Below are 246678 nucleotides of genomic sequence, written 5' to 3'. Positions count from 1 at the left end.
CACTGCACTCTAGGCTGGGAGACAGAGCAAGACCCTGTCTCAAAAAAAAAAGAAGGAAGGAAGGAAGAAAAAAAAATGTAGGCTGCACAAAAGAAGAATGACAGAGAGGTCTGACAGGAACACAGGGGTCTTCCTGGGAGGCACGGCAGGAAGGAGCCGTGGCGTTGGGCAGAGCCCCGGAAGGGAAATGGGATCTGGATCCTGCTTCAGGCCTCTGCCCCAGTTTTGTGCCACTGGTCCCTGAACTCTTCAGAGCAGAGCCACGTCTGACCCCTCTGTGGCCCCAGTGCCAGGTCCAGGAGGGCTCTGTAGAAAGGTGAGCAGTGAGGGAATGAATGAAGTACGTGACCAGCCTCGGGTGTATTTCTCTTCTCCAGTGGGCCTGCATCCCTGTCTGTAAAATGAGGACACCGGCATGAGGGCTGAGGCCTCTGGTTCTGCCTCTGGAGAGCTGGGGTTTGGGCTGGTGGATGTGAGAACTGGGGATGGTGGATCAGACAGCATGAGTGCGCCCTCGAAAGCCGTCAAGTCTAACAGTCACATCCCTCTTTGTCTCCCCAGACCCCACAGCACCCCCTGCCTGTTCCCACTGCCATGCCTTTGCCCACAGTGTTCCCTTGGCCTGAAATCCTTTCTGCTCCATAACTATAGTTGCCTTCGGGGCCCACATTGCCTGGTTTGGCTTGGCCAATGCATTGGGTTCTTATTTGCTTCACCCCACCCTCCTGCACACAGTTGCCTCCATGGATTCTGTGTCATACGACAAGCATTGAACCAATTCATTCCACTTCCCTGGCACCCAGCCCAGGACTGGTGCCAGAAAAACATCTGTTGAATGAATAAACAAACATTGCTTGGGCTCTTTCCTGTGTTTCAATAATACTCTAGGTATTACCTATACACACACAAAAAAAAATTTTTTGAGACAGAGTTTCGCTCTTGTTGCCCAGGCTGGTGTACAATGGTGCGATCTCGGCTCACTGCAACCTCCACTTCCTGGGTTCAAGCGATTCTCTTGCCTCAGCCTCCCAAGTAGCTGGGATTACAGGTATGCGCCACCACGCCCAGCTAATTTCGTATCACTGCAACCTCCAACTCCCCAGCTCAAGCCATCCTCCCACCTCAGCCTCCTGAGTAGCTGGGACTATCGGTGCGCACCACCACACCCGGCTATTTTTTGTACTTTGGTAGAGAGGGGGTTTCACCATGTTGGCCAGGCTGGTTTCGAACTCCTGACCTCAAGTGATCCGCCTACTTCGGCCTCCCAAAGTGCCGGGATTACAGGCGTGAGCTGCCACAGGGGGCCTAAGAGTACAGACATTGAGATAAGGAGATCATCCTGAGTTATCCAAGTGGGCCCAATCTCATCACATAAATTCTTAAAAGGCCAGGCACCATGGTGGCTCACGCCTGTAATCCCAGCACTTTGGGAGGCCAAGGCGGGTGGATCACCTGAGGTCGGGAGTTCGGGACTAGCCTGACCAACATAGAGAAACCCCATCGCTACTAAAAAAAATACAAAATTAGCTGGGCATGGTGGTGCATGACTGTAATGCTACTTGGGAGGCTGAGGCAGGAGAATCGCCTGAACCCAGGGGGCAGAGGTTGCGGTGAGCCGAGATCACGCCATTGCACTCCAGCCTGGGCAACAAGAGCAAAACTCCGTCTCAAAAAAAAAGAAAAAAAAATTCTTAAAATCGGGGAGCATTTCCTGGCTGTGGTCAAAAAGAGATGTGACAACACAAGAATGGTCAGGTAAATGCAATGTTGCTGTCACTGAAGGGGGAGGAAGGGACCATAAGACAAGGCATGCAGGCAACTTCTGGAAGCTGGAAGAGGCAAGGAAACAGATTCTCCTATAGATGCCTCCAGACACAACACAGCCCTGCCTGCACTTTGACTTTAGCTCAGCGAGACCCCGGTTGGACTTCTAACCTACAGAACTGGAGGTGCGTTAAGGCAATACCATTGTGGTAACTATTACAGCAGCGATACAAATACATGGGCAAACCTGAGGTGAGGGGCATTGTGCCAGCTCTCCACCTGAGCGCTTCTATCCCTGAGGGTTATTTTGCAAACACTTATAACAACAATCAAGCAAAGGTTAGCAGAAAGGAAAAACAACCACAATTCAATGGCTTTAATAGGTCAGTTGCTTCATTTTTCAGTGTTCCTGTCTGGGGTTTGCCTAATGCCATTCCTCTACACTATTGTAACAGCAGTGTTCGATAGCACACCTTTTATATCTCCAAATGCTCGGGGCTGATCTTTTTCAAAGAGCCAGACAGTGTTAAGAACAAAAGCTTTTTTTTTTTTTTTTTTTTTTTTTTAGAGTCTTGCTCTGTTACCCAGGCTGGAGTGCAGTGATGCAATTTCAGCTTACTGCAACCTCCACCTCCCAGGCTCAAGCGAGTCTCCTTCCTCAGCCTCCCGAGTAGCTGGGATTACAGGTGCCCACCATGACGTCGGGCTAATTTTTGTATTTTTAGTGGAGATGGGGTTTCACCAAGTTGAAAGATGGGGTTTCACCATGTTGAGGCTGGTCTTTAACTCCTAGCCTCAAGTGATATGCCTGCCTGGGTCTCCCAAAGTGCTGGGATTATAAGTGTGAGCCGCCGTGCTCTGCCACAAAAGCTTCTTTAGAACTCTTCTCCTAAGTGACTGACAGGCCCAGAGACTTGCCAGTTCAGCTTCGAGGCCCTGGCCACCACTGTCTTCTGTCCAGGCCTCAGTTCACGTCATGGTCTGTATAGGAGGTGGTGGGACTGGCTGATCTCTGAGATTGCTCCTGGCCTTAACGTTCTGCAAGACTGTTATTAAACTCCAGTTGTTCATCTAATTTATACCTAACGTGACCAATTCCCAGTCACGTTAGGTATAAACAGCTCCAATCTCAGGTCCATGAGCTCGTGTTCCGAGGGCCACATTCCAGGGCTCTCCCATCCACCCCTGGAAATCTTAACATACTTGCCGTGGTCCTGTGAGTATGTGTGTCAGCAGCTTCCGGCCAGACTTTTCCCCGTGACTTATGGTTCTCCTTTGCTGGGAATCCCTGCTTCGCATCTGGAAAACATGAAACCCAGCCATCCCCAGGCCTAGACTGCAGCAGCCCCTCCAACACGGGCCTTCTCTCACCTGCTACAAAGATAGAGGCACCACTTGAGAAGGTTCAGTTGCCTCCCTTCCTCCTTTCTGCACCATTGCACTACCCCAACACCCCCACCTAACCTAACTCCACACAAAATATTTTCTCACTCTCAGCTGTTGTCAGAAATTCTACCATGAGCACTCTGTTTTTTTTTTTTGTTTTGTTTTGTTTAGTTTTTTAACAGATCCCTGCTAAAATTCCCCTGGAGGGAGTAGCCTTAAAATTATTATTAGGCATGACACCTTGGTGAGAATAAAAGATTCAGAAGACACTTTGAAAGAGGAAGCACCTGATGGGACTGGGGGTCGGGAGATACATACTACTATTTCCTGAGGCCCTGCCGTATGCCCGGAGCTTCACGGATGTGGACAACTAGAACCCCTGAGCCCCAGAAGGCAGCCAGTGTTTTTTCTTCATGTGTTAGGGGAGGCAAGCAAAACCCAGAGAGGTTGAGTCATGCTCAAAATCACACAGCAGGCCGGGGCGGGGTGGCACATGCCTGTAATTCCAGCCCTTGGGGTCTGAGGCGGGCGGATCACCTGAGGTCAGGGATTCAAGACCAGCCTGACCAGCATGGTGAAACCCCGTCTCTGGGCTGGGCGCGGTGGCTCATGCCTGTAATCCCAGCACTTTAGGAGGCCGAGGCGGGTGGATCACCTGAGATCAGGAGTTTGAGACCAGCCTGGCCAACACGACGAAACGCTGTCTCTACTAAAAATACAAAAAGGTTAGTTAAACGTGGTAGTGGGCACCTGTAATCCCAGTTACTCAGGAGGCTAAGACAGAAGAAACACTTGAACCCAGGAGGCAGAGGCTGCAGTGAGCTGAAATCATACCGCTGCACTTCAAACGGGTGTCTAAAAAATAAAATAAAATAAAATAAAATAAATCACACAACAAATCAGAACTGAGCCAGGATTCCAACCCTCCTGTAGCCACGAAGGTAGAGATATCAGTGCACAGTCTGGTATTAACTCATCCCTTTTCTGGTTTAAGGTGGGAAGGTCCACTGGAGAGCAGACTGTGGAATGCTAGGTTGTTGTTGTTGTTGTTTTGAAACAGGGTCTCACTGTGTCACCCAGGCTGGAGTGCAGTGACGTGATCACAGCTCACCACAGCCTCCATCTCCCTGGCTCGGCTTATCCCCCTGCCTCAGCCTCCCAAGTAGCTGGGAGTACAGGCATGTGACACTAGGCCTGGCTAATTTTTTTTTTTTTTTTTTTTGGTATTTTTATAGAGAGCAGGTTCTGCCATGTTACCCAGGCTGGTCTTGAACTCCTGACCTCAAGCGATCTGTCTATCTCCATCTTCCAAAGTGCTGGGATTGATTACAGGGGTCCAGCCCTGGAATGCTGTCAGTTTTTTCTTTTCTTTTGTTCTGTTTTGTTTTTTGAGACAGAGTTTCGCTCTTGTTGCCCAGGCTGGAGGGCAATGGCGCAATCTTGGCTCGCTGCAACCTCCGCCTCCCGGGTTCAAGCGATTCTCCTGTCTCAGTCTCCCAAGTAGCTGATATTACAGATGTGTGCCATCCCACTCAGCTAATTTTTTGTGTGTTTTTAGTAGAGACGGGATTTCAACATGTTGGACTGGCTGGTCTCGAACTCCTGACCTCAAGTGATACACCCGCCTCCCTCTCCCAAAGTGCTGGGATTAATTACAGGCGTGAGCCACCGCACCCAGCCCTGGAATACTGTTTTGAAGGGAGAAAGCCTATGTCATGCAATGCAGGACAGCTTCATTGCTGGGAAGTGGAGTGGAGATGCAGGGTGCTCCAGGGCAGGGATGTCACAAGGAGAGAAACTGGATCATCGGGGCACTTGAGACCAGCATAGCCTGAAGCAGACAGATCCCTTCTGCTCTAAAGCCCTCGATCCTCCATCTGTCAATGAGAAGGAGGCTAAACTAGATGTCCCCTTGGGCCTTTCCAGCCCTGACATCATGCGAGAACAGGTAGGGTGGGCCAGGGCAGGGAGAGCTGGAGAGCCTGTTCCCCTTTTCCTGCCCCCTGAGGCTCCAGCTCAGAAGCTGTTCCCCTTGTCCATGAACACACAGCCTTGGCACCCTCTGCCTCCTACCTGGTCATGGCTGTGATCCAGGTGAACCCGACCCACCTCTCTCTGGACAGAACCTTCTGACCTCTGCTAACACAGGTCTGTCGCATCCTCCCCGCCCCCACAGCTTTGGTGTGCAGAGCCAGGTGGGACTGGGCAATAGATCTGGTCACGGTCTCTATTTGGTCATCTCAGAATCAGCCGCCTTGGAGGCATCCGTGTGCCCTCTGCCCCTGCTGACGCTGTGTTATTGGTTAGACTCATGGGGCTGGAGTTCACAGAATTTTGAGGGGCGATGAACATTGTGTTAATAATTAACATTGTGTACTACTGCAAAATGCAAAAATAAAACGGCAAAATTAAAATTAATAGACGTTTCATTAAATACCTAGAAGATGGAAGGTTATGCCATCTTTTCGACTTGGTATTTATAAAAGTCTTACCACATTTGAAAACTCTTTGTGGGTTAGATTTTCTCATGTAGCAAGAATTCTGAGAGTGCCAGATGGTCGGTGAGAAATCAGAGACTGAAAGTTACTGGTATTTTAGTTTATTTGGCAAACATGGATTCAGGACTTACCTCTGCTGGGCGTGGTGTTATATGAATTTACATATGTCAACACACTGGATTCTATGACTAAAGAGCCATCATTATTCCTGTTTTATGCATGAGGAAACCGAGGCATAGAGGGGTTATGTATCTTCTCCAAGATTAGCAAAGGCAGAGTCATGTAGCCAAGAAAATTCAAAGGCAAAATTATAGAAATCTTTTCAGAATTTTTTAGGGGAAACATTTTGATAAGGGTGCATTCATGTTGGAGATGATATAGGCTGAGCCTCTAAAAGCTGGAGTGACTCAGGCCAACAAGTGCCTGGAAATGGCTCTGTCCTCCAGCCCACATGGGGCCTATACATGGAAGGTAACTGTTGATGAAGGAAGAAAAATTAGGCTGGGTGCAGTGACTCACGCCTGGAATCCCAGCTCTTTGGGAGGCTGAGGGGGAGCAGATCACCTGAGGTCAGGAGTTCAAGACCAGACCGGCCAACATGGTGAAACCCTGTCACTACTAAAAATACAAAAATTATCCAGGTGTGGTGGTGGGTGCTTGTAATCCCAGCTGCTTGGGAGGCTGAAGCACGGGAATCGCCTGAACCTGGAAGGCAGAGGTTGCAGTGAGCCAAGATGGCGCCATTGCACTCCAGCCTGGGGCGACAGAGTGAGATTCCGTCTAAAAAATAAATAAATAAAAAGAAAGAAGAAAAATTAACAACTCATTGCTCACTTGGAGGGAGAGCATGGAGAAGGGAGAAGACAGCACTTCTTAATAACACTCAGTGCTATGCCGAGGTCTCTGTATCCCCCTATAACCCCCCTAAATTAGTTGCAGGATTGTACTGGGTATTTTTGGGTTTTGTTTTTGTTTTAGACGGAGTCTTACTCTGTTGCCCAGGCTAGAGTGCAATGGTGCGATCTCGGCTCACTGCAACCTCTGCTTCTCAGAGTTCAAGCGATTCTCCTGCCTCAGCCTGCCGTGTAGCTGGGACTACAGGCACCCGCCACCATGCCCGGCTAATTTTTTGTATTTTTAGTAGAGACAAGGTTTCACCATGTTAGCCAGGATGGTCTCAATTTCCTGACCTCGTGATATGCCCACCTTGGCCTCCCAAAGTGTTGGGATTATAGGCGTGAGCTACCGCACCCGGCCTTGTTTTTGTTTTTGAGACAGTGTCTCACTCTGTCGCCCATGCTGGAGAGAAGGCCACAGCTCACTGCAACCTCTGCCCTCCAGGCACGACTGATCCTCCCACCTCAGCCCCTCGAGGAGCTGGGACAACTGCTCATACCCCTGAGCCGGGCAGATTTTTGTACTTTTAGTAGAGACAAGGTCTCACCATATTGTCCAGGCTGGTCTCAAACTCCTGGGCTCAAGCAATCTGCCTGCGTCAGTCTCCAAAGTGCTGGGATGACAGGCGTGAGCCACTGCACGTGGCCTGGATTGTACTGTTATCATCCCCATTTTATAGGTAAGAACACTGAGGCTCACCTTTTGACAACATTTTGCAGGGAGCGGAGATGCTGAGTGGCTTACTCAAGGCCACGGAGCCAGGGGGTTGTGCCTGTGGTGAGCGCTGAGAAGAAGGCAGTGACTGTACTTGTATATCTGGCCTCACTTCAGTTGTATTGATGTATTTAGCACCTACTTAGTGAAGAGCCCACAGCTGTTCCCACCCAGTGCTGCCTTTTCCTACAAGGGCAATGGAGCAGTGGTGCATCATGGGAGTAGCAGATAAGGGCTGGATGGGAAAGTATAGGCACATTTGGAAGCCCAGGCCCTTGTATAGACCTTCAATCCTGGGAATCACAACAAAGGAGTATTTATGGTGCTTCAGAAACATGCGCTGAGGCTGGGCACAGTGGCTCACGTTTGTAATCCCAGCACTTTGGGAGGCTGAGGCAGTGGATCAACTGAGGTCAGGAGTTCAAGACCAGCCTGGCCAACATAGTGAAACCCCATCTCTACTAAAAATACAAAAATTAGCCGGGTATAGGGGTGCACACCTGTAGTCCCAGCTGCTCGGGAGGCTGAGGCAGGAGAATTACTTGAACCTGGGAGGCGGAGGTTGCAGTGAGCCGAGATGGCTCCACTGCACTCTAGCCTGGGCAACAGAGTGAGACTCCGCCTCAAAAAAAAAAAAAAAAATTAGAAATGTGAGCTGGGTGGGTGTCAGTTTCCTGTGGCTGCCATACTCAGTCACTACAAACTGCTGGCTTAAGCCAACAGACATTTATTCTCTCACAGTTCTAGAAGCCAGAAGTCAGAAACCAAGGCATCCATGGGGCTGCGCTGCCTCCAGAGGCTCCAGGAGAGGAGGCTTCCTGCCTCTTGCAGCTTCTGGTGGCTGCAGGCACTCCTTGGCTTGGGGCTGCACCACTCCAATTTCTGCCTCCATCTCTTCACGTGGACTCCTCCTCTGTGTCACTGCGACTCAGTCTTCCCCTGCTGCTCTTAAAAGTTCAGGCTCGGCCAGGTGTGGTGGCTCGCACCTGTGATCCTAACACTTTGGGAGACCAAGGCGGGTGGATCACTTGAGGTCAGGAGTTTGAAACCAGCTTGGCCATCATGGGGACACCCCGTCTCTACTGAAAATACAAAAAATTAGTTGGGTATGGTGGTACACGCCTGTAATCCCAGCTCCTCAGGAGGTTGAGGCAGAAAAATCGCTTGAACCTGGGAGGCAGAGGTTGTAGTGAGCCGAGATCTTGCCAACGCACTCCAGCCTGGGTGACAGAGTGAGACTCCTTCTCAAAAAAAAAAAAAAAAAAAGAAAAGAAAAGTTCAGTCTCACAACTGTACAGGCTCACAGCTGTACTTCCAGCACTTTAGGAGGCCACGGCAGGCAGATCACCTGAGGTCAGGAGTTCGAGACCAGCCTGGCCAACATGGTGAAACACTGTCTCTACTAAAAATAAAAAAAATTAGCCAGGCGTGGTGGCAGACGCCTGTAATCCCAGCTGTTCAGGAGGCTGAGGCAGGAGAATTGTTTGAACCCAGGAGGTGGGGGTTACAGTGAGCTGAGACTGCACCACTGTACTCCAACCTGGGCAACAAAGATTCTGTCTCAAAAAAAAAAAAAAAATCACTTGACACTGAAGTGAACCACCCTGAATTCAGGATGCTGTCACCTCAAGAGCCTGAGCTTAATCACATCTGCAAAGATTTTCTTTCCAAATAAGTCACTTGCATTCACAGGTAGACATCTCATTTTGCAGGGAGCGGGGGACAAACTTCAACTCACTGTAGCAGCCTTCCACCACTTTTGCTGGTACAGCATCCATTCTATCCTCTTCTCCATGACGAGATTTTTCCTCTGGTACCCACCCTGTCCCCATTTCAGTTCATGAGAGATGAGCCAAGTCTGGCCCACTAAGAGGACAGCTGCCAGCCACCATCTTGGTGGGATGACCCTGGCTGGCTGAGAATGGAGCCCACCCAGAGGAGAACAGGGCTGAGAGATGGAAAGGGAAGCCCAGTCTTCCTTTTCCTGCTGAAGCCAGCTGAGAGGGGTTTCTGGCCCTTACTCATTGTTAAGTTTTGAAGGAAAGGCAAGGGTTAAAGGAAGACGCACGCAGAGGGAGACAGAGAGAGGTGGGGGGTGGGGAGCAGCTCTACAGCAAACACAGGCATTTATGTTCAGCATCTTAGTGGCCTTACTGCAACTTGAACCTGGGAGGTGGAGGTTTCAGTGAGCCAAGATTGCGCCACTGCACTCCATCCTGGGCAACAAAGCGAGACTCTGTCTCAAAAAAAAAAAAAAGTTAATAACATCCCATGATGAGGCAGTTTGGCCCTTGTTTCCACAGAATGTGACTGCCATGCTCCTTCAGCTGGATCTCTGCCCGGCCGGGTATGATAAGAAAGTCAGGCAGTTGGGGAGGATGTTTCTCATGGCCCGAACCACTGTGGAATATTTTACTTTGACCAGGGTCTGTGAAATGGCGGGGAGCTTACAAAATGGTGCAGTTTGGGCCGGGCACGGTGGCTCACACCTGTAATCCCAGCACTTTGGGAGGCCAAGGCGGGCGGAGCACCTGAGGTGAGTTTGGGACCAGCCTGGCCAACATGGTAAAACCCCATCTCTACTAAAATACAAAAATTAGCCAGGCGTGGTGGCGCATGCCTGTAATCCCAACTACTCAGGAGACTGAGGCTGGAGAATCGCTTGAACCCAGGAGGCGGAGGTTGCAGTGAGCAGAGATTACACCATTGCACTCCAGCCTGAGCGACAGAGCGAGACTCTGTGTTAAAAAATAATAGTAATAATAAAATGATACAGTTAACACTCATCAGTGGGTTATGACTGAAACAGAAACCACCATGAGCTCTCACTTAGCAAAGGGGTGAGTCCCAATGGCACGGTGACTGCTGGGCCCTCCCTACCAGAGATGAACGTGAGACAGGCAGTACAGGGTGAGCCCTGGTAGGGCCCTAGGAGGTCTCTGGTCCAGCCTGTCCATTTCACATTGAAGGGACAGAAGCCAGAGAGGCAGGGACCAGCCTGAGGTCACACATGTGCTGCCGTCAGCCTAGAATGCCCATTCACCCTCACTCTCAGCTCAGGCCTCTCACGTGGGCTCTCTCCAAGAGTGGGCTGGTTGTCAGCAGGCACTGTCTTCCTGCTGAAGCCCGATGTGTCCTGTCTGCACTGCCCATAAAAGCCCTGCTGATTCTGCTGCCACTGCTTCCAGACATCTTCTTCCCGTCTGGCCATGCTGTTCTGTTCACAAAGTGCACCCATCCATGCCTCATCGTGGCATAGAGCTTGGGCCCTTCATCCTAAGTAGAAGTCTGTAGACAGAATTCAGGAGATCTGTGAACTTGGGTGGGAAGAAAACAACACCTTTATTTTTACTAATGTTGAACTGAAATTTGGCATGCCTTTCATTATGATTGTAGGCTACAGACCACAGATACACTGGTAGTATCTGTGACTTTGTCACCAGAGTCCACACAGGGCCTGACAAGAGGGTGAGTCAGATATGGTTCCTGCCTTCCCAGAGCTGCCCTGAGTTTGCAGGGGTTTGCAGGAGGGGCCAGGAGACCTGGACTGGAGCCGTTGCTGTGGGAGTAAAGAAGGGGAAGAGACCAAGTCCAGAGGTAATGAAGCGGTCACAGAGGCAGGCCTTGGTGGCCTGTGTGACATGCAGCCAGCACTGCACTGCCTCTCACCCTGAGCCCTCTCCCCTCCCTGGTGTTTTAGTCTGTTTTGTGCTGCTATAACAGAATACTGGGTAATTTATAAAGAAGAGAAATTTGTTTCTCACAGTCCTACAGGCTGGGAAGTCCAAAACCAAGGCGCCAGCATCTGGTGGGGGCCTTCTTGCTGCGTCCTCACATGGCAGAAGGTAGAAGGGCAAAAGAGCATTCAAGTGTGCAAGAGAAAGAAGGCCAAGTTTATCCTTTATAAGGATGCCACTCCAACAGTAACAAACCCACTCCCACTCCGAAATAATGACATTAATACATTCGTGAGGGAAGAGACACCATGACCCAATCACCTCTTGAAGGCCCCACCTCTCAACACTGTTGCACTGGGGATTAAGTGTCCAGCACAAGACACATTCAAACCATAACACCCAGCTTTTAGGACCCATGAATCAGCCCCTCCAGCCTTCTTCAGAGTCAGGTCCTTGGGGGTCCATCCTGGGCCCCGCTCCTCCCTCCCACGGCACCAACCTCCATCACACACCAAACACTCCCCACATCTGCTTGACCGTCAGCCCTCACCTTCTCCTGTGCCCAGCTGGAAGTTCAAGAAGACATAGAAATGCCTGAAGGGACACCTCAATGTGTCCCCCAGATCTCATCCTCTTGCAGGCTCTCCCTCTCGATTTCTTTCCAGACGCCCCCTCCCTTGCTCTCAGCTCTCATCCATCTGGTGATTTCATCTTCTAAGTACTCTCAGGTCCATCTGCTTCACACCATCCCCACAGTCACAAGTTCTTCTGCTTGAACTCTTTTAACAGCGTATTTGTTTTCTATTCCTGCATAACAAATTATCACAAACCAAGTGCTTTGTCAGCTCACAGTGTTATTGGTTGGTAGTTCAGTCTCACCATAACTGGGTTCTCTGCTCAGGGCATCCCAAGGCTAAAATCCTGGTATCAGCCAAGACTGAGGTCTTACCTGAGACTTGGAGCCCTTTTTCCAGATCATGTAGTTGTTGGCAGAACTCATTTCCTTGCAGCTAGAGAGCTCACGGAGGCTTCCTTGACTTTTTCTTTTTTTCCTTTTTTTTTAGACAGGGTCTCGCTCTGTTGTCCAGGCTGGAGTGCAGTGGTGCGATCTCAACTCACTGTAGCTTCAACCTCCTGGGCTCAAGCGATCCCCCAACCTCAGCCTTCCAACTAGCTGGGACTACAAGTGCACACCACCATGCCCAGCTAATTTTCGTATCTTTGTTTTGCTAAAGATGGTGGCTTGCTATGTTGGTGAGGCTGGTCTTGAACTCCTGGGCTCAAGCAATCCATCCACCTCGGCCTCCCAAAGTGCTAGGATTACAGGTGTGAGCCACTGTGCTTGGCCTTTCTTTTTATTTATTTATTTATTTATTTATTTATTATTTTTTAAAAATAGAAACAAAGTCTCACTATGTTGCCCAGGCTGGTCTCAAACTCCTGGGTTCAAGTGATCCTCTTAGCTCTGCCTCTCAAAGTGCTGGAATTACAGGCATGAGACTGCCCAGTCCCTTGGGGGGTGTGTGTGTGTGCATTTGAGATGGAGTCCCTCTCTGTTACCCAGGCTAGAGTCCAATGGCATGATCTCGGCTTACTGCAATCTCTACCGCCCGGGTTCAAGCGATTCTCCTGCCTCAGCCTCCCAAGTAGCTGGGATTACAAGTGCCCATGACCATGCCAGGCTAATTTTTTTGTATTTTTAGTAGAGATGGGGTTTTACCATATTGGCCAGGCTGGTCTCGAACTCCTGACCTCAGGTGTTCTGCATGCCTCGGCCTCTCAAAGTGCTGGGATTGCAGGTGTGAGCCACCACGCCCAACTGAACTTTTTTAAATAGACATTTTTTTCTCTATAACTACCATACCATCATCACACCTAATGAAACTAACACTAATCCTCTAGTTCCTTCTTCAGGCCAGCAGAAGCACATCTGTCTGACTTACCCTGTCTTTAAGAGTTCCCTTTTGGCCGGGCACAGTGTCTCATGCCTGTAATCCCAGCACTTTGGGAGGCTGAGGCAGGTGGATCACCAGGTCAGGAGATGGAGACCATCCTGACTAACACGGTGAAATCCCGTCTCTACTAAAAATACAAAAAATTACCCGGGAGTGGTGGTGGGCAACTGTAGTCCCAGCTACTTGGGAGGCTGAAGCAGGAGAATAGCGTGAACCTGGGAGGCGGAGCTTGCAGTGAGCCGAGATCACACCACTGCACTCCAACCTGGGCAACAGAGTGAGACTCCATCTCACAAAAAAAAGGAGTCCCCTTTCAAGAGATCACCTGGTTAGGTGAGACCCACCCAGGACAATCTCCTTTTTGATCACTTCAACTGTTAGGGACCTGAATCACACTTGCAAGTTTCTCTTTTGCCAAATAATGTAACATAATGACAGGAGTGATATTCCATCATATCTACAAGTCTCACCCACACTGTAGCGGAGAAGATGACACAAGGACATGATCACCGGTGGTCATTTTAGAATTCACCTACCACAAACATCCTCTTCGTGGGGCGATATGGCTGGGATGTTTGTCCGCTCCAAATCTCATGTTGAAATGTGACTACTAATGTCGGAGGTGGGGCCTGGTTGGGGGTGTTTGGGTCATGGGGGTGGACCCCTCATGAATGGCTTGTGTCCTCATCATGGTAATAAGTGGCAATGAGTTCATGCAAGATCTGGTTGTTTAAAAGCATGTGGCATGCCAGGCGTGGTGGTTCATGCCTGTAATCCCGGCACTTTTGGAGGGTGAGGTGGGCAGATCACCTGAGGTCAGGAGTTCGAGACCAGCCTGGCCAACATAGTGAAACCCTGTCTCTACTGAAAATACAAAAATTAGCCGGGTGTGGTGGTGGGCACCTGTAGTCCCAGCTACTCAGGAGGCTGAGGCAGGATAATCGCTTGAACCTGGGAGGCGGAGGTTGCAGTGAGCTGAGATCACGCTACTGCACTCCAGCCTGGGTGACAAGAGGGAGACTCTGTCGCAAAAAAAAAAAAAGCCTGTGGCACCTTCCACGCCTCTTGCTGTCTTGTTGTGTGATGCACTTGCTCCCCCTTCACCTTCTACCAGGATTGGAAGCTTCCTGAGGCCTCACTGAGGCTGACCAGATGCTCGTGCCATGCTTCTACAGCCTGCAGAATCATGAACTAAAATAAACCTCTTTTCCTTATAAATTACTCAGTCTCAGGTATTTCTTTATAGCAATGCAAAATGGACTAACACTTGGGGTCTCCCAACCTAGGAGGCCTGGCCCCTCCAACCCACCTTCTGCCCAAAAACCAGGGAGATCTATCTGTCTGTCTGTATATCATTGACCTATCTTTTCTTCTTTGTTATTTTTTCTTTTTAAAAAGAAATATTTCAAATAAATCCAAAAGTAGAGTGAAGTATATAATAGACAATTTTTATATCCATCCCCTAGATTTTTTTTTTTTTTTTTTGAGACAGAGTCTCGCTCTGTTGCCCAGGCTGGAGTGCAGTGGCCGGATCTCAGCTCACTGAAAGCTCTGCCTCCTGGGTTTACACCATTCTCCTGCCTCAGCCTCCCGAGTAGCTGGGACTACAGGCGCCCGCCACCTCACCCGGCTAGTTTTTTGTATTTTTTAGTAGAGACAGAGTTTCACCGTGTTAGCCAGGATGGTGTCGATCTCCTGACCTCATGATCCGCCTGTCTTGGCCTCCCAAAGTGCTGGGATAAGAGGCTTGAGCCACTGCACCCGGCCCATCCCCTAGATTTAACAGTGATTAATATCTTGCCATATTTTCTCCATTTGTCTTGTTAAAAATATTTTTGTTTGTTTGTTTGCTTGTTTTTGAAACAGTCTTGCTCTGTCACCGAGGCTGGAGTGCAGTGGTGTGATCTTGGCTCACTGCAACTTCTGCTCCCTGAGTTCAAGCGATTCTCATGCCTCAGCCTCCTGAGTAACTGGGACTACAGGAGCACGCCACCACATCCGGCTAATTTTTTGTATTTTCAGTAGAGACAGGGTTTCACCATGTTGGTCAGGCTGGTCTTGAACTCTTGACCTCAGGTGATCCACCTGCCTTGACCTCCCAAAGTGCTGGGATTACAGGTGTGAGCCACCAAGCGCAGTCTGTCTTGTTAAAAATATTTTAAAGTTAATTTTAGATATGATGCTCATTCACACCCAAATGCTTCAGTAAATGCATTTACTTTTTTCAGGGGACATTTTTCTCCATAACTGCAATACCATCATGACAATGAATGAAACTACCAATAATCTTCTAGTTCCTTCTAAATCCCTGTCACATTCAAATTTCCCTTATTGTCTCTATAACATTCTTTTTTTGTTTTTGTTTGTTTGTTTGTTTGAGATGGAGATTCGCCCTATTGCCCAGGCTGGAATGTGGTGGCAGAATCTCAGCTCACTGCAACCTCCACCTCCCAGTTTCCAACCATTCTCCTGTCTCAGCCTCCCGAGTAGCTGGGATTACAGGCACTCACCACCACACCCGGCTAATTTTTGTCTTTTTAGTAGACACGGGGTTTCGCCATGTTGGCCAGGCTGCTCTCAAACTCCTGACCTCAGGTGATTTGCCCGCCTTGGCCTCCCAAAGTGCTGGGATAATAGGTGTGAGCCACGTCACCCAGTCTCTATAACATCCTTTATAGCTGGGTGTTGAATCAAGGTTAGGGTGATCTTTCTGGAATCCGAACTTGAACATGTCACTTTCCTGCTTAGCAATTTGTGGTTTCCCTCACCCTGGGATACAGGCCAAGCCCCAGCCTGAAAGGGGCAGGACCCCCAGGCTCCTGGGCCCCTGTCCCTCACTCCTGCCCTCCTTCCTCTTAGCCTTTTGGCTTCTCAACAGGCCATCAGCCTTCCAGACACGAGACCTTCTTTGCTGTTTGCTCCTCCTGGAATGTTCTTTGCACCTTTTCATCCTCCCATCCAGTTCAGCCATCATTTCCCCAGGGAGGCCCCCGGGAGACCCTGAATGAGACCCCACTCCTGTCTTATCTGACTCCTTAGAACCCTGTTCCTGCCCTGAACCCCCTCCTTCCCCTCACAGCACCCACCTTGATTCGTATGACCCATTCTTGGGTGTGACCACTCGGCTACTCTCTCACTCTCCCGTAGCCTGCAGCCCCAGTAGTGGGGTGTGTCTGCTCACCAATATATTCCTACACCTGGCCCAGAGCTGACACATAGTAGGTGTTCCATGAACCTACGCTGAGTCAGCAAATGCATGAGTGAGCCAGGATGAGGAGGAGAACCGTGTCACTGCACCACTGTCTGAGGGCTTTGCAAGCCCCTGCTGGCAAGAGGGAAGACAATGACAGAACAGCATGGCCCCTGGGGGGACAGGGCCAGCTGTGGGAGAACTGCTGCCCTGGTGGGTATCAGGGGAGACAGTAACTATGGGATCCCTGAGGTCACAGCCCAGCATTTCCCTCCAGGACACCTGGCTTTCCTGGCTGCTGTGGGCCATGGACAGAAATGACAGGACGGGAGTGACAGAGAGCACTGTCGCACTGTCTTTTTATTTTTTTTTTTTTTTGAGACAAAGTCTCGCTCTGTCACCCAGGCTGGAGTGCAGTGGCCGGATCTCAGCTCACTGCAAGCTCCGCCTCCCGGGTTTATGCCATTCTCCTGCCTCAGCCTCCTGAGTAGCTGGGACTACAGGCGCCCGCCACCTCGCCCAGCTAGTTTTTTTGTATTTTTTAGTAGAGACGGGGTTTCACTGTGTTAGCCAGGATGGTCTCGATCTCCTGACCTCAGGTGATCCTCCCACCTCGGCTTCCCAAAGTGCTGGGATTACAGGCATGAGCCACTGCACCCGGCCCCAAAGCCCCTCTTCCTATAGCCCCCACTTCCCCTGGTGCTGCCCCCACCTTTGCCCTTCCTCCCTCTATCCTAGACCTGGTGATTCCCAGGCAGCTTCAGTCAGCACCTACAAGGGAGGACGAGCACATTCTTGCTGCTTCTTTTTGTTTTGTTTTTTGAGACAGGGTCTCACTCTATTGCCCAGGCTGAAGTGCAATGGCGTGATCACGGCTCACTGCAGCCTCAACCTGCCGGGCTCAAGCAATCCTCCCAGCTCAGCTTCCCAAGTAGCTGGAACCACAGGCACGTGCCATCATGCCCGGCTAATTTTTGTATTTTTTTGTGGAGATGGGGTCTTGCTTTGTTGCCCAGGCTGGTCTTGAACTCCTGGGCTCAAGTGATTCACCTGCCTTGGCCTCCCAAAGTGCTGGGATTATAGGCCTGAGCCACCTTGCTCGGCTACATTCTTGCTTCTTAAAGAAACAGTGCTCTTAAGTGCTCTTAAAGAGACAGTCAAGACCAGCCTGGCCAACATAGTGAAACCCTGTCTCTACTAAAAATACAAAAGTTAGCCGGGTGTGGTGGCAGGCCCCTGTAATCCTACCTACTTGGGAGGTTGAGGCAGAGGAATCGCTCTGGCTGAGCCTGAGGCTTTTGTGAGCCTCAGAGAGGAGGGAGTTCACACTGACTGGTCCATGGGAGGACACGGGTGGGCCCAGAAAAGGCAACACAAGTTCGCACTCCAGTCCACAGCACTGGCAGCCTGGCCCTCAGCCTTCAGGGCCTCCCTGGCCGGAAGGTGGGTCTTACTGGGCACTCACCTCCTTCTGTCCAGAAACCTGTCTGCCTCCTGCTGCCATTCATGGCGCCCAGACTGTAGGTACCAAGGGGGGGCGTCTGCAGGCCAGTGCCAGGCTGCCCTCAGTTCCTCCTCAGCTTCACTTCTATGCTCATCAGTGCCCCAAATCTGGAGGGGGCTGAGACAGCAGGAGGCTGGCATGTCAGCACTGCCCCGAATGTGGGCACACCTGGCTGGGCTGTGACGGCACCCAGGCTCGGCTCCAACTTTGCCCCAAGATCAGAGCAGGCGCCGACAGCAAGGAGAAGCCAGGCAGTGGGAGCAGGCATTTCCAAGCCTGTGAGGGCAGGGGGGCTTTCCAGGGTCCCCAAGAGTGCAGGGATGCCTGGGTCCGCAGCCGCAGTCAGGGCCGGTGCAGCTACGCGGGAAGTGGGGCAGGGCTTCAGCCCACTCCATGGAGCGGGAGGCCCGGGTCTGCAGCTGCAGTTTGGGCGGCTGCAGCTGTGCACAGGACAGGGCAGGGCTCCAGCCCGCTCCTTGGAGCGGGAGGCCTGGGTCTGCAACTGCAGTTTGGACGGCTGCAGCTGCACCTGGGAGGGTTCCCACCTGCTCCTGGGCTCCAAGAGGACAGGGATAATTGGGTCCGCAGCCGTGTCTTGGGCAGCTGCAGCAGCACCCAGGGAGCTGCTGTCCCAACTCAGAATGGGAGGGGCTCCTGCCTGTCCCCAGCTCCTGCCAGTTCCATGGAACATGCAGCCCCAGCCATGCCTCCCTGCTGTAGCTGGTGTGACGGCAGCAGCCACTCCAGATGGCCTACCACTGCCATCACTGAGACAGGTGTGTGTACAGAGGTCCGTTTTATTCAGGCTGGTGAAGGAAGGCTTCTCAGTGGAGGTGGCCCTTGGGCTTCCTCCAGATGCTCTGGAGTCCTCAGTGTCTGACTCTGGCAAGTCTTTCTGAAGAACAAGCAAAGCTCTTTCTCTTGCCCCCACCAAAACATTTCCAAGGGACTCTTCAGAAGATAGTCAATCTGCACAGCTAGGCCGGGCGCGGTGGCTCAAGCCTGTAATCCCAGCACTTTGGGAGGCCGAGACGGGCGGATCACGAGGTCAGGAGATCGAGACCATCCTGGCTAACACGGTGAAACTCCATCTCTACTTAAAAAAATACAAAAAACTAGCCGGGTGTGGTGGCGGGCGCCTGTAGTCCCAGCTACTCGGGAGGCTGAGGCAGGAGAATGGTGTGAACCTGGGAGGCGGAGCTTGCAGTGAGCTGAGATCCGGCCACTGCACTCCAGCCTGGGCGACAGAGCAAGACTCCGTCTAAAAAAAAAAAAAAAATCTGCACAGCTCCGCTGGGGCCTGGGTGGTGGGGGCAGAGATCTTATCCAACTTCACAAGTGAGATTCTGCAGGGTCTAGTGACTCACTGGAGGTCACCCAGCTGATAAGAAGAGGAACCGGAACTTAAACCTCAGGGCTTCCACCCAGGGCTCCTTCTTCTGCTCCACAAACTCAGCCCAAGCCTTGAGAGCAGCAAATGCGTCAAGGGCCAGGACTGTAGCCTGGAGCCGCCCCACGAGGGTGTGGGAACTGAGGGAGGGGTGGCGTGGTGCAAGTGGAGGAGGGAAGCCCCTATTTTTCCGGAATCCCACACCCTGGGATCCCGGGGCAAGGCTGGCCAGGGCTGACCTTCCTTCTCACTGTAGCATTTGCTCACAGGGCCAAGGATTGCTCTGATGACGGACTGCAGGCAGAGTGAGTGGCCGGCAGGAGCCACGTGCTTCCGGGGCCTCCTGCGGCCATCCCTGCCTCCGCACTCCCTCTACAGTCCACCTCGACACAGCAGCCCGGGCCACAGTCAGATCATGCCATTCCTGTTCTCATCTCACACAGAGTAAAACCTCAGTTCTCATCTCTGCCTGCAAGTCCCTGTATGATCCAGTGCCTGCTGATCTCACCAAGCTCTCCTGGAACCAAATCAGCAGAACAATGCCATGGCAGGGGCCTCCCTCTCAGAGGAGGAGGCATTGACAGGAGATCATCTCAGGGCAGATGGTTCTAGACCAGGACAGAACTGTAACTGAGGCCTGAGGCAGCAGGTGCCTAGCCAGGGGCCAGCAAGGAGGTCTGAGTGCTGGAGGTCAATGTTAGAAAACAGTTGGGGCCCAGACCAGGCAGCCCATGAATGGGTTTTTCTTTGGTCCACAGTATATTACAAAATGGACCCACACACATATAGCTAAATGATTTTTTTTTTTTTTTTTTTGACAGAGTCTCTTGCTCTGTTGCCCAGGCTGGAGTGTAATGGTGCGACCTTGGCTCACTGCGACCTCGGCTCACTGCAACCTCTGCCTTTCGGGTTCAAGTGATTCCCCTGCCTCAGCCTCCTGAGTAGCTGGGACTAAAGGCCCCCTGCCACCACACCTGGCTCATTTTTGTATTTTTAGTAGAGACAGGGTTTCACCACGTTGGCCAAGCTGGTCTTGAACTCTCGACCTCAAGTGATCCACCTGTCTTGGCCTCCCAAAGTGTTGGGATTACAGGCATGAGCCACCGTGCCTGACCAAATTAACTGATTTTTGACCAAAGTGATGAAGCAATTCAGTGGGGAAAGAAAAGTGTTTCCACAAAGAGTGTTGGATCAACTGGATGTCCATATTTAAAAAAAAAAAAAAAAGAACTTCTGCACTTACCTCATACTACATACAAAAATTAATTTGGGGCCAGGCGCAGTGGCTCATGCCTGTAATCCCAACACTTTGGGAGGCTGAGGCAGGTGGATCACGAGTCAGGAGTTTGAGAATAGCCTGACCAACATGGTGAAACCCTATCTTTACTAAACATACAAAAATTAGCCGGGTGTGGTGGTGCTCACCTGTAATCCCAGCTACTCAGGGGGTTGAGGCAGGAGAATGGCTTGAACGCGGGAGGTGGAGGTTGCAGTGAGCCGAGATCACACCACTGTACTCCAGCCTGGGTGACAGAGCAATACTCCGTCTCAAAATAAATAAATAAATAAATCTGAAGGAGTCTAGAAAATGGATCACAGACCTAAATGGAAGAATTAAAACTGTGAAACTTTTACATGAAAACGGCAGAAAATCTTAGTAACCTTCAGTTAGACAGAGGTTTCTGAAATAGCACACAAAAAGCACAAACTATAAAAGGAATAATTGATAAATCCAAATTAAAAATTGTTGGTTTTTGCAAAGCATACATCCAACAAAGGACTTGTTTTTTTTTTTTTTTTTTTTTTTTTTTTTTTTTTTTTTTTTTTTTTTGAGACGGAGTCTCGCTCTGTCGCCCAGGCTGGAGTGCAGTGGCCAGATCTCAGCTCACTGCAAGCTCCGCCTCCCGGGTTCCCGCCATTCTCCTGCCTCAGCCTCCCGAGTAGCTGGGACCACAGGCGCCGCCACCTTGCCCGGCTAATTTTTTGTGTTTTTAGTAGAGACGGGGTTTTGCCGTGTTAGCCAGGATGGTCTCGATCTCCTGACCTTGTGATCCGCCCGTCTCGGCCTCCCAAAGTGCTGGGATTACAGGCTTGAGCCACCGCGCCCGGCCAGGACTTGTATCTAGAACAGTTTCTCAGCCTTTTTCCATTCCCTTCCTCATCCAAGGAATATTTTTAGACAATCCTTCCCAATCACCCCCATGAAAATTGAATACACAGGCACCCGTTTATGTATTGGAGCTTATTGTGCTTTGTACATAAAGAGCACAGTTTTTTTCATTTCACAAGAACCGATTTTTTCCCATTGGGGGCAATTTTGCCTCCACTGAAAATGCATCATCAGGCCAGGTGCAGTGGTACATGCCTGTTGTAATCCCAGCAGTTTTGGAGGCAGAAGCAGGCAGATCACTTGAGCCCAGGAGTTCAAGACCAATCTGGACAACGTGGCGAAATCCCGTATCTACAAAAAAGTACAAAAACTAGCCGGGTGTGGTGGTGCATGCCTATGGCCCCAGCTACCCAGGAGGCTGTGATAGGAAGATCACCTGAGTCCCGAAGGTCGAGGTTGCAATGAGCCACTGCACTCTAGCCTGGGCAACAGAATGAGACCCTGTCAAAAAGAAGAGGAGGAGGAGGAGGAGGAGGAGGAGGAGGAAGAAGAGGAAGAAGAAGAAAAGAGGAGGAAGAAGAAATATGATCTAGAATATAAAAAGAACTCTTACTAGTAAACAACGACAACTCATTTTTTTTTTTTTTTTTTTTTTAGTGGGCAAAAGATTTGAATAAACTTTTCACCAAATAAGGTAAACAGATGACAGACATGAAAAGAAGTTCAGAACCATGAGTTCCGGCCGGGCTCAGTGGTTCACACCTGTAATCCCAGCACTTTGGGAGGCCGATGACGGGGGGTCACGAGGTCAGGAGTTTAAGACCAGCCCAGCCAACATGGTGAAACCCCGTCTTTACTAAAAATACAAAAATTAGCCTGGCGTGATGGTGCACGCCTGTAATCCCAGCTGCTCAGGAGGTTGAGGCAGGAGAATCGCTTGAACCCAGGAGGCAGAGGTTGCTGAGAGTCAAGATCACGCCACTGCACTCCAGCCTGGGTGACAGAACAAGACTGTTTCAACAACAACAACAACAAACCATGAGTCCCAGTTGGGTGTGGTAGCTCACGCCTGTAATCTCAGCAGTTTCGGAGGCTGAGGTGGGTGGATCACCTGAGTTCAGGAGTTCAAGACCAGCCCGGCCAACATGGAGAAATCCCGTGTCTACTAAAAATACAAAATTAGCTGGGTGTGGTGGTGCATGCCTGTAATCCCAGCTACTCAGGAGGCTGAGGCAGGAGAATCGCTTGAACCTGGGAGACGGAGGTTTCGGTGAGCCAAGATCGTGCCATTGCACTCCAGCCTGGGCAACAAGAACGATACTCCGTCTCAAAAAAAAAAAAAAAAAAAAAAAAAAGTCACTAGGGAATGAGATGTTATAAGACACCACTATACACATACTAGAACGGCCAAAATGAAGAAGAGTGAACATACCAAGTGTTGGCGAGGATGTGGAGGAACTAGAATTCTCACGCGCTGCTGGTGGGAATGTAAATGGACATCCACTGAAAAACAATTTGGCAGTTTCCTTAAAAAGTTGAACACATACCTGCCACATGGCCCAGCCATTGTGCTCTTAGGTATTTACCCAACTGAAACGAGAGCACATGTCCACATGGAGACTTGAACAGGAAGGTTCATAGCAGCTTTAGAGCTAACTTTTTTTTTTTTTTTTTGAGACGGAGTCTCGCTCTGTCACACAGGCTGGAGTGCAGTGGTACAATCTCGGCTCACCAAGCTCCGTCTCCCGGGTTCACGCCATTCTCCTGCTTCAGCCTCCCAAGTAGCTGGGACTACAGGTGCCCGCCACCACGCCTGGCTAATTTTTTATATTTTTAGTAGAGATGGGGTTTCACCGTGTTAGCCAGGATGGTCTCGATCTCTCGACCTCGTGATCCACTCGCCTCAGCCTCCCAAAGTGCTGGGATTACAGGTGTGAGCCACCGCGCCTGGCCTAGAGCTAACATTTTAAAAGTGCTCATCAACAGGTGAATGGATCAGCTAACTGCATATCCAGTTGCATATCCTACAATTGAATACTACTCGGCAATAAAAAGGAATGAACTATTAATGTCATCTAAGAAAATGGATGAACCTCAAAATAGTTATACTGAGTGAAAGAAGCCAGGCCAAAAAAGAACACGTTATGATTCCACTTACATGAAATTCTAAAAATTGCAATCTCATCTATAATGGCAGAAGCAGACCAGTGGTTGCTTGGGGGTGGGACGGGAGTAGGGTGGAGGAGAGGGGAGGGGGGATGAAGAGGGAATGGATTACAAAGGGACAGGGGCACAATATTTTTTTTCTTTTTCTTTCTTTTCTTTTCTTTTTTTTTTTTTTTGAGCCTGTCACCCAGGCTGGAGTGCAGTGGTACGATATCGGCTCACTGCAACCTCTGCCTCCTGGATTCAAGTGATTCTCCTGCCTCAGTCTCCCAAGTAGCTGGGACTACAGGTACATACCATCACACCAGCTAATTTTTGTATTTTTAGTAGAGACGGGGTTTCGCTATGTTGGCCAGGCTGGTTTCAAACTCCTGACCTCAGATGATCCACCTGCCTCAGCCTCCCAAAGTGCTGGGATTACAGGCATGAGCCACCGCACCCAGCCAGGGGCACACTTTTGGGAGTGATGGAAATGGTCATTATCTTACTGTGGTGATGGATTCACAGAATATACATCTATATGTCAAAACTCATCAAATTGTATACTTCAAATATGTGTGACTAATTTTATTATTTTATTTTGAGACAAGGTCTTGCTTTGCCATCCAGGCTGGAGTGCAGTGGCACTATCACAGCTCACTGTAGCCTTGAACTCCAGGGCTCAAGCAATCTTCCTGCCTTAGCCTCCTCAGTAGGTGGGATTACAGGCACGCACCACCACACCCAGCTAATCTTTTATTTTTATAGAGATGAGGTCTCACTATGTTGCCCAGGCTGGTCTTTTTTTTTTCTTTTTTTTTTTTTTTTTTGAGACGGAGTCCCGCTGTGTCGCCCAGGGTGGAGTGCAGTGGCCAGATCTCAGCTCACTGCAAGCTCCGCCTCCCGGGTTTTTACGCCATTCTCCTGCCTCAGCCTCCCGAGTAGCCGGGACTACAGGCGCCCGCCACCTCGCCCGGCTAGTTTTTTGTATTATTATTTAGTAGAGACGGGGTTTCACCGTGTTAGCCAGGATGGTCTCGAACTCCTGACCTCGTGATCCGCCCGTCTCGGCCTCCCAAAGTGCTGGGATTACAGGCTTGAGCCACCGCGCCGGGCCGCCCAGGCTGGTCTTGAACTCCTGGGCTCAAATGATCCTCCTGCCCCTGTCCACACATGATCCTTCCCTCTGCCGCACACAGAGGAAGGACCCGGAGCAAGAGGATCTGCGGGGGGCTGAGTGGAGGAGCCTAGGAGAGAGGAGGCCCGAGGCAGGGGGTGGAGGGGACAAGGTGCATGCCCTGCCACTGCTGGGCTTCCCGTCCCCCTCTCCCTCCCCACCAGCCTGCAGCCTTCCAACCTCTGCCCCTGCCCCTCCGCTCAGACCTTCCCCCAGCTCCAAAACCTTCCTGGGCTGCCAGGCCCCGCCCCGTCGCCCCCCATCCTCCACCCCCTGCCCCTTGCTGACCTCATCACCCAGCCCTCGCCCCTCCCTCCTCCTGACAGCCGCTGGTGCGGTTCCCTCTGCCTGAAAGATCTTCCCAGTCTCCCCAACCTCCCTGTGTCCCCCGCACAGACACCCCCTTCTGGTGAGGCCACCGATGCAAGCCCCGCCTCCATCCCTTCACCCCTCAACCGCCCCCATCCCCCCTCGCCCGCTCCATCTTCTGCCCTCGTCTCTCCCAGCACAAGAGAGCGCGGCGGGTTTGCTGGCTGCGTCCCCGCTGAAAGGCGACCCCGGGAGCACAGGCTTCTGCCCCGTCCTGATGTCCCCAGCAGCGCCGGGCCCGCAGCAGTGCTCGCTGGGTTTTTGTTGCACCTTTGAGAGGGAAAGGAGCTCGGTGTCCCCTGCAGCCCCTGGAAGTGAGGCGAAGAGGAGGCCAGGATGGAGCTGGGTGGGCACCCGCCGTGTGGTCGTCCCCGGATCGTGGAGGACGCGGGCCCTGAGCGCTAGTCCCTGGGCGGGACCCTCCCTCCATTATAAAAATAATAATAAAGCAAAAGCATCTCGCGACTGTGCTGCTATAAAGGCAAATGTATCGAAATTATACGCGAAAACAATTGCTTCCCCCTGAGAGGGCCTTCTTCTGATGCTAACAGAAATTGGGGGAGTCAGCCTTGCGGTGGGCGCGGCACCGCCCCCTTCCCGGCCAAACCGCCCGCGCTGCGCCGCCAGGGGGCGCCCGACACCAACGCGAGGCTCCCCGCGCCAGCGGGGCGGGGCAAAGATGGGGTGGGGGCGGGGCCTGTGTAAGCGGGGGCGGGGCGGGGGCCTGTGTAGGTGGGGACGGGGGCGGGGCCTGTGTGGGTGTGGGAGGGGGCGGGGCCTGTGTGGGGCGGGGGCGGGGGCGGGGGCCGGGGGGCGGGGGCGGGGGCGGGGGCGGGGGCCGGGGGGCGGGAGCGCGACGCCGCGATCCACAGGCAGGACCCTGCTCTCCCGGCCCCGGCCCACCCTTGCGGTCCCGGCTGCACCCAAACCCAACCCCCTGCAATTCTCACCGCTAGGCGTACTGCTTACTGTTCCTTCCACCGGGAACACGGGGCATCCCATACCCGTTCAAGACCCAGTCGAGGCACCACCGCCTCCAGCAAGCCTTCCCGAGCCTCGGGCTGAACCAGGCACCTTCCTTGGGCTCCTACAGGTTCCCTGGCCACACTGTCACTCTGCATTCTTCTCCTAGGACAGTAGACAGTGAGTCCCCTGGTCGGGATGGGGCTGGGTCACGATCCTAGAATGAGCACGTGGTGAATGGGTTTCAGGTGAATAAATCTGGGAGCCGGGAGCCCCACGCAGCTTACTCAGATAATCGATGGTGGAAGTCCTGTCCCCCCACCCACCCTTGCTTAGAGCCTGGGACCACAGATTCTCAGTAAATAACTGGGCTCCCAGGCTCCTGCCCCAGCCTGTCAACCCCCATCTGTAACTTCTGAGGGCTGAAATCTTCCTCCTGCAGAACCTCAGGCTCTGAAGGTGATCCTTAGCGGGCCAGGTGAGCCCAACCTTTGCATCTAACACCCTTCCCTCTGTTCGCAGTATCTGTTACCTTGTTCAGTTGGGGTGGGGGATCGTTTGTGAGACTTGTTTTCAAATTGTGACCAATAATAAAGTATTTAAAGATTTGGGAGGCTGAGGCGGGTGGATCACGAGGTCAGGAGATCGAGACCATCCTGGCTAACACGGTGAAACCCCGTCTCTACTAAAAATACAAATACAAAAATAAAATTAGCCGGGCGTGGTGGCGGGCGTCTGTAGTCCCAGCTACTCGGGAAGCTGAGGCAGGAGAATGGAGTGAACCTGGGAGGTGGAACTTGCAGTGAGCCGGGATCACTCCACTGCACTCCAGCCTGGGCAACAGAGCAAGACTCTGTCTTAAAACAAACAAAAAATTTTTGAAAACCATTTTCTTACGAATAATAGAGAAGATTCCAGTTATCCCTGTAGTAATCTGTCTTACTCATTTGCAACCTTGCAGACTCGGTGGTTTCAAAAAGTCTTGCAAATACTCAGCCTTTCATTCCCCAGGTTCCCGTGCTGGCATCAGGCTCACACATGCACCGGCTGACTAGTTCAGGCACAGACGAAGCGGAGTGCCTGGGTTTAAATTCCAGCTCCACTCTCCATGGCTGTGTGACCTTAGGTAAACTACTCAGCCTCTCTATGCCTCAATTTCTTCACGTGTAAACTGGGATGGTGATGTCAGAGCCACCCCTGGGATTCTCAGGATGATTCAGGAAACTGTCTGTGGTGCACTCAGGAGGGTGTGGGCTACAGAGGAAGCGCTTGGTAGGGGTTAGTAGTGAGCACTGCTATTAGGCCTTCCGGGTCGCTGTCACATGCTCAGGGAAGTGGGGGAGAAAGGAGCGAAGCTTGCCTGGCCCCAGGACGGCACTGCATGAAGCCCCTGAGACCCTCTTTTCTCACACTCCTCTCGTGTAACCCTGGCCGCACGTGGGGACGCACCTGTGTTTGTTCTCTCCCCCATCCTCCTGACTGAGAACTCCTGGAGGGAGGACAGGGCTGAATTGTTGGGGGCAGGGGAGAATGTGGTTGCCCTCCTCTCCTGAGCGAGAACGCTTCACTCTGGGGTGGGAGTCAAGGTCCTGACTTGAGGAAGCGGGAGCTCCGCTTGTCGGCTGAGTGAGTGAATGAATGAATGAATGAATGAATGCATATGCCAGGAGCAGTGTCACACAGTGGCTAAGGACAGGGGCGTCGGCTTCCAACAGCCTCAGATTCAAATTCTGGCTCACCCACTTACAGTCATGGGGACCCTACTACCTGACTGCTCTGTACCCCGTCATCCTCCTCTGCACCGCCCACCTTGTGCCCAATCTCTGGATGTTTGTGTCTGCTTTAAATCCGTCCACTGAAGCCCCAGGTGCCTGTATTTGGAGATAGAACCTATAAGGAGGTAGTTAAGGTTCAATGAGGTCACGAGGGTGGGGCCATCATGATGGGATTAGTGCCCTCATTAGAGAGAGCTTGTGCTCTCTCTCTCTCTCTCTCTCTCACTCTCTTTTTTTTTTTCTGATACAAAGTCTCACTGTGTCACCCAGGCTGGACTGCAGTGGTGCAATCTCGGCTCACCACAACCTCTGCTTCCTGGGTTCGAGCAATTCTCCTGCCTCAGCCTCCTAAGTAGCTGGGACTACAGGCATGTGCCACCATGCCTGGCTAATGTTTTTTTGAATTTTTAGTGGAGAAGGGGGTCTCACTATGTTGCCCAGGCTGGTCTTGAACTCCTGAGCTCAAGTCATCCTCCCGCCTCAGCCTCCTAAAGTGCCAGGATTACAGGCATGAGCCACCAAACCCAGCCAAAAACTGAATTTTGAAATTTAATTTTAATTAACGTTAAACACGCACAGTTGTCTAGCGGCTATAGTATGAGCTAGTGCAGGCCTAGAGAAAGGAGAAGCTTGGCCACACAGACTGATTTGAAGGGCAGCGAGAGATCAGCTTCTTCCCAAAAGACACCCCCTGCCCCGCCCCTTGGTGTGCTTCATCCGTCAGTGCGGGTTGTCTGAAGCAAGGTTCCACTAAACAGGCAAATGCCCAGCATTCAGTCACCAAGCGCTTGTGACGTGCACCGCCCCATTTAATCTTCACAATTGGGTATTGTTGTGTCCATTATGTTATTTAATCCTAAGAGCTGATCAACAAGGGAGAGATTGTTATCATTTTCATTTGGTCTCAGCCAAAAGGCCGAGAAGCGATGGTTATCATTTTCGAATGTGGATACAGTGCAGAGAGGCAAAGTGCCCTGCCCAGAACCACAGAGGCAAGTCCTTTGGGTTTAACCTTCATGCCTCCCAGCCTCCCCAGGAAACCGCCTGGGACAGCTGGAGGCATTCACAGCCCATGTGAGCAAGTTTGTTAGGACTTGAAGGCTGGTGGCTGTTAGGGGTTGAGTGGGGACGGGGACATGGAACTAGTTCTGGAGCTGGGGTTTCTGGCAGAATGTTCCAAAAATAGGAATTAGCAGCCAAAGGACAATGTCAGAAACGACCAAGTCAGAAGTGGTCTGTGTCTGAGCTGGGAGAGGCAGCAGAGAGGACTGTGCTTTGATACACATTTGTGTAAATAAGCACGCCTTGTAGATGGGGAAGCTGGGGCAGACATGGGGCAAAAACACAGGTTTTAAGCCTATCCTGGACAGACATGGTGGCTCATGCTTATAATCCCAACACTTTAGGAGGCCAAGGTGGGAAGCTCGCTTGAAGCTAGGAGTTCAAGACCAGCCTGGGCAATAAAGCAAGACCCCATGGTGTGCGCCTGTAGTCCCAGCTACTCAGGAGACTGAGATGGGAGGATCACTTGAGCCCAGAAGGTTGAGGCTGGGGTGAGCTATGTTTGGGCCACTGCACCCCAACCTGGGTGACAGAGCAAGACCCTGCCTCTAAAAAAATAAAATAGGCCAGCCCTGCTGGGGCCGTGCTGGTGGCTGGACTCTGAGCTTCCCTCTGAGCCTTGGTCTCTCCTCACCAAAACCACTTGGGGGTGGATCTGACTCACATAGAGGCCCCTGCAGCTGGTCTGGCAGTGCCTGGGATGGACCAGGCAGGAGGAGGGTGGGCAACGGTAAAAATACACTGAGGTCCAGAGTCCAGGCTCCTAGTGTGCAGCCATCACTGGGGCCTAGGAGTGCCCACCCCAGCCCTCCATCCACAAGAACTCCTGAAACTGGACTCAGGGTATCACAGCATCCATTCAGTTTTTGGCTGGGTCCAGTGGCTCACACCTGTAATCCCAGCACTTTGGAAAGCCGAGGTGGGAGGATCACTTGAGCTCAGGAGTTCGAGACCAGCTAGGGCAACATAGTGAGACTCCCTTCTCTACTAAAAGAATGTATCTGGGACAGGTGCAGTGGCTCACGCCTGTAATCCCAGCACTTTGGGAGGCCGAGGCGGGTGGATCACAAGGTCAGGAGATCAAGACCATCCTGGCTAACACAGTGAAACCCCGTCTCTACTAAAAAATTTAAAAAAATTTGCTGGATGTGGGCGGGTGCCTGTAGTCCCAGCTACTTGGGAGGCTGAGGCAGGAGAATGGCGTGAGCTCGGGAGGCGGAGCTTGCAGTGAGCCGAAATCGCACCACTGCACTCCAGGCTGGGTGACACAGTGAGACTCCGTCTCAAAAAAAAAAAAAAAAAAAAAGAACATATCCAGAGATCTGGCAGGAGATTCAGGAAAAATCACTGCAGCACTGTAACCCCATTTTCCTCCTCTGTAAAGTGGGGGTGGCATGGATGGTCTCCTTGAGTTGCTACAGGGTTGAAGGGGCACTGCTTGGGAGCTGTGGGGTGCTCCTGCTTCCACCCGGGGCCTGCACGAATCTTCCTGGCTCTGACCCCTGACCCAAGACTGGTTCAGGGTGAAGGGCCAGTGGTCCGCATGGTGGAGGGAGAGAAATTTTGAGCCAACAGACTCTGTTCAGGGGACAGGAAAGGCCCTCATCCCTGCTGGCTTCCAGATCTCCCACATAAGGAGAAATTAATGTTTGATCCAAGCTTCATTCCAGAGACAGATGAACCAGTTTACTGCTGCTGACTGAGAGGACACCCACCCCTGCCATCGCACCTCACTGCCCTTTGGACTTGACACAGGACTTCTCCTGGGCCCCATCGGTCCCATTGTCCCAGGCCCCTGTGCTCAGCATGGAACCGGGCAGCCGGGGTTTGGCCAGGCACGGTGGCTCATGCCCGTAATCCCAGCAGTTTGGGAGGCTGAGGCAGGCGGATCACTTGAGCTTGGGAGTTGGAGACCAGCCTGGTCAACATGGAGAAACCCCATTTCTACTAAAAAATACAAAATTACCCAAGTGTGGTGGTGCATGCTTGTAATCCCAGCTACTCAGGAGGCTGAGGCAGGAGAATCGCTTGAACCCAGGAGGCGGAGGTTGCGGTGAGCCGAGATCGCGCCATTGCACTCCAGCCTGGGCAACAAGAGCGAAACTCCATCTCAAAAAAAAGAGAGAGAGAGAGAGAGAATTTACTTGTTCATTCATTCATCAAACATTGCTGAGAATGTGCCCTGTGCAGGACACAGCAGGAGGAGGATTTGGGCCAGGCCTTGGAGAACGGGAGACTTCCATGGTGGAATGTGGAGCATGGGCACCCCAGGCAGTGGGCACAGCAAGTATAAAAAGAGCTCCAAGGCAGGGGTGGGGGGCTTTGACTGTTGATACCAGAGTTGGAGGGCACTGCAAAAGTCCTCATCCTTGGAGCCACCAAGGGGCAAGAGAGAGCTGGGTGAGCTTGAGGACCTGTCAGTGTTCAGTGGGGCTGGTGCCAGGGAATGAGGTAAGAGAGGAATGAGGGCAGGTGGAGAGGTTGGTGGGAGCCGACTGGCCACCAGGGCCTTGCACACCGTGGTAGGAAGCGTGGGCTGTTTTTTAAATTTTACTATTTTTTTATTTTTTGAGACAGAGTCTCACTCTGTCATCCAGGCTGGAGTGCAGTGGTGCGATCTCGGCTCATTGCAGCCTCCCCGTCCTGGGTTCAAGTGATTCTCCTGCCTCAGCCTCCTGAGTAGCTGGGACTACAGGTGCACGCCACCACGCCTGGCTAATTTTTATATTTTTAGTAGAGATGGGGATTTCAGCATGTTGACCAGGATGGTCTCAATCTCCTGACCTTGTGATCCGCCCGCCTTGGCCTCTCAAAATGCTGGGATTACAGGCGTGAGCCACTGCACCCTACCCAGAGAAACTTTTTAAAAAAAGAAATGTTGGCCGGGCGCGGTGGCTCACGCCTGTAATCCCAGCACTTTGGGAGGCCGAGACGGGCGAATCACGAGTTCAGGGGATCGAGACCATCCTGGCTAACACAGTGAAACCCCGTCCCTACTAAAATACAAAAAAAAAAAATTAGCCGGGCGAGGTGGCGGGCGCCTGTACTCCCAGCTACTCGGGAGGCTGAGGCAGGAGAATGGCGTGAACCCGGGAGGCGGGGCTTGCAGTGAGCTGAGATCCGGCCACTGCACTCCAGCCTGGGCAACAGAGCCAGACTCCGTCTCAAAAAAAAAAAAAAAAAAAAAGAAATGTCACCCTGGCTTCTGGGTGGGGACGAATCAGAGTGTCACAGGAACAGGGAGACCCAGTAGGAGGCCGATCTCTGTAGAGGACAGGGTGTGAACACTAGGGTCCCATGGCCTGGGTATAAAACCCACCTACCTACTTCCTGTGTCCTACCTGGAGGACGCTAGGTCTGTCTACCTGTCCATCTCGGCAGGGTCAGGCCCTGTGCAGGTGCCGGGGTTACAGCTCACGTTTTAGTGGGCAGTTATTCAACTGCCTTGAACCTCACTTCATCTGAAGGTAATGGAGGTAATAACAGTACCCGCCTGCTAGACCAGATGTGACAAATAATTTGAAATGTGTAAAATGCTTAGCACAGTCCCTGACATGTGGGACCAATTGCTACTGTGTTACTAGTTCAGGCATGAAAGTGTGGAGGGGGCCAGTTGTGTGTGTTAGGGCTCAACCACACCCCCTAAAACTCATCTGTCAAAGTCCTAAGCTTTAGTACCTCAGTAAGTGACTGGATTTGGAGACAGGCTCTTTAAAAGGGTAATTAAGGTAACCTGAGGTCATTAGGGTGGGCCTTAATCCAATATGACTGGTGTCCCTATAACAAGAGGAGGTTAAGGCGGGATGCGGTGGCTCACGCCTGTAATCCCAGCGCTTTGGGAGGCTGAGGCAGGTGGATCACCTGAGGTCAGGAGTTTGAGACCAGACTGGCCAACGTGGAGAAACCCCGTCTCTATTAAATATACAAAAAATTAGCCGGGCATGGTGGCGCACACCTGTAATCCCAGCTACTCAGGAGGCTGAGGCAGGAGAATCGCTTGAACCCAGGAGACAGAGGTTTGGAGTGAGCCGAGATCACACCATTGCACTCTAGCCTGGGCAACTGAGCCAGACTCCTTCTCAAACAAACAAACAAAAAAATAAATAAATAACAAGAGGAGGTTGGTGGGCTGGGTGTGGTAGTTCACACCTGTAATCCTAGCACTTTGGGAGACTGAGGTAGGGGGATTGCGTGAGGTCAGAAGTTCAAGACCAGCCTGGGAAACAAAGTGAGATCCTGTCTCTAGAAAAAATTTAAAAATAAGCCAGGTGGCGGCCAGGTGCAGTGGCTCACACCTGTAATCCCAGCACTTTGGGAGGCTGGGGCAGGTGGACGACGAGGTCAGGAGTTCAAGACCAGCCTGGCCAAGTGGTGAAACCCTGTCTCTACTAAAAAAAAAAAAAAAAAAATTAGTCGGGCTTGGTGGTGGGCACCTGTAATCCCAGATACTCAGGAGGCTGAGGCAGAGAATTGCTTGAACCCAGGAGGTGGAGGTTGCAGTGAGCCAAGATCATGCCACTGCACTCCAGCCTGGTGACAGAGTAAGACTCTGTCTCAAGAGAAAAAAAAAAAAAAAAGCCACACATGGTGACACATGCCTGTGATCCAAGCTATCTGGGAGACTGAGACAGGAGGATCACTTGAGCCCAGAAGCGGGAGGCTGCAGTGAGCTATGATCGTGCCACTGGACTCCAGCCTGGGCAACAGAGAGAGACCCTGTCTCTTAACACACACACACACATACACACACACAAAAGGAGATTAGGACACATACACACACACACACACACAGGAAAGCCCACGTGAGGACATAGGGAGAAGACTGCCATCTGCAAGCCAGGAAGAGAGGGCTCAGAAAGAACCCTTGACCTTGATTAGCCAGCATCTTGATCTTAGACTTCCAGTCTCTGGAACTGAGAACGTGAATTTCTGTGTAAGCTGCCCCATCTGCCTTACTCATTACAGCAACCCTAGAACACGAATGCACCATGCCAGGCAGCAGTGGCAGCATCAGAATGGAAGAGGTGGGTTTCAGAGTCACTGGGAAGAGTCGTGTGCCCAGCACACAGTAGGCACGCAACAAACACCTGTTGAGTAAGTTTGGATTCTATGTGAGAGGGGCCTGAAAGGAAAGAGATGGCCCGGAGGAGACAAGACTAGCCCAACAGAGCCCAGGGTGGGGGGTGACACCTAGGGACTGTGGGGGACCCTGCCGCTGCCCACCACCCCAGTCACAGGGCACATTCACACCCACGACCGCACTTCATCCCACCCTTCTGCAAGGGGGCCCCTGGAGTATCCCCATCTTCCTGAAAAAGAAACCGAAGGTAAGGACCACGGCAATAAGAATCAGAGCCAGGGCTGAACACAGCTCTTCAGAGAGTCCTGGCAGGACAGGCAGCTGGAAATGTGGGTCTGGAGCTTGGGAGACAAGTGGGGGCCCCTTAGAGCAAAGTGAGCATCCTCATCACAGAGCGAGGATAGACGGGTGAGCACCAGGCGGGGACTTGGGTTTCTTCACTGGGGTTTTGGTTTCTTGTTGTTTTAAAGTGACTGAATCTCTGGTCGGGCACAATGGTTCACACCTGTAATCCCAGCACTTTAGGAGGCTGAGGCGGGTGGATCACCTGAGGTCAGGAGTTTGAGACCAGTCTGGCCAACATGGTAAAACCCCATCTCTACTAAAAAAAAAAAAAAAAAATACAAAAACTGGCTGGGTGTGGTGGCACGCGCCTGTAACCCCAGCTACGCCAGGGGCTGAGGCAGGAGAATCGCTTGAACCCGAAAGACAGAGGCTGCAGTGAGTCGAGATCGCCCCACTGTACTTCAGCCTGGGCAACAGAGTGAGACTCCATCTCCAAATAAATAAATACGGTGACTGAATCTCAAAGCACTGAAAAGCTTGGCTTCCGCAGACCTGGGACAGAGCCTCCACACTGAAAGCCAGCACTTGTTGCGGTGGGATTCCTGCAACTTCTTTGACTTCTAAAGAAAGGAGTCATGGAAACCAACCTCTTCAGTGTTTAGAGAGACATTTCTGGGTCAAGAATTTCCAGCCCATAAATTCCCCATGCTTCAGATTCAAAGGAGGTCTGTGAAGGGCTGGGCTTTGCTTAACCTTTCACGTCGCAAAACTTCCTGCTTCTCCGGCCTCGGACAAACATGTGCTCCAGGCCAGGGTTCAGAAGGATGGTCTGATGGATCTAGATATATAAATGACCTCAAGTCAGACTGAAGCTGAGTGCTCTAGAAGTGGCCTGATCAAAAAGGAAACATTAAAAAAAAATTTTTTTTAACTTTGGGCTGGGCACAGTGGCTCATGCCTGTAATCCTAGCACTTTGGAGGCCAGTGCAGGAGGATCAGTTGAGCCTAGGAGTTTCAGACTAGCCTGGAAAACATGGTGAAATTCCACCTCTATAAAAATACAAAAATTAACTGGGTGTGGTCGCCCCTGCCTGTAGTCCCAGCTACTAGAAAGGCTGAGGTGGGACGATCGCTTGAGCCCAGGGAGGTCGAGGCTGCAGTGACCAGGGATCGTGCCACTGCACTCCAGCCTGGGCAATGCAGAGAGATCCTGTCTCAAAATAAAAAATTAAAAAAAAAAAAAGAAAAAGGAAAAGAAAAAAGAAATAAACAAACAGGAAAGTGCACGTGGAGCAGCAAGGGACACTGGCAAGTGTCAGGCCCCCTTTTTCTCCTGTTTCCCCTCCATTGACACCAGCAATGGTCTCTCCCAAGTGAATTTCTCACAATGAGTCATTTTTCCTGTACTTCCCCCTCTTCAGAATGAGCCAGACAAAAGTCAGCAATCTTTGAAGTAGACATTTGTTTATAAATCTAAGATTTTTTTCTATCCAGAACATGTTTTGGGCCTTTGCAGATTACTGTTTTAACATTTTCCTTCAAATGTTCTCTCCATATTTGGGCAAGGCAAGAGACAAGAGGAATTTTTGCTTTTTGGTTTTTTTTTTTGTTTTGTTTTTGTTTTTAAATAAGAAACTGTAGTGTCTTGGAGAAAACAAGTTCCTAGGCCTCCTTCCTCTCACAAGTGATTCTGGGCTGTGCCTTGAGATCAACCCTGCTGAGGCCGGGTGTGGTGGCTCACACTTGTAATCCCTGTACTTTGGGAGGCTGAGGCGTGGATCACTTGAGGGCAGAAGTTCGAGACCAGCCTGGACAACATGGTAAAACCCTGTCTGTACTAAAAATACAAAAATTAGCCAGGTGTGGTGGTGCATGCCTGTAATCCCAGCTACTTGGGAGGCTGAGGCAGGAGAATGGCTTGAACCTGGGAGGCGAAGGTTGCAGTAAGCTGAGATCATGCCACTGCACTCCAGCCTGGGCGACAGAACAAGACTCCATCTCAAAAAAAAAAAAAAAAAAATCAACCCTCCTGGTCTCTGATAAACTGCAGGTTCACAACCGGGTTCACAAACAATTGCTGAACAAGAAATGTCAGTCTATAAAAATTCTTGGAAGAAAACCGCAGCCCTGTTCAAGAGTTCCTTACCTCTGGGACATTTTCTGTGTGTTGAAGATAAGGATATGATCATTCGCTCTCTGCATGTCAGGACTGAGATGTGATCAAACTCCCTCCTCATTTTCTAGAAGGTAAACCGACCCCCAAAGAGGGGAACAGTGCATTTGTGGCAGAGAACAGACTCTCTTCCCCAACATTTTTACTTTGAAAAATGTCAAACCTACAGAAACATTTCAAGAACACTACAGTAAGTACCCGTACTTATTTACCAATTGCTAACACGACACTAAATTTGCTTTATCTCTTTTTCTCTCAAATCTCATATATGTGTTAGTTTCAGGTATCATGACACTTTATCCACATGCAAGCTGGGAGGATCCCTTGAGGCCAGGAGCTAGAGACCATACTGGGCAACATAGTGAGACCCCATCTCTACCAAAAAAAAAAAATTAGGGCTGGGCATGGTGGCTCATGCCTGTAAGGCCAGCACTTTGGGAGGCCGAGGTGGGTGGGATCACAAGGTCAGGAGTTCAAGACTATCCTGCTGAACATGGTGAAACCCCAGTGAGCCGAGATTGCGCCACTGCACTCCAGCCTGAGGGACAGAGCGAGAATCTGTCTCAAAAAAAACCCAAAAAACAAACAAACAAAAACTTAGCTCAGCCTAGTGGGGCATGCCTGTAGTCCCAGGATTGCTTGAGCCCAGGAGGTCGAGGCTACAGTGAACTATGATCATGCCACTTTGAGCTGTGATTAAAGCTGTGATAACAGAGCCAGACCCTGTCTCTTAGAAAAAGGATAAAGAAAATCAACAGAAACTAATTAATCTCTGTATGACGTTGATGACTTAACCCTACTTGCAAAAAAGAATAAAACGGTCTGAGTAACTACGGAGCTGGGTTATCCAGCGGCACCTCCTTAGTGGAGTACATTCTAAGAACTGGGAGGCCTGTGACAGAACCCTAAACCTCACTAGTGAGTTTGTTATTGGTGGTGGAGAGGGCGGAGCCATTCTGAAGCAACTTTGGGTTATCCTAGGATTGGTGGTACTAGCACCCAGATTCTCACTGTAGGATGAGGGAGATTTGGAATGGAGGAAGGAAAATGCTGGTGTTTTGTTATTTGTAATTAGTTATGGAAAAAAATGAATTACTGAAAAGATTTTTAAGTAAAAAAAAAAAAAAGAAAGAAAAGAAAAAGGCTGGCCAGGCACAGTAGCTCACGCCTGTAATCCCAGCACTTTGGGAGGCTGAGGCAGGTGGATCACTTGAGATCAGGAGTTCAAGACCAGCCTGGCCACAGGGCAAAAACCTGTCACTACTAAAAATACAAAAAAATTAGCCGGGCATGGTGGCATGCACCTGTAGTTCCAGTTACTCAGGTGGGTGGCTGAGGCAGGAGAATCTCTTGAACCCAGGAGGTGGAGGCTGCAGTGTGCTGAGATCACCTCATTATACTCCAGCCTGGGCAATAGAGCAATAGAGCAAAACTGTCTCAAAAAAAAAAAAAAAAAAAAAAAAGGAAGGAAGGGCAAAGAAAGAAAAAAGAGAAAGAAAAAAAAAGAGAAAGAAAGAGAAGAAAGAAGAAAAAGAAAAAAAAAACCCCTAGGTCCACTGAGACAGACCTAGAAGCAGTAATACTCAGTTGCAAGAAGCACCTTGCCACTGTTAGATTCTGAACTCCAGTCCCCAGTGAAAGGCACCAGTGCCCGTTGGAGAGATGGCTGACTCCAGAGCTGGGACAGGGAACGTCAAGAGGAGCCCGGGACATTTTATTGTGCCAGAAAGTAAAGAGGTGCTCAAAGAATGGTGGGAGCATGAAAGCAGCTAGCACAGAGCTGCTGGAAGGAGCTGCCAACAGCCAGGCCTGGGAATATTTGAGCACAAAATAAATAATGGAAGTCATACATTCAGCTTGCTTTTTTTTTTTTTTTTTTTGAGACGGAGTCTCACTCTGTCACCCAGGCTGGAGTACAGTGGCGTGGCACGATCTCAACTCACTGCAACTTCCACCTCCTGGGTTCAAGCGATTCCCCTGCCTCAGTCTCCCAAGTAGCACTGATTAAAACTCACCATCGAGACCATGTCCTGCCCAGAAGGTTTAACTTGAATCTCATCAATAGGAAACCATCAGACAGATCCATATGGAGGGACTTTCTGCAAACCAGCTGGCCTGGATGCTTTGCAAATGTCCACATCATGAAAGACAGAAGCAAAGCAAAACAAAAGGCTGAGAACTATCTGATGGTTTCCTATTGATGAGATTCAAGTTAAACCTTTTAGGCAGGACATGGATGTCCAAATAGCTGGGACTACAAGTGCCCGCCACCACACCCGGCTGGATTTTTTTTTTTTTTAAGTAGAGAAGTGGTTTCACTATGTTGGCCAGGCTGGTTTCGAACTCCTGACCGCGTGATCTGCACACCTCAGCCTCCCAAAGTGCTTAGATTACAAGCGTGAGCCACCATGTCCGGCTGGGGAAAGATTTTTAGGGAACAAGGGCCAGATGCGGTGGCTCACGCCTGTAATTCCAGCACTTTGGGAGACCGAGGCGGGCGGATCACCAGCTCAGGAAATCGAGACCATCCTGGCTAACACGGTGAAACCCTGTCTCTACTAAAAAAATACAAAAAGTCAGCCGGGTGTGGTAGCCAGTGCCTGTAGTCCCAGCTACTTGAGAGGCTGAGGCAGGAGAATGGCTTGAACGCGGGAGGTGGAGCTTGCAGTGAGCCGAGATCGCGCCACTGCACTCCATCCTGGGTGACAGAGCGAGATTTCGTCTCAAAAAAAAAAAAAAAAAGATTTTTAGGGAACAAGACATACATTAATCCAGAGATGCCAACTCTACCAAATGATGAAATGGAACGTCCTCAGTAAGGGGACACACTGACCCCATGTGCTTCCTCCATTCCAAATTCCAAATCTCCCTCATCCTACAGTGAGAATATGGGTGCTGGTACCACCAATCCTAGGATAACCCAAAGTTATTTCAGAATGGCTCCACCCTCCCCACAGCCAATAACAAACTCACTAGTGAGGTTTGGGGTTCTGTCACAGTTGTTACAGTGTACTCCACTAAGGAGGTACCGCTGCATAACCCAGCTCCGTAGTTACTCAGATCGTTTTATTCTTTTTTGCAAGTGGGGTTAAGTCATCAACATCATACAGAGATTAATTAGTTTCTGTTGATTTTCTTTATCCTTTTTCTAAGAGACAGGGTCTGGCTCTGTTATCACAGCTTTAATCACAGCTCAAAGTGGCATGATCATAGTTCACTGTAGCCTCGACCTCCTGGGCTCAAGCAATCCTGGGACTACACGCAGGCCCACTAGGCTGAGCTAATTTTTTTTTTTTTTGGTAGACATTGGGTCTCACTATGTTGCCCAGGATGGTCTCTAGCTCCTGACCTCAAGGGATCCTCCCACCTTGACCTCCCAAAATGTTGGGATTACAGGCCTGAGCGTCCTTACCCTGCTTCTGTTGGTTTTTCTCCTATCCTTGTTGACTTACTTTTATTTCTTTTTTTCTTTTTTTTTTTTCTTTTTGAGACGGAGTCTCGCTCTTTCTCCCAGGCCGGATTGCAGTGGCGCGATCTCGGCTCACTGCAAGCTCCGCCCCCGGGTTCACGCCATTCTCCTGCCTCAGCCTCCGGAGTGGCTGGGACTACAGGTGCCCGCCACCACGCCCAGCTAATTTTTTGTATTTTTAATGGAGACGGGGTTTCACCATGTTAGCCAGGATGGTCTCGATCTCCTGACCTCGTGATCCACCCGCCTCGGCCTATCAACGTGCTAGGATTACAGGCATGAACCTCCTTGCCCCGCTTCTGTTGTTTTTTCCTCTTATCCTTGTTGACTTGTTTTTATTTCTTAAATGTAACATTGATTTAAGGTGCATCCAGAGATGTGCACAGGTTCTTGTGATGGAAGGAACCACGCAGCCCAGGTGAGGCGTCCGTCACAATTTTCAAACACCCCTTTAAGAGGTAGGCATTAACACAGCGCTCCATCCCTTTGGAGGCAGCCCCGGGCTGAGCGCAGGACTCCTAGGTTCCACCAGCCTCGGGGTTTCCAGGAGTCCAAGAGCGGCCAGGGGGTGAGTCCCTGTCCCCGTGCCCCTGACCACGCTCCAATACCTCCCCTGCACCCTCCACCTCCCCGCCCCCCCCGCCCCCCCCCCCCCCCCCCCCCCCCGGCCTCCTGGGCCTTGGCTTGTGCCTGTGAACCGAAGGGGTCATACCCGGGTCTCTGGACAGCTCCCAGGCCTGGACTTCGTTTTCCAGGATATCACCTTTACTGGTCAACCCATTTTGTTTCACAAGAGCCCAGTGAGTGTTTGACATGAAATAGAGCCTCCGTAAATAGTTGTAGGAATTAGCGTCATTTTACAGTATGGAAACTGAAACTCCAAGTGAGAGTAACTTACCCCCAAGGTCTCATTGGTGAGAGACGCTGTGGAAGGGCTGCCCTGGCCTGGGTACACAGTAGGCGCTTTGATGCAGGCTCGGGAATGTCCTGCCTGGTGGGATTGCGCCCTGGGGCACCGCGCACGAGTCGGGGAAGCCCCGGGCAGGGCAGTATGTAAGTAGCCCGCAAGGAGGCCGCGGATTGGCCGGCCCGGGCGGGGGCGGGGCGCGCCGAGGGCCCAGGGCTGCCAGGTGCGCTGGCAGGGAGAGGTCAGGTGTCCGCGCCCGCCCGCTGGACCTCCAGCCCCGCGCTCTGGCGGCTCCTCCCGGGCGATGCCTCCGCTCTGGGCCCTGCTGGCCCTTGGCTGCCTGCGGTTCGGCTCGGGTAGGCAGGGAAGGGCAGGAGGAGGCTGAGCTCAGAGAAAGGGGGCAACTGTGTCCTGGGGCACCCGCCGCCTGGACCCTGATTCCTGGCGCTGGGGACCCAGATACTACTATTATGAATAATAGTGCTAGCCAACTTTTACGTGCGTCCTCTGGTGGGAATCCGAGGGCTCACGGATGGCTGCAGCCCTGCGATGTGTGTTGCAAGAGAGCAACATGCAGGGGGGCTGCGGGAGGGCAGAGAAGGGACTAGCCCCGGACCCATGGTGACGCCTGGATGGGGGCAGATAGAGAGATATTTCCGCCGAGGAAAGCACATGGGCAAGGTCATGGAGGTGGGAGACAGCATTTGGCTGTCCTGGGAATTGCCAGTCCTTGGGACCGGCTGGAGTGTGGGATAAGGGGAGCCTGTGGAGGAAGGGGTGAGGCTGGAGACCCAGAAAAGCAAAGCCCAGAACTTCAGGACCTCCCTGCCTTTCCAGAGAGGCTGGACTTCGTCAGGGGGCACTGGGGGACCATGGAAGGGCCATAGCAGGAGAACGAGACAGCCAGATTTGCATGTGGTGGGGAAGGTGTTACTAGGGTCCAGGTGAGGAAGTTGGGATGGAGGAGGGCTGGACCCATGGGGCGGAGAGATGCTTCGGAGGGGCAATGGAGTTCTTGGCAACTGAGTGTCTGCAGCAGGGAGAGAAGGCAGCAGTTTGGCCCCACTGCCCCATTTCTGAGCAGGATGACTGGGCAGGGGGCAGTGTCTGAGACAGGTTATGCGGTGGCCCAGGGGTGGGTGAAGCCCAGGGCCTGGCACACGGCAGGTGGTCAGTAACTGCAAGCAGAGTGGGTGTGGACAGTTCTGCCGGGGGTGAGTTCCCATCCTCACTGCCTCCTCCAGCTGTGAACCTGCAGCCCCAACTGGCCAGTGTGACCTTCGCCACCAACAACCCCACACTTACCACTGTGGCCTTGGAAAAGCCTCTCTGCATGTTTGACAGCTCAGAGGCCCTCAGTGGCACCCACCAGGTCTACCTGTACGTCCTGGTTGACTCAGGTAAGGGTCCTGCTTCCCTCTGGCTACTCCAAAAGGGGCTTTGACCTGTCTGCAGGGAGGAGGGAAGGAGGCAGGTAGAGGAACCCTCCACGCCTATAGTCGTTTCATTAAACTACCCATGCTCTTTATTAGCATGCCCTGGCTTCCACTCTGGGCCAGCCCTTGGCTGGGTGCTGCAGTCACAGACCTGTCCTTGCCCTGCAGGGACATCCAGTTAGTGAGGGAAGTAATAATACCAGCAATCACTGAGGACCTACACCATACCGGGCACTTTGCACACTGTAGAGCTAATATCTACAACCAGCTTGTAAGGCAGCTATTACCAATCCCCATTACAGAGCACGGAATCAAGGCTCAGAGAGGTGGAATAAGCCGCCTGGAGCTCCCAGAGCTGGAGAGTGAATCCTGATCTCTCTAGTCCCCAAGCCCAAGGTCCTTCCTGAGGCTTCGCAAGGCGGCTCGAGATTGGTGTTTTTGAGGCAAAACCATGGATTTGGACCTGCTGCTCTGGCCCAGCCCTGATCCCTTCCCTGGAGGGGATCCTGAGCTTCTGAGACAAGCCAACATCAACTCTTGCATTTCTAGCTGCCAGTCATTTACAACAGCTCGTTCAGGGCCATCATTTTCTTCTTTCAGCACGTGTTTACTGACTATAAACTAAAGTGCCTGATCTCTGGGCACTGTGAGGAATTTCTCTCCCATTTCATAGAAGACTAGGGTCTGGAGAGGTAGAGTAAGTTGGCCAAAGTCACCCATCTAGTAAGGAGGAGACCTGGGACCTGCCTCCACTTTATTTCCCTTGGTCATATGACCCTCCTTTCCCATTTTACACAAGAGAAAATCCAGGGCTTTCAGCAATGAAGTGACAAAGGTCTGTTGGGAATGGGGGGTTGCAGGAATGTCACAAGATAAGGCGAGAGTCAGACACAGTGCCCAAAGCAGGGAGGTGATCCTTGCCCGTCTCCCACATTGCACTGGGAGGGCAGAGACTAAGCTAGCCCCATGCCTGTGACCCCAGTGCCCAGCACAGGGCTGGGGCAGAAAGGATGATCAGGGCTTTTGATGAATAACTGAGTGAGTGCCGCTGAGCCGGAGTGGCCAGGAGCCTCACTTCCTGCACTGCCTCTGCAGCTGGCTCCAGGAATGCCTCAGTGCAAGACAGCGCCAAGACCCCACTGGGCTCAACGTTCCTACAAACAGAGGGTGGGAGGACAGGTCCCTACAAAGCCATGGCCTTTGACCTGATCCCCTGCAGTGACCTGCCAAGGCTGGATGCCGTTGGGGATGTGTCCCAGGCCTCACAGATCCTGAATGCATACCTGGTCAGGGTGGGCGCCAACAGGACCTGCCTGTGGGACCCCAACTTCCAGGGCCTCTGTAACCCACCCCTGTCGGCAGCCACGGAGTACAGGTGGGTGTAAACAAACTGCTACAGGAAAGCGGCAGTTCCCCAGTCCTGACAAGGGAGAGCAGGGGCAAAGCAGGAGCAGCCACATTTCTCGAGAGCTCATATGCTGAGTGCATCCCAGGTTCCAGGCAGGCTGCGCTGAGCTTCAAGTTCAGAAGGGGCCCCTCTTGGATTGATGTTCTGCAACTACCATCTTGGAATTCTTTTTTTTTTTTTTTTTTTGAGACGGAGTTTTGCCATCTCCCAGGCTGGAGTACAGTGGCACGATCTCAGCTTGCTACAACCTCCACCTCCCAGGTTCACATGATTCTCCTGCCTCAGCCTCCCGAGTAGCTGAGATTACAGGTGCATACCAGCACGCCCAGCTAATTTTTGGGGTTTTTAGTACAGATGGGGTTTCACCATGTTGGTCAAGCTGGTCTCGAACCCCTGACCTCAAATGATCCACCTGCCTTGGCCTCCTCCATAGTGCTGGGATTATGGACATGAGCCACCACGCCCGGCCCATCTTGAAATTCTTTTTTTTTTTTTTGAGACGGAGTCTCCCTCTGTCACCCAGGCTGGAGTGCAGTGGCTGGATCTCAGCTCAGTGCAAGCTCCACCTCCCGGGTTTACCCTCCCGGGTTTACCCCATTCTCCTGCCTCAGCCTCCCGAGTAGCTGGGACTACAGGCGTCCGCCACCTCGCCCGGCTAGTTTTGTTTTTTTTTTTTTTTTTTTAGTAGAGACGGGGTTTCACCGTGTTAGCCAGGATGGTCTTGATCTCCTGACCTCGTGATCCGCCCGTCTCGGCCTCCCAAAGTGCTGGGACTACAGGCTTGAGCCACCGCACCCAGCCGAAATTCTTAATTGTTGAACAAGGGCCCACATTTTCATTTTGCTCTGGGCCCCACAAATTATGCATCTGGCCCTGGCCCATCTACATGTGTGGAAGTCACCCACCCAAACCCCTTCGTCTTACAGGAAAGGAAACTGTGCCAGAGAGGGAAGGTTGCCCAGTGGAAAGCTGGGGCCCAGCGTGAACAGAAACCCTACCAAAGCCTTGCCATCCGCAGCCTCAACGGAGTTTCGCTCTTGTTGCCCAGGCTGGAGTGCAATGGTGCAATCTTGGCTCACCACAACCTCCGCCTCCTGGGTTCAAGAGATTCTCCTGCCTCAGTCTCCCAAGTAGCTGGGATTACAGGCATGCGCCACCATGCCCGGCTACTTTTGTACTTTTAGTAAATACAGGGTTTCTCCGTGTTGGTCAGGCTGGTCTCGAACTCCCAACCTCAGGTGATCCGCCCGCCTCGGCCTCCCAAAATGCTGGGCTTACAGGCATGAGCCCTCGCACCTGGCCTGGGTGAGACTTCAAGGATCTTAATTTTTATTTGCATGTTAAGCTACAGGTTGTAGATGTCTTTGTCATCAGAACATCCATCATTTTAAAGTGACTGTGTATGAGACCTTAAGTAGGCTGTGACTATTTTGTACTGCATTGCCCAGTCTTCTTCTGTGATTAGTAATACTTGTTGTGGGGTTTCTGCGCTTAAAATATACCTCCTGTACAAGGGCAGCAGGGTTTATGATGGATATTATTCCAGTTTTGTTTTTTCTTTTTCTTTTTCTTTTCTTTTCTTTCTTTTTTTTTTTTTTTTTTTTTTTGAGACAGGGTCTTATTCTGTGTCCAGGCTAGAGGGTAGTGATGCAATCTCATCTCCCTGCGCCCTCTGTCTCTGAGGGATCCTGTGGCCTTGGCCCCCTAAAGTGTTGGGATTACAGGTGTGAGCCACCGCATCCAGCCTCAGCTTTTTTCTTTTTTCTTTCTTGCTTTATTTTTTATTTATTTATATTTTTTTGAGACAGAGTCTTGCTCTGTCACCCAGGCTGGAGTGCAGTGGTGTGATCTTGGCTCACTGCAACCTCTGCCTCCTGGGTTCAAGTGATTCTCCCGCCTCAGCCTCCTGAGTAGCTAGGATTATAGGTGCCTGTCACCATGCCCAGCTAATTTTTGTATTTTTAGTAGAGACGGGGTTTTGCCATGTTGGCCAGGCTGGTCCCGAACTCCTGACCTCAGGTGATGTGCCCATCTTGGCCTCCCAAAGTGTTGGGATTACAGGTGTAAGCCACCACACCCAGCCTCAGCCTTTTTCTTTTTAAGTTTTCTTTGTGATGCCAAGGAGTAGGCTTGGAGTAGTGGAAGGCAGAAATGCAAGGAAGATAGATGCATTAGTGCTCAGCAACTATACCACGTGTGTTACATGGAGGAAAGAAATGGAGGGGGCCGGGCGCGGTGGCTCAAGCCTGTAATCCCAGCACTTTGGGAGGCCGAGACGGGCGGATCACGAGGTCAGGAGATCAAGACCATCCTGGCTAACACGGTGAAACCCCGTCTCTACTAAAAAATACAAAAAAATAGCCGGGCGAGGTGGCGGGCGCCTGTAGTCCCAGCTACTCGGGAGGCTGAGGCAGGAGAATGGCGTAAACCTGGGAGGCGGAGCTTGCAGTGAGCTGAGATCCGGCCACTGCACTCCAGCCTGGGAGACAGAGCGAGACTCCGTCTCAAAAAAAAAAAAAAAGAAATGGAGGGGAGCTCTAAGAGGCAGCACCTAGAAGAGCGGCTTCCTACTCTGAAGGCTTCATGGATGGAGGAGGTGGCAGCTAAGCTGGGGAAGGGTACAGGGGGTCCTATTGGCCAAGCTCAGCACTGTCCTGTTGCCCAGAGCCCACTCAGTAGCCGTTTATATTTCCATCTCCTGGAAGGAACCCCCCACCGTCTCCCACCCCTAGGCCATCCTATGTTTCCCCACCGCCTCCCTGTGGCTGGGGCTCACAGGAAGCGTAAAAGTCACCCTGGCTCCATCTCCTTCCAGGTTCAAGTATGTCCTGGTCAATATGTCTACAGGCTTGGTGGAAGACCAGACCCTGTGGTCGGACCCCATCCGCACCAACCAGCGTAAGTGGTGGGCCGTGGTGGGGGTGATGCTCAAGGGGACCCGAGAAGGCAGGGCCAGGCACGGCGGTGAGAATCAAGGCTCATCTGTTCCTGTGAAAGCCTCCCAGGCCAGGCGGTGATGAGTAAAATGCTCCTCAAAGCCGTTGATCCAGGCCAGGCGTGGTGGCTCACACCTGTAATCCCAGCCTTTGGGAGGCTGAGGCAGGTGGATCACGAGGTCAGGAGATCGAGACCATCCTAGCTGACCCGGCGAAACCCCGTCTCTACTAAAAATACAAAAACATAATTAGCCGGGCGTGGTGGGGGCACCTGTAGTTCCAGCTACTCTGGAGGCTAAGGTGGGAGAATAGCGTGACAGCTACTCTGGAGGCTAAGGTGGGAGAATAGCGTGAACCCGGGAGGCAGAGCTTGCAGTGAGCCGAGATTGCGCCACTGCATTCCAGCCTGGGCGACAGAGTGAGACTCCATCTCAAAAAAAAAAAAAAAATACAAAAATTAGCTGGGCGTAGTGGTGCGTGCCTATAATCCCAGCTACTCGGGAGGCTGAGGCAGGAGAATTGCTTGAACCAGGGAGTTGGAGGTTGCAATGAGCCAAGATCATGCCACAGCACTCCAGCCTGGTGACAGAGCTAGTCTCTGTCTCAAAAAAAAAAAAAAAAAGGGTCGTTAAACTTGGAACTTCCTCCTTCCTCCTTTCCATCCTTGAGGGCCAGGTGTGGGAACAGATCAAGGTGGAGGCCTTGGTGGCATTTGGGCTGCGGATGGGTGTAAGTGGATCAAAGCTGGCCCATCCCTCCATCTCTCCAGCCCTTGCAGTGGGTTGGCCTCAAAGGCTCGCAGAGCTGACCCGGCATTTAGGTCCTAGCCAGCCCCTTTGCTAAATCCTCATAGCAGCAAGCACCAGTGGCCAGGTGAGATGGCTCCAAGGCCTAAAACTAAGATAGTGAAGGCAGCAAGGAACGAGTCCGCCTCCCTGCACTCCTACTCCTTAGCACCTGGGCAGCTGTCCTGGGGGTGGAACGCCAGGGTCCTGCCCCGTTCCTTGCTCCGCAGAGATCCGAAGTTTATACGGAGTCTTGTCTGCTGAACGGCAGGGGTCATGCCAGGGACTCTGATGGTAATTTTGAGTGAATGATACCCTAACTTAAGACCCCCTCCCGCCACACCTTAGCCCCTAAGACGAGGCTGTCTGGCAGGATGGGTGTCAGGGGGCTGTGCATTTTACCTGCAGAGCCTCCTGCCGTGCCCGTGTGCACCCCCCAGGGGTGTGGGGGGCTCCGAAAGGTTGCCTGAGGTCACACACAAGTGGGTGGTAGAAAGCCTTGTGTGTGTGTATGTGGGTGCCTGTGCCTGTTGTGGTATGTGTGTGTGTGTGTGTGTTTGTGTTGTGTGTGGTGTGTGGTATCTGTATAATGTGCATGTAGTTTACGGTGTTGTGAGTGGTGTGTGAGTGTGAGAATGTGTGCGGTATGTGGTGTGTGGAGAGTATGTGAGGAATGTGGTGTGGGTGAGTGTGACAGTGTGTGGCGTATACCAGGGGTCCCCAACCCCTGGGCCACGGACCGGTACCAGTCCCTGGTCTGTTAGTAATGGGGCCGCACAGCAGGAGGTGAGCATCTGCATTTGCAGCTGCTCCCTGTGGCTCGCATTACTGCCTGAGCTCCGCCTCCTGTCAGGTCAGCAGTGGCATTAGAGTGTCACAGGAGTGTGAACCGTGTTGTGAACTGCGCATGCCAGGGATCAGGTTGCATGCTGCTCATGAGAATCTAATGCCTGATGATCTGTCACTGTCTCCCATCACTCCGGATGGGACTGTCTAGTTGCAGGAAAACAAGCTCAGGGCTCCCACTGATCCTACATGACGATGAGTTGTGCAATCATTTTATTATATATGGCAATGTAATAATAATAGAAATAAAGTGCACAATAAATGGAATGTGCTTGAATCATCCCGAAACCACCCCCAGCCCACTCCCATCTGCAGAAAACCTGTCTTCCCTAAAACCGATCCCTGGTGCCAAAAAGGTTGGGGACTGCTGGTATATGTGGTGTGTGGTGGGGGTGTGTGTGTGAATATGAGGCTGTGTGTGGTATGTGTGGTTAGTGTGAGAGTAGGTGTGGTGTGTGAGTGTAGGTGTGGGGTGTGTGTGTGGTGTGGGTGGTGTATGTGGTGTGTGGTGGGGATGTGTGTGAATATGAGGGTGTGTGTGGTTAGTGTGAGAGTATGTGTGGTGTGGTGAGAGTGTTTGGTGTGGGTGGTGTATGTGTGTGTGGGGTTTGTGGGGTGTGGCATGTATGGGAGAGTGTGTGGTGTGTGAGTTTGAGAATGTGTGTGGTGTGTGATACGTGTGGTATATGTGTGGGTGGGGTGTGTGTGTGTGGTGTGTGGTATGTATGTATGAGCATATGTGTGGTGTCTGTAGTGCATGTGTCAGTGTGAAAGTGTGGGAGTGTGAGCATGTATGGTATGTGTGGTGTATGTGAGTGTGTATGATGTGTGTGGTGTGTGTGGTATGTGTGTGATGTGTGGAATGTGTGTGGTACATGGTACATGGTGTGTGTGGTATGTGGTGTGTGAGTGTGAGTTGGTGTGTGGTGTGAGTTGGTGTCTGTGGTATGGTGTGTGTGGTATGTGTCTGGTGTGTGGTGTGTGTGGTGTGTGGTGTGTGCGTGTGAGTATGTGTGGTGTGTGGTGTGTGGTGCATGGTGTGTGGTACATGGTGTGTGCCAGAGTGTGCATGAGTGTGATTTGGTGTGTGTCATGCGTGGTACATGGTGTGTGTGGTGTGTGGGGTGTGTGTGAGTGTGTGTGAGTTGGCCTGTGTGGTATGTGGTGTGTGTGGTATGTGTGGTATGTGGTGTGTGTGTGAATTGGTGTGTGGTGTGTGGTGTGTGTGGTGCGTGAGTTGGTGTGTGGTACGTGTGTGCTATATGGTGTGTGACAGTGCATGTGGTGTGTGTGTGGTGTATGTGAGAGTGTGTATTATGTGTGTGGTGTGTGTGGTGTGAGAGTGTGGCAGTGTGTGTGTGTTTCAGTTGGTGTGTGGTGTGTGGTGTAGTGTGTGAGTGTGAGTGTGTGTGAGTTGCTGTGTGGTGTGTGAGTGTGAGAGTGTGTGTGAGTTGGTATGTGTGCTGTGTGGTGTGTTAGAGTGTGGCTGTGTGTGTGTGTGGGTTTGAGTTGGTGTGTGGTGCATGAGTGTGACTGTGTGTGTGTGAGTTGGTATGTGTGGTGTATGGTGTGTGAGTTGGTATGTGTGGTGTGTGGCGTGTGTGTGAGTTGGTATGTGTGGTGTGTGGTGTGTGTGTGAGTTGGTATGTGTGGTGTGGTGTGTGTGTGAGTTGGTATGTGTGGTGTGTGGTGTGTGTGTGAGTTGGTATGTGTGGTGTGTGGTGTGTGGTGTGTGTGTGAGTTGGTGTGTGTGGTGTGTGGTGTGTGTGTGAGTTGGTATGTGTGGTGTGTGGTGTGTGGGAGTTGGTATGTGTGGTGTGTGGTGTGTGTGTGAGTTGGTATGTGTGGTGTGTGGTGTGTGGTGTGTGGTGTGTGAGTTGGTGTGTGTGGTGTGTGGTGTGTGGTGTGTGTGTGGTGTGTGGTGTGTGTGTCAGTTGGTATGTGTGGTGTGTGGTGTGTGTGAGTTGGTATGTGTGGTGTGTGGTGTGTGTGTGAGTTGGTATGTGTGGTGTGTGGTGTGTGGTGTGTGTGTGAGTTGGTGTGTGTGGTGTGTGGTGTGTGTGTGAGTTGGTATGTGTGGTGTGTGGTGTGTGCGAGTTGGTATGTGTGGTGTGTGGTGTGTGTGTGAGTTGGTGTGTGTGGTGTGTGGTGTGTGAGTGTGGCAGTGTGTGTGAGTTGGTATGTGTGGTGTGTGGTGTGTGTGTGAGTTGGTATGTGTGGTGTGTGGTGTGTGGTGTGTGTGAGTTGGTATGTGTGGTGTGTGGTGTGTGTGAGTTGGTATGTGTGGTGTGTGGTGTGTGTGTGAGTTGGTATGTGTGGTGTGTGGTGTGTGTGAGTTGGTATGTGTGGTGTGTGGTGTGTGTGTGAGTTGGTATGTGTGGTGTGTGGTGTGTGGTGTGTGTGAGTTGGTGTGTGTGGTGTGTGAGTGTGGCAGTGTGTGTGAGTTGGTGTGTGTGGTGTGTGGTGTGTGTGTGAGTTGGTGTGTGTGGTGTGTGAGTGTGGCAGTGTGTGTGAGTTGGTGTGTGTGGTGTGTGGTGTGTGGTGTGTGAGGGCGGCAGTGTGTGTGGCTGGGGTGACTCCTCCCATCTTCACTCCTGCCCGCCCCTCCTGTGGCATTCCTACTCAGTGTGATTTCACTGAAACAGCCTTGGAACCCTTGGGACTAAGAGTCCTGAGCCCAAGACCAGCCTCTGCCCCTCACTGCTGTGTGAGCCATTATGGACCTCGGTTTCCTCATCTGAGAAGAGGGGAGAAGAATTATTGAAGGGCCTCCACGGCAGGGTTCCTTCCGCAGGCAGAAGCACAAGGCCCAGTTCTCTTGGGGGAGGACCGCGGGGCCCGTCTGGGGGACAGCATACACTTCAGGACCAGGCGGGCCCGTCTTGAGCCTGGATTCTGCATGTTCTTGGCTGGGGACTCAGGCTCCCTGAGCGCAGTGAGTGATCTCCAGGGTGGGGTCTCCAGGGAACCTACCTGGAACAGTAGCTGCAAGTGGCTGGCTGCAGTAGGACCTATACATCATCTGTTCACATCGTTCCAAAGGGCGATGCCAGCCCCAGAAGAGTGACAGCCACCGTCCACCTGGCCCCATCAGACCAGGGCCCTTTGCCTCATCTTTGTTTATAATCCATATGTCATCCATCTCACTAGAAGACTTGAGTCAGTTTATGATTTAAAATTATGCAAAGCCCGGGCGCTCTGGTGGCTCACACCTGTAATCCCAACACATTGGGAGGCTAAAGCGGGAGGATTGCTTGAGCCCAAGAGTTCAAGACCAAACTGGGCAACATGGTGAAACCCATCTCTACAAAAAAAAAAGTACAACAAATTAGATGGGTGTGGTGGCGTGCACCTGTAGTCCCAGCTACTTGGGAGGCTGGGGTGGGAGGATTGCTTGAGCCTGGGAGTTTGAGGCTGCAGTGAGCCAGGATGGCACCACTGCACTCATGCCTGGGTGACAGAGCAAGACTCTGTCTCAAAAACAATAACCTAAAATAATGCAAAAAAAAAAAAAAAAAAAAAGAAGAGGAGTTAAAAGAGGAAGTCGGCCGGGCGCGGTGGCTCAAGCCTGTAATCCCAGCACTTTGGGAGGCCGAGATGGGTGGATCACGAGGTCAGGAGATCGAGATCATCCTGGCTAACACAGTGAAACCCCGTCTCTACTAAAAAATACAAAAAACTAGCCGGGCAAGGTGGCAGCGCCTGTAGTCCCAGCTACTCGGGAGGCTGAGGCAGGAGAATGGCGTGAACCCGGGAGGCGGAGCTTGCAGTGAGCTGAGATCCGGCCACTGCACTCCAGCCTGGGCTACAGAGCGAGACTCCGTCTCAAAAAAAAAAAAAAAAAAAAAAAAAGAGGAAGTGGCCAGAAACACACAAAAGAAAGTTGGGAAGTGGAATGTGCGGAAAACAAGGTAATTGTGCCTAAAACCTGAGAGAAGTTGCTGCACTGGGTCCCAGGGTGATCCGTGGATCCCCGGCAGCCAGGGCGGGGGAGACACCTGCCACCTCCTGGGAGAAGGCTGAGGGTGGCGCTGTGTCTGGGGAGTAATCAGGCTGCATCCCACCACAGTCACCCCATACTCGGCGATCGACACGTGGCCAGGCCGGCGGAGCGGAGGCATGATTGTGATCACTTCCATCCTGGGCTCCCTGCCCTTCTTTCTACTTGTGGGTTTTGCTGGTGCCATTGTCCTCAGCCTCGTGTAAGTACCCAGCTGGGAGGGCTGGACTCCAGGGACACGCCAGACACATTCGGCTTGCAGGGACTCAGCAGCAGGGTCCTCCAAGGCAGGGGACAGCCCGGAAGGCAAGGAAGCTACCCTCTGCCCTGTGGGTGGGGTCTGGTGAAGAGGGAGCAGAGTCCTGGGATTTCAAAGCAGGAGGACCATCGAAGTCAAGTTGCTTAGCTGGGAAGGGTGGGGCTCAGCACCTGGGCTTTTGGGCAGACGGCCAATTCAGATCTTAGCTCTGACACTCAGAGTTATGCAACCTTAGATATGGCTTACTGTCCTTCTATTCTTCAGTTTCCCCATCTGGAAAATGGAAATAATAAATATTAGTCATCTCACGGAGTTGTGAAGGTTGAGTGGAATAATCTCTATAAAGTTTCTAGAGCAGCGCCTGGGAACTCAACAAGTATTTCCTTTCATTGTCATTATAATACACCCACTTGTAGTACAGAGGGGGAAACTGAGGCCCAGAGGGGGTCAGAGTGGCCCAAGGCGACACAGCCTGCGGACCAGAACCCAGAGTTGGGGTCCTAGAACCTGGGACTCGGGACTCCACTGACACCTCTGATTTGTGTCGGCTTTGGATGAGAGTGGTGTACCAGAGTTAGCAGGGCTGTGGGTGGGGAAGGCAGGTGAGCCCACAATCCACTAACCCCTGGGAAGACCAGGCAGCAGACAAACCAAGGTACCGTAGGAATCCAGAGGAGGGCAGGGCGGGTGCTGCCTGGAGCATCAGGGTGGCCTTCCTGCAGGAAGGGTCAGTGTGAGCAAACTCTCATTGGCAGAGTCCTTCTCAGTGAGAGGCAGGGAGGCCCAGGGGACTTTGAAGACCCAGAGAGGTCCCAGTGTGGGTAGGGGTGGAGCAGATAGAAAAGTTTCTTGGAGTAAGTATAATTAAGTGGATCCATGGAAACCAGCCAGGCAGGAAAAGATAGGTGGGGTGGGTGTGGGTGGAGATCGAATGAGGGAGGAGGCTGAGAACTTGCAAATCAGGTTGGTGGACTGTGGGCTTCCCTGTCTTCCCCACCCACAACCCTGCTAACCCTGGTACACTCCCCGGGAGACCTGGAGTCCTCATCCAAAGCCGACACAAATCAGAGGTGTCAGTGGAGTCCCGAGTCCCGGGTTCTAGGTCCTCAACTCTGGGTTCTGGTCGCAGGCTGTGTCACCTTTGACATTTAATGACGAATGACTCTGACGTTTAAGTTAATAAAAACAATAGATGATATCAGCCTCCCAGAAACTGTGCCTGGCTGCACCTGGGAGCAGTCAGAACATGGCAATGTCCCTCCTTCCTTTTGGGCAGTACCCTAATCTGACACTGAAGAGCCCGTTATCTGAATTTAGCCCAGCTTTTCCATGTATCCCTCCTGCTACCCCCACTCTGTTCCGGCTCCAGCTGCACCAACTCTGATCTGCACTATTGCTCCAGATACTCCTCAGCCCTTCATGCTTCACACCTGCCTGCCATGTGCTGACCCCACACCTGAATGCCTTTCTCTACCCTAACACTCCTCTTTTTTTTTTTTTTTTTTGAGACAGAGTTTTGCGCTTGTTGCCCAAGCTGGAGTGCAATGGTGCTATCTCGGCTCACTGCAACCTCCGCCTCCCAGGTTCAAGCGATCCTCTTGCCTCAGCCTCCTGAGTAGCTGGGATTACAGGCATGCACCACCATGCCCAGCTATTTTTTTTTGTATTTTTAGTAGAGACAGGATTTCACCATGTTGGCCAGGCTGGTATCGAACTCCTGACCTCAGGCAATCCACCTGCCTCAGCCTCCCAAAGTGCTGGGATTACAGATGTGAGCCACTGTGCCCAGCCCACACTCCTTCGTTAGGGCCACATGAGCTGCCGCCTCCTCCAGGAAGCCTTCCTGCAGCTCCCCCCTGCGCTCGTCCATGCTGCGTGGTCATTGTTGCAGTCAGTCTCCCCCTGCAACCTTAGCTCTTTGGGAACATGGGACAATGGCCTCAAATTGTCCAGCTTCCAGTAAGACCTATGCGTTGTTCACATCGTTCCAAAAGGTGGACCTCTTCCTTATTCCCAGTGCCTGGCACAGGGTCAGTGCTCCAGAAAGACGGGTAGATTGAGTTCATGTCTACGAAGACAACATCTGTGAAAGCGATGTCTGACTATGAAGGTCCTCAAGCAGCTAAAGGAGTTTGGGTTTGCTCTGCTCCCCTAATCCTGGGTCTCTCCATCCCCTTGGACAGGGACACGGGGAGTTCTGACGGGGAAATGACTCACGACTCCCAGATCACTCAGGAGGCTGTTCCCAAGTCACTGGGGGACTCAGAGTCTTCCTACACGTCCGTGAACCGGGGGCCGCCGCTGGACAGGACTGAGCCATATTCCAGCAAGCTCCAGGACTGAGCCCAGCGCCACCCCTGGGCAGCAGCATCCTCCTCTCTGGCCTTGCCCCAGTCCCTGCAGCGGTGGTTGTCACACCCTGACTTCAGGGAAGGTGAAACAGGGCTTGTCCCTCCAACTGCAGGAAAACCCTTAATAAAATCTTCCGATGATTTCTAGTTCAGTAACTACTTACAGAAGAATGAGTGAGAAGGTGTATGAATGAATGAGTCAATGTCAAACTGAGGGCTTGGATTGTTTCTCTACAGGGTGGGTGGGAGCAGGGGACTAATTTTCAGTCAAGGCTACGGCATGTGAGTTGCCAGGCAGTGGCACATGCCTGTAGTCCCAGGGACTCAGGAGGCTGAAGTGGGAGGATCACTTGAGGCCAGGAGGGCAGGGCTGCAATGAGCTATGATCATGCCATTGCACTCCAGCCTGGGCAACACAGCAAGATACTGTCTCAAAAAACAGACAGGCTGGGTGCAGTGGCTCATGCCTATAATACCCGTACTTTGGGAGTCTGAGGTGGGTGGATCACCTGAGGTCAGGAGTACAAGACCAGCCTGACCAACATGATGAAACCCTGTCTCTACTAAAAAATACAAAATTAGCTAGGTGTGGTGGCGCATGCCTGTAATCCCAGCTACTCAGGAGACTGAGGCAGGAGAATCTCTTGAACCTGGGAGGCAGAGGTTGCAGTGAGCCGAGATCGTGCCATTGCACTCCAGCCTGGGCAACAAGAACAAAACTCTGCCTCAAAAAACAAACAAAAAACCAAGTTGGTTGACCCTCCCTTACCCCTGAAGCCTCTAGTCTCGGTCTTCTCATCTATAACATGGGCTGGTGGAAATGGTGAAATTCCGAGGCCATGCACGCCTGACTAGCAAAAGGGAAGAGCTGCCCAGCCCCCCTTCCCCAGGCCTCAGTGCACTCCCACTCCAGCAGGAAGACCGGAGGATGGTGAATGAGGCACAGCCACAGAAGCACCCCGATGGGCCGAGGCTGCCGGATGCCTGGGAGGGGCACCGGGTCAGCCTGGGGGGTGAAAGGGCTGTCCCAGTCTAGGGTCTCCATTCAAAAGCTTCAGCTCTCTCTTCGAGCCAGGCAGGAAGACTGCTTCCCCATTGAGTGTGCAAGACAAAATCACGGTCCGTCTTCCTGTTGCTGAAGGAAGATGTGGTTTGTCAGAGCAGGGTTGGTTACAGTGTGGATGCCATCCAAGCGCTGCAAATACGACAGCCCAGGCAGGCTGGCAGGTGCCCCAGGTGGACCAGATACTTTACCCAGGGCCACTGTTAAGCAATGAATGTTTGTGTCGCTCGACATTCATGGGTTGAAATCCTAACACTTGCTGTGATGGGATCTGGAGGCGGGAACTTTAGAAGGAGATGAGGCATGAGAGTGGAGCCCTCTTTCCACGTGTGAGGATACAGTGAGAAGTCTGCAGCGTGTAACACAGAAAGGGACCCTCATTAGACCCCCCCACGCGGGCACCCCGATCCCAGATGTCCAGCTTCCAGACCTGTGAGAGAGAAATTTCTGTTGTTAACAAGCCACCAGTCTGCAGTTCTTTCTTACTTTTTTTTTCTGAGATGGAATCTCGCTCTGTTCACGAGGCTGGAGTGCAGTGGCGCAGTATCGGCTCACAGCAACCTCCACCTCCCAGGTTCAAGTGATTCTCCTGCCTCAGCCTCCTGAGTAGCTGGGACTACAGGCGCGTGCCGCCGTGCCTGGCTAATTTTTTGTATTTTTAGTAGAGACAGGCTTTCACCGTGTTAGCCAGGATGGTCTCGATCTCCTGACCTCGTGATCCGCCTGCCTCGCCCTCCCAAAGTGCTGGGATTACAGGCGTGAGCCACCACACCTGGCCCAGTCTGCAGTTCTTAGTGATGGCACCTGAGTTGACCGAGATAGGTGTGGATTCTGAGACAGGCAGCAAATCCATTAGAGGGACCCTAAGTGGAGAAGGCAGGAGGCAGAAGCCAGAAGAAGTCGCTTCAAGGCAGGGAGTGGTGAAGAGGGCCATAGCAGGGGTCAATTCCCGCCACAGGTGCCGAGAGGAGCCTGAGTCTGTGGGTGTGGAAGGTGCCGATCTGGAAAGGGCACCCAGGCTGGACATACCCTGGACACACCATCCCTGGAGAACATCTTCTAGCCTCACAAGGCTGGCCTCGGCAGCCACGGGAATTCCCAGCTCCTCCCCTCCTTGGGTATCCTTACTAGAATCCCTGTTCTTTAGGAGGTGGGGTCCCAGCACTTCACTCTAAGAATCGGCAGCAGCGGGGAAAGGCAAAGCTGCCTTGAAGTCTGCTATTGTTAAAAATCCATGCCGCCGGGCGCGGTGGCTCAAGCCTGTAATCCCAGCACTTTGGGAGGCCGAGACGGGCGGATCACGAGGTCAGGAGATCGAGACCATCCTGGCTAATATGGTGAAACCCCGTCTCTACTAAAAATACAAAAAACTAGCCGGGCGAGGTGGTGGGCGCCTGTAGTCCCAGCTACTCGGGAGGCTGAGGCAGGAGAATGGCGTAAACCCGGGAGGCGGAGCTTGCAGTGAGCTGAGATCCGGCCACTGCACTCCAGCCTGGGCGACAAAGCGAGACTCCGTCTCAAAAAAAAAAAAAAAAAAAAAAAAAAAAAAAAAAAAAATCCATGCCAGTGGCCCAGCGCGGTGGCTCAAGCCTGTCATCCCAGCACTTTGGGAGGCCGAGGCAGGAGGATCACTTACAGTCAGGAGTTTGAGATCAGCCTAGCCAACATGGTGAAACCCTGTCTGTACCAAAAAATACAAAAATTAGCCAGGTGTGGTGGTAGGTCCCTGTAGTCCCAGCTACTCGGGAGGCTGAGGTGGGAGAATCGCTTGAACGTAGGAGGTGGTGGTTGCAATGAGCTTGGCGACAGAGTGAGACCTGTCTCAAAAAAAAAAAAAAAAAAAAAAAAAAAAAATTCATGCATGTTTTGCATTCTGTTTTTTTTTTTTTTTTTTTTTTTGAGACGGAGTCTTGCTCTGTCGCCCAGGCTGGAGCGCAGTGGCCGGATCTCAGCTCACTGCAAGATCCGCCTCCCGGATTTACGCCATTCTCCTGCCTCAGCCTCCCGAGTAGCTGGGACTACAGGCGCCCGCCACCTCGCCCGGCTAGTTTTTTTGTATTTTTTTTTAGTAGAGACGGGGTTTCACCATGTTAGCCAGGATGGTCTCGATCTCCTGACCTCGTGATCTGTCCTTCTCAGCCTCCCAAAGTGCTGGGATTACAGGCTTGAGCCACCGCGCCCGGCCTGCATTCTGTTTTATACCATGCCTATGTTTATTGTATTTTGTAATTGAGGTGAAATTCATATAAAATTAATCATTTTAAAGTGAACAGTTCAGTGGCATTTGGTACATTCACAGCCTTATGGAGCCACAACCTCTATCTAGTTCCAAAACCTTGTTTTTTTGTTTGTTTGTTTTTGAGACTGAGTTTTGTTCTTATTTCCAGGCTGGAGTGCAGTTACGTGGTCTTGGCTCACTGCAACCTCCACCTCCCAGGTTCAAGCAATTCTCCTGCCTCAGCCTCCCAAGTAGCTGGGATTACAGGCATGCACCAGCAGACCTGGCTAATTTTTATATTTTTAGTAGAAACAAGGTTTCACCACGTTGGCTGGGCTGGTCTCGAATTCCTGACCTCAGGTCATCTGCCCACCTCTGCCTCCCAAAGCCCTGGGATTACAGGTATGAGCCAATGCGCCCGGTTGTTCCAAAACATTTTAATCACCCCAAAAGGAAACCCTGGACCCATTAATCAGTTACTCCCCATCTCTCCCCTACCCTCAGCTCCCGGCAACCACCAATCTGGTGGCATTTTGTCTCTATGGGTTCACCTATTCAGGATATTTCATATAAAGGGAGTCACACAGCAGGTGGCCTTTTGTGTCCGCCTTTTTAAACTTAATATCGTGTTTTCAAGGTTCATCTACATTGTAGCGTATAGCTTCATTCCTTTTTATGACTAATATTCCATTGTATGGATAAACCACATTTTATTATTATCAGTTAGTAGACATTTGGGCTGTTTCTGCAATTTGGTTATTAGGCATAGTGCTGTAAATATTTGCTTTCAGTTCTCTTGGGTACATTCCTAGGAGTGGAATTGCTGGATCATGGGGTAATTCTATGTTTGACTCTTTTTTTTTTTTTTTTTTTTTTTTGAGACAAGGCCTTGCTCTGTTGCCCAGGCTTGAGTGCAGTGGCATCATCACAGCTCACTGTAGCCTTGACCTCCCCAGGCTCAAGTGATTCTCCCACCTCAGCCTCCCAAGTAGCTAAATTCCAGCATGCACCACCATGCCCAGTTAGTTTTTGTGTTTTTTTTTTGTAGAGATGGAGTTTCATCATGTTAGCCAGGCTGGTCTCGAAACCTGGGCTCAAGCAATTCACCCACCTCAGCCTCCCAAAGTGCTGGGATGCTGGTATTACAGGCGTGAGCCACTGCACCTGGCCTGACTCTTCTTCTTCTTCTTTTTTTTTTTTTTAAGACAGGGTCTCACTGGGCACGGTGGCTCACGCCTGTAATCCCAGCACTTTGGGAGGCCAAAGTGGGCAGATCGCCTGAGGTCAGGAGTTTGAGACTAGTCTGGCCAACATGGTGAAACCTCATCTCTACTAAAAATACAAAAATTAGCCAGGCGTGGTGGCAGATGCCTATAATCCCAGCTTCTCGGGAAGCTGAGGCAGGAGAATCGCTTGAACCTGGGAGGCGGAGGTTGCAGTGAGCCGAGATCGCGCCATTGCACTCCAGCCTGGGGGACAAGAGTGAGACTTCGTCTCAAAAAAAAAAAAAAAAAAAAAGGACAGGGTCTCATTATGTTGCCCAGGCTGGTTTCGAATTCCTGGGCTCAAGCAATCTCGTCTCGCCTTGGCCTCTCAAAGTGCTGGGATCATAGGCATGAGTCACTGTGCCTGGCCTGTTTGACTTCTTGAAGAACTTCTGCACCGTTTTCCTTTGCCACCAGCAATGTAGTCTGTATTCATCTTAACATGAAAATAGTGTTTAAATGTTCCTATTTTGGAGTAAAATAGTTGCTGTGGAGAAGGCCTCAGACTTATCCTATGGATTTAGGCACTCCCAGATTTATATGCATTCATCCAGTTTGCAAAGCAGGATTGCAGCTAACCTGAGCCCCTCTCTTAGCAGCAACTGCCCCTCATTCGAGTAGTTGTTGAGTGGCCGTCCTCTCCACTGGCCTGGCTAATCACAGTTCCAGGGAACGTGAACTTCCACACAACAGTTCATGAGATATGAGCTAAGGGGACCAAAGCAATTGAACAAACATGTTTCCAGACAAGTGAGTAAGTGAGCAAATGAATGATCTCTCCTGCCATTTGCTGAGCCAGGGACCCCTCCCTGGTGACCAGCCTCTCTCGTCAACCCAGAGAGTATTTTTTTCTTTTTCTTTTTTTTTTTTTTTTTGAGATGGAGTTTCGCTCTCTTTGCCCAGGTTGGAGTGCAGTGGCGCAATCTCGGCTCACTGCAGGCTCCGCCTCCCAGGTTCAAGTGATTATCCTGCCTCAGCCTCCCAAGTAGGAGAGATTACAGGCACCCACCACCACACCTGGCTAATTTTTTGTATTTTTAGTAGAGACAGAGCCAGGCGCAGTGGCTCACACCTGTAATACCAGCACTTTGGGAGACTGAGGTGGGTGGATCACGAGGTCAGGAGATCGAGGCCATCCTGGCTAACATGGTGAAACCCCTCTGGTAAAGGTTGGACCCATTTTTGTGACCCCTACTCCATCCGGCACACGGCAAGGAGGGGAAGGAGTTTGGTAATTTTAATAATCGCTCGCGTCGTTATTTACTGGACGCGTGTTTTGTGCTCCATGTTCATTCCACGGAAGGAATGAGGCATCCACGTAAGGAGAGAGAGAGAGAGATATATATATATATATATATTTTTTTTTTGAGATGGTGTCTCGCTCTTGTCACCCAGGCTGGAGTGCAGTCGCACCATCTCAGCTCACTGCAACCTCCACCTCCCGGGTTCAAGTGATTCTCCTGCCTCAGTCTCCCAAATAGCTGGGATTACAGGCGCACACCACCACACCTGGCTATTTTTTGTATTTTTAGCAGAGATGAGGTTTCACCATGTTGACCAGGTTGGTCTCAAATCCTGACCTCAGGTGATCTGCCCTCCTCAGCCTCCCAAAGTGCTGGGATTGCAGGTATGAGCCACAGCACCCAGCAAGGAGCAATATTTTGCCAATGTTGGCAGGTTCAAGGCCAGCAAGAGGAGAGGTGGCCGAGGGTGGGCGACGTGGCTTGAGGCCACCATGGGGAGGCTGGATTTTATTCGGGGGCTAACGGGAAGCTCTGAACAGTTTCGCACAGAGAATGGTCTTCATAAAGCCCACGTCACAGCCGTGCAGAGGATGGATTTGCGGGCAGGAAGCCGAGGGGTGGCAGTGTAACTCTGATGGGGACACGGAAGAATTTGCTGATGAACTGGCTATGGGGAAGGAGGGGGAAAGGGGATCTGGCGTGGCCTCTGGGTTGGGGGCTGGGGCCACTGAATGCATGGTGGTACCCTCAACCAGAATGGGGACACGAAGTTTGAGCTACGGGCAATCCAGAACGTGGGGTGGGCTCAATGCAAGCTGCATGGGATGCATCAGTAGGGCTGAGCAGCAGGCTATCTAGGTATCTGCATACCCGGGGTATCTGGCTCTGGCACTCGGGGCAGGAAGGGGCTGCAGATATCCGTGTTGGAGTTGTCAGAGTTATCAGAGTGGGTGGAGCAAATGGTTGCTCTCAAATACTGGCTGCCTGGATTGAAAAGGATTATATTACCTCCCACCCTGCATCGTCAGGTCTGGCCGTGGGACAGGCGGGGCCACTCTGAGCAGAGGTTTGAAGAGCCTTTGGATGGTTCCTCTGTCGCTCAGCCTCTGTGGGGAGAGAAGCATAGCCCAAGGGGGGCTGCTATGTGTTCCTGGGACCTGAATGAGGAAGACGCATGGAGTCACAGCCTGCTCACAGCCAACAGGGATCCCAGACAGGAAATTAACCTTTGTGTTGTAAACAACTGAGACATTAGGGTTGGTTGTCACTCACTGTAGGGGAACTGCTCGGAGCAGAGCCAGTGTCCCGCAGCCCTTGCCCGTATCTGCAGAGGCTACAGAGGTCCAGCTTCCCTGCTGCTGATCCAAACCTTGGCAGAACTCCCAGTGCTCCTCCCAGAACATGAGAGCATGGGAGGTTTGTGAGTTGCTGCCACATGGCCCTGTCCCCACCTCCCATCTTCCTGGGGCCTTTATGAGAGTTTCTAGTGGCCCTCGGCTCTGATGAGGTTTGAGGCTCTTTCCTCGTCCTCCTCCTTAGGGTACAGCTGCAGTTCAGCAACAGGGTGCCTCCCGCTCATGCTGTCCTCATTGGGCCCCTCTTATTTCAGTGTCATCCTGTGGGATGAGGATACAGGGAACAGGGAGTGAGCATCTCTGATCTTTTGCTGTCTGAGTCTAAAGAGGACTCTGTTTTTGCTTTTTTTTTTTTTTTTTTTTGGCCATCTGAATCCATTAGCCTTGCTTTGTCAGTCATATTAAAGCAAAAAAAAAAAACAAAAAAAAAAACAAAAAAAAAAACAAGTATGGCAAGCTTTCTGATACACTAAGCAATGAATGATAGTATTTGAAGCTCCGGGACTGCTGAGATCATGAAAGGCGAAGGACCAGAGATGCAGCAAAGGTGATGGACAGAGCCGCAGTAGTATTTGGGTGGGAACAGAGGGTCACCATGGAGGCCAAGAGAGAATTCATGGGAAAGCCGGACCCTGCTCTGTCAGTCACTGAGACATCCCTGTCACTGAGACAGCAACGGTGTTACTCCACCAGCCACTCCACCCGCACTTTTTTTTTTTTTTTTGAGACACAGTCTCACTCTGTCACCGAGGCTGGAGTGCAGTGGTGTGATCTCAGCTCACTGCAACCTCTGCCTCCTCGCTTCAAGTGATTCTCCTGCCTCAGCCTCCTGAGTAGCTGGGACTACAGGTGCCAACCACCATGCCTGGGCTAATTTTTGTATTTTTAGTAGAGATGGGGTTTCACCATGTTGACCAGGCTGGCCTCGAACTGCTAACCTCGGGTAATCCGCCTGCCTTGGCCTCCCAAAGTGCTGGGATTACAGGTGTGAGCCACCATGCCCGGCCCTCTACCCGCACTTCTGCAGACAAAACAGCTCCTCCTCTCCGGATGGGGCCTTGGAGAATGTGGATCCCAGGCCCCTCCTAGGCAGCACGAGGGGAGAAGCAGTAAGTCTGGATTCTGAGGAGTAGAAAAAGCCCTTGACATCTTCCCATCAGCTCTCCCCAATCCCCCTGAGCTGAATAGCCCAAGTTGATGGTGGGGGTGAGTGGGAGTTGCTGCGCTTGGCTGCTGGGCTCTGGGCTGGACTCAGGCTTCACAGAAACTGCTAATTATAAATCCATGCAGAAGCAGTTTTATTAGCTCGCTTCTCCAAGTCTGTAGAGCTCATCTGCCATGGCCGAAATGGCAGGGCCTTCAGAGCTGAGCTTCCCACCTCCACGCAGAGGTGGCTTCACCTTCCTCCCATTCCAGCCATGGTTCATGGGTTAGCTACTCACCCTAGGGGTGCTGTGTGATCTGGGACAAGGAGGTAACCTCTCTGGGCTCCCCTGACCTCATCTGTGCAAAAAGGGCCAGATGCTTGGGAAGGCTGCTCCCGAGTGGGTTATTTCTTCTGAGATCAGGCTAATCATAAGGGATGCCATTCAGTTTGATCCAACAGAACCTGGAGTCCCAGGCTTAGGAAACCTAGGAGCTACCCATCCGCTCAGAAGAACAGAAATTCTCAAGGAGTTGTCAGAGCAGAATCTTGGACAGAATTGGCACCCTAAATAAAAGAGCCCCTGTTCCTCATCACCCTCTGTCAACTCATCCAGCCTGATTTTTCCACTTTATTGGGGCATCACCGATGTATAATAAGATGCACCTATTTAGAACATATCTAATGAGGACTTTTTTTTTTTTTGAGACGGAGTCTCGCTCTGTCGCCCAGGCTAGAGTGCAGTGGCGCGATCTCGACTCACTGCAAGCTCCGCCTCCCGGGTTCACGCCATTCTCCTGGCTCAGCCTCTCGAGTAGCTGGGACTACAGGCGCCCGCCACCACGCCCAGCTAATTTTTTTGTATTTTTTTAGTAGAGACGGGGTTTCACCATGTTAGCCAGGATGGTCTCGATCTCCTGACCTCGTGATCCGCCCGCCTCGGCCTCCCAAAGTGCTGGGATTACAGGCATGAGCCACCGCGCCTGGCCATGAGTACTGTTTCTGTTTTTGTTTTTTGAGAGGGAGTCCCTCTCTGTCGCCCAGACTGGAGTGCACTGGCGCAATCCTGGCTCATTGCAACCTCCTCCTCCTGGGTTCGAGCGGCTCTCCTGCCTCAATGTCCTGAGTAGCTGGGACTGCAGGTGCCCACCACATGCCCAGCTAATTTTTGTATTTTTAGTAGAAATGGGGTTTCACCATATTGGTCAGGCTGGTCTTGAAGTCCTGACCTTGTGGTCTGCCTGCCTCGGCCCCCCAAAGTGCTGGGGATGCAGGTGTGAGCACTACGCCAGCCTATCTGATGCGTTTTAACAAATGTATACGCCTGTGAACGCTCCACTGCAATAGTGATGACATATCCATCTCCCTCAAAAACTTCCTTGGGCTTCTTGGTAATCACTCCCTGCCACCCTGTACTGCACTGATCTTTTTAAATTTTTTAAAAAAAATTTTCGAGGCAGTCTCACTGTGTTGCCCAGGCTGGAGTGCAATGGCACAATCTTGGCTCACTGCAACCTCCGCCTCCCAGGTTCAAGTGATTCTCCTGCCTCAACCTCCTGAGTACCTGGGATTACAGTCATGAGCCACCATACCAGGGCTATTTTTTGTATTTTTAGTATAGACGGGGTTTCATCATGTTGACCAGGCTGGTCTCAAACTCCTGACCTCAAGTGATCTGCCCACCTCAGCCTCCCAAAGTGCTGGGATGACAGGCGTGAGCCACTGCACCCGGCCTGATCTTCTTTCCATCACTAAAGATTAGTTTGCAGTTTCTATAATTTTTATATAAATGGAACCATATGGTATGTTCTCTTTTGTGTCTGGCTTCCTTCACTCAGCATAACTATTTTGAGATTCATCATCCTGCTGCATGTATCAACACTTTGCTCCTTTTCCTTGCTAAGAAGCGTCCCACTGTGTGGATATTCTACAATGTGTGGATCCACCATTGACCTGTTTTGTTTCCAGTGTGGGACTATCACACATAAAGCTGCTGTGGGCACTCATGTGCAAGACTCTGTGTGGACATCTGCTTTCGCTTCTCTTGGGTAAATACTGGAGAGTGGGATAGCTGGGTCATATCATGGGGGTATGATGAAAATAATTTTTTTTGAGACAGTCTCAGGCTGAAATGCGATATTGGCTCATTGCAGCCTCTGCCTCCCAGGTTCAAGCGATTCTCCTGCCTCAGCCTCCTGAGTTGCAGGGACTACAGGTGTGCCCCACCACGCCCAGTGAATTTTTTGTATTTTTAGTAGAGACGGGGTTTCACCATGTTGGCCAGGCTGGTCTCAAACTCCTGGCCTCAAATGATCTGCCCACCCTCAGCCTCTTTTTTTTTTTTTTTTTGAGATGGAGTCTCACTCTGTTGCCCAGGCTGGAGTGCAGTGGCACTATCTTGGCTCACTGCAACCTCAACCTCCCGAGTTCAAGCAATTCTCCTGCCTCAGCCTCCCAAGTAGCTGGGATTACAGGCATGCAGCACTACACTCGGCTAATTTTTGTACTTTTAGTAGAGATGGAGTTTCACCATGTTGGCCAGGCTGGTTTCGAACCCCTGACCTCAGGTGATTCGCCCACCTCACCCTTTTAAAGGCATGAGCCACCATGCCTGGCCGCGGGATATGATGAATTTTTAAATAAACTGCCAAACTGTTTTCCAAAGTGCTTGTACATTTTTCAGAGAAAACCTTTTTATTTTGAAATGATTCACAGGAAGGTGTAAAAAAGAAATGTACAGGGAGGTCCTGAGCACCTTTACCCAGCCTCTCCCCATGTTAATGCCTCATATAACTACAACATAGTTATGTCAAAAACCAGGAAATTCATATTGGTACAATCCACAGAGCTTATTCAGCTTTCACCAGCCACAAGTGCTTGTGTGTGTGTGTGTGTGTGTAGTTCTATGTAATTTTATCAAATATGTAGCTTTGGGTTACCATCAACACAAACAACTTACAGAACTGCTTCGTGTCCACAAGGCTCCTGCAGCCCTGCATAACCACACGCACCGCTTCCCTAGCCCCTAAACCCTGGCAATCACTAATTTGTTCTCCATCTTGACAATATTGTCGTTTAAAAATGGTTCTATATGACATTTTGAGCTGGATGATAAAAACAAAATTAAAAATGAAAATAAAAAAATAACTTCTATAAATGAATCATAGAGTTTATGTAACTTTTATAGATTGCCTTTTCTTCATGCAGCCTAATTTCTTTGTGATCCATTCAAATGATTGCGTATATCAAGAGTGCATTCTGGCCAGATGTGGTGACTCATGCCTGTAATACCAGCACTTTGGAAGGCCGAGGTAGGTGGGCCACCTGTGGACAGGAGCTCAAGACCAGCCTGGGCAACATAATGAAACCCCATCTTTACTAAAAATACAAAAATTAGCCGGGCGTGGTGGCAAGCGCCTGTCATCCCAGCTATTTGGGAGGCTGAGGCAGGAGAATCCCTTGAAGCCGGGAGGTGGAGGATGCAGTGAGTCCATTGCGCCCCTGCACTCCAGCCTGGGCAACAGAGCAAGATACCGTCTCAAAAAAAAGAAAAAAAAAGCGCATTCCTTTTTAAATTTTTTGTAGAGACAGGGTCTCAACATGCTGCCGTGGCTGGTCTTGAACTCCTGGCCTTAGGCAATCCTCCCCACCTTAGCCTCTCAAAGTGCTGGGATGACAGGTGTAAGCCCCTGTGCCCGGCCTCCTACTTACTGTTGAGTAGTATTCCACAGTATAAATGGGCCACAGTTCGTTTAACCATGCACCCACGGAAGGACATTTGGGTTGTTTCCCGTTTTTGGCTATTGTATGAATATAGTTTTCATCTCTGTGGGATAAATACCCAAGAGCACAATTGCTGGATGTTTTGGTAAGTGCAAATTACTTCTATGTTTTTTCTGAAATGGAGTCTCGCTCTGTCCCCCAGGCTGGAGTGCAGTGGCACGATCTCAGCTCACTGCAAGCTCCGCCTCCTGGGTTCACGCCATTCTCCTGCCTCAGCCTCCCGAGTAGCTGGGACCACAGGCGCCCGCCACCACGCCTGGCTACTTTTTTGTATTTTTGGTAGAGACGTGTTAGACAGGATGGTCTTGATATCCTGACCTCATGATCTGCCTGCCTCGGCCTCCCAAAGTGCTGGGATTATAGGCGTGAGCCACTGTGCCTGGCGCAAATTACTTTTAAAAGAAACTGCCAAACTATTTTCCAGAGTGACTGTACCATTTTACACTCTTTGCTTGCAATGTATGCATGGTCCAGTTTCTCTGCATTCTCACCAGCAATTGCAACGAGGGTCATCACTCTGTTTTACTCTAGCCATTCTGGTAGGTGTCTGGTGGTGTCTCATTGTGTTTTTGATGTGCGTTTTCCTAATGAATAATAATGTTGAGCATGCTTTCAAGTACTTATTTGCCATCCATATATATTTGGGGAAGTATCTGTTCAAATCTTTTGCCCAGTGTTTTTTTTTTTTTCTTTTTCTTTTTTTTTTTTTTTTGAGACGGAGTCTCGCTCTGTCGCCAAGGCTGGAGTGCAGTGGCCGGATCTCAGCTCACTGCAAGCTCCACCTCCCGGGTTCCCGCCATTCTCCTGCCTCAGCCTCCCGGGTAGCTGGGACTACAGGTGCCCGCCACCTCGCCCGGCTAGTTTTTTGTCTTTTTTGGTAGAGACGGGGTTTCACCGTGTTAGCCAGGCTGGTCTTGATCTCCTGACCTCGTGATCCGCCGTCTTGGCCTCCCAAAGTGCTGGGATTACAGGCTTGAGCCACCGCACCCGGCCTTCTTTTTCTTTTTTTTTCTTTTCTTTTCTTTTTTTTTTTTTTGAGACAGGGTCTCGCCCTGTCACACAGACTGTAGTGAAGTGGCGTGATCTTGGCTTACTGCAACCTCTGACTCCTGGGCTCAAGTGATCCTTCCATCTCAGCCTCCCAAGTAGCTGGGACCACAAGTGTGCACCACCACGCCCAGCTAATTTTTGTATTTTTTGTGGAGACGCAGTTTCGTTATGTTGCTGAGGCTGGTCTTGAACTCCTGAGCTCAAGCAATTTGCCAGCCTTGGCCTCCCAAAGTGCTGGGATTATAGGTGTGAGCCACTGTACCCAGTCTTACACAATTTTTAAAAATTGAGTTGTGTACCTTCTTCTTATTTATTTATTGTTTTAGAGACAGGGTCTTACTCTGTCACCTAGGCTGGAGCACAGTGGCACAATCATAGCTCACTGAGACCTCAAACTGCTGCACTGAAGCACTACTACTGTCTCAGCTTCCCAAGTAGCTGGGACCACAGACGTGTACCATCACGCTTGGCTAATTTTTAAATTTTTTTAGTTGAGACAGGGGTCTCACTATGTTGCCCAGGCTGGTCTCAAACTCCCAGCTTCAAGTGATCCTCTCACCTCGGCCTCCCAAAGTGCTGGGAATACAGGCTTGGGCCACCGTGCCTGGCCCCTTCTTATTGAACTGTGAGTGTTCTTGTCATATTCTAGATTAGGTCCTTGGTCCAACATATGTTTTGCAAATTTCTTCAGTCTACGTCTTGCCCTTTAAATTTTGTAGCAGCCTCTGTCCCTTACACAACTTCATTTGTCTTCATAGCCTGACACCAGGGATCATTGTCCATTTCCCCACCCACTACGCTGTGAATGGCAGGTGGACCTGACAGCAGTAACTTAAGCATACCCTGACAATGACCTTTTGGTCTAAGAAGAATGTGTGTTTGGAGTCCTGAAGTAAGGAATCTGGGGGTGGCCAACTTGGAGGTTCACTTCTTATCTATGAAGAGATCTGAACCCCTGGCCTGTCGGTCCCTTGGAATGCAGGCCGTACAGGGGATCCAGGCCCTTTGCTGTGGCTCAAATGGAGGTTGCTAGGTGGAGGGGGCTCCATAAAAATTGCTATATAAATAGGATGCTTTTTACAAAAGATAGTGTTTCTCCTGTCTAGCCCGCTGCCACTGGATCACTTTTGTATCTAAGTCCTCAATAAGCCCCACATCTCATTCACTGGCTCTGGGTCTCTTCTTCAGCCTCTTGGACATGGTGCCATTCTTATTGGAGTCAGTAGAGGCCTGGCGCACCATACTGTCAGCTCCACGAGGGCAGGGCTGGTTTTCCCACTGTGTCCTCACCTCCTTACACAGTGGGTGTTCAGTAGATATTGTTCAGTGCTCCTGCCAGTCCTCCCGGACATGGCATGTCTTGGTGGCAGGTGACACAGATTGGTGAGTGGAAACCTCAGAGCAGCCGGTTGCAAAACTTCCAGGCCAGCAGCAAGGGGGCCTGAGCTGGGGCACGGGCAGGGTCTGGGGAAGGGGAGACGAGCTGATGGAGAAGGAGAGCCAGAGAGATTTTTCCAAGGTGCAGCCTCCCCTCTTCCCTTCCCCTGCCTGCCACACACACCCCACCTGCTGCTTAGCAATGGCATCACGGCCCATCCTGCCAGCCTGCCCAGATGCAGGGAGCAGCAGGAGAGTTTCTTTTTTTTTTTTTTTTTTTTTGAGACGGAGTCTTGCTCTGTCGCCCGGGCTGGAGTGCAGTGGCTGGATCTCGGCTCACTGCAAGCTTCGCCTCCCGGGTTCCCGCCATTCTCCTGCCTCAGCCTCCCGAGTAGCTGGGACTACAGGCGCCCGCCACCTCGCCCGGCTAATTTTTTTTTGTATTTTTAGTAGAGACGGGGTTTCACCGTGTTAGCCGGGATGGTCTCGATTTCCTGACCTCGTGATCCGCCCGTCTCGGCCTCCCAAAGTGCTGGGATTACAGGCTTGAGCCACAGTGCCCAGCCCTAGCAGGAGAGTTTCTATAGGAAACAGACATGGGCGTGACTGACATGTGGGGAGGCTCTAAAAGGCTTAATTAGCTTCTTTACCAGTAAGGAAGGAGACCACTACTACTCCGGCTGCCCTCCTCCCCCGACCTTGCCTAGTTCACAAGACAGGAGGAAAGAGAGAAAGAAACAAAAGTAAGATAAATAGCCAGACAACCTTGGCACCACCACCCGGCCCTAGGAGTTAAACAAAGTAATAATAATAACATCAACCCCTGGCCTAAACTACTTGTGTTATCTGCAAATTCCAGACACTGTATGAAAAAAGCATTGTAAAACTTTTTGTTAGCTGATGCATGTAGCCCTCAGTCACGTTTCCCACGCTTGCTCGATTTATCACGACCCTTTCACGTGGGTCCCTTAAAGTTGTAAGCCTTTAAAAAGGCCAAGTATTTCTTTTCGGGGAGATCGGCTCTTAAGACGCGAGTCTGCCAGCGCTCCCGGCCGAATAAAAAACCTCTTCCTTCTTTAATCCAGTGTCTCAGGAGTTTTGTCTGCGGCTCGTCCTGCTACACCATGAGTGTGTTTACAGCATGTATGTGTAATGACACACACGGTGTGAGGGTGTATATTGCATGGTGCATGTTACCTCTGTGGGGTGTGTTCTCATACACCGGTGCAGGGCATATATGTGTTATGGTGTGGGTTTGTCCACAGAATAAAGCAACAACTTCCTCTCCAGGATGGGAGGACTATTATGTGGTCTCTGGTGTCCTTTCTGTCCATTCCTTGGAGCATCTCACCAGGGGCCCTGCCTGTGAATCTGTTGGCTGTCTCCTTTCTGACAGTGCAAAGCTCCTTCTGCAGCCAGACAGACCCTGGCAGCAATTCCAAGCAGATGCCCACTTTCCAGCTTGGACTAGTTGCTCTAAAGCCTCTGAGCCTGTTTTTCGGTCTGTTAAAGGAGATTAATAACACCTACCGCACAGGGTGGCAGCGATAGTGAGGAACGGTATGCCTACGAAGGGTCTGGAATAGCGCCTGGCACATAGTAGGTGCTCAATTCATAGTAGTGTGTACGCCCACACAAAGGTGTGTACATTCCAAATGCACGAATGCCCCCCAAGGTACCCTCAATACACAAATAGATTGAGTCTGGACTCGGTGCAGTGGCTCATGCCTGTAATCCCAGCACTTTGGGAGGCCGAGGTAGGAGGATCACTAGAGCCTAGGAGTTTAAGACCAGCCTAGGTACCATGGTGAGACTGTCTCCATGAAAAATAATTAATTAAAAATTAAAAAAACATATTTTAATTTGAAAACTTTTAAAAAGGAAAGAAATGGACTGGGTCTGGTCGCTGGGCTCCTGGGGACAAGCCTTGCTGTGCACACACATCTTCATTAGTGTGAGTTGTGCTCACACCGGCTGTGTGGAGGCTGGGACACGGACACTCCGCAGTGCCCAATGATGTGTCACACCCACACATTAGCACCACGCGGGCCCCTTGCCAACCTGCCATATCTGCCCCCTTATCTACTCAGAATGGTCAAGGTGCCCAGGGCACAGTGTCTCAGTAATTTTCCACAACCTGAGAAAAAGCTGCATCTCTCTTGGATGTGGGGAGAGGGCGAGCCCTTGCTCCTGAGGCGTCCTTCTGGCTGTCCTTGCTCTTATAAGGCTGACTGGCTGAGTTTTTGGGTGGAGGGGCTGAGGTTCCCAGCCTGTCTCAGATGGTGCTGAACGTGACTGGAGATTATGATTGCTTTGGTCTCACCACCCCTCAGAGGATGCCCTGTGCAGAGTCTTGGGTCTGACTGACCTCTGCAGCACCCAGCCCATAGGTCCTGTTAATAAAAATCCTTGCTGGGGCCTGGAAGCTCTTTGAGGGGTCACGTCTTCCACAGGTCTAGGGCTTCAGCACCCAGTACAGGAGCAGGTGTTCATGAACTGAATTATATATTTTTTGCATTAAAAAAATTTTTTTTCAGACAGAGTCTCGCTCTGTAGCACAGGCTGGAGTGCAGTGGCATGATCTCAGCTCACTGCAGACTCTGCCTCTTGGGTTCAAGTGATTCTCCTGCCTCAGCCTCTGGAGTAGCTGGGATTACAGGTGCCCGCCACCACGCCTGGCTAATTTTTGTATTTTTAGTAGAGACAAGGTTTCGCCATATTGCCCAGGCTGGTCTGGAACTCCTGACTTCAGGTGATCCACCCGCCTCGGCCTCCCAAAGTGCTGAGATTACAGGCATGAGCCACCGGCCTTTTTTTGCATTTAAATCGCACCTCCAGGGGTTAGGAAGCTGTATGCAGTGGTGGTTACTTGTGTAGGTCGAGGCATGGCACTACACAACCTCTTGGGCCTGAGCTTCCCCTTGTTAAATTGGAATAACAATGAAGACGCCTTCCTCATAGGGCTGTCCCAAAAACACCACGAAGAAACTCAGGCAGAGTCCTCAGGGAGTGCCTGATCCCACATACGGAGCACCCAGGGGTTGCCCTCTTCATCCCAGAGTCACAGTTCCCACAGTTTCCTGGACTCTGCCCCTTCCCAAAATATCACAGGCCGCTAACACAGCACTACCTTCTGTCACACCCTAGTCCTGGTGGGCTAGGATGGGGGAGATATTAACAGCCAACTTTAAAATCAGACAGAAAAAAAGGTGCTATGGAGACAGGAAGTAATAATTGACTCCAGCTTGGGCAGGGCAGGCTGGGAATAGGAAGTAGATTGGGGTCTTGTTTAGGTAAGAGAAAGACTTCAGTGGCAGACAAAGGAGGAGTAATAAGATCGCTAGGGGGCCCGTGCCCAGCCAATCCACGCATATTCTCACTTAGGCCTTGCAATACCCCCAAGGCGGGTGCTAGGATCACATCCTTTACGGACGCGGAACCTGGGACAGGGATGCGCGAGTAGTCAGGGGGCCTCGCTAGATCGAACCTAAGCTGGGGAAGAGTATTTCTTGTATTTTTAGTAGAAATTCTCAGCCTCGGGGAAGAGTATTTCTTGATGAGGGAAGAGCACGGGGAAGACACTCACGCGCGCACAAACATGTGGGCGGCCGTGGTGTGCCCAGCGCCGTGCTGGCTTCTGGGGACTCCCAGTGTACAAGACGGATAAGGTACCCGGATGGGAAGTGGGAGCCAGTCACAAGCGCACCTAATTTCGGAGAGTGACAAGCACTCTGAAAAGAAAGAACGTAGGGCTGGGGAGGGGACTGGCCAATTTAAGCGGGCAGGAGTCTGTTGGGGGACGGAGACTAGCCTCAGGTCTAGGCCCGTCTTGGGTTGGGGACAGAAGCTGTGCCTAAGTGTGGTGCAGGATGCAACTGCAAAGGAGCGCTTCCGAACGCACTTGATGCTCGCCACGTCCCTGCAAAGTGCTCCCGCCCCCACTCTGTAGATAAGGAAACGCGACGCGCTGCTCGCCGGGCCAGGTGGGGGTGGGACGCTGACTCCCAGCCCAAGGCCTCCCCTGCGCCCCCGATTGCGCCTGCGCTGGAGTCCCCGGGGGCGTGGCCTCCCTGGTGGGCGGGACCGTGACCACCCAGGTGGGCGGTGCCAGTGGCTCTGGCGGCGGGGTTGGGCGCGCGTCCTGGCTCCGCCCTCTCCCGGGGAAGGGCCTCCGGCGGCGGCTTGGCCGTTGGTTTCGGGACGGAACGTTCACGCGGCGGGGGCGGGCGCGCGGGGGAAGGGTTTGCGGCGGCGCCGCTGCCGGCTAACGCGGAGGGGCGCCTGGAGGCGGCGTGGCGTCCGCTCGGGCTCCGACTCCGGTTCTGGCTCTGGCTCTGGCTCTCGCTTCTAGCTCGCGTGCCCGCGCAGTCCCCTCCCCGAGAACCATCCCCTTGCCCCGCCCAGCGTGAGGGGCGCGCGGCCGCCGAGAGACCCCGGAGGCGTAGCCGGCCGCGGAGGTGAAGAGTCGGGAGCGCGAGCTGGGACCAGCGTCTCGGAGGCGCCGCAGGTGAGGGGGCGGGGCGGGCCCGCGGGCATCTTCCTCAGGATCCGCCTCGGCCCCGGGGCCACCCCCAAGACTCCCTCTCAGCTCTTCCCCTGGAGCCCCTGCCCCCGAGACCCCCTCAGGATCCGTCTGCCCCTCCAGGCCCGCGAACCCTGAAACTCCCAAGATTTTCTCTGGACTCCGAGACCCCCTGAGGACCCCGGCCGCTAGTGGGCCCTGAGAACTGTTGGTTCCGGAAACTCTCGAGGTTCCCTTGAGACTTGCTTCCAGCAGCCTCCTCAGAAGCCCCCAGGCCCGGGGCATCTTCCTGGGGGGAGCCGTGGGTCCCAGTGTCCTTAGCCCCGCTAGACCTCGGGCCCCCGTGCCGCCCACCCTGAGGCTCCCTCTCCGACCTGATCTCAGGGCTAGGTGTCTCCAACTTGAGGTCCCTGGACCTGCCGGGCGTGGGTGGAAGTGTTCCTAGGGCTGGTGATAACTTAAGATGGTAACAGCGCGCCCGACGACCACCTCCTAAGCTGCGGTCCCCGCGCCTACAGGTGCAGGGCCGGGTTTAACTTTAAATGCTCTGCTGAGACTCAGGTGACCGCACAGGACAGTCTATAGATCAGGAGACCTGAAGTGGCCGAGGGCGGCTGAACCGGGGAGGGAGTGAGTTAGGGCACATGGGGACGCTTTTAGGTTGTTTACTCCTCTTAATGTTTTCATTTAAGGAACTTTTTTTTTTTTTTTTTTTGAATGCCTGATAGGCTTCAGGAATTGACACTGGAAATAGAGATGACACGGTCCCTGATGTCAGGGCCTAGGGACCCCGGGGCATAAGACAAGTAGGTCGGTTTTACCTGGAGGAAGCTGTGTCGCCGCTGACAGGGAACCCATCTGGGTGGGCATGGGACTCTGGGAAGGGGTGGGATTCTGGGGAAGGAGTGGGTGTTAAGGAGGGCGTTTAGGAGTCGTGGGGAGGAGGTGCTAAGTAGCAGGTGAGCTGATTCTTGAAGGTTGAGCTAGAGAAGTTTGCCAGGGTCGTTCCAGGCAAAGTTCCAGGGGACAGCCAGTATGTCACAAGGCAGAGAGGCTCTGCCATGGCACAGCACACAGTGTTGGAAGGCGGGAGGTGTGGCTGGAGCGCACCTAATGAAGGTGGCGTGGGAGTGAATGCTAACTGCAGAGAACCCAGCTTTGCACCCGGAGGCCCACCGTGCCCTTGGCCCTTTCTTGAACGACTGCCCCTGCCATTGTCCCGAGAAATGATCCAGCTGAGCTGAAGGAAGGTGGGAGGTGGCCGGGGGGAGAAGTGAGGGAAGTGTCTCAGTAGAGACCTGGAATGGGAGAAGCTGGCACTTTCGCAGAGTGCTGGGTTTGAGGTGGGAGCGACAAGGAGGAGGATGTGATTCTGAGAGCCAGTCAGGACCAAAGCATGCCCAGTTTAAGCTGAGTGGAGGGTTTGGTACTTCAAGGGAGTGGGTGACCATTGAAGGGCTTCGGGAGCAGAGGGGCGGGAGTTGGTGTGTTTTTCAAAGATCCATATGGCTGTGCTGGGGAGACTTTTTTGGAGGAAGCAAGACCCTATAAGAGATGGGGGTGACCTGGACCAAGGCGGTGGTAGTGGGGGACTGTGGCTTCCTGGAACAGGGCTAAGCTTCTGAAAGCCCGGGCGCAGAAGACTGGTTCCTCCTCTTTCCTGTCTGAGCCTGGGGACTGAACTTTTAAGTGAGGTTTTTGTCCTATTACCATAGGGCCTGTGGTCGTCTTAGTGCTTCAGGGTGACTGTGTGCATCACCATAGACTAATGACCACACAGGATGCAGTGGGGTAGGGTGAGTAGAGGTTGAGTCTCTGAGGTGGGCCAGGACCATGCTGGGCTAGGAGTCCTGAAGAGAACCCGTGTGTGGAAAAAACACCCAACGTGCTTTTTCTATTCTCTCACTCAACAACAATCAACAGAGTTGTCTTCTGTGACCAAATGTGGGGAGAGGTTTCTCCCTACCACTAAGTGGCCAATCGTTTGTGCAAGAGACGCCAACTGGGTATCTTCCAATTCAGTTCTGACACTGTCTACCTGGAGATAGCATCAAATCCCACAAGTTAAGGGCTCAGTCCCCAAGACTGCCCTCCACCCCTTTGGACACCAGTCACAAGCCTGGGCCTCTGGAACTTCTGATCCATCAGCTTCAAGTTGGGGTTCCCATGACCCTTCCTTAGGTTTGATTAATTTGCCGGTTGCGGTGGCTCATGCCTGTAATCCTAGCACTTTGGGAGGCTGAGGTGGGTGGATCACCTGAGGTCAGAAGTTTGAGACCAGCCTGGCCAACATGGCAGAACCCCATCTCTACTAAAAATACAAAAAATTAGCTGGGCATGGTGGTGCGCACCTGTAATCCCAGCTACTCAGGAGGCTGAGGCACGAGAATCCCTTGAACCTGGAAGGCTGAGGTTGCAGTGAGCAGAGATTGTGACACTGCATTCCAGCCTGGGAGATAGAGCAAGACTTTGTCTCAAAAAAAAAAAAAAAACAAAAACATTGCTGTAGAACAGCTCACAAACACTCATGTTTACTGGTTTGTTATAAAAGATATTGCAAAGGACACAGATGAGAAGATGAATAGGGTGAGGCGTGGGGGATGTGCAGAGCTTTCATGCCCTCCCCGGGTCATACCATCCTCCAAAAACCTCCACATGTTTCTATTTCTCTCTCAGGAAGTTCTCAGAACCCGACCTTTTGGGCCTTTTATGGAGACTTCTAAAGCATGTAGGCATGCTTAATTAAACTGTTGGTCTTTGGTGATCAACAAAATCTTTAGCCCCCTCTTGCCCGGGTTAGTGGGTGGGGCTGAAAGTTCCAAGAATTTAATCCTGCCTTGGTCTTTCTGGTGATAAGCACCCTTCTGAAGCTATCCAGGGCCTGTCTGCGTCAGTCAGCTCATTAGCATACAAAATGACAGCACTTTGGAGATTCCAAGGATTCTAGGAGTAGTAAGACAGGAAACAGGATGAAGACCCAATAGAGATTTCAACAAAATGGAAAGCTGTTGGAGGGGAGACAAGTTCAGATGTGTCAGAAATTTCCCTCTGGCAGCTATGTGGGACTAGAGGACTGGAGGGTCTGGAACTGGAAGCAGGTGCTTTTCAGTGTTAGACATGTCCTGAGGGCCTTTTTTTTTTTTTTTTTTTTTTTTGAGATGGAGTTTCGCTCTTGTCGCCAGGGCTGGAGTGCAATGGTACAGTCTCGGCTCACTGCAACCTCTGCCTGCCAGATTCAAGGAATTCTCCTGCCTCAGCCTCCCAAGTAGCTGGGATTACAGGTGCCCGTCACCTTGCCCAGCTAATTTTTTGTATTTTTAGTAGAGACGGGGTTTCACTATGTTGGCCAGGCTGGTCTCAAATTCCTGATCTCAGGGTGATCCACTCGCCTCGGCCTCCCAAACTGTGGGATTACAGGTGTGAGCCACCGTGCCCAGCCAAGTTGTGAAGGCTTTTAAGACTGTGGCAGACGGGGCCGGGCGGGGTGGCTCAAGCCTGTAATCCCAGCACTTTGGGAGGCCGAGACGGGCGGATCACTAGGTCAGGAGATCGAGACCATCCTGGCTAACACGGTGAAACCCCGTCTCTACTAAAAAATACAAAAAATTAGCCGGGCGAGGTGGCGGGCGCCTGTGGTCCCAGCTACTCGGGAGGCTGAGGCAGGAGAATGGCATAAACCCGGGAGGCGGAGCTTGCAGTGAGCTGAGATCCAGCCACTGTACTCTAGCCTGGGCGACAGAGCCAGACTCAGTCTCAAAAAAAAAAAAAAAAAAAGACTGCATCCGACGGTATGGATTAAACAGATTAGGAAGAAAAATCTACAGGACTTGTTTGTTGAAGTCTTGAGTTAGGTGAGGGAGTGAGAGACTCTGGGATAACTGCACAGTGGAACTTCCTGTGGTAACCCAGATGTAAGGACTGCTGTCCAGTATTCACTGGCTGCTTGTGGCTGCCGACCACCAAAAATATGACTCGTGTGACGGGGCTGTTTAATTTTATTTAATTAGCTTTATTTAATTTTAATTAAATCTAGGCCGCATTCCCCGTCACACATCTCGGGTGCAGTAGGAAGTACACTGTTCCAGGCTTTGTTCTTTTATTCCATTTAAAGCTTCCAGCAACCTTAGGAGGTATAAGATATTCTTTTCTTTGTAGAAAAGGTAAATAGTCTCAGGAATGAGTCCTTGCCCAGGTAGTAAGGATTTCAGCCAGTACTGATTTGTTGGCCAGGCTCTTGCTCCTATGTCCTAACTCCTTCCCCCAAGGAGCCTGCAGCGTCTCCTTGTCAGGAAAATGCCCTCCTCTTGAGTGGTGGCATTGTTCCTCCATGTGGCCCTCCTTATCTGTTCCCACCCCGCCAAGCTAACAGGGACAGTTAGGTGATAAGCACACTGTCCCGGGGCTGGTCTTTTTCCTGAGGCTGCTCTGCCTACTGCCTCATCTGTCTGCCTAATGGGAACTCTTTCAGCATTTCTGGGGAACGAAAAACTATAGAAAACAAAGCTCTGTGCCTTATTTGTAACAATTTGGTGGTACAGAGGTAGAAATGAGTGCCTTAAAGTGTTGGGGTCACAGTGGACCAGACAATGCCCGGGCCAGTGGGAAGAATATGGGACATGAGCCAGGAGTTACTCTATAGCTTGTTCCCAGCCCCGTGGGGGAAGTTGACGAAGTCACTGCTTCTCAGTCTCAATTTTCACTTCTGAAAAATTAGGGCATTTGGTTTCATGTAACCTTTAAGATCCTGCCCGCTCTGAAATTCTGTCATTTTAAATTTTGTTGAAGGTTTACCTTCTAGAACACGTCTTACGTATCCTTTCGAGGTGGGGTAAAGGCAGGTGGGTCCATAAGCCCCTGGCCTCTGCCTTGGCATGTTTTAACATTGGCTTGTTAAGTAACACATTTATTTGAGTTAATGTGTCCCATCTGGTGGACAAACTGTATGTAAAACGTTGAATGTTTTAGTGGATGGCAGAGTTCCCTGTAAAATATCAGGTATATTTGTTTGCCATTTCAAGCTGCACTGATGTTAGGAGGGAAGGCGCAAGAATATGTAACACACAACTTGGGGCCGGCCTGTTGGAAAGGTTCGGTGCTGGCCTTGGCCAGGTTGTGGGTCATAGTCACCACCTCATTGGGTTACTGAGAGGGTTAACTGAGATAGTGCGTTAAAACGCTTAGCATTTTCCCTTGAATCTCTATTAAGGGCTGAAAAAGTGGCAGTAATTAATGTTGCTCTTTGAATTAATTTGTGACCAAGTTAAACTAAATTTGAATTAGATTGTTTTTCTAGTGATAGGTTTTGCTGTTTTCCTGTATGTCCAAGCAGCTCTGTTTGGTGGGACTGGTTTCAGGAATCCAATTAACTTATTTCCATCGTTACAAAATAAGACATTTTTTCCATTAAGTTCAACGGAATAAAAAGTGATTGGTTAAGTGGAGTGCGTTCAGATTAAGGGTTCGTATTTTCTGTAAATTGAAGAAAATAACTCATCCTGAAGATCCCTTATTATTAGTAATGGCTGAAATTAAGTTTTACCAGAACCATGATTACATTGAAAGTAGTTGTGGTGACTGCTTTGGAAAAGTGCTGGCGTGAGGCGGTTGAGTAACAGATTGTGCGCTTTATTGAGCACCTTTCAGGTATGCGTCTCCCTTGCAAGTCTGCAGCAGTCCAGTCGGTCCTGTGCATGTTGGAATCCCCATTTAAGAGACAGGTTTAGAGAAACAGGTTTAGAGAGGTCTACCTGGCTGGGGAAAGGGTGGCGTCTCCTTGTCTCCAGGTCCTGTGTTTTCTCCACCTTAGTCCTAATGCTGCTTCAGGTGGAGTTGTTGTGGTTTCGAGACTAAGCCTCTCCTTTGCAGTTCCAGAAGCTTAATTTTTTGCCCATTTGTGCCTTGTTTCCAGTGCAGGTGAACCTAGTCATGCTAATCACACTCACCTGTCAGCTAGGTCGCAGATGATTCATTTGTGGTTGGAAATATGACTGCCACATGTGCTTGAAGACTGTTGCTCAGTTGCTCGGTGATTTTTTTTTTTTTTTTGAGATGGAGTCTTGCTCTGTTGCCCAGTGTGGAGTGCAGTGGCACGATCTCGGCTCACTGCAACCTCTGCCTTCCGGGTTCAAGCGATTCTCCTGTGTTAGCCTCCAGAGTAGCTGGGATTACAGGTGCGCACCACCACACCCGGCTAATTTTTGTATTTTTATTAGAGACACAGTTTTACCATGTTGACCAGGCTGGCCTCGAACTCCTGACTTCAGGTGATTCGGCCGCCTTGGCCTCCCAAAGTGCTGGGATTACAGGTGTGAGCCTCCACACCCAGCCTTGCTCAGTGATTTCTGCTGCCACACTCTTCCGCCTCTCCCAAGCCTACATGGGAGACCTGATTGCTGTGAAAAAGGAAGTTTGTGGGAATCGTATCCAGAATGAAGGGAGAGGAGGATATTAATGAGCAGGGTCTGGCCATTGAGCTTCCATGGCATGCAGTCATCTGTCATGCTGAGGGTCATGCTGGGAAGGGCTTGCTTGAAGGCTCCCCATCTTCCAGACCTGCCTTGGTATAGTCAGAATGCAGTGGATAGATTCTGGCCTCCTTTAAGGACATTCCAGTCCTTAAAATCCACCCTGGCTACACAGATGAAATTTAGTATTTCCAAGCCTCTTGTCTCCTGTCAGTAGCACATTTATAAATGGTTTCTTAGTGTGAGGCACTTTTGTAACAGTGGCAGTAGTAATATTGGAACTAATAGCCTACTGTGTTGCTGGGCTTTGCTCTAAGGGCTCAACATAAATCAACTCATTTGTAGTCACAGCGACTTTGTCTGACTTTCTTTGCAAATTCTGCGTTCATTTTTTTATCACTCTGTGGGTTGACTACAGGTGAGTTAAAGGTCAGCATTCGGAAACTTTGCCGAATAAACGTGATACCACTCCTGTGTGAGATGGATGTAGTTTGAGCATATGTTTACTCTGAGTCCCTCTTGCTTCATTGTAATCAGATGCTGCTTGAACACTCTTTATCTCCCTGCTTTTTGAAACTGCTCAAAGCCCATGTGATCATCTGTTTATAGAAAGAAATTAAGCTTGGCTGGGTGCAGTGGCTCACACCTGTAATCCTAGCACTTTGGGAGGCTGAGGCAGGTGGATCGCTTGAGGTCAGGAGTTCGAGACTAGCCTCTGACCAACATGGTGAAACCTGTCTCTACTAAAAAACCACAAACTTATCCGGGCATGGTGGCGTGTGCCTGTAATCCCAGCTACTTGGAAGGCTGAGGCAGGAGAATTGCTTGAACCCGGGAGGTGGAGGTTGCAGTGAGCTGAGATTGTGCCATTGCACTCTAGCCTGGGCAACAAGAGCGAGACTCCGTCTCAAAAAAAAAAAAAAAAAAAGTTTTCTTAAAGGATACTTTTGAGGATCCCACAATCTTGACACTTCCAGTTGATGGTTGTGCTTGTTAAGTGAAAATATAGCTTGTAATGGAAAGCGAGTAAGGTTTTTTTGTTATGCCACTTTTAATCATTACAGTTCTTGACACACATTCCCCTCTCCCCACAGACTGTCGTGATGTTGGTTCATTCGTCTGTCTGCTCTGTTTTCTTTGGCACTCTGGGCTTCTCCCTGTCCCACCAGGGTTTAGACAGCCACAGCCTATTTGCTAGCTCAGCGCCAGGCCCAGGCCCAGGTCCCGGCCCAGCAGGTTCTTCTGCCAGGCTCGCTGGGGTCACTCATACAGTTGTGGCCCAGGGCAGCCTTGCTTTTGTGTTGGTGGATGGTACCTCGGCTGCCCACCGAGTGGCAGGGCAGAGTTCCACTGGGACAGGCTCTGTGGTAAAGGGTGTGTCAGACTTGTACTTGCTTCCCATTATCCCATTTGCTGATATCTCAGTGGCCCGAAAGTCATGTGGCTAAGCCTGGAGTCTGTGAGGGGCTGTAGAAGGGTGTGGCTGCCAGCAGGCATGAGAGGGGCGGGGCCATTAACATCTTCCTACAGTAGGGTTGTGAGGTACTTTGTTTTACTGCCTGTAAATAACAAGTTCGATTTTGGTAGCTTATATTTTGCATTGAACTCTGTTTGATGAACGTTTATGTAGTGCTGGATGCCAGGGATTGAAGAATACGACCGTCTCTAGCTACTCTGTGCTAGTTTATAAAATGCTAGTGATCTCAAGTTCTAAGCAGATAGCATCCTGGTAAGACTTTGGCTTTGGATTAAAAAAGACAGGAACTGCTTATAAGAATCTCTGCTGGGGCCAGATTTTGCTTTCAGAAATGCTGATAGGTCCTTGAAAAAAGAGAAGGGTTGCTATGATGACTTGGCTCTGGGCCTGCAAACCATGCTGACGACATAGTCACCAAGGAAACCAAGAGATGCAGCGTCTGAAAGGCCTCCAAAGGGTTTTGTTACTGTTGTCTAGGATCTGATTGGCTTAGATGGTGTCTGGATGGGAGCAGAACCCTGGAGCTTGCTGTCCTGCTGAAACTTCGAGGACCTGGTGCTGAGTGCTTTGGAGATCACCTTACTTGGATTTTGATTTAAAAACAAGGGGGAGATTTAGGGTAATTTCTAGGTTATTGTGAGATTTGACTCTGATGTTTATGCTGCTGTAAAACAGGAAATGAGGTAATGTCTTTAAACATGTAGTGTGATAATGAACTGTAAATGTCTAAATATGGGCAACTGTGCAGTTGAGGTTGCAGAGTTACTGTGTTGAGTTTTTATATAATTGGGTACTTCCCATCTGCCTATTGAGGTTGAACTCTGTGTGGTTCTGTTTGAAATACTGTCTGAGGAGCCAGTACCAGACTTGCAGTTCAGGCTGAGAGAGAGGTTTGGAGCACTTAAGCCAGCCACAAACCACCCAGGAGTGCAAGCTGTGGCCTGTTATGTAAGTGTTAGGAATAGTGATACCTTGTTCTTTTGGGAAACTTTGAAATCACTTAATTTCGGAGTTAAATATAGCCTCAAAAGTTTAATTTGTTCATACTGTTTTTGAAGATGTGTAAATGCAATATTTAGGTTTTGAATTTGTAACCATAATCGCATATATATGGAGAATCAAAAGCAGTTGAACAGTAGTTGAAAGAACTAGAGGTAGATTTTGAAAGTTCTTTACTGTGGTAACAGTTTTGGGCATGTGGGTTTTTTAGGTCACTGGTTGACCAGTATGTGTTTAAAAAGTATTCTAAAATGTCATGTACAGAAGGCTGAGCTAAACAAGCCCTTCTCATAGACAGGGAGGAGTAACTATTTGGAAGCGATGTGGATGATTTTGGGGGGGCAGGAGTGGGGGCACTTGGATTAGTCAGCTGATGAGCCCTATTATCGTCCCCTTCCAAATAGGATTGAACAGGAGTGGCTCCTGAGTCCTGCCCCGCAGCAGGAGGCCAGGAAGGGAAGTGCCGGGCAGCCTCCTCCACAGGCCAGAGCCTGAGCTGTTGGACTCAGCAGTTCCAACTTTCAGAGCACTTTCATACAGAGGCCTGAGCTTTCCAAACTCAGCGCATTAGCAAGAATCCATGTTTTATAGTTGGTAAAACTGAGGATTGGTGAACAGTTAAATCAGTCATTGAAATCTCAGGGATGGGGTCCAGAGTTGCTTATATTATTAACATATGGTGGAGGGATTCTGTTACACAGTGGAGAAACTCAACATTTGTTACTTTCCTTAGAAAGTATCTAGTAGATTAAAAAAACAAAAACGATGAGTTTGATGATTGGTGTTAACTCCTCGGTGGGAAGAAGGGTCAGTGTTAGGGCCTGGACTGCCAGCCTTTCCCTGGGGCAGGTCACAGGCATCCGTGAGCCTGGCTTTCTTTGCCTGTGGACTGTGGTTTCTTGGCATTTGGGGGAAGGTCGCAGACATGTTTGGGAGTTGATGGAAGCTGTGAACTCTCCCTGGGAAAATGTATGCATGGACTTAGGCAGTTGTGTACATTTTCAGGGAATAACCAGGATCCCATTTAGCTCTGCGATCTAATGATGCTTATGGACTGATTAAGCCTTGTTTCCTTACCCTGGAAAATTACTTTTGATGGCCTGATTCTAGTGGCGGGGTGTGTGTGTGCGAGTGAAGAGTACACATGTGAAAAAGTGATTTTTCAGCCAGTCGCCGTGGATCACACCTGTAATCCCAGCACTTTGGGAGGCCGGGGCAGGCGGATCATGAGGTCAAAGATCGAGACCATCCTGGCTAACATGGTGAAATCCCATCTCTATTAAAAATACAAAAAATAGCCGGATGTGGTGGTGTGGGCCTGTGCCACTGCACTCCAGCCTGGCGACAGAGCGAGACTCCGTCTTAAAAAAAAAAAAAAGATAATTTTTCTTTTTCTTCCTTTCTTTCTTCTTTTCTTCTTCTTCTCCTCCTCCTCCTCCTTCTCCTCCTTCTCCTTCTCCTCCTCCTTCTCCTTCTTCTCCTTTTTTTCTTTTTCTTTTAAGACAGGGTCTCACTCTGCGGCCCAGGCTGGAGTGCAGTGGCACACTCGTGGTTCACTGCAGCCTCAGCCTCCTGGGCTCAGGTGATTTTACCATTTGGCCTTCCAAGTAGCTGGGGCTACAGATGAGCACCACCATGTTTGGCTAATTTTTGTACTTTTTGTAGAGATAGGGTTTCCCCATGATGTTGCCCAGGCTGGACTTGAACTTCTGGGCTCAAGGGATCCTCCCGCCGCAGCCTCCCAAAGTGCTGGGATTACAGATGTGAGCCACCGTACTCTGCCGAAGTAATTTTCAGTCAGTGCTGATTCGGATGTGGCAAAGCAAGCCCCGACGCGTTCTGCTGACCACTTTTCTGGAAAGCGGTTTGGTAGTGTGTGCTAAGATACTTTACAGTGTTCATACTCTCTAACTCAGCAGTTCTTCTCAGAAATCTCTCCTAAATAAGTAATTTCACAATATACGGGCTTTGTGCACCAAGTTGGTCGTCAGAGTGTTATACTGACGTTCTGCATGAGAGATGTGTCAGTAAGACACATACATGTACATTACACTTACATTTATGAATAGTTTTTAATAACATAAGGGAGATATATTTATTTTAATGCATGAAAGAGTAGGATATGCACTGTGTTCTCAAATGATGTCAACACTTTTGTTTGTTTATTTATTTTTGAGACGGAGTCTTGCGCTGTTGCCCAGGCTGGAGTGCAGTGGCGTGATCTTAGCTCACTGCAACCTCCACCTCCTGGGTTCAAGATATTCTCCTGCCTCAGCCTCCCTTGTAAACAATTTTAAAAGAGAGTAGAGAGAATATATAAATGTTAACAGTTAATGCTCAGAGGCCATAGGATTAGAGGCAAAACTTTATTTTTCTGTCTTTTTCCTTGCTTACAGTAGGTATTATTTCTAGAATTGGGGTAAAATGTGATTTTGGAAAATTTTTATTTTTTATTTTTGAAACGAGGTCTCACTCTTGCCCAGGCTGGAGTGGCGTGACATGGCCACAGCTCCTTGCAGTCTCGATCTCCCAGGCTCAGGCGACCCACCCACCTCAGCCTTCCTAGTAGCTGGGACTACAGGCATGCACCACCATGCCTGGCAAATTTTTAAAAATTTTTTATAGAGACAGGATCTTGCTGTATTGCCCAGGCCGATCTTGAACTCCTGAGCTCAAGCAGTCCGCTTTGGCCTCCCAAAATGCTGGGATTACAAGCTGGGATTACCACATCTGGTCTGATTTTGGAAAAACTAAGGAATATGGAGATAGCTTGGTGATAGAGACCCAGATGGTTTGGGATTTCTATTTTTATATAAGGTAAGAATTGGCTTTTTACTTGGATGACTTCTTTCGACTGGATTTCAGTAAGGCTGAGGGGAGGACTGGTGCCTTGGAGCGGGTGCTGATGCTGAGAAAGGGCCATGCTCCAGCCCAGTGCTGTGCGCCTTAGAGCACTCGTTGGCTTCCTCTGCAAAACCACCTTTGGCTTCGCTTTGTTGTGCTGGTTACTACTGTGTTTTGCTTCTGTGATAAGTCATCTGTGTTCATGTGCACTGGAAATTCTTCTAGAGCGGTGTCCCAAGAGACAGCGAAACCCCCAGCCTGGAGCCCACGGGGCCCACCCCTCCATCTGCGCCTGTGTGTGCGTTTTCCAACAGCGAGAGTCCAGCTAGCCTGATGAGTCACGTGAGACGAGGAATGGTGGCTTAGGAAACATTTTGGATGTGTGTCATTTGCATATGACATTTTTCAGATATTCTAATTTAAATAAAGATCGAGGACCTTCGATTTTAATTCTAGCCTTAACTCTCTTCCAGGGTACAAATAAAAACTTTGACCTGGGAAATAGAAGTCATTTCTGACTAATTTTTCCCTTCAGAATTCACAGATGGATTCAGTGGAGAAGACAACAAATAGAAGTGAACAAAAATCCAGGTAATTAAAGACAGCTCTGCCTTCAAGCAGCTTCACTGACTTCATCTGGCATCTGTCGGGAGTCTGCGTACCTGTTCTTTAGTACCTGCAAAGGCCAAAGTGAAATGGAAATACTGGGGCATGAGGGAACCTTGAGGGCCATTTTCCACCCTTGACTTCAATGTAAGGAACATTCCAGTAGGCAGTTTTCTGCCCAGTCTCCAAACCAAGCAACATGTCATTAGAGGGGTCACGTCTAGAACTGGCAGTGTCAGGCTTCCTCAGAAAGAACTCTTTGACTACAGATGGACAGCAGGCTGTGTTTGCTGTAAAGTGAAGCACGATAAAGAGGCACTTACTGTAGAATGGTTTGGGAATGGTGGGCGGCAGAAAACCAGCATTTGCCAGTAACTTTCTTATCCGTCACTGCAAGGAAGGGTCATTTTGTCATCATCATTTGTGTTCATAAGCTGTGTGCAGCTTCAAAGGAATGAAAATTGCTGAACTTCTGTTTCACAAATATGTATCACTTAAATATGAGCTTAACACTGGGCAACTTAAGATGCATGAGACACAGCTGTCCCACATCCTTTAAGGAATAAGGGTAGAACGTGAAATAAATACATGGAGAAGGATACACAGGCTGACTCCCCGCAGTGTAAGAGGGGACTCTGGGTGTGTGTGTGTGTGTACAGCACAAGGCCTGAACTCACAGAGAGTTCCAGACTTTGTGTTTGCAATGTTTCCGCTTTGACTTTCGTTCTCTCGCTTCCTTGTTTTCAAGTAGAAAGTTTTTAAAAAGCCTCATCCGGAAACAGCCTCAGGAGCTGCTCCTGGTTATTGGGACTGGTGTCAGTGCAGCAGTGGCCCCGGGAATCCCTGCCCTTTGCTCGTGGAGAAGCTGCATCGAGGCCGTCATTGAGGCTGCAGAGCAGCTGGAGGTGCTGCACCCCGGAGACGTCGCCGACTTCCGGAGGAAAGTGACAAAGGACCGGGACCTGTTGGTTGTCGCCCATGATCTGATCCGGAAGATGTCACCTGTAAGTGTCAGACAAGTACCTCTGGTTTCTTGGGGACAGCTTGGTTCTGCACCAGGCTGGATGAGTCTGTGAACCTAATGTTAAACTCTGCAGGCCTAACGCGTTCAGTGTTCAGCAGAGTCAGGCTGATGAGCCAGAAATCCTTGAGTCCATTGGAGTGTCGTCTTTTAAAATTGAGGGAATGCCAGGCACAGTGCAGTGTGGGGCTCCTAAAGTAACTCCTATTAAATAGAGCCTGACTGTGTGAGCTGGTCTCAGGGAGATGGTCCAGCTGCACTCAGTATGAACCTTGGGATTGTATGTTCACTTAGTAAAGGGATATCCCTTAGGCATGTTTGGTGTAAGCAGGCCGGCCATATTTCTTCAGATGACAAGTGCTTCCTAGAAAACATTTGAAGATGGGAGAAGTTCCAGCTTCTTTGTCTGCGGTGGAGATGATCTAGTCGAGAGGAGAAGCACTGATGATGCAGGAGCTATTCCTGAGTGAGGCCCTGGGGCCGATGGGTCTGGTGCAGGGGGAGGTGCGGCAGGCCATTGTTGTCCCAGGTCAGCCCAGGTGTGGGCATAAAGGCTGGGAAGCTGGACCCTGGCTGGGGCTCTTGGCAGGTGCTGTCTTCTTCTACTCTTGTATTTACTGAAGAGGCACAGTCACCATCTGAGAGGAGGAGATGTTGGAGGTTTGAACAGAGGAGAGAGCAGGGAAAAGAGAGCTGGTCACCAAGGAGAGTGGAGAGTTGAGGTTGACTGTGAAAAGAGACCTTAAACCACATGGCTTCATGTGAGCACCTTTATACTTCCCACCTGGAGACCCGGGTGGGCAGCCCGAGGAGAAAACGGTGGCTGGGCAGGGCTCCTCTTTGCTGGCTCTGCCACCCTCAGCAGGCAGCTTCTGTCTGGTGCTCTGTGGGCAGCTGTAAATGGCATGCGTGCGCAGGGAGTGCGTGCAGGAGGGAAGCGCGGGGAGGGGAGGAAGTGAGGGCTTCAAGGGCCGCCACCGAAGTCACATACACCACTTCTGTTTCATCTCATTGGCCAGTTTTACCTAGGGCTGCACCTAGCTTTGCCAGAGCTTGAGGAGTGTTTTTAGTTAGGTGACTCTGCCACACGTGGATGTTTTTTTAATAAGGGACAACTCTCATCACAGGCCAGGAGTTGGAAATTTATGGCCTTGTTTGGGCCTGGTTTTACAAATGAGGTTCTGACAGGCAGCCACACCCTTTCATTTACTATAGTATGTGGCTGCTTTCATGCCTCCAGGCCGAGGTGAGTAGTTAAAAGAGAGACTTTATGGCCCACAAGACCTAAAATAGTTCCTCTCTGGCTCTTACAGACAACTTTTGCTCACCCTTCCTAGGAAGGAGAAGGGAGGAGTTGAAGGGAGGGCAGGGAAGGGTAGTGGGGTTGCTGGGCAGCTCTGAGGGCCCTCATTGTCCTTCACGTGAAGAGAGGCCGTTTGTCTAGAATGAGAATCGTTTGTCTTGAAAACAGATAGTTGAGCGTCATTCAGCTCTTCTGCTCACTTTTGCGTGTTTTTGAAAACCTCCATCAGGAAGTGTTGAGGTGAGGCCGTCGACACAGCTGTGTTGAGAGTTGGAGAACAGGCACGGAGGAAGCCGAGAGTTGGTTGCATCAGGAATTCCAGCAATGCCAGAGAAGGGCGAGGGGCTTGCAAGTGTATTTGGGGAAGTTGTAGTGATCCATTGTAGACTCTAAGCTGCTCAATGGAAGAAGGCAGGACAGCAGGGCAGCCAGTGACTGGTCGGTGGTAGTGGGGTCAGTAGCTCACGGGCCTCAGTGGGCTTGAAGTTTCCCTGGGAGCCAAGTGCTAGAGAGGTGGGCAGATGGGAGTGGTTGGACAGGGGAAGCTGGCCCAGAGGTTCTGGAAAGGATCCAGGTCTTGGTGATGATGAGGCCTGGGGGGCCGTGGTGTGGATGGCTGAGATGGGCCAGGACCATGGGAGAAGAGTGATGGGTGGAATTTAGAGGCCATGATCCCAGGAAGAATCATCCAAGTGGACGTGAGAATCACCCCAAATTACGACAGCACAGCTGGAGAGACTCCAGGGAGCCTGGAGCCAAGCCCTCACCTTCATCCGTGCAGGGAGTGCAGAGGAGCCCCCCGGGAGGGATCTCAGGGATGCGCAGAGCCAGGTCTCGGGTCGGGGAGAAGGTGAGTCTTCCCAGGAGAGGATGGAGATGTGGGGCTGGCTGACGGCAGACCCACTGGGGGCAGTGGGAGGGTTTGCGGGGGTGGGAGAGTCAGAAGGGCTGAGGCCATGAGTGGGAACCTGTGAGTCTTGGGTTTCTTGTGCCGGCCAAGCAACACGAACAGGCCCAGAGGGCGAGGGGAGGGATTGTGATGCCCAGGTGCCGAGGCAGAGGGTGATAGTGAGGCTGGGAGCCAGGCAGGGGGGACCCCGTGTCCTCCCAAGCCAGCCCCTGCCCCGCCTCTCTGTCCCCTCCAGCAAAGCTCTGCAGCATGGTTGCTGCATCTGCTGTTGCCAGCCCTTCTTTTTTCTCTTGAAGCCATGCCAGCCAGGCTTTGGCTCTCAAGGCCCCTTGGAGGCAGCTCCTGTCAAGGCCACCGGTGATCACTGAGGCTGCCTCTGGAGGCCAGGCCTCAGTCCTGATCCTCTTGTGTCTCTCAGAGTATATGCAGCACTACGGGCCGGGTGTGCTGGCTCATGCCTGTAATTCCAGCACTTTGGGAGGCCAAGGTGGGCGGATCACTTGAGGGCAGGAGTTCAAGATGAGCCTGGGCAACATGGCGAGACCTCGTCTGTACAACAAATAAAAAAAATTTTAGGCCGGGTACAGTGGCTCACGCCTGTAATCCCACAACTTTGTGAGGCTGAGGCAGATGGATCATCTGAGGTCAGGAGTTTGAGACCAGCCTGGCCAACATGGTGAAACCCCATCTCTACTAAAAATAAAAAATTAGCTGGGTGTGGTGGTGCACACCTGTAGTCCCAGCAACTTGGGAGGCTGAGGCAGGAGAATCGGGAGGGGAGGTTGCAGTGAGCCAAGATCACGCCACTGCACTCCATCCTGGGTGACAGAGCAAGACTGTTTCAAAAAAAAAAAAAAATTAAAAAATTAACTAGGTGTTACGGCGTGCACCTGTAGTCACAGCTACTTGGAAGGCTGAGGTGGGAGGATCACTTGAGCCTGGGAGATCAAGGCTGCAGTGAGCTGTGATCGTGCCACTCACTGCACTCCAGCCTGGGTGACAGAGTGAGACTCTCTCAAAACATAAAATAATAAAATGAAAAATGAAATAATATAAAAGAGGAAATTATTATTATTAGTTTTAAATAGGGTGAGCTGGGTGTGGCAGTGGCACCTGTGGCCCTAGCTACTTGGGAGGCTTAGGTGGGAAGCTCGCTTGGGCCCAGGAGTTGGAGGCTGCAGTGAGCCATCCTGGTACCACTGTGCTCCAGCCTGGACAACAGTGCAAGGCCCTATCTCAAAAAAAAAAAAAAAAAAAAGAAAAGAAACACTGCCTCCCACCTCACTGAAGGTGCCATGAAGACACGCTGTTTCATATGCCACCGAGAAAGAGAAAACTGGGACTCTGCAGGGAAAGCCAGAGTCTTTACCGTGGTCTTCAAGACCCAGGTCATCTGCTTCTGCTGCCGACCCTTCCCCTCACTCCTCTCCTGCCTCAGTGGCCTCTTGCTGACCTGGGATGTACCTGAGCCATTACCTCAGTGCTGTGGCCCTTGCTCTTCCCTCTGCTTAGAACATTTTCCATGAGCCCTCACCTCCTCAGGGCCCTGTTCAGATGCCCTCTTCTCAGAGAGGCTTCCCTAGTGCCTTGGTCCTGTCTACTCTCCCCCGACAGCGCCTGCCCCGTCTCTGCTGTGCTTTCCCATGGCAGCGTCACCGGTGGCGTGCTACACGTGTGCGTTGCCTGCCCCCTGCTCTGGAGTTTCAGTGCACTCTGTGAAGCCAGATTTTCTTTGTTTTCAGCTGCTGTATCTCTGGCACCCAGAACATGGCCTGCTTAGCTGCTCAGTAGTTAAGAGCTGATGTTTTTGTAACTGTCATTCCACCTTTTTGTAGCGCACAGGCGACACCAAGCCCAACTTCTTCCAGGACTGCCTGATGGAGGTGTTTGACAACCTGGAGCAGCACATCCAGAACCCTCTGGTGCTGCAGTCGATCCTCCGCCTGATGGACAGGGGCACCATGGTCCTGACCACCAACTACGACAACCTGCTGGAGATCTTTGGGCAGCAGCAGAGCAAGCCCATGGAGTCTCTGGACCTGAAGGACAAGACCAAGGTACGGGCTGGGGCTGCGGGCAGCCACCGGTGTGGGAGCTCTGTGGTTAGGAGCAGCTTTCACTCATAGCAGTGAATTAATAATGAAGTAGCCAGGCGTGGTGGTGCCTGCCCGCAGTCCCAGCTACTGGGGACGCCAAGGTGGGAGGATTGCTTGAGCCCAGGAGTTCCAGACTGAAATGAGCTGTGATCATGCCACTTATTCCAGCCTGGGTGACAGAGCGAGACCCTTTCTCTTAAAAAAAAAAGTAGGAATGGGAGGTGGCACACTGGCATCCTCCGGGATACTGTGCTCCATCGGAAAACAAGACGCTAGGACGTAAAAGGCTGAGCCGGCCTCCGCAGGGCAGCTGGGAACTGATGGGGCAGTGTTGCGTGCATCTTAAGACTTCTCTTTCCTGCTCTTATTTTGTGTTTTCAGAGACAGGGTCTTGCCCTGTCACGCAGGCTGGAGTGCGGTGGCACAATCATAACTCATACTGCACAGCAGCTTTGAACTTGCGGCTCAAGTAATCCTCCTGCCTCAGCCTCCCAGAGGGCTGGGGTGACAGGTGTAAGCCACCAGCTCTGCCCAACTTGCTCTTATTTTCTTTATGTGTTCTGTCCTGTAGGTATGTAAGCGTTTCTCATCTGCATTTATTCATTATGGTCATTTGAGGAAATGTGGACAGTAAAGAAAATAATAAAGAAAAGCAAAATCAGCCACAGTCCTATTACTGTGAATTTTTTTTAAACAAATTGCGATTGTAATATATGCAAAGATTTAATCCTGATTTTTTTCCTTTATATTATGGACTGTGATTATATTATAATTATATTAATATTATAAACTATATTACTATGTTCCTGTCATTAAGCATTTTTAAAAAGCATGATTTAAATGGCAATAAGATTATAATACTAAATTAAAATTGTTATCCTGCCTCTGTTGTTAGCGTATTAGGCCATTCTTACACTGCTATATAGGAAATACCCGAGGCCGGGTGTGGTGGCTCACGCCTGTAATCCCAGCACTTTGGGAGGCCAAGGCAGGTGGATCCCTTCAGGTCCAAGAGGTCGAGACCAGCCTGGCCAACATGGCAAAACCCCATCTCTACTAAAAATACAAAAATTAGCCAGGCATGGTGGCACGCACTTGCAATCCCAGCTACTCAGGAGGCTGAGGCAGGAGAATAGCTTGAACTGGGAGGCAGAGGTTGCAGTGAGCTGAGATCACTGCACTCCAGCCTGGGCAACAGAGTGAGACCCTGTCTCACAAAACAAAAGAAAAACAAAAAATTCCTGAGACTGGGTAATATATAAAGAAAAGAGCTGTAATTGGCTCACAGTTCCACAGCTGTCTAGGAAGCACAGCAGCGTCTGCTTCCGGGGAGGCCTCAGGAAGTTTCCAGGAGTGGCGGAAGGCAAAGTGGGAGCAGGCATGTCACATGGCAACAGAGAGAGTGGCAGGGGGGAGGTGCCACATGCTTTTAAGTGACCAGATTTCTCAAGAAGTCACTATCACGAAGATGGCAGCAAGCCATGAGGGATGATCCTGCCTCATGATCCAAGCACCTCCTGCCAGGCCCCACCTCCAGCACTGGGATCACAATGCAACATGAGACTTGGGTGGGGACAAAGGTCCAAACTGTATCAGTTAGCATGTATTTACAGTTACAAATAACACTACAGGGTCCTCATACTTTTATGTCCTATTTTCAAGGTCAATTCCTATAAGAGCTTTATGGTCAAAAGGTATGAATATTTTAAAGACTGATGATGTAAATTACCAAACTGTTTTCCAGAACGGGTGCCAGTTACACTCCTGGTAGCGGCTGTGTGTGGGCGTGTCCATTTCCTGTATCTTGCCAACACATGGTGTTATTAAAAAACAAAATGAAATATGCTTTGTCCATTTGATAGCTGAAAATTTTCAACATTGATTTCTTCTGTTACTAAAGGTTGAGCATAGTTTCACGTGACTATTGATATTTCTTTTGTGACACACTTGCGACTTTTCTGGGTCTGCTTATGTTATTCATAACTAACACTGCTGCCTGTGTTGTCTGGGCTGCCTTGTGAGGGAAGGCCCTGGCCCCGCTCTGTGTACGAAGAAACTGAATTACGCAGAGATGATGTCTCCTCCAGACGTCAGTGTCCGTGTGAGGGCTGGGCTCGGCTACAGCCCCTGGTCCCCTTCTGCACGGGGTGGTGGACGCAGGGGCAGGGCCGCCTGAGGGGAACGGGCAGGACCAAGGCACCCATTCCTGCCGGCAGTGCCATGAGGTGGACACCTGCTCTCTGTGTCTCAGCCACACGGTCCCCACTGCTGAGGCTTGCTGTTGGAAACAGACAGACAGTTGCATAAACAGAACTGCCAGCTGGCTACCGCCCAGTGATAGCAGCAGGGCTGTGGGTGTCTGTGTCCCTTCCGCCTGCTGCTGCACGGGCCCCGGGTGCAGACAACTTGACAGTGACCTGATGGGTATCTTTATCAGGTCCTGTGTTCTGTATCTTGAACTGAAAGGAATGTACTTAGCTATCTGATAAACACTTTTCCCCATATATATATATATATATATATTTTTTTTTTTTTTTTTTTTTTTTCCTGGGTGTGTAGAATACAGAAATAGCAGTAATTAAAATATAACATATAACGTAGAAGTGAAAGTCCCCATAACCCAACTAAAGTAATCATTCTTAACAGTTTGCTGTAATCTCAAGTGTTAAAGACATTTTCTATGTAACTGTCTTTAAATAAGTTCCTTTTTCCCCCCCCCTGCAAGACGGGGTCTGACTTTGTTGCCCAGGCTGGTCTTGAGCTCCTGAGCTCAAGTCTTGGCCTTGGCCTGAGTAGCTGGGATTATAGGCATGAGCCACCACGCCCAGCTAAAGAAGCTCTTTTGCTATCACGGAACCCGCATGACTGGCACTTAACAGCCGATCTTCTCTCAGGTTTGACAGGCGTAACTGTACTGTCGTAGGACGGGAATAACTAGGGCTCACAGCCGAGTTTCTCTTAGGTTTTGAAGGTGTAATTGTAAAGTGAAGCGTCTCTCTGATTCTTTCCAAGATAAGTTTAAAAACTATGGATCCAATTTCAGTATTTTCTTCTCTCTGTTTGAAACAGTTTGAGGATATGTTTGTCTTGGCTTGATGTTTGGTAGGTCCTTGAGTGGGCAAGAGGGCACATCAAGTACGGCGTCCTCCACATTCACGGCCTCTACACGGACCCCTGCGGGATGGTGCTGGACCCATCGGGGTATAAAGACGTCACTCAAGACGCAGAAGTCATGGTACGGCCCGTCCTAATTAGCATCGGTGCGTCCTCTGGGGGATTCCTGGTGGCCACTGGCCATTGGCTGCAGTCGAGTAGCTTCGCAGGCTCCAGGCGTCTGTGCCCTTCAGGTCGGCCCTTCACACAGTTGCTGAGAGAGGGGCCCCATCTCTTGTCCTCATCTGTGTCTCTGGGATCCTGCATGGTGCCTCCATGTTGAGTAGATGCTTGGCGAACATTCGTTGGAGGAAGGAATCCATGATTGCTTTAAAAGCATAGATCTGCCCTTACCCTTTCCAGGAGCCCCAGCCATTTGGTAATTCTCACCTGCCCAGGTGTACAGTGGAACTCCTCAGCATGACATACAGGGCCCCGTGCAGTCTAGAATGTTGTCCTTATTCTTCCGGGCATCTTCTAGTCTGAAATTCTCTGCTCTCCTTCCTGTAGTTGCAAAGCTTCATTCTTGGCCTGGTGTAGTGGCTCATGCCTGTAATCCCAGCGCTTTGGTAGGCCAAGGCAGGAGGATCGCTTGAGTCCGGGAGGGAGAGGCTGCAGTGAGCTGGGATCACACCACTGTACTCCAGCCTGGGCAACAGAGCGATACTTCATTTCTAAAAATAAAAAATAAAAGTAAATAAAACTTCATTCTCTGTGAGGTTTTTATTTTTCTTCTTAAATAGACAGGGTCTTGCTCTGTGGGCCAGACCGAAGTGCAGTGGCATGATTAAAGCTCACTGCTTCCTTGAACTCCTGGGCCCAAGGATCCTCCTGCCTTAGTCTCCCGAGTAGGTGGGACTGCAGGTGTGCGCCCCCACGCCCGGCTGTGAGGTCTTCTTGATGCCCTCGAATGAAGTGTGGAAAAGCTGTGCTTCTGTTAATCGCTGAGAGACTTGGTGTCTGTGGATTCACCCGCAGGCACACAGCTAGGTGCCCTGTTCCTCAGTGCTCAGCGCTGGGCTCGCGTCATGCCGTGACAGGTGTCAGCAGGATGAGTGACGAGGCAGATGCTTTTCAGTTACATCATTAATACTGCTTGGTTATAAGAAATGCCTGTGCTGAGATTGAGCCTCTCTGAGATATTTGGTTAGCTGAATTGGTGATTCCCTCCTGCCTGCCTAAGTGACCCCACGCAATCTGCTTTCTCTTTGCCCACCCGACCCCGTCAGTCACGGTCACTGATGCCCTCCCCAGCCCTGCCCTCATTTGTAAAACCACCCCTGCAAGAATTCCCACATACGACCCACTGAGGCCAACGTTAATTTCAGGGTGTTTTATGTGTGTAATTCTGAACTGAAAACATTTACTGTCCTCATTTGATGTTTTTTAGTAATTTAAAATTGTACCCAGTTTGAGAAAATTTGAGTTTGGTGACTTCCCTGGTGAGTGTGCGGAGTGGGCTGGCCTTGCTGTAAGGGGCGTGTGCACTGCCACCCACCTCGGCCAAGACCAGTTACCCTGGCTTAGGTGGGGACAGGCAGGCTCAGCCCGTGGTCTTTGCCGCCACGGGCTGCTGCTGTGAGGTGACCTGAGTGCCATGTCAGGAGAGGATACTGTCCTTCTAACTGTGTTCCTCAGTGTGGCCCTGGGAACGCCTGTCAGGGAGCAGTGATTTAAAAGCACACACATGTGACTCAGAGCAGTGATGTAAAAGCACAGGGATGTGACTTGGTTAGTCGTAAGCTCTTGCCGTCTTTCAAATGAGCACCCAATTTCTCTGTTGGCCTTTTCTAGGAAGTCCTCCAGAACTTATACCGCACGAAGTCCTTTCTGTTTGTGGGCTGTGGAGAGACCCTTCGTGATCAGATATTCCAGGCCCTCTTTCTTTACTCCGTGCCGAATAAGGTGGATTTGGAGCACTACATGCTGGTGCTGAAGGAGAATGAAGACCATTTCTTTAAGCATCAGGCAGATATGCTTCTGCACGGAATCAAAGTTGTATCCTACGGGGACTGTTTTGACCATTTTCCAGGATATGTGCAAGACCTTGCCACTCACATCTGCAAACAGCAAAGCCCAGGTATGGGATCTGGCTTCACTTTCCTTTTTCTTTTTTCTTTTTTTTTTTTTTGAGATGGAGTCTCGCTCTTGTTGCCCAGGCTGGAGTGCAGTGGCGCCATCTTGGCTCACCACAACCTCCACCTCCCGGGTTCAAGGGATTCTCCTGCCTCAGCCCCCCGAGTAGCTGGGATTACAGGCATGTGCCACCACGCCCGGCTAGTTTTGTATTTTTAGTAGAGACGGGGTTTCACCATGCTGGTCAGGCTAGTCTCGCCCTCCTGAAGTGCTGGGATTCCAGGCGTGAGCCGCCGCACCTGGCTGCCTTCGCTTTTCAAGTACGAAACTCACAGGGCTCTTCCAGTTGTTGCTCTCTCTCTCTTTTTGATGTAATTCACGTATCCAGAAAATTCACCAATCTTCCAGTTATTATTTTTAAAAACTGCATCTGTAATTTAAAATGAGAAGATTGGAGTAATTGGTGTCCTAGTGACAGTCTGTAACTAGAACTTTAACTTCAGGCTGGATGTGGTGGCTCATGCCTGTCATCCCAGTTTTTTGGGAGGCCAAGGCAGGAGGATTGCTTGAGCCCAGGAGTTTAAGACCAGCCTGGGCAACATAGGGAGACCTGGTCTCTACAAAAATGTTTTAAAAAATTAGCTGGGTTTGGGCTGGGCACGGTGGCTCACGCCTGTAATCTCAGCTCTTTGGGAGGCTGAGGCGGGTGGATCACGAGGCCAGGAGATTGAGACCATCCTGGCTTACTCGGTGAAACTCCGTATCTACTAAAAATACAAAAAACTAGTCGGGCATGGTGGCGGGCGCCTGTAGTCCCAGCTACTCGGGAGGCTGAGGCAGGAGAATGGTGTGAACCCAGGAGGCGGAGCTTGCAGTGAGCCGAGATCGTGCCACTGCACTCCAGCCTGGGCCACAGAGCGAGACTCTGTCTCAAAAAAAAAAAAAAGAAAAGAAAAAAAGATAGCTGGGTTTGGTGGTGGACATCTGTGATCCCAGCTACTCTGGGGGCTCAGGTGGGGGGATCTCTTGAGCCTGGGAGTTAGAGACTGCAGTGAGCTGTGGTCAGGCCACTGCATTCCAGCCTGGATGTCAGAGCAAGCCCTGTCTCTAAACACAAAACATAAAGTAACTTTGAAGTTTACAACTGTACACATATGTATAGCTGGACACATTTATTCCTGTTTCAGGTTTCCTTAACCAAGAAAGAAAACTACCAGGCTAGCTTTATCAGTTGTGATACTTAACACTTGAAAGATGCAGATACCTCATATTTGTGTCCTGTCACTGCAGTTGAAAAGTTACAACTTCACAAGCACAACCTGATTTCATGATGAACACTTGACTTCTTTTTTCAAGTGATGTATTTTCCCTGTTCTGAATGTCCCTGTTCTGAATGCAGCACCTCTTTTAAGTAGTGCTCCTTGGCCCTTTTCAGAAATTGCTCATCTATCAGGAATGACCAGGATAATTGAGAAATTTTAAAACTTGGTCATCTTGACATAAGGGAATTAATAGCTGCGAGTTTGGCATCATAAAACATTGATGATGGCAAGCTTGGAAAGGCCTGTGCTGGCTCATTTAATTGTAACAGGAAACCCAGGCACACTCACCATACACTGGAACCAGGTTAGCCACAGAGGCAGGTGTATGTATCCAGCTGTGAACTTGGAGACTAGAGAATGCACAGATAATCCAACAGCTCAGGTTTTTCTTGTTTTTTTAACCACTATCATTTCTTTTCAAAATTGCTAATAATTAGCAAAATGGACCAATGTAAGTTCCATTTCCATAAATAAAAGTATAATTCTTATTAAGGGCAGAAGAAAGGAGCTCCTGCTTGCCGTGTGTCACCCCCTACTAGGAGTTCCATATTCTTACCTTAGTTGGGTTTTCAGTGGCAGCACGCAGCGCCAGTAAGCAGACGATTTCGTAGACGAGACGAGCGGAGCTGGCACAGGCACACAACGTGCCCAGTTAGCGCCCAGACATTTTGAAGCTGGGATTGGGATCCTGGCCTGACTGCAGAGCAAAATACACCATTTGGTGCGTCCTGGCACCAGCCCAGTGCGTGGCTCTGCAGAGAGGCAGCGGGCTTTCCTCATGTCTGCCCCCGTCCGCCGCTTCTCATTCCGCCCCCACACTCCCCGAAGAACAGGGCCCAGAGCAACCCTGCATGTGCTCGGGCTCCTGGAGTGGGGCTGAGCAGCTTTCTGTCGCGCTGAGGCTCCCTTTCCAGGTTGGGGCAGGCAAGTGGATTCGACAGGCTGCCGGAAGACTGCAAGGTCACTGGGAGTTTTAATCTGTGACTGTCATGAAGGACATTTGTACTCGAATTCATGGAGTGCCACTCCTGATGGGAGAGGAGGCCCATGCCAGTGACAGTCATGTTAGCGACCACGGACACCACGCCACGCTCCCTGTGCCAGCTGGCGCCTTCAGCGAGTCCTCGCACCAAGCCTGGAAGGTGCAGAAGAGAGGGCAGCGGGCGGCCCAGGAGCCCACCTTCCGTGTGGGCCGAGCTGCCCAGAAGCCTGTTGCCAGTCACTGCCGTTCCTAGTCACTGCCTGCCAGCGGCTGAGGAGGACGAGCTCTGGGTGTCTCGGCTCCACTGACTGCTTTTCTTTCTCCTTCAGATGCTGACCGAGTGGACAGCACCACATTATTGGGTAAAGCAGATCTTTCTTCTCGCCAGCCTGTTTTTTGCCTACACATTCCATTGTCTTCTGTCATTCACTGTAAAATCATAAACGTTTGTTTTTCACCTTAAATAATTAGCTTGTATTAAGACAGCCCCACTGAAGATGATAAATAGCCATGCATTAGCATGGTGCCTGCCACACCGAGACACTAAAAGCCATCCCTTTGACGAGGAAGCACAGCCGGATCACACGTGGGCCAGCTGGCACCTGAGAATAATTTCTTGCCCTAGAACCAAGAGTGACAGGGGACTTGGAACAGGTTCTATTTGTGGGATACCATGTGGGGCAAGATGCAGTGCCTTAGAATGACCCAGCTCTTCCGCAGCGTTCATTGCACGGGTCTGAGCTTTCACACAGAAGCTTCTATTTAATCCTTGTTTGAAATGTGAACGCTCTTATTGCTGGGCTCAGTTCTGCCTGGTTATACATTTAACAAGACTTGGTGGCTACAAGCGTCCTCCTGTGTGTGAACTGGGCACCAGGTGCCTCCCCTTGCTGAGCCATTTGGGTAAAAGGGACTCTGGTGAGTGGCGCAGAGGCCTCTGTCGCAGCCCCGTTTTCCCTGCCTGTTTGGCCCAGTGCGTTCACAGATGAGAAAACGCGCATCGATGTGGGAGCTGCTCGCATCACATCCATGTTAGCGGTGCGGGAGGTATAAAACCGCCGCAGTCAGCTTCCCATCCACCTATTCCCATGCGAAAGGACATCTTTATTACAGTCGCTTTCTTACTGAAATGCGACTCCCGGAAGCATGGCTTTCTTTGGAGAGAAGCCGTGGTGCGGTCAGTGTCATCTGCAGGGGATGGCAGGGTCTGTTTGGCCTATGCTTCAGTAAGGTCACATTTATAAACTGTGCCTCGGCGGGTGGATTCTAAATAAACAAGCTTAATACATTTTCCTCTTTCAGGTAATGCATGCCAGGACTGTGCAAAGAGGAAGTTAGAAGAGAATGGAATTGAAGTTTCAAAAAAACTCAGACAATCAGATACTGGTATTGTGTCCGTTCTTTTTGTGGGGAGCTGCCTCAGGTCGGTCTGGTTGGCAGGCATCTTCAGGGACCATGCCGCGCTTTAATGCTCCGGGCCCTGTGGTGGGAGGATGGTGCATACATTCTGTCAGGGCCAGAGAGCACAGGAGGCTTAGCAGAGACCCTGACCTCTCACCCCAACCCAATTCCAACTGCCCAGAGGTGCTGGTGCCTCTTTAGAAAACTGTTATGGAGAAAACATACACTAGGAAGGTGCAGCGGGCAGAAGGGTGCTGTCTACAAAAAGAAAAGTTAAAAACATGAATAAAAAGTGCACAAGTTATGTAAGGTCAGCTCAGTGCATTTTTGCAAAGTGCACGCTCCCATCTAATCACACCCAGTTGAGGTAGCAGCATTGCCAGGACCCCCCTTGTCACTCTCCAGCCTTCTCCAGCCCCTAAGGGTGACCACTAGCCTGATGCATGTCACCCGAGTCCTGTAGAAAAGCACTTTAAATCATTTGAGCTGTGCTGCCTGTTACAGACTGAGATGTAAGTGACTGAACTATCTAAACAGTGTATTTGAATAGGCCTCTCTGTTGACACTACGAAGGGCGATCTCGCTCGTTCGTGCCGGTCCCTCCCTCTCCCCTTCTCCTCCTCCTCCCAGGTTTGCGTAGTGCTGTGTGTTATTTCTCATTCTTTAAATAACAGACTTAAGCCAGACTTCCCAACACGAAGCCTGGGCTGGATGGCCCCCCGCTTGCGTATCCCACCCCCTGGCCCGCCGGCTTCCCCGTTTTGTTGGTCTCCGTGGTGACAGGACAGAAGGGAAATGAGACCCCCAGTCTGTCTGTAGGTTGACTGTAAAAGTCGGCAAACAAAAGCATTTCCTTGATGAAAACAGCGTCAGTGTTCTTTCCTGCTTAGCCAGCTTGTGGCGGTGGCCGTGGGCCCAGTGCCACGGCACCTGTGCCAGCTGCAGATGTGTTCTCAATGTCAGGGTCAAATGTGGCTTGTTCTTACATTCCATTCTCCCATGTTTTATTGTTTAATATTGGGGCTTTGAGACATTTGTGTTACTTCTTATTTTTTGAGGAGTTTTTAGGTTCTTCTTTCCCCTTTGTTTTCCAAAAAATAACATTTCCCAATATTCTTAAATGTATGCATTCCCTCAGCTTTCAGAACTAAGAATTTTTTTTTAAAAAAAGTATGCATTCTCTTCATCCTGCCACCCCACGTCTCCCAGGACACCTTCTCCTGGTCAGCTCTGTGGGGGACTGCTGTGTGCCTGCCTCCCGAGCTTCCCTCCTCCTCTCTGAGATGGAGGCCCAGGTCTCCCTTGTTCTGGCCCCCCGTCCATCCTGCTAGTAGCTCCTGAGGCTGCTTCTGCAGAGCCCTGTGCGGGGTCGCCTCCCGAGGGCGATGTGTCTGCAGGTGTCTGTGCCATCCTCACGCTCGTTGGTAGTTTTGGCGTGGGATTCTTGGTTGTGATTCCCCCAGACTCCACTGTCTGAAGACCAGGTTTCCTATGAAGAGGGTCTGATGGGAACCTGTTCCCAGTGATTTGAAGGTACCCGTTGCTTTTTTTCCTGGGAGTTTTTAGGGTCCCCTTTTCCCTTGAGTAGAAATCCAATGAGGATGTATTTAGGTGGAAAACTTTTTTTACCTGCCTTATTCACGTGTTCTTTTTCTTCCTCCATTTCTCCAGTTCTGGAATAGTCTGTGATTCTCTTTATTTCTTCTTTCCATCTTCTCTGTTCTCCCTTTCTGGAAGTCATACTAGTTGGGATTGCTTGGATTGATTTCCACTGTCTTTTAAGTTTTCTCTGATGTCTTTTTTTTATTTTTTGAGACAGAGTCTTCTGTCGCCCAGGCTGGAGTGCAGTGGCGCAATCTCGGCTCACTGCAACCTCTGCCTCTGGGGTTCGAGCCATTCTCCTGCCTCAGCCTCCTGAGCAGCTGGGACTACAGGCGCCCACCACCATGCCCGACTAATTTTGTATTTTTAGTATAGATGGGGTTTCACTATGTTGGCCAGGCTGGTCTCAAACTCCTGACCTTGTGATCCACCCACTTTGGCCTCCCAAACTGCTGGGATTATAGGCGTGAGCCACTGCACCCAGCCAAGCTCTAGTTTTCTTAGTTACCTTTTCTCAGAGCATCTGCTGTTCTATGTCTGTGAGAACTCTGGAGACAGAAGTCAATCTGGTTATCTGACTCTACTACATTCCTGAAAACAGTGGGAGAGAGGATTTTCATATAATAGGAGTTTATATTTTAGTACTTCATATAAGTAAACCAAAGTAAAACACTCTTAAATACCTACATAGCAGTCCACCAAAAATTTCTGAGAGCTATGAAGCGTCCAGCTTTTCAGTTACCTCTTCATTTAACATTGAAATCCTTCAGCGGGTGTGTTGGAGCAGTATTATGTCCCTGCATGTTCCTTCAACACCACAGGGACCATGTGCAACAGTACATGTTATAAAGATTCATAGTGAGTGCAAACTTAGTCAAGTAAAATAAGGCAGTTCTAAAAGGGCCAGCTGCAGAGTGAATTATAGCGCAAGTGAGGGCTGGCAGCAGGGGGTGGGGGTGCCCTAGTGTCCTGCCGTCCAGGGGCAGGAAAGATGAGAGTGAACTGGTGTGGGGGTCCTCATGGGAGAGCTGTGAGGGGCAGCTGTCGCAGACTCGACATCCTCTCGTTTAGTTTTATACAACTTTGGCCAGGCGCGGTGGCTCACACCTGTCGTCCCAGCACTTTGGGAGGCTGAGGCAGGTGGATCACCTGAGGTCAGGAGTTTGAGACCAGCCTGGCCAACATGGGGAAACCCCATCTCTACTGAAAATACAAAAATTAGCCAGGCGTGGTGGCACGTGCCTGTAGTCCCAGCTACTCAGGAGGCTGAGGCAGGAGAATTGCTTGAACCTGGGAGGCAGAGGTTGCAGTGAGCCGAGATTGTGCCATTGTACTCCAGCCAGGGTGACAGAGCAAGACTCCGTCTCAAAAAAGATAAAATAATAATAATAGTTTTATAGAACTTCAGGTGCACTTGGGGGCACACACGTTTTAGAGAATTAGATTTTGATAGTGTTTTGGATCAGACTGAAATATTTTTGCAAATATTTGGATTGTGAGTTCAGCTAGTAGAACCATTGTGTAAGTAAAAACAAAACACAAAACTGGTGTTCTGTGAACTGTTTCCTCTGGGGTAGGTGGTTCTTTCCCACAACTTTCTTTCATGTTCCTTGTTTGTTTTCTGCACATCTGGGCTCCTCCAGTGCCTGCTGACAAGAACGAAGGCCCGGGCAATTATGCTCAATAGATTGGCTTTCTTCTGCCGTTGCTCTTGTTTTGTGTACATAGATTTTGTCCCCCCGTAGCCTACCTCTGACTGGTGTGCACATCAGGAGGCAGGGCCTACTGCCTGGTAGACCTTGCTGTGGAGCATTGGGCAGGGATTTTCTTCAGTACCTGTGAGATCTGTGCTCCTAGACGCCATCACCTGCACCTGCAGTCCCAGTTGTCCCCACACAGTCATGTCTCCTTAGGGCGAAGCTCCTGGCCTCTGTTGTACAGAAAGCCTTGGCCTGTCCTGCATGTGGGTGAGAGAAGCCAAGCCCGGGGATCCCAGAGGAATCGACAGGCTGCTTCTCCATACCTCCAACAGGCTCTCACTGTATGTTTGTTGAAATTGCCCCATCCTCAGTCCACTAAGAAATAAAAGAGCATCCATGTTCATGGATTGAGATTCCCACAGATGGTTGCAAATGTAATTGTCATCACTTGCTTGATCCCCTGATGGTATTGATAATTACACAAGGTCATTTCCAGACAGTGACTACTGTTTCCATTGTGGAGGGGTTTTCTAAGTCTTCCGCATGTAAGAACAATTGTAAAGCAGTTTCTGAAATAGAAATCTATTGCAAATAATTTCTTTTAGCTGGACTTTAACCCTTGGGCATATCGTTCTTTTATTTAAACAGATGATGCTGGAGGGTCTTGAAATCTTTAAAACCAGTAAAACCTGCAACTTGAAAACCAGCCTTCTGTAACCACAGTGCCCAAACGAAGAGGAATGCGTGGAGAACTCCACGTGGATCTCTGATTGCAAAACCTCACATACACCAAGAGAGCCACATGGGCGTGTGGCCCTCAAGGCTGGGTGAGAGGGCTCCCCTGTGTGTTGAACTGTGCAGGAGGTGACGCGGACACACTTCAGGTGGACTTTGCAAGGACTGATGGACAGCTACCTCAGGGGCCAGGATCCATGGGAAGGGGTGGACCTGGTGTTCCCGTTCCCATCTGACAGGCTCTCTTTTGTCAAGGTGGTATTTTTTGTAATAAAAGGGGAAGAGTAAAGACTGTCCAAGCAACAGTAGTTGCCAAAGAGAAAATACGAAATAGACACTTTTTTTTTTTTTTTTTTGAGTCAGAGTCTCACTGTCACCCAGGACAGAGTGCAGTGGTGTGATCTCAGCTCACTGCAGCCTCCACCTCCTGGGCTCAAGTGATTCTCCTGCCTCAGCCTCCCGAGTAGCTGGGATTACAGGCGTCCACCACCATGCCTGGCTAATTTTTGTATTTTTAGTAGAGTTGGAGTTTCACCATGTTGGCCAGGCTGGTCTCGAACTCTTGACCTCAGGTGATCCACCTGCCTCAGCCTCCCAAAGTGCTGGGATTACAGGCATGAGCCACTGCGCCCAGCGAAATAAACACGTTATAATTTGTATGTGGAAACATGTTACTATAGAAAGCATTTTAAAGGTATGTTTGTTCCACTGTTAAATAGTAAAGAATGAATCCGCTAGTGAAAATGGTATGTTTTTAGGGAGAACAACTGGATCAAAGGGCTTCTTTGGAATTAGTTTTAGTAACTTCTGTTCCAAAGAAACACAGGTCTGATATTGCTAAGAACTGTGAAATCGGAGGAGCCAGAGGCCCTTTGCCGAAGTTCAGGCCAGCGTTGTGCAGGGCCACTGTGGCACTGACAACCAGGACAGCCCAAGTTTGAAAGACCAGGTTTCAAACATTATAAATTCCAGGCTTTGCAAGTCTGTTATTGTCTCTTAAAATTCTCTTCTATGGCCCATATTAAGGGAGTTTGCAGAGAGTGAGGGAGGCAAAACTTGAAAAGGGCCTGCAACACTTTAAACCTTCTCAGGTTCACCCACATGAAACGGCTGTGCTGGGTGCGCTGCTGGTGCCGGGGAACTTCTCTGACTGTGACACAGCAGCGGCTTCTGTGGTGGTTCATGAGTGGCCCTACGGTCAGGGGTTCTCTTTGGAAACAAACAGCCCTGCTTGGTTTCAGTTTGAGGCCACTTATCTTCAATGTGACATTTCTTGCCAAGCCCTGTGACACTCCCCATTGATGACTCCCACAGGTACAGAGAAAGTTAAGAACAGGAAATAGAAGGGTAGAATGCAAAGGGAGGGAGATAAGCCCTGAAAACTTTTTTTTTCTTTTTGAAGCATGGAAAACAAATATTTTATGCCACTCCAGCCATAAATAAAATTTTAACTTCAACCCTGTGTGCTCAGTGTTTCTTTAGTTATGCCAAGGCTTGCTAGAATGCTATTTAGTGAGAATTTGTAGCTTGAGTTGCCACCCAACTGTGAAATCAACTAAATGATTACTTGAATGTGTTTAAATGTTTTAAAAAGCAAACATTATAAATTATTGTTTTAAATGTCATTTACTAAGTGCAGTCAGGGAATATCTGAATCTGAGAGCTGGCCAGACACAGGGTATAGCAGAATTACAGGCGTAGAGGATGCTGTGCAGTAGGATGTAAAGCTCATTACAGCCCATTTTAAGAAAAGCTTTGTGTTCTCTGCTGGAGGACGCAGCCATGTTGCTGTACCACATGGATGTATCTAGTTGGTTCTGTTGTATGCTCGTTGTAGAATGTAAAGTTTATTCCAGTGCGATTGATAGATTAGAGGCAACTCCAGCATAGTGTACTTGCTTGTGTATAGTTTAGTCAGTGAGAAACATCACATGAGGAGGCAACAAAGTTGGCCCTGCTGTTTACTGCCTCAAGCTAGAATAGCCATTACATTTTAAAATGGTTACATTTTAAGGCAGGGTAGCTGAAACCTGTAATCCCAGCACTTTGGGAGGCTGAGGCGGGCAGACCACTTGAGGCCAGGAGTTTGAGACCAGCCTGGCCAACATGGTGAAACCCTGTCTCTACTAAAAATACAAAAATTAGCTTGGCGTGGTGGTGTGCGCCTGTAATCCCAGCTACTTGGGAGACTGACGCAGGAGAATCACTTGAACTAAGGAGGCAGAGGTTGCAGTGAGCCCAGATCGCACCACTGCAGTCCAGCCTGGTTGAGAGGGAAATTCCATCTAAAATAAATAAATAAAAAATAAAAATAAAATGGTTAAAATTTAAAGTTATACAAGTACCTGCTAAGAACCTCCTTACTATCTCAACAAAGCCTGAATATGTACTGTGGCCCTTAAATTAGGTTACTGGGCATGCTCTGTTATATCAGAAATGACTGAATTTGGTGGGATCACTGATGGTCTGTCTGTAAGTCAAAGTTATGAAAGAGAACAGCCAAGTGCGGCGGCTCACGCCTGTAATCCCAGCACTTTGAGAGGCTGAGACGGGTGGGATCGCTTAAGGCCAGGAGTTCGAGATCAGCCTGGCCAATGTGGTGAAACCTTGTCTCTGCTAAAAATACAAAAATCAGCAGGGCACGGTGGCGGGTGCCTGTAGTCCCAGCTACTTGGGAGGCTGAGGCAGGAGAATTGCTTGAACCCACGAGGTGGAGGTTGCAGTGAGTAGAGATCGTGCCACCGCACTGCAGCCTGGACGACAGAACGAGACTCCGTGTCAAAAAAGGACAAATAGAGTGGCTTCTGCTGTCTGCAGTTCATAGAGGTCAGCTATCTCACCGTACTGGAAGTCCCCCTCAGGGAAGGAACCAAATCTTTTTGAGATTTAATTTCTTCCTCACAGAGTGCATTCTGTTACTACATGAAACAGTGTTGTTAAAACGGATACATTTACTCAGGAGGCTACTCCTTGGTTAGCACTTGGGCCCAAAGCGGTCTAAAGTGGAAGCCCACCTCAGAATTTTCTTGTTCCTTTTTTTTTTTTTTTTTTTTTGAGACAGTCTCTGTCACCCAGGCTGGAGTACAGTGGTGCAATCGCAGGTCACTGCAGCCTCCACCTCCTGGGTTCAAGCAATTCTCCTGCCTCAGCCTCCCAAGTAGTTGGGATTACAGGTGCACTCCATCATGCCTGGCTAATTTTTGTATTTTTAGTAGAGACAGGGTTTCACATTGGCCAGGCTGGTCTCGAACTCCTGAGCTCAAGTGATCCACCCACCTCAGCCTCCCAAAGTGCTGGGATTACCAGCATGTGAGCTGCCGCGCCTGGCCTGTCTTGTTCCATTTTGAAGTGGAAATGAAGTGGTGAAAGTGCAGCTTTCCTGCACATAACAACGTTTGTAAGTAGAGAAGTCAGTTGTCACTTGAGAAACTCTGTATTCTTCAATATTTCTGTAACAGAAATTCTATTTAGAAGAATTCGGATTGCATTGAAACATGTAATTCAATTTCACCATTAAAGTATTTTTTGGCTTCTAAAATTCTACATTGGAGACATCTGAAATTAGAACATGTTTTATTGATATTTTCAATACTAACATAGTTTCTCTGAAACCATTTCCCAAAAGCCAGGTTCAACAGTTTATTAACAATCTTATAACTAGTATGTTTAAAAACCAAAGAGTAGTTCCCTTCAGGATTACTTGGGTACAAGGCAAGATCAGAGTGAAGATGAAGCCGAATTCAAAATTTTTCTAACCAGACTAGCTTATTTCAAAATAGAAGTTAGAATTATAGTACAAAGTTGTATCTTTTGTTTGTTTTTTAAAAACTCATTTAACACCAGCTCTCACTGAAAACTTTCCCTACTAACTAGAAAGGGGTCTGAACACTCAACTGAAGTGAGCTACAGCCTCTTTAGCTACAGCAACTAAGGTTTCTCTTAAAGGGTGCACCAGGCTGGTCCCGCTTGCTCCAGACGTCATCTGTGGAGGAGCTGTGTGAGTATTAGAGTGGAAACTGAACAGTGATCAGGAGCCCGCTGCAGGGCTGCCCCTAGCGGGACTCTCCGTGTCTCTTGCTTTCTTGGCCTTCAGTGTCTGGATACTGAGAAAGATCTAGGGTCAAAATTCGGCTGAACATGCAGTCATCGTACTAAAATAGAAGACAGTTAAAAGTTCTCTTAATTAGGGAAAAAGTATTAAAGTAAAATAAGAGCCATTAGTGAGTCTAGAATTGCATTTAAAAGGTATCTTCTTCAACCTAAAAAGATAACAGCATTTATATCGGTTGTGGGTTTTTTTGGTGTTATCTGGTAGGAGAATTTCCATTGCTCATGCATTATATTTCCAGGTGGTCCCCTAACATTCTGTAGGCACAGGAAGGTAAATTTTTACCTTTGCTTAAAGGAAAATTCAGGAAGTAAATCCTAACTGTCCAAAACCACATGACCTGAACTAGTGGCTCTACTCCATGAGTTCAGATTAGAATTTTCAATGGCTTGAGAAAGGTGTGTTCACATTTTAGAAGTTACTATACAACTTGGAACTTCTAATGTATTTCTTTGTTTTGTCCTCAGATACCTTTGGAGGATAAATGGTTCCTTGCTCTACCATAGTGCATTTGTTTTTGCTTAAAACACTGAAACATTACAGAAATAAGTATAATGTTAACAGTTAGTGTAAATTAACATGGACTATTATTTCACAAAACAATACTTATTGTTCTGCAATTTTCCATTTGCTTTTTTCACTTAAAATATATCTTCAATCTCTATGTATTGTCTAGGAAAACACCAGTAGTTATTTTTAATCTTATTTGACTAAAAAATCATTTCAGCCTTAGACTCCATTTGGAAGTTTTCATTATAAAAGGAAAGCCCGGTGGCTGTCAGGGTCCTAAGGGAAGTTGGCAGTGGGTACACTCCTCCCCTCTGATTTGTCTTTACCTCAGGATAGATGCCGATCAGTGCGTCGGCTCTGGAGTAGAACTCTTCTTTTAGGGAGATGACTATCATCTGAAACTGGTCTTGAGTTTGCTCTTTGATGTAACTTGACACCTGGAAGAAATAAAAAAACATTTCACTAGGAAAGAAAGGCCTTGCCTGGGCTCTGGGGACAGTAATTCTGCATGTCTCTGAGTCTGGACAAGGACTTATCCACCTTTCCAATAATTCAATAAATCCCCAACAACTGCAGAAATGGAAATAGATTCTAAAATGAGATAAACTTCATTAAACCTATGATCTAAAACTTTAAGAACATTTTAAAGAATAAAGCTCCAACTTAAGATACTGTGGTGTAAATAGGTAATCAGCCTTTATAACAAGAAAAAAACTACCACTCGAAGTATTTTTTGAGGGTGAAAAAGGACTGGTATTTACACTTACAACCTCCAGGCCAGGCGCAGTGGCTCATGCCTGTAATCCCAGCACTTTGGGATCCACCCGAGGCGGGTGGATCAGTGGAGGTCAGGAGTTCAAAACCAGCCTGGCCAACATGGCGAACCCTGTCTCTATTAAAAATACAAAAAGTTAGGCAGGCATGGTGGCAGGCGGCTGTAATCTCAGCTATTCAGGAGGCTGAGGCAGGAAAATCCTTTGAACCCGGGAGGCGGAGGTTGCAGTGAGCCGAGATTGTGCCACTGCACTCCAGGCTGGGCGACAGAGAGAGAGACTCCATCTAACAACAGCAGCAGCAAAAATCCAAAATAATTTCCATCTTCCTATTTTGCCAACTCAAAGCCTGAAAGGAAAAACAGGGCAATTATGTATGTATTTGTAATCCATAATCAAGTCATTTGGTTAGAGGTGAACTCTGGTTCCTTAAGGAAGCTCAATTCCAAGGAAATGAGAAGTGCAAAATGGACTCAATAGAGATGAGTCTTGGTGAACAAACTACTCAGAACTTGGACAGTGATAAACCCCAAGAAAAGAAAAGCTACCAACAGTTTAACAAAAGTACTGCCAACTCCTGGGATTTCGCTGAGGGCCTAGAATGGGTCTTCTCCATGTGCACCAAAGATCCTGTGGACACAAGCTCTGGAAGTATTGGAATGGCAGCTTCCATTGAGGAATGAGTGGTCATGTTTTACATGAGAAAGGAAAGAACTGCTCTATGATGCTGAATTCATAGAAGGAACTTCCAGTATTAGAGGCAATGGTAGTAGCCACTATGACAGGGCTGAATAAAGGTCTTGGGCCCATAATAGGAAAAGAAGGGGAGACAGGATGCGAAGATGCAGGGCATGCATTTTTCCTGCAGAGTTACCTGTTGTAAATGTTGGGTACCCTGATCACAAGAGGGAGTGAAGGGTGCTTCATAGTTCCTCATACTACATAACTGCTCATACTCAATTCAGCAACGGAGTGTCAGAAAGATACGTCTCAAAGGGATAATGCAATTAAGAGGTTTTAGTACATAGGATGGGTACTAATAAGAGTCTTAAGTAAGACCTAGTACCTGGAGATGCCACCAATGCAAACATCTAATTTTTCCTCAAACATAGATACCTTAAATGCAGCCAAGAAAAGATAGCCACAAGATTTCCCCTCACAGAATGTGGGATATAAAGTGCCAAAATTATCCTCCTAAGGGGAGATTTCTCCCAAATGAGTCAGCCATGGAGTCCAGTCATTTGATGCACACTCGCTGGCATTCAAGAGACAACTCAAGATGTTCTTCTGTTCCTATGTTTTCTTTCCCCAGCTACCATGAAGTTTCTGGCAGAGACTTTTTGGGGGTATGGAGTTGATGTGATACTCTTGTGTATCCTGTGCCATGTTAAAAATGCAGGGCCTTCAAGAGATTTTCTCAGATGAATACCACTTGAGAAATGCCCAAAGACTACATTCATGCCATCAGAGGGTACCTCAGGTTGCAGCTACCCAGGCAATTCATGTGATACTCAACAGAGTAAGAAATCAAGGAGGTCAGCTTCGGAGGTGCAAAACCTGCTGGGCAGTACCCTGAGGTTGCAAACATCTCTCAAGCATGGGCTCCTTAACATCACTCACAAGGCCAGGTTATAAACCAGAATGCCAATTTCTTTCTTTTTTTCTTTTTAAATTTCTTTATAATAGAGGCAAGGTCTCACTATGTTGCCCAGGCTGGTCTCGAACTCCTGAACTCAAGTGATCCTCCCGCCTCAGCCTCCCAAAGTGTTGGAATTACAGGCATGAGCCACCGCACCTGTCCCAGAATGCCAATTTATAAATAAATGATGAGAAATACATATGTCAGCATGACCACAGCAGCCACCTTGTAAGCAGCCATTAATACAAAGCCTGGTCATTTCTAGAAGATGGATGGGCCTGGAATCAGAACCAGGAGACTCTAATTCACCCATCTCCAAGAATGAATGGCCCCAGTAGCAGAACCATGATACCGGGAACTCTGCAGGCCGATGCTACTCTTCCCCTGGGCAGTGTCAGGCACTGCCAGGATTTGCCTCCATCCTTTGTTCATGTTCCATAGCAGACCCCACTCTCATGTCCAAAATTCAATCCAGTCACCGTTAAGATGTGTGGGCTGACAGCCCAGCTCTTTCAGGTGCGCCAGCTCTGAGTATCTACCCACTGATCCTTGAGTGCTGACTAAAGTTTAACTCCTAAGTGTGAAACTGTTCCTTAGTTCTCTCATTCTCTCAAAGACTGAAAACAGGATCATGCTCAAGTACAGTAAATTGCTGGATACATTTTGATAGAACTGGGAGGTAGGGCTGGCGTGGTGGCTGACGCCTGTAATCCCATCGCTTTGGGAGGTTGAAACGGGTAGATCCCTTGAGCCCAAGAGTTCGAGACCAGCCTTGGCAACATGGTGAAACCCCATTTCCAACAAAAACACAAAAATTAGCCAGTCTCATAACCTGGTCTCAAAATAAATAAATAGATTAAAATTTTTTTAAAAATGGGAAGGTAGGATTTTAAACTTTAATTCTTTTGGAATTTATTTAGAGATGGTACTCTTGGACTTTGTAAGTGGAGACTTAACAAGGCCCTGCCACAGGGCCTATTAGGGGTTCTCTAACTCCCAATATCTAGATTTGGTGAGAAACCTGTTATGCCAGCAGTAACACTGTTGATCAAGTACAGTGATCCTCATTTGACCCCCATGTTGATTGTCCCATCAACTCTGGAAGGTCCCCTAAGCTTTGAACGAAAACTACCCTGAATCAACTTGTTTCAGATATTTATCTTAGATTTTAAAAGGACTAATTTTTTTTTTGTTTTTTATTTTTTATTTTTTCTGGAGTGCAGTGGCATGGTCTCGGCTCACTGCAATCTCTGTCTCTCAGGCTCAGGTGATCCTCCCACCTCAGCCTCTTGAGTAGCTGGGACCACAGATGTGTGCCACCATGCTCAGATAATTTTTTTTTTTTCACACTTTTTGTAGGGACAAGGTCTCCTTATATTGCCCAGGCTGGTCTCAAACTCTTGGACTCAAGCAATCCACCCGCCTTGGCCTCCCAAAGTGCTGGGATTACAGGCATAAGCCAACAAGCCCAGCCTACAAGGAATGATTTTTTTATTTTATTTTATTTTTTTTTTTGAGACAGAGTCTCACTCTGTTACCCAGGCTGGAGTGCAGTGGCACAATCTCGGCTCACTGCAACCGCCACCTCCCGGGTTCAAGCGATTCTCCTGCCTCAGCCGCCTGAGTAGCTGGGATTACAGGCGCGCACCAACATACCTGGCTAATTTTTGTATTTTAAGTAGAGACGGGGTTTCACCATATTGGTCAGGCTGGTCTAGAACTCCTGACCTCAGGTGATCCACCTGCCTCGACCTCCCAAAGTGCTGGGATTACAGGCATGAGCCACTGCGCCCGGCCCAGGGACTGATTTTTAATGAGCATTTTCTATTGCTTGCTTCACATGATCCTTGAATTGTAGACAATCTATTGAAAATGAAAAGCAGAAACTTACTTTGCCTATGTTAGTATTGTCTAGGGCTGCATCCACTTCATCTAAAACAAAGAATGGGGCAGGACGAAAACTAGAAAAAAATTACAATCAAGTAAGTTACAATTTTCTATCTGTTTTATAAAAGACTTGGAGGAAAAGATTAACAGTATTCAAAATTAAAAAAACACACTCTTTTGGATATTTCTAAGTATTTGATGACCTCTATGTTACTAAATCCAATGCTCAGTTATCAGTCCACATGTATGTGACCTATGCAAGGAGTATTTGGGGTTGGTCACTCCCTCCTCCTTGAAATACTGCTCTGTGACTTGCAGGGGGACATAGTCTACTTCCCCTCAGCCCCTGCAGAGTCTGCTGAGAACTCTTCATCTCTGTGCTTATCTAATCAACTCCCTTGGTGATTAAATCTGGCCTCAGGGTTTTAAATACCACCCAAATACTGATGGCTCCCACCCTTCTACCAATAATTCTAACCTGTCTCCTGAATTCTCACCTCAAATGTCCAACTACTTTCTCTACAATTCCATGTGGGTGTCTAATACATATCTCAAACTCATCTCAAACTCATCTCAAAGCAAACTTCTCCCCTGCCCTCCAAACCTGTTCCCTCCTGTGGTTTTCTCCATCTCAGTTAATGGCAGCTCTTATTACTCTAGTCGATTAGGTCAAAACCCACAGAGCCATCCCCTTCACATCTCTTCCTTCACACCCGTACCTGTCAGCAAATTCCGTCTGCACAACCATATCCTCTCACCCTGGCCCAATCACCATCGCTGTCTTTCACCTTGATTGTGACCAGTCTTAGCCCTGTGCCTGCCACTGCTGCATACAGTCTATTCTCCATCCATGCTAGGCTCACTCTGGCCTTGGAGCCTTTTGCACTTGCTATTGCTGATGTCTAAGAACATTCTTCCCTTAGCTGTCCACATGACCTGTTCCATTTATTCCTTCAAATCTTTGCTCAAATGTTACCTTCTGAAACAGACCTTCCCAGATGACTCTTTAATATTGCTAACCACTTCCCTGCCACTCACCATCTCCATTCCCTGCTTTTTTTCTCTACAGAACTTGTCACTTTCTAATGTTCTCTATATTGGATAATTAGTTTACTAATTTACCTTATTTATTATCTGCCTTTCCCAACTAAAATGAAGTATCTTCAAGGCAGGCGTTTTGTTTTGTTCACAGCTGTCTCCCCACTGCCTGCAGCAGCACCTGATACACAGTAACTAGTAAGTATCTGTTGACTAAATGGATGTGGGTGCCACCTAGTCTGATTCTGCTCAGATTACTTGTTCAGAGCAGGCCTCCAGCTACCATGGTTTTCTCTTTTCCTTTCCTGTGGCAGCCTATTCCTTTTCCTTCTAGAGACCAGTAAAAAGTTGTCAAACTCTTGTATGTTTTTGTTCCTGGTCATGGAAATAGAAAAGCAGCAGCATCTATATTTTACTGATTGTATTATATGTATATTTTTTGAGACAGAGTTTTGTTCTTTCACCTAGGCTAGCGTGCAGTGGCGTCATCACAGTTTATTGCAGCCTCGAACTCCTGGGCTCCAGCAATCCTTCCACCTCAGCCTCTGGCTAGCCGGGACTACCGACATATGTCACCACATCTGGCTAACTTTTTTCTATTTTCTGTAGACACGGGGTCTCACTATGTTGCCGAGGTTCAGCATCTATACTTTAGATCTTCATCTAATATTCTGAATGTTGAAAGAGGCTAATTGCCTTAATTGTAGATAACTTTTTATTTCTTGATTTGTTTTACAAAGAAACAGTTCCACCACCATCAGTGGAAATATGGAGATTAAATACTTTTATAGAAGAAATACTTCAACATTCTTTACTAAGTAGCAGATCTCTGAATATTGACTAAGAAAATAATATACAAATTGGGATTTTTTTCAATCCTGATGTCACCTCTGGCCATTCCAAATATTTTTTCTTTCTAAAATGGAATAGTAGTAGCTATTGATAATAACAGAAATTGAATAAAAATCTGTCACTAACTAGCTGGGCATGGTAGCACGTACCTGTGGTCCTGGCTACTCAGGTGACTGAGGCAGAAGGATCACTTGATCTGGGAGTTTGAGCCTAGCCTAGGCAACATAGCAAGTCTCTGTCTCCAAAAAAAAAAAACCCACTAAAAATCTGAATTCTCTCTTAGATTTTCTGTCTAAAGTCTAAATTGTTGTAGGCCTAAAACATAATCTGAATTGTCTGGCTGAAGAAGATAGTTTTGTATCCCATTTGCTAAATATTAATAAAGACAATAGTTAATATATCTTCTGTAGGAAGGTCCCCTTGGCTTCTGCCCTATATGAAAACTGAATAGCTTTTGTGACCTTACCTGTGCACGGCAAACAGGAGAGCCAAGGCGGCCACACACTTTTCTCCCCCTGACAAATTGTCCATTGGCATAAACCGTTTGCCTGGGGCCACACAGTTATAACTAATTCCCTCCAAGTAAGGTTCTTCAGGGTTCTCTGGGCTAAGAAATGCCTGAAACACATATGTTTATTTAGCAATATCAGAAAAGCAACTGATAAAGTTCAACTTGGAGTTTAACTGCAAAATATTCTATTGGTTAGCTTTTCTCCAATTTTGATGGAAAACTACCAATGCCTATAAATAATGTATTTAGTTCTACATGTAATCACAGAAAACAGGGTTGTCTGGATAGGTGGTAGACGGAAAACACTCTAACATACCCAGGGATCAGCCCTTTCCACCAGACTGCCAGTCAAACCTCAGAGGCACCTGCCACAGTCTTACAAAACAGTCTTCATGCAGTTTGCTCACTGATATATTCATCAAACATTTACTGAATACCTATTATGGGCCAGGAACTGTAGATACAGAGATGAATCTTGTTCTCAAAGAGTTAGGCGCGGTGGCTCACACCTGTCATCCCAGCACTTTGGGAGACTGAGGCAGGCGGATCACTTGAGGTCAGGAGTTTGAGACCAGTCTGACCAACATGGTGAAACCCTGTCTCTACAAAAAATACAAAAATTAGCCAGGCTTGTTGGTGTGTGCCTGTAATCCCAGCTACTTGGGAAGCTGAGACACTTGAACCTGGGAGGCATAGGTTTCAGTGAGCTGAGATCGCACCAGTGCATTCCAGCCTGGGCAACAGAGGGGAACTCTGTCTCCAAAAAAAAAAAAAAAAAAAAAAAAAAAGGAGTTAATGGGTTTAATCTTACTTTACTGAAAATAAGTTATTTTCAGTTGAAGTTCTAAATATCTGATCCAGGATCACCTTTTAGTCATAAAAGCACATGAGCAAACAAAAGCAGAAGAGGTACGTAAGCCCCGACCTACATCTTTATTTCACATTCAATTCCACGAGTATTTGCTACGGATATTGATAATGGAATGGGAGTGGTTATCATTAAAAGGGTCATATCTGAATTTGAACCCTGCCTTTAGTTCTTTACCTCTCTTTTGTTACTCCGGTCAACTCCACTGATGAACCATCTTCCCAGGATCCTCTAGTATTCCACATTTACCACAGAAAACAACAGTGCTATAAAATCAAATTAGTACCAGACTACAGAATTTTGGAACTAAAGAGAATTTGGAAACCAAATGATTTAGTCCATTCATTTTTCGGATGAAGAAACAGACCCAGAGAGGTTTTGACTTGTCCACACTGAATAGTGTGGAGTGAACGGGATCTACAATGCAGGTCATTAGATAACCACTCTTCATGAACTGACTTTGCCCCATGAGTGAGTTGCTCAAATAATGTGGCAGCGGTTATTTATTTCCCACCAAAAAAAAAAAAAAAAACCACCACCAGTAACACAGATTTCCCACTAGTATTGGAGGATGAAAGATACATACTTGGGCGCTGTTGTTTCTGCAGAGCTTCTTGTAGATTTGATCAATTGAGACTGAGACATGCTCAAAACACTGGGTGAAAAGATCGTATCTCCTTTTTTTCACTTGTTCAAACTCTTGCCTACACATTCTGGCTTCCTTTCTGCTGGCCTCAAAAGCTAAGAGAGAATCAATGTTTTCCATTTTAGAGACCACTGAGGAGGTTCTTTTACTTAAACTGTAAAGCATAAAATATTTTTAAAATTGGATTTGAGTTTGGATCTCTTGAGTAAAGTTACCTTCAAAATACCTAAACTACTATTAATTCCAAGAGAATAGCTCTTAGAATTCATGAGTCTCTTTTCCAGTAGGGCTAACTGCTAAATAATATTGACAAGTTCTGATAGGGTATTTATTTATTTATTTATTTATTTAGAGACGGAGTCTTGCTCTGTTGCTCAGGCTGAAGTGCAGTGGCGTGATCTCGGTTCACTGCAGCCTCTACCTCCCAGGTTCAAGTGATTCTCCTGCCTCAGCCTCCCGAGTAGCTGGGACTACAGGCGTGTGCCACCACACCCAGTTAATTTTTATAATATTTAGTAGACACGGGGTTTTACCATGTTGACCAGGCTGGTCTTGAACTCCTGACCTCAGGTGATCCACCCACCTCAGCCTCCCAAAGTGCTGGGATTACAGACGTGAGCCACCGTGCCCAGCCTGATAGAGTATTTATTATGTCAATTTTGTTGGTGTGAAAAAAATATATGTGTTTTAAAATCACCAATAAACTTGGTTTTAAATTAAAGCAAAACACTTCAAAAAGGAAACAATTAATGATTCAGTATTAAAAGTACACATTAATATAAGACCACAGAGGAAAAAATCTACAACAAAAAGGGACAACAGAGGGGAAATTGTTGGCAAATGTTATAGAAATCAAAACACCCATGAATATAATCTTGTTAGTGACTAAACTCAATTTTACCATCTGTGGATTCTTGAAACTTGTCTCTGACAGTCTTTAAGTTCTCCAGTGCTCGCAGGTTTGGGGCTGCTGTTTTCAGTAAGATATCTTCCTGGGATGCTACTTGCTGCCGTAAGAGCCTAAGGTGGGCCTCGACTTCTTGATCAGACTGTAGAGCCTATTATGGGCAAAGAACAACACTGACTAGCATGGCATGCCTTCTACATCCAGCAAGGTAGGGTGTGTGTGTGGCCCTTCGCCATCTGGACCCCCCCAGGTCTTGTCATCCACTCCTTCTCTCCCCAAAGCCCTCTCTGAGCCCGGGAGGTGCAGTCCTGCTGCAATACTTATAGCTTCCTGAATCGGCTGTGCTCTTTTCTTGGAACACATTTCGGCTCATTTTTTTAATCTGGCTAAAAAGCAACAATTTATACTTCACCTTCATTTATTTAAAAATATTCATAATCTACTATGTATTACACTGAGGATTCAATGGTGGAAGCTATTCAGTCTTTGCCTTTAAAGACTCACAGGGAAGTCAGACACATAAACTGGATTAAAATTTTTTCTAAGACACAGGTCTCACTCTGTTGCTCAGGCTGGTCTCGAGCTCCTGACCTCAAGCACTCCTCCCACTTCCCGAGTAGCTGGGATTTAAACCGGCTTTTACAGTGGGGTGAAAAGACTTCTGACAGGGCAAACATAGGTACTACGGGGCAGGGTGAGGGGATCCAATCCAGCTAGACAGGTTAACACTTAAACCTGGCACGAGTGATGAAGAGAAAAAGTAGCCACGCCCTTCCAGAAAATCTTTTTTTTTTTTTTGGCCACAAATACAATCAGTGTACAAAAAGTAGGCCGGGCATGATGGCTCATACCTGTAATCCCAGCACTTTGGCAGGCCAAAGTGTGTGGATCACCTGAGGTCGAGTTTGAGATCAGCCTGACCAACTTGGTGAAACCTCATCTCTACTAAAAATACAAAAATTAGCCGGGCATGGTAGCAGACACCTGTAATCCCAGCTACTCGGAGGCTGAGGCAAGAGAGTTGCTTGAACCCAGGGGGTGGAGGTTGCAGTAAGCCGAGATTGCGCCATTGCACTCCAGCCTGGGCAACAAAGCAAGACTGTCTCAAAAACAAAACAAAACAAAAAACAAAACAAAAAAAGTCTAACAAAATATATTAACAGCATATGAACTGAAAAGACGTGGTGGATATTGTTACTCAGCATCTGTTTCCATTTTTTCTTTTAATGCAGCACACGCTTTTGACCAGGTAGATCCACTTCTCCCTCCTGGACCCCATGTACTTAGACTGAGAGGCAGGGCCTGCTTGGTTTAAGGTAAAGTTCACCATCCTCTTCCCTCTACAGTGATTGGTTCAGCAATGAATATGTGACCCCATTCAGGCAACTGTGATGAGGGGACAATTGCTGGGGCTTTGTAGGTAAAACCTTTCTTCAGTTTTAGAAAAGCATGTAAACCAAAGAGTATCTGAGATAGGTCTCAGTCAGTTGAGTTTATTTTACCAAGGTTAAGGACATGCCCCAGAGAGAAGTCTGTGCCTTTCTCGAAAGATGATTTTGAGGGCTTTGATATTTAAAGGGGAAAAGCAGGCAGAAGCAAGAGGAAGTATATGGTCACATCACTGAATCGATATGTTGCAAGAGAAAAGTAGGTAGGAAACAGTCAATTATGTATTCACCTCATGCTCAGTAAATTAGCACTTTACCATAAGACGAAAACCCACAAATATCTCCCCACGGAGTCTCTACCTGGGGAGATACTTAATTTTTTTTTTTTTTTTTTGAAACCGAGTCTCTCTCTGTCACCCTGGCTGGATTGCAGTGGCACAATCTTGGCTCACTGCAACCTCCACATCCCAGGCTCAAGCAATTCTCTTGCCTAAGCCTCCTGAGTAGCTGGGATTACAGGCACATGCCACTGTGCCTGGCTATTTTTTTTTTTTTTTAGTGGAGACAGGGTTTCGTCATGTTGGCCAGGCTGGTCTCGAACTCCTGACTTCAGGTGACCTGCCTACGTTGGCCTCCCAAAGTGTTGGGATTACAGGCGTGAGCCACCACGCCTGGCCTGATACTTAATTTTTTATATGTAGCTCTCTGCTTAGGAACAAAAGGAAAGGGAGTTTTTTGCATGACTCAGCTTTCAGCCTAATTTCTTTCTCTTGGTGTAGTGAATTGGGGTCCAAGTTTTCATTTTCCTTTCACTAGTACCACTACAAAAGACAGCTTCTTTCTTCTCTGAAGGTTGCAGCTGTGTGGCTGGAAAGCCAAGAATATGCGCTCATTTTGTCTTCAGGAGAGAAGCAGCTTCAGAATGAAGCCAACGCCCAAAGACATGTATGGCTACAGGGATGACTGGGAAACAGAGCCAGAGCTGCTCAATTAAAGGCATGAAATTAAGTTAAATTAAAGCTGGAGTCCAGCTCTGTGCTCTGCAACTGTGAAGGGTGTGCCACACCATCACCTACAATCCTGAGAGAGGCCTGTGTCTACTGAGGGTACTGCAGTGGGATGCCAGCAGAGCAAATTTGGGATGCTGGAGTAAGTAGTTGGTTACTTTTGTTTATTGAAGGACTTCTCAAAAACTTAAATATACATTGTGAATCTCTTCCCTTCCCAAGAAGGGAAAAGACTTTCTCAAAAAGTAACCACAGGAACTTTTCTTATTTGGCTAGACATTTCATGATACCAGTGTTCTACACAACACAGTCAGAAATGCTGACATAAACATTTTTTAAAGTAACCAATATATTTACTGCTATTTTGTGATAACATGATACAATAAATATATATTTGGTTTTCATCCCAGTTCTAGGCACAGCATACCTAAAACATTTGCAATTTCCTGAGTGGTAGGAGTGAGAGGGGCATCTTTTATTATTCATGATAAGCCCCTTTCAATCATACCTAATGAGCTGACTGTTGGAAGATGGGGACTATTGCAGGAGGAACCAACCAGGTGATTGGAGGGCTGGAACCTTCAGTCCCTCTTCTCTAAGGAGATGGGGGAGAAAGGCTGAAGATTGAGTCTGGATCACCAATTGCCCATGATTTATTAATCATGTATGTAATGAAGCTCCCATAAGAATCCCTAAACAGTGGGTTGTGAAGAGCTTCCAGGTTGGTGACCACACAAGAGATGCTGGGAGGGTGACAAGCCTGGAGAAGGCATGAGATAGGGCATGGACCCTTTCTCATACCTAGTCCTATGTATCTCGTCCATTTGGCTGTTCCATGAGTTGTAGCCTTTAAAAATGAACTGGTTAATGTAAATGAAGTATTCCCCTGAGTTCTATGAGCCATTCTAGCAAATTATCAAATCTGTGGAAGGGGTTGTGGAAACTCCTGATTTACAGCCAACTGGCCATGAGTCTGGGAGGCCTGGACTTGTGATTGGCATCTGAAGAGTGGCCAGTCTTGTGGGACTGAGCCATGACCTTGTGGGATCTGATGCTAACTGCAGGTAGTGTCAGAATTGAACTGGATTGTAGAATACCCACTTGGTATTCAAAGAATTAGAGAACTGCTTGCTGTGGGAGAGACCCACAATTTGGTGTCAGAAGTTTCATGATTATACTGTTTTTCCTTTGTATATTTCTTTCAAAACCATTAGGAAATCTTTTTTTAAAAAAACCTCAATTCTATCTTCCAAAAATGATTCTGTAATATTTAAATATTCCATATTACTGTGAGTGATAAATAACAGAAAGCTTTCCATTACCTTCAAATCCTCATTTAGAGAGCTGTAGTCTACTTCGAAGGCTTCTTCTTTTTCATAGATATCAATTGTTGCCTGGGTACTTTCTGCTTCAGTTCCCATCTGAAAAATACGTGAACACATACATTTGTTGATTAAGTTTGTTGTCTTATATGGGAGTGGTTCATGGCACTCCAACAACAATTACAATAGTAACATCAAAGATCACTTATCACTGATCACCTTAACAGATATATAATAAAAAAAAGTTTGAAAGATTTAGAGTTATCAAAATGTCACAGAGAGACCCAGAAAAGTGAGCAGATGCTGTTGGAAAAACGGTACCAACAGACTTTCTCAACATGGGGTTACCACAAACCTTCAACTTGTAAAACAAAAACAAAAACAAAAAACCCTGCAATATCTGTGAAGCACAATAAAATGAGGCATGCATGTGTATGGGAGGATGTGCATAGGTTATATACCAACACTATGCCATTTTAGGTAAGAGACTTCAGCATCCTTGGATTTTGGTATACATGGGGGATCCTGGAACCATCCCTGTGGATACCAAGGAATGACTGTACTTCCAGCCAATCTAAAATGTTCTGTATAATCCAAATGTGGTGAAAAAGAAAGAAAAAAGGCCAACAGGGAAATGTTAGTGAGGCTTGGTTTTATCTTGTGATTTCTTTGGTGTCCATTCTTGCCTCTTCCTTTTCCCTCACCACCTAGAGATACTCAGCAGGGCATGTTTCTTCTGAGAAGGACCTCAGTACAACTGTTGGAGAAGGTGCAGAGCAAGAACCACCCCCTCCACATGATGTAAAATATTACGAGAGTCCAGGGAACCGCCCAAGCAGCAGATGATCTGCATACTGCCTGTGCCTCATTGTGCAAAAACATTCTTAACTCCAACAACTTTAATTCTCTGATTTCTCTTGGGTATCTAATATGTAGGTAAGAAACATGGGTTCATCCTGTGGCCCTAGTCCTCTGAGATGACAGTCATTTTGCCCTTTTTCCCTCCTAGGAGATGTCTTCACCATCCCTAAAGGGGCTACAGAACAAGAGAAAGAATAAGCAAAGGGCAATGCATTAAGTTCCACACAATGGCACATATTTTACAGTCATTTGCTAGAATACCTCCACTTCAATGATGTCATCCAGTGACCCGAACAAAAGGATTATCTCAATGTCTTGCACTTTGCAATCAAGCAGCAAGTTATGCTTCTCTAATCGTTTCTGTTCCAGAGAAGTTTGAGTAATTACAACTTCTTTTTGCAACTTCCCCACTTCCCTGTAATTACACCGATATGAAAAAGTAATTTTACTCATTATATAACACTGCACCAAGGAAGAAAAATGTATGCTATAAACTTATATGAAAAAAAGATTATTCCTGTGAGTGCTGTAAGTTCTAGAATCCTCTCACTGATGCTTGTAATTTAATTGTTAACACTCCTGAGAAAGGTCATGAACATACTCAGTTAATCTAAGGGAGCATTTTCCACTAATACATGTTACTGATTTAACCAAAGACAGTGCTTTCCTAGTTACTTTATTTTTAAATCTGAGCAATTTTTCAAGCTGCAATTCTCACTCAAATATAAGCTCCACATTTTAGACCTCAAACCAAGATAAATAGTCTCTTAGCAAAAGAAATCCCTTGCCAGGTAAGTCATATACACTTAATAATCTGGTTTCTTTACTACCACCACCACTAATGTAGTAATGCCTTCTATCTGAAAATAAGGGCTTGGGTTTTACTAATTGAAATGATGTGGGATTTTTAAAAGAACTGGAAAGAGGACCAAAAGAAAATGGAAAAAAGAAAAAAAAAGAAGAAAGTAAGAACTATGTATTTTTCAAGAATATGAAGGGAAAAAGAAAGTATTCTGTTTGGGCTGAGTGTGGTGGCTCACGCCTGTAATCCAGCACTTTGGAAGGCCAAGGGAAGAGTATCATTTGAGCCCAGAAGTTTAAGACCAACATAATGAGACCTCATCTCTTAAAAAAAAAAAAAAAAAAAAAAAAAAAAAAAGGAGAATGTGTTCTATTTACACAAAATACAAGAGTTTTTAAAAAGCAAGAGTAAACAGACTTTAATTCCACTCCAAAATCTTAGAACTTTCTGGCTGTATCTTGAAACACTGAAGGTCTTCGAATAGTGAGAAAAATTGTGAAATGCCAAAAGGCTGAGCAAAAACAGAGAATTAATTTTGTCTAATCACTCATAGTTGTGTAAATCATGATGCATGACAGGAAAGCAAGTGTCATTTTGGTACAGGCCAGTCAATTCAAAGTGTCGTTGCCATCATCATGGCAAACACACAAGCTAATCTTATGCCAGGTACTGGTCTAAGTACCTGGCACAGGTACTTTTTTTTTTTTTTTGAGACAGAATTTCACTTTTGTTGCCCAGGCTGGAGTGCAATGGCACTCTAAGTGCATATGAATATTAACATATGTAATATTTACAGCAATTCTGTGAGGCAGGCACTATTACTATCTCCATTACTGATGAGGAAATTAAAGTATCATATGTAAACAGCAGAGCTGGGATATGAAACCAGAAATTGTGGCTCCAAATTCTATCTCCTTACTCTCTACGCTATCTTGCACAGACTAGAGGGAATCTCTGTACAACAGGAAGACAGAAATGTCAAGGTAGAATTAGCGTAAGGGACTCTATACAGGTTCATGTTTTCATCTAACAAAAATAACTATTTGTTCTACGCCAGGAACAGTGGCTCATGCCTGTAATCCCAGCACTTTGGGAGGCTGAGGCGAGCAGATCACTTAAGGTCAGGAGTTTGAGACCAGCCTGGCCAACACAGTAAAAGCCGCTCCCTACTACAAAAGAAAAACATACACACATACACACACACACACACACACACACACACACACGCCGGGCGTGGTGGTGTGCTCCTGTAGTCCCTGCTACTCGGGAGACTGAGGTAGGAGAATCACTTGAACCTGGGAGGCAAAGGTTGCAGTAAGCTGAGATCATGCCACTGCGCTCCAGCCTGGGCAACAAAGGGAGACTCCGTGTGAAGAAAAAACAAAACACCATTTGCTCTAAACAATTAACCACCTCGCCTGGTTTAGAATGTTTGAAAAAAATTAGAATGTCTGAAGGGTGTGATGTGAGACTAAGAGCAACAAAGGGCACATATTCAAATGCAACTCATTTAGTATATTTCAGATAGTTGGTGTCCATGTTTAAAACTCTGACTAGGTCTTTCAAACTGATGAAGTCTTAATTACCTATCAACAGCCAGAAACTTCTTCCGTTCCTCTTCAATTTGAGTTTGAACTTTCTCGGCATTGGAGTTCTGAGTGACACGTATGTCCTTAAGTTGCTGCTGCTTTGCCATGAGTTCATTCACTATCTGCAGACAGTTTTCTTCAGCCTGAACAGAGAGGATCTGTATTGTAGATTTACCATCTTCTATATTAATAAGGTAGTTCTATGATCTTATCAATAACACCAAACCAGTTATCCTGAGATGAACCTTCCCACCCTATGTGCTACTTGACCCTCCATCATGGACGGTGACTCACATTCTATACTTTTTAGAAACTGGTGATCATTACCTGCCTTTGTCGTTCATTTTGCTATTGTTTTTTATCCTTCATTTTGGATTCATTCCTCAGCTCACTGCCATCTGACTTCTGTTCCCACTCTCCAATGAGAGTGTTTTTGCTATCATGATCTCTAATTGGGAATTAAACATTTTCCAGACTTTTATGTTTTTGACAGCCTTGATCATTTCCTCCTTCCTGAAACTCTGGGGCTTCTGTGATACCACCTCTTCTGGCTCTCCTCATAAGCTAAGTGACCATCTTCCAGATCCCATCGCTGCTCCACTGCTCTTCACTGCCTACCTCCCTGCTAGGGTGTCTCAACCATTCTCATGTGGTTTCAGTTTACTCCCATAAACCAGCAACTCCCAAATCTGTATCTTCAGCCTAGACTTCTCCCATTATCTTCTCTTTAACAGCCTGCTGGAAATTGCCATCTAGACATTACATAGGCAACTCAAGCTCCACAGGTCCAGAATTTTCTCTCCTTAACCTGCTGCTCTCATTCACCAATCACCCAAGTTAGAACTAATGAGTCATCTGTGGCACCCCCTTGCCCTTCCTCCCATGCTGACAGCCAGTAATTCATAAAGCTCTGCTGATTTTACTTTAAGTATTTCTTTCTTTCTTTTTTTTTTTTTTTTGAGACGAAGTCTCACTCTGTCGCCCAGGCTGGAGTGCAGTGGCTGGATCTTAGCTCACTGCAAGCTCCGCCTCCCGAGTTTACGCCATTCTCCTGCCTCAGCCTCCCAAGTAGCTGGGACTACAGGCGCCCGCCACCTTGCCCGGCTATTTTTTTTTTTGTATTTTTTAGTAGAGACGGGGTTTCACCGTGTTAGCCAGGACGGTCTCGATCTCCTGACCTCATGATCTGCCCGTCTCGGCCTCCCAAAGTGCTGGGATTACAGGCTTGAGCCACTGTGCCCGGCCTAAGTATTTCTTAAATCTGTCCCCAACCCCTTCGATCACTAACAGGACCCTTCAGGAGATCACAAAAGGTTTACTACATGAAGGAAGTCATAATTTCAATGAAGAAGCACTTCAGCCACTCATTATTAATTACCTTCTTTAGGTGATCAATATCTTCACTACCTTTCTGGATAGTTTCTTTTAATGTGTTCATCTTATTCAGTTTCTTCTTAAGTTGATTGCGACTATACTCAAGTTGAATATTAAGCCGAGTTTTTTGTTTTTCAAATTCTAATCTAGTATAATAAAGTCAAGCATTACAAGTGTTAACAGAAAACTTTGATTCCTTCTTAACTTTTTCTTATGGGAAATTTAAAACAAATATAAAAATAAAAGGAATACTATAATGAACCCCCAAGTAGCTGTCACCCAACTTAATAATTATCAATTCATGCTCATTCTTGTTTCATCTATAACTCCACTAATTGCCCCTCTTACCGCTGGCTTTTTTGAAGCAAGTTCTAGACGTGATGTAATTTCATCCGTAAATATTTGTGTATGTATCTCTGGAAGTGAAATGACTTTTAACTCATAACCATAAAGTATTATGGCTAAAATATAATTCATTAATATCAAATTGCTGTCACTGCCAAATTTCCTTTTTAAAAATTTTCTTTTAGTCTGGGTGCAGTGGCTCATGCCTGTAATCCCAGCACTTTGGTAGGCCAAGGTGGCAGATCACTTGAGATCAGGAGTTCGAGACCAGCCTGGCCAACATGGTGAAACCCCATCTGTACTAAAAATACAACAATTAGCCAGGCTTGGTGGTGTGTGCCTGCAGTCCCAGCTACTCAGGAAGTTGAGGCAGTAGGAACTGCTTGAACCCGGGAGGTGGAGGTTGCAGTGAGTTGAGATCACGCCACTGCACTCCAGCCTGGGTGACAAAGCGAGTCTCCATTTCAAAAAAACAAAAACGAAAACAAATACCAAAAAATTTCTTTAAAAAAAAAAAAAGAAAAATTGGTTGTTTGAATCAGTATCCACACATTGCATATGGGTATGTTTCTTAAATCTTTTATAATCTACAGATTTCCTCCCCTTTTTCTTTAAATTATAATTTATGTGTTATTCTTATTTAGTCTTTTCAAATTATTATTATTATTATTATTATTTTTTTGAGACGGAGTCTCGCTCTGTTGCTTAGTCTGGAGTGCAGTGACGCGATCTCAGCTCACTGCAACCTCCGCTCCCTGGGTTCAAGCAATTCTCCTGCCTCAGCCTTCCTAGTAGCTGGGATTACAGGTGTGTGCTACCATGCCTGGCTAATTTTTGTATTTTTAGTAGAGACAGGGTTTCGCCTTGTTGGCCAGACTGGTCTCGACTACTGACCTCAAGTGATCCACCTGCCTCTGCCTCCCAAAGTGCTGGAATTACAGGCGTGAGCCACCGCGCCCGGCCCAAATAACTATTCTTATATAAACACCAAACTTGGGAACTTTCATTTCTACTGTGCCAGCTTCATAAACTCCTCATAAAGAATTCCATTATCAACTGTAGCTCATCCCTCCATGCTCCACCTACCCCTCTACACACCCTGCTAACAGAATCAGTTGTTCAAGAAACACTAAGTACCTCTACACACCCTGCTAACAGAATCAGTTGTTCAAGAAACATTAAGTACTAACAGATATTGTGCTAGATACTGCTAATACAAAAACAACTATAACAATTAAAACATTAAAAACTATTTAATGAGAGGTTACTATATACCTGACACTGTTATAAAAGTTTTTACATGAATTAACTTACAAGTTGTAAAACTCTCCTAGGTCAGTAATACTATCATCTTTATTTAACAGATGAGAAGATCAAGGAACAGAGAGTTAAGCAACTTGCCCAAGGCTACCCACTTAGTGGTAGAGCCAGGGATGACACACTCAGACAGAGGGACAACAAAATCCCTGCTCTTCATCCGTGACCACACTGCCTGTAGGAGAGGTTAAGAAATGTATTTGTGCCGCAGGAGGCAGACATACAGACGATATAGAAGTGAAACACTTCTTCACTTGGCTTTAGGGCGTCACATTACCCTGGCTTTCCTTTCCCCTGACTAGCTGCTCTTTTAATGATTCTTTCTCATCTCTTCAACTTGCTAACATCTTGTAGGATCTCTTCTCCTTTCTCTTTTTTTTTTTGAGATCGAGTCTCGCTCTGTTGCCCACGCTGGCGTGCAGTGGCATGATCTCGGCTCACTGCAAGCTCCGCCTCCCAGGTTCATGCCATTCTGCTGCCTCAGCCTCCCAAGTAGCTGGGACTACAGGCACCCACCACCACACCCAGCTGATTTTTTGTTAGCCAGGATGGTCTCGATAGTATGACCTCGTGATCTGCCTGCCTCGGCCTCCCAAATTGCTGGGATTACAGGTGTAAGCCATCGCACCCGGCCTAGCTGTTTCTTGATGAAATGAAACTCAGGCATAATTCCTCTAAATTATGAAATAATAACTATTTTTATAAATATGTAAGCTTCTTACCAACATATAATACTTTTTTTTAATAAAAATACCTTTTTTGATCAATTTCTTGTTGCTGTTTAACACGTTTGTTCTCAAATTCACGAATATTTTCCACACCAATTTCTTCACAGAAGTGTTTGAAGATATCATCTTCTACCTTTTATTTTTAAAAAACAGATTTAATAAGCAATTTTTAGAAATATATAATCTTTTTTTTTTTTTGAGACAGAGTCTTGCTCTGTCGCCCAGGCTGGAGTGCAGTGGCACGATCTCCACTCACTGCAAGCTCCGCCTCCCAGGTTCACGCCATTCTCCTGCCTCAGCCTCCCGTGGAGCTGGGACTACAGGCGCCCGCCACTGCGCCTAGCCAATTTTTTTTGTATTTTTAGTAGAGACGGGTTTCACCGTGTTAGCCAGGACAGTCTCGATCTCCTGACCTCGTGATCCGCCCGTTTCGGCCTCCCAAAGTGCTGGGGTTACAGGCGTGAGCCACTGTGCCTGGCCAAGAAATATATAATCTTAAATATAAGTTTTTCCCTCCAAGATTTTCCTGAATTAGGCCAAAAACTAATCCCACCAAGCATTACTATATTCTGAGAAGCCAGTACTTTCTTTTCCTTTAAGTCCATAAATTATGCCCACCTACTTTCAAATCTCTTATTCAAAAAAACTAAGAAAGCTCATAACTGGCCTTATTAAGTGTTTTGGCTTTATGAGTGTTTAGTATAAAACTGGAAGAATTCCATTTACTTTAGACCCACCAAAATATAACATTCTACATAAATAAAGAAAAGATTCTTTATGTATGAGTAATACAATAGCACCTTTGCCAGTATAATAACAAGTGGAATGAGGCATAGAATTAAGAATGAAAAAGATTTGGAAAAACTAGAATGGGGAAATTCAACAAAGTGAAATTTAACCTCAATGTTTTAAAGCTCTGATTTTATGTATAATTATAGGATGAGAAAGACCTATTTTAAGAACAGGACATTTTAAAAACTTCCAGATTGTAGTTGAATATACATTAAATATGAATGTGATATGACTGATGCAGTAGTAAGCTACAATTAGCATGACTAGATAATCCAAGTCATGGAAAGTTACAGTTATAAACATAAAAACCCACAACATGCTGTACTGGCTAGGAAATATTTTGACATGCTCTGTTCAGGGGCATTGATAAACATCCAGAGGATGGTTACCAGAGCTGGTCTTAAATCCATGGTAATGTGAAATGAATAAAGAAACTAGGGCTATTTAACCTGGAAAAGAGATAACTAATTAGGAAGCACAAAAAGTATGGTTCCAAATCATGTGGTAAAGATCAGGCCTAAAAGCAATGGGTGGAATCAATAGAACGGGGGTATAACAAATCACTTTCTAAGGATCAGAGATACCCCACAGTAGAATGAATTAAATCAGAAAGTTTCTGTCCCTTTATAAGCAGAAGCTAGGTGACCAAATTTTTATTGTCCTAGAGCCAAGTACTGTGCCTGACACAGAATAGGTGTTTTAAAAAGAACTACTGAGTGAATAAATAACTTTAAAAGATAAGCTGAATGACAGTTTTCTTTCCCTCACAGTATTAGGGAAGTGGGAGAAAAGAATGAGCCTATAATTTTCACAATGGGTAAGGAGAGGTTGGAGTGCAGAGGAGAGTAGGCACAGGTCATTGTCTCTTGAGGTGAGCAACAGAGGTTCTCAAAAAACACAAGGAAATTAATTTGGCAAACCAATAAAACTTAGCTTACAACACTGTTGTTTCTGATAGGGCACTGTTACCTATCAACCTTTGCTTTAGCATATATTTAAGAAGCCCTAAATCTAGTATCTGGTCTAGAACTACATATACCATTTAGGAATAAATATAACATTTATGACCTTATCTATCTTTTCTTGAAATTCTTTAATTCTTCGTTGTCGTTCCTTTATTCCTTCACTCAACATAGTACATTGAGACTCAATATTTAGTAGTTCACTTTGTAGCTGAGATTGTTCCTAACAACAAAAGAGAAAATTTTTTTTTAACATGGCTGTTTTAGCTTTATATAGTGAAGCCAAAAATGTGATAGGTATCTTTTAGAATAAAAGAAGAATCTATGAGATAAGATGAATTCACCTGGATAAAAGATTAAATACCACATAAATAATTAAGGGACTATAATATAATCTCAATCATGGGATAAAGTATCTAAAAATTGGCCGGGAGTGGTGGCTCTAATCCTTGGGAGGTCAAGGTGGGCAGATCACCTGAAGTCAGGAGTTTTGAGACCAGCCTGGCCAACATGGTGAAACCCCATCTCTACTAAAAAAATACAAAAATTACATGCCTGTAATCCAGCTACTCAGGAGGTTGAGGCAGGAAGAGCACTTGAACCTGGGAGACGGAGGTTGCGGCGAACAGAAACAGAGCCACTGTACTCCAGCCTGGGTGACAGAGTGAGACTCTGTCTCAGAAAAAAAAAAAAAATATCTAAAAATTACATGGAGCTATATAAATGTAATTCCTGAAATTCTATGTCCTGGGTCAAGTGCCCAGCATATTTTATGTAAATCTATATTACCCGGTAAAAAGCAACAAGGTGCTTCTTTTTAATCATCTCCAGTTCATTTTGTGAATATTTGAGTCGTGTTTGAGTTCCTTGTACCAGGGTCTGTATTTGTTTCAAATCTGTTTCTTTGCGGAGTGTCTTCATTAAATCCTAAAAAGAAAGAAAAATATGAGAATATTTTATGATAGAAAAGCACTTTCACTTTTCAAAGTGCTTTCATATGTAATAATTCACTGATTTTTTACATACCACCACACCCATGCCTTACCTCCCTTTCCTCTGATAAGAGACTGGGCAATTAAGTACATTAGTGATCTGGAGTAACTAAAACGCCATACAGCTTCCTCAAAAAAACTAACATTGCTTAACAGGAAAGAATTGGGAATGGAAAATGAAGAGGGGTGTGTATATTCCATCCAACACACATTAACAACATAAATAGGATCTTGTAATTGCCTTGCTTTTAGTGCATCTTTACCTTTTGGCTTGCCTCCCTCATTCCTTTCTTCTTTCACTCACCTTATGCCTCAACCAAATTAACTCCCTCAGACACTCCCTCCCAGTGACTCCAGGTTTTTTTTTTTTTTTTTTTTTGAGACCGAGTCTCAGTGGTGCAATCTCTGCTCACTGCAAGCTCCACCTCCCTGGTTCACGCCAGTCTCCTGCCTCAGCCTCCCGAGTAGCTGGGACTACAGGTGCCCGCCACCACACCTGGCTAATTTTTTGTATTTTTAGTAGAGATGGGGTTTCATCATGTTAGCCAGATGGGCTCGATCTCCTGACCTTGTGATCTGCCCACCTCGGCCTCCCAAAGTGCTGGGATTACAGACGTGAGCCACTGCGCCCGGCCGACTCCAGGTCTTTAGATAAACTCTTTCAACCAACTGCCAAGCAGAAACTCTGAATCTACCTATAACTTGGAAGTGCTTTCTCCAACCCCAGCTCCCAGTTCTCCTCCCTTCTGGACTTAACCAAGGTACATCTGACATGTATTGACTGATGTCTTAAGTCTCCTAAAACATAAAACCAAGCTGCAGCCTGGTGACCTGGGACACACGTTCTCAGGACCTCTTGAGGCGGTGTCACGGGCATGTCCTTAACCTTGGCAAAATAAACTTCTAAATTGATTAAGACCTGTCTCAGATACTTTTGGTTTACAATAATATAGGGCACAAAATTACTTTCTCCAGATATGCTGATACCATTTATTAAATAATCTATCCTTTTCTCACTGAACTGAAACATCATCTTTGCTGAACATTAATTATTAATTGTTAAGTATACTGGTCTCTATTTCTGGAGTTCCTGTTGTTTCATTAACCTGTTAGATACCTGTAAATAGCTATATCTTGAATTTAGTAAGATTACCATAACTTCTAATCTTGAGGCTTTAGGCAATCTAGTCCACAGGCAGTAAGGTTTTGGGAAAGGACTGTTACTGTCTTTGTTTCAAAGCTAAACTATAACCTAACTTCCTCCCAAAGTTAGTTTGTCCTATCCCCAGGAATGAACAAGAACAGCTTGGAGGTTAGAAGCGAGGTAGAGTCAGTTAAGTCAGATGTTTTTCACTGCCTCAGTTATAATTTTGCAATGGTGGTTCCATAACTTTAAATGATGACTATTGCAGTTTTCATAAATAATATAGGTAAATGATTAAAATAATTAGGCGAATGTGATGGGATAAATACTTATAGACAAACTCATAATTTGGAATCTAAAGTTATATTAAATAATAGATATTTCATTATTTGAGTATTTTCCAATAAAAATATATTGTAGGAAAACATTCTTTAAAAAAAAAATGGTGTCCATTTCAAAAAGGTGAACAATTTTTGTCTAATTCAAAGCTTATTTAAAAGTTATGTATAAAAACAAGGTAAAAGGAATCAGAAAATAAGAGAGAAGTAAAGAAAGTTATAAAAATAGAGGGTTTTTTTTTTTTTTTTTTTTTTTTTTTTTAGTAAGAAAGCTTAAAGAGAAATAATTTTATATGAGAAAGAATCTTGTATGGTAAATTTAGTCCTAGAATAAAATGAATGGTTGTTTAAGAAAAAGGGATGTTCAGGACAAACCAGAAAGCTCAAGCATATCATGAATGGTCTGTGTAAATCACAATAAAAGGATTTATAGAAAAAAACCCAAAAAACTTTTATATGATCAAGTTGTCTCGTATTAAAGGGAAATTATAATGGTCTTTCTAGAGATTGGGCTTGATGTAAAAAAAATTATTCTTGCAACATTATATACAAATAATCAGGCCAAGTATATAATACAGCATTCAGTCCAACCATAACTTGTCTTTAGTAAAAACAGAAAATTGGAGAGAGAAAAATTATGTTTCAAAAACTAGTACACTTGTTGTTAGATTCTAGTCTTGCCTAATGTTTTTGAATTTTTACAGTTTGGACCAAATTCTAATTTTTCTTGGTTACAAGTCTTCAAAATAACGTTTTCAATTTTTTCCTTCTTTTTTCCCCATTTTTCCTAATGTGGAGTCGCTGAAAACTAAGCTATGCTTTTCGTAAAGCCCTACGAACTGAAGCTAGACAACTTAAATTTCAGAAGAAAATAACAGCAACCTATTTACGTACATAAGCCACTTTCATACCTGCCTGCTAATGTATGGACTTCATAGTAATGTGACCTATATCGATTTTCCAGGATTGTTCTTTTGTTTCTTGTTGTTCTTCCTTCCTTCTCCTATTTTCACAGGACATGAGAAAATCAGCTTTCCTAGTAACTTGGAACCTACCCGTCTAGAAATAAACCATCCTAGCCATAAGAGATCACATGAAACCTGAGACCAGAGACTCATTTTCCTCTAAAATGCTTTCACCAAAAGATTTTTAAAAAGAAAAGGGGGGAAATGCAAAAGGAAAATAAATCTTGGGGCTCCAAAATCACTAAGCTAAAAGGAAAAGTCAAGCTGGGAACTGCGTAGAGGAAACCTGCCTCCTATTCTATTCAGAGTCCCCCCTCTGCTCACCAAGATAAATGCATATCTGACTGCCTCCTTTGGAGAGGCTTCATCAGAAACTCAAAAGAATGCAACCATTTGTCTCTTATCTACCTATGACCTGGAAACCCCCTCTCTGTTTTGAGTTATCCTGCCTTTGCTTCCAGTTGTCTTGCCTTTTCCAGACCGAACAATGTTCATGTTACATGTTGATCGATGTTTCATTTCTCCCTAAAACGTATAAAACCAAACTGTGCTCTGACCACCTTGGGCACATGCTGTCAGGACCTCCTGAGACTGTGTCATGGGTGTGCGTCCTCAACCTTGGCAAAATAAACTTTCTAAATTAACTGACATCTGTCTCAGATATTCAGGGTTCACACTTCCAAGACTACGTTGAATAGTGGTAACAGATAACTGTCTATTTCTTGATTTTAACTAAAATGATTTCACTGTTTTCACCATTTAAATTATTTCTGTTCAAGAGCTATTTATTTTATTTAAATAATTTCCACTAATTAGTCTTTTACTTAGTATTTTAATTAGGTCTGGCTGCTGAATTTTATCAAATGCCTTTTTTACACATGATGACATGACTTTTCTCCTGCCTTTAATTCATTAATATAATGAATTATGATGATCACTTAAACACCCATGTATCTGTGAAATAAATTCTATCGAGTCAGATGTATTATTTTACTACGGTGCTCAATTCTCTAATACTGACATTTTATTTAGATATTATATATTTATACTCATAAGGGAAGTCAGTTTTTACGGTTTTTTTGTACTATATATTATTTTACATTAAAGTTATACTACCTTTATAAAATAAGCTGGAAAGTTTCCATCTTTTTTATATATTACATAAAACTAAGCTGTAAACTCATATGGTCCCAGAGGTTATTTTTGGTTTTTACTCGTGGTCAAACATACATAACATAAAATTTACCATCTTTACCATTTTTATTTGGCTAGTCAAGCACAGTTGTGAGATCTTTACCATTTCTAAGTGTACAGTTCAGTAGTGTTTAAATATATCCACATTGAGTGCAAGCAATTTCCAGATCTCTTCATCTTGCAAAACTGAAACTCTGTCTCAATTAAACAACAACTCATTCTCCCCTTCTCCAGCCACTGGCAACAACTGGTCTCCTTTCTGTCTCTATGAATTTGACTACTCTAGGTACCTCATGTTAGTGTAATCAGACAGTATTTGTCCTCAAGTTTCATCTATGTTGTAGCATACGTCAGAATTTCCTCCCTTTTTGATGCTAATATTCCATTGTATGTATATACTACATTCTGTTTATCTATTCATCTGTTGATAGACACCTGGATTGCTTCTACCTTTTGGCTATTGTGAATAATGCTGCTATGAACATGGGTGTATAAATCTCTTTTTTGAGACCCTGCTTTCTTGTTTTGGGTATATGCCCAACATATTCACAGGTTCTCGGGTGACAAAAGAAAGAATTGCAGGATAATATGGTAATTCTATTTTTAATTTTTTGAGAAGCCATCATACCATTTTCCATGATATGATATATACCATTTTATATTCCTGAAGCCTTTTTTCAGTGTAGATCACAGTGGCATTAAATATATATATATATTTAATTCCTCACGCAAAACTAGTTTGCCATTAATCAATAATGGATCTAATTTTCAGCTCCTTAGTACAATGACTTTTATCCTCATGCTTGCTTTTCCTTTGGTGCAATATTGCTGCTGCATCTTGACTGCGTTGCAGTCAGGAGGAAGAAATGCAGAAGATAACACCAAAACTTTCACTTATATCTCACTGGCCAAAACTGTCACATGGCCAGCCCTAGCTACAAGGCAACTTGTGAAATTAAGTTGTTTTTGTTTTTCACAATCTTGGAATAGAGTCTAGAAAGGAAGGAAACTGTGGATGAGGATTAGGCCAGCAAACTACACCACTGCCTACCTTTTCAAACATTTCACCTTTTTTCTGTTCAATCTTGGTAATTTATATTTTCTAAAAAATATCCATTTCTTCCAAATTTTCCATTTTTAAAACCATACAGTTATTCACATGTAGGATTCTTTTAAAATTATTTTAATGTTTTCATTCCTGATCATGTATGTTTGCTTCTAGCTTTTTTTTTCCTTCATTAGGATTGCAGAGTTTATCTAGTCTTTCAAAAGCACTAGCTTTTAGATTTGCCCCTTTTCTATTTTGAGTTGTTTTCTACTAAATTAATGTCAGCTTTAAAAAAATTTCCTAGCCTGGGCATGATGGCTCATGCCTGTAATCCTAGCACTTTGGGAGGCCAAGGCAGGCAGATCATGAGGTCAGGAGTTCCAGACCAGCCTGGCCAGCACGGTGAAACCCTGTCTCTACTAAAAATACAAAAAATTAGCTGGGCACAGGAGTGCGTGCCTGTAATCCCAGCTACTTGGCAGGCTGAGGCAAGAGAATTGCTTGAACCCAGGAGGCAGAGGTTGCAGTGAGCTGAGATCACCCCCACTGCACTCCAGCCTGGGCAACAGAGTGAGACTCTGTCTCAAAAAAAAAAAAAAAAAAAAAAAAATTCCGTGTATAACTTTTGTTATTTTGTGGGTATTCTAATTTCTTTTATTTTAAAATAGAGATGGGGTCTTATCATGTTGTCCAGGCTGGTCTCAAACTCCTGGACTCAAGTGATCCTCCTGCCTTGGCTTCCCAAAGTGCTGAGATTACAGGCAAAAGCCACCATGCCTGGCCAGTTGTTCTAATTGCTTTCCTTTTTTTTTTTTTTTTTTTTTTGAGACAGGGTCTCTTTCTGTCACCCAGGCTGAAGTGCAGTGACATGATCACTGTTCACTGCAGCCTTGACCTCCCAGGCTTAAGTGATCCTCCTGCCAAGTAGCTGGGACTATAGGTGCATGCCACCACTCCCGGCTAATTTTTTAATTTTTAATTTTTTGTAGAGAAGAGGTCTCACTATGTTGCCCAGTCTGTGGTTCCTCTAATTTTTTAAAAAAGTGACTAATAAGTTCCCTTATATTTTTTCTTTCTTCTTTAGTAATGTAGGCATTACTTGATTACATCCTCTTGATGTAGCTTTTACTATGTCTCAAAGATAATGGTAGGAAGTATATTCCTATTCATCATTTTTGAAATACTTTGTAATTTGCCTCTGGATTACTTCCTTAATTCCAAAACTATCTACATTTCTTAATTTCTACAGAGACAAATATTATTTTGGTCATTATTTCTTGTTTTATTAAATTATGATCAAGGTGACCTATAAAAAGCTCTACTTTTAAAAAACTATTGAGGTTTCCATTGTGGCCGAGCATATGATCAATTTTCATAAATGTTTAACAGATATTTTTAACAGTATCTTGCATTTACTGAGCACTTATTGTTCTATGCAATTTACATTTATTAACCAACTTAATCCTCTTAACAATGTTACGAAATAGATGTTATTATTCACATTATACTGATGAGGAAACTAAAGCATAAAAGCATGTAACTTACTCAGAAGTCACTCTGCTGAAATGTTCCACTATATTTTTATTTTTATTAAGAAGTAGTTTCAAGCCTTCTTTTCCCTAATTCAACCAAACTAAACACTTAACCTTTCCTTCTAAGAGTGATTTTCCAACTCCTGAGTTATCTTTTCCATTCTATTAAAAAAATTAGTTTTACTCTAAATATTAATATTTAGGTGCTATGTGCTGCAAACAGATTTATAATGGAAATCTTTGTCTTATGTTACATATAATCTTCTTTATTCAATTAAATTATAAGTACTTACTGAAAGCTTACTACACACAAGGATTTTTAACCTTTAAGTTCACAGTGTCTGATATTATTACTTTTGTTTTCTTTTTGTTTGCATTTGTCAGGTGAGCATCCCATTATTTTTCAACATTCAGGTTTTTTTCTGTTTTCCTTCTTTTTTTTTTTTTTTTTTTTTTTTTTTTTTTTTTTTTTTGAGGCAGAGTCTTGCCTTGTTGCCCAGGCTGGAGTGAAGCGGCATGATCTCAGCTCATGGCAACCTCTGCTTCCCAGTTCAAGCTATTTCTCCTGCCTCAGCCTCCTGAGTAGCTGGGCCTACAGGTGCGCGCCAACATGCCCAGCTAATTTTTGTATTTTTAGTAGAGACACGGTTTCACTATGTTGGCCAGGCTGGTCTTGAACTCCTGACCTCGTGATCCGCCCACCTCAGCCTCCTAAAGTGTTGGGATTACAGGCGTGAGCCACTGCGCCCGGCCAAGCCTCTGTTGTTTCAAGGCCACTGCTGTTTCAGGTCAGTTTTAGGAGCTGGTTGAGTGAAGTGCCTGAGAGCCAGTTCTCCTTGGGTTCAATCCCAAGCACCCATAGTTCCTGGGGGTATGACCTCGCCAAGCCACTTAACGTGTCTGTAACTCAGGTTATTCAACTAGAAAATGTGAGTAGTAAAAATACCCATCACCAGCTGTTGTGAGAATCAAATTAGTGAATTCTACATGAAGTGTGTGGATTTGCACATAGCTTTGCATTTGGAGATGGGGTTTTGTCCTATTGGCCAGGCTGGTCTCAAACTCCTGACCTCAGGTGATCCACCCGCCTTGGCCTCCCAAAGTGCTGGGATTACAGGCGTGAGCTACCACGCCTGGCCAGAAGTACGTTTTTTAGTCCTGGAAAATCTTTTTGTGCGTTGGGGATTGGCAGGGGAAGGATGACCCTATACTAAATTTCCTTAATGCTCCGTTACTTTTTTGCTCAAGTTGTTGCCTGGCTCCTAGAACACCTCAGATACATTTATGTATTTCTTTCACCACTGAGGACCATGTCTGAGTATTAAAGTCCCCGAAATCACAGCACCCCACAAGGATTTTCTATACCTGAGGGTCAGTGATTACAAGAGAAGACTGTCAGTACCACCCTGAGACGAGGCAGAGGAAAAGATCTCTCTGGTATCCCTGGACTCTTCCCAACTCAGGAATAGGGAGGCCACAAATTTCCTACTAAGCTAATATTTAGCTTCATGGGGTTCAAGAAGATCAGGCATCCTCACATGGGACAAATGTTTAACTTACCCCCAGATTCTGCTATGTCCTGATTCTTACCCAAGCACTCTTCACATCAAAAGAGAGGAAGCCCTATATCAGCTTTTCCCAGCAGCCTCCCTCAGAACCCAAGACATCATTCTCACCTAGCTGCCGCCTGGTTCAGGTTGTGACACACAGATGGAACCTTAGCATGGACATGGATGGGAAGCAAGATTGACTTTAAGTTGGTATCTTCCCAGAACTCTCTCTGTGCCTAGGCCTAAATTTGTTGAAGTCTTTAAAAGTTGAATATTTCTACACCTTAGATTAAAACATAAAATGTAGTCTTATGCTTCAGAAAAAGATGAAAATTAGTCAAGTAACTTTGCCAAAGTAAGTGCTTGAATCAACCAATGAAGAAAACTAAATAGAAACAATAAATAAATAATCTGAAAGCATTCTATTGATTTAGCATCTGTAAATTTGGCTTCAATAAATGAGGGAATTACAATATTCAACAAATTATACTTTTGTAAAATGGTAAGTCAGTCGGTAAAAATAAAGCAGGGTCCCCAGTCATCAAAATAAATTCCAGATAAATAAAAAATATAAATGTTAAAAACACAAAAGCACAAGAAGGAAGCATTATTGAACTTCTTTTGTGATCTTCAGAAAGAATTAGGTCTTTCTAAGCATAACACATCCTAAAATCCAGAAGTTATAAAAGATTAATAAATTTGGCTACATAAAGATTAAAAACACATGCATGACAAAAAGAACAAAGTCAATGTCAAAGAGATACTCAGCAATTAAAAATAATAACTTTTGATACACACATGAATCTCAAAAATACTAAGTGAAGAAAATATAACACAAAAGACAACTGACTGTATGAATCCATTTATATGGAAGTCTAGAAGAGGAAAAACTATAATGATAGAAAGCAGATTGGGTTGTGAGGCCCCAAAGGGTCCAGAAGAGGGGACTGACTAAAAGGAACCCAAAGGAATTTTGGGGGGTGATGAAAATGTTCTATATCATGAGTGCATGATCATGATATAGATATCATGATATATCATGATGGTTATGTGACTATGTACATTTGTCAAAACTTACTAAATTATACTTAAAATTAGTGACTGTTACGGTATATAAATTATATTCCAACTGAAGCTGACTAAAAAGTCAAATGAAAAATGTTTACAACACATATGACTAAGGACTAAATTACTTAATACAAATAATTCTTAAAATAGTAATAAAATAAGGAACAATGTACTAGAAAAATGTGCAGAGAAAATAAGCAGTTCACAGAAGGAAGAATTACAGAGGACCATTACATTCATGAGGAAATGCCCAACCTCAGTTATATTTTAAGAAATGCCTATCAGGCTGGGCACAGTGGCTCACAACTGTAATCCCAGCACTTTGGGAGGCCCAGGCAGGCGGATCACCTGAGGTCGGGAGTTCAAGACCAGCCTCACCAACATGGAGAAACCCCATCTCTACTAAAAATACAAAATTAGCTGGGCATGGTGGCACATGCCTGTAATCCCAGCTACTCAGGAGGCTGAGGCAGGAGAATCACTTGAACCCGGGAGGCGGAGGTTGTAGTGAGCCGAGATCACGCCATGGCACTCCAGCCTGGGCAACAAGAGAGAAACTTCATCTAAAAAAGAAAAAAACAACTTGCTGCAAACACTATAGCAACAGTCTATTATAAAACAAAGAAAATAGGAAAAATAATACATATGCTTGCACATACCAAGAAAATTTCTGGAAGCTATGTATCAAACCGTGTTTAGTAAATACCACTGAGATATAAGGAAGAGAGTAAGGGAAAGATTTTTATTTTTTATTTTTATTTCATTCTGCATTATTTCAATTCTTAAACTACAGAAATGGTTATTATAAAAAAACCCACCCAGTTTAAAAACACAATTATTCTACTTACTATATTACAACTTTTATGGCATGGATTTACCTTTAGCTCTTGGATTTTCTGGCTTCGTCTGTCTCTTAGATTCTTTAACTCTTTCTCATCCCAGCATCTAGCCTTGTATTTTAAGTCACTTGACCCTCCGGAGATCACTCCAGATTTTAAAAATAATGTTCCATCAAGAGCTACTGTCTGTAAAATTAAAAATATTTTGCCCTGAAGAAATGTACACAAAGATACAAATAAAAACATACTGTGGCAATTTTTAAAGTTAAGAATAAAACAGATGAGAAAAGATACTTACTGAACTTTACTAATAAAATATCTAGTTTATGAAGAGACCCCAAACAATAAACAAACCACAAATTTAAAATCCATTTTACTAAGGCCCAAAGCAATTCTAGGCAATAAATTATTGATTTAGTCTTATATCAATATCTGGGTTGGTTCCAATTTTTCCTGTTATACACAATGATTCAGTGAATAAAGCTTGTACACACATCATTTCATACACATGTAAGTTAATCTATAAGCTAAGTTCCTCAAAGGCACAAGTGAGAGAACTGCCCTTCATTGAACTGGTATAAATTTAAGTTCCCACAACAGTGAACAGAAGAATCTCTTTCCCCATAAAGTGTTACTAAACATTTTGATGTTGGTCAATCTGACAGGTGAAAATAGTACCTCAGTGTAATTTTAATGAGTATTTTCCATATGAGTGAGGTTGTATTTCCATGTTTAAGAATCATTATATTTCCTTTTATGAAAACAAGTTTGTTCATATCCCTTGCCCATTTTCCCACTATATTACTGTTCTTTTCCACAGTGATTTGTAAGAACATCTGCTCTTTACTATGAGCTACAAATATTTTCCCGTTTGCCATTTTTCTTTTGATTTTTCTTATGGTAGTCTTTGCCATGCAGAAACTCTTTGTTAGGTGAATTCATTCATCTTTTATAGCTTTTGGGTTTTTTTTTTCATATTGGAAAAGCCTTCCTGTCTCTGTGATTAAGAAAAAATTTCCCAGGCCAGGAGTGGTGGCTCATGCCTGTAATCCCATCACTTTGGGAGGCCAAGGCAGGCGGATCACTTGAGGTCAAGAGTTTCAGACCAGCCTGGCCAACATGGTGAAACCCCATCTCTACTGAAAATACAAAAATTAGCCAGGTGTGGTGGTGGGCACCTGTAATCTCAGTTACTTGGGAGGCTGAGGCACGAGAATCGCTTGAGCCTGGGAGACAGAGGTTGCAGTAAGCAGAGATCGCACCACTGCACTCCAGCTTGGGTGACAGAGCAAGACTCCATTTCAAAAAAAAAAAGAAAAGAAAAAATTTCCCATGGTTTCTCTTAGAAATTTTATGGTTTTACTTTTTACATTAACATTTCTAATTCATCTGGAATTTATCCTGATACAAGGAATGAGGTTTAGATTAACGATATTTTATTCCAGGTGGTACCCAGCAAAGTGGTACCCTGCACTTTATTTGCTATTGTTTAATATGTGAAATTTTGGAAAAAATAATATTTTCACAAATTTTCCAGCTACTTACTGACATTTTTCTAGGTCTGTTTTTTGCTTCACCATATTAAAAGGGCACAGTACAAATAGATCTTTCTATAATATATGTTTTAGAGTAACAACCAACCAGTCTATAGGAGAAGAAAATAAATAATTGTGTCTCTGGTTAAGGGAAACAGATAGAATAATTACATATATGTAAAGAGATTCGGGATTTTCAAATTGTGGTACATAAATTTTTAAAATATGTAAAAACTCAGTTATCACTAAAATATGGTGACCAAACTATAGCTAGCAGAATTGATGTAATTCATATTTGTAGTTTATAGATACTGTATGTAGTTTATATATACTATAGTTTACAAGTAAACAAGTAAACCAAAATATTTAATACTACTCGCAATGTTTGACTAAAGAAAATTCTAAAACATGGTATCAAGTATATAGAAAACCAAAAGCACAAATTGCAGATGATTCACCAGATGATTTCTGTGAAAATGTGACATCTATCCAATGGTTTGACCCAATCTAAAATAGAGAAAATTCTTCCAAAGTTCCTAAGATATAGTCAAGATACAAATAAGATACACCTGATTAAAATTTTAAACTACTGATAAAAATAAGATACAATCTAAAGGGGTAAAGATGTTATTGTGAACAAGATAGAAACCATAAATATTTGTTATATGAAGGAATAAGCAATCATATCTTCACGTGACTTCTTTGACCACACAAATCTTCAAATATCAATTCTATGAAATATACAAATATACAAAAGTAGATGTTAGTGTAGTTAATTAGGCAGCAAAATAAGAAAAACAATAACTACACTACCTTAAATTTAACATGAAGAATTCAACGACAGTGATTACATTATGCTTAAGATTATTGATCAGACACACCAAAATGTATGAAAAATTAATCATATTACATAAGTCAATAAATTTAACACTGGAAATCTTCATGTCTCATTAAGAAGTGCCTGTTTGTGTTAATTTGCAATTCTGGACAGTCCAGATTAAATGTGTTAATTGACTAGTAAGTAATAAAATTACTACCAGTTTTTGAGAGCTATTTGCCAGGCACTATAATAGCGTTTTTCATGTTATTACTTAATTCTTATAACCCTATAAAACAGGTAATATTATTTCCCCAATTTTAGATGAGAAAACTAAAACTAGAGGTTTATAAACTTCCCTAAAGTCACATAATTAGTTACTAAGTAGCATCACTGGTCTTACTTTATAGCTTATATACCCTCAAGCATTATGTTATACTTCATCGTAAATGTAGTTTTTTAAAAAAAACTACATCAGATTATTTGAGTTTAACATTGCTCAACTAAATACAAATATAACTAAATACTCTCTATTCAACTAAGAGTAAAATAGTACTTACTTTTAAGACCAAAATTATTCCCTCAAGATACCTGTATTTAGTAATCTCATTTCAATTGTGTTCTCTAGAAATTCAAATATGTTAAACCTTGAATATGCCAAAGGACAGTTAGTATCTCCACTAAAGTATGGAAGAATTAGCCCACGTTGTAAAATAAACACCCAAAATCTTTCCTGGTATTCAAAACCACAGGTACTATATCCAGCGTTCCATGTAAGGTTAAACAACAACAACAACAACTAACTGCTTTAGGATATTATTAAAATAAATCTAATTTCCGAAATATAATTTATGATGTTGAGAAATGCTATAAGGGTTTTTTTTTCTAAATTCAACAGAAAATTATAAAAACCACTGAGGCCATAACCCCCTTAGGTTCTATGTTGGTTCTCTTTAGAAAAAAGAACATATAGGCCGGGCGCGGTGGCTCAAGCCTGTAATCCCAGCACTTTGGGAGGCCGAGACGGGCGGATCACGAGGTCAGGAGATCGAGACCATCCTGGCTAACAGGGTGAAACCCCGTCTCTACTAAAAAATACAAAAAGCTAGCCGGGCGACGTGGCGGGCGCCTGTAGTCCCAGCTACTCGGGAGGCTGAGGCAGGAGAATGGCGTAAACCCGGGAGGCGGAGCTTGCAGTGAGCTGAGATCCGCCACTGCACTCCAGCCCGGGGACAGAGCAAGACTCCGTCTCAAAAAAAAAAAAAAAAAAAAAAAGAAAAAAGAACATATAAAACGCATATATAAATATTTGTGTTTGTGTATGTTAGTCATATAAATACTACTTCAACTTATCCAAAGATGTGATCCAAGCCTCTTTTCTTACTTTCCGTCTTTCAGGTCCACCGAATGCAATATGCCTTGCTTCTTCCACAGTCTCACAAACAAGACCATTTCCACACACAAACTGAATCACTTTCTTCAGCTGAGGAAACTGAGTTTTTATGACATCAATCACCATTTTACAGCCTTTAAGTTCCCTTAATCTTTCGTTGATTGGCTTGATCTAAAGGGTTTTAAAATATTTAACACGTTAGATACACTGAAATAAAAACCAAATGTTCATTATATTCTTTCTCACAAAACGTATATACGCATGACAGCAAAAGATTAACAGTATGTACCCAGCCGGGCATGATGCTCACGCCTGTAATCCCAGAATTTTGGGAGGCCAAGGTGGGCAGATCACTTGAGGTCAGGAGTTTGAGACCAGCCTGGCCAACATGGTGAAACCCTGCCTCTACTAAAAATACAGAAAAATTAGCCAGGCATGGTGGCACATGCCTGTAATCCCAGCTACTCAGGAGGCTGAGGCAGGAGACTCGCTTGAGCTTGGGAGACGGTAGTTGTAGTGAGCTGAGATAGCACTACTGCACTCCAGCCTAGGCAACAGAGTGAGACTCCATCTCAGAACAAACAAACAAACAAAAAAAACCAAAAAAACCAAAAAGACAAAAAACAAAACAAAAAAACAGTATGTAATTACACACCATAAAAAACTGATAAGAACATGATGAACTACATCCCACCATGGGTTTTGGTAATATTTTTTAAAAACAAAAACTTCATCAAAAGCCAGAAGATGTAATTTCCAGTTTCAACTCTGTCACTAACCAGTCAGGATAAAACAATGTATAGGAAGTGTTCCACAAGACACTTTCAAAATCATAAAATCTAGTGGAAAATAATACCCATTTAGATATGTGTCAAGAGAGCAACAAAACACTATGGAATTTTAAAAAACCACTTTTGGGCCAGGCGTGTAGCTCATGCCTGTAATCCCAGCACTTTGGGAGGCTGAGGCAGGTGGATCACCTGAGCTCAGGAGTTCAAGACCAGCCCAGCCAACATGGTAAAATCCTGTCTCTACTAAAAATACAAAAATTAACCGAGTGTGGTGGCAGGCGCCTGTAATCCCAGCTACTCAGGAGGATGAGACAGGAGAATTGCTTGAACCCAGGAGGCGGAGGTTGCAGTGAGCAAAGATTGCGCCATTACACTCCAGGCTGGGCAACAAAGAGTGAGACTCTGTCTCAAAAAAAAAAAACAAAAAAAAAAAAAAACAGAAAAACACAAACAAAACACTTTCGACTTAAATGATCAGGAAAGCCTTCAGACCTTCTTAGTAATGACTTTTAGGTTGGGTTTACAACAGATCACAAAAGTGTCTACAATGTATTACCAAAATCCAGCAAGTATGATCTCACTTTTTAATAAAACAAACAAAACAAAGAAGAAAACATATATACAACCAAAATGTGTATGTGTACGTGTGTGTATATACACTTGGAAATATATAGTTATATAAATTGAGTGTATGGAAGCAATCTAAAGCTGTTACTATTAAGGAATCAGACATTATGAAGGGGTAGGAGTATTCCCTTTATATTTGATACACTTCTGTGTAAGATTTTTTAAAAAATGAGTTTGTCTTGAAAAAAATCTCAAGTGAGAAATAAGTAAAACAGGATTCTAACAGGCAGATGAGATGGGGTAAAGAATTTCAGTGAGCAGAAGGTAACAACAGTGTGGAAGTACAAAAGGGAGGTCTGGACCATAAGTAGCACCAGCCCCTCCTCTGTGGAGATCTTATGCCAAGTGCTTTACATGTAACAACTCCTTGTAGTAATCCAATATGGTAAGAACTAATTCTTCCATTTCCACACATGGAAAACTGATACTCAGAAAAATTAAGAATAGGCCAGGCGCGGTGGCTCACGCCTGTAATCAAAGCACTTTGGGAGGCTGAGGCGGGCGCATCACCTGAGGTCGGGCGCATCACCTGAGACCAGCCTGACCAACGTGGAGAAACCCCGCCTCTACTAAAAATCCAAAGAAAAAAAAAAAGAAAAAGAAAAAGCCGGGTGTGGTGGCACATACCTGTAATCCCAGCTACTTGGGAGGCTGAGGCAGGAGAATTGCTTGAACTCGGGAGGCAGAGGCTGCAGTGAACCAAGATCGCGCCACTGCACTCCAGATTGGGCAAAAGAGCAAGACTCCGTCTCAAAAAAAAAAAAAAAAAAAAAAGAAAAGAAAAAAGAAAAATTAAGAATAAATTAGTAAGATCTAATTAGAAGTAGGGCTGAGATTCAAACTCAGAGCAGTCTAGCTCTAAGGCATGTGCTCTTAACTACTATGAAGACTGCCTGCAATTCAGGGTCTTGACTGGTGAACCAAAGAGGACACTTTTTTGAGTAGTCGATGAATAATCACTGAAGGATATCAATCATGATGTGACAGAGTTTCTGCTTCATGAATTTAGACTCAGGATATGTTAAGGTATCTCAATACATACCTCAAGGCTCAAAATTTAGCCTCTTTCACAAAGAGTTAACACACTGGGTCAAATATTTACAATTAAGACTGAATTGGCATTTCACCAACAGACCATACATCTTATCCATTTCCTATACTTTGCTATATAGGACAAAATACATTGCTGGCTAATAGGTAGAGTGGTGCACTGCTAGTGCAATGAAATCAAAGGTAGAATTCTGTAAAAACTAGATAAGGAAGAAATGATATGATGTCAAGAAAGAGAATAGCCACTTGATATTATTCTTTGCTTGCCAATATATTTAACACCAGCCATTTAAATGATTGCCTAACTGACATACAAGCTACAATTTTTTTCAATCACTATCATAGTTTTAGGCAATAAGATCATTCTCTAAAAGACAAGATTTTTATCACTATAAATACCAGGCATTACAAAGTTCTTACATCAAGGTAATCTAGAGCAAGGAATGTCTCAGGTTCAGCTCTTTCCTCTTTCAGAAATCGAATACAATCTTTTGCTACCTTTTCAGAGGCTACAACAATGGCAATAATGTACCGGCCAAAAAGCTTAGTAACAGCCAGCTGGTATTTCTTATGAATAGGATGACACAGGTCAAGTAGTCTTCCAAACTTAGCAGGTTTCAAAAAAGGAGAGAAAAATAGATATATTAGACTGAAATATATAATTCATTGTTATCTAATGTAACAAAGTAGCACAGACAAAAACTAATTTTATAAAATTACATACATCATAATTAATAGAGTTTTATTCAAATAGACCTAAGTTTCATTATGCAATGTCCATCTAGCTATGTAACACTTCATTTAAAAAAAGAGTAATAAAGAGGGACTAGCCTTACCAAAATATTAAAATAGTTTCTAAAACTACATGATTAAATACTAATTTATTCCCTTATCTATTAAACAAGAATCTATAAGAGACCTGCTATTGCAGGTACTGAGCTAGGCGCTGGATAAAACATTAATGAACAAAGTAGATACCTTCTGACCTCACAGAATTTTCAGTCTAGTGAGGAAGATATAAATAATCAATAATCACATGTAGGTACAAAATGGAGCTAGACACTGACAAAGTAGAGAGTGCTCTGAGAATATTTAACAGGGACCAGGTTGGCATAAGAAGTCTAGGAAGGATTTCCAGCTGGGCGTGGTGGCTCACACCTGTAATACCAGCACTTTAGGAGGCCGAGGAGAGTAGATCATGGGGTCAAGAGATCGGGACCATCCTGGTCAATGTGGTGAAACCTTGCCTCTACTAAAAATACAAAAATTAGTTGAGCGTGGCAGTGCGTGCCTGTAGTTCCAGCTGCTCGGGAGGCTGAGGCAGGAGAATCACTTGAACCCAGGAGGCGAAGGTTGTGGTGAGCCGAGATCACGCCACTACACTCCGGCCTGGCGACAGAGCAAGACTCTATCTCAAAAAAAAAAAAAAAAAAAGAAAAGTCAAGGAAGGATTTCCACGAAGTGTTACTTGATCTGAGACCTGAAGAATGGTCAAGAATGTATTAGATTGAAGTTCAAAAACTTTACTAGAAAATGTTTGGATGTCGAGCATCATGTATCAGTGGTCTCTAGAATATCTGAAGGTTTAATTTTCTGTCTTTGGACTCCTTCCTCCATTTGTTAGGTTCTACTTCAAGAATACCATTTTCCTATGATAAAACATCACTGTCTTTGCTCTGTTTAAATATCTTTGACTTTTTCTTCTCCATTGTGATTATCTCAAGCCTTTCTTCAGGGTCAATAATTTGATTTTCAATTGTGTAATCTATTATTTTTTGCTACCTTTATTATTATTATTTTTTAAAGAGATGAGGTCTTGCTATGTTGCCCAGGCCGGTCTCAAACTCCTAGGTTCAAGCTATCCTCCTGCCTCAGCCTCCGAGTAGCTGAAACTAGGTACACACCATCACACCTGGCAGCTACTTCTAATTTATTAACATTTCTTGCTATTAATGCTTCTAATTTGTTAATTTGTCTATGTTACTTATTACTTACATGCTAACTATAATTATTTGGTAATAATGCCTATTCCTGATTTGTTTTCACAGCTTACATTTTCCTTTTTATCTTATTGTTTTACCTTATATTTGAATCTAGTTTCATAAATTCAAGTTCTTATTAAATTGCCCATAGTGCAAAACATTTACAGGGGATTTTGTTCTGTAACCTTCTAGACTGGGCTCTTTGACTTCTAAATGTTTTTAAATAGTTTCTTCCTCTTTGTTATTATATGTACCTATAGCTGCCACAGTGATTCTTTTCACTTTGCTTATGTTTAATGTGAGCAGCTCTGTTCAGATCTTTGATTTGCTATGGTGGATAATTTTCTTAATTCCTTTTCTCACAGAACTGAGACAATTACCTCCTCTGAGCAACACTTGATAGAATAAGTATTTCCTATTCTGTTTACTTTCTTGTAAGGGATTGGATAGTAGCGGCAAGTGAGAACTCACCTAAGACTTTTTAAGAACACACTTCATTTAAGTACCTGAATTCTCTCTCATCTGAGTTTTTAATTAATATCCCATACCAAGTTCTTCTACCTTGAGGGAGGAGGACAAATCTCATCTAGAAAAGAGGGCTTCAAAATGGCCTCCCAATTTTAAAGCCCTAGTGAGACCTAGGGTCTTCACTCTCATTAGAGAGCATATGAGCTTCACGTTCCCCAATTCACCAGTGTTTTTTTCTTTTGTTTTGTTTTTTGTTTTTTTGAAACAGAGTCTTGCTCTGTCACCCAGGCTGGAGTGCAGTGTTGCAATCTCCGCTCACTGCAACCTCTGCCTCCCGGGTTCAAGCAATTCTCCTGCCTCAGCCTCCCAAGTAGCTGGGATTACAGGCATGCACCACCACGCCCCACTAAATTTTTTGTATTTTTAGTAGAGACAGTATTTCACCATGTTGGCCAGGCTGGTTTCAAACCCCTGACCTCAAGTGATCCATCCACTTCGGCCTCCCAAAGTGCTGGGATTACAGGCACCCAGTTCACCAGTTTTTAAATCTAACTCTCTCCAGTTAGAAGAGAAAAGGAAACAAATACATGTGAGTTTGCTTCTTGCTAGATCAAGGAATACTAGGTGAGAATTCTCAGGAATTAGTCAATTTATCAGTTCAGCTTCTGTGGAGTTGAGAAAAAGCAATGCTATACTTCAATACATTTTTTTAAAAATCCTAGATTATCACCATTTTCTAAAGTTTATGGCATCAGGTAGATTTTTTTTTAACTAGTTGTGTGTGTCTGTGTGTGTGTGTGTGTGTGTTTTACTAGCTGTTGTCATTTGGATAGGAATTGGAGGATCCAGATTTTGTGACCTAGACTTACTTCTGCATCATTATCTGGAAGTCAAAACCAACATTTAAGAGTCAGAAAGTCAAAACAGATGCTATAAAGGAGATGAAGATGGGTGGCCAGAGAGATAGGAGGAAAACCATGAAAGTGTGGATATGGAGGCCAATGGTAGATGTTTCCTTTTTTTGGGAGACAGTCTCACTCTGTCACCCAGGCTGGAGTGCAATGGTGTGATCTCAGCTCACGGCAACCTCTGCCTCCTGTGTTCAAGCGGTTCTCCTGCCTCACCCTCCAGAGTAGCTGGTATTACAGGTGCCTGCCACAAAGTGCGGCTACTTTTTGCATTTTTAGTAGACACAGGGTTTAACCATGTTGGCCAGGCTGGTTTCAAACTCCTGACCTTAGCTGATCCACCTGCCTCAGCCTCTCAGAGTACTGGGATTACAGACGTGAGCCACTGCCCTGGTCGGTAGGTGTTTCAAAATAGAGCAGTGGTTACCAGTCTCAAATGCTGAAAATAGGCCATATTATAAAATAAGGACTGCACAGTATACACTGATATTAGTGACAAGAGGGTCAGATGCCACCTCGATACAAAAGGAAATAATCTTGTGATGCTGACACCCCAAGCAACAAGTGATATTGTATTTTGGTTAATGAAATACACTAGCAATACCAGATGCACAGTCATACTTAAGAGAATAAAAATATGCCAATCATGTCTGCTGAAAAAATATTTCAAAAACAAATAAAATCATGAAAAACATGAGGTTCGAGGCTATGTGTCTGGAGGGCTCAGGTTACTTCACAGCATCCAAGTCCTTTAGGGGATACTGGCCACAATTTGAACTTTCTGAGTACTACGTTCATGTCATGCTTCTCCCCAATAATTACGTACCTACAGCTACTACCGGAAGTTTTACCCTAATTATTTACTGTTACATTTTAAATATAAAGAGTCAAACACAAAATTTAAAGATGTCTAAAATAATATTGCTTTGTAATAATGGTAATATATTTTTTTTTTTTTTTTGAGACGGAGTCTCGCTCTGTCGCCCAGGCTGGAGTGCAGTGGCCGGATCTCAGCTCACTGCAAGCTCCGCCTCCCGGGTTCACGCCATTCTCCTGCCTCAGCCTCCCGAGTAGCTGGGACTACAGGCGCCCACAACCGCGCCCGGCTAATTTTTTGTATTTTTAGTAGAGACGGGGTTTCACCGTGGTCTCGATCTCCTGACCTTGTGATCCGCCCGCCTCGGCCTCCCAAAGTGCTGGGATTACAGGCGTGAGCCACCGCGCCCGGCCAATAATGGTAATATTTCTAATCCCAAATGAGAAGATACTGCTGTAAGCAAACAGCAAAGCTTAGTTTTTTTGTTTAAATTAACCATTCCTTCTCATTACCACAGAATCTGGGTACAGTCTTTTAAGATGTTCCAGAACCTCTGCTCTCTTTTGCTGACGTTTTCCCTCATGGGTGTCAATCCCAGCATTCTGCAATTCACTTCTAATAAGATTCAATTCTTCATTAACTTCAGATATTCTTGATTTTGTTTTTTCAATTTCGTCCACTAGGGTTTCCTCTTGCTGTTTTTTCTCCTTCAAGCAATCCCTACAAAATAACAACAAATTATATAGCAAAACGATAAACCAAAATTTAGGAATTACCAGGTACAACATACTCTTGTCTGGCATTGCAGGGGAATAGAGCAGTGCTCTATCAATTTTTAAAGGGTAAAAAATGCAATAAACCTGACACCAAACATGGGCAAAAAAGATTTTGCTCATTCTTCATTGATTTGAAAAACGTGGCTGGGCCAGGTGGCTCACTCCTGTAATCTCAGTACTTTGAGAGGCTAAGTGGGTGGATAGCTTGAGTCCAGGAATTTGAGACCAGCCTGGCAACATGGCAAAACCCTGTCTCTACAAAATACAAAAAAATTAGCCAGGTGTGGTGGCACACACCTGTAGTACCAGCTATTCAGGGGGCTGAGGCAGATGGATCACTTGAGCCCAGGGGTAGGTGTAGGTTGCAGCAAGCCATGATCACGCCACTGCACTCCAGTCTGGGTGAGAGTGAGACCCTGTCTCAAAAAAAAAAGAAAGAAATACATAAATAAGAAAGCTGCAAAGGGTGCAGTGGCTCACTCTTGTAATCCCAGCACTTTGGGAGTCCAAGGAGGGTGGATTGCTTGAGTTCAAGAGTTCAAGACCAGCCTGGCCAACATGGTGAAACCCCATCTTTACCAGAAATACAAAAAATTAGCTGGGTGTGATGGCATGCGCCTGTAGTCTCAGCTACAGGCTGAGGTAGGACAGTCATCTGAACCCCAGAAGTTGAGGCTACAGTGAGCCATGATTGTGCCACTGCACTCCAGCCTGGGCGATGGGAGTGAGATCCTCTCAAAAAAAAAGAAAAGAAAACAGCTGCAAGAAATTTTTTTTTATTCTACCTACATGCATGTCTTTGTATACTCCTCTAACTTCTCTATTCGTTTTTTATGATCTTCTATTTGTTCTTTTATTTGTTTTAGATTTCCCTAAAAGAGGAAATGAAATCTAAAATCAATTACAGCAATTCCAAACCAACAAAATTACATGCCTATAATTTACTATAATATTATAAGCTGTTACAAATTTGAAAGATGTCAAATATAATTATATGAAAACATATCAGAGCAAATTACAGATCAGGGTTCAACTCCTGACTCTTACCATTTGCTAGATATTTGATCTCTAGCGATTTCTCTCTGTAACTTCAAACTTCAAGGAGATTATTTTCAAATATCTATATAGTTCTTATCCCTAACTAATTCACTCAACAAATATATTAGGTTGGTGCAAAAGTACTGCAACTACTTTTGCAACAACCTAAATATATTCACTGGCTACCACGTGATAGGAACTAGAGGTACAGAAACAAGCAGGAAAGAGTCCCTGCCCTCAAAGAACTAATGCCTAGTAGGAGAAACAGACAATTAAATAAGTAATTATATAGTAGAGTGGTTTTGTGTTATAATAATATAGGCACCTATAGGGCAACTAACAGGCTTGCGGGTGAGGATTTCACAAAAGTTTTGTTCTATTCACTTTATCATTAAATCCAATTGGAGACTACTACAAGTCTTCTCCACCTGTCTGCAACTACGTATGTTCTTCTTACTGTTTTTTTGTATCCAAAAGACAACAGCAATTCAACCAACACTTATTGACATCTACTAAGTGCAAGGTTTACAATGGACACAATTAGAATCCTGTCTTTAATAAGCTTTCAGTCTAGTAGAGAGGTACCAATTCATTGTTATTTTTATGCAATCTGACAAAAGCCCTTAGATATAGATAAAAAATTGGCCCGGCACGGTGGCTCAGGCCTGTAATTCCAGCACTCTGCGAGGCTGAGGCAGGCAGATCACCTGAGGTCAGGAGTTCAAGACCAGTTTGACCAACGTGGAGAAACCCCGTCTTTACTAAAAATACAAAATTAGCCGGGCACGGTGGCACATGCCTGTAATCCCAGTTATTCAGGAGGCTGAGACAGGAGAATCGCTTGAACCTGGGAGGTGGAGGTTGTAGTGAGCCGAGATGGCGTCATTGCACTCTAGTCTGGGCAACAAGACCAAAACTCCATATCAAATAATAATAATATTAATAGGTAGTTATATGAGGAAGACATTATTTTTGGCTTTTTTAGGAACTGGGATATAAAGAAAAGGAGGGACAGGGAAGGCTTTGCAGTGTTGGTAACTCTAGATTTTAACACGTAAAGATAAATAGATTATTCCAAGAAGAAATTAGCATGCACAAAGTCAAAAATGTGCAATGTGTATTTTCATAAATCAGCATATAATTTTATAACATATCAATTATACAAATGTTTTAAAAGTAATTCCTGCTATGTTACCACCTTTGTTTTTCTTCTTGCACAAAATACCCTCTTCTACTCACAGAACTATCATAGATTATGCCTTTTATATTTGTATCTTCATCTGCCAAATCATGAAATAAACGAAATGAGGCAGTATAGTGTAAGGTTAAGGAGATTCATTCTGGAGACAGGTACAATAAGGAAATAAAATTTCATTAAGAATAATTCTAAATCATTACTGTACAACCCAAGATACCTGAACTTCTCCATGCCTCCTCTTTTCAAATGCCAGTCTTTCTTCATCTGTCTTCTGTTCCCATTGCAGTTTTTCCAGTTGTTGAGTCATCGTAGCTACTTTCTTTCTTACTTGTTCCTTAAGTTCTTTATAATGATCCAGCTGCATAAACAGTATTGAAAAATTGCTAATTCATGACAGCAAATTCTTTGTATGAAATCCTGTACTAGAAGATAATTAATCTTCCCAAAAGTTTGCTTTATATAAATTAAATCATAATCGACCACCTGCCCAGGGAAAATAATGTGAGCATGAAAGCTCCTTTTAAAAAACTGTTTATTATTTATTTATTTATTTATATTTGAAACTGTTATTTATTTTTATTTTGCTCTGTTGCCCAGGCTGGAGTACAGTGGCACAATCATGGCTCACTATAGCCTTGGCCTCCTGGACTCAAGTGTTTATCTTATTATTCATAAGGTAACCATTTTTTCCTCTCATAAACACTTAAAAGATACATGTGGCTTTGAGGGGACATGATCACTTAATTTTTTTTTTTTTTTGAGACGGAGTCTCGCTCTGTCGCCCAGGCTGGAGTGCAGTGGCGCGATCTCGGCTCACTGCAAGCTCCGCCTCCCGGGTTCACGCCATTCTCCTGCCTCAGCCTCCCGAGTAGCTGGGACTACAGGCGCCCTCAACCGCGCCCGGCTAATTTTTTGTATTTTTAGTAGAGATGGGGTTTCACCGTGGTCTCGATCTCCTGACCTTGTGATCCGCCCGCCTCGGCCTCCCAAAGTGCTGGGATTACAGGTGTGAGCCACCGCGCCCGGCATGATCACTTAATTGACAAGAAGGAAACTAATTACTTAAGGTGCTTTAAAATGTTCAGTGACGAATTAATCTCTAACTTATTATACAAGATTTAATTATAATCAGTAGATGGCAAAAACACGTAATTGACAACCACATTTTTATCATTTATCTTTTATCAATGTTATGATAATCTTATATCACAATTATATACAAAAATAATTATGACTATGTAAGTAGAAAAAATACATCATTTTCTCTGGATTCTCCTTTCTCTTTTAAGATTTTTGGACAGAGACCTTAGTATAGAGGTTTTCGTTGCTCTATTTTAAACAGTCTTTTAGGCCAGGCACAGTGGATCATGCCTGTAATCCCAGCACTTTGGGAAGCTGAGGCAAGAGGATCACTTGAGCCCAGGAGTTTGAGACCAGCCTGGGCAACACAGTGTGACCTCATCTCTACAAAAAATTTAAAAATTAGCCAGGTATGGTAGCATGCACCTGTAGACAGGAGGATAGACTGAGCCCAGGAGTAACACTGTAGTGAACTATGATTGATAGCAGCAGGAGGCAGATAAATCCTAGGCAGACAGGGGTGGGCCCCCAGTGAAACCTTCAAGACAAAGACAGTTTAAAGCCTAGCTACAAGTCCTGGGTAAATCCCCAGACAAGATTGAGAACCTCTCTTCCTGTTTGGTGTGCTTACCTCTGATTGATCCCTACCCATCACCTATTTTACATACACCTACCCTTCCCTAATTGGCTTTTCACACTGTTGTACCCACTTTAGAGTGGTGCCTTTATTTTAGCCTTTTTATGCATACTCACAAACCAATCAGCACACATTCCCCCATTGTGAGTCTATAAAAGCCCCAGACCCAGCTACACTGGGGGAGAAACCACCTGACTTCAGGTAGTGGACGACAACCTCTTGCATCCCCTCTCTGCTGAGAGCTGTTTCATTACTCAATAAAATTTTTCTTTGCCTTCCTCACTCTTCGATTGCCCGTGTAGCCTCATTCTTCTTAGACACAAGACAAGAACTCAGGACCCACTGAACATGAGTACACAGAAGGCTGAAACACTGTGGCCCTCTGCCCTCTGCTGGCAGAGGGCAGCCGCCCCACATGACAGGAAGCAGTGGCAGGGCTGAGTCAGCCCTGGAGCTGAGGGCCAGAGTGGGCCAAGAGGCTGACAGAGCTGTTAACACGCGACCATGGCAGCTGTGGCATTCGCACCAGAGTGCAGGCTAGGTGCAGCCTGGCAAGCTGAGTGGACGGGGTGTCTCCTGCAGTGAATGTGGGACCAAGCAAGGCCTGGAAGCAAGGCCTGGGCAAGGGTGTCACCAACCGAGGGTCTCTGGCTAACAAAGTGACTGAGAAAAATCCTGCATTGGCCAGGCATGGTGGCTCATGCCTGTAATCCCTGCACTTTGAGAGGCCGAGGCGGGTGAATCACCTGAGGTCGGGAGTTTGAGACCAGCCTGACCAACATGGAGAAACCCTGTCTTTACTAAAAATACAAAATTAGCCAGGCATGGTGGCGCATGCCTGTAATCTCAGCTACTCAGGAGGCTGAGGCAGGAGAATCACTTGAACCCAGAAGGCGGAGGTTGCAGTGAGCCAAGACCACACCATTGCACTCCAACGTGGGCAACAAGAGTGAAACTCCTTCTCAAAAACAAACAAAAATCCTGCATCATGATCATGCCACTGCACTCCAGCCTGAGTGACAGAGCGAGACCCTCTCTCTACAAAATTAAAATTAAAAATAAATAAATTTAGATTCTGTATACAGGCTGAAAAATTTAAATCCCCACAATTTACACTGAGGATAATCTCTTAAAATATCACACAGGTCATCTTTTAAATTTTTTTCTAATTCAAAGAAGCTGAAATAATAGAAACATAAGATTTCCCCTAAGTTGACCTTTTTTACCTGACTGGCTTCCAGTTCAATGTCTCGCCCTTTACGTAAAATTTCTTCCTCAATCTGTTTTTCGAAACTTCTCCATGCACCATCTAAATCAGCCAGCTCTGTCTCCAGGGCTTTTATATCATCCTCCTGTTTAGAACATTGTTTTTCGCTGTCCTTTATTGTTTTCTTAGCCACATCTAATTTCTTAAGGTGGTGAGAAGTGTTTTCTTTGGCTTTAATGTACTGAGGCCTCTTCTGATTTAAAAGGGTTTCAAGTGACCTGAAAAGGGAAAAACATTTGCTTTAAAGAAAATTTCATTTCTTTGATATATAAAGGGAAGAAGTTGTTTTGATCAAACCACTTTAAAAAAGAAATCCTAAAATCAACTTTCAGAAACTGTAAGCAGATCAGTGGTTGCCAAAGGTTGAGCAAGGTCAGTGGGAGGGTTGAATAAAGCACAGGATCACTTTTGAGAGTGGTACTGTAGTGGTAGACACTTGACACTATGAATTTGCCAAAACCTATACTACTTTACAGCACCAAGAATGAACCTTAATGTAAGCAAATTAAAAAAGAATCACTCAGGAGGCTAAGGGATCCTAGATGGAATGTAGAATGCAATAAAAGAATCTAACTTTATTACAAATGTAGAAACAACCTTACTGAAGTGGTGGAAGGAAAACATGCTGACCAAATTCTAGAAATGAGTGGAGTCTGTAAGACTAAAAACAGAAGAATTGTACATAAGTACTTTGTAACATATAGTTACAAAGATGCTTTCCAAGGGGTATGGGTTAACAATTCTGACACTATTACATATGATTACTGGAATTGCACAATTAAGCAAATGGATGGCAGATGGTAGAAGCCAGATTTCCCACTGTTGAAGTGGGAGGTTACAGATAAGCAAGAGAAGGCTAGAATGATTAATGGCTTAGAATTGGGAGACATCAATATGAACTCATGTTTAGCTTAATATAGATGGTCACATACGAAAATATTTATAGCTATGTGTATAAATAGTATACACACGTATTTCCTAGTTCCAACAGCTGAGAAAGCCTAGAAGCAAGGACACTCCAGTAACAACGAACACATCTACCACCTAGATGTTGGTTCCCAATACCATTCTTCAATAAAAGGAACCAGGGTTCCTTGGAGAGCCTGGGGCAGGCTCACACAAGTTGGGGCAAGCTGATGCTTGGACTGCCTTATACAAGATGACACTAGAAGATACTTATCTTCTAGAAAGTAAGGAAGAGCTCCAAAAAAAATCACAATAATGAGAATATTTCAAAGGGATGCAGGAGCCAACTCAAAGAGTTCTCAGTGGCCACAGCAGGAACAATCTAAGCAATAAAATCAACAAGGTAATATTGGATTATAACCCCAAATGTAAAATATCCATAAATCTATACTGATGTAAATAACAATTAATTTAATTTAAAAATAAACAAGTAGAGACAAATCTGTGCAGAATTCCAAATAAATCATGTAGATACTTTGCCCTCAAGGTAAAACATAACTCTCCCTACTCCTTAAGTGTGGGCTATGCATAGTGACTTCCTCTCAAAGACTGCAGTATGAAAAGGGAGAAAAACTTATAGTGGAGAAACATGACAAACCTGACATTCAGTCAGGTGATCAAGGTCAACATCAACAGTGATACCATGTTGATATGACATATGATATACTATACGATAAATGTCATGTGACATATATAATACACTGACACTCTAATAGAATATAATGCAAATGACATTTTACTTCTGTGGTCTTCCTCCCCACAGTCTGTATCTTCAGTCTAATTATGAGAAAACCATCAGACAAATCCCAGTTGAAAGATGTTCTACAAAAAAACTGACCAATATTCCTCAAAATTGTCAAGCTCATCAAAAACAAGAACTGTCACAGCTAAAAGGTGCCTAAGGAAACATATAACTAAACGTAATATGGCATTTTGGATCATAAAAAGGACATTAGGCAAAAACTGAGAAAATATGTATAAAGTATGGACTTTAGTTAATGTATCAATATTAGTTTATTAATTGACAATGTATCATAATAATGTAAGATGTTAATAGCAGAAACTGAGTGTTGGGAATATGGGACTGATACAGGAGCAAAAAATAAATTATTTAGGCAGATAGTAAAGGTTAAGAGAGTTCTCAGCAGAGCTTCCCTTTTAACAAAAAGCAGCCCCCAAATCATTTCTTTTATAACAAAGAGGAGCCTGAAAAGTCAAGCTACAAACATACATAAGCAAGCTGGAAGCTTGTACGAGTGAATGCCAGCAGCTGAGCCAACAGAAAAGGGCTACCCAGAAGCCAGCTAAGTTCAACGTGAAGGCTCCATCTTCCCTTTTCTTTGTCACCATGTGTACAGTAGAAAAGTTGGCAACATGGTATCAGCCAGGTACAGAATCTGCACAATAAAAAATTACGGTGGGTGGCCAGCTTCTTTGTGCACTATGCAAATGGCACACCTAGTCCTAACCAGTTCTTCACGTGCTCTGCAAATGGCATACCTGGTGTGAGCAATCCTTCATGCCCTAAATCAGACACCACCTCCTCAAGCACATCTATAAAACCTCCTGTACTTCGCTGTGGACCAGAAGACCCGATCGGCAGCCCCTCTCTCTGCATGGAAGAAAGCTTTTCTCTTTCTTTCACCTATTAAACCTCCACTCTTAACCTTACTCCTTGTGGGTCTGCATCCTTGATTTCCTTCGTGTAAGGCAATGAACCTCGGGTATTACTCCAGACAACCACCACCACTTCAGGACCATTCTATACTATTTTTTTTTTCCTTGAGATGGAGTCTCACTCTGTCACCTAGACTGGAGTGCAGTGGTGCGATCTCAGCTTACTGCAAGCTCCACCTCCTGGGTTCATGCCATTCTCCTGCCTCAGCCTCCCAAGTAGCTAGGACTATAGGCGCCTGCCACCATGCCCAGCTAATTTTTTGTATTTTTAGTAGAGACGGGGTTTCACCATGTTAGCCAGGATGGTCTCAATCTCCTGACCTTGTGATCCACCCACCTCGGCCTCCGAAAGTGCTGGGATTACAGGTGTGGGCCACCGCGCCTGGCCTGTACTATCTTTATAATTTTTCTGTATATCTAAAAGTATTCCAAAGTAAAATGCTTATTTTTAAAAATCAATTTTCAAAGTGTCACTTACATTATTTCCTCTGTCAACCTACATATAACCCAATTGTTAATATCAACTTTTAAAAACTCACTTTAATTCTTTTTCTGTTTGTTGTAGTTGTCTAGTTAGAATTCCATGTTCCTTTTTCCTGGCTTTAACTATGTTTTCATGATGAGACAAAGACTCTCTTGTGACACTCAAATCCCTTTTCACATGCTCTAACTTGGTGTTCAGGAAATCAATCTTTTTCTCATTATGGTACAGTTGAAAAAGCTGCAGTTGTATCTTGTTCATTTTCAGTTCTTCAAGGAGACTCTGGTAACGTTCTGCCTATAAAAGAGTATAATTCAACAGCAGTTAAAAGGGAGTATATTTAAGTTGGCCTTTAATAAACTCAACTATTGTACCAACAAATTAATAAATTTTTATTTGTCATTAGGACATAATATCCTTGCCAAAAGTAGCATAATTTGGCGAGGGTTTCTGAATATACTTTTTAAATAACCCAGTAAACCAGTAAATGATGTTGTGTTCTTGTGCTCAGTGGTATGATGATAAGAACAATGAAGTGGCGTGCATTCACCTGGGTCCCTTTTGTCTGGACCTGTGAGCTTGACAACTCAATCAGTATTTCTGGCATCAGCTTCCTCCTTTGTAAACTGAAAGAAGAGTGTGATATGACTAATAAAGTGCTAGCAACTTTAAATTCAGTGACTCCAGGAAAAATTCCTACTACAGGAAGTAGTTTTTCTACTGATAAAACAGGACTCTTACAATGCTAAATTATATGTGAAAAATAATAATTTCCTTAACATCTGTGCTATTAAAGAAATAAAGGAACAGACTACCTCAAGAGGAGCTCCTAATCAATACTGGAAGTATTTCAAGTAATAGGCTATCTGCTAGGATGTTTAAAAAACAATTAGGAAGTTGTTTTGTTCTAACTGTCCTTAAAATGTTTAAATTCTGCAATTCAGTATATCGTGATTACTACAGTCTGATTTCCACTGCTGCCACTCCTTTCCACTAACAAAACCAAGGACATGTATACACACATTCGAAAATATGAAGACATAGAGAAACATCACTAATAAGAAACATCCACTTTTCATTTACTTCTTCAAATATGTATCGAGTACTATGTGCCAGGCACTGGTCTACGCATTGGCAATACAGCAGAAAATAAGACAGACTATCCCTGATCTTGTTTGTTTGTTTGAGACAGAGCTTTGTTCTCTCACCCAGGCTGGAATGCAATAGCACGATCACAGCTCACTGTAGCCTCGACCTCCTGGGCCCAAGAGATCCTTCTGCCTCAGCCTCCTGAGTGGGTGGTCTCCTCCCTTACCACCACACCTGGCAAATGTTTTAAGTCTTATTTTTGTAGAGATGAGGTCTCACTATGTTGCCCAGGCTAGTCTCGAACTCCTGGGCTCAAGGGATGCTCCCACCTCGGCCTCCCAAAGTACTGGGATTAAAGATGTAAGCCACCATACCCAGCCCAACCCTGCTCTCATGCAGTTTATATTCCAGTTATTCTAATGGGGAGAAGAGAGGAAGAAAAGTCAGAGAATAAATACGAGGACCAAACTCTGACCTTTTTTCTTCTCTTGCCCAAATTTCTATCTAAGGAGCCTGGGGAATCTGCTCTACAAAGTGTCATCAGAGAATTTTTTTTTTTTTTTTTTTTTTTTGAGACAGAGTCTCACTCTGTCACCCAGGCTAAAGTAGCGCAGTGGTGCCATCTCGGCTCACTGCAACCTCTGCCTTTTCAGTTCAAGTGATTCTCCTGCCTCAGCCTCCTGAGTAGCTGGGATTACAGGCATGTGCCACCACACCTGGCTAATTTTTCTATTTTCAGTAGAGACGGGGTTTCTCCATGTTGGCCAGGCTGGTCTGAAACTCCTCACCTTAAGTCATCCGCCCGCCTCCGTCTCCCAAAGTGTGGGGATTACAGGCGTGAGCCACCACGCTTGGCCAGAGGGGTTTTATTCAACCCTATATAATATAGCTTACTTTCCAACCTGATGCTGGCATAGTATCACATGACAGAAAAGGAAGGAAATTAAAATATTTTAACTGCGAATATGTTTCTTTGCCGTATCTTGAAATAGCCCTGCAAAGTTGTCTCTTGTGGGGAAAAATCTACATTCTGTAAAGAATCCCCTTTCCCTTTTCCAAGCCTCTTTTCCCAAACCAGGAGACAATCAGCTAAGAGTCCAATACCTTTTTAAGTCTGATAAGAAACATTTACAATCTATTCTCTCTGAAGCCTGCTACCTGGAGGCTTCATCTGCATAACAAGAACATTGGTCTCTACAATCCCTTATCTTAACCCAGACATTTCCTTTCTGTTGACTCCAGGTCTTTATATAAGACTCTTTCGACCAACTGCCAATAAGAAAATCTTTGAGGCTGGGCGCGGTGGCTCAAGCCTGTAATCCCAGCACTTTGGGAAGCGGAGACAGGCGAATCACGAGGTCAGGAGATCGAGACCATCCTGGTTAACACGGTGAAACCCCACCTCTACTAAAAAGAATACAAAAAAACTAGCCGGGCGAGGTGGCGGGTGCCTGTAGTCCCAGCTACTCGGGAGGCTGAGGCAGGAGAATGGCGTAAACCCAGGAGGCGGAGCTTGCAGTGAGTTGAGATCCGGCCACTGCACTCCAGCCTGGGCGACAGAGCAAGACTCCGTCTCAAAAAAAAAAAAAAAAGAAAGAAAATCTTTGAATCCACCTGGAAGCCCCGCTCCCCCTCCTTTCCAGAATGAACCAATGTACATCTTACAAGCATTGACTGATGTCTTATAGCCCCTAAAATGTATAAGACCTAGCTGTGGCCCGACCACTTTGGACACATGTTCTCAGGATCTCCTTAGAGCTGTGTCACAGGCCATGGTCACTCATATTTGGCTCAGAATAAGTCTCTTCAAATATTTTACAGAGTTTGACTCTTTGTTGACAGACAAACAAACAAATAATAAACAAGATAATTTTATACAGCAATAAATGCTACAAAAGAAACAAAATAGGGCAATGTGCTAGTACAAGGGAAAGGGTGCTAATTTAGATTGGAGGAATGAACAGTAAATGCCTACCTGAGAAAATGGCTTTTTAATAAAAACATGAAAGAGAGACTACCAGGTATGCAAAATCAGGCATACAGCTATCTAGGCAGAGGAAATAGCAAAAATCCCAGAATAGAAAGAAGTTTGTTGTGTTCAACACATAACGAAGGTCAATGTGGCAGCAAAGCACAGGAAGTTAAGGTTCAAGAGGTAAACAGGGACAAGACCAGTACACTTTATAAGAGACAACATTATCAGTGCAGTGAGAAGCACTGCACTGGAAGGTTTTATGCATGGAAAGTTAGGATCTGATTTGAGTTTCAAAAATATCACTTTAACTACAACCGAAGACAAGGTACTATATTAGGCATTGTGAAGCGGCCCAAGAAATGTACAGAGATACATTTGCATGTAATGTGGCCATGGCCTCCTAGGAGCTTCCCAAGACACTTTCAGGGAGTCCTTGAAAGCAAAATTATTTTCATAGTAATACTAAGACTTTATTTGTCTATTTCAATGTGTTGACACTTGCACTGACAGTGTGGATAAAATTGCTGGGTCTTATCATAAGTAAGATTTAACATAGAAGTGTTTATGAGAATCCAGCTGTCTTTTATTAAGTTAGACATTAAGGAAATTATAAAAGTGGTAAAACAATGTCTATTGGTTTCGGAAAATATAGTCATCTTTCATAAAAATGCTATTTATGTTAACATGTAATGAGTTTATTGCTATTTTTACAGGGATCATTAAAACAGTTTTTAAATTTCCAGTGTTAATTTCAAATACAATAAATATTAATAGATATAACCCATATGAACAAAAACTCCTTGGGGTCCTCAATAATTTTTAAGAGCATAAGGGGTTTAATATCCAAACATCTGAGAGCCTTTGCTACATAAGACAAAAACCCCTCAAGCTTGTTTTCAGTTGGGAAAATCAGACATTTTTCTAGTTTAGGCTGTCCTGCCTATTCGGAAAGAAAAACCCAAATAGTGGGAAATACATAAAAAAGTTTATCTTAATGAATATTGGGCTTTAATTGTCTTATACTATTAAATTAATCTTCTTGGTAACCCCAAGCCCATATCTAGTGATTCTAATATAGAAAATTTGGTATCCAATACTTAATGGTTACATCTTCATGACATCTTACCTCTTCCTTCTCTAATTTTGCCTGTCTGCGCTCTGCCGCTACATTTTTTTTCTTATTAAAATTAAACTGTGCATCCTCTTCGGCTTTTTGTAACTTTCTTTTCTTTTCTTCGTATTCTCCTATAAGCTCTCCTGAAGTGCTGATTTCTTCAAAAAACTGTGTCCTTTCTTTGGGTTTCTTCATTGAAATTGACTCTACAGTTCCCTTTTAAAAACAGTAATGCACACCAACATAAAAAATATAGTGATGTGTTTTCAAAATTCTGAATCAAATAAACTACTACAGCTACTTACCTGAAAAACTAAACAATTTTGTGCTTTGGCTATTATGCCTATCTTTTCCAACTCTGCAATGTAAACAGAACGACTCACAAGATTATCATCAAAGCGAAATTCTGAGCATCCCCCTAAAATAAAAGAATAAAAAGCCTGTTAAAAAATATATAAATACCAGATATATCTCAAAATCCATTGAAAGTTTAATAAAATTACTTTTACATGGGAATAAATGCATTTAATGAGTCAACAAATATTAAGTGTCTATTACATGTCAAGGTCTATTTTACAGTGGCGAACAAAACACATGAAAGTCTCTGATCTGAAGGAGCATATATCCGAGTCAGGATGTAAAAGGAAAATAAATCTCAGAACTCCCAACTCACTAAGCCAAAGGGAAAAGTTGAGCTGGAAACTAGGTCATGCAAACTTGCCTCCTATTTTGTTCCTAAATAAGGTAGCTGTAAAGATTAAACAACAACAACAACAACTGCATGCCTCCTTCACAATTTACCCACAGGGAAATTCCTTGTGGGCCCCAAGATCTTTACCCTAAAACAGTTCTGTTGAATTTCAACCTGACAATATAAAATGACAGCTTATCTTCACATGTACAGGACAAAGGACAGAACTCAAAGTCATCCCTCTGCTCATCTGAGATAAATGCATATCTGATTGTCTCCTCTGCCCTATCTTTATCTTTTTTTTTCTGAGACAGGGTCTTGCTCTGTTGCCCAGGTTGGAGTGCAGTGGCGCAAACTCGGCTCACTGTATCCTAGACCTCCCAAACTCAAGTGATCTTCCCAACTTAGCCTCCTAAGTACTGGGACTACAGGCTCACGCTACCACACACAGCTAATTTTTTGTACAGACAGGGTCTCACCACGTTACCCAGGCTGGTCTCAAACTCCTGAGTTCAAGCAATCCTCCCGCTGTGGCCTCCCAAAGTGCTGGGATAACAGGCGTGAGCCACCATGCCCAGCCTATATTATCTTACATAAAAATGCAGATTCACTGAGCTAGCCTAAGGCATGAATGACTCTGCCTCTACCCCCATCACATGTAAACAACTGATCAAAGGCTCAAATAATTCAACTACTGGTCTCTTATCCATCCACACCTTTAAAAAAAATTTCTTCCTCTTTCCCCAATCCTCGCCCTTTTCCTGTAAATATATATATACACACACACAAATTCAAACATTTCACTCAAGTTGCTTTTTGGTGGTAGAAAAAACTGTCTATAAAAGCCAAAAATGTGCATACAATTTGTTCATCACTAAGAAAAACTGATAAACATAAAGAACTTCAAGGATAAATGTTATGATTTCTCTGTCTTCAAGGTACTCCCTCCTTCATCTTAACTAAATATCCAGATTTTAAAATGTTATTTGACAGTAGGGGGATTTGAACAATTATGTCTGTTAAGGAAAAGCAGACATAATTGGAGAATTATGTGGCGAATCAAACAGGTTGTTACTTGCTTCTGAGATATGCTATGCAAGAGAAAAAAAGAACTCTAGCTCATTATGCCAGTAGAATAATAAACCATACCCTCCAAAAAAAGAAAAAACGGGCAATCTTACTTGACTCTTGAAAAATAAAATGAAAAAAAATTTTATAAAAAGTACCTCGGATAATCCTTGTAAATGTTTTCTCTTCACCACTTTCCTCCACATATACAATTTTTACACTTGCAGAAGAAGAAATAGGTTTTCCAATATGTGCTCCATGAATGAGTTCTTGAATATTTTTCACTCTTAAATTAATTGTTTTCTCTCCCATTACAAAACTAAGTGCATCCATTACATTAGATTTTCCTGGGGAAGAAAAGAAAAAAACTATACATTCTTAATGCTAAAAAGCCCTGCCCAGAGCTGAAGAAACCAGGTCACCAATTGAAGTGAAATATAGCCAATAGACATGTCCTTCTTAATCAATGTTCAAAATGCATGACTGAAATATCTGATGTAGAAAATTTGCTTCTTCCACGCATCCATTGTAGACTATTAAGAGGTCTAAATTTAAGGGCTGAAATACATGTATCTAAATTCCAGCTCTCTTCCATTATTAGGTATCACACCATGGCAAATCATTTAACTTCACTGAGTTTCAGTTATCCTCATTTTATAAATATGGAAACTATCACCTAAAGCATTGGTGCAGCAACAAATCCTCATATACTCTAAAAAAAAGAGACGCTAAGGCTGGGCGCAGTGGCTCACACCTGTAATCCCAGCACTTTGGGAGGCCAAGGTGGGCAGATCACCTGAGGTCAAGAGTTCGAGACTAGCCTGGCCAACATGGTGAAACTCCCTCTCTACCAAAAAATATAAAAAACAGCTGGGCTTGGTGGCACGGACCTGTAGTCCCAGCTACTCAGGAGGCTGAGGCAAGAGAATCGCTTGAACCTAGGAGGCGGTGGTTGCAGTGAGCCGAGACTGCACCACTGCACTCCAGCCTGGGCAACGTGGAGACTCCAACTCAAAATAAACAAACAAACAAACAAACAAAGAGAAGCTAACTAAATCCAGGATCTTTTCAAGGGCTAGATCAAAATTGTTTATGATTGGTATGAGATGGTGCTACAGAAAATTTATATAACAGGATTGATACTGTTATCTTTTGAAAGTCCTACTTACAAGGTTGGCTGGCTTACAGGGATTTGGATTAGGATGTTGGGAGGGTTTCTAACATTCCCTATTAAGAATGGTTCACTGTGCCTAAACTATCTGTGCAAACAATATGATTTAATCTGAACAAATGCTTTCTTTCTAGGATTCTGGAATATTATTTTATAATTTCTTTTGAGGAAGATCTGGCATAAGAAGATTCTGGAACTTGGGTACATGATAGGCAAACCGTGCCTATGTGACAATCTCCCGATAAAAACGCTGCACATTGAGTCTTTAGTGAGGTTCCCTGGTGGGCAACATTTCACATGTGTGGACTAGCTGCTGGAGGAATGAAGCACTGAGTGACACCAATGGGTAAGGACTTAGAATCTTGCACCTGGTTTCCTAAGACTTTGCCCCATATACCCTGTCCCTTTGCTGAGTTTGCTTTGTATTTTTTCACTGTAATAAATAATAGTATTGAGTCAAACTATATGTAGAACCCTGTGAGTTTTCCCAACAAATTACTGAACCTAAGGGTAGCTGTGGGCATTCCTAATCCCAATGTTAAATCTGTTACCCAATCATTGGCCCATAATTTTCTCTAAGACAATTTCCAAGGTGCAACGTCAATGCAGCTGTCACCATCTCTATTAATTTATTTCCCCTTTTCACATCCCTTTCCCTATATCCATAGAGCAGTTTAAATTTTCAGGCTGGGTGCAGCAGCTCACGCCTGTAATCCCAGCACTTTGGGAGGCCGAGCCAGGAAGATCACCTGAGGTCAGGGATTTGAGACCAGCCTGACCAACATGGTGAAACCCCATCTCTACTAAAATACAAAAAATTAGCCAGCTGCATTGGCACGCGCCTGTAATCCCAGCTACTCGGGAGGCTGAGGCAGGAGAATTGCTTGAACCCATAAGACAGAGGTTGCAGTGGGCTGGTATTACACCACTGTACTCCAGCCTGGGCAAGAGAGCAAGACTCCATCTCAAGACAAAATAAATAATTAATTTTCAATGCCAAAAGTAGGAAAGTAACATGAACAAAGCAAAGAAATACTATCAGCCACTGGAAATATGGCTTAGTTTTAGAGGTTTAGGGTCTTTCTAAAAAGAACTAGAAATAAATTGCTGCAAATTTACTTAGCTGAGTCTCAGTCAACTAACAGATATGAAATGGCTTTTTTGGGTTAATGGATAATCTGCACATTGAGGGCTATTGTAAGACAGTGAAAATGGGACAAGGTAAACATTCATTGAATTAAATTATTAGGTAATTCAAGTATAAGTAACAGAACTAAACAGAAACTTTTAAAATCAATGTCATTATTTAAATCTGCCTAAAATAAATACTTCTCATCCAAATCCATTTATTCCATTAAATTTCATTAATATTGTCCCTGTCTAATAAAGGTTATAGTCTGTCAAGAGACTCAAGGCAGCATAACATACCATAAAGTGGCAACAACCCAAACATCCATCAACTGATGAATGGATAAACAAAATGTAGTGTATCTATACAGTAGAATATTATTTGAAAACAAGGACATAAGTACTAATACAAGTAACATAGATAAACCTGAAAAACATTATACTAAGTGAAAGAAGTCAGACACAAAAGGCCATATATTGTCTGATTGTATTTATACGAAATGTCCCATATAGGTAATTTCATAGAGATAGAAAGTAGATTAGTAGATGCGAGGCGCTAGGTGGAGAGGAGATAACGGGGAGTGATTACTAATGAGTACAAGGTTTCTTTGGGGGCAATGAAAATGTTTTGGAAGTAGATGGTGATGATGGTTGCACAACTTTTGAATATACTAAGAACCACTGAACAGTGCATTTTATTTATTTTATTATTTACTTATTTATTTATTTTATTATTTACTTATTTATTTATTTCGAGATGGAGTCTTGCTCTGTCGTCGCCCAGGCTGGACTGCAGTGGCATGATCTCAGCTCACTGCAACCTCCGCCTCCCAGGTTCAAGCGATTCTCCTGCCTCAGTCCCCCAAGTAGCTGGGACTACAGGCGTGTGCCACGACGCCAGGCTAATTTTTGTATTTTTAGTAGAGATGAGGTTTCACCATGTTGACCAGGCTGGTCTTGAACCCCTACCTCCAGTGATCTGCCTGCCCCAGCCTCCCAAAGTGCTGGAATTACAGGTGTGCGCCACCACGCCAGGCTAATTTTTGTATTTTTAGTAGAGATGGGGGTTTCACTATGTTGGCCAGACTGGTCTCGAACTCCTGACCTCAGGTGATCTGCCCGCCTCGGCCTCCCAAAGTGCTGGGATTATAGGCATGAGCCACTGCGCCCGGCCAATTTTATTTTATATTTATCTTATTTATTTTATTTTAGAGTCCGAGTCTCGCTCTTGTTACCCAGGCTGGAGTGCAGTGGCGCGATCTTGTCTCACTGCAACCTCTGCCTCCCAGGTTCAAGGGATTCTCTTGCCTCAGCCTCCTCAGGAGTTGGGATTACAGGTACATGCCACCACACCCGGCTAATTTTTATAATTTTAGTAGAGACAGGGCTTCACCATGTTGGTCAGGCTGGTCTCTAACTCCTGATCTCATGATCCACCCACCTTGGCCTCCCAAAGTGCTGGAATTAAAGGTGTGAGCCACCGCGCCCAGCCTATATATATATATATATATATATATATATATTTTTTTTTTTTTTTTTTTTTTTTTTTTTTTTTTGGACAGAGTCACACTGTGTCGCCCAGGCTGGAGTGCAATGGCGTGATCTCAGCTCACTGCAACTTCCACCTCCCAGGTTCAACCGATTCTCCTGCCTCAGCCTCCAGAGTAGTTGGGATTACAGGCATGCGCCACCACACCCGGCTAATTTTGGTATTAATAGAGACCTTCGCAAGTCCTCTGGCCTCTCCAGACCTCAGTTTCCCCAACTATAAAATGGGGATAGCAGCCATGTGCCATGGCTAACCAAAGACCGTGTTGCCAGGAACTTAGCAAAAGCTTAGTAAACTGGGTCATCATCATCACTACATTCCTGGGTAACAATTCCCTTGGATCCAGCGGTGGTTCTGGCTGCTTGGAACCCATTACCCCCTCGACAGCTCCCTCTCACTTCAACTTCGGAAGAGAAGGAAAAAGGGACGAGAGTGACCAGGGCCGAGGGTCACAGCAGTCCCAGAAGCAGGAGTGAGGGCAGAGAACAGGGCCCAGGGCGGGACTGGGGGGGAGAGGAAGGGCCAGGACCCCCAGGGTGGGGGGCGAGGGTGGGCGCCCCAGGGTGGGGGGCGAGGGTTGGGAGCCCCTGAGATGAAGGGCGAGGGCCGGGGCTGAGGTGGGGTGGGGTCCCCCCGGGTGTCGGACGAGGGTCGGGAGCCAGGAGGTGGAGGGCGAGAGTGGGGCCCGAGAGGAAGGGTCGGGACCTCCGAGGTGGGGGGCGAGAGTGGGGCCCGAGAGGAAGGGTCGGGACCTCCGAGGTGGGGGGCGAGAGTGGGGCCCGAGAGGAAGGGTCGGGACCTCCGAGGTGGGGGGCGAGAGTGGGGCCCGAGAGGAAGGGTCGGGACCTCTGAGGTGGGGGGCGAGGGTGGGGACCGACGTGCGGCGGAGGGGCAAGGCTCAGGACCTCTGAGGTGGAGGGCGAGGGCCAGGGCTGAGGTGCGGTGATGGGCAGGGGCTGGGCCAGGGCCAGGCCGGGATCCAGTCAGGGTCAGGGCTGGAAGCAGAAGGCCGGCCAGGCGCCCGCGGCAGCCGCCCACACCCCACAGGCCACGTGTGGCCTGGACGCCTGGGGCGGCGGAGGCGCTCGGGTGGCGCCCTGAGCTGCTCAGTTACCAGAGCCATTGGGGCCGATGATGCAGGTGAACCTCCGGAAGGGGCCAATGACCTGGCGGCCCCGCCAGGACTTGAAGTTTTCCACCAGCAGCAGCTCCAGGTGGCCCATGGCGCCGCCCTCCACGCCTCACCCGCGTCCTCAAGCGCCGGCGGAAAAAGCGCGGGAAGGGATTCGCCAAGTGTCGCGAGAAGAGAGCGAGGCGCGGGGAGCGCGGAGTCGTTCCTTAGCAACGAGTTGTTGACATTTCTGAGGGAGCGGGAGCATCTGCACCTCGGAGGCGTAGCTGGGAGCCCGACGGAAAACAGTGCTGTAGGCTTGTCTTTCTCCGGCCCGACCCAGAGAGCCAACCTCCCCTCCGCTACAGCTTGCTTATTTTCGTCGTCTGTTCTGATCCTGCGTGTTCTAAAAACCCCTTAGGCTTTCCGTGGGTTCCCAGACCATGGCGGTGGCGCTGCCCAAGGACTTGCGGCAGGACGCCAGCCTGGCCAAGAGGAGGCACGCGGAGCTGTGCAGGCAGAAGCGGATCTTCAACGCCAGAAACAGGATCATTGGGGTGAAAGGGCAGGGGCCGGGACGGGGTTAGAGCGGCAGATGCGGGCGAGGGGCGGCGTGGAGGGGGAGAGGAGATGAGTTCTAGGATGAAACATCTGAGCCAGGAGGCTGCAAACGGCACCGGGTTTTGCAGGGGGAGAAGGAGGTTGAGAGGAGGAAGAATTCGATGCTTTGACCTTGCCAAAGCTGTAAGAGACCTTAGCAGGCCCAATAATGCTCCGTCTCGAGCTCGCCTGGAGTCACCAGCGGTTCTCTTCCCCTGAGCCAGATTTTCTACAACTTGTGTACAGTGGGGCAGAGATTAAAAATAATAAGTGGGATTGTTATTACTGAATAAAATTATCTGGCTCTAACCCTTCTCCCCTGTTTTTCCATTTATAGGGAGACACTGAAGCCTGGGATGTTCAAGTTCATGACCAGAAGATAAAAGAAGCTACTGAAAAAGCTAGACACGAAACCTTTGGTGAGCATTTCTTGAATGCTTATCTGTTGGTTTAGGATTGTGTGCCTTTAGACTCCAGTCTTCCACACCGCCCACCCCAACCCCGCCTTTTTTTTTTTTTTAATGGAAATAGGGTCTCACTATGTTGCCCAGGCTGGTCTGGAACTCCTGTGTGCGAGTGATCCTCCCACATCAGTCTCCCAAAGTGCTGGAGCTTCAGGCATGGGCCACTGTGCCCAGCCTTCATTTCTTCACATATATAAAAAGTTGGCATTTTCACACTCTTCCTCTTTTTAAATTTCACAATTCCTGGTGCTCAGTTAACTTAATGCACTGATTCTTCTTCTCTTAAAATAAAAACAGCTATTGAATTCGAATGTGGATTATAGTAAATCGATTTTAACGATAAATGTATGTTTTCCTCCATTTTCTTAAAAAACTGGGTAGGAAAAGCCTTAAACACACACTCACTTTCTCTGCTCAAAAGTTTAAGACCCTCTATGGGGGACAGCTGTTTATACCAGACAACACATATGTCCACGCTCACACCCTCAAGCTGACTCAGAGATAGACATGATTCAAATCAAGGTATTATTATTCCACTTCAAATAGAACTCCTTTTCCCCTATCATGTCCAACAATTTCAACAATTATTGAAATTTCACACTTTGAGAGGCTAAAACTAGAGGATCACTTGAGACCAGTAGCTCCAGACATGCCTGTGCAACAAAGCAAGACCCCATCTCTACAAAAAATAAATTGAAAAAAAAAAAAAAGAAATTTCAGTGTTTTTAAACACCATAAAGATTTTTATAATAGAAAAAAAGCAGGATACAAAATTGTACATACAATGGGCTATTATGTTTTTGAAATATTTTAAAATATGCTTAGAAGAAGACAGAAAGGAAATATGCCAAAATGTTAGCAGTGGTAATGTTGGAGGGATAGAATTATGAGTAAACTTTATTTTCTCCTTTATACTGTTCTGTATGTTCCAAACATTTTATCTTTTTTATTAATATTTTTAGTTATGAGGTAATTCAATCTTACAAAAACCATGTGATAGGAACCCACCACCAGACTAGATATTAACATTTTGCCAAATTGGCTTCAGGTATCTTGAGTGTTTTTTGAGAATTGTGTTTTTTATATAGCAACACCCCCCCACCTCTTAATTTTCCCTTCCTTTCTCCTCAGAAGTGTTTATCATTCCCATGCTTTTTTTTTTTTTTTTTTTTTTAAGACAGAGTCTTGCTCTGTTGTCCAGGCTGGAGTGCTGTGGCGCCATCTTAGCTCACCACAACCTCTGCCTCCTGGGTTCAAGCGATTCTCCTGTCTCAGCCTCCTGAGTAGCTGGGATTATAGGTGCACACCACCATGCTGGGCTGATTTTTGTATTTTTAGTAGAGATGAGGTTTCACCATGTTGGCCAGGCTGGTCTCGAACTCCTGACCTCAGGTGATCCCGCCTCTGCCTCCCAAGGTGTTGGAATTACAGGCATGAGCCACCAGGCCCAGCCCCCACACACTTTTATGCTTGCACTGTTTATGTATGTATTCACAACAACATAAAATTGTTTTTATGTGTGTTTTTTTTTTTTTTTTTTTGAGACGGAGTCTCGCTCTGTGGCCCAGGCTGCAGTGCAGTGGTGCTATCTCGGCTCACTGCAAGCTCCGCCTCCCGGGTTCACACCATTCTCCTGCCTCAGCCTCCTGAGTAGCTGGGACTACAGGCGCCCCGCCACCACGCCCGGCTAATTTTTTGTATTTTTAGCAGAGACGGGGTTTCACTGTGTTAGCCAGGATGGTCTCGATCTCCTGACCTTGTGATCCGCCCGCCTTGGCCTCCCAAAGTGCTGGAATTACAGGCGTGAGCCACTGCGCCCGGCCATTTTTATGTGTTTTTAAAATTTACGTAAATGGTATCCTATTGAATAGATCCATTTGCAATATGTTTTTCTTTCATTCAGGTTTGTATTTTTGAAATTAATCCATGATACACATTTAGAGAGTATTCATTTTAATTGTTTTATGACATTTTGTTATATGAATTAACTACAGTTTCTTCATCCATTCCCATACTGATGGCTGGTTTAGATTTTTTTTTCAGTTGTTTTGTCACTGTGGACACTACTGCGATGACTGTCCATGAATTGTGTCCCTAGCACATGTGACAGGGATACCTAGAAGTGGAATTGATGGGTCAAAGGTAGTTTTATGGGATATTGCAAAATTGTTTTGTTGTAAGTGTACCAAGTTACACTCCTACAAGCAGTAAATGAGAGGTTTTTGGGGTTTTTTTTTGTTTTTTGAGATGGAGTCTCGCTGTGTCGCCAGGCTGGAGTTCAGTGGACCGATCTCGGCTCACTGCAGTCTCCGCCTCCCAGGTTCAAGTGATTCTCCTGCCTCAGCCTCCCGAGTAGTGGTGACTACAGGCGTGCGCCACCATGCCCAGCTAATTTTTGTATTTTTAGTAGAGATGGGATTTCATCATGTTGGCCAGGATGAGCTCGATCTCTTGACCTTGTGATCCGCCTGCCTCAGCCTCTCAAAGTGCTGGGATTACAGGCGTGAGCCACCGTGCCCAGCCGCAAATGAGAGATCTTGTTTCCCCACATCCATACTAATATGTGCCATTGTTAGCATTTTAAATATTTTGCCTTCAATTCATTGGATGTTTCCCAACTTGTATGGGTGATCATCCTTTCATAAGTGTATTGGTTACCTGGTTTTATTTTTTTTGTTTATTTTTTTTTTTTGGAGGGGGGACAGAGTCTCATTCTGTCACCCAGGTTGGAGTGCAGTGGTGTGATCTTGGCTCACAGCAACCTCCACCTCCCAGGTTCAAGTGATTCTTTTGCCTCAGCCTCCCAAGTAGCTGGGACTATAGGTGCCCACCACCACGCCCAGCTAATTTTGTATTTTTAGCAGAGACGGGGTTTCACCATGTTGGGCAGGCTGGTCTCGAGCTCCCAACCTCAGGTGATCCACCCACCTTGGCTTCCCAAAGTGCTGGGATTACAGGCGTGAGCCACCACACCCGGCCTCAGATTTCTTTATAGTGATTTGCCTGGCTGTTCCTACACTTTACCCATTTATTGGGTTGGGTTTTTGGGTTTTTTTAAATTGATTTGTAGGTACTCTTTGTATATTCAAGATACTAATCCTTTAATGGCTGTCTTACTTTTTTGGAGGGTTGTATTACTTTTGCAATCACTGAAAAAAATACTTTTTAAAGTAGATTCATGGGCTGGGTTCAGTGGCTCACTTCTGTAATCCCAGCGACTCAGGAGGCTGAGGCAGAAAGATCACTGGAGGCCAGGAGACCAGCCCAGGCAACATAATGAGGCCCTATCTCTAAAAAAGTAAATAATAAAAAATAAAATGGATTCAAATTTATTTTTTTCCACTGAATCCTAAGCTTATGGATGTACTATATCTCTTCCAGCTGCTGAAATGAGGCAAAATGACAAAATCATGTGTATATTGGAAAACCGGATAAAGAGGGATAGGAAAAATCTCTGTAAGGCTATCAGTGACTTCCAGCAGAGCTTTCAGAAGCCAGAAACTCGCCGTGAATTTGATCTGTCTGACCCCCTAGCCCTTAAGAAAGATCTTCCAGCCCGGCAGTCAGATAATGATATTCGGAATACGATATCAGGAATGCAGAAATTCATGGGAGAGGATTTAAACTTCCACGAGAGGAAGAAATTCCAAGAGGAACAAAACAGAGAATGGTCTTTGCAGCAGCAAAGGGAATGGAAGAACACCCGTGCTGAACAAAAATGCGCAGGTAATGAAACAGAAGAGACAAGCTTGTCTCAACGCTGTCTTCAACAAACCATCGCTACAGTTTTTCTGTTTTTTTTTTTTTCTTGTTGTTGTTGTTGTTTTAAGCAACCCTACAGTTTTTGTGGGATTTTTTTAAAAGTCCTACTAATGTGCACAGCCACATGCTGCTTTCGCCCTGTGGGGAAAGAAAAGTCAGAGCCTGCCCTCCAGGAGGGAAACGTCTCGAATCATGCCTCAGTCATGCAGGAAACACTTGCTGTGTTGGGGTCCTAGGTGGATGCTGGTGTGCTGGTGGGGTCCTAGATGGATGCTGGTGTGTAACTCACACTCGGTCCTTGCCCTCCCAGTCTGCTGGGAAGATGAATGGAAAGATGCAGGTCTTCCTGTCTCTTGGGTGCTGTGGTAGAAGTTCCTACGGGGGACTTTGGGGTGTAGTTGCAGGCATGGTGGTCACATGCCCTCACCAGGCCTCCCCAAGTCCAGGGAACCTCTTGGGTAAAGGCTGCAAGGCCTGAAACAGCCTCTCACTGAGGGAACTGCAGAAAGCCCAATGCATCCTCACTGAGGTCAGTAGCATTCTGCTCTCCCAGCTCCTCTTCATGCCTGCACTCGAGCAGCACTGATCCTCCCAGCCACCTCTGTGCTGGGAAGACCTGGTAAGGAAGATGGCAACATCCCTGCTCTCTTGGGGTGTGTCAGCGGGCGATGAAATAGTGAGGAGCAATGAGGAAGACAAAACAGGGACCGGGCACAGAGAGGAACACACTTGGCCTTCTTGAGCCCCTCCTCTCTGCTTGTGAGTTTGCAATCTCCTTGCTCGGCTCATCCTCCTCCCAGCCTCTTCTTTCCCAGTCTACTCTCCATGAGTGATGTCTCCCCAGATCCTCTTCTCCCATTCTCTCTGAACCCACTCCTACCAGATTTATGCCCTCCCTGCTCCACTGGAACTGCCCTGGCCAACCTCACCAGTGACCTCCGTGTCACCCGATCCAAGGTCAGTTTTCGATCTTCATCTTGACCTAACACCAGCACAGCACACAGTCGATCTCCTCCTCCTCCTCGAAATCCGCATACAATTCAGCTTTCAGAACACCACTCTTAGTTCCCTTCCCACCCAGGTCCTTTGTTGGTTTCTCCTCTGCTCAACCTCTGGATGTTGTTCACACCAGTGCTCTCCTCTACCAGCTAAACTCGCCCCTGAGTGATCTTGTCTGGTCTCATGGCTTTAAATGCCACCTATAGGCCATCATTTCTCAGGTTTATACCTCCGGCCTGGACTCTTCCCTGAATCCAGACTCATAAATCCATCTAACTTCTCTTGGATGTCTAATGCACTTGGCAAGATCAGCACAAGTCCAATAACTCTGTTCTTCTCCGCAGACCTGACCTTCTACCCACATCCGTGACAGATCCTTTCTTCTAGCTGCCTGGGCCCCAGCCCAGGTAATCTTGACTCCTTCTTTTCTCTCCATTTTTCAGCTACTTTCCCCCCTCTCCAACATTCCCGTTCTGAACTAAGGCTATCAGCATCTCTGGGCTGGGCGCAGTGGCTCACGCCTGCAATCTCAGCAGTTTGGGAGGCCGAGGAGGAAAGATCACTTGAAGCCAAGAGATCAAGGCTAGCCCGGGCAACAAAGTGAGACCTCATCTCTACAAAAAATTAAAAAGTTAGCTGGGCATGGTGTCATGCCCATGTAGTCCCAGCTACTCAGGAGGCTGAGGCAGGAGGATCACTGAGCCTGGAAGGTCAAGGCTGCAGTAAGCCCTGATTGTGCCCCCGCCCTCCAGCCTGGGCAACAGAGTGAGACCCTGTCTCAAAAAAAAAAAGGCTGGGCGCAGTGGCTCATGCCTGTAATCCCAGCACTTTGGGAGGCCGAGACAGGCGGATCATGAGGTCAGGAGATAGAGACCATCCTGGCTAACATGGTGAAACTCCATCTCTACTAAAAATACAAAAAATTAGCCGGACCTGGTAGTGGTCACCTGTAGTCCCAGCTACTCGGGAAGCTGAGGCAGATGAACCCGGGAGGCAGAGCTTGCAGTGAGCCAAGATTGCGCCACTGCACTCCAGCCTGGCGACAGAGCAAGACTCTGTATCAAACAAACAAACCAACAAAAGGCATCTCTCCGCTGCTCTTTGGGTCTCTCCCCTTATCCTACAGTAGCTCCCCATTGCACTCAGAGTAAACGATTTTTTTCAGGGACCTATAATGCCTTCACAGTCTGGCCTTATCTCCTGCTATGATGCCCTCTCACTCCATTCTTTCCACACTATCTTGCTGTTTTCAGACATGAGTGCATCAGGCTCACTTCCGTCTTGGAGCTTTTGCATGTGCTGTTCCCTCTGCTTAGAAATGTCTTTCCCTGGCCGGGCGCGGTGGCTCAAGCCTGTAATCCCAGCACTTTGGGAGGCCGAGGCGGGCGGATCACAAGGTCAGGAGATCGAGACCATCCTGGCTAACATTGTGAAACCCCGTCTCTACTAAAAAAATACAAAAAACTAGCCAGGCGTGGTGGTGGGCGCCTGTAGTCCCAGCTACTTGGGAGGCTGAGGCAGGAGAATGGGGTGAACCCGGGGGGCGGAGCTTGCAGTGAGCCGAGATCGCGCCACTGCACTCCAGCCTGGGGCACAGAGCAAGACTCCGTCTCAAAAAAAAAAAAAAAGAAAATAAATGTCTTTCCCCAGATATCTGTAGGGATCACCACTGTCCTCCTCCAGGGCTGTGCTAAAATGCTGTCTTATCGGTGAGGCCTCCCCGACCCCCTATTTTAAACCCTGTACCCTCTTCCCACCCCACATTCCCTATCCCCTTGCTTTATTTTTCTCCATAGCCTTGATCATTGACATGTTGTATGGTTCATCCATCTCCCAAGTGGTCTACATTTCCACCTCTGGCCAAAAGGCTTTGTTTCAGCTGTGTGCTTGGTTCTTCGGTGGTCTCCTTGACATCTCACGGGACCCCTCACAACATATTGGAAAGCAGCCCTAGATCCTCTTCTGCATCTGCTGCTTTGTCCATCTTTCTCCTCCCACTCACTGGTACGTCTTGCCCTTAAACCAGAAGTCTAGGGAATCATCCATGACCCGCCTCCGTCTCCAGGCCATCTCTAACTCTTGTCCCTTCTACCTCCTGCATATATTTTGAACTGTCCGCTTGTCTTCATCCCTGCTGTCACCCTTGTGATGCAAGCCACCACCTCAGCTGGACAGACCTCTGCCGAGATCTTTCTGATGGCCTCCACTGCCTTTCTTGCCCCTCTCTGATCCATTCCCAACACAGCAGTCAGGGATACTTTTAAACAATGTGGGGTTCAGCCAGGTACGATGGCTCATGCCTGTAATCCCAGCACTTTGGGAGGCCAAGGTGGGCGGATCATCTGAGGTCAGGAGTTTGAGACAAGCCTGGCCAACATGGTGAAACCCTGTCTCTACTAAAAATACAAAAATTAGCTAGGTGTGGTGGCATGTGCCTATAATCCCAGCTGCTTGGCAGGCTGAGGCAGGAGAATCACTTGAACCCGGGAGGTGGAGGTTGCAGTGAGCCGAGACTCTGCCACTGCACTCCAGTCAGGGCAGCAAGAGCAAAACTCGTCTCAAAAAAAGAAAAACAAAAATGCGGGGTTGGACAGCATCACCCTACCCCGTCGATCCCAGCTTCAAGCCCACTAATGGCTTCCCAAGCACTTGGAAAGAGATGCAGAATCCTCCTGCAGCCCACGGGCTCTGCATGCTGGGCCCTGCCCACCTCTCCACTGTCGACTCCGCCCCCTCTGCTTGCTGTGTTCCTGCCACCTTCCTTTTTCACTTCTGGATTCCACTGTATCCTTTCCCAGCCCAGAACCTCTGCACCTGCTCCCAACCCACTTCTTTCGTCCTCCAGGTCTCGACCGGCATTTGCTCCCAGAGGAGCAATCCCCTACCCTCCTCCCTAACCTCAGCCGCCTCAGCCAGGCACCCCCAGCATGTTTCCTCTTGGTCTCTCCGTCCTTGCCTCCCTGTCACTGCTACAGTTGGCATTAATACATTTATTCTGGATTCCTGTGTTGGTTGATGTCTCCTCTCCTAGGCAGCAAGTTCCAGGAAGGCAGGAAAAGCCCTTTCTGTCTTACTCCCCATTATGTATCCTGTGCCCAGCAAAGTGGGACCCCCATGCTCGGCTCTCCATGGCTCTATGTTAAATGGATGAATGAACAAATGGACGGTGAGAGGTGAGGCTGACTGACTGTTCAGAGGCCAGAATCGAAGATGAGAGTTTGGTCTTTGTTTCTGGAGGCAGTGAGGAGACCCACAGGGCACAAATACTTGAATGAAGAAACCTGATCGATGACTTTTTTTTAACCTAATAGTTCTGCAAGCCAGGCGCAGTAGCTCACGCCTGGAATCCCAACACTTTGGGAGGCCAAGGCAGGCGGATCACCTGAGGTCAGGAGTTCAAGAGCAGCCTGACCAACATGGTGAAACCCTGTCTCTACCAAAAATACAAGATGAACTGGGCGTGGTGGTGCACACCTGTAATCCCAGCTACCCCGGAGGCTGAGGCAGGAGAATCGCTGGAACCCAGGAGGCAAAGGTTGCAGTGAGCTGAGATGCGCCACTGCACTCCAGCCTGGGCGACGCAGCGAGACTCCGTCTCAAATAATAATAATAATAATAATTCTGCGAAGGAAGTGTGTCCTGCTTCACAGGTATGGACACAGGCTCAGCGAGGCTAAGTAATAGTTGAGGTTAACAGCTAGGAAATATCTGAGCTGGGATGTGAGCCTGCTCTCTTTGACTCCAAATCTTCACATTTTTCTGTTTGGACCTTCTACCTTGACCCCTTCACCTCCTCCTCTTCCTCTTTCTCTTCCTCACTGGCCTAACCAAGTCCTCCTGTCACCCCACAATATCTGTCATCTGGCCCCACTTCCTCCGTAGAGTCCTGTGGGGTTTCTTGTTCTTTCACTTCTGGATTCCACTGAATTCTTTCCCAAAACCTCTGCATCTGCTCCCAACCCACTTTGTTTGTCCTGCAGGTCTCAAACGTCATTTCCTGGGGCTGTAGAGTACCTCTTGCCCACTGTAAGGATGTAGCTGCCTCCGGATAGAGCAGGACAGCAAGGGGCACACCACCAGCCTGTCCCAGGACCCCAGCATAGTGGTGATCACTAGCACTCCTCTGGGAGCTTGACTCTCCCACAGCCTCAGAGGCAGGTCCTTTCGTTATTGTTCCTGTCATGGGTAAGGACGTGGTAGGAGGCAAAGGCATGAAAGGCCACATGTCAGAGGGAAGGCGCTCCCGTGGCCAGGTTGGTCTGATTGCTTCTTGCTTCCTTTCAGAGGCCCTCTACACAGAGACAAGGCTGCAGTTTGATGAGGCAGCCAAGCACCTACAGAAGCTGGAAGGCACCACCAGAAAGGCGGTTTGTGCATCTGTGAAAGACTTCAACAAGAGCCAGGTATACGTACTCCGAGACCCCGGGCTCGATGACCGGAGGGGAGGATGAGCCCACTACGGCTTCCCAAGGCTCTCTGGCCTCCCTGGGATCCCAGTCTCTGCCTGCTTCCCTGCTCACATCACCAGCCCTGACAGAGACCCTGATGGGCTGCCTGATTATGCCTGATTATGGAGAAGGATGAGACCCAGTCCTGTCCCTTAGCTCTGAATCTTGGAGGGAAACCCGCCAAACTAGCCATGTAACCTGGGGAAGTCAGCTCACCTTTCTACACCTCAGTTTCTTCTACTGTAACATAAGGATGGTGACATTACCCTAGACTGTTACCACCTAGCTCTGCTCCAATGGCTGGTGCTGGTTTCCGTTCTTCCCACCTCTCAGACTTCCCCTTTACCGAGAACAGCTACTGGGCTGCTCACCATTGGCGGGGATGATGAAGATCATGATGAGCTCGGACAATGGGGCCTCCTGAGAGCTCCTGCCTCCCCTCTAAACTCTGCCTCCCCTCCTCCCACACACTCCCCTCCCCTCCTCCCACACACTCCCCTCCCCTCCAATCTGATGCTGAAGTTGCTGAAGTAGGTTCTTCTTTTTGTTTCTTTGGGTTTTTTTATTTTTGAGACGGGGTCTCACTCCATCGCCCAGGCTGAAGTGTAGTGGCACGATCACGGCTCGCTGCAGCCTCGACCTCCCAGGCTCAGGTGATCCCCCCACCTCAGCCATCCAAGTAGCCAGGACTACAGGCACGCGCCACCGTGCCCGGCTAATTTTTGTATATTTTTGTAGAGACAGGGTTTTGCCATGTTGCCCAGGCTGGTCTCAAACTCCTGAGCCCAAGCGATCCTCCCGCCTCAGCCTCGCAAAGTGCTGGGATTACCACATCTGGCCCTCTTTTCCTTTTGGAAATTAGAGCTCATCCCGGTATCTCTCCCTCCCCTGACAAGGTTTTCTTTTCTTTTTTTTTTTTTTTTTTTTTTGAGACGGAGTCTTGCTCTGTCGCCCAGGCTGGAGTGCAGTGGCCGGATCTCAGCTCACTGCAAGCTCCGCCTCCCGGGTTCACGCCATTCTCCTGCCTCAGCCTCCCGAGTAGCTGGGACTACAGGCGCCCGCCACCTCGCCCGGCTAGTTTTTTGTATTTTTTAGTAGGGACGGGGTTTCACCGTGTTAACCAGGATGGTCTCGATCTCCCGACCTCGTGATCCGCCCGTCTCGGCCTCCCAAAGTGCTGGGATTACAGGCTTGAGCCACTGCGCCCGGCCAAGGTTTTTTTTTCAAATGCAATTCTATTATCTGGTGGGTGGGGACTTTGCCTGGGTTCGTTGATCAGGTTCGCTTGTCAACTAGAACTATGGTCCCCAAAGAAGGCTGTGCAGGATCTGTGGGAGAGCAGATACCAGAGCCCTGCTTCATATTATTTTTAACCTCATCGCTTTTGATTTCTATGTTCATATGTAGTTATAAGCATGTGCTGTCATTAAAATATAGTAGTACCACACTGTGAACTAAATATATTGGAGATACAAGCTCAAAACTGTCCTCCTGGTGGGGGCAGGCAGTCAAAAATCCTAGAGAGGCTGGACCAGACACCAGAGAATGTGAGTTTTCAACACAGGGGAGAGGAATGAGGAGAGCCAACTGGGTGCTGGGGAGGACCAAAGGGCAAAGCAAGACACCTGAAGTCCGAGCTCACCACCCAGTGAGCTGCAAAGGTCTTACAGATCATCCATCCCTGCCCTTCATTTTACAGAGGGCGCCCAAAGACGGGGGTCTGTTCGCTCCAGTCCCCACTGCAAGTGAATGGCAGGATGCGACCCTTGACAATTAGTCCACTGTTGGCTGGTGATCCGCTCATTCGTTTATGGAAGCGATGATGATGATGATGATGATGATAATTCATTCATTCATTCATCAGTTCAACCAGTGTTTATGGAGCCCTTCCTGCTGGGCTTTGGGTTAGCTTTTGCTAAACCCTATTGTCTCCTTCATCAGTTGATTCATTCCTGTATTCTAGAAGATGTTGAATGGGCGTCTACAGCCTGCCTGGTATTCTCAGCCCCCAGCTCCTCATGTGGATGCCGCGAGGCAGCGCCATCACAAACACTCCTGCACTGGGGAGAGCCGCCCTCCGGCTTCTGCAGCTCTGTTCCTAACTAGAACTGGGCTTTTTGATTAACCTGGGATATTAGTACAAGGTTCTGGATAACTATCCTCAAAAGAAAAGCCCAAGAAGGCCGGTCCAGTTCAACAGGAAGGACACACTGAGGGCCTCCAGTTCTTGGGCTGGGGCTCACTTCGTCAGAGAGGCGTCGTGTGTCAGTTGTGGCATCAGGGTCTGACACACAGGCTCTGGAGCCTGACCACACGGGTGCGAGACCACGCTCTGCCCTGCAGCCTTGGGCAGGCCACCCACTGCCTCGGTTTGATCATCTGCAGAATGAGGAAGCGATAACGCCCTTCTGTGTCAGTGAGAATGTGCTTACCCTTTTGCTGGGGTAAGAAGCACCCACCAGTCTCAGTGGCTTAAACAGAAAGTTGGTGTTCCATGCATGCTCCCTGCCCACCGTGGACTGGCTGTGAGGCCTGCTCCTCGGCATCCTCACTTTGGAGCCCAGGCCCTGGGACTGAGTGACTGCCAGCTGGAGGATCCTGGCAGCACAGGAGGGAAGGAATGTGGCTAGTCCCCCCAGGCATCCTCCCAGGAGCAGTACTGCTGCCCCTGCTCACATTTCACTAATGAAAGCAAGCCACATGGCCACGCTCACTCTAAGTGGGCAGGACACGTAGTTCTGCCCCGTGCCCAGGAAGAACACTGTTGATAGCGAATGGTCAGCAGTATTGGCCATCACACCTGCTAGTAAGGTGGCTGCGAGGACTCACATGGTAATGCACGTGACAGGTCAGGACAGTTTGGCACATAATCAGGACTCAGCAGATGATGGTCATTATTATTATTGTTATTATTATTAGAGACCAAGTCTCACTCTGTCGCCCAGGCTGGAGTGCAGTGGTGCCGTCTCAGCTCACTGCAACATCTGCCTCCCAGGTTCAAGTGATTCTCCTGCCTCAGCCTCCTAAGTAGCTGGGATTACAGGTACACTCCACCACACCTGACTAATTTTTTTTTTTTTTTTTGTATTTTTACTAGAGATGGGGTTTCACCATGTTGGTCACACTGGTCTTGAACTCCTGACCTCAGGTGATCCACCTGGTTGACTATTATTTTTAATTTTAGCAACAATTAGCTGCTCTTAGTAGTCACTGTGTTCAACAGCCCTCCCACAGAGGCATGGTTAATCCCACTTAACTGACAAAGAAACAGGCTCAGGCCCAGGCATGGTGGCTCATGTATGTAATCTCAACGCTTTGGGAAGCTGAGGCAAGAGGATCACTTGAGCTCAGGAGTTCATGACTAGACCGGGCAATACAGTGGGACTTTGTCTCTAAAATTCTTTTTTCTAATTAGTCGGGTGTGGTGGCACGGCCCTATAGTCCCAGCTGTTTGAGACACTGAGGTAGGAGAATCACTCAAGCCTGGGAGGTGGAGGCTGCAGTGAGCTGTGAGTGCACCACTACACTCCAGCCTGGGCAACAGAGTGAAACCCTGTCTTAAAAAACAGAAAGAGACTGGGCACAGTGGCTCATGCTTGTAATCCCAGCACTTTGGGAGGCCGAGATGGGCAAATCACGAGGTCAGGAGTTTGAGACCAGCCTGGCCAACATGGTGAAACCCCGTCTCTACTAAAAATACAAAAAATCATCTGGGCGTTGTGGCAGAGGCCTGTAATCCCACCTACTCGGGAGGCTGAGGTAGGAGAATCACTTGAACGTGGCAGGTGGAGGTTGCAGTGAGTTGAGATTGCGTCACTGCACTCTGACAGAGCGAGACTCCATCTCAAAAAAAAAAAAAAAAAAAGGAGGCTTGGAAGGATGAGCTGACTTTCTTAGGGAGTACTCAGTGGCAAGTCCAGTATTTGAAGTTGGGCCTGTCTAGCTACAAAGTGTGTGCTGTGTGACTCCATCAAGCTGGCCTCCGGTGAGCACCTGTGGAATGCCAGCTCCTTGCAAACTGCCCTGTCCGTGTGTTACTGAGGACAACTGTTATCCCAAGTACATATCTCCTAAAAGCCATCTTCCGACTTTACAGAGAAATGACTGCAGCCCAGAGAGGGGAGGTGACTTGGTGCAGGTCACCCAGCCAGAAACCCCCCAGGGAATCAAACAGAAATGAGACCTGGAATTGCTTTGTACTGGGCACTGCGGCTCAGGACCACTGAAGTGACAGTGCATTTTCTACCATTTAGAAGTCACCACTGTTGTAAATCACTCTGTTGAGTGTTCTTTGCAGCCCACAGATGTCCAAGGGTTGCCAGGGGCACAGAGCTGTGCCTTGGTTGGGGCCAGGCCCATGTGGGGTGGCGGCCTAATCCAAGGAGAGAGCTCCCTGCCTTGGCAAGTTCGTGCAAGACCCAGAGCTCTTATGCACACACCCAACAGGTGGTGATCCCCCGAGTCCAGCCCACCCGCCCAGCAGTGTGCAGACAGCCAGGGGTTCAAGGACCCTCCCGCATCCGTGCCTGACAAGTCTCCCCTCCACCGAACTCCTGCTGCCCTTAGCATATCCTCCCCTCAAGGGCCCCCAGTGAGGTTTGCTGGCCTGGGTGTCAGAATACCCCTGGGGTCACTCGGACCATCTTCTTTAATGTCTTCACCTGCTTAGGCCATTGAGTCAGTGGAAAGGAAAAAGCGAGAGAAAAAGCAAGAACAAGAGGACAACTTGACTGAGATCACCAACCTGCTGCGTGGGGACCTGCTCTCCGAGAACCCGCAGCAGGCAGCCAGCTCCTTCGGGCCCCACCGTGTGGTCCCCGACCGCTGGAAGGGCATGACGCAGGAGCAGCTGGAGCAGATCCGCCTCGTCCAGAAGCAGCAAGTCCAGGAGAAGCTGGTGGCTGCCCCGCCCCTTTTCCCGAGCCCGCAGAGCTGCCTTCCAGGCACAAATGCAGTTGTAGCAGGCCTTGTGCTCTGCCCTAGGACCTGCCCTCAAGGAATTTCCCTTCTAATCGGGGGGAAGACAAGAGCCAGATAGTCTCACACCCATATGATGTGGCATCAGGAGTAGGCATGCCAAGAAAGAGAACAGTAGACTGGGAAGACACTGAAGCAAAGACCCAAAAGAGGGTAGGGAGGGAGCCATGTGTCTGCCTGGGAAAAGGGTGACTGGGCAGGGCGAGCTGCAAGGGCACAGGCCTTGAGGCAGGACCCTGCCGGACCTGCTCAGAGAAGAGCGAGGAGCCTGGTGGCTGGAGTGGAGTGAGGAGAGGGGCAGGTGCTGAGGCCTCAGAGGCAGAGTGTCAATGTCCTGGCAGGCCACTGGGGAGGACTTTGGCCTCTTCTGTGACTGAGATGGGGAACTCTGCAGGGTTTTGGGCAGAGGAGTGACAGGATCTGACTTAGGTTGAACAGGACCCCCAGCATGATCCTCCTGTATTGAGGGCGAACACTATAGGGGCTGAAGGGGAAGGAAGGAGATCTCCAGGAAGGCCTCTGCAGTGTTCACAGTGAGAGGCGATGCTGGCTGGGACCACGGGGCAGGCAGTGGGGTTGCTGAGCAATGGTCAGATTCTGGATCTATGTTGAAGGTACAGTTGACAATATCGGATGAATGTTTGGGTGGGGATGTATGAAGGAGAGGAGTTAAAGGCAACTCCAGGTCCTGTGGCCTGAGCAACTAGGCGGATGGAATTGGCTTTTCCAGAGATAGGGAAGATGGTGGGAGGAGCAGGTTGATGGGGTGGGAGGGGTGGAAATCAAAGTTACAATTTTGGATATATTAAGTGTGCAAAGTTCATTAGAGATCTGTATCTATTAGGATTAGATTTGCCTGAATGTGGCAGAAAACCACAAATAACAGCATCTTAAACAAAATAGAACTTTCTCTCTTGCAAGTAAATCCTCAGGAAAACAGTTCAGGGCTAGTATGGCAGCTCTGTGGTCATTGACTGATGTCCTGCTATCCTTGGCTCCTGGCTCTCACTTCTTAGTGGACGATGGCTGCTCGAGCACCAGCCATCACAGGCATAGTCCAGCTACCAGGAAGGAGGAATGGAGAACACTCTAAGGAGATTTCCACTTACATTTCACTGGACAACACTTAGTCACAAGGTTGCCCCTAACTCTAAAAAAGTCAAGGAAATGTGTTTATTCCAAGCAGTGAAGTGCTGGTGATTCTTTTACTAAGGAAGAATGGAAAATGGTTACTGGGAGACAAGTAGTATTTTCTGCCACAGCCTCCAATTAAAGCCCAGGAGGCAGCTGGATATGTAACACAGGGCTCAGAACAAGGTCTGGGCCAGAGGCATAAATGTGAGTCGTCACCTACAGAGAGTATGTATGCATGCATTTTGAGACAGAGTCTCACTCTATCACCCAGGCTGGAGTGCAGTTGTGCAATCTTGGCCCACTGCAACCTCTGCCTCCCAAGTTCAAGTGAATCTCCTGCCTCAGCCTCCCCAGTAACTGGGATTACAGGCATGCACCACCACATCCAGCTGATTTTTATATTTTTAGTAGAGGTAGGGTATCATCATGTTGGCCAGGCTGGTCTCAAACTCCTGATCTCAAATAATCCTCCTACCTCAGCCTCCCAAAGTGCTGGGATTACAGGCGTAAGCCACCATGCCCGGCACTACAGAGAGTATTTAAAGCTGAGGACTGAGTCCTGCTCCCCACTCAGAACCCCTCTTCTCACCACCACTATTTATAAAGAGCAAAGGAATCTGAGAAGGGGCCGCCAGGGAGGTGGACAGATGCAAGCCGTGGTTTCCTGGAGGCCAAGTGAGGAAAGGTGTTTGGGAGGGAAGGAGAGGAGAACCCCTGGGTCAAACGCTGCTGCCAGGCTGCAGGCTAAACGCTGGATCCGGCACCATGGCAGTCACCGGGGACCCCGTCAGGAAGGAGCACATTTGGCAGAGGACTGGGGCCTCCAGCCTAGTGGGCTCAAGAGAGAACAGGCAGGAAACAAATGGAGATGGCACGTGTAGACAGCACTTACAAGGCGTTTGCTATAAAGGGTGCAGAGAAATGGAGTGGGAGCTGGTGGGGGCCGTGGGGTGAAGGGAAGGTTTTTGTTTGTCTTGATTGTAGAAATAACAGCATGCTTGTCATTCAACCGGAGTGATGCAGTAGAGGGGGCATTGATGCCTGAGGAGACACTTGCTGGAGCCATGTCCCTGGGCTGCAGAGAGCAAGGGACATGGAGTGCTAGCTGAGGGCTTGGTGTGGCCTGGGAGTTTGGAGCCGTCATTGGAGTCACGGGAAGGGGCGTCAGGGCAGGAGCTTGTGGGTGAACAGAAATGAGACCTGAAATTGATTTGTTCTGGGGACTGTGGCTCAGGACCACTGAAGTGACCGTCATTTTCTACCTTTTAGAAGTGGAAGTGAGCAGGGTTGGGGGGAGTTAATGTAAATGGTCATCTAGAAGAACTGGAAAGGGAACAGTCTGGAGGAAGGGGACAGGCTGGTCGGACAGTGCCCAGGGCCCACTGGGGGGTCATAGTCATAACCTTGAAGTGACCCCAGAGAGTGCTGTCGGGGTGTCCCCACCCATGCTTAGCCGGATTCATCGTGGTCACTGCCTGCCTGACCAAGTGAAGAACTCAGGGGACCGAGGGTAGCGGCCTGGGAGCGTCTTCCATGAGACTAACCAGGGGGCCAGAGAGAGATTGGAAAAGTGGCGGCCAGCGGACTGGAGGTCACACTTCGCGGGGGGCATCATCATTGGAATCAGGGACTTGGAGAGAGTGGAAGAGGCGGGTTAGAGCAGTGAGACTGTGGGGGCAGCGTTATTGGTAATAACAAGGGAAGGGTGGAGGGTCCCAAAGGGAGGGTCTCCGGACCTGCAGCATCGGCTGGGTGGGGCCCGCAGTCTGTGATTTCAAAAGCCCCCAGGGGATTCTGATGCCCACTCAGGTTTGAGACCCACTGGTAGGGTGTGCCCAGCGGGTGAGAAGGTGAAGCCGGGACTAGGTCTTCGGAGAGGAGGCGAGAGAACTGAGCAGCTGGGGACAGGAGAGGGCTGTCTGTGTATGCTGAAACCACTGAGAATCCTGGCTGGAGAGGTCTGGAGAGGGCCTCAAACCTGCAGAGTGAGTGGGAGAGGCCAGGCTGGGCTGGCAGGTGCATAGTTGGTGTGAGCTTCTGATTTGGTGGGTCTGGGGAGGAGGAGGGACAGTGGCAGTGGTGTGGACCAGGGCATGAGGAGTCGGGGCGGCAGCTCGCCCACCTGCTTCCCTGCAGGCCAGAGGTGCATGTGTGTGGGAGGCTGCAGTAGGGCCGGGACCTGCGCAGGCCGCAGGTGTGAGGTTCAGGATGTAGTCTAAGGTGGAAAGGGTGCCGGGGCTGGAATTGGGGTCCAGGGCCCTGCTCTGTGCTTCAGGACGCAGCTCCGCCTCGACTGTCTGGCACAGAAGATCAGCCATCCTGAAAGCAGCATTGCTGTCTAGTTTTCATTTTTTATAGAAAATTAAGAAGACGCCGGGCGCGGTGGCTCAAGCCTGTAATCCCAGCACTTTGGGAGGCCGAGACGGGCGGATCACGAGGTCAGGAGATCGAGACCATCCTGGCTAACACGGTGAAACCCCGTCTCTACTAAAAATACAAAAAACTAGCCGGGTGAGGTGGCGGGCGCCTGTAGTCCCAGCTACACGGGAGGCTGAGGCAGGAGAATGGCGTAAACCCGGGAGGCGGAGCTTGCAGTGAGCTGAGATCCGGCCACTGCACTCCAGCCTGGGCGACAGAGCGAGACTCCGTCTCAACAAAAAAAAAAAAAAAAAAAAAAAGAAAATTAAGAAGACAGAAAAGCACAAAGGGGGAAAAACCTCCCCACTCAGAAATACTGCCCCTTCCTTTCTGGGTCCTTGCCTCCATCCCCTTCTGTGCGTGGAGGTAACTGGGAAGGCTGGAATCTCGCAGCAAACAGCTGGGCTGTCTGCTTTGCTCTTAGCCCGGCTGACTGTTTCCCATGCCATTCCCTGTTTGCCACCAAGCAGCTCTTGTGATGACCCCGGGCTCCTGACAGCAGCCTGGCTTTACAGCGGGGGACACTGAGGTTCGTGAGAGCAGGTGACTTGCCTCGTGGGTGGCAAAGCCCACCAGCCTGCCCTCAGTCCCAGGATGGGGCCGCCCAGACCCCCGTGCCACTCACCGGACACTTATCCTTGCTTATTTGGTGGGAGGAGGCTCTGCCCTAAAAATGGCAAAAGTGGGCAAAGGGGACCCGTCTTCAGCCCTAACAAAGCTGACAACACGTGGGCAAGTGCCCCTCCCTCCACACAAATCCAGCGTCCTCTTCCAAGGCCCCGGAGTTTTCACAGTGAGGAGGGCAGTGAGGAATGAGCTGAAACACAGCAACTCAGGGGTCGGGGTGCCCCTCTGGGACCATGAGCTTCTTGTCACCGGGTGAGGCTATGGTGTGTGCATGTTCTGGAAGCTGCCCAGGTGATCTGCATTCAGTTGTGGGACAGCTGGCCATGGCTCTTGGAGGTGGCATCTGACTGCTGACCGAGCCAGGGAGCCCCCTGAGGACCTGAGGAGGGAGACTCTGGGCCCGGCCTGCACCTGGGAGCCCGGCAGCCGGGAGTGGAGGCTGTGGTAGGAATTGAGTCCCTTCTGTGTCTTCAGGAGAAGGAGGACAGCCAGCACCTCCTGATGGGGGAGGACAGCGGGCCACGTGGAATGAGGGCAGGCTGGGGGTCTCCTCTGGCTTCCTGCATGACATTGGTCACCTACCTGCCCCTCCTCTGAGCCTTGGTTTCCCCATCTGTAGAATGAGAAGCCAGGCCCCCTAGACAATCCCCTGGGGCTCTTTGGCTCTGGGGAAAGGCAGTGGTGAGCTGCCTCTTTTCCTTCCAGAGGCTCCAGGAAGAAAAGCACCAGCGAGACCTGGACTGGGACCGGCGGAGGATTCAGGGGGCCCGCGCCGCCCTGCTGTTTGAGCGGCAGCAGCGCCGGCAGCAGCGTGACCTGCGCAGAGCTCTGGACAGCAGCAACCTCAGCCTGGCCAAGGAGCAGCGTTTGCAGTGAGTGCTGGGTGGGACCAGGGCCAGGTGGGGGACCTGGTGGAGGGACTGCAGGGCTGTGGAGGTTGAGGACAAGGAGGGGCCAGGAGGGGAAACACCCCGGCCTGGTGGTCCTCATCTGGACACTGTGGACCTCAAGTGGGCTGGCTTGGGTTGACAGACCCAACCCAATGACAGTGACCTGTGTGGTCACTGCTGTCCACACAGGGTGCATGGGGCTTTTCCACACCAGAAAGCCCCAGAGAAGAACACTGAGTCTGCTGGGGGAGTCAGGAAGGCTTCCTGGAGGAGGCTTCATGGCTGAGACCCAGGAGGAGGATGGCATTACCTACTCAGGGATGGCTTTCCAGGCAGAGAGAGGGGCTCCCTGGGCTGCCCCCAAAAAGCCTGGAGTCTCTTGGTTATAGACAGGACCCCAAGAGTTCAGAGTTCCAGCTACAGGAAGATGTCAAATGCAACTAAATAGGTGAACTTGCAACTGAAAAACACAATATTTATTTACTTATTTATCAAGCTCTTGGCTTAAACTCAGGAGGGGCCCAGGAATATTTTCTCCAATCAGATGTCTGGTTGCTGGTTGGTCCATCTGTTATCATCACTTCTGCTGAGGGCCTAAAAAGGAGCATTAAGAATGATCTGAGGGCCGGGCGCAGTGGCTCACACCTGTAATCCCAGCACTTTGGGAGCCGAGGTGGGCAGATTACGAGGTCAGGAGTTCGAGACCAGACTGGCCAACATGGTGAAACCCCATCTCTACTAAAAATACAAAAATTAGCTGGGTACAGTGGCATATGCCTGTAATCCCAGCTACTTGGGAGGCTGAGGCAGGAGAATTGCTTGAACCCGGGAGGTAGAGTTTGCAGGGAGCCGAGATTGTGCCATTGCACTCCAGCCTGGGCAACAAGAGCAAAACTCCGTCTCAAAAAAAAAAAAAAAAAAAAAGAATGATCTGAAAAGCCAGGCATGGTTGGAGCATGGTTGAAATCCCAGCTACTGGGGAGGCTGAGGCAGGAGGATCGCCCTGAGCCCAGGAGCTAGAGGCTGCAGTGAGCTATGATCACACCACTGCACTCTACCCTGGATGACAGAGCAAGACTTTGTCTCTAAAAAAAGAAAAGAATGATCTGACAAATCAAATGGGGTGAACAAAGTGTACAGTCACACCCATGGAGATTTAATTTTCCTATGTCCCCAACTGTTACTGGTGTAAGTCCCTCATCTACCTGCAGTGTAATTATCAAATGACCCTCGCCGCCGAGGAGTGGTTGAGATGGGTCATTCTAGGGGGGCTCATTAGATGTGAACTGTATTCTGTATTTTGGGGATAACACACTAATAAAAAGTTTGTGTGCCTTTTCAAAAAAAAGAAAGAATATTTAGGAAGTATACACATTTGCTGACTTTTTTTCTCGTTTTGTTATCAGGAAAAAATACATGAATGAAGTCTATACAAATCAACCCACGGGAGATTATTTCACACAATTTAATACAGGAAGTCGATAATGAGGAAGACACTCTTGTTCCCGTCATTCACGTATAAAGAGTGACAGCCTTAAAGAGTCACATTGCTTTTTTAAAAATACACTCCTTGGGCCACAAGTACCCTTCAGCTGTAATCGTCCACTGTGGACAAAACAATTATCTAACCTCTCGGTTGTATTTCTGTGAGGAATATTAGTTTCTGTTCGGCTCAGCTCGGCGAAGGTCTTGGGTGGGGCTCTGGGAAGTAGCTCAACACGGGCCTGCTCAGGGCCACCCTAGGGAGAGGTGGTATTTAAGGTGGTGTTTAAGGTGGGCCTGTGTTCCGCACAGACTCAAGGTTCAGCTGCAGTAATAGTTACTGCTCCCAAATGCAAAGCTATGTGCAAATCCACACACTTCATGTAGAATTCACTAATTTGATTCTCACAACAGCTGGTGATGGGTATTTTTACTACTCACATTTTCTAGTTGAATAACCTGAGTTACAGACACGTTAAGTGGCTTGGCGAGGTCATACCCCCAGGAACTATGGGTGCTTGGGATTGAACCCAAGGAGAACTGGCTCTCAGGCACTTCACTCGACCGGCTCCTAAAACTGACCTGAAACAGCAGTGGCCTTGAAACAACAGAGGCTTGGCCGGGCGCGGTGGCTCACGCTTGTAATCCCCACACTTTGGGAGGCTGAGGTGGGCGGATCACGAGGTCAGGAGTTCAAGACCATCCTGGGCAACATGGTGAAACCCCATCTCTACTAAAAATACAAAAATTAGCTGGGCATGGTGGTGCACACCTGTAGTCCCAGCTAGTTGGGAGTCTCAGGCAGGAGAATCGCTTGAACCCGGAAGGTGGAGGTTGCACTGAGCCAAGATTGCACCACTGCACGCCAGCCTGGCGACAGAGTGAGACTCCGTCTCAAAAAAAAAAAAAAAAAAAAAAAAACCAGAGGCTCATTTCTGCTCTCATAGAAGTGCAAGCTCATATGGTAGCTCTGCTGAGACTCCTTCCAGCTTGTGACTCTGTCCTCTCCACCACCACACAGTTCCTATCTTGTGGTCCAGGATGCTGCTCCGGCCTCCACCAATCCTGCCATGCCCTGGCCAAAAAAGAAGGGGGTCGGCTTGCTACTTCTCCATGACAACATGGCATGGAAAGTGCATTTCACCTCTGCTTGTATCCCATGGACCAGAATTCAGTCATGTGACCACACCTAGGTGAATGGAGGCTGGGAAGATTAGCTGGCTGGCCGTGTGACCAGACCATCATTCTACAATTGTATACAAATGAAGTAATACATAGTGGGGGACAACTAGCTATCTGCTGCAAGCCACACTGGAAGAGTGACTTGGAAATTGCCAGGCCGGAGGTGTGGGGAGGCATTTTCCACTGAGAGTGGAGACTAAGTCCAGCCCCCTCCCTGTCCTTGACCTCAAGGACAGGATTTCTGGCCCCAAGACTCAGAAATGACTGGGTCCCCCCACCCCAGTTACCTCTTCCTTCTCCACATGGGTTTCTTGTGGGGCCATATACCCAGGGCCATTGACAGATGGCAGCTCTTGACACATTGTCCTTAGCTGAGATAGAGCTGGACGCTCCAGTGCAGACAGCTTCGCTCACCTTCCCCTCCGTCTGAGTGCCCCTTTGGTTCTTCCCACGCTCAGACCCTTCACTGGCGGGCGTTCCACCTGAGCCTCAGGATCGGCAGGGTTTTTCGGTGGACAAAGGGGCTGGACTCGCTGGCAGGCACAAACAAAGGCACTGGGGTGTCCAGGAGAGAAGGTCAGCGCATAGAAGGCGTGGGGGCTGGCGTGGGGTAGGGGTAGAAGGAAGAGGCCTGTGGCCAAGGTGTGAGGAGCAGGTGGAGCCCTACGAGGAAGGCTGCAGACTTTATCCTGAAGGCAAAAGGGGAGCTTGGAGAGAGTTGTCAGCCAGGCAGAGAGGGCTGGGTGTGCTCTAGCAGTCCAGCAGGCTCAGGCCACCCATGGGCTGCCCGAAGGGAGGCGAGGCTTTGCAGACAGACTTTATGCCTCCCTCTGGATCCAGGCCCACACGAGCTCCCAGGCAAAGCATTTGAACAAATGACCACACGGAAGACGTGGTTCAAATCCACAGTCAACCAAGTAATGCTGCCACCCCCAGGCTGGTGTGGGACCACAGATGGGACTCAGGGGACTGCCTCAGGAGCTCTAACTAGAGTGTGGATTGTGATGTAAAGCCAGAGAGGGGAGGGCAAGAATTGGTTTGTTAGCACGCCCTGTGTACCAGGCTCCCACTGGGCCTCTTGGGCAGATGGTCTCTTGAACCTGCCCCCATAGCACCTCTGGAAAGCAGCTGCTCAGCCTCGTTTTGCACCCACAAAACGAAGGACCTCACCATTCTGACTGCACCAGGCAGGGCCACCATGCAGAGTCCAGGGCTTCAAAACTCTCAGCCAGCTGCTCACCCCTTGTTTCCTGAACCGGAGCTGCCTGTTTGCAGAGTGACTGACAGTAACACAGACACTGCCTGTCGGGGAAGGGGTTAGGGGATGTACTCATTTCCCAGGCTGCCATTAACAAAATCCCCAGACTGAGTGGCCTAACCAGGAGAAACTTAGAGTTCCTTGAGGTGCTGCAGGCCAGAAGTCCAAATCGAGGTGTGGGCTGAGTTGCTTCCCTCCGAGGCTGCGAAGAAGGATCTGTTCCGGGCCTCTGCCCCAGCTCCTGGCAGTTTGCTGGTGATCTCTGGTGTTCCTTGGCTTGTACGCACATCACTCTGGTCTGTGACTTCCTCTTGCTGCGGTCTTCCCCGCGTGTGTGTATGCGTCCAAATTTCCCCTTTTCATAAGGACACCAGCCATATTGGGTTGGAGCCTAACCTAATGACCTCATATTAACTAATTTCATTTACAATCAACCTATTTCCAAATAAGGTTCTATTCTGAGGTGCCTGGGGTTGGGACTCCAACATATCTTTTGTAGGAGGACACAATTCAACACACAACAGGGGGAGAGGCAGGAGGGCACCTGGTTCCGTTGCCTGCCAAGATAACTCCATTAGGAACATTCGTGTGTCCAGGCTGAACAAGCCAGACTCTGGGAGGGCCCCAGTGATGGGCGAGTGACAGCCAATACTGTCCTGCATCCTCCTGCTCTCAAGTGGGCAGATAAGGCAGAAATGGGAAGTAATGTCGGTTCATTCAGTGAGCACTGAGCACTCTTCCTGGCCTGGGTCAGGCCAGGCCCTGGGCCAGGATCGCCCCGTCTAATGGGAGACACAGACAGGGAAGGAAATCCTTGGGAAGGAGGCAGAGGAGAAAAGGAAGGGAGCGCTAGGAGGTCGCCGCAGCCATTACCACTGCGTTTATATGCCTGGAATCATGACCCAACGTGGAGAGGCTTTAACTCTGAATCCTGCAACGTTGTAAAAACTATTCCTGAAGGAAGGGCAGGCCTGAGAACTTTGGACGCAGACTTGCCTGAGAACTTTGGACGCAGACTTGCTTTCCGTGCGCCCTCTGCTGGTGACCAGCAGCACAACACAGTCCCTGCCGTTCTCCAGGCAGGAAGAGGAACCAGGTGGGGTTTTTTGTGTGTTTTTTTTGTCTTGTTTTTTGTTTTTTGTTTTTTGTTTTTTTGGAGACGGAATCTCGCTCTGTCGCCCAGGCTGGAGTGCAGTGGCCGGATCTCAGCTCACTGCAAGCTCCGCCTCCCAGGTTTATGCCATTCTCCTGCCTCAGCCTCCCGAGTAGCTGGGACTACAGTTGCCCGCCACCTCGCCCGGCTAGTTTTTTGTATTTTTTAGTAGAGACGGGGTTTCACCGTGTTAGCCAGGATGGTCTCGACCTCCTGACCTCGTGATCCGCCCGCCTCGGCCTCCCAAAGTGCTGGGATTACAGGCTTGAGCCACCGCGCCCGGCCAACCAGGTGGTTTTTAAACTGCGGAGGCCCAGGCCTTGTGCTGGGCAGGTTCTTGCAACAGCCCCGACACTACTGGATGTTGTGATTCCCGTCCACAGGATAAAAGACGTTCCGTGTGTTGCCCCTGAGTGGAAGACAGAGCCGAGGCCAGAAGTGGGGGGTTACTCTCCCCCGAAAGGCCCATTGTGATTTCATAAATCCAAAGGATTTTTGTCACATTTCCCCACTAACGTTTGTTTGTTTGAGATGGGGTCTCACTTTGTCACCCAAGCTGGAGTGGCACAAACTTGACTTACTGCATCCTCTGCCTCCCGGGTTCAAGCGAGTCTCCTGCCTCAGCCTCCGGAGTAGCTGGGATTACAGGAGTGCACCACCACGCCTGGCTAATTTTTGTATTTTTAGTAGACACAGTGTTTCTCCATGTTGGCCAGCTGGTCTCAGACTCCTGACCTCAAGTGATCCGCCCAGGTTGGTCTCCCAAAGTGCTAGGATTATGGGCCTGAGCCACTGCACCCAGGCCTCCCTGCTACATTTTATTTCAAGCATATAGAAAAACTGAAGGAATTGTACAGAATGTACACATACACCCACCACCCAGATTCTACAATTAATATTTTGCTATATTTGTCCCCTAGCTCTCCGCAGACTGGCTTTTAAAAATTCTAGTTATAGGCCAGGAGCGGTGGCTCAAGCCTGTAATCCCAGCACTTTGGGAGGCCGAGACGGGCGGATCACGAGGTCAGGAGGTCGAGGCCATCCTGGCTAACTCAGTGAAACCCCATCTCTACTAAAAAATACCAAAAAACTAGCCGGGCGAGATGGCGGGCGCCTGTAGTCCCAGCTACTCGAGAGGCTAAGGCAGGAGAATGGCGTAAACCCGGGAGGTGGAGCTTGCAGTGAGCTGAGATCCGGCCACTGCACTCCAGCCTGTGCAACAGAGCGAGATGCTGTCTCAAAAAAAAAAAAAAAAAAAAAAAAAAAAATTCTAGTTATATTTATGCTGCTTACGAAAGACACATCTAAAACAAAACAGCACAGAAAAATTAAAATAATAGCATTCAATAGCCATTTGGATTTGCCTAAATGACTTATGTCCACATTTATGTCTGGCACATGGGTGTCTACAGGAGCTGTATTCATAATTGCCAAAACCGGGAAGCAAGCAACGTGTTCTTCAATAAGTTAATGGATAAAAACACTGTGGTACCTCCGGACAATGGAGTCTGATTAAAATAAGATAGAATAATAAGAAAAGAGCTATCAAGCTACAAGAAAACATGGAAGAAACTTAAATGCATATTGCTTGGTGAAAGAAGCCTGTCTGCAAAGGCTACTGTGTGAGTCCAACCGTATGACTTTTTTTTTTTTTGAGACAGAGTCTCACTGTGTTGTCTAGCCTGGAGCACAGTGGCGCCATCTTGGCTCACTGAAACCTCCGCCTCCTGGGTTCAAGCAATTCTCCTGCCTCGGCCTCCCAAGTAGCTGGGACTACAGGCGTGCACCACCATGCTAGTCTAATTTTTGTATTTTTAGTAGAGATGGGGTTTCACTGTGTTGGCCAGGCTGGTCTTGAACTCCTGACCTCCGATGGTCCACCCACCTTGGCCTCCCAAAGTGTTGGGATTACAGGCATGAGCCACCGCACCCAGCCTGACTTTTCAAAAAAGGCAGAGCTATAGAAACAGTAAAAACATCAGTGGTTGCCAGGAGCTGGGGGAGGGAGGGATGAATAGGCAGAGAGAGCACAAGGATTTTTAGAGCGGTGAAGCTTTGCTGTGTGACGCTGTAACCGTGGGTACATGTCGTTATACATTTGTCAGAATCCACAGAATGTGCACAGGGTGACCCCTAATGTAGATTATAAACTCTGGGTGATGATGATGTGTCAGTGTTGGCTAATCAATTGTAACAAATGTACCACCCTAACATGAGACATTAATAATAGGGGAAAAAGGGGTCTGTGGGAAGGGAGCATATGAGAACCCTCTGTACTTGCTACTCAATTTTCTTGTAAACCTAACACTGTTCTAAAAGATAGCCTCTTCATTTTAAAATGAAGCCATAAGATAAACAGGAAGAAAAATAAAGTCATTTGCACATGGTTCTTTATTCTGTGTTCAAGTTCTTATGTTTAGAATAATGGGAAGGGAGCCGGGCATGGTGACTCATGCCTGTAATCCCAGTAAGGGAGGAGACCACCCCTCATATTGTCTTGTACCCAGTTTCTGCCTCCAAAGAAAGAAAAAGTAAAAACTAAGAGGCAGAAATGAAATTCACAAGCAGACAGTCCGTAGCCACACCCTGGGCCTGGTAGTTAAAGATCGACCCCTGACCTAATCGGTTCTGTTATCTATAGATTACAGACACTGTATAGAAATGCACTGTGAAAATCCCTATCCTGTTTTGTTCCGATCTAATTACCGGTGCATGCAGCCCCCAGTCACGTACCCCCTGCTTGCTCAATCACGACCCTCCCACACGCACCCCCTTAGAGTTGTGAGCCCTTAAAAGGGACAGGAATTGCTCACTCCACTCGGGGAGCTTGGCTTTTGAGACAGGAATCTTGCCAATGCCCCCGGCCGAATAAATCCCTTCCTTCTGTAACTCGGTGTCTAAGAAGTTTTGTCTATGGCTCATCCTGCTACACCAGAACTTTGGGAGGTCGAGGTGGGAAGATCACCTGAAGTTAGGAGTTTGAGACCAGCCTGGCCAACATGGTGAAACCCTGTCTCTACTAAAAATACAAACATTAGCCAGGCATGATGGTGGGCACCTATAATCCCAGCTACTCAGGAGGCTGAGGCAGGAGAATCTCTTGAGCCTGGGAGGTGGAGGTTGCAGTGAGCCAAGATCACACCACTGTACTCCAGCCTGGGCAACAGAGCAAGACTCTGTCTCCAAAAATAAAATAAAAATAAAAATAAGGCCAGGTGTGGTAGCTCACACCTGTAGTCCCAGCACTTTGGGAGACTGAGGTGGGTGGATCATGAGGACAAGAGTTCAGGACCAGCCTGGCCAACATAGTGAAACCCGGTCTCTACTAAAAATACAAAAAATTAGCCGGGAATGGTAGCAGGTACATGTAATCCCAGCTACTTGGGAGGCTGAGGCAGGAGAATCACTTGAACCCAGGAGGCGGAGGTTGCAGTGAGCGGAGATCACACTCCTGCACTTCAGCCTGGGCGACAGTGTGATACTCCATCTCAAAAAAATAATAATAAATAAAACAAATAGGCCGGGCGCGGTGGCTCAAGCCTGTAATCCCAGCACTTTGGGAGGCCGAGAGGGGCAGATCACGAGGTCAGGAGATCGAGACCATCCTGGTGAACACGGTGAAACCCCGTCTCTACTAAAAAAAATACAAAAAACTAGCCGGGCGAGGTGGCGGGCACCTGTAGTCCCAGCTACTCGGGAGGCTGAGGCAGGAGAATGGCGTAAACCCAGGAGGCGGAGCTTACAGTGAGCTGAGATCCGGCCACTGCACTCTAGCCTGGGCGACAGAGGGAGACTCCGTCTCAAAAAACAAAAAAACAAAAAAACAAATAAAAGTAAAGGATCAACCTTATGCTAAATAATGAAAAGATTGTTTCTTGCAGTGTCTGGGTGACTCCTGCCTCCCCAGTCTGCTCTAGTGAGTCACATCTCAAATGCCGTGTTCTTCAGCCTACAGAGCTACACAGTGTAGAACACATACAAAATAAATGTGCAGAACCACATATTCAGTGGCTTGAGGGTACAGCCCTCGAGCTGAATTTTCCTAGCTTCGTAGATACATTGCTTTAATCTCTGCCTCCATCCTCACATGGCCTTCAGCTCTGCGTGTCTGTTTCCCCTTCTTTTCTCTTGTAAGAGCTTGTCACTGGATTTAGGGCCCACCCTACTACAGGTTGATCTCATTTCCAGATCTCTCTGTTCCCTCGTATCCCTAAATCCTACCCTTACTGACTTCTGGTATTTACCTGCTGCACTGTAGACAAAGACGTCTCATTGAAATGACATCACTGGGTCCTTGTAATGACCCTGGGAGATAAAGAAGCCGTTACTCATGACCTTTTCTCTTTTTGAGACAGGGTCTCACTCTGTTACCCAGGCTGGAGTGCAGTGGTTGGTGCAATCTTGGCTCACTGCAGCCTCGACCTCCTGGGCTCAAGCGATCCTCCCACCCCAGCCTCTTGAGTAGCTGGGACTACAGGCATATGTCACCATGTCGAATAATTTTTGTATTTTTTGTAGAGATATCACCATCGCCATTCACCACCGTAATCATCATCGCCCCCACCACCATCACCATCACCATCATCACCATCACCATCACCAGCATCACCATCACCACTATCACCATCACCATCACCACCATCACCATCACCACCATCACCATCACCACCTTCACCATAATCATCACCATCATCACCATCACCACCATCACCACCATCACCATCATCACTATCACCATCACCATCACCACCATCACCATCTCCATCATCACCATCATCACCTTCACCACCTTCACCATCATCACCATCACCATCATCACCATCAGCATCACTGCCATCACTGCCATCACCACCATCACCATCATTGCCATCACCATCACCATCACCACCATCACCATCATCACCATCAGCATCAGCATCACCATCATCACCATCATCACCATCACCACCATCACCATCATCACTATCACCACCATCACCATCACCATCACCATCATCACTATCACCACCATCACCATCACCATCACCATCATCACTATCATCACCATCACCATCACCATCATTACCATCCCAGAGCTGCAGTGAAGGTTCGTGGGTTTCTAGCAGTCTTTTTTCTATCCACTCCCCATTCCCCTTTTCACTGAAGATGTAGCCACCTTCCAGGTTCCAGATTGATGCAGAGGTCTTAGTTTGGATGCTGTCTGTATTAGTCAGGGTTCTCTAGAGGGATAGAACTAATAGGATAGAGGTATGTAGGAAAGGGAGTTTATTCAAGAGAACCAACTCACACGATCACAAGATAAAGCCCCATGATAGGCCGTCTGCAAAGTTGAAGATCAAGGATTGTCATGATGGTTGCACAATTCCGTGAATATATGCAAAACTGGTGGCTTATACACTTTAAGAGGGTGAATATTATGGTCTGCGCATTATATTTCAGTTTTTAAAAAACCCATGAGATATCACTACACAGCCACTGAATTGACCGCATCAGATGAAGGTCCAGATGCAGTGACTACAACTTTGGTCCATTATTGGTAGGAGAGAGGTAGTTTCTACAAAGCTGACCACACATTTACCCTATGACCTGGCTATTGCAAGAGAAATGAAAACAGACATTTGGCCTGGCATGGTGGCTTACTCCTGTAATCCCAGAACTTTGGGAGGCCGAGGTGGCTGGATCACCTGAGGTCAGGAGTTTGAGACCAGCCTGGCTAACATGGCGAAACCCCGTCTCTACTAAAAATACAAAAATTAGCTGGGTGTGGACGCACGCACCTGTAGTCCTAGCTACTCAGGAGGCAGAGGCATGAGAATCACTTGAACCAGTGAGGCGGATGTTGCAGTGAGCTGAGATCATGCCACTTCATTCCAGTCTTGGGTACAGAGTGAGACTCTGTGTCAAAAAAAAAAAAAAAAAATCACAAAAAACCTTTACAGAAATGTTTATAGCATTTTATTCATGATAGCACCAAACTCAGATCAATCAAAATGTCTATCAACAGGTGATCAGATAAACAAAAGTTATATTCCCATCACCGCTTAAAAGAAACAAACTGCTGATATACCCATCAAAACAGCCGAATCAGAAATCATAATCAGGGCCAGGCAAGGTGGCTCACGCCTGTAATCCCAGCATTTTGGGAGGCCAAGGGGGTCACGAGGTCAGGAGATTGAGATCATCCTGGCTAGCATGGTGAAACCCCATCTCTACTAAAAATACAAAAAATTAGCCGGGTGTGGTGGTTGGCGCCTGTAGTTCCAGCTACTCAGGAGGCTGAGGCAGGAGAATCGCTTGAACCTGGGAGGCGGAGCTTGCAGTGAGCCAAGATCACGCCACTGCACTCCAGCCTGGGCAACAGAGCGAGACTCCATCTCAAAAAAATAAAATAAAATAAAATAAAAATAAAAACAAAAACATTAGCTGGGTGTGGTGGCATGGGGTGGGGTGGGGGCGTGCCTGTAATACCAGCTACTCGGGAGGCTGAGGCAGGAGAATTGCTTGAACCCGGGAGGCAGAGGTTGCAGTGAGCCAAGATCGTGCCACTGCACTCCAGCCTGGGTGACAAGAGCGAAATTCTGTCTCAAAAAAAAAAAAATCATAATCAGAAACACTGTAACAGATACAATGGTCCACAATTTACAATTCTATATATGGGAAGTTCCAGAATCGGGATAACTATTCTATAAGTGCCTGCCCGGGACACGGTGATGGCAGCTTGATGGCAAATAGACATGAGGCTACTTTTTGGAGTGATGGAAACAGACAGAAAAAGAAAAACCAACCACACTCCCACCCCTGACTCCGGACCGCAAAGGGAGGACCCCTAAGAAACCAGGTACCGTGTGTACGCGCAGTGAGCTGTTGCTGTCTACCGGAGAGCTGTCCACCAGCAGGTGGCACATCTATCTCGCCGGCTCCCAGCATAGCCCCTGGCCATCTTGTTTCCACCTGCACCGGGTCTCCCTCTGCAGAGGCGACAGCCGCTTTAGAATGTTGGTGTGATGAGGTGACAGGTCCCCACGCTCCTGGCTGGAGCAGTGTCCTGAGCCTGGTTACAGGAGGGATACTGGGGTGAAGGTTGGGGATGGAGCAGGGGCCTCTGGAGCACGTTTTCCAAAGAGGCATTTTTTCTTTTTCTTTTTCTTTTCTTTTTTTTTTTTTTTTTTTTTTGAGATGGAGTCTCGCTCTGTCACTCAGGCTGGAGTGCAGTGGTGCGATCTCGGCTCACTGCAACCTCCGCCTCCCGGGTTCAAGCGATTCTCCTGCCTAGCCTCCTGAGTAACTGGGATTACAGGCACGTACCACCACGCCCGGCTAATTTTTTGTATTTTCAGTAGAGACGGAGTTTCACCACTTTAGCCAGGACGGTCTCCATCTCCTGACCTCGTGATCCACCTGCCTCGGCCTCCCAAAATGCTGGGATTACAGGCGTGAGGCACCACGCCCAGCAAGAGGCATCTTTTCAACCATATGGATTGTGCCCATGTGATGTTAAGAGAGTGGTGAAAAGAAGCTGGAGGAAGCCTGGTGAGAAACGAGGCTGTGAGTGACACAGAGCAGGTAGTTGCCAGGTGGGGCTTCATCTGTGCTTGCCCTGACCAAATAAAGGCCTTGCTCCTCCCCCACCCACCACCTCATCCAGCCCACCCCCAGATTCATGGTCGCCCATCTTGGAACCTCACTTGCCCGCTGCCCAGACCTGGCAAAGTCAGTTTCATCTACCGAGTCTAGAAGGTCTGCCTTCCTTTCTTCTTCCAGCGAATGAAGCATGAATCCAAAGTCCCTGGGGCCAACCTCTAGCATGGCCCCCAAAAGTAAACAGGAATGGGAAAGAGGGCAGATGGGATGTCTGCGAGTCAGTGGGTCTTTTCTTTTCACCAGACGTTCTAGAAGGCTTCCCAAACACACTTGTTCTAATGGTGTCAGAAAAGACTCTGGCCGCATTGCTCACAATTGTTGGGGACAGAACATTCCAGAGCCTATTGAAGCAAAAAGCAGGTAGGGCCATCTCCACACCAGGCTGTTCTGTGAATTAATCACCCCTGAAGGTTTTCCCCAGGGCTCTGGAGCTGACAAATGCGCTTTTGTTACCTGGATATCCCTTGGGACTTGGCAGAGTCTGAGGACAGGACTCACAGCCACAGAGTCTCTCACCCAAAGCCACTCAGTGTCCTCGGCTGCCCATCTGGTAAGTGGCCCCACAACTGCCACCCCTCCCAGCCCCACCGGCCCAGCCTCCTCATTCCCAGCTGTAATTCGTGACCAGGGGGCCTATGGGACCTGGTCATCTTTTCAGATGGACAGTCCATAGGTCAAGGCTCCCTCGCTGGCCGCATCGTCACATGGGGAGAGTCGGCTAAGAGTATATTCAGAGGCAAAAAGGGCGGTGGGCTTGCAGCATCAATAAGTATGTCCAGCAAAATATGCTGACGGTATACATGGCTGCCGCTTGCTGAGCCCGCGTGTGCTGACGCCACAGAGCTTATCTTCTTAAAATCTGCAGGAGGTGGCCGGGCACAATGGCTCATGCCTGTAATCCCAGCACTTTGGGAGGCCAAGGCGGGCAGATCACCTGAGGTCAGGAGTTCGAGACCAGCCTGACCAACATGGAGAAACCCCATCTCTACTAAAAATACAAAATTAGCTGGATGTGGTGGAGCATGCCTGTAATTCCAGCCACTCAGGAGGCTGAGACAGGAGAATTGCTTGAACCCAGGAGGTGGAGGTTGTGGTAAGCTGAAATTGCACCATTGCACTCCAACCTGGGCAACAAGAGCGAAACTCCATCTCAAAAAAAAAAAAGAAAAGAAAAAAGAAAAAAGAAAAATCTACAGGAGGCTGCGAGAAGTGTTACTAGTTTCATATCCCCGATAAGGAACGTGAACACGAAGTACCTAAGACCGGTCTCAATCCATTTAGAAAGTTTATTTTGTAGCCAGACTCAGTGGCTCATGCCTGTAATCCCAGCACTTTGGGAGGCTGAGGCAGGCAGATCACCTGAGGTTAGGAGTTCAAGACCAGCCTGGCCAACATGGTGAAACGTTGTCTCTATTAAAAAGACAAAATTAGCCAGGCATGGTGGCAGGCGCCTGTAGTCCCAGCTACTTGGGAGGCTGAGGCAGGAGAATCACTTGAACCTGGGAGGCAGAGGTTGCAGTGAGCCAAGATCATGCCACTGCACTCTAGCCTGGGCAGTAAGAGCGAAACTCTGTCTCAAAAAAAAAAAGAAAGAAAGTTTATTTTGCCAAGGTTAAGGATGTGTCTGCGACCTCAGGAGGTCCTGATGACAGGTGCCAAGGAGGCTGTGGCACAGCTTGCTTTTATACATTTTTGGGAGACACGAGGCATGCCTCAGTATGTGTAAGATGTACATTGCTTCAGTTCGGAAAGGCAGGACAACTGGAAGCAGGCATTTCCAGGTCATAGGCATGTAAAAGACAAATGGTCGCATCCTTTTGAGTCTTTGATCAGCCTTTCACAGAATACACAATTTCCATGTGAGTGGAGGGTAGAGGAATAGTCCTGTGTGCCCTAGTCTGGCTCAGGGAATCTGCATTTTCACATAAATAGTAGGGCAGAGGAAGCAATCATATATGCATTTGTCTCAGGTGGGCAGAGGGCTGACGGTGAGTTCTGTCCTTTGTCCCACATCTGTGAAGATAAGCTGTCGATTTACATTGCCAGGGTGAAATTCAACAGAACTGTTTTAGGGTAAAGATCCTGAGGCCCACAAGGAATTTCCTTGTGGGCAGATTGGGAGGGAGGTACGCAGCTTGTTTATCTTTGTAGCTATCTTATCTAGGAAGAAAATGGGAGGCGAGCTTGCCTGATGCAGCTCTCAGCTTGACTTCTCCCCCTTGGGCTTTGCGATTTTCCAGTCCCGGGATTTTCCTTTCACAAGAACTAAGGGCTAGAGAGGAGAACTCACTTTCCCAAGATCCCAGAGCCAGTTCAAGATTGAGCCAGGAATTGCACCCAGTTCTAAAGTCCCAGCTACCTCTGACAGAATGCCCCCAACGAGACAGTCAGTAGAGCTCCAGGTGGTGAAGACTGGTGACAACACTCCAGTGCTTCTCTCTAGCTTGACCTCTGCTGTGAATTCCAGGCTCGGTATCCAAATGTCGACTTGATAGCTTTACTTGGATGTCTAACAAGCAGGCAGTCAACATGAAGGCATTTGAACAGAACTGGTTTCCCTCTACCGACACCTGTCCCTCCAAAGTCTGCCCTGTTTCAGGCTGTGGAAACCCCATGCTTCTGATTGCTCAGACCAGAGAGTTTGGATCCTTCGTTGGGCTTTCTCTCTCTCTCCCCCATACACCCGATCCATCAGCAAATCTTGTTGGTAAGACTTCAAAATATAAAACAAATCTGGCCAGCCACAGTGGCTCACGCCTGTAATCCCAACACTTTGGGAGGCCGAGGTAGGTGGATCATCTGAGGTCAGGAGTTCAAGACCAGACTGGCCAACATAGTGAAACCCCATCTCTACTCAAAAAAAAAAAAAAAAACAAATTAGCTGAGAGTGGTGGCTGGCACCTGTAATCCCAACTACTCAGGAGGCTGAGCCAGGAGAATTGCTTGAACCTGGAGACAGAGGTTGCCGTGAGCCAAGATCATGCCATATTTGTTGCATGAATTGGTGAACTGTGGGCGTGAGTTTCAGAGCCTGAGCCTGAACACCCAGGGTTCAGGTATACTGAGGACAGGTCTAGAGAGCAAGGAATGTGGATCCTCCAGAGACCTCTCTGTGTGATGATGGAGGAGCTGCTGGGAAAAATCTCATCCTAGGGGCCGTGTCAGTCCAGGCACACAGATGTGTCCTCATTACAGTGGCGTGATTGATAACGAAGAGAGCTGGGGCTCAGCTCTGCGGGGTCTGTTAGAGGTCTGGGGGAGGGCATTGGAATCCAAAGGCTAGTATCTCTGTGAGCCCTAGGGGGCACAGGCAGCATGACCCCACAGTGGCACCCAAACCATGGCCCAAGCTGTCAGAGAGTGTGATCAACCAAGCCTGGACGCCAGGAAAGTGGCACCAGCTCCTGGCAGTGGAGAGGCCATGTCAAGAGGCCGGAGCAACACAGCCCATGCTCAAAGTGCAGCACTCCTAAGGAATGCATTAGTGCTGCATCCCTCTCTTTCCTAGGTTCAGAGGTGAGAGGACATAGCTTCTGTTGCGGAGAACTCATGCTCTGGAGGTCAAGGCTGCAGTGAGTCGTGATGGCACCACTGCACTCCAGCCTGGGTGACAGAGCGAGGACCTGTCTTAAAAAACAAACAACAACAACAACAACAATAACAACAAATGAACACGTAAAATATGTGTTTATCAAGATCCCACAACAATATTCCCAAAGTTCTGGACCTGGGCTTCTGTAGTAATGAAGAAGTCCTGGCTAGGCGTGGTGGCTCACACCTGGAATCCCAGCACTTTGGGAGGCCGAGGCAGGTGGATCACCTAAGGCCAGGAATTTGAGACCAGCCTGGCCAACATGGCAAAACCCCGTCTCTACTAAAAGTACAAAAATTAGCTGGGCATGGTGGTGGGTGCCTGTAATCCCAGCTACTTGGGAGGTTGAGGCAGGAGAATTGCTTGAACCCGGGAGGTGGAGGTTGCAGTGAGCCGAGATCATGCCACTGCACTCCAGCCAGGGTGACAGAGTGAGACTCTGCTTCAAAAAAGAAAAAAAAAAAAGATTGACACCTTTGGAGGGTTTTGAGCAAGGAGCGATTGGACTTCCCTGCTGGAATGACCTGTCTGGCTTCTGGGATGAGACTGGAGTGTAAGAAGGCAAGGATGGAACAGAGAGACCAGAGAGCACAGGAAGTGGTAATTATCCAGGTCGGAGACAGCAGTGGCTCAGATCCGGATGGGCAGCAGAGATGGTGAGAAGTGATTCGCTACTGCACAAATGTAAGGATGGAGCCAAGAAACCTGCCAACAGATCAGACGTGGGGTGTGAATGTGGGTCAAGGATGATTCCAAGGTTTTTGGACCTGGCAATTATTTGAATAGAGTTGTGGTTACAAAAATGGATGTCTTCTTTCAAAAGGATCCCTTGGGCTGAGCTCACCAAGCAAGGACAGGCACTGGGCATTGGAGTTAACCCTTCTGCAGCCCCTTCGGTCCTGGTTGTCCAGTGGAGGAGACACCAGGCAGCAGATGGTTTAACCAATCAGGTGGGGCACAGCTGTAAAGACAGAGAGACCTGGTGGAAGTGAGGAGCGGAAATAGAATGCACCTGTGACCTTGTTTCTTCTTCTGGGACACGTATTTTAGGAAGGGCATTGACAAATTGATGCATTAAACGAGATCCAGGGCCAGGTGCGGTGGCTCACACCTGTAATCCTAGTACTTTGGGAGGCCAATGCAGGTGGATTGCCTGAGGTCAGGAGTTAGAGAACACCTTGGGCAACATAGTGAAACCCTGTCTCTCCTAAAAAAAAAAAAAAGAAAGAAAGAAAGAAAAAAAATCTAGCCAGATGTGGTGGTGCGTGCCTATAATCCTAGCTACTTGTGAGGCTGAGGCAGGAGAATCTCTTGAACCCGGGAGACGCAGATTGCAGTGAGTCGAGATTGTACCACTGCACTCCAGCCTGGGTGACAGAGTGAGACTCCGTTTCAAAAAAAAAAAAAAAAAAGATCCAGTGATAAGTCTAATAACTACCCTATTTTGAAGTAAAGGCAGCCATATTTATTGATGAACTGGTCACAGGTGCTGCTAAACTTCCTCTGGAATGTTCTGTACCTCCATCATGGGAAGAAGCGCTGCATTAGGTGACGGGCTGGTTGGAATAAAGGAGCAAGTTTCCCCCGTTCTATTTCATGGGCTCCCTTCTCCTCCGGCTTCTCCCTTCTCCATAGATCTCTTGGGAATCTGTGGACTCAGCTCAAGAAATCCTGTATTGGCTGGGAGTGGTGGCTCATGCCTGTAATTCCAACACTTAAAAAAAGTTTTTTCAAGCCAGGCATGGTGGTTCATGCCTGTAATCCCAGCAATTTCGGAGGCTGAGGTGGGCAGATCACAAGATCAGGAGTTCAAGACCAGCCTGGCCAACATGGTGAAACACTGTCTCTATTAAAATAGAAAAATTAGCCAGGTGTGGTGGCTCACACCTGTAATCCCAGCACTTTGGGAGGCTGAGGTGCTTGGATCACCTGAGACCAGGAGTTTGAGACCAGCCTGGCCAATATGGTGAAACCCCATCTCTACTAAAAAATACAAAAAAAATAGCTGGCTGTGGTGGCATGTGCCTGTACTCCCAGCTACTCGGGAGGCTGAGGCAGGAGAATCACTTGAACCCTGGAGGCAGATGTTACAGTGAGCCGAGATTGTACTACTGCCCTCCCATCTGGGCGACAGAGTGAGACTCCATCTAAAAACAAAATTTTTTCGAATATTAAACAAAAGGAACCCTGAATTACACTCATTTTGCTGATGAGTTGAATAAAACGAGGCTCAGGTAGGTGAAGAGACTTGCTCGAGACCATGTGGTCCTGAGCTGGATGGGAATGCGGGCTGCGTGGCCGCAAAGCCACTTCAGACTCCTGCCCTCCATCTGTAAATTGGAGATCACCCGGCTTACCTGGCTCGGCTGCTGCGAGAATTTGGTGCAATGTGTGTGCAAAGGCCCAGTCCGTGGGAAGGGCTCCATCAACAGCCACTCCTGGGATCCTGGGATCGCCAGATGAGATGGAGGCCAGACAGAGAGAATGGACTCTGGGCGCTTGCCCTGTGGCTGTCAGCGGCCTGGATGATTTGAGGCTGTTTTTGAAGAGCCCAGCCCTCCCTCAGGCTGTAAGTTGGCAAGCTGAGTCCTAGGCCCGGCCGGTGGCCTGGGGCCAGCTGGGTGGGGCAGGGAGCTGGCTGGTCACTGAGGCACCAAGTGGGGAGGAAGAGAGAGGCTCCCCCAGCCTTGACCCAACCCCGCCTCGCAAGCAAGCCCCAGAGGAGCGAAAGAATTGACTCCATCTCTCAACTCCTTTCATGTGGCCATGTGCACAAGATGAATGGCGGGGGAGCTGTCGGGAGGAAGGCCTCGGCCTCTGGATCTGGGTGGTCTCCCTTCCTGTGGAATTAGCTGCACAGGCTCCACGCTGTCTTGCCACCTTGCCAGGGTTCCCAAGCCACACCTGGTACAGTCAGAATTGCACTGAGGCCCCTGGAACCTCCTGGGGGTTTCTTTATTCTTTATTTATTTAAGACAGAGTCTTGCTCTGTCTCCCAGGCTGGGAGTGCAGTGGCACGATCTCAGCTAACTCCCAGGTTCAAGAGATTCTTGTGCCTCGGCCTCTTGAGTAGCTGGGATTATGGGCACCACCACGCCCAGTTAATTTTTGTAGTTTTAGTAGAGATGGGGTTTCACCACGTTGGCCAGGCTGGTCTCAAACTCCTGGCCTCAAGTGATCCGCCCGCCTCGGACTCCCAAAGTGTTGGGATTACAGGTGTGAGCCACCTCACCCAGCCTATTTATGTATATATGTATTTTTTCCAAGACAGAGTCTCACTCTCTTGCTCAGACTGGAGTACAGTGGCGCAATCTTGACTCACTGCAGCCTCTGCCTTTCAGATTCAAGCAATTCTCTTGCCTCAGCCACCTGAGTAGCTGGGACTATAGGCATGTGCCACTACACCTGGCTAATTTTTGTATTTTAGTAGAGATGGGGTTTCACCATGTTGACCAGGCTAGTCTCAAACTCCTGACCTCAAGTGATCCTCCTGCCTTGGCCTTCCAAAGTGCTGGGATGACAGGCATGAGCCACTGCACCCGGCCCTATTTATTTTATTTATTTATTTATTTATTTATTGAGACGCAGTCTCACACTGTCATCCAGGCTGGAGTACAGTGGCGCGATCTCGGCTCACTGCAAGCTCCGCCTCCCGGGTTCACACCATTCTCCCCCCTCAGCCTCCCAAGTAGCTGGGACTACAGGCGCCTGCCGACACACCTGGCTATTTTTTTTAGTTTTGTATTTTTAGTAGAGACGGGGTCTCACCAGCCTGGGTTGGTCTTGAACTCCTGGGTTCAAGAGATCTGCCTGCATCAGTCTCCCAGAATGCTGGGATTACAGGCGTGAGCCACCGTGCCGGCCCTCTTGGGGGTTTCTCGGGCCAAGCCATTACCTCTCAGCCTCCGTGCCCTGGTGGGCTCTGAAGGAGCCTGTTTCGTCCTGAGCAATGGTGGAGGCGGAGGCTGCAGAGGAGAGGTGAAGTCCCGGGACTCTGGGGGAGACAAAGAACCCTGCTGGTGTCCCTCAGACCCGGGTTCTGGCCCTCTGCTTTGTGTAACTTCAGACAAGTCATTTTCCCTCTGTGAGGCTGTTTCCCCAGCTGTAAAATGGGGATGGTAACACCAACCTTCCTTTCAGGATCCCCAAGAGGTGGCAGTAGGTGAATGTACAAGAAGGCTCTTCCCACCCAGCCTGGGCACTGCTGGTGCTCACAGGGACTCAGGAACAGTGCGTCATGGGGCATGGGTCACCTTCCCTGGGCTCAAATACCAGCTTGCCTCTCACTGGCCGTGTTCTCTTGGAAAAATGACCTACATTTCCTAAGGCTGTGTTTCCACATCTGTAAAATGAGGATGATCCGCAAATAGTTGTCCCAGTATTATTCTGAGAATTAAATGAGATACTTCATTAAAGTACTTGGTGCATAGGATGAACTTAATAAATTACTATGTAACGATACACTTTTGGAATATGTAAGGCCTGTGAGTGGAGAACGCCATGCCGGGGATGTTATTTGGAAGCATCCAGAATCACTAATACAGAATTTAACAAGGAGAAGGATAAAAGTTCTCCATTAAAGTTCCAAACATGAGTTTCGTATATTTTTCCGTTTCTGTGTCAGAGAAGCCACACCTCTCCCATCACCAGCCCTTGGAACCTGCAGAAAGAAATGCCAGATGGGAAGACCTCGCATGTGCTGGCTTGTGGCATTCGCCTGTTTCTTTTCACAGCCAACGAACCCTCACTGAGCACCATCTGTGTGCCCCGAGGTAAGGGGCCCGGGGAAGCCCCAGGAAATGAGCCTGGGTCCTCATCCCTCAAGGGTTCACCCTTTAAGGCTGTTCTGCCTTCCTGGTTGAAAATTCAGATGAACACCCTGAAACTGACCAAGTGGCTGGCTGTCTTCCACCCAGAAACACATTGGGAAATGGATATTCTAGAAGAGTTCTCCAACAACCATTTCTTGGAATCGTAAATGTCTGAGGGCTGCTGCAATACTTCAGATTATCTTGTTTTCTTGATCCGTGGAAGCCAAGATTTTAATGCTACATCTGTGTGAGTATCTTTTGATAATAAGAACCAAATGTTGTCGGTGGAAATGACTGGAAATTACACTTAGGATCAGAATGTGGGGTTTTAGATTCCCTCTTGGAAGGCAGTGCTGAGAAACAAACACAAGGGACATTTTCCCTATAAATCACTCAGGATGTTGCAATACTCGGGGCTCCTGCCTGCTCCTCTCTCCGGGCATCAGGAAGCCTGGGATGGAGCACCCTGGGCGAAGGCGTCCACTGGTCAGTAGTAAATATCCCATAGCTCAAATTAAACCTCCAGTTCCCATCTCCCCTCTAAATTCCTTCTTATTTTTTTGAGACAGAGTCTCACTTTGTTGCCCAGGCTGGAGTGCAGTGGTGCGATCTCGGCTCACTGCAGCCTCCACCTCCCAGGTTCAAGCAATTCTCCTGTCTCAGCCTCCCGAGTAGCTGGGACTACAGGTACACACCACCACGCCTGGCTAATTTTTGTATTTTTAAAATAGAGATGGGGTTTCACCATATTGGTCAGGCTGGTCTCGAACTCCTTACCTCAGGTGATCCACCCACCTCGGCCTTCCAAAGTGCTGGGATTACAGGCAGGAGCCACTGCGCCTGGCCAGTTCCTTCTCTTTCTGCTGCTAGAAAGCTTCACCTGGTTGTCCTACAGGCATGTCCAAAATGAACTCATCATTTCCCCCAAACCTGCAGACTCCACATTGATGAAAGATACCACCTGGCCCTGGGAGAGAAACCTGGGAATCGTTTCTGATCCTCCCCGCCGTGCTGCCCCCACATCAATCAAATCCTGGCCCTTCTCTCTCTCCCTTGGCTCCCCCTTCACGCCTGTCCTGGTTTGGGGTCCTCCCGCAGAGCTTGGGCCATCGCTTCAGCCTCCTCTTGCCAGCCCCCAGCAGTTGGCCTCCCACTCCTCCAATCTCACCTCCAGCCAAAGTAATCTTTGGAAAAAGTCAGTTCCCACTTGGCCATGGCTCTTCTTGAGGACGAAATTGGAACCTGAATGCGTCAGTTTCCTCCACTTGAACTCTGCCTTCACATGAAAACATAGATGACATCCGTATAAACTGAGATCTGGGATTTAGGAAAAGACGGTAGGGAACTTCCAGGAACGGTCCTGAGACCAGGACACTCAGGGTGCAGACTGTCCCCCTTCCTTCTGTCCACTATGTCCTGAACAATGGAACTGATGGTCTGGTGGCAGGATCTGGTACCTGTGCTGGGCAGGGCGCAGGACATAGAGATGACCCAGAGGCAGTCCCTGCAGTGAGGGGCCCTGAGGATGGGTCGTTGAGAATGACTCAAAGGGGAGGGGCCAGACAGGGGCAGAGCCAGCTTAAGAAGCACCTTGGAAGGCAGGCCAAGAGCTGGATCCATGCCCGTGGGCTGGGGGTGATGGCAGAGCATTGGCAGGATGGGGAATGGGCGATGCCGAGCTTTCGAGCAGTCCGGCTGAAGTCCACAATCTCACCTATACCCCTTTTCAAATCTCAGCCTGTGGCTTGGGCTTTGCACTTGGGAATCAGGATGAAGGACAGAGACCACCCTGGGCCCCACCATCCCTCAGCTAGAACTGCTTCTTAGGCCTGGGCCGGCATCTCCACAGTGCTGGGAGGCCTTCCTGTTGCAGCCTGAGAGTTTCTGATTAATAACAGATTCATGTGCATTTGATTCACTTTGCTTTTTAGAGGGCCTCAAGGAAATAAATATTTGCTTGGTGAATGAACAGTCCTCATTTCTCTAACATAACTCCCCTCCCAGTCTGCCCTGAGATACCCAAAGAGCAAGGCTAACAAGAGCTCGATGTGGTTTTGTCAGTGAAGCGGGTATCTCCAGCACAACAGTAATCATGGCTAATGCCTGCTGGGCCCTATCATGTTCTCGGCATTTTGTTTGGATGACTTCATGTCAGGCTGACAACAATCTGTGAGCTCCGTGCTCTGATTACTCCCATTTGCAGATGAGAAATTGAGGCTGCTGTGGGCTAAGCCACCTGTACAGTCACCGAGTCAGTGAGGATCTGGACCCAGGTGGTCTCACTCCAGAAAGCCCACTGTGATGCATGGTGCTAGGCTGCCCTGGCCCCAAGATCCAGCAAAGCCCCTTCCTGTGGCACATTCTCTTTCTCCCCCTTCCTCCTGCTAGAGCACAGGCCTGAGCCAGCCACCCTCTAAGCCTGTGATCAGTGGGCGCACAGAGTCTAAAGAACCGTATTGAGGCCGGATGAGGTGGCTCACGCCTGTAATCCCAACACTTTGAGAAGCCAAGGAGGGTGGGTGGATCACTTGAGGTCAGGAGTTCGAGACCAGCCTGGCCAACATGATTACAAAAATACAAAAATTGGCCAGGCGCAGTGGCTCACACCTGTAATCCCAGCACTTTGGGAGGCCGAGGCAGGCGGATCACGAGGTCAGGAGATCGAGACCATCCTGGCTAACACGGTGAAACCCCGTCTCTACTAAAAATGCAAAAAATTAGCCGGGCGTGGTGGCGGGCGCCTGTAGTCCCAGCTACTCGGGAAGCTGAGGCAGGAGAATGGTGTGAACCCGGGAGGCAGAGCTTGCAGTGAGCCGAGATTGCGGCACTGCGCTCCAGCCTGGGCGACTGAGCGAGACTCCATCTCAAACAAAAACAAAAACAAAAACAAAAATTAGCTGTGTATGGTGGCACATGGCACGCCTGTATTTCCAGCTACTCAGGAGGCTGAGGCAGGAGAATCATTTGAAACTGGGAGGTGGAGGTTGCAGTGAGCTGAGACCACGCCACTGCATTCCAGTCCCAGCCTGGGCGACAGAGCAAGACTCTGTCTCAAAGAAACAAACAACAACAACAACAACAGAAACCAAGAACTGTATTGCACAGAATGTGGGACAAACTCAGAACAGTCAGTACTCAGCAGATGCCTGCGGAAGAGTGTTGGGTGCCTTCCCTAATAAGACAGTCAACAGCCCCCACCACTGCAGGACCCTGCCTTCCCCAGGACAAGCACCTCTTTTGGATTCCAATACTAAAGGCTGTTGGGCAGCTGTAAATTGATATCTGGGAGGGGAAGTCCTCACCCCTCAAGCCAGTTGATATAAATGGATCCGTCTGTCCTTTCCGAATGGCTGGTCCTATGAGCAGTCAGCTCCGTGGTCAACGAGATTCACTGAACACCCTCAGAATGGTCAGACGTTTCGGTGAATCCGTCATAAATCAATGTGTGGTTTTCCTTTGGGAAGGCAGGCATAGGCTTTGGGGACAGGAAAGTCACAGAAGTGACAGTGGAGTACACTGTCCCCACCTTCCCACAGAGGAGCCCATCCTAAAGGGGCCACTTCCAGCCACCCTGACTGCAGTCACTGCCTCCTAGGCCCTGGGTGCACATAATTGGTTCTGCATGGTGTTTGTTATGGTTTATGTTGAAATCAGAAAGAAAGAACTTGGTGGGGAGGGCCGTGTCAGAGACCACATGGTTGACTCCCTACTGGCGTCTCTACTAACCTGTTCCCAATTAGAGGTTTGTGGGGCTCAGGACCTGGAGTTTGTTTGCAAAGCTCTCGACCAAATTCGGCCTCCAAGGGCCCTTTTTGGAGCCATGTTTCCTTTGTAAAACGTAGGCTAAAAAATTGGAGGTGAGAAACAGCAAGATCTTGCAGCCCGGAAGGGTTGGGATATTATTAACCCTTGTCCTTCTGCACCAGGCCGAGCCCAGCAACAGGTTAACGGTGCTGACACTCCTCCAGCCAAAGCTTCCAGCCGTCGCTGGCCACCTGGATTCAAGAAAGAGCTAGGTGGAAATTTGGGAAGAAGCAGTATTTTCTGCCAGGGCTTGGGTACCATTTTTGCCATCTACAGAAATACACTTTGCTATATTTAGGCAATGCTATTAACAGGACTCTCTCTCTTTTTGCTCCCCCTCAAGAATGTTTCTCAGTTTGTTTTTGTCATTTAACATTTTTTTCCTACCACCTGGAGAAATCATCAAACACTCATATCCATGAATCAAGTTTTCCTGCCGCTTGCTAATTAAAATAAACCTCTGGCAAGATCACGGCCGTCTAACCTAATTTAGGTGTCAGTGGAAAATATGTGTGCATGCATGTTTCCCCCACCTCGGAGAGATGGTCACTGGTATTTATGGGCACCTGCTCTGTGCCAGGCACTGCTGGTTGCCATACACACATTCGCCGAGTTCAGGCTTTTGTCCGCTGCATTGTGGGAACCGTGATCCTCATACCACGTTACAGAGGGAACGCTGTGCCCTAGGGAGGTCACGCCACTTTAATTCCACAGCCACAGGGGATCGGGGAGATGGAGATTGGAATTCAGATTTGCTTGACTCTCATCTGTGTCCAACATGATGCTAAACAGCCTCCCTTGGTGTGGTGCTCAGGTCAGAGCTGGAAGTGAGACACATTTGGGACATCCGCTTCTGAGGTTCAGCAGATTTTATTTTAATTTAGAATTCCACTGGCGTCTGACGAATTGATCCTGCCCGAAGCGTGTTCCATCAAAGTGACCCTGACCTAGGGACTCGAGGGGGGCAGACTCCCTCCGAATACACCAGCCTCCATCGGCACTACCCTGAGAAGTCTGCTTTTAGCTTCTAGACCTCTCCCTAAAATGAAAGTGACAAGTGAGGCCCTCTTTATTGCTCCCAGGGGCCCCAGCATTTTAAGTATTTTAGGTATGAATTAGGAAAATCCACCCCCGCCCCCATGCAGGGCTCTCTGGGTGGGCGTGGTCCCTTGTCCAGACACACGGCTTGGCCAGCTTCCAGTGGGTGACGTTCAGGGCACAGCCTTTATCCCAACAACGGATAACCACAGGGTCCCAAGAACATGGGTCGTATTGATCCTACAGAGGGAACTGCATGCAGACACCGCTCTAAACTTTTAGTTATGTTAACTCATTTAATCTGCACAATAGTCATATGAGGTAGGTTCTATTACTATTGCTACTTAACAGATGAGGAAGCTGGTCGGGCACGGTGGCTCACACCTATAATCCCAGCACTTTGGGAGACTGAGGAGGGTGGATTACTTGAAGTTAGGAGTTTGAGACCAGCCTGACCAACATGGCAAAACCCCGTCTCTACTAAAAAATAAAAATAAAAAAAAATGTTAGCTGGGTGTGGTGGCGTGCGCCTGTAATCCCAACGACTCAGGAGGCTAGGGCAGGAGAATCGCTTGAACCCAGGAGGCAGAGGTTGCAGTGAGCCAAGATCATGCCACTGCACTGTATCCTGGGCAACAGAGCAAGACTCCATCTCAAAAAAAAAACAAAAAAACAGATGAGGAAGCTGAGGTTGTCGTTTGAGAATGCAGGAACCATGGGCCAAGGGTTTTGTCTTTTTTTTTTTTTCAGACAGGATCTCCCTCCATCCTGGTCACTCAGGCTGGAGTGCAGTGGTGCGATCACAGCTTACTGCAGCCTCAGCTTCCCAGGTTCAAGCAATCTTCCCACCTCAGCCTCCTGAATAGCTTGGACGACAGGCGTACACCATCATACCCAGCTAATTTGTGTATTTTTTTGTAGAGGTGGTGTCTCACTATGTTGCCCAGGCTGGTTTTGAACTCCTGGGCTAGAGTGATTCTCTGACTTCAGCCTCTCAAAGTGCTGGGATTACAGGCGTGAGCCACCACACCTGGCCCCAGGATTATTTTATAGGACAAACTCCTCCACGTGACTCTCCTGAATCTTCTGGGCAGCCCTCACTGTAACATCACAGCAGATGGACATGGCCTCCGAAGCCCCCTCAGTCACGTTCCTGCCTTGCCCCTTCCAGGGCCCCACACCCACCCTGCTCTGGCAGCGCTCCAAAAGCGCTCTGAGCTTTTGCACTGGCTTTCTATACTCCTCAGATTGTCCTTCCCCACCTGATCTGCCTGGCAAACACCTCTTGTTCATCTCTCAACACTTCTTTGAGCACCAGTGGTTTGGGGCTCTTTTCTTTTTATTTATTTATTTTTATTTTTATTTTATTTTTATTTTTTTCCAAGACAGTGTCTCACTCTGTCAGTCAGGCTGGAGTGCAGTGGTGTGATCTCGGCTCACTGCAAGCTCCGCCTCCCAGGTTCACGCCATTCTCCTGCCTCAGCCTCCCGAGTAGCTGGGACCACAGACGCCCGCCACCACGCCCGGCTAATTTTTTGCATTTTTAGTAGAGACGGGGTTTCACCATGTTAGCCAGGATGGTCTCGATCTCCTGACCTTGTGATCCGCCTGCCTCGGCCTCCCAAAGTGCTGGGATTACAGGCGTGAGCCACTGCGCCCGACCTGGGGTCCTTTTCAAGAGCAGTTTCTTTCTTCCTTCCTCCGGGTCCTGCTGTGTCCACCACATACATCTGTCACAGGACACCTTACAGCTTTTCTGTGTTCACTGTCCACCTCCTGCAATCAACAGTGGGTCCTGGGAGGACAGGTGCCAGGCCACTGTAGGGGTCTTGTGCCCTAGGCATCCTGCAGGCTGGCCCAGGCTAACTGCTTAGTGCTTGGGAAGGGCCCTGCCCTTCTGCCAACCCCCAGCCCAGGCCAGCCTTGTTCGATGAGTCTGCCCCAACCCGATCCCCATGCCACCTATGTTAGGCTCCTCGGGGATGATCCAAACCACACTTAATATTTGCTGAAACCAAAATACCTTCTGTCTAGATCTGATGGTTACAAAATTCTGGATAATATAATCTAGCCTGTTCTTTTCTCGTACTTGTTTGGCGGCACTGGTTTGTCTTGAGCATCTGTGAAACAGTCCCACAGGGGCCTGGGGAGAAAGCAAACAGATGTAGAAATTTTACAGACATCGCCACTCATTTCAGTGAACCCGAGGCCGTGTTCTTAGCAGAGCATCCTGGGAAACACTGGGCTAGGCATGCGTGGCAACCATGGGTCCTCAGACTCCCAGCTCCTCAAGGGAGGTGTGCTCAAATTCATGGTGACAGTATTCAGATCGTCCAGGGAAAGGCCTTTCCAAATTGAGAGAAGCCCTCGGTATAGACCTCTTGCACTGCTGAATACCTCACTCAGAAATTGCATTGTAATGGTTTTGCATGGCTATAAAAGGGCCTGGAGTAAGCCGTGTTGGCCAGGCCTCATGGCCAAATTCCTGGGGCATTTTCCCCATCCTACAGCCCCGCACCACTGGGGCTTTGTAGTAATGTCTGGGCGGCACTCACATGCAGGCCCCCTGTCGCCATGAAATGACTGCCCACTGGTGCCCTACCTGGCTGTGTGTACTGGGGTGACAGGTCCTGAGGAACATGGATGGTGGTGGTGAGAGAGGAGGAGGCAGCGCGAATCTCAAGGCTCTTTCTGACTTGGGCAGATGGCTGGGTGGGAGTCTCTTTCACAAAGGCAGGAAACACATGAGGCAAGCCAGGGCTGGAGTGGAAACACGTAATGAGCGTCCTAGGGCTGCCATGACAAAGCCCCACAGACTGGCAGCTTAGACCCCAGAGTTCTTTTTTTTTTGGAGACTGAGTTTTGCTCTTGTCGCCCAGGCTGGGGTGCAGTGGCGCGATCTCAGCTCACTGCAACCTCCACCTCCTGGGTTCAAGTGATTCTCCTGCCTCAGCCTCCCGAGGAGCTGGGACGACAGGCGCGCACCATCACACCAGCTAATTATTGTATTTTTAGTAGAGATGAGGTTTCACCATGTTGGCCAGGTGTCGAACTCCTGACCTCAGGTGATCCACCCCCCCTCGGCCTCCCAAAGTGTTGGGATTACAGACATGAGCCATCGCGTCCAGTTTAGATCCCAGGCTTCTTTCCTCACAGTTCTGGAGGCTGGAAGTCCAAGACAAAGGTGTCAGCAGGGCTGGTTTCTTCAGAGGTCCCCCACCTTGGCCTGTAGATGCCTCCTCCTCCCTATGTCTTCACGTAGGCATACCTCTGTGTGTGTCTGTGTCCTAGTCTCCGCTTATAAGAAGAATAAGGCAGGCCGGGGGCAATGGCTCACGCCTGTAATCCCAGGACTTTGGGAGGCTGAGGCGGGCAGATCACAAGGTCAGGAATTTGAGACCAGCCTGGCCAACATGGTGAAATGCCGTCTCTACTAAACATACAAAAATTAGCTGAACGTGGTGGTGGGTGCCTGTAATCCCACTTCTCGGGAGGCTGAGGCAGGAGAATTGTTTGAACCCAGGAGGTAGAGGTTGCAGTGAGCCAAGATCACACCATTGTACTCCAGCCTGGATGACAGGGCAAGACTCCGTCTCCAAAAAAAGCTGAAGGCAACCTCAGCTTTCATCTGTTAAATGGGAAGACAACCAGTCACATTCTTATAAGAACTCACCCTAATGGACTCATTTGACCCTAATGACCTCATTGAACACCCCGTCTCCATGTGCAGCCACATTCTGAGGTTCCGGTGATGACAGACTTGAACATGTGGATTTCTCGGGGACATGATTCAGCCTGGAACAGCATGTGTGCAGTTCTGAACAGGCCAACTTCCGAGAACCTCTGAGATGTCCAAGAGGTGGTGTTGGAGGTATGTGTCTAGGTTCAGAGGGAGGGCGGAGCTGGGGCTGGGAAAACGGTGGTGCCTAGAGCCACAGAGGAGGGAGAGCTGAACCAGGATGGAGCGTGGAGGGAGAAGCCAGGACTAAACACACAGGAAAGCCACGGGGAAAAGGGGGATGGCAGCTGTGACTGATGGGACACGGGAGACCCAGGGGACAGTGGAGTCACAGGAGAGACCTAAGGAAGGGACTGCTTCAAGGAAGAGGAAGTGTGGCCATGCTGAATTGGTCTGGTTGGGGCAGGCCTCTTTCCCTCTGGCCCTCATTCTACTTCATATCTTTCCCAAGATGGTGGACATCTTGAGACAGGAACTTGGTTTCATCCAAGTCCCCAGCACTCACCCCAGGGGCTTAGTTCAGGAAAGAAATAAAAATTGAAATATAAAAATATCCATAGGCCGGGCGTGGTGGCTCAAGCCTTGTAATCCCAGCACTTTGGGAGGCCGAGGCGGGTGGATCACCTGAGGTCAGGAGTTCAAGACCAGCCTGGCCAAGATGGTGAAATCCCGTCTCTACTAAAAACACAAAAAGTTAGCCAGGCGTGGTGGCGGGCGCCTGTAATCCTAGCTATTCCGGAAGCTGAGGCAGGAGAATCGCTTGAACCCAGGAGGCGGAGGTTGCAGCGAGCCGAGTTTGCGCCATTGCACTCCAGCCTGAGCAACAAGAGTGAAACTCCGTTTAAAAAACAAAAAAATTCATTACAGTTTTCCTTAATCAGGTATGAATTTCTACTTTAATAAAATCAGCCTCCTTTCTGAGAGTTAAAGATGGGTAGACATAGACTTTGATCATAAGAGGCTTATACCCTGCCCAGCAAATGGTTCTGAGCTAAAGCGAAATACCCAGACAGGCTGTTCTACTTGGAAGATTAAAAAAAAAAAAGAAAGAAAAAGACCCAACCCAGCCTGTGCTCACTGTGGCTTTCTTTGGCTTTTAAACACTGATTGGTTGAAGTGAATGATGTTTTCCAGATGCTTCCATCTCCTCCAGCCTGGAGTCCAGCTGGCCAGCTGGGCCCCCACTGTGGGCCTCTCCTTCAGTCCAGCCTCCTGCGCAGCCAGGCGGCCTTCCCCGGGCCCGGCTTCCATCCCTCCTCCCTTCAGCGGTGTGGCTGTGGCCTCGCTTCCTGAGTAGAGGAGGGCTGGGCCCATGGTCCCCGGGGACCCTTCTGGCTCTAACGTTCTACAGCTGTGTGCCTCCTGGGCTTACAATGCCTCAGAATCAAAGTCAGGCATTCAAGGAGCCCCAGAGGGTTAGCAGTCGTGATGCCTTTTATTTGAAAAGTGCTTCATGATCCTCAGAGACACCCCCTCCACATCTGTCCCCAGCTGCCTGCCTGGCCCCACCTCCTTGAGCACGGGTGCTGTTCCTGGTCCCACTGCCTCGATAAACTCCCTCCTGTTGACATGCGCCCCATGCGCCTCTGCCTCTGAGCTGCTGTCCTGGGGCTCCTCCACTACCTGGCATTCCTCACACACTGGCTTGAATCAATAGATAGCTTTCTTCTCTTAGAATAAATACCTTTCTGGCTGGGTGCAGTGGCTCACGCCTGTAATCCCAACAGTCTGGGAGGCCAAGGAGGATGGGTTACGTGAGGTCAGGAGTTCGAGAGAGACCAGCCTGTCCAACATGGTGAAACCCAGTCTCTGCTAAAAATACAAAAATTAGCCGGGTATGGGAATGCACACGTGTAATCCCAGCTAGTCAGGAGGCTGAAGCATGAGAATCACTTCAACCTGGGAGGTGGAGGCTGTAATGAACTGAGATCGCGCCACTGCACTGCAGCCTGGGCAACAGAGTGAAACTCAGTCTCAAAAAATAAATAAATAAATAAATAAATAAATAAATAAATAAATAAATAATAAAATATCCTTATATTCAGCTACTTAAATTAGTGAGACATCAATATTGGAATTTCTCTTTAACTTTTCATTTTGAAAGAATTTATGCGCCGGGCGCGGTGGCTCAAGCCTGTAATCCCAGCACTTTGGGAGGCCGAGGCGGGCGGATCACAAGGTCAGGAGATCGAGACCACAGTGAAACCCCGTCTCTACTAAAAATACAAAAAACTAGCTGGGCGAGGTGGCGGCGCCTGTAGTCCCAGCTACTCAGGAGGCTGAGGCAGGAGAATGGCGGGAACCCGGGAGGCGGAGCTTGCAGTGAGCCGAGATCGTGCCACTGCACTCCAGCCTGGGCAACAGCGTGAGACTCCGTCTCAAAAAAAAAAAAAAAAAAAAAGAATTTATGCATTCACAGGAAGTTGCAAAAAATAGCACAGACTTCCGTTTCTGTAAAGATGGACAAGATATACTTTTTCCCTATTTCTCCTGCTGTGTACGATCCCAAACCCCAGACATTAAATATGAAACAAACATAAGAATATTCTGAGAGAAGGCTGGGTGAAGTGGCTCATGCCTATAATCCCAGCACTTTGGGAGTCCGAGGTGGGTGGATCATTTGAGGTCAGGAGTTCGAGACCAGCCTGGCCAGCATGGTGAAACCCTGTTTCTACTAAAAATACCAAAAAATTATCCAGGCATGGTAGCACATGCCTGTAATCTCAGCTCCTCGGGAGGCTGAAGCAGGAGAATTGCTTGAACCCAGGAGGCAGAGGTTGCAGTGAGCTGAGAGCACGCCACTACACTCCAGCCTTGGAGACAGAGGGAGACTCCATCTCAAAAGAAAAAGAAAAAGAAAAGAAAATTCTCAGAAGGCAAATCGACAAGGGACCACAGGACCCAGGGAGCCAGCATGATGGTGGGCTTTCTGGGTCTTCCTTCTGCCTTGTATATATATTGTAGAGTGGGAGCTAGGGGAGCTGGCATCTAGAAATGCCAAGAGACCCAGACAAAAACAAGTCCCACCAAAAGCCTGTTCTCTCTCACCAAAGGACTAGCAGAGGGGCAGTCTAGCAAGACAGAAAACTTAGACAAAAACTGCTCTAGCTAAACACCACAGAAAAACACGTTGCCCCACCCACACCCACAAGAGGCTGTAATGAGGTGGCCCACCATCCCCAGTGAGCTGGAACTGGAGAAGGTCAGGTGGAGAGCCAGGTCTTTCGTCCCTGCCAGCTAGTGATGAGGCGCCCCACCCCCCGCCATCTTGGTATCAGTGGAGACACACAGGGAGTCTGGGCTTCCACCCCCACCTGGCATTAGCAAAGCATCCCTCCTCCTCTGCAATGGGACAGTACCCTAGGAGGCATAACAGACAGCCAGGACTTTTTACCATGGCCCAGCGGTAACGAGGTCACCCCTTCCTGCCATCCCATGGCTTCAGATGGGAAGAAGTGATAAGGAATTTTCATTTCACCCAACCAGGGAAGTATCAGTCGAGGTTAGCAGGGAGCCTGAACTCCCTCCCTGATCCAGCAGCAATGAGGAGCACAGTACCCTCGACATCCAGGTGTCAACAAAGGCTAAGTGAGAAACTTGGACTTCTGCTGCCATCTGGCAGTCATAAGGCAATGCCCCTTGGTTCCCCTGCCTGAACAGTGTCAGAGAAAGTCAGCTGAAACAGAAGGTTTAAATAATATCCAGAATCTTGTTTTTTTGTTTTGTTTTGTTTTGTTTTGAAACGGAGTCTCACTTTGTTCCCCAAGCTGGAGTGCAATGGCGTGATCTCAGCTCGTTGCAACCTCCGCCTCCCGGGTTCAAGCAATTCTCCTGCCTCAGCCTCCTGAGTAGCTAGGATTATAGGTATATGCCACTGCTCCCGGATAATTTTGTATTTTTAGTAGAGACAGGGTTTCACCATGTTGGCCAGGCTGGTCTCGAACTCCTGACCTTAGGAGATCTGCCCACCTCAGCCTCCCGAAGTGCTGGGATTACAGGTGTGAGCCACCACACCCAGCCTAGAATCTTGTATGTTATATACGAATATCCAGGTTACCACTGAAAATCCCTCATTATACCCAGAACCAAAAAGATCTCAACCTGAATGAAAAAAAGGCAATAGATATCAACCCCAAGATGACAAAGATGTAGATTATTGAACAAAGATTTCAAAGCAGCCATGATAAAAGTGTCAGCAAGCAATTTGCTTAAAACAAATTTAAAAAATAGAAAACTCGGCTGGGTGCAGTGGCTCACGCCTATAATCCCAGCACTTTGGGAGGCTGAGGTGGGCAGATCACCTGAGGTCAGGTGTTCGAGACCAGCCTGGCTAACATGGCAAAACCTCATTTCTACTAAAAATACAAAAAAATTAGCCAGGCGTGGTGGTGTGTTCCTGTAATCTCAGCTACTCAGGAGGTTTGAAGCAGGAGAATTGCTTGAACCTGGGAGGCAGAGGTTGTAGTGAGCTGAGATTGTGTCATTGCACTCCAGCTTGGGCAACAAGGGTGAAACTCCATCTCAAAAAATAAATAAATAAAAAATAGAAAACTGGCTGGGCATGGTGGCTCACACCTGTAATCCCAGCACTTTGGGAGGCCAAGGTGAGTGGATCACTTGAGCCTGGGAGTTCAAGACCAGCCTGGGCAACATGGCAAAAACCTATCTCTACAAAAATACAAAAATTATCCAGGCATGGTAGCATGAGCAGCTGGGACACAGGGCACCAAGTCCCTAGGCTGCACACAGCTCAGGGACTCTGGGCCAGGCCCATGAAACCACTTTTTCCTCCTAGGCCTCTAGGCCTGTTATGGGAGGGGCTGCTGCAAAGGTCTCTGACATCCCCTTGAGACATTTTCCCCACTGTCTTGGGGATTAACAGTTGGCTCCTTGTTACTTATGCAAATGTCTGCAGCCTGCCTGAATTTCTCCTCAGAAAATGGGATTTTCTTTTCTATCGCATTGTCAGACTGCACATTTTCTAAACTTTTATGCTCTGTTTCCCTTTTAAAACCAAATGCTTTTAACAGCACCCAAGTCACATCTTGAATGCTTTGCTGCTTAGAAATCTCTTCTACTTAGATACCCTAAGTCATCTCCCTCAAGTTCAAAGTTCCACAAATCTCTAGGGCAGGGGCAAAATGCTGCCAGTCTCTTTGCTAAAACATAACAAGAGTCACCTTTGCTCCAGTTCCCAACAAGTTCCTCATCTCTATCTGAGACCACCTCAGCCTGGACTTTATTGTCCATATCACTATCAGCATTTGGGGCAAAGCCATTCAACAAGTCTTTAGAAAGTTCCAAACTTTCCCACATTCTCCTATCTGCTTCTGATCCCTCCAAACTGTTCCGATCTCTGCCTGTTACCCAGTTCCAAAGTGGCTTTCACATTTTCAGGTATCTTTTCAGCAACTGGTACCAACTTACTATATTAGTCCATTTTCATGCTGCTGATAAAGAGACATACCCAAGATGGGGCAATTTATAAAAGAAGGAGGTTTAGTTGGACTTACAGTTCCACGTGGCTGGGGAAGCCTCACAATCATGGCAGAAGGCAAGGAGGAGCAAGTCCCATCTTACATGGATGGCAGCAGGCAAAGAGAGAATGAGGAAGACGAAAAAGTGGAAACCCCTAATAAAACCATCAGATCTCGTGAGACTTATTCACTACCATGAGAACAGCATGGGGGAAACTGCCCCCATAATTCAATTATCTCCCACCAGGTCCCTCCCACAACATGGGGGAATTATGGGAGGACAATTCCAGATGAAATTTGTGTGGGGAAACAGAGCTGAACCATATCAGATGGAAAAAGTTATATCATGCAAATGTTTATTAAAGGAAAGCAGGTGGCTATATTAATATCAGATAAAGTGGACTTCAGAGCAAAGAAAAGTACCAGAGACAGAGAGGACATTATATAATGATAAAAGAGCCAGTCCACAAGAAGACATAGCAATCCTAAATGTGTAAATATCAAAGAATAGAGCTGCGAAATATGAGAATCAAAAACTGGGGCCAGGCGCGGTGGCTCACGCCTGTAATCCCAGCACTTTGGGAGGCCAAGGCGAGTGGATTGCCTAAAGTCAGGAGTTCAAGACCAGCCTGGCCTACATGGTGAAATCCCGTTTCTACTAAAAATACAAAAAAATAGCCAGGCGTGATGGTGTGCACCTGTAATCCCAGCTACCTGGGAGGCTGAGACAGGAGAATCACTTGAACCAGGGAGGCGGAGGTTGCAGTGAGCCAAGATTGTGCCATTGCACTTCAGCCTGGCGACAGAGTGAGACTCCGTCTCAAAAACACAAAACAAAACAAAACTTTGCCAAGCGTGGTGGTGACTGCCTGTAATCTCAGCTACTTGGGAGGATGAGGCAGGAGAATCACTTGCACTCAGGAGGCAGAGGTTGCAGTGAGCCAAGATCATGCCACTCCACTCCAGTCTGGCTGACAGAGCAAGATGCTCCCTCAAAAAAAACTGAAAGGACAAATGGATAAATCAAGAATTATACTTGGAGACTTTAATACCCCTCTCTCAATAAATTATAGACTAATTAGGCATAATATCAACAAAGATATAGAAAAAGAAAACTCAACGGAAACATCAACCAACAGTATCTCAACAATATTTATAGAACACTCCACCCAACAAGAGCAGAACATATGTTCTTTTCAAGTGCTGTAGAACATATACCAAGATAGACCATATCTTGGACCATAAAACAAACTTCAACACATTTTAAAGAATTGAGATCATGAGGGTATGCTCTCTAATCACATAGAATCCAACAAGAAATTAATAGCAAAAAGATAACAGGAAAACCTCCACATACTTAGAAACTCAACAACACACTTCTAAATAATCTATGGGTCAAACAGGAAGTCTCAAGGGAAGTAAGAAAAACACATTAAATTGAATAAAAATTAAAATACAGCCAGGCGCGGTGGCTCACACCTGTAATCCCAGCACTTTGGGAGGCCGAGGCAGGTGGATCATGAGGTCAGGAGATCGAGACCATCCTGAATAACATGGTGAAACTCCATCTCTACTAAAAATTAAAAAAAAAAAAAAAAAATAGCCAGACGTGGTGGCAGGTGCTTGTAGTCCCAGCTACTCAGGAGGCTGAGGCAGGAGAATGGCGTGAACCCAGGAGGCAGAGGTTGCAGTGAGCCAAGATCGCATCATTGCACTCCAGCCCAGGCGACAGAGCAAGACTCTCTCTCAAAAAAAAAAAAAAAAAAAAAGAACTTCCCTGAGACTGGGTAAATTGTAAAGGAAAGAGGTTTAATTGGCTCACAGTTCTGCCTGGCTGCAGAGGCCTCAGGAAATTTAACATTATGGTGGAAGGTGACAGGGAAGCAAGTCCTTTCTTCACAAGCCATCAGGAGAGAGGAGGATGAAGGCCAAGTTTCCAAACACTTATAAAACCATCAGATCTCGTGAAAACTCCCTCATTATCCCAAGAACAGCATGAGGGAAATCGGCCCCATGATCCATTCACCTTCCTCCCTCAACATGTGGGGATTACGATTGGAGATGAGATTTGAGTGGGGACATAGAGCCAAATCATATCATCTGCCTATATTGAAATGATTACATGATTTATGGCAATGTGGTGAATTACACTGATTGATTTTCAAGTGTTAAACCAACCTTGAATTTCTGTGATCAGTTTGACTTGGTCATGATGGATTGTCCTTTTTGTATATTGCTGGATTTGATTTGATCATATCACATTAACGATTTCTGTGTGTGAAAGGAACATCAAATCTTGGGACCCCCAAATCACTAAACTAAAGGAAAAAGTCAAGCTGGGAACTGCTTCGGACAAACCTGCCTCCCATTCTATTCGAAGTCATCCCTCTGAGGCTCCCCTGAGACAAATGCCTGATTGCTTCCTCTTCCCTATCGTTTATGTAAAAATGCAGATTCACAGCCAGGTGCGGTGGCTCACGCCTGTAATCCCAGTACTTTGGGAGGCCGAGGTGGGTGGATCACGAGTTAGGAGATCGAGACCTTCCTGGCTAACACAGTGAAACCCCATCTCTATTAAAAATACAAAAAATTAGCTGGGCGTGGTGGTGGGTGCCTGTAGTCCCAGCTACTTGGGAGGCTGAGGCAGGAGAATGGCATGAACCTGGGAGGCGGAGCTTGCAGTAAGCCGAGGTCGTGCCACTGCACTCCAGCCTGGGTGACAGAGCGAGACTCTGTCTCAAAAAAAAAAAAAAGAAAAAATGCAGATTCACTGAACTAGAGTAAATGGTGTATTCAGTGGAAGGCTGATCAAGGACTCAACAGAATGCAACCTTTTGTCTCGTGCCTACCTCTAACCTGGAAGCCCCCACTTCGAGTTGTCCCATCTTACAGGACCGAACCAATGTACATCTTACAGGACCGAACCAATGTACATCTTACACAGGAAGCTCAGAAAGCTTAAAATAATGGCAGAAGGTGAAGGGGAGCAGGCACGTCACGTGGCAAAAGCAGAAAGGTGAGAGAGAAAGAGAGAGAGAAGAGGGGGAGGTGCCACACACTTTTAAATGACCAGATCTTGTATGAACTCAGGGTTAGAATTCACTTATCACCAAGAGGATCTTGGCCCAAGCCATTCATGAGAAATTGGCCCCCATGATCCAAACACCTCCCACCAGGCCCCACCTCCAACTGGGGATTGCAATTCAATATGAGATACGGCTGGGGACAAATATCCCAACTGTATCAGCAAGGATATTTCTTTTTTTTTTTTTTTTTTTTTTTTTTGAGACGGAGTCTCGCTCTGTCGCCCAGGCTGGAGTGCAGTGGCCGGATCTCAGCTCACTACAAGCTCCGCCTCCCGGGTTTACGCCATTCTCCTGCCTCAGCCTCCCGAGTAGCTGGGACTACATTAGCTGGGACTACAGGCGCCCGCCGCCTCGCCCGGCTAGTTTTTTTTTTGTATTTTTTAGTAGAGACAGGGTTTCACCGTGTTTGCCAGGATGGTCTCGATCTCCCGACCTCGTGATCCACCCCTCTCGGCCTCCCAAAGTGCTGGGATTATAGGCTTGAGCCACTGCGCCCGGCCTTCAGCAAGGATATTTCTATATTTTGGAAATCTTTCCATTCAAAATTGACAAAATGAAAAAACAAAGGCTTGTCACTGGAAGGGGTAAACTTCAGTATTGCGGGGGGTTGTGGGGGGCAATTGCGCAGGGGGAACTGGCATTTCCCAGATTCATTCCAACTCATTTGATCAACAAGTCATTACTGTGTGGGGTTTTTAAAGAGTGGTTGAAATATTCTATTGCTGCAGCAGAGAAGGATCCAGGCAGCCCAGCTTCACGTTTTGAGTCTCCGTGGTGACTTCAGCGTTTAGAAACAGTTGTTTTTGGTTCAGTTCTAAAGCATTATGAATTCTGTTTAACCATGAACAAATTCTTACTTGACCCTCTAAAGTAGATCTCCTATCTTTATGATCTGTTTCATTTTCCATTAAAGTTTTAAAAACATATTTCAAATATTCCCTGGCATCAAAATGAAGTTATAAGACCTCAGAATCACCAACAAAGGCTCTCTTTCCACAATGCGAATGTGTGGGGAAGTTTTATTCAAGTGATTTTCGTGTGCAAAAAGAGATTAGGCACGTATAAAGCCTGCCATAAAAAGCACACACGTTCTCTGGGGGATGTCTCAGTTTTGATTTCAGGGTTCAGTCTCCGCGAGATAATGATAGTCTTTAACATATGCATATTTCTTTTCTTTTTTAGTTTGGGCTTGTTTTTTGTTTGTTTGGCCTCTGTCCCCATTGTGACTCTAACTTGCCAAAACTTCAACCTGGAAAATGGCATTCGAGATTAGGCATAACATTACGAAATTATACATACCTCCAAATTTTTTCATGCATTTTGGATAGTCTCAATTCCAACGTTCTTTTATGCCAATAATGAGCATGTGCTGAGATGCAGTGCGGGTTGTTAAAAGTGCTTGCCAAACATACTTCTAAAGCTAACCCCATTAGGGGAAGAAAAAAAATCACATTACAGCACATTGGCTCAAAAGCAATTTACCCAAAGGTTGGCCCTCAAATGTTTCTCATTAAGAATCTTCCTTCCCCGAGGGCAGGCCTGGACTTGTTTGTTCCTTAATTTTCAGCCTTCAGCTCAGGGCCCAGCAGTGTGAGGTGGGTAATTGCTGCCAGCCAGACAGGTTATTTGAAAATATTTGCCTTTAAGAGGTGTGTTAAATGAACAGTCCCCAGAAGTAAGATCCACGCCTCAAGGCAAAGGATGCTGTACCGCTTTTCACTTCCAAAGTGGACTTTCAAACTGAGATGTCGCCCTGAAATCCAAGAAGCTGCTTGGCCTGGAGGGAGAGGTTTCTGAGAGGAGCAGAAGAGAGCGCTGGCACTGCCGTGTACCTGGGTAGGACTGTGCCATGCCATGTTCCACACTCTCCTTTATTTTTATTTTTTATTTTTTATTTCTTTTTTTTTTTTTTTTTTTTTTGAGACGGAGTCTCGCTCTGTCGCCCAGGCTGGAGTGCAGTGGCCTGATCTCAGCTCACTGCAAGCTCCGCCTCCCGGGTTCACGCCATTCTCCTGCCTCAGCCTCCCCAGTAGCTGGGACTACAGGCGCCCGCCACCTCGCCCGGCTAGTTTTTTCTTTTGTAGTTTTTAGTAGAGACGGGGTTTCACTGTGTTCACCAGGATGGTCTCGATCTCCTGACCTCGTGATCCACCCGTCTCGGCCTCCCAAAGTGCTGGGATTACAGGCTTGAGCCACCGCGCCCGGCCTATTTTTTATTTCTTTTTGTTTGAGACGGAGTCTTGCTCTGTCAAACAGGGTGGTGTGCAATGTCACGATCTTGGCTCACTGCAACCTCAGCCTCCTGAGTAGCTGGGATTACACACACTCACCCCCATGCTTGGCTAATTTTTGTATTTTTAATAGATATGGGTTTTTATCATGTTGGCCAGGCTGGTCTTGAATTCTTGACCTTAAGTGGTCTGCCCACCTCAGCCTCTCAAAGTGCAGGGATTAAAGGCATGAGCCACCACGCCCAGCCCACACTCCTCCTTTAGAATAGTAGGGCCTGCACCCTGGTGGGTTGAGGGCTGGTGCAGACAGGACTCGCTGGTGGCTTCTGTCTGGAATAAGCTTCCTCATCCCTAAGTAATTCTTTTTTGTTTTGTTTTGTTTTTTTTGAGACGGAGTCTCACTCTGTCGCCCAGGCTGTAGTGCAGTGGCCGGATCTCAGCTCACTGCAAGCTCCGCCTCCCGGGTTCACGCCATTCTCCTGCCTCAGCCTCCCGAGTAGCTGGGACTACAGGCGCCCGCCATCTCGCCCGGCTAGTTTTTTACATTTTTTAGTAGAGACGGGGTTTCACCATGTTAGCCAGGATGGCCTCGATCTCCTGACCTCGTGATCCGCCCGTCTCGGCCTCCCAAAGTGCTGGGATTACAGGCTTGAGCCACCGCGCCCGGCCCATCCCTAAGTAATTCTTACCTGTTCTTCCAAACTCTGGTAAGAAGCTCCCACTCTGGGGAGACTACCTTGAGGCCCAGCCTGGGTTGCCTGTCTCCTCTCCTGGGCTCTCCTGGTCTTCCCTGTGTCTGCCTGTCACAAGCTAAGCCCAAGGTATCGCCATCCTGTCTCCCTCCTGGCCTGTCAGCTCCTTTGGGAGGGGACCACGTGTGGCTCCTCTTTGTGTCTCTGTGACCGGCAAAGGATGCTCCTGCGTTTCCCCACTAGCCCTCCCTCTGCCTACCCCAATTCATCAACGTTCTTTTGAAGGTGCTTTGTCTTCCCCAGCCCATCACCACCCCCAGCTGCTTTTTCTTGTGCTTGCTTTCCAGCACTTTGTGCTGTGCCTAGAATGTGGTTTTCTGTATGTTTATCTCACTGGGGCTAAGTAGAGCTGCTTTATTCTGTGGATTGCCATCTTTTATTATTTTCTGGAAATTCCCTTTTTTTTTTTGAGACGGAGTCTCGCTCTGTCTCCCAGGTTGGAGTGCAGTGGCACGCTCTCAGCTCACTGCAAGCTCCGCCTCCTGGGCTCCTGCCATTCTCCTGCTACAGCCTCGGGAGTCGCTGGGACTACAGGCGCCTGCCACCACTCCTGGCTAATTTTTGTGTTTTTAGTAGAGACGGGGTTTCACCGTGTTAGCCAGGATAGTCTTCATCTCCTGACCTCGTGATCCGCCCGCCTCAGCCTCCCAAAGTGCTGGGATTACAGGTGTGAGCCACCGCACCTGGCCATTTTCTGGAGATTCTTGGCCATAATCTGTTTCTTTCTCTACTCCTTTCTCTGCTCCCATTCCTCTCTCTCTCTCTCCTGGGGCTACGCTTACTTGAAGGGGTGATATGGTTTGGCTATGTGCCACCCAAAGCTCATGTCGAATTGTAATCCCCACATGTTGAAGGAGGAGCCTGGTGGGAGGTGATTGGATTATAGGCGTGGATTTCCCCCTCGCTGTTCTCGTGATGGTGAGTGAGTTCTCACAAGATCTGATGGTTTAAAAGTGTGGCACTTGGCCAGGCACGGTAGCTCACGCCTGTAATCCCAGCACTTTGGGAGGCGGCGGGTGGATCACCTGAGGTCAGGAGTTTGAGACCCCAGGCTGGCCAACATGGTGAAACCCAGTCTCTACTAACAATACAAAAAGTAGCTGGGCGAGGTGGCGTGTGCTTGTAATCCCAGCTACTTGGGAGACTGAGGCAAGAGAATCGCTTGAACCCGAGAGGCAGAGGCTGCAGTGAGCTGAGATCGTGCCACTGCACCCCAGCCTGGGTGACAAAGGGAGACTCTGTCTCAAAAAAGTGTGGCACTCCCTCCATTTCCACACCTCCTGCTCTGCCATGGTAAGATGTGCTAGCTTCCCCTGCTCCTTCCACCATGTGTAAGTTTCCTGAGGCTTCCCGGTCATGCTTCCTGTTAAGCCTGCAGAACTGTGAGTCAATTCAACCTCTTTTCCTCATAAAATACCCAGTCTCAGGCAGTTATTGTTATGATTTATTTTTTAGCTTTTTATTTTTATTTATTTATTTTTGAGACAGGGTCTCACTCTGTTGTCCAGGCTGGAGTGTAGGGGCACAATCTCGGTTCACTGCAACCTCCGCCTCCTGGGTTCAAGTGATTCTCGGGCCTCAGCCTCCCAAGTAGCTGGAATTACAAGAACCTGCCACCATGCCCAGCTAATTTTTGTATTTTTCGGTAGAGACGGGGTTTCACCATGTTAGCCAGGTTGGTCTCAGACTCAAACTCCTGACCTCAATTGATCCACCCACCTCAGCCTCTCAAAGTGCTGGGATTACAGACATAAGCCACCGCACCCAGCCTCAGGTAGTTCTTTATAGCAGTGCAAGAACAGACTAATATAAGGTGAGAGCTTTTAACTATGTCCTATAGATCTTTTTTATCCTCTGATTTGTTTTTCCAATTCTTTCTGTGCTTCAATTTATGTATTTTCTATTAGCTTGTCTTTGAGTTTACTTTTCTTGGCTTCTGCTGTGTCTAACCCATTGTTAAACTCTTCCCTTAAGTTTTTGTTTTGTTTTGTTTCGTTTTTTGAGATGGAGTTTCGCTCTTTGTTGCCCAGGCTGGAGTGCAGTGGCGCGATCTTGGCTCACCGCAACCTCCGCCTCCCGGGTTCAAGTGATTCTCTTGCCTCAGCCTCCCGAGTAGCTGAGATTACAGGCAAGTACCACCACGTCCAGCTAATATTGTATTTTTAGTGGAGACGGGTTTTCTCCATGTTGGTGAGGCTGATCTCGAACTCCTGACCTCAGGTGATCCATCCGCCTCAGCCTCCCAAAGTGCTGGGATTACAGGCATGAGCCACCATGCCTGGTCCTCTTAAGTTCTTAATTGTTTAGTTCTAGAATTTTAATTTCGTTTTTTTCTTCAAAGATGCCAATTTCTCATTGAAAAATATAACTTTTATTATTTTATCTGTATTTCCTCTATTTTCTTTGACACACTGATCATTATTACTTTTATTGACTTTTTGTTTATTTATTTTTAGAGACAGTGTCTCACTCTGTCCCCCACGCTGGAGTGCAGTGATATGATCATGGCTCACTGCAGCCTCAAACTCCTGGGCTCAAGGGATTCTCCCACCTCAGCCTCCCTAGTAGCTGGGACCACAGGCACAAACCACCATGTCCAGCTAATTAAAAAATTTTTTTGTGGAGATGGGGTCTTGCCCAGAGTACTCTTAAACTCCTGTGCTCAAGTGATCCTCCCACCTTGGCCTCCATCAGTGCTGGGATTACAGGTGTGAGCCATCGTGTCTAGCCTCATTATTATTTTAAAGTCCTTGTCTACTAACTTTAATATCTGCATCTGACTCTTTTCATGTCTAGTAATTTTAATGAGGTGCTGAACATTGTGTATAAAAAGCAAGGAGGCTCTAGGTGATGTCATTCGCTCCAGGGATGGGTCATTTTCACCTCCTAAAAATATTCATGCTTAAGTGAAAAAGGCTGTATACAAACTATCCCTATTGGATAACTAGTATGAAGGGGTTTTTCACCTCATTCTAATCAAAAACTGAGAAGTAAAGGGGCAGGGTTGCAGTTCTCATCATACTCAACCTATATCCAGGGTGTCCTTGTTTCCAGACTGTGCCTTCATAGTCTCTCTCTCTCTCTTTTTTTTTTTTTTTTTTTGAGATAGAATCTCACCTTGTTACCCAGGCTGAAGTGCAATGGCGCAATCTTGGCTCACTGCAGCCTTCGCCTCCCTGGTTCAAGCTATTCTTGTGCCTCAGCCTCCTGAGCAACTGGGATTACAGTTGCACACCACCATGCCCAGCTAATTTTTGTATTTTTAGTAGAAACGGGGTTTTGCCACGTTGGCCAGGCTGGTCTCGAACTCCTGACCTCAGGTGATCTGCTCGCCTCGGCCTCCCAAAGTGCTGGGATTACAGGCTTGAGCCACCCTACCCGGCCCATAGTCTTTTTATTGAGAACCCCCTGGAACTTTGTTTCCTCAACCCTAAAAGATTACAGGACAGCAGCTCTGTCCGTCAGAGGTTCCAGCCTAGCTCTCCCACCTCTTCCCAAGTAGCCTTAAAATCTGGCAAGTGTCTGGAGAGGAGACATTGGCAGTGTGTTTGAGACAGGTCTCCTCCCCGGCTGATCTTTTGTTCCCTGAGCATAATTCTGCCCGTTAGAAAAAAGTTTCCTCCCCACTCCCCAGCTTCCAGCACCAGAACCCAGCAAATGTACCTCCAGGGAGAACAGGCCAGATTCCCAGATTCCCGCAAGTCTCCTTAGCATACTCTCCCAAGTGACAGCTCAAATATCTGCTGCTTCCCCCACCCTGCAAAGGCTTTCTGCCTTGAGAAGTCCAATCCTCAGCCCTCAGGAAAAAAAACAAAAAAAACCAAAAAAACAGCTGGAGACCGTCTGCTCACCTCAGGGCCTCCCAACACTAGAGTCTTATCTAATCTAAGCCGCATTGCCTCCACATACTTTGATGTCTTTCAAAGTATGTTTTTTGCTATTTATTCAGTTTTTTCTAATTGTGGCAGTGGGAACTTTGGCCTATGATGATCTACTAAGTATTCCGATTTAAAAAGCAGACAAAGAATGTCTCCTAATAGCTTATCCACATACTTGCTTTTTAAAAAAATCATGCTCAAGTGAAAACACTAAAAGCACAATTGCATGGATACTAGGATTGCAGCTGCAGAAAGCCTCCATGCAAGCAAACCAGAGCTAGATGGAAATGTGGACAAATGAGGACTGCTGGGCCCGGCGAGGTGGCTCACACCTGTAATCCCAGTCATTTGGGAGGCGGAGGTGGGAGAATCACGTGAACTCTGGAAGCAGAGGATGCAGTGAGTGGAGGCTGTACTGCAGTGTGGGAGACAGAGCGAGACTCCATCTCCAAAAAAGAATGAAAAAAAGAAACCTGGTGGGCTGGGTGGTGGGATTGTGGGCCAGTGTTTCTCTGTGCTTTTGATTTCCTTTAATATGACTTAAATGACTCAAACGAGGTTTATGGAATTTTCCAACGTATCATGTTGAAAGTCCAGGCTTGGCTCTGTGGTTCCACCTAAGGTCTGCTTGAAGCTTTTGTCCCGGGTTCTTGAATGGACCAATGCCCACCCACTCTACCTGTTCCGCGTCACCCCAGGTGATTCCCTGCCCTTTTTCTTTTCTCTTTTTTTTTGAGACAGAGTCTCACTCTATCACCCAGGCTGAAGTGCAGTGGCACCATCTCAACTCACTGCAAACTCCGCCTCCCGGGTTCAAGCAATTGTTGTGCCTCAGCCTCCTGAGTAGCTGGGATTACGGGCGTCCGCCACCACACCCGGCTAATTTTGGTATTTTTAGTAGAGACAGGGTTTTCACTTGCTTTGGCCTCCCAAAGTGCTGGTACTACAGGCATGAGCCACCACGCTGGGCCAATTCCCTGCTCTTTTGAAGAAGCCCCTACACCTCATCTTGCCCCTGTCATTAAGAGTCTTACAAAGGTTAAGGTCTGGGAGAATAAACCACATCAATCCATTTAAGTCTCCTATTGTCTGGTGCTTTTGTGGACTGAGCTCTGAACTTGGAGCTGGGGAGAGAAGAGAACCAGGCTGAGCCTCTCACATACTGTGTGCCACCTAGAAAGCCACTGCCTTTCCAGCCTCAGTCTCTCCATCTGTAAAGTGGGCACAATATACCTGCCTCTCAAGGTTGTTGGAGGACTCAGGGCCATGCTGTGTGTGGTGCCAGCCCCAACCAATGGTGAGAAAGATTGTCAAACCGTCAATGCCAGCATGAGCTGGCAGGGGGGAAGGACCCGTGGGGACCCAGAGGAGGGCAGAGAGGAGAGGAAACACACATCCCACACGCCCCTACAGACCACCCACCCTGCACCCCACATCTGCACACTGGTGCACATTGCACCATCAAACCCTGAAACCCCAGGAGGAGTTAAAGGCATCTGGTGGTCTGAAACATGAGAGCACATACAACATGGTCATAAATGAAGTCAGCCTTATAAAGTGTGAAATCCAAGACGTGGGCTGACTTTTTCCAGTTTCCGAATAAACTCCGCAGATTTTACATTCAGAAGGAAACTAAGACCAGAGATAAAGTTGGAACCCTGTTCTGCGGTGAGATCACCACCTGGTATCAAGTGTACCTCTCAGACCTAGAAGCTTCTGTCTGTGATCAGGGAGGGGGAGTGCAATGCTGAGATAGTTTTTGTCCGTTTGGTTCGATTCCGCTCCCAGGACGATGCTCGGCGCATAGTCACGCTCAAGAAAATCCTTGGTGAGTGAGTGCATGAATGAGTAAAGAAGCCGTTCGCTGAGCATGCAGAGAGAGGAGGCTGAAGATGCAGCTGAAGAGCACAGACAGAGTAGAGTGTCCCTAGGGCCACACGTGGCAGTTTGGGAGGCTGGACTGAGTCCTGCAGACACTGGGGAGTCAGGGCATGTGGCAGGATCCCTCTGCTGTTGCCCAACCGTCCCTGTGCTGCAGGAGGAAGGGGCGGGCGTGGGGACGGCTGGGCCTTGGGCGTCCCCAGAGACGTCACAGCCTTCCAGGACAGCCCAGGGGCTTGGCGCAGTGTCTTGTTGTAAAGCCTTTGGGGCCTGCAGGGCCTGTTCTGGCTACACCCACCCACAAGGCCACGCAGCCAGAGGCTGCGGGAGACAAACAGGAGCCGAGCCAAGTGGCCAGAAGGAAGGCCCAAGCAAGCCCCAGCAGAAGCCAAGCCCAGTAGACAAGGTTTGTGACATCGAGAGGAAGCCACTGTGGTGCCCTGGGCACAGCGTGGCAGGGGGACGGTGTGAGGGGACACAGAACACCCCACACCTCCCTCTGTAGAAAGCAGATTCCCAGGCCTCGGGGTTAAATGGGAACGAACAGGCAGCATGGGGCCAGGCCTTGGTTAGAGCTCCGTAAACACATGCTGGCATGGAATGGGTGGGAATGGCTCACGCCTGTAATCCCAGTGCTTTGGGAGGCTGAGGCAGGAGGATCACTTGAGCCCAGGAGTTTGAGACCAGCGTGGGCTACACAGTGAGACCCCTGTCTCTACAGAAACTAGAAAAATTAGCCAAGTGTGATGGTGCGTGCCTGTAGTCCAAGCTACTTGGGAGGCTGAGGTGGGAGGATCGCTGGAGACTGGGAGGTCAAGGCTGCAGTGAGCCTTGATTGCACCATGATTGCACTCCAGCCTGGGCAACAGAGTGAGATTCTGTCTACAAAAAGAAGACATACCAGCATGTGGCTAAAACAGTGACGGAGACACCCACTCCACCTACAGAGGCTAAGGCCTGTCTCCAAACCTTTGCTCTTCTCTGCCTCAGATGCCTCTCCCCTCCCATCTCTGCCCACAGAACTCATTGTACTCTTCCCAGCTCAAGTTTCAGCATCTCCGCGAAGTTTTCCAAGGTCACCTCTTCCTGCCACATCCTCCTCCTCCTCTATCATAGCCAACACTTACCAAACAGTGCCAAGCACATGGCTAGAAGCTTCCTATGTGTTATCTAATTTAATGCTCCCAATACCAGCACGAGAATGGTGTCATCATCCTTTTGTACACAGAAGCCATTGCAGCTCGGAGCAGGTAACTGGCTTCCCCAAGGTCATTCAGCCAGTGACAGATAGAGGCCATGTTCAAATACAGGTCTCTGAGGGCAAAGCTCATTCTTAAGCATTAGGACCCCTTGCTACCCGTGAGACAGTGGACATGGCCCCCAACATTGTCCCTTGGTGCTCTCTCTTGATCTTTTTCTTTTAGGGTTTGTTTTATATACTTGTCTCCACCCAAGAGACCAGGAGCTGAGTCTCTTGAGAGTCAGGACCTTGCCCCAGTTGCCCAGATGGCTGCGTGCTCTCCTCTCTTGTTCCTAGCCCTCACCCATGCTGCCCTTCCCTCCCTTCCCTGCCCACCTGGCAAACCTGCTGGGCTCCAAGCAAACACAAGCTCCTCCAAGGGCCCTCCCTGCTCCTTGCAGGTCACCTCTTCTCAGGGATCCCACAGTTCTCCATGGCACTGAAATGACTGGTATAGGAATCTGTCTCCCTGAGACCATGAGCTCCTCAAGGAAGCTAGGACTGACACCTCCATGTTTCCAGGGCCCAGCTCAGGACCTAGCACGGGTCTGTGTTCAGTGTTGGTTGAATGGATGAATAGAGTCCACCATGAATTGATCCCGAAGTGGACCTAGAGTTGGAGGGACTAGACTATTGATTTTGCAACTTATTAACTATGTGATCTCAGACAAATCCCTTCACCCATTTGGGCCTCAGTTTTCTCATCTGTAGAATAGGGATGATTTGAGGAAAAGAGAGGTTGAAGCACTTCATAAACTGAGTTGCTGCATAGTTGTGAGGTGAGATGATGGAGGTCCCCAAGCCCAGGCTCCAGGGAAGGACTTTGGCACCTGCTCCTTGCTAAACAAGCATGCAATTTTAAAGGCTCACAGCTATCACAGATTTTCCTAAAACATGCGTCAATACAAAAGATTGTGGAGTTCCTTTAGAAATACACTGTAACAGAGACTCCCTGCACTGACAATTTAGCTGAGCAAGTTTGCTCTGGTTGTACAGGCCCCAGGGACTCCTCCATACCTGCAGCTGGAACCCATGAATAAACTTTAGGCTTTAATTAGAACCATTTGTCCTTCCAATGAACGGCAGGTGGCTGGGCCAACTTAGAAAGAGATGCTCATTAGAGCAGTATGTGCCCTTTGATCCATCCGTCTGACTGCTGGGACTCTGTCCTAAAGAAATAATCCCAAATATGGAAAGGCTTATGAACAAATAAACCATCTTTGGAGTATTTCTTGTAACAGCAGAGAAACTGGAATCAACCGGAATATCCAATGGGGAATGAGTTGGTGATGTTTCCTCAACGTGATCAGACTTTATTGCCCACTGAGAAGAAATGGCTGGGAAGGCTTTGGAGCAACATAAAGTATGTTTATGAAAGAATGTTAAGTAAACAGATCAGGTTACAAAACTATGTACCCTGAGATGAACTATGCAAACTATGCATATAAATATTAGAAATAGGCTGGGTGCGGTGGCTCATGCCTGTAATCCCAGCACTTTGGGAGGACGAGGCGGGCGGATCACGAGGTCAGGAGTTTGAGACCAGCCTGACTAACATGGTAAAACCCCATCTCTACTAAAAATACAAAAATTAGCCGGGCATGGTGGTGGGCGCCTGTAGTCCCAGCTACTCAGGAGGCTGAGGCAGGAGAATCACTTGAACCCCGGAGGCAGAGGTTGCGTGAGCCGAGATCACGCCGCTGCACTCCAGCCTGGGCAACAGAGTGAGACTCCGTATAAAAAACAAAAACAAAAACAAACAAACAAAATATATGTATATGTTAGAAATAAATACACCACAATTCTAGTTGTATCTCTTGACAGGATGGGATTATGGGTAATTTTTGTCTCCACATTCCAATTTTTCTGCTATGTAGTTATGGTTAAAAGTTAATTATAGGCCAGGCACAGTGGCTTACGCCTGTAATCCCAACACTCTGGGAGGTCGAGGCGGGTGGATCACTTGAGCCCAGGAGTTCGAGACCAGCCTGACCAACATGGAGAAACACCATCTCTACTGAAAATGCAAAATTATCCAAGCATGGTGGCGCATGCCTATAATCCCAGCTACTCGGGAGGCTGAGGCAGGAGAATCACTTAAACCAGGGAGGCAGAGGTTGTGGTGAGCTGAGATGGCACCATTGTACTGCAGCCTGGGCAACGAGAGCAAAACTTCATCTCAAAAAAAAAAAAAAAGTTCATTATAAAATTTTAAAAATCAAAAACATAGACTGTCTCTAAAATAAAATCAAGACAAAACAAAAACAAAATAATTAAAAATAAAAAAGAAACAAAGAAAGGGCTAGTTTTCCAAGGGCAGAAGTAAAACCTGACTTTGTAAAAATATATTCTGGAGAATCATTCGTATGGCCTGTTTTAGATTTCTTTTCTTTCTTTCTTTCCTTCCTTCCTTCCTTCCTTCCTTCCTTCCTTCCTTCCTTCCTTCCTCCCTCCCTCCCTCCCTCCCTCCCTCTCTCCTTTCTTTCTTTCCTTTTCTTTTCTTTCCTTTTCTTTTCTTTTTTCTTTTCTTTTCTTTTTTTGAGACAGAGTCTGACTCTGCCACCCAGGCTGGAGTGCAGTGGTACAATCTCAACTCACTGTAACCTCCACCTCCCGGGTTCATGCCATTCTCCTGCCTCAGCCTCCCAAGTAGCTGGGACTACAGGCGCCCGCCACCACGCCTGGCTAACTTTTTGTATTTTTAGTAGAGACGGGGTTTCACCATGTTAGCCAGGATGGTCTCGATCTCTTGACCTTTTGATCCGCCCGCCTCGGCCTCCTAAAGTGCTGGGATTACAGGCGTGAGCCACTATGCCCGGCCCTAGATTTTTTTTTTCTTTAATGAAAAAGTAACACATGTACAGGGTAAAAAATATTCTTTGTGAAAGATATACAAACACCACTATCCTAATGAAAGTGCCTTTTTCTTCCAATATTTTATCTATATTTGTGTATACTTTTACAAAGTCTAGTGTAGACACAATTCAAAATTCTGGCTCGACATGGTGGCCCATGCTTGTAATCCCAGCACTTTGGGAGGACAAGGTGGGAGGATCCTTGAGCCCAGGAGTTCAAGACCAGCCTGGGCAACATAATGAGACCCTGTCTCTATAAAATACAAAAGAAAAAAAATAAATAAAAGCTGGGTATTGTGGCATGCATCTGTAGTCCCAGCTACTTGGGAGGCTGAGCTAGGACTGCTTGAGACTGGGAGGTTGAGGCTACCGTGAGCTGTGATGGCACCCCTGCACTCCAGCCTAGGCCACAGAAGGAGACCTTGTCTCAAAAAAATTTTTTAACTTTAATTTTTATTTTATATAAAAAACAAATACCTTGGCTGTAACAATCTTCATATTTATAGATTTAAAGAGTTATAGGATACTCCATAGTAGAAATATATTTACTTCACTGTTCTTTGATATTATATATTAGTTGTTATGTTTCTATTTATGATTATGTTTCTTTTATATATCTCATGGAAATACATATGGTTGTACTCAATGCATATATAGTTGTACATAATTAATATGTAAAATTCATATGTAATATGAAAAATGAGATTTTTCCTTTATATTAACAATAACAAATTAGAAAATACGATACAAAAATATACTCCAATCAGAAAGAAAATAAAAATATTAAGTGCTTAGAACTGAAGAAGGTACCCACAACATGGATGAACCTTGAGGATATTGTGCTAAGTGCAGTAAGCCAGACACAGAAAGAAAAATATGGCATGATCTCACTTATATATGGAATTCAAAGATGTTGCAGACATAGAAACAGAACAAAACTGTGCTTATCAGGGGCAGATAGGGCGGGCAGGAAATGGGGAGATGTAGGTCAATGGATACAAAATTATAAGATTTAATGTATAATGTGAGGATTATAGTTAATAGTATCAAACTAAATTCAGAGTTTTCTAGAACAGGGGGATATAGTTTGGCTCTGTGTCCCCATCCAAATCTCATGGTGAATTGTAACCCCTGCATCAACTGTGTTGGAGGAGGGCCTTGGTGGGAGATGACTGAATCATGGGAATGGACTTCCCCTTGCTGTTCTCGTGATAGTGAGTGAGTTCTCATGAGATCTGGTTGTTTAAAAGTGTGTAGCACTTCTGCCTTCACTGTCTCTCTCCTGCCCCCTTGTGAAGATGTGCTTGCTTCCCCTTTGCCCTTCCTCCATGATTGTAAGTTTCCTGAGGCCTCCCCAGCCATGCCTCTTGTACAGCCTGTGGAACTGTGAGCAGATACAACCTGTTTTCTCTGTAAATTACCCAGTCTCAGGTAGTTGTTTATAGCAATACAGACATTGGGGACCCCTTGTATTAGTCTGTTCTCACATTGTACTGGTCCATGGTCTGTTAGGAACCAGGTCATAGAGCAGGAACCTGAGCGGCAGGCAAGCTAACATTATCACCTGACCTCTGCCTCCTGTCAGATCAGTGGCAGCATTAGTCTCACAGGAGTGTGAATCATTTTGTGAACTGTGCCTGCGAGGGGTCTAGGTTGCACGCTTCTTCTGAGAATCTAATGATAAGTGTAAGGCACTTGAATAATCCTGAAACCACCTCCCCACCACCACTGCCCCTCGTCTGTGGAAAAATTGTCTTCCATGAAACCAGTCCCTGGTGCCAAAAAGGTAGGGGACCACTGTTCTAGGGAGTAGATTTTGGGAGCTCTTGCCACACACACACAACGGAAAACTGTGTGAGATGATGGCTATGTTGATTTGCTTGACTGTAGTAGCCATTTCACTATCTACAGGTATATCAAAACATCATATCATACACCTTAAGCATATACTATAAAAAATTTAAAAGGTGCAAGATCTAAATATATACAACAAAAAATAAAGAAAAAAGGTGCAAGATTTATACTTTAAAAAACTGCAAGATTTTAATAAACACATATAAAAGAAGACGTGAATAACAATAGCTAGAGCAACAACTTCGTCACTGATAGAAAGAATCAATATTGAAAAGATGTGGCTGGGTGTGGTGGTTCATTCCTATAATACGAGCACTTTGGGAGGCCCACGTGGGCAGATCACTTGAGGTCAGGAATTTGAGACCAGCCTGGCCAACATGGTGAAACTCTGCCTCTACTAAAAAAATAATAATAATACAAAAATTATCGAGGCATGGTGTCAGGCACCTGTAATCCCAGCTACTCAGGAGACTGAGGCAGGAGAGCTGCTTGAACCCGGGAGGCAGAGGTTGCAGTAAGCCAAGATCACACCACTGCACTCCAGCCTGGATGACAGAGTGAGACTCTGTCTCAAAAAAAAAAAAAGAAAGAAAAGATGCTATTTCAGTCAAATATCTTTGCCATGAACAGGAGGCATTGCCTTAGACGTCAAGGGAGATTGATGGAAGGATTTTATAGAGCAGGGGTCTCAAACTTGCCCACATCCCAAGATTACCTGGGGATGCCTGACAGCCAGCCCTGGAGATTCTGGCTTAATTGGTCAGGCTATGGCCTAAGTATCAGGATTTCTACAACTCCCTAAAGCCCATTAGAACAATGTGCACTATGGTCAGGAATCTCACAGAGTCCAATAATCAGATTAGCTGGGTCCAGGGATGGGGGTAGGCGCCGCAGAGGGTCATGTAAGAGAAGCCCTGTGGTCAGTGAGAAGGGTGCAGTTCTCAAACAAAAAGAAGTCATGGGCTGGGCACGAGTCCCAAAAGGTGCCCACCACATTCCATCCCTTGGCTATGCAGTCCAGACAAACACCATTTTCCCTATATGTACAAACTCGCCTTGGTTTAATTCAACCCAACCATCTCACACACACCTTCCAAGTTCTTAACTTTCTCCTTACCAGAGGCAACCAAAGTCATGTTCAGCTATTCCATCCAGAGGCAATGAAATTGGGGCCACTCTTCTCAGTGTCCACCATATTTGGGGGTGTCTACCCCTCCTCTATTTCTGTAACAGTCCTAGTATCAATGATGACTCTTTTTTTTTTTTGAGATGAAATTTCACTCTTGTTGCCCAGACGGGAGTGCAATGGCACAATCTCAGCTCACCGCAACCTCCACCTCCAGGGTTTAAGTGATTCTCCTGCCTTAGCCTCCAGAGTAGCTGGGATTACAGGCAGGGGCCACCACACCCGGCTAATTTTGTATTTTTAGTAGAGACAGGGGTTTCTCCATGTTGATCAGGCTGGTCTCGAACTCTCAGCCTCAGGTGATCCACCTGCCTCAGCCTCCCAAAGTGCTGGGATTACAGGTGTGAGCTGCTGCGCCCAGCCAATCATGACTCTTAGTTGCAAATAATGGAAACCCACTCTGGCTGCTGGAAATAGGAAGAATTTGTTGACATGATATTTGGCAGCTCATAAAATCATCAGGAATACTGCAGATTGAGCCTAGAAGCTGGGCTTATACAGGGACATCTGGAATACAGACAGGGCCATAAAGTCAGTCAGATGATGGCATGGCCACCATACCACCATGCCACTGTCACTCCACGCCAGATGCCACAGGTCACTTTGCCATTAGTGCTGGCCCTGAAACCCACTTTCCCACTGCTGCTGCTACATCAGGTGACCAACAAAATGGCCTGGCTACCAGCCCTGTAAGGA

At 47.5% G+C, this 246678-nt stretch overlaps 4 protein-coding genes and 1 long non-coding RNA gene across 26 annotated transcripts; 4 read left to right on the top strand and 1 right to left on the bottom strand.

Moving 5' to 3' along the window:
• Positions 1 to 40728: 40728 nt before the first annotated feature.
• UPK3A (uroplakin 3A) lies at positions 40729 to 54658 on the top strand. The gene is made up of 6 exons (XM_045363459.3): positions 40729 to 40846; positions 41735 to 41890; positions 43022 to 43301; positions 46150 to 46232; positions 51971 to 52103; positions 54344 to 54658. The coding sequence occupies exons 1-6, from the start codon at positions 40795 to 40797 to the stop codon at positions 54501 to 54503; spliced, it is 864 nt and encodes a 287-aa protein (XP_045219394.2). The 5' UTR covers positions 40729 to 40794; the 3' UTR covers positions 54504 to 54658.
• An 18549-nt stretch (positions 54659 to 73207) lies between these two features.
• Positions 73208 to 105680, top strand: FAM118A (family with sequence similarity 118 member A). Of its 21 annotated transcripts, none has more exons than XM_065522000.1 (10): positions 73208 to 73517; positions 85852 to 85907; positions 86674 to 86926; positions 90992 to 91213; positions 94359 to 94487; positions 96200 to 96485; positions 99115 to 99147; positions 100088 to 100171; positions 103702 to 103829; positions 104137 to 105680. In XM_065522000.1, exons 2-10 carry the CDS (start codon positions 85861 to 85863, stop codon positions 104203 to 104205), a joined length of 1251 nt encoding a protein of 416 aa, XP_065378072.1. In that variant the 5' UTR covers positions 73208 to 73517; positions 85852 to 85860; the 3' UTR covers positions 104206 to 105680. The 21 variants fall into 21 exon arrangements, 17 of the variants coding, with proteins under 17 accessions (XP_065378072.1, XP_065378070.1, XP_065378074.1 ...); XM_065521998.1 differs by having other exon boundaries at positions 86671 to 86926; XM_065522002.1 differs by having other exon boundaries at positions 85790 to 85907.
• Positions 105681 to 108224: 2544 nt separating this feature from the next.
• On the bottom strand, positions 108225 to 171667 carry SMC1B (structural maintenance of chromosomes 1B). Its single transcript, XM_065522004.2, is given in 25 exon segments — positions 108225 to 108374; positions 109168 to 109278; positions 113145 to 113214; positions 115497 to 115648; positions 116996 to 117150; positions 117957 to 118113; positions 121680 to 121778; positions 122802 to 122955; positions 124929 to 125074; positions 126310 to 126446; positions 128690 to 128828; positions 130556 to 130672; positions 131239 to 131376; positions 141159 to 141305; positions 144856 to 145035; positions 147753 to 147938; positions 152020 to 152227; positions 153073 to 153155; positions 154737 to 154877; positions 157463 to 157721; positions 160686 to 160924; positions 164818 to 165021; positions 165111 to 165223; positions 166723 to 166911; positions 171527 to 171667. Coding segments are annotated over 25 exon segments (3732 nt in total). The 5' UTR covers positions 171636 to 171667; the 3' UTR covers positions 108225 to 108275.
• LOC135965404 (uncharacterized) lies at positions 119156 to 134529 on the top strand. Its single transcript, XR_010578306.2, has 3 exons — positions 119156 to 119278; positions 120203 to 120499; positions 133939 to 134529. It is a non-coding gene; the product is annotated as an uncharacterized lncRNA (long non-coding RNA).
• Positions 171668 to 171760: 93 nt separating the features above from the next.
• RIBC2 (RIB43A domain with coiled-coils 2) lies at positions 171761 to 193481 on the top strand. 2 transcript variants are annotated; one of them, XM_045363456.3, is made up of 7 exons: positions 171761 to 172080; positions 172461 to 172542; positions 175969 to 176313; positions 181633 to 181751; positions 186466 to 186693; positions 191658 to 191824; positions 193249 to 193481. In XM_045363456.3, the coding sequence occupies exons 1-7, from the start codon at positions 171967 to 171969 to the stop codon at positions 193325 to 193327; spliced, it is 1134 nt and encodes a 377-aa protein (XP_045219391.2). In that variant the 5' UTR covers positions 171761 to 171966; the 3' UTR covers positions 193328 to 193481. The 2 variants fall into 2 exon arrangements, with proteins under 2 accessions (XP_045219391.2, XP_073859657.1); XM_074003556.1 differs by lacking the exon at positions 186466 to 186693.
• Positions 193482 to 246678: the final 53197 nt, after the last annotated feature.

This window comes from Macaca fascicularis, chromosome 10 (assembly GCF_037993035.2).
Source record: "Macaca fascicularis isolate 582-1 chromosome 10, T2T-MFA8v1.1".
NCBI lineage: Eukaryota > Metazoa > Chordata > Mammalia > Primates > Cercopithecidae > Macaca > Macaca fascicularis.
This window is presented reverse-complemented; position numbering and strand designations above follow the sequence as displayed.

Coding starts and splice junctions, on each gene's coding strand:
- UPK3A (XM_045363459.3), top strand. CDS start 40,795: ATGCCTCCGCTCTGGGCCCTGCTGGCCCTTGGCTGCCTGCGGTTCGGC. Junction 40,847..41,734: donor CTGCCTGCGGTTCGGCTCGG/GTAGGCAGGGAA, acceptor TGCCTCCTCCAG/CTGTGAACCTGCAGCCCCAA. Junction 46,233..51,970: donor CCCCATCCGCACCAACCAGC/GTAAGTGGTGGG, acceptor ATCCCACCACAG/TCACCCCATACTCGGCGATC.
- FAM118A (XM_065521998.1), top strand. CDS start 85,861: ATGGATTCAGTGGAGAAGACAACAAATAGAAGTGAACAAAAATCCAG. Junction 86,927..90,991: donor TGATCCGGAAGATGTCACCT/GTAAGTGTCAGA, acceptor ACCTTTTTGTAG/CGCACAGGCGACACCAAGCC. Junction 94,488..96,199: donor CTCAAGACGCAGAAGTCATG/GTACGGCCCGTC, acceptor GGCCTTTTCTAG/GAAGTCCTCCAGAACTTATA.
- RIBC2 (XM_045363456.3), top strand. CDS start 171,967: ATGGCGGTGGCGCTGCCCAAGGACTTGCGGCAGGACGCCAGCCTGGCC. Junction 172,081..172,460: donor CCAGAAACAGGATCATTGGG/GTGAAAGGGCAG, acceptor TTCCATTTATAG/GGAGACACTGAAGCCTGGGA. Junction 172,543..175,968: donor AGCTAGACACGAAACCTTTG/GTGAGCATTTCT, acceptor TATCTCTTCCAG/CTGCTGAAATGAGGCAAAAT.